The 288,358-nt window shown below is 38.6% G+C and overlaps 6 protein-coding genes and 4 long non-coding RNA genes across 15 annotated transcripts; 3 read left to right on the top strand and 7 right to left on the bottom strand.

Annotated features, from left to right (window-relative positions):
• Positions 1 to 13,776: 13,776 nt before the first annotated feature.
• Positions 13,777 to 26,611, bottom strand: LOC105442750. The gene is made up of 6 exons (XM_011675182.2): positions 26,285 to 26,611; positions 24,542 to 24,789; positions 23,547 to 23,678; positions 21,524 to 21,716; positions 20,358 to 20,427; positions 13,777 to 14,005 (listed from the first exon to the last, which is right to left on the bottom strand). The coding sequence occupies exons 1-6, from the start codon at positions 26,604 to 26,606 to the stop codon at positions 13,777 to 13,779; spliced, it is 1,194 nt and encodes a 397-aa protein (XP_011673484.2). The 5' UTR covers positions 26,607 to 26,611.
• Positions 26,612 to 63,507: 36,896 nt separating this feature from the next.
• On the bottom strand, positions 63,508 to 65,272 carry LOC115921193. Its single transcript, XR_004062800.1, has 2 exons — positions 65,089 to 65,272; positions 63,508 to 63,972 (listed from the first exon to the last, which is right to left on the bottom strand). It is a non-coding gene; the product is annotated as an uncharacterized LOC115921193 (long non-coding RNA).
• An 11,330-nt stretch (positions 65,273 to 76,602) lies between these two features.
• LOC115921134 lies at positions 76,603 to 157,757 on the bottom strand. The gene is made up of 17 exons (XM_030978259.1): positions 157,705 to 157,757; positions 139,904 to 139,969; positions 133,869 to 133,925; positions 132,413 to 132,469; positions 114,946 to 115,002; positions 113,135 to 113,185; positions 109,101 to 109,157; positions 106,842 to 106,892; positions 100,497 to 100,553; positions 95,921 to 95,971; positions 93,923 to 93,979; positions 92,627 to 92,677; positions 90,613 to 90,669; positions 89,339 to 89,389; positions 84,058 to 84,114; positions 83,377 to 83,427; positions 76,603 to 76,680 (listed from the first exon to the last, which is right to left on the bottom strand). The coding sequence occupies exons 2-17, from the start codon at positions 139,964 to 139,966 to the stop codon at positions 76,603 to 76,605; spliced, it is 903 nt and encodes a 300-aa protein (XP_030834119.1). The 5' UTR covers positions 139,967 to 139,969; positions 157,705 to 157,757.
• On the bottom strand, positions 102,785 to 105,472 carry LOC115921186. Of its 2 annotated transcripts, XR_004062799.1 has the most exons (4): positions 105,450 to 105,472; positions 104,257 to 104,569; positions 103,182 to 103,285; positions 102,785 to 102,977 (listed from the first exon to the last, which is right to left on the bottom strand). It is a non-coding gene; the product is annotated as an uncharacterized LOC115921186 (long non-coding RNA). The 2 variants fall into 2 exon arrangements; XR_004062796.1 differs by lacking the exon at positions 105,450 to 105,472 and having other exon boundaries at positions 102,787 to 102,977; positions 104,257 to 104,656.
• LOC115921183 lies at positions 145,055 to 147,944 on the top strand. Its single transcript, XM_030978403.1, has 2 exons — positions 145,055 to 145,658; positions 145,778 to 147,944. Exons 1-2 carry the CDS (start codon positions 145,149 to 145,151, stop codon positions 146,717 to 146,719), a joined length of 1,452 nt encoding a protein of 483 aa, XP_030834263.1. The 5' UTR covers positions 145,055 to 145,148; the 3' UTR covers positions 146,720 to 147,944.
• A 1,014-nt stretch (positions 157,758 to 158,771) lies between the features above and the next one.
• Positions 158,772 to 170,225, bottom strand: LOC115921100. Its single transcript, XR_004062743.1, has 3 exons — positions 170,074 to 170,225; positions 159,189 to 159,251; positions 158,772 to 158,819 (listed from the first exon to the last, which is right to left on the bottom strand). It is a non-coding gene; the product is annotated as an uncharacterized LOC115921100 (long non-coding RNA).
• Positions 170,226 to 177,166: 6,941 nt separating this feature from the next.
• Positions 177,167 to 184,967, top strand: LOC100889266 (protein capicua homolog). 2 transcript variants are annotated; one of them, XM_030978385.1, is made up of 2 exons: positions 177,167 to 177,415; positions 183,006 to 184,967. In XM_030978385.1, exon 2 carries the CDS (start codon positions 183,014 to 183,016, stop codon positions 184,784 to 184,786), a length of 1,773 nt encoding a protein of 590 aa, XP_030834245.1. In that variant the 5' UTR covers positions 177,167 to 177,415; positions 183,006 to 183,013; the 3' UTR covers positions 184,787 to 184,967. The 2 variants fall into 2 exon arrangements, with proteins under 2 accessions (XP_030834245.1, XP_030834253.1); XM_030978393.1 differs by lacking the exon at positions 177,167 to 177,415 and adding an exon at positions 177,438 to 177,747.
• Positions 184,968 to 232,155: 47,188 nt separating this feature from the next.
• LOC100889326 (protein capicua homolog) lies at positions 232,156 to 263,584 on the top strand. 4 transcript variants are annotated; one of them, XM_030978359.1, is made up of 20 exons: positions 232,156 to 232,389; positions 235,760 to 236,564; positions 238,110 to 238,247; positions 240,154 to 240,244; positions 241,300 to 241,414; positions 242,440 to 242,625; positions 243,339 to 243,762; positions 244,152 to 244,375; positions 244,780 to 244,978; positions 245,504 to 247,162; positions 247,360 to 247,537; positions 248,040 to 248,191; positions 248,643 to 249,107; positions 249,763 to 250,571; positions 250,824 to 251,314; positions 251,978 to 252,144; positions 259,844 to 260,023; positions 260,809 to 260,949; positions 261,889 to 262,035; positions 262,550 to 263,584. In XM_030978359.1, exons 1-20 carry the CDS (start codon positions 232,210 to 232,212, stop codon positions 263,122 to 263,124), a joined length of 7,326 nt encoding a protein of 2,441 aa, XP_030834219.1. In that variant the 5' UTR covers positions 232,156 to 232,209; the 3' UTR covers positions 263,125 to 263,584. The 4 variants fall into 4 exon arrangements, with proteins under 4 accessions (XP_030834219.1, XP_030834214.1, XP_030834210.1 ...); XM_030978354.1 differs by having other exon boundaries at positions 238,089 to 238,247; positions 251,999 to 252,144; XM_030978350.1 differs by having other exon boundaries at positions 238,089 to 238,247.
• On the bottom strand, positions 257,580 to 258,700 carry LOC105440527. Its single transcript, XR_004062792.1, has 3 exons — positions 258,633 to 258,700; positions 258,180 to 258,238; positions 257,580 to 257,637 (listed from the first exon to the last, which is right to left on the bottom strand). It is a non-coding gene; the product is annotated as an uncharacterized LOC105440527 (long non-coding RNA).
• An 11,696-nt stretch (positions 263,585 to 275,280) lies between the features above and the next one.
• Positions 275,281 to 287,592, bottom strand: LOC100890098. The gene is made up of 3 exons (XM_003724972.3): positions 287,566 to 287,592; positions 276,869 to 280,719; positions 275,281 to 275,862 (listed from the first exon to the last, which is right to left on the bottom strand). The coding sequence occupies exons 2-3, from the start codon at positions 280,620 to 280,622 to the stop codon at positions 275,354 to 275,356; spliced, it is 4,263 nt and encodes a 1,420-aa protein (XP_003725020.2). The 5' UTR covers positions 280,623 to 280,719; positions 287,566 to 287,592; the 3' UTR covers positions 275,281 to 275,353.
• Between the last annotated feature and the right edge of the window lie 766 nt (positions 287,593 to 288,358).

Genomic DNA, 288,358 nt, shown 5'->3' with positions numbered 1-288,358 from the left:
GTGATGAGGTTACAATTTTCAATAAATTGCTTCAAATACAATCAATAACATTTCTCGGTATGTATCTTTTTGCTTATATATACTTCATATTTAGGAAATCATGTAAATGGTTAGTTGGTTCATTCTCTTCAAATTTTACTCCAAAATGAGGCAAATTGGATTATACATTTTAAAAGTACGCACAAACGCTCAAAATTTAATGTATGCTGATGTTCTTGTTATTTTTAGTTCATCAACTGCAGGTTCACAGAGACTGCTAAATGTTTGTTCTCAGTTTGGAATAGACAATGATGTTAAATATAATGCAAAAAGGAATCACGTTATGATTGTGAATTGTAAAGAACATTGTAAGTTGGTATTTCCAGATTTTTATTTGTGTGGTGCTAAACGTGATGTTTTTAAAGAGGCTAAGTACCTATAGGTCATTATGTTATCATAATAGAGATATCTATAGACAGTGTCGTAAACTTTGTGCACAGGGTAACACACTGTGCAGAAATTTTCATATGTGCTTTCGTAAAGTTAAGTTTGAATTATTTTGAGCATATTCAAAGTGTACACCGTTATATACTGCACATCTTTGGAATAGGTATAATAGGTATAAAAAGAGCAGTATAAAGAAGCTGACGGTAGCCTATAATGATGCTATGAGGATGCTCTTACGAATAGGCACTCTAGTGCAAGTAAAATGTTTGCAGATGAGAATATACCTGCATGTCAAGCTGATGTAAGAAATCTAATTTTCAAGTTTATTCAGAGAATTGACACTTCAGAAAATATGATTGTTAAAATGTTAGTTAACCCATTGCAAAGCATTCCAAGGTTCACCTCAGACTTGTGGAGGTTCCGAAGCTTGTTGTCACAGTCGATTGAAGCAGTTTGGATTTGTTTCTCATATATCCATATGTGTTCCCCTCTTAGTTTTGTTACTTGTACATGTAAATATGTCAGTTTTTAATAATATGTTCCTCTATTATTCTTGTTCATTGTTTATATCTACATGTAAATATGTTATATGAACCTCTGCTCTTGCAGCTGAGTCTGGAATAAAGTCTTGAATGAATAACTGAAGATCGTATGTAATCCGGCCCAGTGAAAGAATGAAATATTTGAACTGTTTAAACAAAACTTGTATCGTCGTTTCCCTTCCTCACAAAGAATACCAAATGCGAGTAAATATTGGTTATAAGCTCATTGGATAATATTAGCGTCTTATAAGGAATCTATGAACTTTCATTCCTTCTAATAACAGTAATAAATATGTCATCTAATACAAAAGTACATTTGAAAAACATAGCAAGTTTGGTAGTTTTTTATTATTATATTTTTTACTGAACCATTTTTAAACTATTCTATTTAAAGACCGTCTGTACTAGTTTGGCTAGGAGGGATTAGACCACCCAGGGTGGTCACTGACAGGTGGCTATCTCATCAACTCAGCTGTCAATTAACAAAAGAAAAAGAGGATCATGGGAGACAAATGGTCACCGATTAGGCATAGAGGGAGCAAGCTAGTAGCTACAAGTAGTACAGTGGGGCTTTAACATATTTGACAGGACAAGTATGCTATAACGGTATGAGACAAACAAACAACGTAAGGAATCATGACGTCTAGGAACTTAGTCGAGCAGTGTTCGGAGTTCAGTGCTTCATAGGCCCCCCCCCCTCAAATGGATAAATGAGAGAAACAGAGGGGGGGGGGGACTGGAAGGGTGAGATAAAGAGAAGAAAAAGGTTTAAATGAAGAGGAGGCTAGGATAGGAAGAGGGGTACAATTGCGATAACATCCCACCCTCTGTCTCGGTGGTGATAATCAATTGTATCTCATCCACCCATAGATCTCCCCCCCCCCTCCCCACCCAATCACTAAATTTAATGACACACGCTCTGCCCCTTAGTTTTTTAACTTTAACAGTACTTTTAACACCCCCCCCCCCCCCGAACAACAAGAAAAAAAAAGACACTGCAATATAGTGTCCTCATCATGAAATAAAAAGTAACTATCAGAGACATAACGTTAGTTTGTTCTACTTTCGACTGAGATTTATATATTACATAAATCCCCCTTTGATAAAACATTGAAATTTGCATACATGTATGGAGGGAGAGCATTCTGTTTTTTTTAAATAACACGTACATAAAACACATTAAATATACTAAGAAGTTGTGCCAGTTCAACATGAGTATGCTTGACTATTCTATATAAACAAGATAGTTGGTGAGTGTCATGGGAAGTGATATTTGATGTCATTTCCTAAGTTATTTAAAGGTATTTATATTGTTCTCGCTTAAAGCGGAGGAAAAAAAATGAAAAAAACCTGAAAAATAGCGGGCAGCCAATTAATTCTAGCGATTGTGTTGGTGATCCCTATGCATTTATTTCTGATGGAGAGCAGACATGGTTCTTTGGAGCTTCATCTTTAATACTTTCATTTTTTGTTTAAATTTTGTAACCCCAAAGTGGTGGTAAGCTGAATCTTATTTTGTAAGGACCTGTCGATAACTATTTAAGAGTGATCAGTTTATTATCCAAAGGATGAAATTATAACTAATAATTATTTTATACTGATAATTTGTAGTAAAAATGATGACATCGCTGAGAGCATGTATGACGAATGGGCGTGGTTACCATCAGCCGTAGGTCAGCTAGCCAACCAGTCACCACATCCGCGAATTGCGTGACGCATCCGCTGGGCCCTAATGCAACAGGTTTTTGTATTTATACAAGACATTAATTTTCCGCAATGAATGAACAATAAATCGGTGAAACTGGCAATACTTGAACTTTAATGTTCACTCTGCTATAATTTGCAGCATTTAATTGAGTACTCACCTGTTATGACAATCAGCATTTTCTATTAGAAGCCATTATCTAGTTAATGGCCGATAAGGGATACATTTTGCCTAATAGAAACTGACTTTCTCTGCCATTATCCGGATAATGGCCGTGAGAGCTGTGATGCCTTCACAGGCAAAATTATTTAGAAGGATAATGCAGGGGAAGCTAACCAGACAAACGTAAGTAGAAACTCACGCCGTTCCGAATGAGTGCACATATCGGAGAGAAACCGGAAATCGGAGTGATCATGTGATCGGAATATTTTACCCCGACGCGCGCGACACTAAAATCTTCGATTGACCTATAGCAGTCACACAATAATTTGTGGTGACCTTAGCCAGAGTTTGATGAACTTTAATTCATGAGTAGTGTATTTATCTGGATAATGCTTGTAGATAGAAACTGCCCTTCCCTGGCATTATACGCTATTTTCTGGAGAACATTTTAAACATATAAATTCAGTATAACTAATAGAAACACGCTGAATGTTATACTGAGCTCAGATATTGGTACATATTGCTTAACCGGTAATTTCGCCAATGATTAATTATTTTGGCATTAACCATATATTTACCATGTTTACTTGCATTTGAATGCTGATGGCATTAGTTGTTATTGTATTTCAGTTAATAAACTTTGTTTAATTTTATACTTCTAATCTCTTCTTGCCTTCAGTTCTCTGTTAAACAGACAGTTTGGTTTTGCTTTCCTTCAAGAGTTTATAATCAGTCACAGGGAACCTCTGGCACGTGACAGTGAATAATATTGATGAATTAAAACTGTACTGTAATTATTTTATTCATTCATGTATAGCAATTTTATATTTACAAATCGTAGAAAAAGCTGTATATTTTCAAGAACATTTGTAGTATCCTTTAATCTGTTTTTAAAAGTTACTGTATCCTAGAACTAAATTGAATATATTGTATGTTTCTCAGGGGTCATATATTAACAGAAATGCTGCTAAGCCCATCTATATACCAAGAGGCATTTTTCAAATCATTGGTATTATATCAGCCTATCGATCTTTGCATAACCTAAAATATTGCTTGAAGAAAGACAAGAATACATCTACAAAATTACCATTACGATAACCATAACCAGTCAGACACAACTATGGAAAAATAAGTACAGGTAAATACTCAGGGAAAAAGAGAAAAAAGCACAGTGAATGTATCCCCCTCAACGTTCAATGTTAGGTAGTGTGTACAAAGGCATGTAGAAAATCTGCAGTCAGCCTCATGCTGATTTTTTTTTAAATTGCTGTGGAGACATTTATTTAACATGTTTGCTATTTGAAAGTAATTTTTTTAATGAATAATTCTTCAGGGATTATGAAGATAATTTTCCCCCAGCATTATTTTTCAAAATAATCTCTAGCAACATGTCTTTTGTACAAACTGCCTTTCATTGAACACTGAGGGCTCTATATTCATTGTGCATTATTCGCAGGGTTCCAAGTATTCACCTGTAAATAATAATAATAATAATAGTGGGTTCTTGTATAGCGCTCATGTCTGTCCTATTAGACTTGACACTCCTGGCGCTCCCAATTATTACCCTGGCTTAAGCACAGCTCCCATTATGGTGCTCTAGCATTTCAAGAAATTAATTCATGCTAGGTACCCATTTACATCGCCTGGGTTGAGTGTGGCAAATGTAGATCAAAGTCTTGCCAAATGACATGTGATTGTGTTTCAAGAGAGATGGACTTGTTTTTCGCGAGCTCCTGAAAAATGCACTTTTCTGCAGCCAAATAATGGACTCAAGGAAACTTTTTATACAAAACTGACGACGTAAGGACAGTGGTGAGATTTGTGTAATTTATTTTTCACAAATTTTTAGACTTTTAAAGATTTTGGCCATTTTATACTGTAATTTTGGTCAATTTTTAAATATTTATTTTCTTGGTTTTTGAACATTAAGCGCAATATAAACACTTTATGCACAATTCATCTTGGATACAGCGCAAGTGAGCGCAAAGATACAACGCAAATGTGCGCTAGTGAGTTATCTCAGTATTTATTACGCAGTGATGTTAACACAGTACTTTTCAGCAAACAGGTGAACAACTATATTAAATGACGTCACAATGACCGTCGTTAATGTAAGAAGTCTCCGTGTGAAGGAACTCAAAGCTGAACTGCAGAAATGTGGTCTAAATAAAAATGGTGTAAAAGAAACTTTAGTTAATAGGCTGCAAAGTGCAATCAATGACAATATCCATCAAGCGAGTAATGACAAAAGAAATCAGCAGACGAATACTGAGCAAGGTGATCTCTATGACCTATTCAATCTAGTTTTGTCGTCAGTTAATGAACTAGCCGACAGGCTTATCCATCTTGAAGCTAAGTTCGATAGTGCTGATCTGGTAAAGGAGAAAATAGATCTCAATGAGATAGTGGGAACTATCTCAAGTGTTAATCCCGCGAGGTATGATAAGCGACCAGGAAATGTTTATACCGTCCCAACGAAGAATAGGTTCGATGTCCTTGCGGATAAACATGTCACTGACGCTGAGCCTGCTACTTCGATGTCGACTAGTGACCAGATGAAAGAGTACTGAGATGGGCATCGCCAGCGCCGCTTGTCTGAGCTACATGAATCTGTCCTCGAAGGTACAGACTTCGAGCCTCCTACTCCGATGTCGACGAGCGACCAGATGAAAGAGTACCGAGGTGGGCATCGCCAGCGCCGCTTGTTGGAGGTACCTGCTGCTGTTTTCGAAGGCACTGACGCAAAGCCTTCGACTTCGATGTCGACGAGCGACCAAACCAATAAGTTCCGACAAGGGCATCGCCAACGCCGCTTGTCTGAGCTACCTGATGTTGTCATCGAAGGCGACTTGATGATCAAGCACATTGAGGGCCGACTCTTGAGCCGAAAACATCGAGTAGTCTGCCATCCGAACCCAGGGGCAACGGTGGCTGATATCTCCTCTAAGAAGGCTACTGAGGGTGTAAAGGCGAAAGGAGACGTCATTCTACATGTTGGGTCAAATGACTTGTCGAAAGGTAATGGTAGTACATCCACCGCCGATGACATCATAGCATTAGCAGAAGTGATTGCAGCAAAAGGCTGTAATGTATGCTTGTTTAGTGTTATACACCGCAGATGGGAATCGGTTCATCAGAGGCGCAGTGTAGATGGGGTAAATGGGCGACTGAAAAGAGCTGCCCGTGAAAGGAGATGGGGTTTCATCGACAACGCTAACATAGGTGACAGGCACCTTGGCAGAGATGGGGTCCACATCAATAAGACAGGACAAGCTGTTTTTGCCTCCAATCTACGCCACTTTAATGAGCGACCTCAAGTGCCACCTACACCTACTCAGCAAAGGTCCTACACTGAAGTTGTTGGATCTTCAACGCAGGATTTCGAGATGATTGCACCGAGAGGGAGGCTAAAATCTGCACCTGCTCTCCCAATGCTTCCACTGACAAAAGCTCAACAGGGGTGGCACGAGCATCTACGTCTCGTCATGGCAACGTGCAGTTAAACTCTGTCTCTGGTACTGGCATACTACATCATAATCTTCAGGAACAATCTCATGAACTGAGTAAGAGTAACATTAAACAGTTAGAAGGTGGTTCAGTTCCTCCGTTTAGAAACAGGGGCTTAAAATTTGCTCATTTGAATATTCATAGCTTAGTTGCTAAGATTGACGAACTTAGATTACTTCTGAGAAATGCATCATTTGATGTTATTGGTTTAAATGAAACATTTTGCGACTCCATGATTGATGATTCTGAATTGTATATAGATGATTATATTTTATTACGTAGAGACCGTAAGAGACAAGGTGGTGGTGTGGCTGTATATATATCCAAGCGGTTCAATTATAAAAGAAGGGATGATTTGATTTCATCTACTTTAGAATGCCTTTGGTTTGAATTGCATTATCCAAATAAGTCTCCCATCCTGGTTGGAGAGTTTTACAGACCTCCAAATTCTCACGTTGATTTCTTTGAAGAATTAGACGGAAATTTGGACTCTGCTCTCTCGAATGATATGAGCTGTATTATTTTAGGTGATTTCAATTTTGATTGTATGCCACACCAACTTGATCTGAATGCTGAAAAGTTAATGTTTTATACAAATATGTACGGGCTAAGTCAGCTAATTGATACTGCCACAAGAGTTACAAATACTTCTTCTACTTTAATTGATTTGATATTTGTATCAGACAAGGAACTTTACAATGAATGGGGAATATTTGAAAGTAGCATAAGTGATCATTATTTGGTGTATACAATTCGCGATTTAAGTACAAAGATTCATAAAAAATCAGAATACGCAGAATTTCGCTCGTTTAAAAATCTTGACGAGGAGAAATTTTACAGTGAATTGAGAAGTACTCCTTGGCAGGTCATAAAAGAAACGTGGTTGACTCTATTCAATAATATAATCAACAAGTACATACCAGTTTGTAAAAAGGCATGTCCATGGATATCTGACGAGATTGTTAAGCTTATGACGGAACGTGATAAAGTTCTCAAAGTTGCTAAAGCTAACAAAAGTGATGATCTTTGGGACACCTACAAATATCTAAAGAATACAGTTATTCATCTCATGAGGAAAAGAAAAAGAGAATATAATGCAGACCAGATCTCGCAAAATCATAACAATAGTAAGCAAATGTGGAGATGTTTGAGAAATCTTGTGCCTAAGTCATTACCTATATCTCCCAATAGCATAAATGTTGATGGTGCTAATGTGTCAGATAATGCAAATATTGCTGAAGCTTTTAATGACTTTTTTATTTCTAAATACTACTAAGATTACAAAGAACCTGTGAAGGAATACGTCTCAACTGAGAGTAGACGAGGACAATAATATTGGTCCAACTCATTCGCAATTTAATTTGAATGTGATTACTGAGGATTTTGTATTGAAACAGATTGATAATCTGAGTATAGATAAAGCAACTAGTGAAGATCACATCAGCTGTAAACTTTTAAAGATGAAGAAGAATGTTATTGCAGAGTCTCTTTGTGATATCATTAACAAATCCCTGTCTACAGGAGTTGTTCCACGTGAATGGAAAAAGGCTCGGGTAGTACCAATATTCAAATCTGGAGATATTTCTTCTTTGAATAATTACCGCCCCATTTCAATATTACCTATCGTGAGTAAAATTATAGAAAGGGCCGTCCACCAACAACTCAGTGAATTCTTGGCAAGAATCAATTATTACACCCTAATCAGTCTGGTTTTAGACCTAAAAATTCAACAGCTACTGCCCTTGCAAAACTTGTAAATCAAGGGTCGTTGAATATTGATAACAAAGAAATTTCTGGAGTTGCCTTCATAGATCTTCGTAAGGCTTTTGATACTGTTGTCCATGAGCTACTTCTACATAAACTAGCTTGTATAGGTTGTAGTAATAGGACTATTTATTGGTTCAAATCATATTTAGGGGATCGACAACAATTCAAAGGAGCCAAGTCGCATCCATCAACCATCAAATTAGGTGTGCCACAAGGTTCAATTCTTGGTCCCCTTTTATTTTCAATATATGTTAATAGTCTACGTGAATGTACTCCTGAAGGTATCATAGATATGTATGCTGACGATAAGACACTTACTGTCAGTGCAAATGATGCAACTGTTGTGGAAGAAAAATTAACTGTTGCATTAAACAGAGTCATGGCATGGATTAAGGAAAATCGTTTGTTCTTAACACTGAAAAAACTTGTGTCATGTTAATAGGCTCTCCTGCTAATCTCAAGAAAATTGAATCTTTCACCATTTCATTAAACAGCAATTTGATCAAAAGAGTTCAATTCACCAAATGCTTAGGACTTTTGATAGATGAAGAATTGAAATGGTCTAAACAAATCGAAAACGTAAGTAAACTTACCCAGAAAAACATTAGCATGATAAAGAGAGCAAAGAGTTTTTTGCCTCAAAAATCCTTAAAGTTACTTTATAACAGTCTAGTGTTGCCACGATTAGATTACTGCTCTGTTGTATGGTCAAACTGATTTCAATCTCATACAACTAAGCTGCAAAAAATTCAAAAGAGGGCCACAAGAATAATATTGAACAAGACATATGACACACCGTCGGCTGATTTGTTCACAAGTCTTAAATGGATGACACTAGACAAGCGGTTTGAGTTAAGTCACGTTATGATGATATATATAAATGCGTTCATAACTTAGCACCTTCTTACCTTCAGGTAGGCTTAATCAATCCTAATGATGTGCATGAGCATCATACAAGGCAAATAGACAGTGGATGTTTACGTGTGCCAAGATTTCACACTGATTGTTATAAGTGTAGCCCAATTGTTTCTTCCATATTTGAATGGAATAAGCTAGATAATTCGTTGAGAACGGCTTCCTCTGTCAATTCATTTAAGAGATTGTTTAAACAAAGTTGTAATTTGTGAATGGCTCAGCCGAACATACACTACGTGCATGTTCTGTATTATTAACATGACTTATTCACATAACTGCGACTTAATTAATGTTTTCCTATTGACATTACTGTTTACTAGGTTAATGACATATGTTTATTTTGCAAACGAGTATTATTTTTGTAACTGTTCTGTATAAATGTTATAAACGATGTAAATATGTTCATTCAGGGCCTCATGGAAGACCACTACTTGTTGGTGAATGGGCTACCCTGTCAAAAGATTAGAAATAAATAAAAAATAAATAAAATAAATGCTGCGGCGGGACTTGACCCACGGACCTTGTGATCGACAGTCCAATGACATATCCATTCGACCATGACAACTCCAGACCTGTACTTGGTTTTCCTAAGTTGTGTCTGACTGATTTCCATAACTCCAAGCCTCTTTAAGCCAAGTATGTTAAGTGAAGGGCTAAAGTCAGAAAAGAGGGGTTTGCCTGCCACTACCACACGGGTAAGCGCACCTTGTTTATACATAGGATTTTATAATTATTTCAGAGGTGTTTTTTTGACAAAAAATAGTATTTTGTCAATAACGTTTTAAGAAAACCTTGAACCACCATAGGTTTAGTGTCATATTAAAGAAAATTCAATTATCTACAATTTGATACCAATTTCAACAGAATTAGAATTAATTAACATTGCAAATTTAAGTCATAAACATTTTAAAAAAAATTATCAAGATCAGAGAGGCGCCTTTTTTCGTAACTTTTTACGAATTTGCCCATGTACCAGGGTTGGGCGGTAAATACCGGTGGCGGTAATTACCGGTGGTAAATACCGTCCGGTAAATAAGATGCGCGTCCGGTAAATATGTAAAAAACAGGAAATATGATTTTAATTCTCTATTTATTAGTAATTTTACTTGTTTTTAGCCTCATAACTGAAAATATTGTTCTGAAATAATTAGCAGCACAATACTCATAGTAGGAACACACAAACAGATTTATAAAATCCTCACTGCATACAAAATTGTACACACCCAAACAAATGGCATTTTGTGCATATGCTAATTAATAGGTATCATGAATATGGTAATTAGCAACTGGGAACCAAAACCTTCATACAAGTTACTTTTGTTGTAAAGTTTAAGATATTTGAATAAAATCAGTGAAAATTTGAACAAAATCGGGCAAGGAATAAGGAAGTTAAAGTTTTTTTAAATGACTAGTCACTAGTGGGCGATATTCAATTTGATGACATCATTCGTGGACAACTCTCCATGCCTTTTGTACATCAAATTTCATGTTTTTCCTTCTTTCTTGTGATTGAGATAATAAAATGCAAAATGATATTCTACTTCACATGTTATGAAATCCGATCAAGAACACTAATAAATAGGAAAAAAACGAAAGACTTGTGAAATTTGATGTACAAAAGGCAAGGAGAGTTGTCCACAAATGATGTCATCAAATTGAATATCGCCCTCTAGTGACTAGTCATTTTACAAAGCTTTAACTTCCTTATTCCTTGCCCAGTTTTGTTCAAGTTTTCACTGATTTTATTCAAATATCTTAAACTTTACAATAAAAGTAACTTAGTATGAACGTTTTGGTTCCCTTTAATGAAGAACATATCTAGATTAGGTGTATATTTGGCATCTTTTTCCTGTATTTTTTTCCAGCATTACATAATTAAAGACATAGACAAACACACGAACAAACACACACACACAAATAGTACACACAAGAGCAACCATACTCACCACCATTGTTATTTGTTCAAAATTGGACAATCCCTATGAACAAGTGAGTGGAAAAATATATTTCCCGGTATTTCCCGGTAAAAAGTGGTAAATACCGGTAAAAAGCGGTAAGTACCGGTAAATACCGGTAAATACCGCGTATTTCCCGGCGTCCGGGAAATAAGCCTCCGAAGCGGGAAATATGCCAACCCTGCCATGTACAAGGACAATATCCTGTGCAAAGGAAAGGCTTATATCTTTCTTCAGTGAAAAGTTATAGCAACCCATAGTTATTGATTTGATTTCCACAAAAACGAAATTTTTGCCCACATGTGTATTAACTGTATGCATATACGTGTATTGAGGACGTGTGTTTACATCGAGTTTTAAAGATAAATTTTAAGTAAAACCTCTAATTACCATGGATTTGTGGTCAAAAGATGGATAATTAAAATGCCTTCAAGTTGATATCGATTTGTTTGGGTTATGAAGTGTGTGAAATATACATGTTGAGCCAAAAGGGTGCTTTTTAAAAGATATTTTAGCCTTCTTTTTTTTGGAAGTATTTAGTAGTGCAGAAAGTTAAAAGGATTTGGAGTGCTGAGTGCAATAATTGATAATTATTTCTTTTATACTGTGTGATGTTTCAGGAAATGTGGACATGCCCAGTTCCCCCCCCCCTGCCCTTCCAGCCGCTTGTCATAATCTTGCCCATGACCAAGACAAGTTAGTGCATCGATCAACATGAATATATATAATATCAACATGTTTAATTTGATGATTTATTTTAACTGACTACTAAGAAAACATGTGTATGCTCATAAGCACCCAGTGTACCGACAGTCGTAAGTCATCTCTGAGGAATTTAGGAATAATGCCTTACCAAAGGGCACTCCTCACTCCTGAATAAGAAGTGAAAAGATCGACCTCCTGGCTTTGATCCATGTGTTACAGCATAACTATAATATTATGAATGGGGGTTGATGAACGCCAGCCAGTTTTACACAAAAGAAATCTGGAGAGCGTGGGTGATAGGCACTCAAAAGCACTTAAGTAGAACAGATTTTAAAGAGTAAAATTATTTACGATGGAAACTGAGGGAGTTAAAATCCATGCATGTCTAAATTTTGGCATAATTCTATGTTTTGCTCTAAGGCAAACATGGCTGGATAAAAGAACAGTATATACAAGAAGAGTCCAACAAACCTAACATAACTGAAAAGTTATTCCAATAACTAGTCTTCATTTAACCCTAATAAGGGTCTTGAGTCTTGCGCATCTTTAAAAAAAAAAGAAGGAAAATCGGACCTACAGTTACAAGGTCACATGACCTTTTGTCTTTGCATGTCAGCCCGAAAATCACTCATTTTTTTCATTTGTCTACAAAACATATGGAAATGTCATTTTTCCTAAAAATAGATCAAACAATGGTTATTGGGTCTTGTTTAAAGTTTAGGTAGTTGTTTTGGGAGTCAAAATAGTTGAATATAGTAAGAAATGAAATAAAACAACATAAACAATGAAATACATAAGTTAAAAAAACAATGAAATACATAAGAAAATATCAAAACAAGAGATAACATAAGGAAGAAGCTGGCTCTTCCAATTTTTTGTTGTTGTATTATTATTCCAAATGGTCTTATGAATATATGCAGTGAAAAAGAATGCTTAAATATGAATAATATATGATTTTTGAGTAAAAACGTGGTTTCATGACCTTATTTGCATAAATTACCATAAATATGCAAATGAGTGAATTATTCAAAAAATTGAAATTACCATATTATTCTATACACTTCATTTGACATGCGTGCAAATTTTCGCGGAGATCGGCTGTTTCACGGCCGAGATCTAAAGGGGGGCCATAATGCCCCCCCCCCCCGGCCGTACTAAGACCTCAAATAGCCCGGCCTTTTTAGGGTTAATGACACTTTAAATGAAAAAGTTGATATTCACGCTCTCAGAACCCAATGGAGATTACAGATTTATTTATTCATTTAAAAAATCTAAAGTAGGGCCTATATATTCACCGTAGGTTAATCACTCAAACAGTACCGAATCATGCGTTAGCGATAGAGTGACATCCCCTTATTAAGCTCACATGGAGAACAGTAGTAAACCAATAAACTATTCAGGTGCTTTAACTATGTAGGGAATAAGAAACTGTGTTCATTTTGGGACCATAAACTCATAACTTGGTCGCTTTTGAGAGGCCATTACACAATATCACTAATACTAAAACTCGCTATATACCAATCAGGCACCTACGCAAAGGGGGGGGGGGGGGCGTACACCCTCCTCAATTTTTTTTATGTGTGTGTGATTATAAGGAAACCCTCCCCCACTTTTAATTGACTTCCCCCCTAACTGAAAAAAATATCGGCCGGTCAAATTTTTAAAATTTCTGCGATTTAAAAAAAAAAAAAAAGTGCGCTTACCATCCAATTTTCAGATTATCTTTAATTGTACATCTAGCATTGAAGTCACTACCATAGCAGCACTATCTCTCATCTGAACAATGTTACCAAGTCCCTTTAAGGTTTGCCTGATTTCAACACATGTAATTTTGATCTATATTTTTTCTTATACAGTAGGCTTGCGGTAGCACCATGTGAGAGAGTGGGAGGATTGGGGAGTCCTGAAAAGGACTCTCGATAATATTTCTTTCTTGAGTGTGTGTAGTCCTGAAAAGGACTGTTGGTGTAGTCTTGACAAAGACTGTTGGTTATCTTTCTTAGCTTATAGTTCTAAGGAGAACTATAGCGCCTGTTGGAGAGGATGGGCTGCAGGAGTGGCTCGACATTTCAAACAGGTTGACTATCTGTCGTCAGGAGTGGGGATAGCTGGCGTGCGTGACCTTAGGTCGCCAGGGTGCGAACGTGGGGGTACTATAACCATTTTGGGCTTGAGTCACCAGGGTGTAGACTTGGGTGGTCTGCTTGTCCGTCTGGGCTGGAGTCTCAGGGTTGCGGACTTGGGGGTGCTTTGAATCCATGAGTGGGGTGCGTTGTAGACTGCGTGTGTTCCCGACGTAGGCGGCGTTGTGGTGGCGGAAGCTGGAAGCTGGAAGGGTTTAGCTATTGGCTATTGGCCCAGCATGGTCATCACTACCACCCTACAACACACCTCAGGCTGCAAAGCTTGGTGCTAGAAGCCATCGTGTGACCGGGGGCTCTCTGTCACGGGGGCAACTCAACTGAGAACCCGAGACAGAGTCCAAGTCAGACTGATGGACTGGGGGCATCAACCCCCAAAAATGGGGTAAGGTGCCGAAGGTCGGCCGGAGGAGTATCAGAAAGATATATTTCCAACAAACAAAGTCTCAGACCCCAGGCCCACAAATTGACCCGGCGCTGAGCCCGACTGTGAGTCCGAGGCAGACAAACTTGACCTTAAAACAAGTAGAGGCAGAGTATCAGGGAAAGAATGCTGTGGGAAAGAATGCTGTTTACAGCGAAGACGGAACACTACCACCAGAACTGGGCTGTGAGCAAGTATCAGAAGATACTTTACGTCGGAAACCAGACTCGAAAATGGACCCGAGCTGAGGCCAACTTGCGGCCCAATCCTCCGAGACATAGGAGACAGAGTCCCAGTCACACTGACAACCCAAAGCTGGGGTAAGACCACCACCGAGTCAAACGACTCTTCTCCCGGAGAAGCTCTGAGAAAGCGGGCGCTGCAAACACGAAGCCTAACGCAGAGCCGACTGCATAGGGTGAGAATTTTAACGCCACAAGAGCGACACCCAAGAATTCAGAAAAAGAATCTGAATCTGAGGACAAAGAGCCCGACTCTAAGACAACACCAGCCGGGGCACAGGTTGCGGTAGGCAACGAACCACTTCCGTGCCGGGTGACAAATTTGACGCCAAACTTTGTGCACCTGCAAAGACAATAGCCCATGACCCAGCCAAAGCTTGGGTGCTCAAAACCTTCCGCCTCTTACCCGCGCAACGGGGGACGAAGGTGCTTGCTAGCTTTCGTAAGCTTGGCTCTACGGTCAGATTGACCTGGGCCGTTTTGCTTCACTGCCTCTATAGAAACTTGAGCGAAAACCCCCTACGGTACAGTGTAAACCAGGGCCCTCAGGCTGAAATGCTTTGTGAGAAGTTTCAGCAAAATCCCTTGGTCAGTCTGACCGGGGCCTGCTCGCTTTAATGCTTTGTGAGAAGCTTCAGCGAAATCCCCTTGGTCAGTGTGACCAAGGGACAGTCGTAACTGGGGGGAGAAAATCGAATCCAGATCCAGAATCCTTGCTCATCGTAAACCTGTGGATGAAACAAAACAAGCTTTCCAAAGAAAGCAAACAAGAACAACAAACTTTTCTTAAAGCGAATACAAGTTGAGAAGTAACAAATGTCACTAACAAAAAGTCAACAGAATTTATAGCGTCAACAAACAACAAATAAGTAGCAACATCGTCGCTACAAAACAACAAAACAGCAAAAAGCTAATCTTAGCGAAAACAAAAAGCCCTAGCGTAGCAAACAAAGCTCATACATATACATATATTGTATCGCAATAACCTCTATTCTTGGCTCAAACAATGACGTCACTGTTCACAGTTTTCCTTCTCATTTTGAGATGGATGTAGCTATGAGGCTCAAACCAACGCAAGATTGACATACAAATCATACTCGATCTACCTTCGAATGTGCAGATTGTAAAAATCTGTATTTAAAAAGATATAATCTTTTTTGTTTATATTTTCTAGTAGTTGGAAGTGGCATTTGTGCACATCTGAAATGTTAATCTCTCTCAAAAGTTCTTTGACTTAGGTTGGATCCCATATTTTTAGGGTCTACCTTCTGCCAATGAGGATTTTAGTGATCAAACCCCGGCACCCTCTAGGTGTTTTTGTGCGCGCGTCATGTTCGTCTGCTACCACAATTATTGGATTCAAATACTTCAAAATCTGCAAGATCGTCACAAGTGGTGAAAGACCGTAACAGATCCGTGATTATAGGTATGTTGTGGAGTGTACAATTGTATTTTTTAATTTTTTGTATATAATATATATTTTTATTTTGTTTTTTTCTTTCTGCCAATTTTCTGGATTGGATGACGAGCGCACAAATCGTAGGCGTAGAAGCCTTACACCCAGGCATTGGCCTCCCTACCTTCAGCTTTCCATCAGTTTAACAATGTAAGTAAAATTGAGAGTAAAGAATTTTAAATTAATGGTTTTCTGATCAGACTAAACTCATTTTAGGTTGATATAATAACTTACCTTTAGGCTAAATGTTGTCTTAAATTGTCGAACTTTGATTACTAACGAACACGTGTATGTGGGTATGATTGTGTGTGATTTTGATTAAGCATAACACATTCAAAGCGCATTGTTGAATGTGAGTATAGACTAGAGGATTGTACATGCACTTTGCATGCTACCCAAAATCACTCATCTACTCTGATGAGTTATGTAAATTAATCAGTAATGCTAATGATAAATGTATAATATTGCTAGGCGTTGAGACATAAACATACAAATGTATTCTCTTTAATTTGCAGATTGGAACAGTAAAGGGATGTAACTGTAACAAGGGTGCTTTATACAGGCGTTTCTAAGCGCACGGGTGGTACTGTCTAATTCAGTATAATTATTCATCATGTTCAATAGCTTAAAAGTAACAAAATAAAATAAAATATTACTAATACAATACAATTCAGTTGAATGGAATTAACTACTAGTGTGCACCTCCAGTAAACTATAACTGTTTAAAAAGGTGGGTTTCGAGAAGGGTTTTGAATGATTCAATGGATGGGGCATTTTGAATATGGGGTGGGAAAAGGCACGGTCACCACAACAGGTTTTTGTTCGTGGGCCGTGAATTAATTGCATGGAGATGAACAAAGGGATCTGGCAGAAGAGGAGGATCGAAGGGAGACTAGGTCAAGAAGAATATTTAGGGTCAAGTTTATGTGTTATTTTGTAGGAAAGAAGTAGGATTTTGAAAGTAATGTGAGAATGGACTGGTAGCCATTGAAGTGAGCAAAGAACAGGTGATATATGGTCATATTTCCTACTTAATGTGATCAATCTAGCTGCTGAATTTTGGATGCGCTGGAGAGAAGATGTAATAGTAATTGGGAGGCCGGCAAGAAGGGAGTTGCAATGGTCCAGATGGGAGGAGACGAAGGTGTGGTCAAGCTAGTCTTTCAGTGGAGGCTTTGTTAAGCATTCGCCTGATCTTTTGATGTGCTTTTGAAGAGCAAGGTGTTTGTCCAATGTAACGTTGAGGTCTCCAATGTATTCAGAGGTCTTTAGTAAACCCTCATCGGTTGTCAGAACTGGTAGAGGCACCATGCTCCTGAAGTGTGAAGAAAAATGGATCAGTTCTGACTTGTTTTCGTTTAGACAGAGTCTGCAGTTATTGGCTGACCAGACCTTGATGTCTATAAGACAATCTTTTAGTAAATTGACAGCATTGGCTTTACCACAAGGTGACATCGTTACATAAATTTGAATGCCATGCCCATACATAGCGTAGTGCACACCCTGATGATGAGTGATGGTTCTTGCGAGGGGACCAGTGTAAAGAAGAAACAGCAGAGAGCCAACGACGGAGCTTTGGGGACCTCCACAGCTGAAAGCGAGTGGAGCCGAGTAGGTCCCGTTGATTGTTACCCTCTGTGTACGGTCTTGTAGGTATGACTCGATCCATTGGAGGGCAGTCCCTGAGATGGAGTAGTCATTTGCAAGACGATGTAGCAGCACGGTGTGGTCGAGCGTGTCAAACACCGCGGTATAGTCCAAAAGAAGTAGAACGGCCTCATCAGTGTTGATTGTCTACGTGATACATGAGTTAGTTAGCCATGATCCTTTCCAAGAGCTTGCTCACTAATGGCAAATTGGCAATTGGGCAGTAATTGCCAAGGACATTTGGGTCTAAATTAGGCTTCTTCAACAGAGGGACAACTAGTAAAGTTTATCCCATTATGGTTCATATTTTGGGCTGTGTTAGATTAACCCTAATGATGTAAACCACAAACTTGTTATTCTTAAATGTATAATTAGCATTCTGGTGAAGTCACTTAGTAACAATATTATTTGTACACAATGTGCATGAAGGTTATTCCCAAGAAACAATTAATACTTCAGGTACAGATACATAAATGGAAGTTTAGACATTGTTCACTTCAAATGACAATTTATTATACATGTATTTCGTACATCAAGAAGTTAATTGAATGATCATTGAACGTAACCATTGAACACCGAAGCGTGTTATTTTTAGAAGAAATAATGCCGTTATACGTATTGTTAAAATGTTTTGACTTAGTCGTTTTCAGTTCTTACGGCTTTTGGCAAGAATAAACGTCTACAAGAAGCATAGACTATACAAGCCAGTACAAGAGAACGTGTGCGTCGTTTTTCGTTCTTCATCTAAGTATATACATTGAGGCAGGCACAAGCTGGTATTTATATTATGCGTGAACTTTAGAGCGTGAACTTTGGCTGAGGTGTGTGCAACGATAAGATAAGGATGCTGTAAAATTTTGAAGGCAAAACAGACTTGGGATGAGAAAGTTGCAATTTACCGTGTTTAGGGGGTCAAATTTTGACTGAAAATTGACTGAAAGAAGTGAAAATTTTGAAGAATTTAATAGATTTTTGACGAAGTTGATTTTCAGATTTGAAGTTTGAAAATAAAGACAGTATTTTGAAGGGCAGGTTATGCAACCCAGATGAAAGAACATCTCTTGGACTATCTATAGGAATTTGTCAGAAGGCTGTAGTATCTGGGATAGCGGAGAAACAAAAGGAAGAGGCCATAAATCGGAAAAGAAACTGACAAATTGGCGCCTGAACGGTCAGACATGAGTGATTTTTGGAGAAAGAAGAGTAAGTAGCCCTCAATTGGATGCCAGAGATTATGCCTACAAAGTTTGAAAGAAATCAGGATCAAGGAAGGGGCCTATAGATAGGGCTTGCAAGCACTGCCTGCAGAACGAATGGGATTTGGGTGAATGAAGAAAACTTCATGATGCAAGCTATCGCCCAAATGGCCTTCCACACCAACAAAATCATCAAGGGTATTGAATGGCATATAAAAAAGGCCCCATTGACATATTTTCAAAATCAGGCTTCAAAATGTCCTGCGTTTGGCCACCCGGAATATGATTGCAAAATTTCAATGAAAAAAAAAGATTGGAAAAGGGGGGAAATTCATTCTGGAAAATGACGTCATAGCCGATATTTGTTATAATTGGGCAGAAACCCAGCAGAATCCGTATTGACACCATTGTTAAAATGCTATTTACTCAAAATTTTCTAGGTAAACATATACCGTATTTGTTATCATTCAACAAGAGCATTTCATTGAGGTGTGTCTGACACCTTTTCCATTTACTCTCATGTATATATATATATATATATATATCATTGGATCAATGCAGTCTTCAATGGAGAAGCATTATTCGCATCTCATGAATGACCAAATAGGTCTTCAGCAAGAAGAATTTGACAAACTTTCTCTTGCACATCGTTCAAGGCTTCAAACTTTGTGGCCCCTTTTTTAAAACTCTTTTCTCAGTCTCGGAGCGTTAATAGTGTACCTCAGTACGATACTGCATTCTTCATGTTTGTGTCGATCTAACATTGGATATATTCTTGTTTAAAGCAGAGAGCCGTCTCGAGATTATCTATATCTTCAGGCTGGAGCAACAACTTTCAGTTTTTCGTTAAAGCCTTCCTGTCTACCTGAAATTTTATTTAAATAAATCATTTAAAAAAGAATGTTACAATGTTTCTAATTACATTTACTGAAAAAAGTTAGGGGGGTTGCGCCAAAATAGCCTAGTCAATGGCTATGCATGTACTTAAGCAAAAAGTCTTCCCAGACCTTTAGTTGCCTTGGACAGGTATAGCGCGACAAGTATTTTCTTTTCTCATCTCCTCTTCATTTGAAAAGTTATGATTTAGATTTTGGTTTCATGTCACATGCATCATGAGTAACAGTATGTGATATTAAATCATCATTTATTTGCTAGCGAGCCTCAGACTGGTTTTAATCTATAGCGTACTGACAGCATTCAATTATCTCTCTTGGGCTTTAATTATAAGATATGTAAGCCCAGTTTCCCTTTCTCTTCATTTATTAAAGTTTTGTATTTCATTGCAAACTTACATTTCAACCGAGAATCAAAATATTTAAGGAAATAATGACGACACTCTAATCATGCAGCTTCTTCTCCAATTTGATTATCATTTACCAAGCAATAATATCTTTAATAGAGTTTTTTGTGGGTGGAAAACTTGGTGGAGGGGCAAACTGCCCCCTCACCCCTCCCTCCTCCAAAGACATTAGTGATTCCCATTTATATCTCCATATGCCCTGGTCTCAGTCTGAATCTACTAACCATGCTGGCATATTTAAAGGTGATCAGAAAGATCATAACTTACTCCACAGTTTCACCGGTACTTGGATCTGATGTTCGCCGTTTGTGTGAGCAGGATGCACCTTGCGGTTGTTCTGTAATTTCAAGAACCAGGAAAGAGTAACGTTGAACTACATGGATTACTCATTATCCTATAATTCTAAGTGCTGAATAAAGTAAACTTAATAATCGACTACACTTTTATAAAAGGTAGAACAAAAACTTCACAAGCATGTATCACCAATATAAATCTAATACTTGGTATCGGACTAATCATTTTATTCAAAACTTCTCCCAGGTAAAATTATTTCACATTTCACAATTCATGGCATAGAGGGTTTATTGGTGCTGACATTACCTTCTCTAAAATCTCAAAATACAGAATAATTTGCAATTATATCACCAGAGACTAATGATCTTCAGGGAATATAAGTCTTGTATGACCGGAAGGATATATTTAAAGGACATCTGAAATAACTTTCCTTTCATGTAATATCCGTATCTAGGATGTAACAATCAGCTTAGTTAAAATGATATATTAGGTGAAAATTAATAAGATGTTTTAGATGCATTTATACTGTCAAAGCCGAATCATTCCCAATAAGCAGTGACTTTTTTTACAGAGATTTACAAATGATTGAAATAAAATAAAATTAACATTTGAATTCCAAACTTTGTAAAGTATTTCATTTATGCGTAACTCGTACCAGGACATATCATATTGTATCTATGAACAATATAGGCAAACATGTGCCTGATTTGTGATGGTCACAGCAACAAATTTGCCATATTAATTCATTTATGATAAAGCTATGTTCATGTTACGCAATAAAATTAAGAAAGAATCTATCTGGAAGGAAAGGTTGATTGCGTAGTACATAGGAATTAGTGGACACTGTAAAGGTTTGAATCATCAGTTTGATATTTTACTGGATCCAACTTGATGAAAAGCACATGCGCTGCATGCACACAGAAATGAGTGAATGGGACTGCATAAACACACATAATTACTGTCTGGTCCAAATAAACCAGCTTTTTCCTGTAATCTTTTGAAAATGAGGGCATTTGAAGAGCAATCTTTTTCAGGGATATTTCTGTCATGACTTTCTTCCAACTTATAAAGAAGAAGAAACCTCACAAATTGATTTGTCCCATTTACCAGAACTCAACCTTCTCTTTAAACCAAAATACCTTGATCTTTTGGAGAAACTCCCTTTGCTGTGTGAGGAGTTGAGAAATCCAACTCAAATAAGAATTTGACCTGATGGTCCTCAATTTGTCCTACTTTCAGTAACACTGCAACAATGTCTGGCTGGTTGGTGAAGTCCAACTGAAAGGGCTGACAGATACCGGTTCCACTCCTTAGTATATCAAAGGGGACATCCTTTAAACAATTGAGTAAACAGAGGCCATCATAAGAGTACGTAAACAAAAATTCCCTTTTATTTTCCCTATATCAATCATCTGGGGCCTGTCTCACTAAACAGTACTTAGTGTAACGGGACTTAGTGTCGCTGCGATGCGTCATGCACTAAGACGGGTCTTACTGACGTCCTGTTGGTGTTTCAGGTTCACTAAACCGTTCTTTACTAAGTCCTGTGTGCGGCGCATCTTCAACAATGAAACGTCTGGATTTTGATTCTACAAAACCAAATTTCGTGACCTTTGAACTTGTGTGGAGATAAAAGCAATTTTTTCCTGTAAGTTTTCGTCTGCATCGCGTCGTTTGGGGCGAAAAAGTGAAAGGAGGCTGAATTTTGTCACTTTAAGTGATTGTTTACCATTATTTCGACTACTGTTGGATACAAATGGGGAAGGTATGTTATTAAACTTTTTCTTAAGACAACATAAAAGTAAAATATTGAAAGCGAAATATTGTCGGTAAAATTGCGCTACTGTCAAGAAAATGAGAAAGGGGGATGGAAAATGAGAGGGAAAGGTAAAGAAAAGAAAGGCAAGAAAGTAAGAGAAGAGAAGAAAGAAAGAGAAAAAAGAAAAAGAGGAAGAAAGGAAAAGAAAGAAAAGAAAATAAGGAGAAAAGGAAGGAAAAAAAGAAGAGAAAAATGAAAAAAAGAAGAAAAGAAACGGGTGGGGGGGGGGGGGGTGTGTGAAAGAGAGGAGAGAGAGGGAACTATTGGGTGAAGTCATGCTCGATCCTCGTGTGCTATATCAATGCAGAAGTTTGAAGCTGGAGATGTATTATGTCGGTCGGCCAGCCAAAAAAATTCCCCTATGAACTGTGACTTTTTATCGGACAAAGAAACATTTTTGAAAATTCAGACAATGAGTCTGACGAATCGTCTTCTTTCTCAAATACTTTAATGAAACGTCAAAGCCATCAATATTTAAAGATGGACCATCATCGAGATCGAATTAGAACAACTTACAAATTTGTGCGAAATTTATCACATGACATTACACTAAGAATTGTTCCTACGTCTCGTCGAGACGAGACGTGACGTAGGCTACGACCTGTATGCAACTTAGTTAAATGGGTACTAAGTACGGTACGCGTCTTAGTGGGCTTTGTGAAACTCCCGCTAAGATGCATCTTACACTAAGTCCTATAACGGGACTTAAGGCCGCTTAAGACGCATCTTAGCGCTTAGTGAGACAGGCCCCTGATCTAGAAGTGTACATTAGACATTATTGTTCTGAATTGAGCTCCAGCAACCATTATGATCAACTCGAGCATTTGAAAGAGCAGTTCCTACCATTTCAAACTCAGAGTCAGATTATGATTATTTTACAGTTCCATAAATTTCAACTCTGTGGCATTATAAAGATTATCAGGATTAAATGTGGTTAATAAGAAAATAATACTCTCACATAAACTCTTAAGGCAGTTACATGGCTCCTGTATCAATCAAGCATATTTTTCAAAATACTGTTAATGACCTATCAGTGTCTTAGTCATTTGTAGAGAGAGAGAAGCTTTGGTTTAGACAGACTTCAACAATAATCTCAAGTTAGCCATCCTTTCAGATGTTTCAGTTTGTAACAAAACATAGGCATGTGCACCGGTATGTTTTGATACAAGTATTTTTTCTTCTTCTTTTTAACCATTTCAGGGAACTTTATTTCACAATAACATGAATACAAATAAATTAAAACATTGATACAAGTATAAGAGAACACAAGATCATCCAATGATGTATGGATTCAACTTTTCTATTTTGTTAACCAGAATCTTTAAACACATTACTGAACTTACAGCAGGTCCTCCAATTACTGTATCGTTTACGGAACAGGTCATTTTGAGATCAACGTCTGCTGTCTGAATAAGGACCTTTAGTTCCATATGAGCAGGTACGAATTCGTGATCCGCTTCTTGGCTCTTTACCAGCTGTTACCAACACAAATCAAAATAGAATTAGAAATAGAATTATACAGGACTGCATAAATATACCAGGCAAAAAAAATAAAAAATGTCATGGAGCGCTAACAAACCTTATCACATTAATTTTATCATGAAACATACATGTAAATGAAATCTTTTTTCAATGCTGAAGAACATGCTTTCATATCTGCTTTCAATGTCCAGTGGCATATCCACAAATTCAGGCAAAATTATACACTTTTGTCTTAAAGTACCAAACTTACTACAGTTGTTAAATGATAAATATCGAAAATACTAGATATGGTAAGCACAATTTAAAAGTACTTTATTTTGTTATTTTTAAAGCAGTTAATTTGCAGTTATAAAACTTAGTCGCCCAATATTCTCATAAACAGGCAGAAAGGTGCCTAAATATGTTATATCAAGTGTGATTTCTACAAAATAAAAATGAAATTTGATTTCAGTAAAGAAACTTAAAATTCTACTTTTGTTTTCATAATACATTTCTTAACAACAAGAAACAAAACATATATGGGCTTCTGACCTCAGAATTGTCCGTGTTATTCCTTTCGTTCTTTTGTAAGCTAATTAGTCTCAAGTATGGGAGACTTTTTTTTAACAGTGAGATCGAGATTCTCCAAAAATGTTACACTGTGCCTCGATCTACTGTACACCAACTGTAATGTCTTGTGAAAATGTTGGTAACATGGTATTTTTTGCTGTTGATTATTAATGCTCATTCAAATGCATATGGTATTTTCTGCAGATTATGTACAAACAAATGCTGATCTTTGTCCCGACTGTAGACAGTTCAGTACATTGTGTCAGATTCTTTGACTTCCAAATCAACTGCTGCAATAATAATTTACCTCGCTATTCCCTTTGATGTCGTCATAGAGGTGTGCATGTAAGATGACAGGTGTCTTTTGTAGGGCTAAGTTCTTTTTTTTAAACGGCCAGCAGCACATCCTCTTTTCTAGGAAGAAGGCATTCTTGATCCTCAACATTATTTTCTCCCATGAAAAGTGATTCATCTTCAGTTTGAGTACATCTTTCGTGATGGTGCAGCTAGGTATTCCAGACGTCGACAAAATACTTGGTTCTTTAACAACTGCATCTATAATAAACAATTTTTGGGGAAAATCAGGAAAATTATGGACTCATTGAAGCGAGACAAAAGGTCAAGTGACTTTGTAACTGTACGTCCGATTTTCAACAAAATTGTTTGAAAGATGCGCAAGACTTGAAAGAAAAAAGTCAGCGAGCGGTGGGGCGCCATACGTTCCCGAAGGGTTAACATACCTCTAAATCGGTATTCTGAAAGCTATGTTAAGGGTATACAATCTCATTTTAGGTAACGCCCTTACATGTCCATTTTATTTAATTCTCTAAAGATAATCACTCTTAAACAGTACTCTCAGCCAATCATGTTTTGTTTATATTGGACGTACATCTATGAACTAAAGTGCATATTTATTGAGCTTCATCAATTTATAAGCACTAACTTTGTCCGGGCCTATGTCACGAAGGTGCTCATGAAACGCTTCTTTATTCCTTTTTTTTCCTATGTTTCCTATGTTTCTTTATGGTCAAAAGTTTTAAATTCTCAGAGTTATATTGCAGTTTTTACAGAAACCATAAAAGAAAATTGCAGGAAAGAAAACCCCAACTGCATTTCACTCATTATTAAAAAAATGTTCAGTACTTAAACGACTCCTAGACCAATGTTGTTTTCTACATTACCTTTTTGTTTGTTTTTCAGAATACCAAAACTATGTTAACTATCATGTTATGTATCCCGCCACCACGAATGAAGTTTGCGTGAGGTTAGAGTATGCGTGCTGCATCTTCCTGCCACAAACTGTGTTACACAGTTTTGGACGTGACATAAATTTAAGAATATCGATTATGAACGTTAGCTGACATAGTTTTCATGCTAACATAGTTTTAAGAATACCACCCCAGTTCCATGATAACTTGATTGTGTGTCACTACTCCTAATTGTCACTATATAATTATGTTACATTTATGTGGTGTACCAGTGGCATCGAGTGTAACTATACATCAACGGGCACAACAGGCATCATGGAGGGGGGGGGGGGGGCATCTGTCATAACAGTGGATGAAATACAAATAGACATGTCCATTGAAGGAGGGGGGGGGGTATGTGGGGCAGGAAAAGCGGCTGAGGAGATTAAAGCATTTTCTTGTGAAGCTCCATTTCCCTTTTATTTTATATATTTTTATTTTTTCTTCTCCTTTTAAAAATATACCTTTAGGCATTTTTCCTCATACCTCATTTAGCTATGCTATTTGTCGAGAGTGTACTTGAAAAAAATGTATTCTTAAGCTGTTCATATCAAGTTTAAATATGATATCCTTCAAATTTAAAATGAGAAAACCGAAGAACTTTTTGAGCTACTCACAGTCTTAAGTGTCAAACATTTTTATAATACACCTAGTACTTTTAACGGAAATGGAGTAAATTTTTTTTAAAATACTTATTTCTAAGTGTTTCATTTATTTACCAAAAAAAGTGGGGGTTTTGACATTAATGGCATTCATCAAATACAATTGCTCCATAATGTGCATACATGTAAAGATGTACTTACCGGGTGAGTATTCTCCCACTCCCGTGTACAAGACTGCCTCCACACTGGAGTATCGTGTACCGGTAATCACAGCACAGTGAGGTATTGTGTAAGTCACCGGTAACTTAAGCACTAAGTCATCAGGGGCTAAACACTGTACACCAAAGCAGACTGACATCTCTTCGGTGCTGTTGCCAAGATTAGGAGTATCTGTCAGGACACGAAGAGAAATGTCCTGCGGCACTTCGCTGTCAATTGCACCGAAAGGGATCTCGAGTTCAATTCCAAAGGAATCTAGCTGAAGCTTGCCACCTTCAACTCCAACTCTCTTACAACATTCCATTTGGATTGGTTTGACATTTACTGTATCTAGTATGAAAATCATAAAAGATATTTTTCCATTAAATCCTTTCTGCAAACTTTCTGCAAACATTCTGCAAACTCTCTGCAAAACAATACAGTACGTACTTCAACATTATAGCAAAATATTGACCCTACAAAGACTTGTTATTTTAACCTTTAAACAAGGGAAACGCTCTCGGCGGTCTCGCCTGCATAACGCAATTCAATATGATAAACCAGAACGTCAATGACGTAGCGCTCATCAAGTTTGTTGACCTTAAATGACCTTTGATCTTAACTTAGTGACCTGAAATTCTACTCACATGATTGGGGAGACTTGATAACCCTATAGTCCAATTTTCATTGACTAAGAACTTATACTTTCAAAATTATATCAAAAATTCAAAAACTTAACCTTAGGTTAAGTTTTCGATGATGATGCTACAACATAGTCCAAGTCTGTTGACCTGAAATGACCTTTGACCTTAACTTTGTGATCTGAAATTCTACTCACATGATTGGGGATACTTGATTACCCTATAGTCAAAGTTTCATTGACTAAGAACTTATACTTTAAAAATTATATCAAAAATGTTGACGCCGCCGTCGCCGCCGCTGCCGTCGCCGTCACCGGAAAAGCGGCGCCTATGTCTCGCTTTTTGCTACGCAGGCGAGACAAAAACTGGGGGGGGGGGGGGGGGGGGATAAAAGGGCCCCCCTAAGATCTTGGCAACCAAAACTCTGATCGACTCCAAATTTGGCATGGTGATAGATGTCTATGAGATCTACAATATTGCATAGTTAAAATGTTTCTTTTAATTAGAATATGCTAAAAAGAGCATTAAAGGGATCCGGTAACTTTGTCTCAGATTCTGAAACAAAATTCTGGATTTAGCTCATGATGCAATGATAATTATAAACCTTTAGGTCAGTCAGGAGCCCCATGACTTTTACAAGCTGATCGCCTGTCTGATTATCAAGATATTTATGATTGGAATTACAAATTTTGAAAACCGTTCGCCTGACGGTTTTCATAACACTACAGTCTATTGGGGAAAACGAGTATGGTAAAACCGGTCACTCAAAGATTTTTACTTTTTTGAGGCACTTCTTGATCATTTTGAAGCGCAATTTTTTTAGGGCTTCAATATTACACCATATCACAGACACTGATAACACTTAGGGCCGTGTATCTCAGATTTAACATTGTTAAACGATCCCTTTAAATGGATACCTGGCAGGAATTAATTCCTTGAAATGCTGGAGCTCTGTAATGGCAGCTAGGATAAAGCCGGGGTAATAATAACAATTCGCCTCGAAATAGAATTTCTAGACAGAAGGCGCTATAGAAATGCCTATTATTATCATTATTAGATCTAATTAACTAGGCAAACATTGTATTTTTGGGGGGTATTTTTTTGTATTTTTCTTTATGTATGGTGATTATTATGAAAAAAAACAAAACTGTGTTCATGGTACAATATGCATGCTAAGATATTATTTACACAATAAAAAAGAAGGTAATTGATATGATAATTATCCAACTTATGTAATTACAACATCATATTAAATCATAAACACATGTTTTGGTGATGATTTCATGTGAAGTCATGAAAGACATTTTTACTTCCTTTTGTTGAAGTGCTAGTTTATTTGTCTTTTGTATAACTTTTCATTTGATCTAAATGATGCATACATTGTTTTAATTACATATTCTAATTAGTACTAATAAAAGTTTGACAATTTTTTCACTTTTCTAACTTTTATATTTTTCAATTGACATAATCATGTACACATGAAATATGTAAGATAACAACAGGATCATCATCAAAATTTATTTAGTTTTACTATTTCCTACATTTTTTTCTTTGTTATTCAGTTTTTTTCTTTGTATTATTCTTTATATCATTTTGTAATGCTTTATGCAGATGAAAATGCAATAGGTTTTATTCACCATGCCAAATGGGAATATATACAGTACATGTCAAAAGATGGGTATAAAACTGCAACATAAAAGGTGCATCTAAAAACTCTGTATATTATATATGAAAGAATATAAACATCAAATTTAATGACACACGATCACAAAATGTTAAATAACACCCGGAGAAGACTCTAAGAAAAAAAGTCATGAACTGGCATCATATAATATTTAAGCATTACAAAGTAGAGGAGGGGGTAGCTAAATCAGCTCCCCCACACACACATTCTTTTTCGGGGTAAATGTAGGTTATAGAGCTCTATAAAGAGCAATGTCACTCTGAAGTATCCTTTCATGTCAGGAATAAGTGTAAAAGAAATATATTCTTACACATTTTAAAGTTTTTTATCCTTTAAAAGGTGTTTTTTATTCTTTTAAAGGTGTTTTTTCTCAATTTCGTCCTTATAACTGTTGCTTAGTTTAGATTCTACGTTGTGGAAAGATATATGAACTTAGATATACCATCTTTAAGATTTAGCAATTTACATGAAGGATGTTATTTTTCAACTTAGGATTTAGAACAATTACCTTTTATCGATCTGTCATGAATATTGTATTACAATAAAATATTAAGATAAAAGAAAAATATTGTAATCTATCCTGTTTTTCTCCCTTTTGCCGAACAATACAAAACTTGCTACTTGCTAGAACCACGCATGGTAGGCCTATTTCCACTAAGACACATCTCTGTACGATAGTGTTGTATATTTGTGTACTTAAAAAGTACACACAATGGATTTGTATGTAATAATGTAATTTATATACGGATGTGAGATCTGTATTTCAAATTTTGATTTGTGACAACCATCTTCAAATTTTATGAATGAATCATGGTATGTACTACAAATATGTGAAAATTCATTTGTACAAATTTTGTCTGCCTGTATATCCCAGCTAAAGGCTCAATTACATATGCCAAGGTCTAGTATTGCAGTGACTTTTTGTACTGTGTACCCACCTGCTGGGTGTCCAGACAGGTTGGTTATCTGGACAGATAATGTTCAGACAGAAAATAAAACACTTTTCTTTCAATACTTCATTATTCATTTAAAACGTACGTTGACAATATTCTAATTGGCAAATATTCCCAGAACTATATGTTACTTGACGATTGCTTTTTGTGAATTCAATCCAAATGCAACAGCTTCATCTTTGTTCAAGGGAAATCCAACCTTAAAAGCAAACATCTCTATTTAAAATGAAAGCAGACAAATCAGAGAAGCAAACTGGTGAAAGTTTGAAAGAAATCAGACAACAAAATAAGAAATTTATAATTTGTTTAAAGTTGTAATCATAGGCTCTTCAAGTTTATAGCTGAATCAGTAAAGTCTCTGTGATGTAGTGGCGGACAACTACCCATAAAGTGTTATCCGCGACTACCGGGTACATCACTGTTTATCGATGTTTGGTCTACACCCAGTTCGTCTACCAATAAGCCTATTCCTATATGGTCTAAACCTAGCCCGTCTACCATCCACATGGTCTAATAATCATTTCGTCTACTCATCATTCGACCATTTAGGCTAATAGCCAATTGGTCTAATTAGGTGATACGTAACGAAGTCAACGTATCACCTTTTGATTTCGTCAAGATTGTTATTTATTATTTATTATTATTATTCTTCCTCTTCCTATACGTCCGCGCGTCAGCTCGCGCGCAAAATTTCAAAATGCTCAAAATCATATCAAATTAATTTTGCATACGTTTCAGGCCATTTTAAGCATTTTGCAAAAAGACGCGCACACGCGCATGCGCGCGCGTTTTCGCGCGTACTGGTATTTTCCAACATAGAATCGCCAATTTTTCTCTGTCATCATATTTGGCACATTTTTTCAAGCATTTTGATACCTTGTTCACCTTTTTCTGACCATTAATAACGGAATGAGCGTCCGTTTAAGATAATATCTGTGCGTGCGAGCTCTTGTAATACATAGCATACATGGGCAAAAACATGCCTATACAAAATTCAATGTAGCGCTTTAGGATGCAAGGTGAACCCAATTTTTTTCTCCATATTTTGATAAAGTATGAATTGGAGATATGATTTCATGTCTCATTTGACCCTCAATTAACTCATGACGTCATCATAATGGCCTCCCAACTCAAAATTTCAATTTGCATATTATGACGTCAGCAGATTTCTGGAAAATTGACTGTATCTCCGTAAATATTGATCGAATTTCTTCCAAATTTTGATATGATCTAGCTGAGACAATTCTCTACAAATGCAGTCATCACAATATTTCATTTTGACAATGGCATCATGGCGTATTTTTGCAATTAAAGGAGGCATGTCAATTTTGGACATTTTGCGCGTATTCTCTATGGGACATGACTTTTTCTCAAAACTGGATTCTACATTCTCGTCTTTCGCGAGCAATATCTCCGTAGTTATATCTTTGTTTACGCTGAGCTTTGAGTATGTTGTAGCTGAGACAATAAGCTATCACAAGTGTGTTCTTTATTTTTCGATCAGATGCCGGGATCATGCTTATATTTCACTTGCAAAGTGGGATTTGAAAATTCAATTTTCCGTTTACGTGTAATCTCAATGGGAAATGTTTTGGTATATCGGTAACGCACTTGACATCCGACCTCGAGGTCCCTGGTTCGAGTCCGGGCGTCTCCAACACTATTTTTTCTTCACTTTTTTTTTCTTTTTGACCTTTCACTGTACCATCTCCTTTAAATATTAAAACACGTACAATCGCAAATAATGTAATAAACAACCATATTTACTTTATTATTACCTTATTATCACTAGATCCATTACTTTTGGCGTGTAATCCTTATGGGAGATGACTTTTTCTCAAATCTGGATTCTACATTCTTGTTTTTGCGAGCAATATCGCCGTTATTTCGGCTTGGTTTTTGTTTGCTAACTAAATGTTCTCTAATTTTGTTCAGTCTGATGTCATCGTGGTCTGTTGATGATAATCATCAACATCATCATGATCCTGATCATCATGATCATCATCATCGTCATCACCATTACTATCAAGATCATCATCATCATGATCATCATGATGATCATCATTGTTTACATGTCTATATAACTTCTCCCTTTCTCAATATAGTAAATATTATAATCTCTCATGAGACTTGAAGACAGACCACCTAATTCGTCCCCATGACGAATTAAATTTCTAGTTATTTATTATTATTCTTCCTCGAATTTGTTCGCAGGATATCTCAAGACTGAATGAAGCAAACGTCCTACGCTGAAGTTGTTGGATCTTCAACGCAGGATTTCGAGATGATTGCTCCGAGAGGGAGGCTAAAGTCTGCACCTGCTCTTCCAATGTTTCCACTGACAAAAGCTCAACAGGGGTGGAACGAGCATCTACGTCTCGTCATGGCAACATGCAGTTAAACTCTGTCTCTGGTACTGACATACTACATCATAATCTTCAGGATCAATCTCATGAACTGAATAAGAGTAACATTAAACAGTTGGAAGGTGGTTCAGTTCCTCCGTTTAGAAACAGGGGCTTAAAATTTGCCCATTTGAATATTCATAGCTTAGTTGCTAAGATTGACGAACTTAGATTACTTCTGAGAAATGCATCATTTGATGTTATTGGTTTAAATGAAACATTTTGCGACTCCATGATTGATGATTCTGAATTGTATATAGATGATTATATTTTATTACGTAGAGACCGTACGAGACATGGTGGTGGTGTGGCTGTATATATATCCAAGAGGTTTAATTATAAAAGAAGGGATGATTTGATTTCTTCTACTTTAGAATGCCTTTGGTTTGAATTGCATTATCCAAATAAGTCTCCCATCCTGGTTGGAGAGTTTTACAGACCTCCAAATTCTCACGTTGATTTCTTTGAAGAATTAGACGGAAATTTGGACTCTGCTCTCTCGGAAGATATGAGCTGTATTATTTTAGGTGATTTCAATTGTGATTGTATGCCACACCAACTTGATCTGAATGCTGAAAAGTTAATGTTTTATACAAATATGTACGGGTTAAGTCAGCTAATTGATACTGCCACAAGAGTTACAAATACCTCTTCTACTTTAATTGATTTGATATTTGTATCAGACAAGGAACTTTACAATGAATGGGGAATATTTGAAACTAGCATAAGTGATCATTATTTGGTGTATACGGTTCGCGATTTTAGTGCAAAGATCCATAACAAATCCGAATACGCAGAATTTCGCTCGTTTAAAAATCTTGACGAGGAGAAATTTTACAGTGAATTGAGAAGTACTCCTTGGCAGGTCATAAAAGATATAGATAATGTTGATGTTGCGTGGGATATGTGGTTGACTCTATTCAATAATTTAATCAACAAGCACATACCAGTATGTAAAAAGCGGATAAGAAAAAAGGCATGTCCATGGATATCTGACGAGATTGTTAAGCTTATGACGGAACGTGATAAAGTTCTCAAAGCTGCTAAAGCTAACAAAAGTGATGATCTTTGGGACACCTACAAATATCTAAAGAATAAAGTTATTCATCTCATGAGGAAAAGAAAAAGAGAATATAATGCAGACCAGATCTCGCAAAATCATAACAATAGTAAGCAAATGTGGAGATGTTTGAGAAACCTTGTGCCTAAGTCATTACCTATATCTCCCAATAGCATAAATGTTGATGGTGCTAATGTGTCAGACAATGCAAATATTGCTGAAGCTTTTAATGACTTTTTCATTTCTAATGCTACTAAGATTACAAAGGACCTGCGAAGGAATAAGTCTCAACTGAGAGTAGACGAGGACAATAATATTGGTCCAACTCATTCGCAATTTAATTTGAATTTGATTACTGAGGATTTTGTATTGAAACAGATTGATAATCTGAGTATAGATAAAGCAACTGGTGAAGATCACATCAGCTGTAAACTTTTAAAGATGACGAAGAATGTTATCGCAGAGTCTCTTTGTGATATCATTAACAAATCCCTGTCTACAGGAGTTGTTCCACGTGAATGGAAAAAGGCTCGGGTAGTACCAATATTCAAATCTGGAGATATTTCTTCTTTGAATAATTACCGTCCCATTTCGATATTACCTATCGTGAGTAAAATTATAGAAAGGGCCGTCCACCAACAACTCAGTGAATTCTTGGACGTGAATAAATTATTACACCCTAATCAGTCTGGTTTTAGACCTAAACATTCAACAGCTACTGCCCTTGCAAAACTTGTAAATCAATGGTCGTTGAATATTGATAACAAAGAAATTTCTGGAGTTGCCTTCATAGATCTTCGTAAGGCTTTTGATACTGTTGACCATGAGCTACTTCTACATAAACTAGCTTGTATAGGTTGTAGTAATAGGACTATTTATTGGTTCAAATCATATTTAGGGGATCGACAACAAGTGACCCAATTCAAAGGAGCCAAGTCGCATCCATCAACCATCAAATTAGGTGTGCCACAAGGTTCAATTCTTGGTCCCCTTTTATTTTCAATATATGTTAATAGTCTACCTGAATGTACTCCTGAAGGTATCATAGATATGTATGCTGACGATACGACACTTACCGTCAGTGCAAATGATGCAACTGTTGTGGAAGAAAAATTAACTGTTGCGTTAAACAGAGTCATGGCATGGATTAAGGAAAATCGTCTTGTTCTTAACACTGAAAAAACTTGTGTCATGTTAATAGGCTCTCCTGCTAATCTCAAGAAAATTGAATCTTTCACCATTTCATTAAACGGCAATTTGATCAAAAGAGTTCAATTCACCAAATGCCTAGGACTTTTGATAGATGAAGAATTGAAATGGTCTAAACAAATCGAAAACGTAAGTAAACTTACCCAGAAAAACATTAGCATGATAAAGAGAGCAAAGAGTTTTTTGCCTCAAAAATCCTTAAAGTTACTTTATAACAGTCTAGTGTTGCCACGATTAGATTACTGCTCTGTTGTATGGTCGAACCGATTTCATTCTCATACAACTAAGCTGCAAAAAATTCAAAAGAGGGCCGCAAGAATAATATTGAACAAGACATATGACACACCGTCGGCTGATTTGTTCACAAGTCTTAAATGGATGACACTAGACAAGCGGTTTGAGTTAAGTCGCGTTATGATGATATATAAATGCGTTCATAACTTAGCACCCTCTTACCTTCAGGTAGGCTTAATCAATCCTAATGATGTACATGAGCATCATACAAGGCAAATAGACAGTGGATGTTTACGTGTGCCTAGATTTCACACTGATTGTTATAAGTGTAGCCCAATTGTTTCTTCCATATTTGAATGGAATAAGCTAGATAATTCGTTGAGAACGGCTTCCTCTGTCAATTCATTTAAGAGATTGTTTAAACAAAGTTGTAATTTGTGAATAGCTCAGCCGTACATACACTACGTGCATGTTCTGTAATATTTACATGTCTTATTCACATAATTGCGACTTAATTAATATTTTCCTATTGACATTACTGCTTACTAAGTTAATGATATATGTTAATTTTGCAAACGAGTATTATTTTTGTAACTGTTCTGTATAAATGTTATAAACGATGTAAATATGTTCATTCAGGGCCCCATGGAAGACCACTACTTGCTGGTGAATGGGCTACCCTGTCAAAAGATCAGAAATAAATAAAAATAAAAAAGCCATTGTTATGAATCTTTCAATGATGATAGATCTTAGTCTAACTTAGAACTGCGTGACTTTTCAAAGACTCAAAGTCATCGTGACGTCATCCAGGCGCCATTTTGTAAAAATCAACTTATGATCATATCTTCATAACGGAAAGTAATTTTACATTCATATTTATCAAGATTAAGATCAATATCCGTCGGGTTAATTTGAGTTCAATAAATGCGCGCAAAAATGCGCGTACGCGTAGGCGCGCGCGTTAATGCGCGCGTAAAATTTTAAATTGCTCAAAATCGTCTTAAATTTTTTTGCATACGTTTCAGGCCATTATAAGCATTTCATAAAAAATCACGCAAAACACGCATTTTTGCACGTTTTCGTTCGTCACGGCCGAACGAAAAATAATTTCTCCGCAAAAGCTTTTGACCGAATATTCCTCATATTTTTCCGGAAAATTTGATACCATGTTTAGCTCTTTATCACTATTAAAAACGGAATGAGCGTCCGTTCAAGATAACCGTCCGTACGCGCGATTTTTGTAATACATTGCATATATGGGCAAAAACATGCCTATGAAAAGTCCATTGGGATGAATAGGGATTGCCAATTTTTTTCATATTTAGATAGAGTATGAGTCGGAGGTATGATTTCATATCTCATTTGGCCATTAAGTACATCTTAACGTCATCATAATGGCCTTGGAAGTCAAAAATACAAAATTGCATATTATGACGTCATTGTATTTATGGAAAATGTAGTGTATTTCTCTCAATATTCATCGATTCTCTTTGAAATGTCGATATGTTGTAGATAAGGCAATTCTCTACAAGATCACTTTTCACTAAGTTTCATTTTAATGAGGTCATCATAGTACAAAATTCAATTAAAGGCCACATGTCAGAATTTTCGTCATTTGCGTGTTATGTCTATGGAAGGTGAATTTCGTTCACATCATGAATCTACATGGCATTCATCTATGAGCACTATCTATCTTATGTGTGCTCTGTTTTCTCCCAAATTGGGGTATGTTATAGCTGAGACCATGGGCTATAAAAAAGGGTGACTTTGTTTTTTAATATTTATTTATTTATTTATTATTATTCTTCCTCGAATTTGTTCGCAGGATATCTCAAGACTGAATAAAGCCATTATCATGAAACTTGCCATGATGATAGATCTTAGTCTAACTTGGAACTGCGTGACTTTTCAAAGACTCAAAGTCATTATGACGTCATCTAGGCGCCATTTTGTGAAAATCAACTTATGATCATATCTTCATAACGGAAAGTAATTTTTCATTCATAATTATCAGGATAAAGATCAGTATCCGTCCGGTCAATTTCAGGTCAATAAATGCACGCAAAAATGCGCGTACGCGTTTGTGCGCGCGTTAATGCGCGTGTAAAATTTTAAATTGCTCAAAATCGTCTTAAATTTTTTTTGCATACGTTTCAGGTCATATGGAGCATTTGATAAAAAAATTACGCACACGCGCATGCGCGCGCGTTTTCGCGCGTACTGGCATTTTGCAACATAGAATCGCCGATTTTTTTCTGTCATCATATTCGGTACATTTTTCCAAGCATTTTGATAATTTGTTCACCTTTTATTGCGTGACTTTTCAAAGACTCAAAGTCATCGTGACGTCATCCAGGCGCCATTTTGTGAAAATCAACTAATGATCATATCTTCATAACGGAAAAGTATTTCTCATTCATAATTGTCACGATTAAGATCAATATCCGTCCGGTCAATTTCAGGTCAATAAACGTGCGTAAATGCGCGCGTGCGCGTTCGTTCGCGCGTTTACGCGGGCGCAAAAAATTAAAATGCTCTAAATCATCCCAAAATTTTTTGGCATACGTTTTAGGCCATATGGAGCATTTGACAAAAAATTATGCTCACGCGCATGCGCGGGCGTTTTTTGCGCGTACTAGCATTTTGCAACATAAAATCGCCGAATTTTGTCTATCATCATATTTGGCACATTTTTCCAAGCATTTTGATAACTTGTTAACCTTTTAATAACGCAATGAGCGTCCGTCAAAGTTGACAGCGCGCGCGGACCTGCGTTATCTTTATCCACAATACATGAGCAAAAACATGCCTATACAAAATTCTTTGTAACTCTTCAGAATAGACAGGAACTCCCAATATTTTTTCATATTTAGATAGATTATGAGTCTAAGATATGATTTTATGTCTCATTTGACCCTCAATTAACTCATGACGTCATCATAATGGCCTCCAAACTCAAAATTTCAATTTGCATATTATGACGTCAGCATATTCGTGGAAAATTTAGTGTATTTTTCGTAATATTTATTGATTTTCTTCCAAATTTGGCTATGTTCTAGCTGTGACAATTTTCTACAAACATAGTTATCACGATTTTCCATTTTGACAAAGGCATCATGGCGTATTTTTGCGATTAAAGGAGGCATGTCTATTTTTCACATTTTGCGTGTATTCTCTATGGGACATGACTTTTTCTCAAAATTGGATTCTACATTCTCGTCTTTCGCGAGCGAAATCTCCGTTGTTTTAGCTTAGTTTTCGCTGAGCTTCGAATATGTTGTAGCTGAGACCATAAGCTATCACAATTTTGCTTATTTTTCGATTAGATACCGGGATCATGCTCATATTTCACTTGCAAAGTAGGATGTGAGAATTCCATTTCCCGTTTACGTGTAATCGCTATGGGAGATGTTTTGGTGTATCGGTAACGCACTTGACTTCCAACCTCGAGATCCCTGGTTCGAGTCCGGGTGTCTCCAACAATTTTTTGCTTCACTTTTTTTTCCTTTTGACTTTCACTGTACCATCTCCTTTGATTATTTAAACACGTAGAATCGCAAATAATGTCATAAATAACCCTTTTTACTTTATTTTTACCCTATTTTCACTTAATCCATTACTTTTTGCGTGTAATCCCTATGGGAGATGACTTTTTCTAAAATCTGGAGTCTACATTCCTGTCTTTTGCGAGCAATATCGCCCTTATTTCTGCTTGGATTTTGTTGATTTTTGAGTATGTTGTAGCTGAGACTATATGCTATCTAAATCAACCCTCATTTTTTCAATAAGATGTCATGATCGCGCTCATGATCATGATCATGATCATCATGATCATCATTATCATAATGATGATAATCATTTATCAATTACATTTTCATTTCTTTGAATAAGATAAAATCGTCAAAAGGTGTTCTTCATGATGTAAATTAGAGTCAAATGTGTAACTGGTTACTGCACAGGTTCAAAGGTCATATATTGTTTCAATCTATCTTCCCTAGATCCATGATGATCAAGGAGACACAATTTAATCTTGACATATGAAAAGATCATAATGGGAGAAGCATATGAATGGGAGAAGCATTTTACAAAATAATATATCGTGTAATGCATTATTCGTTATGTAAACCATTATCATACGTATCACCAAATTCGTCTAAGTGACGAATTAAAGTCTAGTATTTATTTTGTGTCTGTATAGAAGAAATTATTATTATTATTCCTCAATTTTGTTCGCAGGATATCTCAAGAATGGCAAAAGCCATTGCCATGAAACTTTCAATGATGATAGATTTCAGTCTAACTTAGAACTGCGTGACTTTTCAAAGACTCAACATTATTGTGACGTCATCTAGGCGCCATTTTGTGAAAATCAACTTATGATCATATCTTCATAACGGATAGTAATTAGGTGGTCTGTCAACGACAGATCACCTATTGATTTCGTTAGAATTTTCTTTCTTTATTTCCTTATTCTTTATTTTTATTTCTTCCGTACACTTTTTTGTGCACACGTTTACTCGAAATCGACATGGTCAATTTCCTTTGAATTTCTGTCAGTCATCAAGCCCTATGATTTCAAGTCTAATTAACTTTTTCAAGTTCATGGGGTCATCGTGACGTCATCCAGGCGCCATTTTGTAAAAATCAGGTCAGTATCATATCTCGATAACGAGTCATCAAAAATCAACCATATTTAATATACATCAACTTTAGGTCAAAGTTCAACTAAAAATGTCAACAAATTTTGCGCGCGCACCTCGACGCGCACGTACGCGCGTATCAAAATTTTAAAATGCTCCAATTCGTTTAATTTTTTTTTTGCACACGTTTCAGGCCATTTTAAGCATTTTGCAAAAACGCGCGCACAGACATGCGCGCGCGTTTTCGCGCGTAATTGCATCTTCCAACAAAGAATCGCCAAATTTTTTCTGTCATCATATTTGGCACATTTTTTCAAGCATTTTGATACCTTGTTCAACTTTTTCTGCCCATTAATAACGGAATGAGCGTCCGTTTAAGATAATTACCGTGCGCGCGAGCTTTTGTAATACATAGCATACATGGGCAAAAACATGCCTGTACAAAATCCATTGTAGCGCTTTAGGATGCAAGGTGACCCCAAGTTTTTTTTCATATTTTGATAGAGTATGAATCGGAGATATGATTTCATGTTTCATTTGACCCTCAATTAACTCATGACGTCATCATAATGGCCTCCGAAGTCAAAATTTCAATTTTCATATTATGACGTCAGCAGATTTTTGGAAAATTGATTCTATCTCTGCAAATGTTGATCAATTTTCTTTCAAATTTTGATATGTTCTACCTTAGAATATTCTCTACAAATGCAGTCGTCACAATATTTCATTTTGACAAAGGCATCATGGCGTATTTTTGCGATTAAAGGAGGCATGTCAATTTTTCACATTTTGCGTGTATTCTCTATGGGACATGACTTTTTCTCAAAACTGGATTCTACATTCTCGTCTTTCGCGAGCAATATCTCCGTCGTTTTATTTTTGTTAAGGCTGAGCTTTGAGTATGTTGTAGCTGAGACAATAAGCTATCACAAGCGTGCCCTTTATTTTTCGATCAGATGCCGGGATCATGCTGATATTTCACTTACAAAGTGGGATTAGAGAATTCCATTTTCCGTTTACGTGTAATCTCTATGTGAAATGTTTTGGTATATCGGTAACGCACTTGACTTCCGACCTCGAGGTCCCTGGTTCGAGTCCGGGCGTCTCCAACAATTTGTTTTCTTCACTTTTTTTTCTTTTTGACCTTTCACTGTACCATCTCCTTTGAATATTAAAACACGTAGAATCGCAAATAATGTAAAAAACAACCATATTTACTGTATTATTACCCTATTATCACTTGATCCATTACTTTTTGCGTGTAATCCTTATGGGAGATGACTTTTTCTCAAATCTGGATTCTCTTGTCTTTTGCGAGCAATATCGCCGTTATTTCGGCTTGATTTTTGTTGATTTTTTAGTATGTTGTAGCTGAGACTATATACTATCTCAAAGTTCTCTCATTTTGTTCAGTCTGATGTCATCATGGTCTGTTGATGATGATCATCAACATCATCATGATCGTGATGATCATCATCATCGTCATCACCATTACTATCAAGATCATCATCATCATGATCATCATTGTTTACATGTCTATATAACTTGAAGGCAGACCACCTTATTCGTCCTCGTGACGAATTAAAATCTAGTTTTTCATTCATATTTATCATGATTAAAATCAATATCCATCCGGTCAATTTTAGGTCAATAAAAGTGCGTAAACGCGCGCGTACGCGTTCGTGCGCGCGTTAATGCGCGCGCAATATTTTAAAATGCTCTAAATCGTCTTAAATTTTTTTTGCATACGTTTCAGGCCATTAAAAGCATTTCGCAAAAAAAATCGCGCACACGCGCATACGTGCGCGTTTCCGCGCGTACTGGCATTTTGCAACAAAGAATCGCCGAATTTTCTCTGTCATCATATTTGGCACTTTTTTCCAAGCACTTTGATAATTTGTTCACCTTTTATTAACGCAATGAGCGTCCGTCAAAGTTGACAGCACGCACGGATTTGCGTTATCTTTATCCACAATACATGGGCAAAAACAAGCCTATATAAAATTAATTGTAACTCTTTAGAATAGATAGAAACTCCTAATATTTTTTCATATTTGGATAGATTATGAGTCGGAGATGATTTCATGTCTCATTTGATCCTCAATTAACTCATGAGGTCATCATAATGGCATCCAAACTCAAAATTTCAATTTGCATATTATGACTTCAGCATATTTTTAAAAAATTGATTGTATCTTTGTAAATATCGATTAATTTTCTTTCAAATTTTGATATGTTCTAGCTGAGACAATTTTCTACAAATGCAGTATTCACAATTTTTATTTTTGACAAAAGTATCATGGTGTATTTTTGCGATTAAAGGAGGCATGTCAATTTTTCACATTTTGCGTGTATTCTCTACGGGACATGACTTTTTCTCAAAACCGGATTCTACACTCCTGTCTTTCGCGAGCTAAATCTCCGTTGTTTTAGCTTCGTTTTCGCTGAGCTTCGGATATGTTGTAGCTGAGACAATGAGCTATCACATGTGTGCCCTTTATTTTTCGATTATATGCCGGGATCATGCTCATATTTCACTTGCAAAGTAGGATTTCAGAATTCCATTTCCCGTTTACGCGTAATCGCTATGGGAAATGTTTTGGTATATCTGTAACACACTTGACTTCCAAGCTCAAGATCCCTGGTTCGAGTCCGGGTGTCTTCAACAATTTTTTTCTTCATTTTTTTTTTTTGTTGACTTTTCACTGTACCATCTCCTTTGATTATTAAAATCGCTGATGTATTCCCACATTTATTTTGCCTGTTCATTTACGACGGGACATCGTGACGTCAAACACTATTCACTTGTTATTATTCAGGCATGTGCTCTTATTTATCAATAACATTTTCATTTCTTTGAATAAGATAAAATCATCAAAATGCGTTCTTCATGATGGTTACTGCACAGGGTAAATGGTCATATATCGTCACATTCTATATTCCCTGGATCCATAATGATCAAGGAGACACAATTCAATCTTGACGTATGGATAGATCATAATGGGAGAAGCATTTTATAAAATAATATATCGTGTAATGCATTATTCATTATGTAAACCTTTATCATACGTATCACCTAATTCGTCTAAGTGACGAATTAAAGTCTAGTTAGGTGATACGTATGAAATATACGTATCACCTTTTGATTTCGTCAAGATTTTCTTTATTATTATTATTATTTTTATTTTTATTATTCTTCCTCAAATTTGTTCGCAGGATATCTCAAGACTGAATGAAGCCATTGTCATGATTTTTTTAATGATGATAGATCTTAGTCTAACTTAAAACTGCGTGACTTTTCAAAGACTCAAAATCATCGTGACGTCATCCAGGCGCCATTTTGTTAAAATCAATTTATGATCATATCTTCATAACGGAAAGTAATTTTTCATTCATATTTATCATGAATAAGATCAATATCCGTCCGGTCAATTTCAGGTCAATAAACGTGCGCAAATGCGCGCGTGCGCGTTCGTCCGCGCGTTTACGCGCGCGCAAAAATTTAAAATGCACTAAATCATCCCAATTTTTTTTTGCATACGTTTCAGGCCATATGGAGCATTTGACAAAAAATCGAGCTCACGCGCATGCGCGCGCGTTTTTTGCGCGTACTAGCATTTTGCAACATAGAATCGCCGAATTTTCTCTATCATCTTATTTGGCACACTTTTCCAAGCATTTTGATAACTTGTTCATCTTTTAATAACGCAATGAGCGTCCGTCAAAGTTGACAGTGCGCGCGGACCTGCGTTATCTTTATCCACAATATATGAGCAAAAACATGCCTATACAAAATTCTTTGTAACCCTTCAGAATAGATAGCAACTCCCAATATTTTTTCATATTTAGATAGATTATGAGTCGTCAATATGATTTCATGTCTCATTTGACCTTCAATTAACTCATGACGTCACCATAATGTCCTCCAAACTCAAAAATTTAATTTGCATGTTATGACGTCAGCATATTTTTTGAAAATTGATTGTATCTCTGTAAATATTGATTAATTTTCTTTCAAATTTCGATATGTTCTAGCTGAAACAATTCTCTACAAATATAGTGTCCACAATTTTTCATTTTGACAAAGGCATCATGGCGTATTTTTGTGATTTAAGGAGGCATGTCAATTTTTCACATTTTGCGTGTATTCTGTATGGGACATGACTTTTTCTCAAAACTGGATTCTACACTCCTGTCTTTCACGAGCAAAATCTCCGTTGTCTTAGCTTAGTTTGTGCCGAACTTCGAATATGTTGTAGCTGAGACAATAATCTATCACACGTGTGCATTTCATTTTTCGATCAGATGCCGGGATTATGCTCATATTTCACTTGCAAAGTAGGATTTCAGAATTCCATTTCCCGTTTACGTGTAATCGCTATGGGAAATGTTTTGGTATATCGGTAACCCACTTGACTTCCATCCTCGAGATCCATGGTTCGAGTCCGGGTGTCTCCAACAATATTTGTCTTCACTTTATTTTTTGACCTTTCACTGTACCATCTCCTTTGAGTATTAAAACACGTAGAATCGCAAATAATGTAATAAACAACCCTATTTTCTTTATTATTACCCTATTTTCACTTAATCCATTACTTTTTGCGTTTAATCCCTATGGGAGATTACTTTTTCTCAAATCTGGATTCTACATTCCTGTGTTTTGAGCAATATCGCCAATATTTCTGCTTAGATTTTGTTGATTTTTGAGTATGTTGTAGCTGAGACAAGTTCCCACGAGATTTATGTAGACTATTTAACATTATAATGACGTTATCATAGTAAAAAATTCAATCATAGGTGACATGTCAATTATCATATATAACAATCCTCAATCGGATACCTAAAGGGGGCGCTATACCACTTTCAATCATGGTCATCTGGAAGGCATTGTTCTCAATTGCATCTCTCTCTCTCCTCTCTCTTGCTCTTTTACTTCTCCTCTCATGCTCTGCCCCTCTCCTTTTTTGGTCTGTCTCTGCATCTATCTATCTCTCTTCTCTTTCACCCTCTCCCTCTCTCTCTCTCTCTCTCTCTTGCCTTGCGTCCCTCTTATTCTCTTGGTCTGTCTCCCTCTGCTCTACAGTTGAAACTTGACTCATGGATAGACCATAATGGGAGTAGTAAACGAAATATGAAATCGTGAAAATACGTTCTTTATTATGTTACACATGAGCATACGTATCACCTAATTCGTCAAAGTGACGAATTAAAGTCTAGTATTTATTTTGTGTCTGTATAGAAGAAATTATTATTATTCTTCCTCAATTTTGTTCGCAGGATATCTCAAGAATGGCAAAAGCCATTGTCATGAAACTTTCAAAAATGATAGATCTTAGTCTAACTTAGAACTGCATGACTCTTCAAAGACTCAAAATTATCGTGACGTCATCCAGGCGCCATTTTGTGAAAATCGACCTATGATCATATCTTAATAACGGAAACTAATTTTTCATTCATATTTATCATGAATAAGATCAATATCCTTCCGGTTAATTTCAGATAAAAAAACGAGCGCAAATCCTCGCGTACGCGTTCGTGTGCGCGTTTACGTGCGCGCAAAAATTAAAAATGCTCCAAATCATCCCCAATTTTGTTGGCATACGTTTCAAGCCATATGGAGCATTTGACAAAAAATCACTCAAACGCGAATGCGCGCGCGTTTTTTTGCGCGTTCTGGCATTTTGCAACATATAATCGCCAAATTTTCTCTGTCATCATGTTTAGCACATTTTTCCAAGCATTTTGATACCATATTCATCTCTTTATCACTAATAAAAACGGAATGAGCGTCCGTTCAAGATAATATCCGTGCGCGCGAGCTCATGTATTACATAGTATATATGGGCAAAAACATGTCTATAAAAAGTCCATTGGGATGAATAAGGACTGCCAAGTTTTTTTCATATTTTGATAGAGTATGAGTCGGAGATATGATTTCATAGCTCACTTGGCCATTAAATACATCTTGACGTCATCATAATGGCCTTGGAAGTCAAAATACAAAATTGCATATTATGACGTCATTATATTTATGGAAAATTTAGTGTATTTCTCATAATATTGACTGATTTTCGTTTAAATTGCGGTATCTTGTAGCTGAGGCAATTGCCTACAAGATCAATACACACCGCTTTTTATTTCATTGATGTCATCATAGTACAAAATTCAATTAAAGGCCACATGCCAGAATTTTCTCAATTTGCGTGTTATGCGTATGTAAGGTGAATTTCGTTCACATCATGGATCTACATGACATTGATCTTTGAGCACGATCTAGCTTATTTGTGCTCTATGTTCTCCCAAATTTTGATACGGTGTAGCTAAGAAAATTATCTACAAGAATGACGTACATTATTGATCATTTTGATGACATCATCATAGTGAAAAATTAAATTAAAGGTCAGAATTTTCTTAGTTTGCTTGTTAAGCGACTTTTTCTGAAATTCTGATTCTACAAATCTCTATCAAATACCTGAAGGGGGCGCTATACCACTTTTAATCATGGTCACCAGAGAATTTCAGTGTAAACTTTTCATAACATCATATTTTGTAATGATAAACTGTATCTTTTTGGATTAACACAGTCAAATGTATGTTCCTTTTGTAGAAAAGAGGTAGAAACCTATCGTCTTATCTTCTTTGAATGTTCTGAAGGGTCCAGAATATGGAATGAGGTGGAAAACAATTTAAAGATGTTTCAGTTTCTTAATATCAATGGATTGTTGTGTTACTTGGTTTCATGTTCTGCCCCTCTCCCTTTTGTTGGTCTGTCTCTGCATCTATCTATATCTCTCTCTCTACTCTTTCACCCTCTCCCCCTCTCTCTCTCTCTCTCTACTCTTTCACCCTCTGCCTCTCTCTTTCTCTCTCTTGCCTTGCCTCCCTCTTATTCTATTGCTCTGTCTCCCTCTGCCCTACACAGTTGAAACTTGACTCATGGATAGACCATAAATGGGAGAAGTATTTTATAACGAAAGATGAAATCGTGAAAATGCGTTCTTCATTATGTTACACATGAGCATAATAACGTATCACCTTATTCGTCAAAGTGACGAATTAAAGTCTAGTATTTATTTTGTGTCTGTATAGAAGAAATTATTATTATTCTTCCTCAATTTTGTTCGCAGGATATCTCAAGAATGGCAAAAGCCATTGTCATGAAACTTTCAATGATGATAGATCTTAGTCTAACTTAGAACTGCATGACTTTTCAAAGACACAAAATTATCGTGACGTCATCCAGGCGCCATTTTGTAAAAATCAACTTATGATCATATCTTCATAACAGAAAGTAATTTTTCATTCATATTTATCATGAATAAGATCAATATCCTTCCGGTCAATTTCAGATAAAAAAAACGTGCGCAAATCCGCGCGTACGCGTTCGTGCGCGCAAAAATTTAAAATGCTCAAAATCATTCCTAATTTTGTTGGCATACGTTTCAAGCCATATGGAGCATTTGACAAAAAATCACTCAAACGCGAATGCGCGCGCGTTTTTTGCGCGTTTTGGCATTTTGCAACATATAATCGCCAAATTTTCTCTGTCATCATGTTTGGCATATTTTTTCAAGCATTTTGATACCATGTTCATCTCTTTATCACTATTAATAACGGAATGAGCGTCCGTTCAAAATAAATATCCGTGTGCGCGAGCTCATGTATTACATAGTATATATGGGCAAAAACATGCCTATAAAAAGTCCATTGGGATGAATAAGGACTGCCAAGTTTTTTTCATATTTTGATAGAGTATGAGTCGGAGATGTGATTTCATAGCTCATTTGGCCATTAAATACATCTTGACGTCATCATAATGGCCTTGGAAGTCAAAATACAAAATTGCATATTATGACGTCATTATATTTTTTGAAAATTTAGTGTATTTCTCATAATATTGACTGATTTTCTTCCAAATTGCGGTATCTTGTAGCGAAGGAAATTGCCTACAAGATCAATACACACCGCTTTTTATTTTATTGACGTCATTATAGTACAAAATTCAATTAAAGGCCACATGTCGGAATTTTCTCAATTTGCGTGTTATGTCTATGGAAGGTGAAATTCGATCACATCATGAATCTACATGACATTGATCTTTGAGCACTATCTAGCTTTTTTGTGCTTTATGTCCTCCAAAATTTTGATACGTCATAGCTAAGCACATTATCTATAAGAATGATGTACATTATTTATCATTTCGATGACATTATCATAGTGAAAATATCAATTAAAGGCGACATGTCAGAATTTTCTTAGTTTGCGTGTTTGGCGACTTTTTCTGAAATCCGGATTCTACAAATCTCTATCGAATACCTGAAGGGGGCGCTATACACTCTTAATCATGGTCTTTATTATTATTAGTAGTAGTATTATTAATTCTCTCTCGTGTACAGGTGGACAAACCGGAACAGGTTGCATGCAGTGTGTGTGTCGGCGTGAAGGGGGTATGATGAGATGGGTGGGCTAGGGGGGGGGGGGGGGTTAAGAGTTTGTGTGGTGTGAGTTGAGGGAACAGGTTGCATGCAGTGTGTGTTTGTGTTTGTATGTGTGTTTATGTGTGTGAAAGGTGGTGTGGGTGGGCTAGAGGGGAGGGGGGTGTGTGAGAGTGTTGTGATAGGATGGTAATATGTAATTTTAAACCTTCCTCTACTGTTATTTTGATTATTCACTGTTACATGCAAGATTTTGTTTTTCCTTTTTTTTCTTCTCTATGTTCATTGATTGATGTAACTTATGAAATGTCTTGTATCAAAGATCTTGTTTTATATTGCTGATCTTGATAATTTCTTGTTATGTGAATTTCTTGTTATGTGAAATTGTGAGGAAGGAAATAAAATATCATTTAAAACAAAAAAAATCTACACTTTAAACCTTCCTCTACTGTTATTTTGATTATACACTGTTACATGCAAGATTTTTTTTTCTATGTTCATTGATTGATGTAACTCATGAAGTGTCTTGTATCAAAGATCTTGTTTTATATTGCTTATTTTGATAATTTCTTGTTATGTGAATTTCTTGTTATGTGAAATTATGAGGAAGGAAATAAAATATCATTTAAAACAAAAAAAAATTATCGTATTTATGATCATTATCATTAGATCATCATCGGCACACTTTCATGATAACAAAATAGCACGTATCACCTAATTCGTCAAAGTGACGAATTAAAGTCTAGTTAGGTGATACGTAACGAAGTCTACGTATCACCTATTGATTTCGTCAAGATTTTTATTATTATTCCTATTATTCTTCCTCGATTTTGTTCGCAGGATATCTCAAGACTGAATAAAGCCATTGTCATGAAACTTTCAATGATGATAGATCTTAGTCTAACTTAGAACTGCGTGACTTTTCAAAGACTCAAAATTATCGTGACGTCATCTAGACGCCATTTTGTTAAAATCAACTTATGATCATATCTTCATAACGAAAAGCCATTTCTCATTCATATTTGTCATGATCAAGGTCAATATCCGTCCGGTCAATTTGAGGTCAATATATGCGCGTAAAAATGCGCGTACGCGTAGGTGCGCGCGTTTACGCGCGCTCAAAAATTTAAAATGCTCCAAATCATCCCAAATTTTTTTTGCATACGTTTCAGGCCATATAGAGCATTTGACAAAAAATCGCGCTCACGCGCATGCGCGCGCGTTTTTTGCGCGTACTAGCATTTTGCAACATAGAATCGCCGTATTTTCTCCGTCATCGTATTTCGTACATTTTTCCAAGCATTTTGATAATTTGTTCACCTTTTATTAACGCAATGAGCGTCCGTCAAAGTTGACAGCACGCGCGGATTTGCGTGATCTTTATCCACAATACATGGGCAAAAACATGCCTATACAAAATTCATTGTAACTCTTCAGAATAGATAGAAACTCCCAATATTCTTTCATATGTAGATAGATTATGAAATGGAAATATGATTTCATGTCTCATTTGACTCTCAATTAACTCATAATGTCATCATAATGGCCTCCGAACTCAAAATTTAAATTTGCATATTATGACGTTTGCATATTTTTGGAAAATTGATTGTATCTCTGTTAATATTGATTGTTTTTCTTCCAAATTTTGATATGTTCTAGCTGAGACAATTTTCTACAAATCAAGTGTCCATAATTGTCCAGTTTGACAAAGGTATCATGGCGTATTTTTGCGATTAAAGGAGGCATGTCAATTTTTCACATTTTGCGTGTATTGTCTATGGGACATGACTATTTCTCAAAACTGCATTCTACATTTCCGTCTTTCGCGAGCAACATCTCCGTTTTTTTAACTTTGTTTTCGGTGAGCTTCGGGTATGTTGTAGCTAAGACATTGAGCTATGTCCAATGTGTACTTAATTTTTCGATCATATGCCGGGATCATGCTCATATTTTACTTGCAAAGTGGGATTTTAGAATTCCATTTTCGTTTACGTGTAATTGCTATGGGAAATGTTTTGGTATATCGGTAACGCACTTGACTTCCGACCTTGAGATCCCGGGTTCGAGTCCGGGTGTCTCCAAAAAAAAATTCTCCACTTTTTTTTTCCTTTTGACCTTTCACTGTACCATCTCCTTTGATTATTTAAACACGTAGAATCGCAAATAATGTAATAAACAACCCTATTTACTTTAGTGTTTCCCTATTTTCACTTAATCCATTACTTTTTGCGTGTAATCCCTGTGGGAGATAATTTTTTCTCAAATCTGGATTCTACATTCCTGTCTTTTGCGAGCAATATCGCCGTTATTTCTTCTTGGATTTTGTTGATTTTTGAGTATGCTATAGCTAAGACTATGTGCTATCTAAATCACCCCTCATTTTTTCAATAAGATGTCAGGATCCCGCTCATGATCATGATCTTCATCATGATTATCATGATCATCATTATCATAATGATGATAATCATTTATCAATTACATTTTCATTTCTTTGAATAAGTAAAATCGTCAAAATGTGTTCTTCATGATATAAATTAGAATCAAAGGTGTAACTGGTTACTGCGCAGGGTCAATGGTCATATTTTTTCAATCTATCTTCCCTAGATCCAAAATGATCAAGGGGACACAATTTAAACTTGACATATGGATAGATCTTAATGGATGAAGCATTTCATAAAATAATATGATATCGTGTAATGCATTCTTTATTATGAAAACCATTAGCATACGTATCACCTAATTCGTCAAAGTGACGAATTAAAGTCTAGTATTTATTTTGTGTCTGTATAGAGGAAATTATTATTATTCTTCCTCAATTTTGTTCGCAGGATATCTCAAGAATGGCTAAAGCCATTACCATGAAACCTGCCATGATGATAGATCTTAGTCTAACTTAGAACTGCATGACTTTTCATAGACTCAACGTCATCGTGACGTCATCCAGGTGCCATTTTGTGAAAATCAACTTATGATCATATCTTGATAACGAAAAGTTATTTCTCATTCATAATTATCATGATTAAGATCAATATCCGTCCGGTCAATTTTGGGTCAATAAACGTGCGCAAATGCGCGCGTACGCGTCCATCCGCGCGTTTACGTGCGCGCAAAAATTTAAAATGCTCCAAATCATTCCAAATATTTTTTGCATACTTTTCAGGCCATTTGGAGCATTTGACAAAGAATCATGCATACGCGCATGCGCGCGCGTTTTTTGCGCGTACTAGCATTTTGCAACGTAGAATCGCCGAATTTTCTCTGTTTTCATATTTGGCACATTTTTCAAAGCATTTTGACAACTTGTTCACCTTTTAATAACGCAATGAGCGTCCGTCAAAGTTGAAAGCGCGCGGGGGCCTGCGTTATCTTTACCCACAATACATGGGCAAAAACATGCCTATACAAAGTTCATTGTAACTCTTCAGAAAAGATAGAAACTCCCTATATTCTTTCATAAGTGGATTGATTATGAGTCGGAGATATGATTTCATGTCTCATTTGACCCTCAATTAACTCATGACGTCATCATAATGGCCTGCAAACTCAAAATTTAAATTTGCATATTATGACGTCAGCATATTTTTGGAAAATTGATTATATCTCTGTAGATATTAATCGTTTTTCTTCCACATTCTAGCTAAGGCAATGTTCTACAAACGCAATTTTCACAATTGTTCATTTAGACAAAGGCATCATGGCGTATTTTTTCGATTAAAGGAGGCATGTAAATTTTTCACATTTTGCGTGTATTCTCTATAGGACATTACTTTTTCTCAAAACTGGATTCTACCCATTCCTGTCTTTCGTGAGCATTATCTCCGTTGTTCTAGCTTTTTTTCGCTGAGACAATTAGCTATTACTAATGTGTCTTTTATTTTTCAATCAGATGCCGGGATCATGCTCATATTTCACTTGCAAAGTAGGATTTTAGAATTCTATTTCCCGTTTACGTGTAATCGCCATGGGAAATGTTTTGGTATATCGGTAACGCACTTGACTTCCAAGCTCGAGAACCCTGGTTCGAATCCGAGTGTCTCTAACAATTTTTTTTCTTTTTGACCTTTCACTTTACCATCTCTTTTGATTATTAAAACAAGTAGATTCGCAAATAATGTAATAAACAACCGTTTTTACCTTATTATTACCCTTTTTTTTACTTAATCCATTACTTTTTGCGTGTATTCCTTAGGTCAAAAAAAAAATAAATTATTTGGTTGTCCTCGACCGCCCGCTCGTCATTTTCGGGCCACTCGCATTTTTTTTTTTTTTTTTTTTTTTTTAATTCAATTTTTTTTCTTCTAATTAATTAATTAATTATTTTTTTTTTTATTATTATTATTTTTTTTTTGTGGGGGGGGGGGGGGGGAGGGGGGAGCAATCTTAAATGCCAAACATACCATTTCATGCATTTGCAAGGATCAAAATGCGTCCTGTCGCCAGTTTTGTCTTTTCAGTACGCAATTAGGTATTTATTAAACTTGCCATTTTTATTTTTCTATGTCAAAATGCCGTTCATTCAAATCAGGTTCTGAGCATTCATCTGTACTAGTTTACAGGAGGGATTAGACCACCCTGCAAGGTCACTGGACAGGTGGTTATCTCATCAAATCAGCTCTCAGTTAATATAAGATAAAAAGGATCATGGGGGACCAATGGTCACCGATTAGGCATTGTTTGCTACATAGAGGGCGCAAGTAGCTATAAATAGTACAATGGAGATTTAAAAGGTGCTGCATTTCAAAGCCCCAAATACTTTCTGTGTTGGTCTTGATATTCATTGTACATTAAACTAGTCTTTTACCATATTAAAGTGTTTTATAGACTTTGTTTGTTTAAATGCTTGACAATCCCAATGATTTTTTTTTTTATGGAAAAAAAAAATGGAAAAAAAAATGGGGAAAAAAAAAGGAAAAAAAAGACACACAAAAAAAAAAGTTAAAAAAAAAAAAAAAAAAAAAAAAAAAAAATCTGCCATCCCGCCCCTACTCCAGAAAATCAATCGAGGACAACCAAAATTTTTTTTTTTTTGGCCTTATTGGAGATGACTTTTTTTCAAATCTGGATTCTACATTCCTGTCTTTTGCGAGCAATATCGCCATTATTTCTGCTTGGATTTAGTTGATTTTTGAGTATGTTGTAGCTGAGGCTATATGCTATCTAAATCATTCCTCATTTTTTCAATTACATATCAGAATCATGCTCATGATCATGATCATTATCATTATGATCATCATTATCATAATGATGATAATCATTTATCAATTACATTTTCATTTCTTTGAATAAGATAAAATCGTAAAAATGTGTTCTTCATGAAGAGTCAATGGTGTAACTGGTTACTGTACAGGGTCAACGGTCATATATTGTTTCAATCTATCCCGAGATCCATGATGATCAAGTGGACAAAATTCACAAGTTGACATATAGATAGATCATAATGGGAGAAGCATTTATGAAATAATATATCTTGTTATACATTATTCGTTATGTAAACCATTATCATACGTATCACCTAATTCGTCAAAGTGACGAATTAAAGTCTAGTATTTATTTTGTGTCTGTATAGAAGAAATTATTATTATTCTTCCTCAATTTTGTTCGCAGGATATCTCAAGAATGGCAAAAGCCATTGTCATGAAACTTTTAATGATGATAGATGTTAGTCTAACTTAGAACTGCATGACATTTCAAAGACTCAACATTTTCGTGACGTCATCTAGGCGCCATTTTGTGAAAATCAACTTATGATCATATCTTCATAACGGAAAGTAATTTTTCATTCATATTTATCATGAATAAGATCAATATCCTACCGGTCAATTAAAGATAAAAAAACGTGCGCAAATTCGCGCGTACGCGTCTGTGCGCGCAAAAATTAAAAATGCTCCAAATCATTCCTAATTTTTTTGCATACGTTTCAAGCCATATGGAGCATTTGACAAAAAATCACTCAAACGCGCATGCGCGCGCGTTTTTTGCGCGTTCTGGCATTTTGCAACATATTATCGGCGCATTTTCCCTGTCATCATGTTTGACACATTTTTCCAAGCATTTTGACACCATGTTCATCTCTTTATCACTATTAATAACGGAATGAGCCTCCGTTCAATATAAATATCCGTGCGCGCGAGCTCATATATTACATAGCATATATGGGCAAAAACATGCCTATAAAAAGTCCATTGGGATGAACAAGGACTGCCAAGTTTTTTTTTCATATTTAGATAGAGTATGAGTCGGAGATATGATTTCATATCTCATTTGGCCATTAAATGCATCTTGACGTCATCATAATGGCCTTGGAAGTCAAAAAACAAAATTGCATATTATGACGTCATTATATTTATGGACAATTTAGTGTATTTCTCATAATATTGACTGATTTTCTTCCGAATTGCGGTATCTTGTAGCTGCGGCAATTGCCTACAAAATAAATACACACTGCTTCTTATTTCATTGATGTCATCATAGTACAAAATTCAATTAAAGGCCACATGTCAGAATTTTCTCAATTTGCGTGTTATGCCTATGTAAGGTGAATTTCGTTCACATCATGAATCTACATGACGTTGATCTTTGAGCACTATCTAGCTTATTTGTGCTCTATGTTCTCCCAAATTTTGATACGGTGTAGCTAAGAAAATTATCTACAAGAATGTTGAACATCATTTATCATTTTGATAACATCATCATAGTGAAAAATTCAATTGAAGCGGTCATGTCAGAATTTTCTTAGTTTGCGTGTTAGGCGACTATTTTCTGAAATCCTGATTCTACAATCTCTATCAAATACCTGAAGGGGGTGCTATACCACTCTTCATCATGGTCACCAGGGAATTTCAGTATAAACTTTTACATAATATCATATTTTGTAATGATAAACTGTATCTTTTTGGATTAACACAGTCAAATGTATGTTCCTTTTGTAGAAAAGAGGTAAAAACCTATCGTCTTATCTTCTTTGAATGTTCTGAAGGGTCCAGAATATGGAATGAGGTGGAAAACAATTTAAAGATTTTTCAGTTTCTTAATATGCAATGGATTAATGTGTTACTTGGTTTCATGTTCTGCCCCTCTCCCTTTTTTTGGTCTGTCTCTGCATCTATCTATATCTCTCTCTACTCTTTCACCCTCTCCCCCTCTCTCTCTACTCTTTCACCCTCTGCCTCTCTCTCTCTCTTGCCTTGCCTCCCTCTTATTCTATTGCTTTGTCTCCCTCTGCCCTACACAGTTGAAACTTGAATCATGGATAGACCATAAATGGGAGAAGTATTTTATAACAAAAGATGAAATCGTGAAAATGCGTTCTTCATTATGTTACATGAGCATAATTACGTATCACCTAATTCGTCAAAGTGACGAATTAAAGTCTAGTTTCCTTTTGGTCTAATCTCATTTAGTAATTCCTGGTTTGTCTAATGCCCATTTCGTTTACTATCCTTAAGGTCTATAATCATTTGATGATAATTATTTGTGATTAAATGATTATTAGACCATATATTCACCCTTCCTCACAATCAACTGACCGAACTGCCAATTTGAAATTTGCATAGATTTAAATAACTCATATGTCAAAGATTCATAATTTTCTTATTAATTGTTCAAATTATTTAAAACTCTCGCCTTCTGTTTATTCCATTTTCAGCTTCCATACAAAAAGAAATTATTACAAGGATCAGATGATTGCCAATCAAGTATCTGAACATACCCCCCCCCAAAAAAAAATAAACAAAATATATGTATATATATATATATATATTTAAAAAAATCCTACTCATTATGGTGAGTGTGGATGGAGCAGTAGCTCGTGCAACTGATTTATGATATGTGTTCGAGGCATAAAAATGTAAGGTGCAGATAAAAGAAACAAAAATGTGGTAAACAGCTGCAGTATACCCCGGTAGATGTGAACAAGTCTTTATTCATTAAGTTCTGTGAGTACAGGTACCGGTATATACATGTACTAGCAGGACCCCGCGGGAAATCCGCGGGATTCTAGAGGGGGGCGGGGGGTGTAAATAGATATAGACTATAGAGACTGTCTAAATTAAAACCACCAAGAACTTTATTCGCCATTCAGGCCATTAAAAAAATATACATGTTTAGCGTCCCCGCCCGCTTCCCTTTTTGGGGCCGCCTCCTATTTTTTTATTTTATATATATATATTTTTTTTTTTTTGAAAGAAAAAAAACAGCGTCCCCGCCCGTTTCTATTTTGGGGGCCGCCTCCTAATTTTTATTATTTTTTTTTTATTTATTTTTTTTATTTTTTGAAAGAAAAAAAACATGAAAAACATTGCTAAAATGTATTTCTGATTTTAAAAAAGAAAAAAAAAATTGTCGGCCGCCATCTTGAAAAATAGCCCGAATGTCAGGGAAAATGTATGGAGCGGCCATTTTGAAAAAAAAAAAAAAAAGGGCCTCCTCCTTCCCATTTTTCAAAAAAACAGGACGCTAAACACGTTTTGTTTTTAATTTGGCCTTATTAAAAAAAAAAAAAAGATCAAACTGTACCGGTAGTTATTCTTTAAGCCACTGGAACTGCGTAGAGTTCCGTAGTGTGGCGTACAGACTACGCAGAAATTAGGCCGCGTATTAATGGGAAAATAGTCCCTGCGTAGGTTATGTGTAGGCTGGCGTACAGGTTTGCTTATGGTTGCTTACTGTGTGGAAAGCTTTTACTGCTTTGTCGATCTGGCGTAGGGTAGTGTACTGTTGCGTAAAAAGGCGTACTTTCTGCGTCAAGTTTCTACGCCGAAAGTACGCGAAAAAAATTAAACATGTTGAATTGTTTTCGTTCATGTTGCGTACCCCTTTCCGTCCCTCAGCATATAGTAACGTAGGCCAGCGTAGTTGGTACGCAACACTACGCAACTCTACCTATTGACGCCACGCCAATTAGTGACCCGCAAGTGTCACAAATAAAGTATTAAAAATATGCTCATCTGACCCTAATTAAACGCCTAAAACCCCCGAGCTTTCGGGGGTTTATGGCCCCTTGAAACCCGTGGACCCCACGCCTATATTATATATACACTCAACTCGCTGCGATCTAATCTCTCCCCCCCCCCCCAACTTTGAAGAACGTAACCCCCGAGCTTTTGGGGGTTTATGGCCCCTTGAAACCCGTGGACCCCACGCCTATATTATATATACACTCAACTCAGGACCCGCGGAAATCCGCGGGATTCTAGAGGGGGACGCAGGCAAAAAATTAAGTTTTTCATTTCGGGGGCTCCATTTCAAATTTTTGGGAAATTTTGGGGGGCTACTTTTTCAACTCTCGGGGGCTCTTTTTTCTGGGGCTACTTTTTCATTAATTCATAAAAGGATAGGCCTACACTTTGTTGAGATTTGTTTAGTAGGCTAAGGTTTCAGGCTTCCTACTTCATAATTGCCTATTTAAAAAAAAAAAAACATTTTTCTAGTTCAATAACCAAGTTTTCATGCATTGATTTGATGCAAGAACTGTAACATAATAGACCCTAGATTGTGATTATTTCTGACCATGAATTTCGATAATCATTTTTCAAAGTAAAATTTTCACAAGAAAATCAGACAGTCGTTTAAAAACGTAGACATTAGTAATACTTTTACTAATTCTAAGCTCAGGTTTCGCAAATCTATTCACGAAACTATATTGAAATCGCGGCAATAATGATGCAAACCAACAGATAACAATTTCAAAGTGTCAAATCTCTTTGATTCGAGCTCAGCTTAGCTGAACTCACACACACTGCAGTGTAACTCGAGGAGCGCGAACACCGGCACCGCAGGCGTCGGACGCCTGCGGTGCCCGGTGCCCGGTGCCGGTGTTGGAGCTTCCCGGAGTTACAGTGCACTGCATGACTGTGTGGACTGAAGGCAGCTTGCGACTGAACTGTCAAGTCCAATGGTTTTCTTGTGAAAACTTTCCTTTAGAAAATGATAATCAAAGTTCAGTATACATGGCCGTAGTAATCACAAAATAAGCTTTGATTTCATACCTCCATTCACGAAAACTATATAAAAATCGCGGCAATCATGATGGAAATAGGTCTCTAAGTTTGGACGTCGACGGGAATTAGCCCCGTGTATCAGCTCTGGCTCGTGCAGCGCAGCTAGTACAAAGCACACCCTATAGCAAGACGCTTTACTCTCGGTGATCCCGCCCTTTGTATAGAGCATTTAATACGCAACATAATGTGAGTTGTTGGTCAGCTGTTGTGTGTCTCTTTGAGAACTGCAAAGAAATGAGTGTGATTGGCGCGGCGGCATATGCAGTCTATATAGAGAATATCATATAGGAAGATACCTAACACGGGGCAAGTCGTACCCATTCAGCGTGCATTTAATACGCAACTTAATGTGAGTGGATGGTCATCGGTCGTGTGTCTACGGATGTCATGTTGAATATCCATGAGGTATCTCTGTCGTCACGCATATCCTGCATTATGCATATCGCGTCTGTTTTCGCCCTGGAATTCGACACGGAGGAGGACCTCGGGCGGAGTATAGCCAATTCCACAGAGTAGACTCTCCCGCGGACGATGGCACCGGGCACGTGTCCCCCGAGGGGAGGGTTCAGGAGGAGATAGCCGCGCCAACTTCGGTCGGCGATCTCATTAAAAAACAATAGAATACAAAGGCTCGCGGAGACGTCGCGCCCCCCGCGGAGCCTTAGCGTATTACTTATATAGATATTCTATTAAAACTCACCTATTGAAGAAGTTGAGGAGGGTGTGGAGGATGGAAAGGTCTTCGTCTCCGGCTTTAAAGACATCCCCGTACCCTGCTCAGAGTCTTCATGTGATGCCTGACTTTCATGTTCAACTGTGACCTGTACATTAGGATACATCTGTGAAAGTTTGTGGATGTCAGTTTGAGACAATGGGCATTCAACATTTAAGAACTTTAGTTCTCGAAGCGAACTCTCTTTTCCTGTGCTCTGTGGTAGACGACTGATAGTCTGAGGAAAGTCAACCTTGCACCTGTCAAATGTCAGGACAGTAACTCCTTTGAGTTCATTTGACACAAGATGCATTAGGTCAGCCATGGGTACAGCTGCTGATGCACCTTCAAGTTGTAGCTCACAACCTGAAGATGTTTGGGACCACTTATCGCTATGCAAATCTTGCACAATGAGTCTTTGAGTGTGAAGTAGAACTCCTTCTAACTCCTTTGACTATGAAATGTAATAGGAAAACATGAAAAGTTCTCATAGGCATTTTTTTTACTTTGCAAAGAGCCTACACCAAAAAATGATGTGAATTTAAATAATAATAACTAAATTATTTTGTCAACTTTCTCTTGGATTATTCCCAGGCAGATGGGATACAACAGCATTTTTCAACCAAAAAAAAAAAAAAAAAAGTGAGAAAAAGTGAGAAAAAAAAAGGATCTGAAACATTTTAATGGAAGGCGTAGATGCCCATCGTGTATAATTTATTATCCATGACTTTCCTCAATGGGTTCATCACACCATATAGCATATCATTTTAGTATATGAGTAGGTAAAATACATGATTTTTCGCACAAATGCATTTCCTATTTCCGATAGAAGATGCATTTCCTATCGGGCTGTTGTGAATAACCTGAGGGCGTCTGGGGGGGGGGGGGGGGGGGGGGGGGCTAATATGATTACATATTGGTTGACATGACAAGTATTTTTAGTATAGCACACTTCTAAATGTCTTTAGAATAAAATCATCTCACTATAGTCTGATGCTCTTTATGTTAAATTTGGGCCTTTAAATCAAATTTTGGGTACCTGATACATATTTGGCCATCACAACCTCATACCTACAATGTACCGTTGCATTTTGATATGGAAACAGATTTTCTGTGCTCCCATTACCTCAGAAATTAGTTTCAAGCGGTCCTCTACTTTTGTGAGTAGCCGTATCAGGACAATCAACCCCTGGATAATTACCCCCCCCCCCCCCCCCGGAAAACTCCCCCCTAGGACAATTACCCCTACCCCTGAAAATTAAATTTGCTTTTGTTTGGAGGTGTTTAGATATGCCTACATATGGACATAGAAAGATACAAAGAATCAAATTTTCTTTAGCATACCAACATAATAAATGGACTTGGGCAACAATGATCGATAGCTACAAGTTATGCATTCAACCCTTGAGTGATTGTAATGTTTCTTTTCTAGATCTGTGAATTAGCTTGATAATATGAAAAAAGTTGAAGGATTTAAAGGCATTTATAAAGCATGTGATCGAAATATAATGTTCTGACCCTAACCCCCCCCCCCCCCCCCCCCTCACAAAGGGGATAGTGAAGGTATGGGGGAAGTGTTTTGGAATTATGAACCTTCAGAAGAATAAATCTTTGGAAAGACAAGTAATCCCCATACGATAATATATCTAAACATTGTGCCGGGTATCTAGGTACCAAAAGAGATCATTGTTTTCCACGGGGAATACTGATTTTTCTGACAAGGCGGACAACACAAGCATAACAACCAAATACATTGATTAGGTAGCAATGATAGATGGTTACAATTAATTTGTGCATACAAACCTCGCATTTTGTAGTTGCGTAATCAGACGACTCTTGGTCGGCTGTCTTGCTTATCTGAAAAGAGTTGAGGAAGAATATAGGAGCATTTATTGAAGCTTGTGATCCCAACAGATGTGACCCAAAAGAGGGTTGTTTTGGAGTTGTTTCCCCAAGGGGAAATTAAAGGTATGGGAAATCTGTTTTGGAATATAAGAACCTTCTGAAAAATAAACCGTTGAAAAGACACGAAACCACTATATGATCATATATATAAACATTGGGCCTGGTATCTATAAAGGACCAAACAAGATCATTGTTTTCCATTGGAAAGACTGATATTTCTGACAAGGCAGCCTACACAAGCTTTATGCCTTCTTATTATATACTGTACCTTTCAAAGCTTTTGAAGTGAAGGCATTTTTTTTACCATAATCATGGCAATGAAAAACCTTGTCATGTTGGGTATAAACTTGGACCTAAAGTAGGAAATGGAATTGAAAATCTGTGGGTCCAGCACAACATAAAGATCATTGTCTCTTATAACTGAATGTTAAGAACTTCAGACATCTTCTAAATCCATGAATTCAATTCAATTTGCACTAAATGCATACCTGCCAACCTGAGACAAGAGAAATTAGGAGTAAATTTTTCTGGATGGACTACGAGGTCGCGAACCACCGAAGGATTGGGGTATAGTAGCCCGTAGATTGGGGGGGGGGGGGGGGGCAGAGATGCCAACCCTATAGGATGGCTGTCAGTAACATTTACCATATTTGTCCGTAACAAATGGGGGTCTTTCCGTAACGCAAGACACCGCAGCATAATTTTCGCGCAAAACGTACACAAACACCCAATCACTCTTACTGCATTTCGAACCTACCATATTCAAGTCCAAAATAAAGATGTGCATAAAAACGTTTTTAAAAATCTGTTTCCAGTCAAAGGATCTCCTTCTCGGGTACTCGCTCTTTTGAGTGAATCCATGATAATATTCAGGGAGAAAACACCTCGTTCAAGCGTCGAATGGCAAATTCGAATCCACAGTCAAATGGCAGAACTCGTATTCTACACACGCACACGTACACTCACCAGTACCACAGACACACCAGCCCAGGCCGCTAGGCCCGGCGTTCATGAACAACAACACACCGTATACCGCACTGCACTTGCAATGCGCCCGCTGAATCACCGAAGTCTTCGCTACTATATTGCGGGCGCCATGCGCACGATCATCTACCCCCATGCTCCCCTCAAAAGGCACGAACGCACGTAGCATACGTAGCGGCCGTGTTGTTTTGGAATTAAACAAGATGGCGGCGGACGGACCATGTGCGCGAAAGTGCCTATCCAGTGTAGTCAAATTCAGTGAAGCTATGAGTGAATGCGTGCGACATGCAGCGCTGTGTGCGGAGGCTATGTGATAAGGCGGCATTCGCTATATAAAGTACTTTTCAGTCAGACCGCAGCGTGCGCGAATTCGCTTCCATTTATTCATATCGTATGCACGAATTTGCTCCTCATGAATACGTAATAAGCAAAAACATGGCACAGTTCTCATCTTTCTGCTATGCTCAGGATTCATTTAATGACATTGAATTCGTCATGAATATTGAGCCAGAACTATAAACATTATAATGTACTATTCAATAAATAGTGAGTGAAGTTTCAAAATGTGGAAAAAACACCAAAAAAAAACTTGCAAAAAAAAATATTTGAAGAGTCGGATATACACGTTAAATAACCATTTTTATCGGGGGTGCATCTCGCTGAATTTTGGCTTACCACATAATGTAGATATTTTCCTAACATAATATTATACTTCCTGTGAATGTCTGTCTCAATACCAGTCAGGAACAAGCAAAGTAGTAGCTGATGCATAATAGACTCCGGCGGAAAATAAGACATGGCCGATCGACGAGCGTTTCGCATCGAGATCAACCGGGGGATACCACGTTATATATAGCTCTGCGTCGATTCGCGGTCCAACCAGTCTGCGCGCTATACGTGAACACGCACGGAAAATAGACGGAGATTAGGGATATTCATGAATTACTCTCGTGTGCGTAACCCCCGGTCGTAGAGGCTTTTGTATTGCCCCACATACTTAATATTGTGTACGATACTCATGCGCTACATAATTATAGAAGTGAACGGAAAGTACAAAGTTGGATACGGATAAGCACACAAGTACAATATAGAATTCCAGCTCTAGGGACAGAAGAGGGGATTTAAGTGTCTATAAAGGCTATTTTTGGCCAGGCTTTGATATCATTTTAACAAAGAAGACACATTATTCGTTATGAAATGTATGTTTGTGTAAATACAAACTTTCAGGGGGGGGGGGGGGGGGGGCAATGTTATTGAAAATTGAAAATATGATTGTTCCCATCCCTGCTATTAATTTCATGGTTGTAAAAGTTCTGAAATGTGTTTTTATATTTGTAAACCATGGGCTAATTAGAAGAGCCTTAAACAGGAATTTCTTTTGGTAATTCCCAGACATTCGATGATGGTAATATTTTATTTCATAATTCTTTTGTCAATTGCGTTACTCCAGTTCATGTGTATTCCTGGAAATAAAATATTACAAAATTCTTTCCCTTATTCTCTTTTCTGTTTGATTTTGTTTTAAAGTGACCCGCGGATTATATATATATCTGGAAATTTATTTTCGGGGTTTGTTTGTGTGTAATATGACCCTTGGATAGAAATATAAGTGTGCGGTGGGCTGAAGGGCTCAAATAAATCTTGTAGAATTCTAATTTTCATCTTCAACATCATTATCACAATCACAATCGTCATCGCCATCACAATCATTATCATTATCATCATCACCATAGCCATCATCGCCATCACCACCTACATCATCATCACCACCATTAGCATTGCATCACAATCATCATCATAATCACCGTCATCATGATCATCACCATGCACCACCGACATCGCCATTAATTGCCATCATCACCATCACGTTAACGACCAGCATTGCCATCATAATCACCCTCATCATCACCACCATCAGCATTGCCATCAAGATAATCATCGTCATCATGATCACTGTCATCATTATCATCATCACCATAGCCATCATAATCACCGTCATCATTATCATCATTACCATAGCCATCATCTCCACCGTCGCCATCACCACCATCACAATCATCATCACCAACATATCAAAATATGTCAATGCTTGACTATTTATATTATGTTTACCCTGTGTAGGTACTATTTCTGGATGAAATACAAATCTGCAAAATATATCTTTTAAACAGATTGTTTTTGTTTTGTGGGGGGGGGGGCTATTATTTAACAGGTCTGTGTAATTCACATTTCTAAATCAAAATTGATGCCAACTAACCCAAGAGAAAACCAGGTCTGGTTTGTTCTGAATAGCCTAGTAAATGGACAAAAAAATGTATTATTTAACACTACTACAAATAATAAATGCGATAGGACTAGGAATAAAATTTGCATTTTCTAATATTTATATTTTATTTATAAACTGACTTTGACATTTATGTTGAGACCATCACACGCATAAAATGTGTCGCTGAGAATAAAAGTATTATTAGAGTTAAATATTGTTAAATTGTATAAAGGTGACAGTTCAGTCAGTTTTCTATTAATATAATAAATGCATTGTTCGTGTGAAGCTCCGGAATCCCACCTTGGAACTTTGGAAGTATCAGAGATTTTTGTTTTATTGAAAGGAATAAGCTGAACAAAATCCTTCTCGTCCTTCTCCCAAACTCCCCGTTCAAGATTGTTTGTTCCAACGTGAAGCAAAACTGCGGTTGAGTCTTCAAATAAATAACCATTAAAATTTAAAACGAACAAAGGCATGGAGTCCAGTAAATGTTGATCCAGGAATGCAATGGAGACTGATGTGTGATGTCTGTCAATGTCCCGCAAGCTTCGATGGTTGAGTGCGTCTGTCAGAAAAACAACAACAAATGATAAGAAGAATAAAATGTCTTAGTTCAATGTATGGGGATTTGAAAAGATCTTATCAAAGTAGTTAGCCATTTATGGTAGACAAAACTGGCTTGCTTTCAAATTTATTTTTTTAAATGAAAACAAATTACAGGTGTCAGATTCATGAAGTTTTCCCTTCATTTTTCAAGATGTGCACAAGTTCTAAAATGTAAGTATTTACCTTTGGCTTTTTGTTTTAATTCTGCTCTGTTCATAATCATAATATTAATATATAGGTCTACAACTCGCACAAGGAAATGCTGCTCATTTCTGTGGCTGGCTGTAAGGTTTGAGTTAAGCAGAAGGCAGAACCAAAGTGTGAGAATTCCAAATTAATATAATTAATTATCCTGTAAGTAATTTGTCATTCTAATAGTAATATCCAGCTCAGCTCAACTCAGCTCACTCGCTCAGCTCAGGATTCCAGTACAATTCGATCAGTTATCAAACCCCTTCATTACTTGTCTAAACATGTTTAAACCCTTGTAAATATACATTTAAAACATATCATTTGATCTAGATTTATAATGAATAGCAATGACTAATGAGCAGTGTCAGCAGTCGATTTATTTACATTGCTGTCGATTTGCGACAACAAAAACTAAAAAGCTGACAAAAATATATACACATGGGACTACATAAATTCCTGCTGTATGCGCCACACAATGGCACAGCTTGCAGCGACACACAAGAAACCCCGCCATTCCTGACTAAAAGGCCGTAGCCATAGCAATTCCCCGCGGTTTCTAATCATTTTCCGTCTACTTCCGGCAGATTTCCAAAATATAGTCCAATAATTTGGGCATATTTCTTATTCAAACATTACTTGCATCTACGTGTTTTCAACATCAAATGATGGACTGGTTATCAAAGACGACGTAGGAAGCAAAAATTCGAAATAATATTATCAATACCAGTCAGGAACAAGCAAAATACGACACAATGTAATGAGTAGTTAATTTCCGAGGAATAAAAAACGCTCTTTTTGTTTGCTATAAAAGTAAGCCCAAAATGTAACTAATTTGGGCAAATTTGGTGTCAAAGAACAGCGAAAATTTCAGAGATTGACTTACCCCACGATTCCGCCATGATGAATTGCACTGTAAGCCATACGAGGGCGAGAAAATGATGCTACCAAAATCCCGTGGCTGGTCTCGTGTTTTACGAGAGCGTTGTAAGCGAGCTTTTCACCGAACGGGAATCTGAATAAAAATTGCCGCACAGCCTCATTATCGCGCACGCTGCGGTCTGACTGTTTTGTTTATCGTTTCCCCGTAAGGCGCAACGAACTCAAACCAAGTAGAAGGATTGTGTCCGTTCACGTTTCACGCAGCGCAATGGCACCGCTCGAGTGCGCCCGCCGCCATTTTGCGTAGTACAAGAAATCGCCTGCGCATACGTATTGTGTACAAGCTCCCATTGCAATTGGAGGAAGGGACGTCCAGAAACCAGGGTTTTATTGTTAGTTTTGGTGAAAAATATCTTTACATATATTGTTTATGCCCTTTTCCAAGTCCCATACAGATGTTTGATGACTTGAATATTGGAATAAGAGCGGCAGCTTGGACAGTAGGGGAGTTGAAATTTTAGGATTTTTTTTGCATAAAGACTAAAAGAGCTAGACTATTATTTTTGTTAAATATCATTTGTGGTATTAGGCTAGTTTTGTCTCTTTCTGTGATAGAAAGAATATATCAAATTATTTAGGCTCTATCTATATAAATCACTCCCACTTTCTCTTTACACACACTCGTAAATTCTCAGTCTTTGTGTTTCTCTTCGATCCCACTCCCCAGCTCTCTCTATCCCCTTCTCTCCCTCCCTCTCTTTTTCTTTCACACTCCCCCTCTCCCCTTCTTTCTGTTAACCCTTTTCTCTTCTCCCTCTCTCTTTCTCTCTATCCCCTTCTCTCTCTCCCTCTCTTTTTCTTTCACTCTCCCTTTCTTTCTCTCTTTCTCTATATCCCCTTCTCTTTTTCTCTCCCCCTTTTTCTTTCACTCTCCCCCTCTCTCTTTTTGTCTCTCTCCCCTCTCTCTTTCTCTATCCCTTTGATTCTTGGCACTGCAGAAGTAGGCACACTGAATATTAATATTATTTCTTTTCTTTCCCTTGGGAGGCTACCATTTAGCTGCCAGATATTATTTTCATCCCATATAGGCATATTAAAGATTTGTCTAAGAAGTGTTAAGTAATGACACATTGTGGCAACTATTCACATGTCTTTCCACATAATTGTGAATACTTGATATTTATTAAGTTTTTTTTTTTAACCTTGGCATTGCGCTATGTATTACATGAATGTATACAGTACATATCAAAACATCCATGAACTATTGCAATGGTGGATATGAAGAAAAAAATCCTCAGTGGTGTGGAAAATTTTTTCCTCAAGTTCAGTTCAGTTCAGTTCAGTTTATTAATATCATCATTTCGCAGCCTGGGCTGAATTGCATGACAATTTACAATTAAAAACATATCATATTTCTTTCACAATTGTTTCAAATATACTACTAGTTAAAATACCATATAATCAACAAAGACAATGAATTGTCATCAACAGTTAGATCACTTTCTAGTGACAATTCACAATATTAGCATTAAGAATAATTCAATGTATATATATATATACAATAACAATATTTGCATTAATAATATTATCTAATTTGGTTTTGCATCATTCAGTAGAGATTGGGTAAATAAGTCATTGATAAGGTATTTGAGTGCTTAATTGAACAAAAAATAACCTTGTTGATACCTGTAATGCTATGCGTAATACCCATGTTCATGCTTCGGTAATCAATTATGCCCCTGGAAATATAATTATATGAGAAATATGTTCTGATTTCAAAATATATATCGATAATAATAATTAAATAAATAGTGACACCGGTTTCGTCAAAAAGAGTTAGGCGTACATTGTTCTCTATTCACCCCTTTTATACAACCTTGGCATTATTCATTTAGGCAAGTTGTCAGAAATGGAATGGAGCTATTCTGATATCTTTTTGTCCTGGCATTGATAGATTTGTACGTTCGGCTGGTCCTGAGCTGCATGGAATGAGTTGTGTCGTTGAGAGGGAACACATTCGAGTATATATGGGAAGCAAGCAATGGCATATAGTATATATATCAAGCAAGCAATCATGGCACATTATGTTTATACCGGCACATTTCTTATTCATTTTAACACACAGAGAAATATCACATGTACATTTGCATTTGACTGACTGAAGTAGTATATTTATTTCATCAAAGATGAAATATTATGTAAAAAATACACATAATTAGATTGACCAATTTTTTACCCTTTTACAGCAGAAATCCCCAGATATTTCAAAATGTATATGTCTTTAAAGATATACATGTACCAGAATAATGGGAGCTTCGCAAAATATTGCCTGGTGTTTTTTTTTCTTGATTTGTATTTCAAGTGCTGTGCTTTACTAGGCCATATGAAATCACTACATAATCTACACATATTCATCTGAGGAGTAAGTTTTAGAGGACGTAGGAAGGTTCATGCAGGTAGCTTCTTTAACTGCCATGACTGACAGGTCGTAACTTTCACCAGGCGCGGATCCAGGATTTCTTAGGGGGGGGGGGGCCCAAATTTGAAATTATGCGAGCCAAATATTGGTACGTAATTGTGACCAACAGTGACGTAATGCGGGGGGGGGGGGTCGGTGCAGGGAGGGGCGAGTTTTCCCCACCCTCCTCCACGAAACGCGGAAGCTTTGACGTTTCATTAAATTATCAGAGAAAGAAAACGATTCGTTGTACCGTTCTCGACTCAAAATCTTCGTCTGAATTTAGTTTTGCCCCTCCCGCGCAAAGCGCGAAAAATTTTACGATTTATTAAATTATTAGAGAAAGAAGACGATTCGTTGTAGAGTTCTCGACTCTTAATCCTTGTCTAAATTCAGTCCCCTCCCCCCTCCCCCTCCTGCGCGAAGCGCGGAAGCTTTGACGTTTCATTAAACTATTAAAGAAAGAAGACGATTTAGTTTTTCCCCTTCCGCGCGAATTTTAAGTTTTATTAAATTATTAGAAAAAGAAGACGATTCATTGTAGAGTTCTCGATTCTTAATCCTTGTCTAAATTCAGCCCCCCTCCCCCTCCTGCGCGAAGCGCGGAAGCTTTGACGTTTCATTAAACTATTAAAGAAAGAAGACGATTCGTTGTACCGTTCTCGACTCTTAATCCTCGTCTGAATTTAGTTTTTCCCCTCCCGCGCGAAGCGCGGAAAATTTTACGTTTTATTAAATTATTAGAGAAAGAAGACGATTTGTTGTAGAGTTCTCGACTCTTAATCCTCGTCTGAATTCAGGTTTCCCCTTCCCGAGCGAAGCGCGGAAGCTTTTACGTTTCAAAAATCATTAGAGAAAGAAGACGACTCGTTGTACCGTTCTTGACTCTTAATCCTCGTCTAAATTCAGTCCCCCCCCCTCCCCTCCTGCGCGAAGCGCGGAAGCTTTGACGTGTCATTAAACTATTAAAGAAAGAATACGATTCGTTGTAGAGTTCTCGACTCTTAATCCTCGTCTGAATTCAGGTCCCCCCCCCCCTCCCGCGCGAAGCGCGGAAGCTTTTAAGTTTCATAAGATTATGAGAGAAAGAAGACGATTCGTTGTAGAGTTCTCGACTGTTAATCCTTGTCTGAATTCAGGTTTCCCCCTCCCGCGCGAAGCGTGGAAGGTTTTACGTTTCATTAAATCATTAGAGAAAAAAGACGATTCGTTGTACCGTTCTCGACTCTTAATCCTCGTCAAATTCAGTCCTCCCTCCCCTCCTGCGCGAAGCGCGGAAGCTTTGACGTTTCATTAAACTATTAAAGAAAGATTACGATTCGTTGTAGAGTTCTCGACTCTTAATCCTCGTCTGAATTCAGGTCCCCCCCCCCCTCCCGCGCGAAGCGCGGAAGCTTTTAAGTTTCATAAGATTATGAGAGAAAGAAGACGATTCGTTATAGAGTTCTCGACTCTTAATCCTCGTCTGAATTCAGGCGCCCCCCCTCCCGCGCTAAGCGCGGAAGCTTTTCATTAAATCATTAGAGAAAGAAGACGATTCGTTGTACCGTTCTCGATTCTTAATCCTCGTCTGAATTCAGGCGCCCCCCCCCCTCCCGCGCTAAGCGCGGAAGCTTTTCATTAAATCATTAGAGAAAGAAGACGATTCGTTGTACCGTTCTCGATTCTTAATCCTTGTCTGAATTTAGCCCCCCCCCCTCCCCTCCTGCGCGAAGCTTTGACGTTTCATTAAATTATTAGAGAAAGAAGACGATGCGTTGTACCGTTCTCTATACTCTTAATCCTTGTCTGAATTTCAAAGATGTTCTTTGTCTGCTCCTTTTACTTCCTGCGTCCTCTTCCGATTTGGGGGGACCGCCCCCCCCCCCCCCCCCCCTGGCTACGCGCCTGCGGTCAGATAAACACATTTTGATAACTTGTCCGGCCCCGGAAGCTCAGGGGTTTAGGCGTTTAATTAAGGTCAAATGATCATTTTTTTTTAATACCTATTATTTTGTGACACTGGCAGGTCACTATTTGGGGGCGGATCCCCCCAAAAGAGGGGATTTAGGCATTAAATTACCGTCAGATGAGCATCAAAGGGCCCGCCGTAGCACCCTAGGTGGAATCCAGGGGGCAGAGCCCCCGGAAGCTTAGGGGTTTTAGGCATTTAATCACTATCAGATGAGCATATTTTGATGCCTCATTTTTTAATACTGGCAGTTAACTATTCTTTCTTTCTTGCTCTCATTCTATTTTTTTCTTCTCTTTAATATACTTTTTCAAATAAAGTGGGGGGGGGGGGGGAGGGAGCTCGAGGCTCCCGATCCCTGCCGTACCTCGGGCCCTGACATGTAGGAATCTCAAGAATCATATTTCGTGCCTGGCTGTAAATTTAGGAATTTGTCATTTTCCAACAAACACAAAAAGTCATATACAAACGTATAATTTACTAAAAAATCTTTCCCGTTCCTTCCTTCTCTCCTATTTTTTTAATTGGGGGGGGGGGGGGGGGTCAACAGCCTGGGAGGCAAGGCCCTTTCGGTCCCCCCCCCCCTCCAATTTCCTTCTTCCCCCTTTTCTTTTCTTCTTCTTCTTTCTTTCCCTTTCTCTCCTCTTTCCCTTTCCCTTCTTTTCCTTTCTTCTCTCTTTTTTTTTTTTTTTTTTTTTTTTTTTTTTGCGGGGGGGGGGGGCCAAGGCCCGCTCGGCCCCCCCCCCTGGATCCGCGCCAGGCGCGGATCCAGGGGGGGGGCCGAGCGGGCCTTGGCCCCCCCCCCCCCCGCAAAAAAAAAAAAAAAAAAAAAAAAAAAGAGAGAAGAAGGAAAAGAAGGGAGAAAGAGAAAAAGGAGAAAAAGGGAAAGAAAGAAGAGGAAGAAGAAAAGTAAAGGGGGAAGAAGGAGATCGGGGGGGGGGGGCCGAAAGTGCCTTGCCTCCCAGGCTGTTAACCCCCCCCCCCCCCCCCCCCAATCAAAAAAAAAATAAGAGAGAAGGAAGGAAAGGGAAAGAAAAAAAAAGTAAAAGAGGAGATACTGGCGTACTGATAGGGGGGGGGGGGGCTTGGGAGAAATCAAATTCAAACGTGGTTTATTTCTGATTCCACAACGGTGTATTACAAATAATGCTGAAATGACATAATTTCCGAAATTTTTCCTCACTTTTTAGTAAATTATACGTTTGTATGTGTTTGTTGGAAAATAAAAAAATTCCTAAATTTACAACCAGGGAAAAAATATGATTCTTGAGATTCCTACATGTCAGGGCCCGAGGTACGGCGGGGATCGAGAGCCTCGAGGCATCAAAATATGCTCATCTGACCGTGATTAAATGCCTAAAACCCCTAAGCTTCCGGAGGCTTTGCCCCCTGGATTCCATCTAGGGCCCTACGGCGGGCCCTTAGATGATCATCAGACGGTAATTTAATGCCTAAAACCCCTGATTTTTTGGGGCTCCGCCCCCTGGACCCCACGCCAAATAGTGACTTGCCAGTGTCACAAAATAATAAGGTATACACAAAAATATGCTCATCTGACCTTAATTAAACGCCTAAAACCCCTGAGCTTCCGGGGCCGGCTCCGCCGCCTCGACCCCACCTCTTTGAAATTCAGACAAGGATTAAAGAGTATAGAGAACGGTACAACGCATCGTTTTCTTTCTCTAATAATAAAACGTCAAAGCCTCGCGCAGGAGGGAAGGAGGGGGGGGGGGGGGGGGACTGAATTGAGACGAGGATTCAGAGGCGAGAACGGTAATACGAATCTTTAATTATTTAATGAAACGTAAAAGCTTATGCGCTTCGCGCGGGATGGAGGGGAAACTAAATTCCGATGAGGATTATTTTCGAGAACGGTACAATGAATCGTCTTCTTCTCTAATGATTAAATGAAGATTAAAAGCTTCCGCGCTTTGCGCGGGAGGGGGGAACCTGAATTCAGACGAGGATTAAGAGTCGAGAACTGTACAACAAATCGTCTTCTTTCTCTAATGATTTAATGAAACGTAGAAGCTTCCGCGCTTCGCGCAGGAGGGGGAGGGGAGGAACTGAATTTAGACAAGGATTAAGAGTCGAGAACTGTACAACGAATCGTCTTCTTCTCTAATGATTAAATGAAGATTAAAAGCTTCCGCGCTTCGCGCGGGAGGGGGGGGGGAACTGAAATCAGACGAGGATAAAGGGTCGAGAACGGTACAACGAATCGTCTTCTTTCTTTAATAGTTTAATAAAACGTCAAAGCTTCCGCGCTTCGCGCAGGAGGGGAGGGAGGGGAGGGGCTGAATTTAGACAAGGATTAGGAGTCGAGAACAGTACAACGAATCGTCTTCTTTATCTAATGATTTAATGAAACGTAAAAGCTTCCGCGCTTCGCACGAGAGGGGGGAAACTAAATTCAAACGAGAATTATTTTCGAGAACGGTACAACGAATCGTCTTCTTCCTTTAATAGTTTAATAAAACGTCAAAGCTTCCGCGCTTCGCGCAGGAGGGGGAGGGGGGGCTGAATTTAGACAAGGATTAAGAGTCGAGAACTGTACAACGAATCGTCTTCTTTCTTTAATAATTTAATAAATCGTAAAATTTTCCGCGCTTCGCGCGGGAGGAGAAAAACTAAATTCAGACGAGAATTATTTTCGAGAACGGTACAACGAATCGTCTTCTTTCTCTAATAATATAATGAAACGTCAAAGCCTGGGAGGGGGAAACTCGCCCCCCCCCCCCCGCATTACGTCACTGTTGGTCACCATAACGTACCAATATTTGGCTCGCATAATTTCAAATTTGGGCCCCCCCCCTAAGAAATCCTGGATCCGCGCCTGACTTTCACAATGACCAACTTTGATGAGTAAAATTTCTTGTGTTTTACAACAATTTAAATGTCCAAAATTAAGGTGTAAATTTTGAGTAAATTCCAGTAAATTTCTTACAATAATGCTTGAAAGTCTGACGACTCACGGGAAATTGTGTCACTATTAATACCAGCGCCGCGATGCAACATGTTCATAAGTTCAAGATAATCTTCAAAGTAACTTGAACCAAGTTTCAACAAGTCAAACAAAGAAAGTGACCTGCTGCTTATGCCCCAATGATTCCCCCCCCCCCCCAAAAAAAAAAAACACACGAAAAAAAAACACAAAACACAAAACAGTACAGTATTCTCTGGATATCATGTATTCGATATTATCGGTTTATAATACTTTGCAGCTCTGTGGAATTCAATATTTTAGATAGTTCATAGCCGATGTCATTGAGCTCGAGCGAAAACAGTTCACAAACATGGAAATGAATAGATGGGACCGATGTACAAATACACGCTTTAGTCTGTGGCTTTCTGCGTTCGGATTATCATGCAAAACTGTTTATTTTTGCCATGTTTTTAATGAAGTGATCACTTAACTATGAAAGGTTACTCCAGAGCCTCTTTTAAGGCGATTGGTGCAGTTGAAAGCTGCACAATATGGCATTTTGCAGACGAAAGTTGAGCATACACATAGCACGTAGTCGCAGTTCGCTTTCACAACGCTAGTTCTATCCAAGATGGCGCACGGCGGTGCAATTCAGCGGTCTCGAAAAATCCTTCTACTTACTTGGATTTCGATGGTAAGGCGTGATCTGGTTATCAATGCTGTGTTATGCTTAAGTCTTATGCAACAGTCGTTTGTTTTAAAAATATTTTAAAATTAAAAAAAATCGGAGTTTTGAGGCATGCAATCGGAATTCGGAGTGGGTATGAAAAAAGCGGAGTAACTCCGCCTAAATCGGAGTGGTTGGCAGGTATGTAAATGGGTATGGATATTTTTAGATGCTTTTCCAAATTGAAAGGTCGTACAATTAATCCTGCTTTTCTTCCAAGAACAAAGCCAAGAGATTTTAGATAAAATATTTCATTCAAATTTTGGTTATACTCTAATACCCTTTTATGTGATAAAAATGACTAAAGCTTGTGAAGGAAGGAAACAAAGCAATCAGAAACAAATCAATTTTCTTTTTTAAACCTATGCAATTTTATGTTTATCATGATAAAATCTTTCAAATAAACAAGGTGTGCTTAGTTTGTGAGGTAGTGATAGGCAATCTCCTCTTATCTGACTTTGGCCCTCTGCTCACTACAAGTCATAGATCTAATATTATATATTTTTCACCAACGATTCTGTTCTGGATATGTTTCATTTTGATTTGATTTTGATTATGATCTTTTTCTTTTGCATTTTTACGAATATATAACAAACAAACATTGCAAATTTACACACAAAAAAAGAATATATGTAGAATAAAGTAAGGCTGGCTGTAACTAATCATGAATTTGGTTCAAATGAACACTATTGGAAGCATATGCTATCCGAAAATATTCATTGATCATTGTCGCGGTTGAATTCGAGTCTAAAGTTATGAAATTGTCAATAATAAACTCTTTATGTTGTATAGCTCCCTCTCAAAGTCAAGCTATTAATGAAACTACAAAACAATATTTCTTGACTGAAATCAACCGAATGCCTATTCCCGTTTGGAAAATATATATCACAACTACATATCCTGAGATTTTCATGGTCGCAGCTACCATTGTACGGCCGTAGGCGCTATTTGAAATTCATCAAAATTTACTGGGAGCACCGGTAAACATAAAGGTTTGTACCCGCGTGGTTTGCTGCCTGCTTAATAGTGCGCGCTCACTATCAGCAATTTCATAAATTGAAAACATACAAAAACCGCTGAGATTTAGGCCTAGGAAAACTGTTTTAAGCCCATTAACGTCCGAGGTGTTGTATAAAACAAAGAGTGAATGGTCTTTATTCGTGCTATGGAACAATATTTTGCATTCGGTGAAAGATAAGACGCTCCATTCAACTCGGCTGCGCCTCGTTGAATATAGCGTCTCTTATCTTTCACGTCGTGCAAAACCTTGTACAATTGCACTCATGACCATTCATTATTTGTATACTATGTTCCTTATGCAGGCCAAAAAAATTAAATGATTAAATTCCAACAGCATTTGAAAGATAAGATAATACTAATTTAGATCTTCCCTGAAAAAGAGGGGCTTGAAAATGTCTTTAAGTGGGAAAATAACGACTATTAGTTGTTGAATCGACTTAGGAGCTATAGAGCCAGTAAGTAATAGTCTTGATTTTCAGACCATTGTACCGAATGGTCGTACGTTTTATGCTGCGCAAAGATTTAATCAGTTAAATTTTGGCCATTACAAGAAGTGGGTTATTGATGTAGACAAATGCTCATGTACCCTTTATAGCTCATTATAAGTATGTTTTTTACCAAAGAAGAAAAAAAGCTAGTCAGTCACTCAATAGTGTCTGACAGTGAAGTCTAGCAAGTAAACAGGTTTCCTTGCATAATTTGAATATTAGGACACTGCTAAATTTTAAAGTTCACAGATAGGACATACATGACATATTCATAATTCCTGCAAAGTTCTACAGATTTTGAGGTTGGTTGCAAAAGGGACAAAAGGGACATAGTATCTTTAAAGGTATTGAAAATTTGTATTTTGGAATATATAAACCAGCAGAAGAACAAATATTTAGAAAAATGAGTTACTCCAATATAATCATATATCAAAGCATTGCGTCTGGTATCTGAGTACCAAAAGAGATCATTGCTTTCAATAAGGAAGACTGTTTTCTATGACAAGGCAGATTACACAAGCTTGTTGCCTTTTTATTGTGTAACTTTAAAAGCTAATTAATTGAAGGTGATAGGTATTTCTTTTAACATACTTACGGCAATGAAATACCTTGCCTGTTCACATAGTAAAAGGTCATGTTGGGTATAAACTTGGACCCAAAGTAAAAAATGGAATTGAAAATCTCAAGCCCACAAACCCGTTTTGCAGTTGTATCATCAGACCTCTTTCCTCCCTTTTCCTCCATCGACTGAAAATATATTAAAGCATAGACTTAGTTATATTAAAATGTGAGTTATACATTCACAAAATGTAATTCATAAGCTTGGTAGCCTTATTTTTCATTTCGATACAGGAACAAGAATCAGAGACTGTTTTGTTGGAGCTTGTTCCTCCAGCCTTATGGACTAAGAGTGACTCATATTAAAGAAATGGACAACATCATCGCCGATACGCTTTGTAGAGCATAGGCATATCTACTGAACAGTTGCAAGTTGTAAAACACCATGAAACAGGCCCTGATCTACCCATTATACAAGATTTATTGAATAAAGCAAATGAGAGTATTGTAACAAACTCTACAAAATACTAAAGAGCTTTGAGTGTTATCAAGTGACATAGTACGACACTGACATAACAGTAGGAAATATATAACTGAAATCTGAAAGTGCTGCAAGGTAGAGGGGGGGGGGGGGGGGGGGGCATTGACATTTAGCGCATTTCTATTAAAAGCCACTATCCGGTTAATGGCCGATAAGGGATGAATTTTGCCCTATAGAAACTGACTTGCTCCGCCGTGAGAGCTGTGTCGCGTTCACGGGCAAGAAGGATATTGCAGGGGAAGCTAACCAGATAACGTAAGTAGAAAATGACCTCATTCCGGTTGAGTGCACATAGCAGAGAGAAACCGGAAATCAGAGTGATCATGTGATCGGAATATTTTACATCGATGCACGCAACACTACAATCCCAGGTTGACCTAGCAGTCATTCAATACTTTGCAGTGACCTTAGCCAAAGTTTGATGAACTTTTATTCACGGCCGTGAAATCAGAGCAGAGTATTTTTCAGGATAATGCACGTAGATAGAAACTGCCCTTCCCTGCCAATTGTAGACTATTTTCTTCAACCAGATGAATTCAGTATAACTAATGGAAACACACTGATTGACACAAAGATCTCGGTTATGGTAAGCAATATGAAGATGAAAATTGGTACACATATTGAATAAAGCATACACAACATGCTTTCATCCAATGTTGGCAATACCCTATACATGAGGATTTAACAATGGGGAAAGATAGTACAAAGCATTGAATATAAATTCAAATCAAATATTGGTTTTCTTTGGACGTGTTTTAGCTTTAATATGCCTTAGTTCGGACATGGGAAGTAATATTAAATCTTCTTTAGCATAAAAGAATACATGGACTTGGCAACAGTGTTCAACGGTTATAGGTTATGCATACAAACCTCCAACAAGCTCCTACGTCCTTGTAAAACCAACTCTTGGTCGAGTAGCTCGCTGATCTGAAAGAGTTGAGTTAGGATAAAGAGCATTTATAAAGCATGTGATCCAAACAGGACACTGTGACCCCAAATTTTATATCTATATAGACATTTTTATAAATACATTTCATTAAAAAATCGGTCGGCATCATTCTTTTAAGTTTCAATCCATGTTTTATAAAAGGCAACACTTTCCCTGTTGGAGCCAAGTGTGTACCTAACTAATTACCCAGTGACATGATTAAACGGCTAAAAATGGTGGGAGGACAGAACAAAACATTGAGGGCAGCTTGGCAGCAATGATCGATGGCTACAATTATGCAAACAAACACTGTTTTCTGCAGATGTGTAAAAGGACAACTCTGGGTAGGCTGGCTTGATCATTTGAAAAAGAGTTGAGGAGGGATTCAAGATCATTTATAGAGCATGTGATCCAAAGAGGATAATATGACCCCCAAAGAGGGTCGTTTGAATTATTCCCCTTCCCCCTGGATATAAGGTATTATACAACGCCTACTAAGGTTCTTGCAACCTCATTGGTCAATTCTTGATCACATGACATGCGCTAAAAGAAAGGAAGTCGAGGTAACCAGAGCTACGTTGTATCACTGCTAACGTTTAAGGAATAAGTATATATCTATGCTCTTATTTCCTTAAATGTCTTTCAATGGTATTCGAGTATGACTTAAGACGTTTGAACTCTTCACCTTCCACCGAAAACATTTATTGACAGTGAGCAATTTAATGGATTTTTGAAACTCGATCTATTTATATTTTGCTTCCGTGGTTGCGTAGTAAAATCAACAGTCCCATTTGTATGTTTTCCTGTTAGCGTACTTTCAACTTGCTTCAGCCTACAGCATACGTGCTCTGTGTAGTATTACTAGTTCATACAACGTTCCGTCATCAATTCGCTTGTTCTATTACGTAACATCAACAGCTAGAATCCTAAATTTTACAAAGAGGTAATGATGACGCGGTCGAAGAAGCAGCATGACAATGCCGACGCAGCTGACACTGAGCCTGAGCAGAGCACACCGCCTGTTTTTTCAATTGATGACCTTTGCAAGAGTTCTGGTTTCATGGATAGAATAGACGCAGTCGTGCAAAAGGCGGTAGATGTTGCTATGGAGCGGGAACATCAAAAATTTGCAAAAGAAATGGAGAAACGAGAGAACAATCTACGAGATCTCTTGGATGCACGACTAGCAAATCTTCATGAATTGGAATTATCTATTGACAGCAAACTTCGGCAAGTTCGGGCTAAAGAGGTAGCTGTAGAAAAGAGCGCAACCAAGGTCAACGAACTTACCGGCCGACTCGATCATCAAGAACAATACTCGCGCCGAAATAATATTCAGATTCTTGGTGTGAAAGTGACCTCGGGAGAGGATACAGACAGCATTGCCTGTGATATCGCGCGACGCATCGGAGTCAACCTCAACCCAAGCGAAATAGACCGATCGCATCGTATCTACAAACGGAAATCGTCGAATGACCAAAATTCGTTCGCAGCCGCGGCATCCAAGAAAGATGCTGCGCCGCCAATCATTGTGAAATTTGTTTCATACAAGTCTAAGCAAACCATGGTGCAGAATAGACGAAAACTCAAAGGGTCTGGGACTGTGATCGTTGAAGATTTGACAAAGAAAAACACGACCCTTCTCTATGAGACCTCAAAAAAGCAAAATGTGACAGCTTCTTGGACGACAGATGGTAGAGTCTTTGCCATAGTAGAAAAGAAATGAAGAAGCCATTACCTCTCTGTCGGACCTTAGCACTCTGTAAAGAAGTTTTTTTTCTCACTTTCTTGCCCCAATGAGAGAATTCAGAATCCAGATATTATATTTTATATACATGTACATAGCAATATTCATAATTACCTTTTTTGCAATTAATATATCTTTAGACTGTTTGGATTTTACGTTCCCACTTTTTTAAACCCTGTTACGTAATTGTAATTACTTCGTTGAATTATACTTGTATTTTCTTTTGTTTGTGTATTTTACTAAATGCCTGATCGTATAAACTATCAACAATTTTTAAACAATGTTGATATTAATGCTATCTTTGAAAAATTATCTCCTATAATAAATGATCAAGAATCATAAAGGTTTCAACAATCATTTTATACTCCTGAAGATTTCACAAAAATGTTAAATGTGCACACTGTTGATAAATATTTAGAAAAACAATTTTCATGTCTTCATGTAAATTGCAGAAGTATAAAAAAAAACTTCTCTAGTTTGGAATCTTTTTTGCATGTTATTGGTAATCCCTTTTGTACATTAGGATTAACTGAAACGTGGTTACGCAACAGCGATCCTAAATATAATTTAGATGGATTCAAATTTATGGGTAATAATAGAGTAGAACGTCGAGGAGGAGGAGTTGGTATATATGTTAGAGATGATTTCGTTTATAAACAAAGAGTAGATTTAGACATTAATGTTAATTGTATGGAGTCTATTTTTATTGAAATTCAAAATTCAATTAAAAATATTATTATTGGTGTTATTTATAGACCTCCGGGTGAATCTGAAAATGAATTTTTTGAATCATTAAATTCAGTTTTAAATATTGTAAATAAAGAAAATAAATATGTATATCTTATTGGGGATTATAATATTAATATATTGACCGTCGACTCTTGCTCTAAAACAAATGAATTTTTAGATGTATTTATGACAAAATCGATGTATCCAGTAATTCATTACCCAACTCGCATCACTGATCATTCGATATCACTGATTGATAATATCTTTACAAATAACATTGATGATGTTTTATCAGGAGTTATACTTGCGGATATTAGTAATCATTTTCCTGTATTTTGTATATCAAACTCTCAGATAACACTTAAGAAATCACAGACAACTATGAAACGTGATATTAATGAGATAAGCATTAGAAAATGTATTAATCTTTTGAATGATGTTAATTGGAGAGTAGATAATGAAGATCCAAATGTGAGTTATAATAATTTTTTGTATCAATTTATGCAGCTATATAATAAATGTTTTCCTCTACACTCCATTAAATTTAAAAAGAAAAGAAGAGATAAATCATGGTTTACAAATAAATTACGTAAAATGTGCAATAAAAAATACAAGTTGTACAAAAAATCCTTACAAAATCCAACTGACTATAGAAAAAGTGTGTATAAGATGTACAGAAATAACTTGAACCATGAAATTAAACATGTGAAATATGAATATTTAAAAACAAGTTTCAAAATGTCCAATATGACATGAAAGAAACATGGAAGTTAATAAACAAAGCTATAGGAAATTCATTTAAGACTCGTGATACAAATATTGAGTACATTCAAGTCAACAATGGACGGGTTACAGACGATTTATGCATTGCTCAAGAGTTTAATAATTATTTCGTTAATATAGGTGCTTCTTTGAGAAATAATGTTCAAAATACTTTGGTTGGAAATAATAATCATATGCAATATCTAGAAAATAATAATGTAACTGCCTTTTTTAAGCCTATTACAACTAAAGAAATTATAGATATTGTTTGTGACTGGAGAAGCAAATCAAGCACTGGTTATGATGAAATTGATATTGTCATCGTTAAAAGGGTTGTTCACATTATATGCTATCCGCTGTGTCGTATTTTTAATGAATCTATGAACCAAGGTATTTTTCCGGAAAAGTTAAAAATAGCAAAAGTTATTCCTGTATATAGAAATGGATCTTTCGATACAATGAGTAATTATCGGCCAATATCAGTCTTGCCAGTATTTTCAAAAATCTTAGAAAAATGTTTTTATAATAGACTGATATATTTTTTGAACCAATGTAATTTATTATCGGATAGTCAATATGGTTTTAGAGCTGGTCACTCCACATCCTCTGCACTAATTTATTTTGTTTATAAAGTTTCAAATGCCTTAGATAATAAACAAATTATGTTAGGAATATTTCTCGATCTTAGTAAGGCATTTGATACGTTGGATCATAAAATTCTCTTAGATGAATTGTTCAATTATGGAATATGAGGTGTTTTGTTAAAATGGTTTGAAAGCTATTTAACAAGCCGAAAACAATATGTTCTTTTTAATAAAATTAAATCTGATTTTAAAACCATAGGATGTGGAGTACCTCAAGGCTCGATATTAGGACCCTTATTATTTCTTGTATATATGAATGATATTACTCAGGCTTCACAAATATTACAATGTATACTGTATGCCGATGATTCAAGTTTATTTTTGTCTGATAACGATTTAGATAGACTAGTGATACGATTTAATGATGAGCTTCAAAACATTTCTCAATGGTTGTATATTAATAAATTAATCTTAAATGTAAAGAAAACTAATTATATAATTTTTACAAACAAAAACATTATAACTGATGATATTGAAGTAAAGATTAATGGAAATGTTGTACAGCGTTGTAACTCATTGACATTTTTAGGTATTCAAATTGATTATAAAATGTCATGGCACATTCATATTAAAGCAATCTGTAATAAACTCTCAAAAGTAGTTGGTATTTTATACAAATTAAAACATTTCCCTTATAAGATTTTATTAATGATATACAATGCATTGTTTTTATCATAATTAAATTATTGCAATACTGTTTGGGCAAATTCAAAAGATTATTGTATGAATAGACTATATAAATTACAAAAGAAGGCAATACGTATTATCTCAGGATCCCATTATCTTGCCCATACAAAACCTATTTTTGTCCGTTTTAAATGTTTTAATGTATTTGAATTGAATGACTATAATATTGTTATATTTATGTTTTTATGTCATAAAGGTAATATCCCTCCTAGTCTTTCAAACAAATTTATTTTGAATTCTGAAATACATTCAAATGGAACTAGGCAATCATTTCATTTTCATTTACCACTTATTAAAACTTCTGTCTCTAAAAATTCAATTTTCTTTAAAGGACCAATTTTATGGAATGAGTTACCTTCTAGTGTTAAATCAAGCCCAACTCTGAATACATTTAAAAGGAGATACAAAAAATTACGTTTTTATGAATAGTATTTTATCATTTTATATATATATATATATATGCAATCAGGTGTTAGATTTTAGTTGTTAGGTGTTAGCTGTAAAGTGTTAAGTGTTATAGGTTAAAATTCTTTTTATGTCACAAGGGACCAGCCCTAAATAAGACTTAATTGTTCTTTCTTGCTGGTTCCTCATTCTTATATATATTTGTATTTTATGTTTATCTTTCGTTATGTTATTTGTATGTTCTTTAGTTATCTGTATTATATCAATGTTATAATTATGTTGTTTTTATATGATGAATGGAATAAAATAAATTGAATTGAATTAAAAAGTACCATTGAACGGCATCATTGACGCGGAGTGCAATTTCGTTTGATCCTTTCGCACCATTGCACTCTGACGTCACTAACGATGTACAAAGTATATGGTGAGTTAAGTGACTTCATGTTGCATTGGTGCTAAAGGATCAAACGAAATTGCAGTCCGCGTAACAATAAACATAAAGGTTTGTACCCGCGGCGCATGGTACGCGCGTGGTTTGCTGCCTGCTTAATAGTGCGCGCTCACTATCAGCAATTTCATAAATTGAAAACATACAAAAACCGCTGAGATTTAGGCCTAGGAAAACTGTTTTAAGCCCGTTAACGTCCGAGGTGTTGTATAAAACAAAGAGTGAATGGTCTTTATTCATGCAATGGAACAATATTTTGCATTCGGTGAAAGATAAGACGCTCCATTCAACTTGGCTGCGCCTCGTTGAATATAGCGTCTCTTATCTTTCACGTCGTGCAAAACCTTGTACAATAGCACTCATGACCATTTACTATTTGTATACTATGTTCCTTATGCAGGCCAAAAAATTAAAAGATTAAATTCCAACGCCATTTGAAAGATAAGATAATACTAATTTAGATCTTCCCTGAAAAAGGGGGGCTTGAAAATGTCTTTAAGTGGGAAAATAACGACTATTAGTTGTCGAATCGACTTAGGAGCTATAGAGCCAGTCAGTAAAAGTCTTGATTTTCAGACCATTGTACCGAATGGTCGTACGTTTTATGCTGCGCAAAGATTTAATCAGTTAAATTTTGGCCATTACAAGAAGTGGGTCATTGATGTAGACAAATGCTCATGTACCCTTTATAGCTCATTATATGTATGTTTTTTACCAAAGAAGAAAAAAGCTAGTCAGTCACTCAATAGTGTCTGACAGTGAAGTCTAGCAAGTACACAGGTTTCCTTGCATAATTTGAATATTAGGACACTGCTAAATTTTAAAGTTCACAGATAGGACATACATGACATATTCATAATTCCTGCAAAGTTCTACAGATTTTGAGGTTGGTTGCAAAAGGGACATAGTATCTTTAAAGGTATGGGAAATTTGTATTTTGGAATATATAAACCAGCAGAAGAACAAATATTTAGAAAAATGAGTAACTCCAATATAATCATATATCAAAGCATTGCGTCTGGTATCTGAGTACCAAAAGAGATCATTGCTTTCAATAAGGAAGACTGTTTTCTATGACAAGGCAGATTACACAAGCTTGTTGCCTTTTTATTGTGTAACTTTAAAAGCTAATTAATTGAAGGTGATAGGCATTTCTTTTAACATACTAATACGGCAATGAAATACCTTGCCTGTTCACATAGTAAAAGGTCATGTTGGGTATAAACTTGGTCCCAAAGTAAGAAATGGAATTGAAAATCTCAAGCACACAAACCCATTTTGCAGTTGTATCATCAGACCTCTTTCCTCCCTTTTCCTCCATCGACTGAAAATATATTAAAGCATAGACTTAGTTATATCAAAATGTGAGTTTATACATTCACAAAATAAAATTTATAAGCTTGGTAGCCTTATTTTTCATTTCGATACAGGAACAAGAATCAGAGACTGTTTTGTTGGAGCTTGCTCCTCCAGCCTTATGGACTAAGAGTGACTCATATTAAAGAAATGGACAACATCATCGCCGATACGCTTTGTAGAGCATAGGCATATCTACTGAACAGTTGTAAAACACCATGAGACGGGCCCTGATCTACCTATTATACAAGATTTATTGAATAAAGCACATGAGAGTATTGTAACAAACTCTACAAAATACTAAAGAGCTTTGAGTGTTATCAAGTGACATATTGAATAAAGTATACACAACATGCTTCCATCCAATGTTGGCAATACCCTATACTGTTACATGAGGACTAAACAATGTGGAAAGATAGTACAAAGCATTGAATATAAATTCAAATCAAATATTAGTCTCCTTTGGATCGACGTGTTTTAAACGTTAATATGCCTTAGTACGGACATGGGAAGTTACAAAATATTAAATCTTCTTTAGCATAACAGAATACATGGACTTGGCAACAGTGTTCAATGGCTATAGGTTATGCATACAAACCTCCAACAAGCTCCTACGTCTTTGTAAATCCAACTCTCGGTCGAGTAGCTTGCTGATCTGAAAGAGTTGAGTTAGGATAAAGAGCATTTATAAAGCATGTGATCCAAACAGGACACTGTGACCCCAAATTTTATATCTATATAGACATTTTTATAAATACATGTCATTAAAAAATCGGTCGGCATCATTCTTTTAAGTTTCAATCCATGTTTTATAAAAGGCAACACTTTCCCTGTTGGAGCCAAGTGTGTACCTAACTAATTACCCAGTGACATGATTAAACAGCTAAAAATGGTGGGAGGACAGAACAAAACATTGAGGGCAGCTTAGCAGCAATGATCGATGGCTACAATTATGCAAACAAACCCTGTTTTCTGCAGATGTGTAAAAAGACAACTCTGGGTAGGCTGGCTTGATCATTTGAAAAAGAGTTGAGGATGGATTCAAGATCATTTATAAAGCATGTGATCCAAAGAGGATAATATGACCCCCAAAGAGGGTCGTTTGAATTATTCCCCCCCCTGGATATAAGGTATTATACAACGCCTACTAAGATTCTTGCAACCTCATTGGTCAATTCTTGATCACATGACATGCGCTAAAAGAACCATTGAACGGCATCATTGATGCGGAGTGCAATTTCGTTTGATCCTTTCGCACCATTGCACTCTGACGTCACTAACGATGTACAAAGTATATGGTGAGCTAAGTGACGTCAGAGTGCAATGGTGTGAAAGGATCAAACGAAATTGCACTCCGCGTAACAATAAACATAAAGGTTTGTACGCGCGTGGTTTGCTGCCTGCTTAATAGTGCGCGCTCACTATCAGCAATTTCATAAATTGAAAACATACAAAAACCGCTGAGATTTAGGCCTAGGAAAACTGTTTTAAGCCCGTTAACGTCCGAGGTGTTGTATAAAACAAAGAGTGAATGGTCTTTATTCGTGCAATGGAACAATATTTTGCATTCGGTGAAAGATAAGACGCTCCATTCAACTTGGCTGCGCCTCGTTGAATATAGCGTCTCTTATCTTTCACGTCGTGCAAAACCTTGTACAATTGCACTCATGACCATTCACTATTTGTATACTATGTTCCTTATGCAGGCCAAAAAAATTAAAAGATTAAATTCCAACAGCATTTGAAAGATAAGATAATACTAATTTAGATCTTCCCTGAAAAAGGGGGGCTTGAAAATGTCTTAAAGTGGGAAAATAACGACTATTAGTTGTCGAATCGACTTAGGAGCTATAGAGCCAGTAAGTAATAGTCTTGATTTTCAGACCATTGTACCGAATGGTCGTACGTTTTATGCTGCGCAAAGATTTAATCAGTTAAATTTTGGCCATTACAAGAAGTGGGTCATTGATGTAGACAAATGCTCATGTACCCTTTATAGCTCATTATATGTATGTTTTTTACCAAAGAAGAAAAAAAGCTAGTCAGTCACTCAATAGTGTCTGACAGTGAAGTCTAGCAAGTACACAGGTTTCCTTGCATAATTTGAATATTAGGACACTGCTAAATTTTAAAGTTCACAGATAGGACATACATGACATATTCATAATTCCTGCAAAGTTCTACAGATTTTGAGGTTCGTTGCAAAAGGGACATAGTATCTTTAAAGGTATGGGAAATTTGTATTTTGGAATATATCAACCAGCAGAAGAACAAATATTTAGAAAAATGAGTAACTCCAATATAATCATATATCAAAGCATTGCGTCTGGTATCTGAGTACCAAAAGAGATCATTGCTTTCAATAAGGAAGACTGTTTTCTATGACAAGGCAGATTACACAAGCTTGTTGCCTTTTTATTGTGTAACTTTAAAAGCTAATTAATTGAAGGTGATAGGCATTTCTTTTAACATACTTACGGCAATGAAATACCTTGCCTGTTCACATAGTAAAAGGTCATGTTGGGTATAAACTTGGTCCCAAAGTAAGAAATGGAATTGAAAATCTCAAGCACACAAACCCATTTTGCAGCTGTATGAAAAGACCTCTTTCCTCCCTTTTCCTCCATCGACTGAAAAAATTTAAAGCATAGACTTAGTTATATCAAAATGTGAGTTTATACATTCACAAAATGTAATTTATTAGCTTGGTAGCCTTATTTTTCATTTCGATACAGGAACAAGAATCAGAGACTGTTTTGTTGGAGCTTGCTCCTCCAGCCTTATGGACTAAGAGTGACTCATATTAAAGAAATGGACAACATCATCGCCGATACGCTTTGTAGAGCATAGGCATATCTACTGAACAGTTGCAAGTTGTAAAACACCATGAAACGGGCCCTGATCTACCCATTATACAAGATTTATTGAATAAAGCAAATGAGAGTATTGTAACAAACTCTACAAAATACTTAAGAGCTTCGAGTATTATCAAGTGACATAGTGTACACTGACATAACAGTAGGAAATATAAAACTAAAATCTGAAAGTGCTGCAAGGTAGAGGGGGGGGGGGGGGGGGGTGGGGGCATTGACATTCAGCGCGTTTCTATTAAAAGCCATTATCCGGTTAATGGCCGATAAGGGATGAATTTTGCCATATAGAAACTGAGTTGCTCCGGCATTATCCGGATAATGGCCGTGAGAGCTGTGTCGCGTTCACGGGCAAGAAGGATATTGCAGGGGAAGCTAACCAGATTACGTAAGTAGAAACTCACCTCGTTCCGGTAGAGTGCACATAGCACAGAGAAACCAGAAAGCAGAGTGATCACGTGATCGGAATATTTTACATCGATGTGCGCGACACTACAATCCCAGGTTGACCTAGCAGTCCCTCAATACTTTGCAGTGACCTTAGCCAAAGTTTGATGAACTTTTATTCACGGCCGTGTAATTGGAGCAGTGTATTTTTCAGGATAATGCGCGTAGATAGAAACTGCCCTTCCCTGCCAATTGTAGACTATTTCCGTCAACCAGATAAATTCAGTATAACTAATGGAAACACGCTGATTGACACAGAGATCTCGGTTATGGTAAGCAATATGAAGATGAAAATTGGTACACATATTGAATAAAGTATACACAACATGCTTCCATCCAATGTTGGCAATACCCTATACTGTTACATGAGGACTAAACAATGTGGAAAGATATTACAAAGCATTGAATATAAATTCAAATCAAATATTAGTCTTCTTTGGACGTGTTTTAAACGTTAATATGCCTTAGAACGGATATGGGAAGTTACAAAATATTAAATCTTCTTAAGCATAACAGAATACATGGACTTGGCAACAGTGTTCAATGGCTATAGGTTATGCTTACAAAATTAAACAAGCTCCTACATCTTTGTATTTCCAACTCGTGTTTGAGTAGCTCGCTGATCTGAAAGAGTTAAATTAGGATAAAGAGCATTTATAAAGCATGTGACCCAAACAGGACACTGTGACCCCAAATTTTATATCTATATAGACATTTTTATAAATACATGTCATTAAAAAATCGGTCGGCATCATTCTTTTAAGTTTCAATCCATGTTTTATAAAAGGCAACACTTTCCCTGTTGGAGCCAAGTGTGTACCTAACTAATTACCCAGTGACATGATTAAACGGCTAAAAATGGTGGGAGGACAGAAAAAAACATTGAGGGCAGCTTAGCAGCAATGATCGATGGCTACAATTATGCAAACAAACCCTGTTTTCTGCAGATGTGTAAAAAGACAACTCTGGGTAGGCTGGCTTGATCATTTGAAAAAGAGTTGAGGATGGATTCAAGATCATTTATAAAGCATGTGATCCAAAGAGGATAATATGACCCCCAAAGAGGGTCGTTTGAATTATTCCCCCCCCCCCCTGGATATAAGGTATTATACAACGCCTACTAAGATTCTTGCAACCTCATTGGTCAATTCTTGATCACATGACATGCGCTAAAAGTACCATTGAACGGCATCATTGATGCGGAGTGCAATTTCGTTTGATCCTTTCGCACCATTGCACTCTGACGTCACTAACGATGTACAAAGTATATGGTAAGCTAGGTGACTTCAGAGTGCAATGGTGCTAAAGGATCAAACGAAATTGCACTCCTCGTAACAATAAACATAAAGGTTTGTACCCGCGTGGTTTGCTGCCTGCTTAATAGTGCGCGCTCACTATCAGCAATTTCATAAATTGAAAACATACAAAAACCGCTGAGCTTTAGGCCTAGGAAAACTGTTTTTAAGCCCATTAACGTCCGAGGTGTTGTATAAAACAAAGAGTGAATGGTCTTTATTCGTGCTATGGAACAATATTTTGCATTCGGTGAAAGATAAGACGCTCCATTCAACTCGGCTGCGCCTCGTTGAATATAGCGTCTCTTATCTTTCACGTCGTGCAAAACCTTGTACAATTGCACTCATGACCATTCATTATTTGTATACTATGTTCCTTATGCAGGCCAAAAAAATTAAATGATTAAATTCCAACAGCATTTGAAAGATAAGATAATACTAATTTAGATCTTCCCTGAAAAAGAGGGGCTTGAAAATGTCTTTAAGTGGGAAAATAACGACTATTAGTTGTTGAATCGACTTAGGAGCTATAGAGCCAGTAAGTAATAGTCTTGATTTGCAGACCATTGTACCGAATGGTCGTACGTTTTATGCTGCGCAAAGATTTAATCAGTTAAATTTTGGCCATTACAAGAAGTGGGTTATTGATGTAGACAAATGCTCATGTACCCTTTATAGCTCATTATAAGTATGTTTTTTACCAAAGAAGAAAAAAAGCTAGTCAGTCACTCAATAGTGTCTGACAGTGAAGTCTAGCAAGTAAACAGGTTTCCTTGCATAATTTGAATATTAGGACACTGCTAAATTTTAAAGTTCACAGATAGGACATACATGACATATTCATAATTCCTGCAAAGTTCTACAGATTTTGAGGTTGGTTGCAAAAGGGACAAAAGGGACATAGTATCTTTAAAGGTATTGAAAATTTGTATTTTGGAATATATAAACCAGCAGAAGAACAAATATTTAGAAAAATGAGTAACTCCAATATAATCATATATCAAAGCATTGCGTCTGGTATCTGAGTACCAAAAGAGATCATTGCTTTCAATAAGGAAGACTGTTTTCTATGACAAGGCAGATTACACAAGCTTGTTGCCTTTTTATTGTGTAACTTTAAAAGCTAATTAATTGAAGGTGATAGGTATTTCTTTTAACATACTTACGGCAATGAAATACCTTGCCTGTTCACATAGTAAAAGGTCATGTTGGGTATAAACTTGGACCCAAAGTAAAAAATGGAATTGAAAATCTCAAGCCCACAAACCCGTTTTGCAGTTGTATCATCAGACCTCTTTCCTCCCTTTTCCTCCATCGACTGAAAATATATTAAAGCATAGACTTAGTTATATTAAAATGTGAGTTATACATTCACAAAATGTAATTCATAAGCTTGGTAGCCTTATTTTTCATTTCGATACAGGAACAAGAATCAGAGACTGTTTTGTTGGAGCTTGTTCCTCCAGCCTTATGGACTAAGAGTGACTCATATTAAAGAAATGGACAACATCATCGCCGATACGCTTTGTAGAGCATAGGCATATCTACTGAACAGTTGCAAGTTGTAAAACACCATGAAACGGGCCCTGATCTACCCATTATACAAGATTTATTGAATAAAGCAAATGAGAGTATTGTAACAAACTCTACAAAATACTAAAGAGCTTTGAGTGTTATCAAGTGACATAGTACGACACTGACATAACAGTAGGAAATATATAACTGAAATCTGAAAGCGCTGCAAGGTAGAGGGGGGGGGCATTGACATTTAGCGCATTTCTATTAAAAGCCACTATCCGGTTAATGGCCGATAAGGGATGAATTTTGCCCTATAGAAACTGACTTGCTCCGCCGTGAGAGCTGTGTCGCGTTCACGGGCAAGAAGGATATTGCAGGGGAAGCTAACCAGATAACGTAAGTAGAAAATGACCTCATTCCGGTTGAGTGCACATAGCAGAGAGAAACCGGAAATCAGAGTGATCACGTGATCGGAATATTTTACATCGATGCACGCAACACTACAATCCCAGGTTGACCTAGCAGTCATTCAATACTTTGCAGTGACCTTAGCCAAAGTTTGATGAACTTTTATTCACGGCCGTGAAATCAGAGCAGAGTATTTTTCAGGATAATGCACGTAGATAGAAACTGCCCTTCCCTGCCAATTGTAGACTATTTTCTTCAACCAGATGAATTCAGTATAACTAATGGAAACATGCTGATTGACACAGAGATCTCGGTTATGGTAAGCAATATGAAGATGAAAATTGGTACACATATTGAATAAAGTATACACAACATGCTTCCATCCAATTTTGGCAATACCCTATACTGTAACAGGAGGACTAAACAATGTGGAAAGATAGTACAAAGTATTGAATATAAATTCAAATCAAATATTAGTCTTCTTTGGACGTGTTTTAAACGTTAATATGCCTTATTTCGGACATGGGAAGTTACAAAATATTAAATCTTCTTTAGCATAACAGAATACATGGACTTGGCAACAGAGTTCAATGGCTATAGGATATGCATACAAACCTCCGACAAGCTCCTACGTCTTTGCAAATCCAACTGTTGGTCGAGTAGCTTGCTGATCTGAAAGAGTTGAGTTAGGATAAAGAGCATTTATAAAGCATGTGATCCAAACAGGACACTGTGACCCCAAATTTTATATCTATATAGACATTTTATATAAATACATGTCATTAAAAACTCGGTCAGCATCATTCTTTTAAGTTTCAATCCATGTTTTATAAAAGGCAACACTTTCCCTGTTGGAGCCAAGTGTGTACCTAACTAATTACCCAGTGACATGATTAAACGGCTAAAAATGGTGGGAGGACAGAACAAAACATTGAGGGCAGCTTAGCAGCAATGATCGATGGCTACAATTATGCAAACAAACCCTGTTTTCTGCAGATGTGTAAAAAGACAACTCTGGGTAGGCTGGCTTTATCGTTTGAAAAAGAGTTGAGGAGGGATTCAAGATCATTTATAGAGCATGTGATCCAAAGAGGATAATATGACCCCCAAAGAGGGTCGTTTGAATTATTACCCCCCCCCCCCCCTGGATATAAGGTATTATACAACGCCTACTAAGATTCTTGCAACCTCATTGGTCAATTCTTGATCACATGACATGTGCTAAAAGTACCATTGAACGGCATCATTGACGCGGAGTGCAATTTTGTTTGATCCTTTCGCACCATTGCACTCTGACGTCACTAACGATGTACAAAGTATATGGTGAGCTAAGTGACGTCAGAGTGCAATGGTGCGAAAAAATCAAACGAAATTGCACTCCGCGTAACAATAAACATAAAGGTTTGTACCCGCGGCGCATGGTACGCGCGTGGTTTGCTGCCTGCTTAATAGTGCGCGCTCACTATCAGCAATTTCATAAATTGAAAACATACAAAAACCGCTGAGATTTAGGCCTAGGAAAACTGTTTTAAGCCCGTTAACGTCCGAGGTGTTGTATAAAACAAAGAGTGAATGGTCTTTATTCGTGCAATGGAACAATATTTTGCATTCGGTGAAAGATAAGACGCTCCATTCAACTCGGCTGCGCGGCCTGCGCCTCGTTGAATATAGCGGCTCTTATCTTTCACGTCGTGCAAAACCTTGTACAATTGCACTCATGAACATTCACTGTTTGTATACTATGTTCCTTATGCAGACCAAACAAATTAAAAGATTAAATTCCAACGGCATTTGAAAGATAAGATAATACTAATTTAGATCTTCACTGAAAAAGGGGGGCTTGAAAATGTCTTTAAGTGGGAAAATAACGACTATTAGTTGTCGAATCGACTTAGGAGCTATAGAGCCAGTAAGTAATAGTCTTGATTTTCAGACCATTGTACTGAATGGTCGTACGTTTTACGCTGCGCAAAGATTTAATCAGTTAAATTTTGGCCATTACAAGAAGTGGGTTATTGATGTAGACAAATGCTCATGTACCCTTTATAGCTCATTATATGTATGTTTTTTACCAAAGAAGAAAAAAAGCTAGTCAGTCACTCAATAGTGTTCTGACAGTGAAGTCTAGCAAGTAAACAGGTTTCCTTGCATAATTTGAATATTAGGACACTGCTAAATTTTAAAGTTCACAGATAGGACATACATGACATATTCATAATTCCTGCAAAGTTCTACAGATTTTGAGGTCGGTTGCAAAAGGGACATAGTATCTTTAAAGGTATGGGAAATTTGTATTTTGGAATATATAAACCAGCAGAAGAACAAATATTTAGAAAAATGAGTAACTCCAATATAATCATATATCAAAGCATTGCGTCTGGTATCTGAGTACCAAAAGAGATCATTGCTTTCAATAAGGAAGACTGTTTTCTATGACAAGGCAGATTACACAAGCTTGTTGCCTTTTTATTGTGTAACTTTAAAAGCTAATTAATTGAAGGTGATAGGCATTTCTTTTAACATACTTAGGCAATGAAATACCTTGCCTGTTCACATAGTAAAAGGTCATGTTGGGTATAAACTTGGTCCCAAAGTAAGAAATGGAATTGAAAATCTCAAGCACACAAACCCATTTTGCAGCTGTATCATCAGACCTCTTTCCTCCCTTTTCCTCCATCGACTGAAAATATATTAAACATAGACTGAGTTATATCAAAATGTGAGTTGATACATTCACAAAATGTAATTCATAAGCTTGGTAGCCTTATTTTTCATTTCGATACAGGAACAAGAATCAGAGACTGTTTTGTTGGAGCTTGTTCCTCCAGCCTTATGGACTAAGAGTGACTCATATTAAAGGAATGGACAACATCATCGCCGATACGCTTTGTAGAGCATAGGCATATCTACTGCACAGTTGTAAGTTGTAAAACACCATAAAACAGGCCCTGATCTACCTATAATACAAGATTTATTGAATAAAGCACATGAGAGTATTGTAACAAACTCTACAAAATACTAAAGAGCTTCGAGTATTATCAAGTGACATAGTGTACACTGACATAACAGAAGAAATATAAAACTGAAATCTGAAAGCGCTGCAAGGTAGAGAGGGGGGGGGCATTGACATTCAGTACGTTTCTATTAAAAGCCATTATCCGGTTAATGGCCGATAAGGGATGAATTTTGCCATATAGAAACTGACTTGCTCTGCCATTATCCGGATAATGGCCGTGAGAGCTGTGTCGCGTTCACGAGCAAGAAGGATATTGCAGGGGAAGCTAACCGGATAACGTAAGTAGAAACTCACCTCGTTCCGGTTGAGTGCACATAGCAGAGAGAAACCGGAAAGCAGAGTGATCACGTGATCGGAATATTTTACATCGATGCGCGCGACACTACAATCCCAGGTTGACCTAGCAGTCATTCAATACTTTGCAGTGACCTTAGCCAAAGTTTGACGAACTTTTATTCACGGCCGTGTAATCGGAGCAGTGTATTTTTCAGGATAATGCGGGTAGATAGAAACTGCCCTTCCCTGCCAATTGTAGACTATTTCCTTCAACCAGATAGATTCAGTATAACTAATGGAAACACGCTGATTGACACAGAGATCTCGGTTATGGTAAGCAATATGAAGATGAAAATTGGTACACATATTGAATAAAGTATACACAACATGCTTCCATCCAATGTTGGCAATACCCTATACTGTTACATGAGGACTAAACAATGTGGAAAGATAGTACAAAGCATTGAATATAAATTCAAATCAAATATTAGTCTCCTTTGGATCGACGTGTTTTAAACGTTAATATGCCTTAGTTCGGACATGGGAAGTTACAAAATATTAAATCTTCTTTAGCATAACAGAATACATGGACTTGGCAACAGTGTTCAATGGCTATAGGTTATGCATACAAACCTCCAACAAGCTCCTACGTCTATGTAAATCTAACTCTCGGTCGAGTAGCTCGCTGATCTGAAAGAATTGAGTTAGGATAAAGAGCATTTATAAAGCATGTGATCCAAACAGGACACTGTGACCCCAAATTTTATATCTATATAGACATTTTTATAAATACATGTCATTAAAAACTCGGTCGGCATCATTCTTTTAAGTTTCAATCCATGTTTTATAAAAGGCAACACTTTCCCTGTTGGAGCCAAGTGTGTACCTAACTAATTACCCAGTGACATGATTAAACGGCTAAAAATGGTGGGAGGACAGAACAAAACATTGAGGGCAGCTTAGCAGCAATGATCGATGGCTACAATTATGCAAACAAACCCTGTTTTCTGCAGATGTGTAAAAAGACAACTCTGAGTAGGCTGGCTTGATCATTTGAAAAAGAGTCGAGGAGGGATTCAAGATCATTTATAGAGCATGTGATCCAAAGAGGATACTATGACCCCCAAAGAGGGTCGTTTGAATTATTCCCCTCCCCCCCTGGATATAAGGTATTATACAACGCCTATAAGGTTCTTGCAACCTCATTGGACAATTCTTGATCACATGACATGCGCTAAAAGTACCATTGAACGGCATCATTGACGCGGAGTGCAATTTTGTTTGATCCTTTCGCACCATTGCACTCTGACGTCACTAACGATGTACAAAGTATATGGTGAGCTAAGTGACTTCAGAGCGCAATGGTGCTAAGGATCAAACGAAATTGCACTCCTCGTAACAATAAACATAAAGGTTTGTACCCGCGGCGCATGGTACGCACGTGGTTTGCTGCCTGCTTAATAGTGCGCGCTCACTATCAGCAATTTCATAAATTGAAAACATACAAAAACCGCTGAGATTTAGGCCTAGGAAAACTGTTTTAAGCCCATTAACGTCCGAGGTGTTGTATAAAACAAAGAGTGAATGGTCTTTATTCGTGCTATGGAACAATATTTTGCATTCGGTGAAAGATAAGACGCTTCATTCAACTCGGCTGCGCCTCGTTGAATATAGCGTCTCTTATCTTTCACGTCGTGCAAAACCTTGTACAATTGCACTCATGACCATTCATTATTTGTATACTATGTTCCTTATGCAGGCCAAAAAAATTAAAAGATTAAATTCCAACAGCATTTGAAAGATAAGATAATACTAATCCAGATCTTCCCTGAAAAAGGGGGGCTTGAAAATGTCTTTAAGTGGGAAAATAACGACTATTAGTTGTCGAATCGACTTAGGAGCTATAGAGCCAGTAAGTAATAGTCTTGATTTTCAGACCATTGTACCGAATGGTCGTACGTTTTATGCTGCGCAAAGATTTAATCAGTTAAATTTTGGCCATTACAAGAAGTGGGTTATTGATGTAGACAAATGCTCATGTACCCTTTATAGCTCATTATAAGTATGTTTTTTACCAAAGAAGAAAAAAAGCTAGTCAGTCACTCAATAGTGTCTGACAGTGAAGTCTAGCAAGTAAACAGGTTTCCTTGCATAATTTGAATATTAGGACACTGCTAAATTTTAAAGTTCACAGATAGGACATACATGACATATTCATAATTCCTGCAAAGTTCTACAGATTTTGAGGTTGGTTGCAAAAGGGACATAGTATCTTTAAAGGTATGGGAAATTTGTATTTTGGAATATATAAACCAGCAGAAGAACAAATATTTAGAAAAATGAGTAACTCCAATATAATCATATATCAAAGCATTGCGTCTGGTATCTGAGTACCAAAAGAGATCATTGCTTTCAATAAGGAAGACTGTTTTCTATGACAAGGCAGATTACACAAGCTTGTTGCCTTTTTATTGTGTAACTTTAAAAGCTAATTAATTGAAGGTGATAAGCATTTCTTTTAACATACTTAGGCAATGAAATACCTTGCCTGTTCACATAGTAAAAGGTCATGTTGGGTATAAACTTGGACCCAAAGTAAAAAATGGAATTGAAAATCTCAAGCACACAAACCCGTTTTGCAGTTGTATCATCAGACGTCTTTCCTCCCTTTTCCTCCATCGACTGAAACTATATTAAAGCATAGACTTAGTTATATCAAAATGTGAGTTTATACATTCACAAAACGTAATTTATCAGCTTGGTAGCCTTATTTTTCAGTTCAATACGGGAACAAGAATCAGAGACTGTTTTGTTGGAGCTTGTTCCTCCAGCCTTATGGACTAAGAGTGACTCATATTAAAGAAATGGACAACATCATCGCCGATACGCTTTGTAGAGCATAGGCATATCTACTGAACATTTGCAAGGTGTAAAACACCATGAAACGGGCCCTGATCTACCCATTATACAAGATTTATTGAATAAAGCAAATGAGAGTATTGTAACAAACTCTTCAAAATACTAAAGAGCTTTGAGTGTTATCAAGTGACATAGTGTACACTGACATAACAGTAGGAAATATATAACGGAAATCTGAAAGTGCTGCAAGGTAGAGGGGGGGGGGGGGGCATTGACATTTAGCGCGTTTCTATTAAAAGCCATTATCCGGTTAATGGCCGATAAGGGATGAATTTTGCCCTATAGAAACTGACTTGCTCCGCCGTGAGAGCTGTGTCGCGTTCACGGGCAAGAAGGATATTGCAGGGGAAGCTAACCAGATAACGTAAGTAGAAACTCACCTCATTCCGGTTGAGTGCACATAGCAGAGAGAAACCGGAAATCAGAGTGATCACGTGATCGGAATATTTTACATCGATGTACGCAACACTACAATCCCAGGTTGACCTAGCAGTCATTCAATACTTTGCAGTGACCTTAGCCAAAGTTTGATGAACTTTTATTCACGGCCATGTAATAGGAGCAGTGTATTTTTCAGGATAATGCGCGTAGATAGAAACTGCCCTTCCCTGCCAATTGTAGACTATTTTCTTCAACCAGATAAATTCAGTATAACTAATGGAAACATGCTGATTGACACAGAGATCTCGGTTATGGTAAGCAATATGAAGATGAAAATTGGTACACATATTGAATAAAGTATACACAACATGCTTCCATCCAATTTTGGCAATACCCTATACTGTTACAGGAGGACTAAACAATGTGGAAAGATAGTACAAAGTATTGAATATAAATTCAAATCAAATATTAGTCTTCTTTGGACGTGTTTTAAACGTTAATATGCCTTAGTTCGGACATGGGAAGTTACAAAATATTAAATCTTCTTTAGCATAACAGAATACATGGACTTGGCAACAGAGTTCAATGGCTATAGGTTATGCATACAAACCTCCAACAAGCTCCTACGTTCTTGTAAATCCAACTCTTGGTCGAGTAGCTTGCTGATCTGAAAGAGTTGAGTTAGGATAAAGAGCATTTATAAAGCATGTGATCCAAACAGGACACTGTGACCCCAAATTTTATATCTATATAGACATTTTTATAAATACATGTCATTAAAAACTCGGTCGGCATCATTCTTTTAAGTTTCAATCCATGTTTTATAAAAGGCAACACTTTTCCTGTTGGAGCCAAGTGTGTACCTAACTAATTACCCAGTGACATGATTAAACGGCTAAAAATGGTGGGAGGACAGAACAAAACATTGAGGGCAGCTTAGCAGCAATGATCGATGGCTACAATTATGCAAACAAACCCTGTTTTCTGCAGATGTGTAAAAAGCCAACTCTGGGTAGGCTGGCTTTATCATTTGAAAAAGAGTTGAGGAGGGATTCAAGATCATTTATAGAGCATGTGATCCAAAGAGGATAATATGACCCCCAAAGAGGGTCGTTTGAATTATTCCCCCCCCCCCCCTGGATATAAGGTATTATACAACGCCTACTAAGATTCTTGCAACCTCATTGGTCAATTCTTGATCACATGACATGTGCTAAAAGTACCATTGAAGGGCATCATTGATGCGGAGTGCAATTTCGTTCGATCCTTTCGCACCATTGCACTCTGACGTCACTAACGATGTACAAAGTATATGGTGAGCTAAGTGACGTCAGAGTGCAATGGTGCGAAAGGATCAAATGAAATTGCACTCCGCGTAACAATAAACATAAAGGTTTGTACCCGCGGCGCATGGTACGCGCGTGGTTTGCTGCCTGCTTAATAGTGCGCGCTCACTATCAGCAATTTCATAAATTGAAAACATACAAAAACCGCTGAGATTTAGGCCTAGGAAAACTGTTTTAAGCCAGTTAACGTCCGAGGTGTTGTTTAAAACAAAGAGTGAATGGTCTTTATTCGTGCAATGGAACAATATTTTGCATTCGGTGAAAGATAAGACGCTCCATTCAACTCGGCTGCGCCTCGTTGAATATAGCGGCTCTTATCTTTCACGTCGTGCAAAACCTTGTACAATTGCACTCATGAACATTCACTGTTTGTATACTATGTTCCTTATGCAGACCAAAAAAAATAAAAGATTAAATTCCAACGGCATTTGAAAGATAAGATAATACTAATTTAGATCTTCCCTGAAAACGGGGGGCTTGAAAATGTCTTTAAGTGGGAAAATAACGACTATTAGTTGTCGAATCGACTTAGGAGCTATAGAGCCAGTAAGTAATAGTCTTGATTTTCAGACCATTGTACCGAATGGTCGTACGTTTTACGCTGCGCAAAGATTTAATCAGTTAAATTTTGGCCATTACAAGAAGTGGGTTATTGATGTAGACAAATGCTCATGTACCCTTTATAGCTCATTATATGTATGTTTTTTACCGAAGAAGAAAAAAAGCTAGTCAGTCACTCAATAGTGTCTGACAGTGAAGTCTAGCAAGTAAACAGGTTTCCTTGCATAATTTGAATATTAGGAAACTGCTAAATTTTAAAGTTCACAGATAGGACATACATGACATATTCATAATTCCTGCAAAGTTCTACAGATTTTGAGGTTGGTTGCAAAAGGGACATAGTATCTTTAAAGGTATGGGAAATTTGTATTTTGGAATATATAAACCAGCAGAAGAACAAATATTTAGAAAAATGAGTAACTCCAATATAATCATATATCAAAGCATTGCGTCTGGTATCTGAGTACCAAAAGAGATCATTGCTTTCAATAAGGAAGACTGTTTTCTATGACAAGGCAGATTACACAAGCTTGTTGCCTTTTTATTGTGTAACTTTAAAAGCTAATTAATTGAAGGTGATAGGCATTTCTTTTAACATACTTAGGCAATGAAATACCTTGCCTGTTCACATAGTAAAAGGTCATGTTGGGTATAAACTTGGTCCCAAAGTAAGAAATGGAATTGAAAATCTCAAGCACACAAACCCATTTTGCAGCTGTATCATCAGACCTCTTTCCTCCCTTTTCCTCCATCGACTGAAAATATATTAAACATAGACTTAGTTATATCAAAATGTGAGTTGATACATTCACAAAATGTAATTCATAAGCTTGGTAGCCTTATTTTTCATTTCGATACAGGAACAAGAATCAGAGACTGTTTTGTTGGAGCTTGTTCCTCCAGCCTTATGGACTTAGAGTGACTCATATTAAAGGAATGGACAACATCATCGCCGATACGCTTTGTAGAGCATAGGCATATCTACTGCACAGTTGTAAGTTGTAAAACACCATGAAACAGGCCCTGATCTACCTATAATACAAGATTTATTGAATAAAGCACATGAGAGTATTGTAACAAACTCTACAAAATACTAAAGAGCTTCGAGTATTATCAAGTGACATAGTGTACACTGACATAACAGAAGAAATATCAAACTGAAATCTGAAAGCGCTGCAAGGTAGAGGGGGGGGGGGCATTGACATTCAGCATGTTTCTATTAAAAGCCATTATCCGGTTAATGGCCGATAAGGGATGAATTTTGCCATATAGAAACTGACTTGCTCCGCCATTATCTGGATAATGGCTGTGAGAGCTGTGTGGCGTTCACGGGCAAGAAGGATATTGCAGGGGAAGCTAACCGGATAACGTAAGTAGAAACTCACCTCGTTCCGGTTGAGTGCACATAGCAGAGAGAAAGCGGAAAGCAGAGTGATCACGTGATCGGAATATTTTACATCGATGCGCGCGACACTACAATCCCAGGTTGACCTAGCAGTCCCTCAATACTTTGCAGTGACCTTAGCCAAAGTTTGATGAACTTTTATTCACGGCCGTGTAATCGGAGCAGTGTATTTTTCAGGATAATGCGCGTAGATAGAAACTGCCCTTCCCTGCCAATTGTAGACTATTTCCTTTAACCAGATAAATTCAGTATAACTAATGAAAACACGCTGATTGACACAGAGATCTCGGTTATGGTAAGCAATATGAAGATGAAAATTGGTACACATGCATATTGAATTAAGTATACACAACATGCTTCCATCCAATGTTGGCAATACTCTATACTGTTACATGAGGACTAAACAATGTGGAAAGATAGTACAAAGTATTGAATATAAATTCAAATCAAATATTAGTCTTTTTTGGACGTGTTTTAAACGTTAATATGCCTTAGTACGGACATGGGAAGTTACAAAATATTAAATCTTCTTTAGCATAACAGAATACATGGACTTGGCAACAGTGTTCAATGGCTATAGGGTATGCATACAAACCTCCAACAAGCTCCTACGTCTTTGTAAATCCAACTCTTGGTCGAGTAGCTCGCTGATCTGAGTTAGGATAAAGAGCATTTATAAAGCATGTGATCCAAACAGGACACTGTGACCCCAAATTTTATATCTATATAGACATTTTTATAAATACATGTCATTAAAAAATCGGTCGGCATCATTCTTTTAAGTTTCAATCCATGTTTTATAAAAGGCAACACTTTCCCTGTTGGAGCCAAGTGTGTACCTAACTAATTACCCAGTGACATGATTAAATGGCTAAAAATGGTGGGAGGACAGAACAAAACATTGAGGGCAGCTTAGCTAGCAGCAACGATCGATGGCTACAATTATGCAAACAAACCCTGTTTTCTGCAGATGTGTAAAAAGCCAACTCTGGGTAGGCTGGCTTGATCATTTGAAAAAGAGTTGAGGGATTCAAGATCATTTATAAAGCATGTGATCCAAAGAGGATAATATGACCCCCAAAGAGGGTCGTTTGAATTATTCCCCTAACCCCCCCCCCCCCCTGGATATAAGGTATTATACAACGCCTACTAAGATTCTTGCAACCTCATTAGTCAATTCTTAATCACATGACATGCGCTAAAAGTACCATTGAACCGCATCATTGACGCGGAGTGCAATTTCGTTTGATCCTTTCGCACCATTGCACTCTGACGTCACTAACGATGTACAAAGTATATGGTGAGCTAAGTGACGTCAGAGTGCAATGGTGCGAAAGGATCAAACGAAATTGCACTCCGCGTAACAATAAACATAAAGGTTGGTATTCTCGAAAGCAGCCTAAGTTAAACCTGGCCTAACTTAGTCCGTGGTTTAGTTAGGCCAGGCTTAACTTAGGCCGCTGACCTAAGTCATTTTCATTTCTCGAAAGGTGGCCTAACTGATCCATGGTTTAAACCTGGCCTAACTTAGTCCATGGATCATTCACCATGGTTACAGTTTCTGCACATGCTCAGTACCGAAGCTGCGACGTCACAATGCACTAAGAGAATGGATGCGCGCAGTGTTGAGAGGATGCATCACCTCGACAACTTGAGCAATATGACGTCACAATGCACTAAGACAATGGGCTAAGACAATGGATGCGCGCTGAGTGTGGAGAGGATGCATCACCTCGACAACTTGAGCAATATGACGTCCAGGGACGGCGGCGCAACTTCCAAAGCGGGGGGCAGCACCAACAAAAAGGGCACTTGCTGGAATTGTATCATTGTTAAAAGGGAAATTATAAGAGATGAAAAGGGTCACATATCGCAACTGAAAAAGGGGCATTGAACATATTTCAAAAGGGGCACTTATGAGAATGAAAAAGAGGCACTTATAATAAAGGAAATGTGCATTTGTTGAAATAAAAGGGGCACCGATAATTTTGTTAATAGGGGCACCTCTCAGATTTAAATAGGGCAATAATCAGAGGTGAAGGGGCACTTCTCAAAAGTGAAAAGGGGCACTTATTGCAAAGGAAAATGAAAACTTGTCAAAGGAAAAGGGGCGCGTGTCAAAATTAAAGGGGCACTTATCAGAGGTGAAAAGGGGAAGGGGCACTTTTCCTATGGAAAAAGGGGCACTTCTTACAAAGTTAAAAGGGAACTTTCCTATATAAAAAGGGGCATTTGAAAAAAGGGGCACTGTCACCCCCCCCCCCCCAACTCTTTCTCCCTATCTCCATCTCTCTCTCTGTCACACACACACACTATCTCACATCATTGTTTATTTCTCTCACCATTAAATTGTTCTTTCTCATTTGGTTCCCTTTCTCTTTTACTCTATCTCTCTCTCTCTCTCTCGTTCGCTCTCTGTTCTCCCACTGTTCTATTTCAAGACTTTTTCCATGTATAATTCAATGAACCCAACAATATGCACACTTAAAATCAAAAGATATGAAAGGAATATTGTATATAACATATCAACAATTATGTTCAATTTATTTATTTTTCTTAAAACAGAAAAGATTGTAATTCATGATGAATACGGTCAAAGGTCAAAATCAAATATTAAGCTCCAATAGCCTCATAATCTGCTACTTGAAACTATTAGAATTAAATGTTATGTATTTGTTACATTACCTTCTCCCATTTTTTTAAAACAAAGCATAGTCTACTTTTGAGCCGTGTTTCTTTTGCAGGGAATCTGTTATATCATGACTTGTACTATATTATAAAACACATTATAAAACAAGATTTCTTAAATGAATCAAAATCACAATTTTTCCAGTGAAACAATGATCACATCTGATGTACATAAAAATATCCTTATGAGTGATGGTTGCTTTGTGGTTCACACAAACAACAAGGACATATCAGGCTTTTTATCAATGGTTGCTTGTTTGTTACCATAGCTTCATGTTATGAGGATTATAATACAAAGGTTTTGATCCCCATGCAGTCACAGTTACAGCAGATGGAGTCTGGTTCATTGAAGAGGCTAAGTAGAACTTCATAGTCCTTGCAAGTATGTCTGTTGAATGAAAAGAGAAAATAATGAAAGGAAACACATTGAAACCTATTTCTGTTAAACCTTAAAAAGGTCTTGCATGTACATTGTGGTAAAAGTGGAGTGCATAATCAATTAAATGAAAGTATTGATGGACAAATGTGAATGAACAAATGCCATCCTTGAAGTACCTGGGAATACAAACAACAACTTATTCTTACAGCCTACCTGTCAGAAATTCAGCAGCTCAGTAGTTCTCCTTCCTCTCTCTGAATTTGTCTCAGTTATCAGGGAATTTGCCTTCATTTATTTTACTGAAGAAAAACATCATCCTGAAACAAAAATAAAAAGGTTTAGACCTCATTAAAATATCAAAGATCTACTCCATTGATAATTGTTCTTAGTTATAGTGTCAATCATATTCTAACTTAAAAAAAAACTTAAGGCGCCTTTCATGTAGGCAGTGACTAGGCACCCCCTCCCCACTCAGTTACTAGTAATCATTGATTTACAGAATGACTACCGGTATCTCTTTTAAAGTCAAGAACAAACATACACATTCTTGCAGTACTATCTCATAAATGTGCTTGCACCAAGTTTTACTTGCCATGTCATGGCCTAAGAAATCCCTAAGTAGTTAAAGTCTATAGCCAAGTTAGTCCCTTTCCTAATATTAAGTCTAGAGGTCTACATCTTACTTACATAACCAGCCGACAGTTGGCCTAACCTAGATGTAAACGCAGCCTGGAATAAAGATTTTACAAGGCCCTAATCGTTAGAGCCCAACTTTTCCGTTTTAGTTCAATCTAACATTAGACCAATGATTGTCTTTGTTATGTTATCTCCCAAAATGAGCTTCGTGAAAGGGGAAAAAGTAAAATGAAAATTTACTGCACTGTACTGTACTGCAGTCTGTAGGTCTCTAAGTCTTATATGGTCCAGAATTGTTAGTGGTAGGTTTGAATTTTCTTCTGACCCAAATTTGAAAGTAGTTAATCAACTGTTGATTATTTGTGTCTTATTTTCAGATAGTTCGCCCAAAAGTCTCGGCCAAGCTGTCACTGTCAGGAGTGACTGGTAGCAATGGCAATCGAGCTGAAAATATTAGCTCGTGCCCATGTCAAATGAATAAAAGTTTGAGTGTAGATTGCACCTACATTCATCAGACAAAACAATTTTAAATCACTTCATAATGTACCTGTAGACACATCTGCAGATTCATAAATTCAGCAGATCTTTTTTTTTTAATTGTATAAACATGATTTAGTTTACACAATTTAGGCGTAATTACAGCTTTACTCACCAGCAGACTTTCCAAGAAAAATGTAGTATCTATTTTTCCTGTTCAGGAAATAACTGGTGTTGGGCCAACTGGCTTGGAGATGCCTACGTGGGTGCAATCAATAGCACCGACCATATTAACGCCAGGGAAATGGCAGTAATTATAACATTCATGTTGGGTCTGCACTCTGCAGGACTGCCTCTCTTGTTGAAGGAATTGTGATGTGTTGCTCCCATCTCCTGGCAATGGCTATTGAGATGGACTTCACAAGGCGGGACACCATAGCTTGGGAGAGGCCTTCTTTTTTCATCCCCATGCATCAATTGAAAAGAACCTGAAATAGCAGAAAATCAAGATGAAAAATATGTTGATATTTGATAAGAAATTACAATTTCTCTTTCTCTGTAGTTTACTAACAAGTATTATAGGCCTAAACTACTAGCTACTGTAACATCAGCAACTGTTTGTCAAAAAAGGAAGCTTCTGTCCATTTCCTTTCAATTGGTATTAGACCTGTCTAGACTAGACTCTTATTGATGAAATTTAGATCTAGAATCTAGGTCTAGTAATATATATATTTTTTTAAAGTTTTTCTTGGGGGGGGGGGATGGGTGGTTATAAAAATCATCATCATCCTGTAGAAAATTATCGCACCAACAGCCACAACTAGCACTGCAGCTCAGGCAGAGGTGATACCAGACCAAAATTTCTCTCTCTTTTGTTCGTTAGCCTCTGATTTGGGTAGGGTCGGCTCCTCTACCCAAATCAGAGGGTAACGAACAAAAGAGACAGCTAGATCTAGATTTAGGCCTAGTGCTAGTCCACTTTTAGGCAACAGCGTCTCGAAAATCCACTATAAAAGTAGTTTCTACGTCTAGCAATTATAGTTTTAGGGTGGTGTTAAGGTGGTATATACGTACGAAAGGACAATAGTGCCAAGAAAAAGAATTACCTGGTAAGAAATTGCTCAATCTCAGGAAACGAAAATGTTAACCGACAATTATTTGCACGTATGGGACTGGTCTGCGAACACTGTGAACATTTACCAAGTTTCCTCTAAATTTATTCAGTTAAAAGCATTTTAGATTATCACCAGTACAGCAACATGAAAGTAACAAAAATACTTTATTAGCTGGTGTAACTTTCATGAGCGCTTATCCGATACAAAAGAGTGTAAATTGTTATCAAATATAGAAATTCAATGCAAAACTTACCGTTCACTCTCCGCAGACAGTCGATTAACTTAAGAAGTGACGTCACGCGAAGTTAGGCCGAACTATGACGTATTTAAACCTGGCTTATCTTTAGGCCACCTTCGAGAATAGCAAAAAAGATAGTCCATGGTTTAAACCAGGTTTAGGCCACTGATTTAACTTAGGCCGCTTTTGAGAATACCACCAAAAGGTTTGTACGCGCATGATTTGCTGCTTGCTTAATAGTGCGCGCTCACTATCAGCATTTTCATAAATTGAAAACAAACAAAAACCGCTGAGATTTATGCCTAGGAAAACTGTTTTAAGCACGTTCACGTCCGAGGTGTTGTATAATACAAATAGTGAATGGTCTTTATTCGTGCAATGGAACAATATTTTGCATTCGGTGAAAGATGAGACGCTCCATTCAACTCGGCTGCGCCTCGTAGAATATAGCGTCTCTTATCTTTCACCTCGTGCAAAATCTTGTACCATTGCACTCATGACCATTCACTATTTGTATACTATGTTCCTTTTGCAGGCCAAACAAATTAAAAGATTAAATTCCAACGGCATTTGAAAGATAAGATAATACTAATTTAGATCTTCCTTGAAAAAGGGGGGCTTGAAAATGTCTTCAAGTGGGAAAATAACGACTATTAGTTGTCGAATCGACTTAGGAGCTATAGAGCCAGTAAGTAATAGTCTTGATTTTCAGACCATTGTACCGAATGGTCGTACGTTTTATGCTGCGCAAAGATTTAATCAGTTAAATTTTGGCCATTACAAGAAGTGGGTTATTGATGTAGACAAATGCTCATGTACCCTTTATAGCTCATTATATGTATGTTTTTTACCAAAGAAGAAAAAAGCTAGTCAGTCACTCAATAGTGTCTGACAGTGAAGTCTAGCAAGTAAACAGGTTTCCTTGCATAATTTGAATATTAGGACACTGCTAAAGTTTAAAGTTCACAGATAGGACATACATGACATATTCATAATTCCTGCAAAGTTCTACAGATTTTGAGGTTGGTTGCAAAAGGGACATAGTATATTTAAAGGTATGGGAAATTTGTATTTTGGAATATATAAACCAGCAGAAGAACAAATATTTAGAAAAATGAGTAACTCCAATATAATCATATATCAAAGCATTGCGTCTGGTATCTGAGTACCAAAAGAGATCATTGCTTTCAATAAGGAAGACTGTTTTCTATGACAAGGCGGATTACACAAGCTTGTTGCCTTTTTATTGTGTAACTTTAAAAGCTAATTAATTGAAGGTGATAGGCATTTCTTTTAACATACTTACGGCAATGAAATACCTTGCCTGTTCACATAGTAAAAGGTCATGTTGGGTATAAACTTGGTCCCAAAGTAAGAAATGGAATTGAAAATCTCAAGCACACAAACCCATTTTGCAGCTGTATCATCAGACCTCTTTCCTCCCTTTTCCTCCATCGACTGAAAATATATTAAAGCATAGACTTAGTTATATCAAAATGTGAGTTGATACATTCACAAAATGTAATTTATAAGCTTGGTAGCCTTATTTTTCATTTCGATACAGGAACAAGAATCAGAGACTGTTTTGTTGGAGCTTGTTCCTCCAGCCTTATGGACTAAGAGTGACTCATATTAAAGGAATGGACAACATCATCGCCGATACGCTTTGTAGAGCATAGGCATATCTACTGCACAGTTGTAAGTTGTAAAACACCATGAAACAGGCCCTGATCTACCTATAATACAAGATTTATTGAATAAAGCACATGAGAGTATTGTAACAAACTCTACAAAATACTAAAGAGCTTCGAGTATTATCAAGTGACATAGTGTACACTGACATAACAGTAGGAAATATAAAACTGAAATCTGAAAGCGCTGCAAGGTAGAGGGGGGGGGGGGCATTGACATTCAGCGCGTTTCTATTAAAAGCCATTATCCGGTTAATGGCCGATAAGGGATGAATTTTGCCATATAGAAACTGAGTTGCTCCGGTATTATCCGGATAATGGCCGTGAGAGCGGTGTCGCGTTCACGGGCAAGAAGGATATTGCAGGGGAAGCTAACCAGATTACGTAAGTAGAAACTCACCTCGTTCCGGTAGAGTGCACATAGCACAGAGAAACCAGAAAGCAGAGTGATCACGTGATCGGAATATTTTACATCGATGTGCGCGACACTACAATCCCAGGTTGACCTAGCAGTCCCTCAATACTTTGCAGTGACCTTAGCCAAAGTTTGATGAACTTTTATTCACTGCCGTGTAATCGGAGCAGTGTATTTTTCAGGAAAATGCGCGTAGATAGAAACTGCCCTTCCCTGCCAATTGTAGACTATTTCCTTTAACCAGATAAATTCAGTATAACTAATGGAAACACGCTGATTGACACAGAGATCTCGGTTATGGTAAGCAATATGAAGATGAAAATTGGTACACATATTGAATAAAGTATACACAACATGCTTCCATCCAATGTTGGCAATACCCTATACTGTTACATGAGGACTAAACAATGTGGAAAGATAGTACAAAGCATTGAATATAAATTCAAATCAAATATTAGTCTTCTTTGGACGTGTTTTAAACGTTATTATATACCTCACTTAAGAAATCCAGCCATCTGATTGGTCGAAATTGCATTCATAAACTTAAACTATTCCTGTAAAATTCCCGGTAAAATTCCAAACCCATGTAATAGTTTTAAAAAATAGTTCTAAAATCCCAGTAACCATTTTTACCCATAGGTTTACATGTTAAAAAATGGTTTGAGCGATCGAGGATACCGTACGTGTGCGAAGAATTGGTCGGTATTTTCATACAAGACAAGACAATTCCAAACAAGACAAAAATGGCTAAAGAAACTCTCCCAAGATTTCAACTTATCAAATGCAAGACTCGCTGACAGCAAGAACAACAAAAAGGGTACGTGAAATTATCCATAAACACGTTCGTTTAGTTGCTGAAAATGGAGTACCAGCATAGACGTAGACGAAAATAGATCTAGTCTGATCGCGCACCCGATGTTGTGTGCTGAAATTCTTCCCATAGAGATTGCACGCAATGCAGTCTCTATGCAGTCTACGTGCATTGCGCGACCATGCAAAAAAAGTCTATTTTTTTTTTTCAATTCGAGATTCAAACCTTTATCTGTTGTGATCCTGAAGGTGATACTCAATAAGTGAGGTGTCATATGAAAGCGCAGGTTCTTCTCCATATTTCCCACAGGGCCGGCCCACCCCCAAAATTGTAAAAATATCTTGCTTAGACTAGAATCTAGATCTAGTCTATAATCTCAAAGATACACTCATAAAAAACAACCGTGCAGATAAACTAGAGAAAGGCCAAGGTGGTGTCATTAGTTGACTCTTTTGTTTTCGGCATATAAAAGTATTAATGACTGCTTTAATATTCGAGAAATAGTTGTTTTTATACGCTCTCGGGAAGGTTACAATTGGGCTATTGCCCTCGGCACGCCTCAGGCAATAGCACAATTCTAACCTTCCCTTGAGCGTATAAAAACAACTATTTCTCTCAAGGCAGTCATTAATACTATAATATGCCTTAGTACGGATATGGGAAGTTACAAAATATTAAATCTTCTTTAGCATAACAGAATACATGGACTTGGCAACAGTGTTCAATGGCTATAGGGTATGCATACAAACCTCCAACAAGCTCCTACGTCTTTGTAAATCCAACTCTTGGTCGAGTAGCTCGCTGATCTGAAAGAGTTGAGTTAGGATAAAGAGCATTTATAAAGCATGTGATCCAAACAGGACACTGTGACCCCAAATTTTATATCTATATAGACATTTTTATAAATACATGTCATTAAAAAATCGGTCGGCATCATTCTTTTAAGTTTCAATCCATGTTTTATAAAAGGCAACACTTTCCCTGTTGGAGCCAAGTGTACATGTACCTAACTAATTACCCAGTGACATTATTAAACGGCTAAAAATGGTGGGAGGACAGAACAAAACATTGAGGGCAGCTTGGCAGCAATGATCGATGGCTACAATTATGCAAACAAACCCTGTTTTCTGCAGATGTGTAAAAAGACAACTCTGGGTAGGCTGGCTTGATCATTTGAAAAAGAGTTGAGGAGGGATTCAAGATCATTTATAAAGCATGTGATCCAAAGAGGATAATATGACCCCCAAAGAGGGTCGTTTGAATTATTCCCCTACCCCCCCCCCCTGGATATAAGGTATTATACAACGCCTACTAAGATTCTTGCAACCTCATTGGTCAATTCTTGATCACATGACATGCGCTAAAAGTACCATTGAACGGCATCATTGACGCGGAGTGCAATTTCGTTTGATCCTTTCGCACCATTGCACTCTGACGTCACTAACGATGTACAAAGTATATGGTGAGCTAAGTGACGTCAGAGTGCAATGGTGCGAAAGGATCAAACGAAATTGCACTCCGCGTAACAATAAACATAAAGTTTTGTACGCGCGGCGCATGGTACGCGCATGGTTTGCTGCCTGCTTAATAGTGCGCGCTCACTATCAGCATTTTCATAAATTGAAAACAAACAAAAACCGCTGAGATTTATGCCTAGGAAAACTGTTTTAAGCACGTTCACGTCCGAGGTGTTGTATAATACAAATAGTGAATGGTCTTTATTCGTGCAATGGAACAATATTTTGCATTCGGTGAAAGATGAGACGCTCCATTCAACTCGGCTGCGCCTCGTAGAATATAGCGTCTCTTATCTTTCACCTCGTGCAAAATCTTGTACCATTGCACTCATGACCATTCACTATTTGTATACTATGTTCCTTTTGCAGGCCAAACAAATTAAAAGATTAAATTCCAACAGCATTTGAAAGATAAGATAATACTAATTTAGATCTTCCCTGAAAAAGGGGGCTTGAAAATGTCTTCAAGTGGGAAAATAACGACTATTAGTTGTCGAATCGACTTAGGAGCTATAGAGCCAGTAAGTAATAGTCTTGATTTTCAGACCATTGTACCGAATGGTTGTACTTTTTAAGCTGCGCAAAGATTTAATCAGTTAAATTTTGGCCATTACAAGAAGTGGGTCATTGATGTAGACAAATGCTCATGTACCCTTTATAGCTCATTATATGTATGTTTTTTACCAAAGAAGAAAAAAAGCTAGTCAGTCACTCAATAGTGTCTGACAGTGAAGTCTAGCAAGTAAACAGGTTTCCTTGCATAATTTGAATATTAGGACACTGCTAAATTTTAAAGTTCACAGATAGGACATACTTGACATATTCATAATTCCTGCAAAGTTCTACAGATTTTGAGGTTGGTTGCAAAAGGGACATAGTATCTTTAAAGGTATGGGAAATTTGTAGTTTGGAATATATAAACCAGCAGAAGAATTTTTTTTAGAAAAATGAGTAACTCCAATATAATCATATATCAAAGCATTGCGTCTGGTATCTGAGTACCAAAAGAGATCATTGCTTTCAATAAGGAAGACTGTTTTCTATGACAAGGCAGATTACACAAGCTTGTTGCCTTTTTATTGTGTAACTTTAAAAGCTAACTAGACTTGAATTTGTCACTTAGACGAATTAGGTGATACGTATGATATTGGTTTACATAACGAAGAATACATTACACGATATCATATTATTTTATAAAATGCTTCTCCCATTATGATCTATCCATATGTCAAGTTTAAATTGTGTCGATCCCTTGATCATTATGGATCTAGGGAAGATAGATTGAGACAATATATGATCATTGACTCTATGCAGTAACCAGTTAAACCTTTGACTCTAATTTACATCATGAAGAACATATTTTGATGATTTTATCTTATTCAAAGAAATGAAAATGTAATTGATAAATGATTATCATCATTATGATAATGATGATCATGATGATAATGATGATGATAATGATCATGATCATGAGCGTGATCCTGATATCTCATTGGAAAAATGAGGGATGATTTAGATAGCATATAGTCTCAGCTACAACATACTCAAAAGTCAACGAAATCCAGACAGGAATAATGGCGATATTGCTCGCAAAAGACAGGAATGTAGAATCCAGATTTGAGAAAAAGTCATCTCCCGTAGGGATTACACGCAAAAAGTAATGGATTAAGTGAAAATAGGGTAATAATAAAGTAAATAGGGTTGTTTTATACATTATTTGCGAATCTACATGTTTTAATAATCAAAAGAGATGGTACAGTGAAAGGTCAAAAAGAAAAAAAAGTGAAGAAAAAAATTGTTGGAGACACCCGGACTCGAACCAGGGATCTCGAGGTTGGAAGTCAAGTGCGTTACCGATATACCAAAACATTTCCCATAGCGATTACACGTAAACGGGAAATGGAATGCTCAAAGCCTACTTTGCAAGTGAAATATGAGCATAATCCCGGCATCTGATTGAAAAATAAAAGGCAAACTAGTGATAGCTTATGGTCTCAGCTACAACATACTCGAAGCTCAGCGAAAACAAAGCTAAAACAATGGAGATTTTGCTCGCGAAAAGACAGGAATGTAGAATCCAGTTTTGAGAAAAAGTCATGTCCCATAGAGAATACACGCAAAATGTGAAAAATTGACATGCCTCCTTTAATCGCAAATATACGACATGATGTCTTTGTCAAAATGAAAATTGTGGTTACCGCATTTGTAGGAAATTTTCTCCGCTAGAACATATCAAAATTTGGAAGAAAAACGATTAATATCTACAGAGATACAATCAATTTTCCAAAAATATGCTGACGTCTTAATATGCAAATTGAAATTTTGAGTTTGGAGGCCATTATGATTACGTCATGAGTTAATTGAGGGTCAAATGAGACATAAAATCATATTTCCAACTCATAATCTATCCAAATATGAAAAAATATTGGGAGTTCCTATCTATTCTGAAGAGTTACAATGAATTTTGTATAGGCATCTTTTTGCCCATGTATTGTGGATAAAGATAATGCAGATCCGCGCGTGCTGTCAACTTTGACGGACGCTCATTGCGTTATTAAAAGGTGAACAAGTTATCAAAATGCTTGGAAAAATGTACCAAATATGATGACAGAAAAAATTCGGCGATTCTATGTTGCAAAATGCAAGTACGCCCAAAAAACGCGCGCGCGATTTTTTGTCAAATGCTTCATATCGCCTGAAACGTATGCAAAAAAAAATTGGGATGATTTAGAGCATTTTAAATTTTTGCGCGCGCGTAAACGCGCGGACGAACGCGCACGCGCGCATTTGCGCACTTTTATTGACCTCAACTTGACCGGACGGATATTGATCTTAATCATGATAATTATGAATGAAAAATACCTTTCCGTTATGAAGATATGATCATAAGTTGATTTTCACAAAATGGCGCCTGGATGACGTCACCATCAATTTGACTCTCTAAAAAGTCACGCAGTTCTAAGTTAGACTAAGATCTATCATCGTGTCAAGTTTTATGATAATGTCTTTATTCAGTCTTGAGATATTCTGCGAACAAATTCGAGGAAGAATAATAAAAATAAAAATAAAAAATAAAATCTTGACGAAATCAATAGGTGATACGTAGACTTCGTACGTATCACCTAATTAATTGAAGGTGATAGGCATTTCTTTTAACATACTTACGGCAATGATATACCTTGCCTGTTCACATAGTAAAAGGTCATGTTGGGTATAAACTTGGTCCCAAAGTAAGAAATGGAATTGAAAATCTCAAGCACACAAACCCATTTTGCAGTTGTATCATCAGACCTCTTTCCTCCCTTTTCCTCCATCGACTGAAAATATATTAAAGCATAGACTTAGTTATATCAAAATGTGAGTTTATACATTCACAAAATGTAATTTATAAGCTTGGTAGCCTTATTTTTCATTTCGATACAGGAACAAGAATCAGAGACTGTTTTGTTGGAGCTTGTTCCTCCAGCCTTATGGACTAAGAGTGACTCATATTAAAGAAATGGACAACATCATCGCCGATACGCTTTGTAGAGCAAAGGCATATCTACTGCACAGTTGTAAGTTGTAAAACACCATGAAACGGGCCCTGATCTACCTATTATACAAGATCTATTGAATAAAGCACATGAGAGTATTGTAACAAACTCTACAAAATACTAAAGAGCTTCGAGTATTATCAAGTAACATAGCGTACACTGACATAACAGTAGGAAATATAAAACTGAAATCTGAAAGCGCTGGAAGGTAGAGGGGGGGGGGCATTGACATTCAGCGCGTTTCTATTAAAAGCCATTATCCGGTTAATGGCCGATAAGGGATGAATTTTGCCATATAGAAACTGACTTGCTCCGCCATTATCCGGATAATGGCCGTGAGAGCTGTGTCGCGTTCACGGGCAAGAAGGATATTGCAGGGGAAACTAACCGGATAACGTAAGTAGAAACTCACCTCATTCCGGTTGAGAGCACATAGCAGATAGAAACCGGAAAGCAGAGTGATCACGTGATCGGAATATTTTACATCGATGTGCGCGACACTACAATCCCAGGTTGACCTAGCAGTCCCTCAATACTTTGCAGTGACCTTAGCCAAAGTTTGATGAACTTTTATTCACGGCCGTGTAATCGGAGCAGTGTATTTTTCAGGATAATGCGCGTAGATAGAAACTGCCCTTCCCTGCCAATTGTAGACTATTTTCTTCAACCAGATAAATTCAGTATAACTAATGGAAACATGCTGATTGACACAGAGATCTCGGTTATGGTAAGCAATATGAAGATGAAAATTGGTACACATATTGAATAAAGTATACACAACATGCTTCCATCCAATGTTGGCAATACCCTATACTGTTACATGAGGACTAAACAATGTGGAAAGATAGTACAAAGCATTGAATATAAATTCAAATCAAATATTAGTCTTCTTTGGACGTGTTTTAAACGTTAATATGCCTAATACCCTTTTCTAACTGCACCGATTTTCATCGGATGCATCCGGACGCATCCGATGAAAGTGGCAGTTAGAAAGCAACAGAGGAGAAAAAGGCGATTAAATAGCCGATGAAAAGAAGAGAAATAGGCGATTAAATTCTCCTGCTCAAGAGCAGGAGAAATTCTCATTCCATCGGTGTGACACCGATGAAACGTGCAGTTAGAAAACGTTCGGGAGAAAAAGGCGATTGAAACAGCGATTAAAATGGTCAAAGGTCGCAGTATACGCGCGCTTTATCGTAACCAGCTGTGTTTGTTGACTTATGGTTGAACATGCTGCATGCTAGCTAGATGGAGCGCGGGCTTAATAATTTTGAATAATTCTTCACTTCCGGCAAGGGCTTGCCACAGCGAGTGAATTTCACCGGCAGTTAGAAACCGACAAGGGAAAAACTGCGGTTTCACCTTTGTTTACATAAGGAAAATTCAATCTGTATTTTCATCGGTGTGACTCCGATAGAGTGCAGTTAGAAAAGGGTATTAGTACGGACATGGGAAGTTACAAAATATTAAACCTTCTTTAGCATAACAGAATACATGGACTTGGCACCAGTGTTCAATGGCTATAAGTTATGCATACAAACCTCCAACAAGCTCCTACGTCTTTGTAAATCCAACTCTTGGTCGAGTAGCTCGCTGATCTGAAAGAGTTGAGTTAGGATAAAGAGCATTTATAAAGCATGTGATCCAAACAGGACACTGTGACCCCCAATTTTATATCTATATATAGACATTTTTATAAATACATGTCATTAAAAAATCGGTCGGCATCATTCTTTTAAGTTTCAATCCATGTTTTATAAAAAGCAACACTTTCCCTGTTGGAGCCAAGTGTGTACCTAACTAATTACCTAGTGACATGATTAAACGGCTAAAAATGGTGGGAGGACAAAACAAAACATTGAGGGCAGCTTGGCAGCAATGATCGATGGCTACAATTATGCAAACAAACCCTGTTTTCTGCAGATGTGTAAAAAGACAACTCTGGGTAGGCTGGCTTGATCATTTGAAAAAGAGTTGAGGGCTGCAAGATCATTTATAAAGAATGTGATCCAAAGAGGATAATATGACCCCCAAAGAGGGTCGTTTGAATTATTCCCCTACCCCCCCCCCTGGATATAAGGTATTATACAACGCCTACTAAGATTCTTGCAACCTCATTGGTCAATTCTTGATCACATGACATGCGCTAAAAGTACCATTGAACGGCATCATTGACGCGGAGTGCAATTTCGTTTGATCCTTTCGCACCATTGCACTCTGACGTCACTAACGATGTACAAAGTATATGGTGAGCTAAGTGACGTCAGAGTGCAATGGTGCGAAAGGATCAAACGAAATTGCACTCCGCGTAACAATAAACGTAAAGGTTTGTACGCGCGGCACATGGTACGCGCATGGTTTGCTGCCTGCTTAATAGTGCGCGCTCACTATCAGCATTTTCATAAATTGAAAACAAACAAAAACCGCTGAGATTTATGCCTAGGAAAACTGTTTTAAGCCCGTTCACGTCCGAGGTGTTGTATAAAACAAATAGTGAATGGTCTTTATTCGTGCAATGGAACAATATTTTGCATTCGGTGAAAGATGAGACGCTCCATTCAACTCGGCTGCGCCTCGTTGAATATAGCGTCTCTTATCTTTCACCTCGTGCAAAATCTTGTACCATTGCCCTCATGACCATTCACTATTTGTATACTATGTTCCTTTTGCAGGCCAAAAAAATTAAAAGATTAAATTCCAACGGCATTTGAAAGATAAGATAATACTAATTTAGATCTTCCTTGAAAAAGGGGGGCTTGAAAATGTCTTTAAGTGGGAAAATAACGACTATTAGTTGTCGAATCGACTTAGGAGCTATAGAGCCAGTAAGTAATAGTCTTGATTTTCAGACCATTGTACCGAATGGTCGTACGTTTTATGCTGCGCAAAGATTTAATCAGTTAAATTTTGGCCATTACAAGAATAACGTGATCATAATAAATGATCAGAGTCATTCTGGGAGAGTCAAGGATAGACAAAACAATTGCTGGCATAGGCCAGAAATAGCGCGCGCCTTTTACAGCTGTTTAAGCGGTGCCTTTGTGAGACAGCGACATGTGAAATTTACCTCTGTAAAGAAACCGAAAATGCGCACAGCCAGTGAATCTACAACGGTGGAGTTATGCGCGCAGTAAGCGTGGGAACGCCGTGTGCAAGATTTTCTCACTTTCGACTTTATCTCCGCTCGGAGAAGTCCTTTTTCGAGAAGGCTCTACAATAATGTATACTCAATTATTGAGTATACAGATAAGTCTAAATAACGAGAGGAAATCCCAGTATATCGAAAGATGGGAAAGCGGAAATCAAGCCAGAGCCGGGTGGCCCGCCAACGCCCGCCAACCAAAGATTGCTAGGCCTAGACAGTCTACAAGATTAAGGCAGTCTAGCAACGACACCACTCAAGACGTACTCGGCACCTCAACTCCCCGGCGGGCGGGGCGGCCAAAACGGGCGAGACACTCGAGCGGTAACCCCAGCAGTGGACGCTCAGCCACTACCAGCATAAACCCGGCTCCGGAGACTGACGGACCACAATACAGTGGAAACGAGACAACTGGAGCGAACCAGTCATCAAGCCAGCCGCCTTCACATGCACAGCCAATGCAAGGTGAGGTAGACGTAGCTATGCAATCACATCTACCAGAAATATCACAATTTAGTGAAACAACACGACATAGATCTAACAATCTTGAAAGCGAGAGGGAAAGCAACTTGGTGGTTTCCTTCCCCTCGATTGTACCAAACACCGGTAGCCTACACGCTGGCTTTCAATTACAAACTACACACAACGAGAGTGACACTAGGCCTAGAGCTAGTCATAATTTGAGGGATAATGAAGCCCATCCTCCCACACGGGCAAGCAGTGTCGGGCAACCGACTCAGTCAGGCGCTACTGCCTGGGATACAAGGGGGGAGCACAGTGGTGCACACACATATAACACAGATCAGTCGCCCTTGTTTCCGGTCACTGATAGACTGGGGACTAAAGTACACCCCAACATGAAGGAAAAAATATGGAGAGGGCAATATGTAGATTTAAACACACTTCTTGAGACACAAAACATAGCAACACAATCAATGCCAGAGGCAGTAGACGAACAAGCCCCTAACCTAGCAATATCTCACGAAGGGGGAAGGTTAGTGCTGAAACCCGCTACCTCTAACAAAAATAAAATCGTGTCCATTGAACGGTGGACCGATGCATTTCTTGTATATACCAGTATTTATCTAGAAGCCAATCCAACTCGCTCACATGAGCTTCTGAAATATGGGCAACTAATCCGATCTGCTGCCTCTCGGTACTATGGGTATGGTTGGAGAGACTACGATGTCGAATTTCGACATCGCATGCACAGAAAAGGCGGGTTGTGGTCATCAATAGATGGGGAATTGTGGCTCCTTCACGTAATAGGTGGGGGATCTCCGCGAAACATGCGGATACAAGACCGCCCCCAAACCCAACAGGGATCGTGGGCAACCAAGCGGGAATGGGCCACACCCCGGGGGTCGAGCACAATAAAGTTCACACCCAATATGAATAAGGGAAGGGCGCCATCTCGGGCACAAAACTTTCGTGGCGGAGAATGCTATGAATTCAATTACCGGTCAGGGCAATGCTCTAGACAGGCATGCCGCTTTACACACGCATGTACCCTTTGTGGTAACAAAGGGCATGGGAAAATCCACTGCACTGGAGTCCAACGGTCAAACCTCAAAGCCATCAAACCCAACAACAAATAACTGCACCTCCAGAAATGGGGAACAAACACAGAAGAATAATAAAGATATACATGGCAATGTGAAAGAAGATAATAACATAACGCAACAGATGAGTGACTTAATGTCTCTAGCACAAACACCAATTATAACCGAGAACTTAAAAGTTATGTTAAAGACGTATCCTAACAGGGAGGCCGCAGAATTTTTGAAAAAAGGCTTTACTGAAGGCTTCAAATTGAATTACACAGGCCCCCGCATGCCGGCTGATATGCCCAATTTAAAATCAGTGGAAAACAACAAACCAGTAGCACTTGAAAAAATTCAAAAAGAGGTAAGACTGGGTAGATACCTAGGCCCATTTGAAGTTAGGCCACTAAACAAATTACGGTCGAGTCCCATTGGACTGGTGCCCAAAAAGGTGCCGGGCGAATATCGTTTAATTAACCACTTGTCATACCCACCCGGGTATTCAATAAACGATTTTATTCCGGATAAAGTTTGCAAGGTTGAATACACGAGTTTTGATAAAGCAACAGAATTAATTGTTGAAGCAGGCATAGGTGCCGAGCTAGCAAAAGAGGACATCAAATCGGCATTCAGGTTACTACCGATTCATCCAAATGATTTTGAACTGCTCGGGGTCAAGTTTGACGGCAAATATTATATTGACAAATGCTTACCCATGGGTATCAGATGTGCCCCAGCATATTTCGAATCTTTTTCTACGTTTATTGAACATTGCGTTAGGGAAAGAATTGGCTCCAACAAAATAGTGCACTATGTGGATGACTTCTTATGTGTGGGTTCAATACAAAATGAAGAATTAACATGTAAACAAGTTGTTGATACATTAATATTAGTGTGCAAAGAACTAGGCGTTCCCCTAGCCAAAGAAAAATCAGAAGGGCCTACTACTAGATTGACATTTCTTGGCTTAGAGCTTGACTCAGTACTAATGCAAGTACGTGTACCACAAGAAAAACTGGTGGAAATAAGACGGAAAATCGGTAGGGCGCTAGCTCATAAATCAGCCACCGTCAAAGAGATTCAATCTTTGATTGGCTCCTTGAATTTCATTTGCAGAGCTGTACGACCGGGCAGAGCATTCCTACGACGGTTAATAGACTTAACAAAAGGGAAAAATGTGAAAAGTACCAGTATAATGTTGAATGAGGGGACCCAAGCTGACCTAACCATATGGCTCGAATTCCTGAACCACTATAATGGCATATCAGTCATCCCCCAGGAAGGGTGGGGAGGAGATAACGACCACGTTCTGTACACTGATGCTAGCGGGGAAATTGGTTTCGGAGCCTATTTTGAAGGCAAGTGGTTTAATAACAAGTGGTCGTCGCGCGAAATTATCGAGGGTACGTCAATACCATGGAAAGAAATGATACCCATACTACTCTCCATCGCTGCATGGGGGGAGGAACTCCAGAATAGGAGAATAGTCCTGTACACAGACAACATGTCAGTGAAGTTTGCAATAAACAAGCAGACATCATCATGTCCGAAAATAATGGAGTTATTACGTAAATTTGTGTTGATCTGCTTAAAGAAAAACATTGTCTATAAAGCAGTTTACGTACATACACTTGACAATGGTGTTGCCGACTCCCTTTCACGATTTCAGATGGGGCGATTCCGCAAACTAGCACCAGGAGCACGAGACCGACCAAGTCGTATACCTACGGGAATAGTGCTGACCTAGCAGCAGAAACACATAGACTACTAGGACAGTCCTTAGCAGAGGGATCACAGCGGGCATACCAGAGTGCTGTAGACTCATTTCAAGAGTTTCGATTGAATAGACAACTGAATACATCATGGCCTACAACAACTACACAGGTTATGGCATTCATCGCACACCTCTCCATTAATGGGAAATCATCATCAACCATCACAAAGCATGTCGCAGCGTTATCATATTTACACAATATGTACAGCTGGGCGGACCCAACTAAACATTTCTTAATTAAGAAAATGCAGGAAGGGAGCAGGCGCGACAGATCTATGGTAGACAGTAGAAGACCCATAACTTGGGAACTTTTAGAGACAATCATACCAACATTATACCTTGTATGCTATTCTCACTACGAATCAATGATGTTTCACGCATCATATTTATTAGCATTTTTGGGGTTTCTGAGAGTGGGAGAATTCACGATTCAAAGGAAGGGCGATGACTTAAACAAGGTCATAGCGAGGGATGACATCAAATTTTGCAGTGGCCCGAAGGGAAGCCTGCTAGTACGTATTAGATTCTCAAAAACCGACCAATACGGGCAAGGAACCACGATCAATATCGGTAGCAATGGGACAGATGAAAAGTGCCCTGTGAAAGCCATGAAAGCATACCTCCGTGTAAGACCTGATATAGATGGTCCGTTATTTTGTCATCGTGATGGGGCCCCTGTAACTAGGTATCAATTTAGTTCAGTTCTGAAGAAAACCCTACAGCACAACGGGTACAGTGGTAGCCAATATGGCACACACTCCTTTCGAATCGGAGCGGCAACCACAGCGGCCCTGAAAGGCGTTCCCCCAGAACAGATAATGGCAATGGGAAGGTGGCGCAGCTCTGTGTACATGCGTTATATCCGCTAAATATCAGGTGCAACTTAAAATTGATAGGAATAAACGTTATCATAAACATAATAATTATAAGGATAATAATAATGATAACTTTATATACAGCATAATATGTTACGATATCAACGCGCTCCACATAAATTATGCAATTAATTCCCAACAAGGCCACAACATTACATTAATAGAGATCACCATGACAAATTGGAGTTAAATTACTAACGGGCAAACGGGAAAGCAGTAATAATTCTACACAATTATTTAACCTAACTCGTTATAATACAATAAAAAGTTGAACACGACACAAAGTATACAACGTGCAGATCAATTATGTGAAGTGCTCATGTTAATAACCAGAATGGGACTGGAGGATCAACCAGGAGTTACTATCCTGATTAGACTCCCCTAATCATTAATATTGTCGTAACCCCCATCGCTGCTAGGTTTTACATGTAACACAGAGGAACGATCATTCCTTCCTTTTTTCCTTTTAATGGAAACCTACTATCACATACTTTCATAGTAAATTATAAGTGGGAGAATAAGTAGCCCGCGTGTATGATGATATGAATATGAATATAGAACACATTACTTTGGGGAGTTTTTCCATCCTGTTTCAGAGACAACCGGCGACAGGATCTGGATCGTAGGCGACAGCTTGGTCAGACGTGCCAAGCAGAGGGCGAGCATGCTCAACCGCCAAGATCTGGGAAGAGCAAGAGGGACGGTCCAATGGCACGGTCAGGGAGGAGCGACGTTACAAGACCTTCCGCGCCTGGTGGAGAACAGGTTGAGATACAACCAACGAGCACCTGCGCTAGTAATCGTGCATCTGGGAACAAATAACTTGGGCCTGAATGATGCCTGCCAATGCAGAATCGCGATCGATATGGCTCTTCAAACCCTTCGGACAGCCATGCCTCGTACGCACATCGCCTGGTCGACCATCATCCCACGCCTATTCTATCATAGCAGTCGTGGTCATCGAACATCACAAGACGCCATGGATGGGGTCAGGAAATCGCTCAACAAGTACGCGAGGAGATTAATAGCCCGGCTGCCGAATGCGTCAGTTATTGCTCATCAGTTGGATCCATCCAATCACAGTTTATTTTTAAGAGATGGGGTACACCTGTCCGACAGAGGATCCGACGCTCTCATCGATAACTTCCAAGAAGGAATAGACTCGGGCTTGGGTACACATGAATAGAACATTTACATCCACGGAAACGGGACAATAACACTAATTCGGCTATTAATGAGCCTTGTGGAATCTCGGACAGACTGGGTTCGATGTGACAATGGAATTATTATAACACAAAAAGTTGAGGAACAGCGTGTTGTAACGTGAGTTACATATTCAGATATATACGCCTTCATTTTGGGATTCACATTAAACTTGAAACTTATTTAATTGCTGACAAACTAGAACCATATTTAAATTAATGATTGATTTTGATGTACTGGTATACGTCGTACATAATTGTTAAGCTAGCAGAGGGTGGAGTCAGAGCCACTCGGTCGCACAGTAGCCTCAGAACTACAAAGTGGGCCATAGGGGAATTTTCCCCGACAAAGGAAATATAATTATTTTGCTCGTTAAACTAAGCCACAATGGCAATATTGTCGGGTTTTCGCCTCTATCACTGTCTGGCTAGCAGCAAGAATAATAACATAAGATTACAATATGTTACGGATTGAATCCATGATAAATACATGATAATAGTTAGTTAAACAGCATGGGTCCATAGATGGTAAGGAAGCAACCATGGCAAACCACGCCCAACCCCCCCCCCCCCCCCCTCCACACAAAAAAAAAAAAAAAAAAAAAAAAAAAAAAAAATGTGGGTGGAGGATTTCTTTTACTCGTGATTATTCCATGGTTGGTTCCGATTATCACCACTTCTTATATATGCGCTGGTATAGTAGCACCGGGATAACATTGGGGATACTGCAGGAGATACTATCCTGTCGGTGGGTCACGTAAACCCCAGGTATCTGGGGTGATCGGAGGGAGTTACTACCCTTCCGCTGATCGCGTGACTCGAGACCCCACAAATATAGTGTTTCCATAACTATGTTATTTATGCATTGATGATTTTGTGAGTATTGAAAAGTTGTGGGGATCATCCGTAGGAGATACTATCCTACCGGCAGGTCACGTAAACCCCAGGGACCTGGGGTGATCGGAGGGAATTACTATCCTTCCGCTGATCGCGTGACTCGAGATCCCACAAATATAGTGTTTCCATAACTATGTTATTTATGCATTGATGATTTTGTGAGTATTGAAAAGTTGTGGGGATCATCCGTAGGAGATACTATCCTACCGGCAGGTCACGTAAACCCCAGGGACCTGGGGTGATCGGAAGGAGTTACTATCCCTCCGCTGATCACGTGACCGGAGATCCCTACAATTTTGAGTTTCACTCATGGTACATGTACCCTTAAGATTGTTGAATCATATCACGTTTATACATTATTGTCGAATTGTTTATGGTGGACCCTCTTTATTGTGGTTATAAGATTTTGTTATTGCTTTTATGCATGTTACTTGTTTTACTTTGACTTTCCTACTTTACATGTTTTGAGGAAAAGGACTCCTAGTTTCGGAGCGGAATAAATGTCGAGCAAACTGCAAATCAGTCTAAAGTTGTCTTCTTCCTAGAATAACGTGATAATAATACATGAGATTTATATAGCGCCATTATCCATTTTAATTAAATGCTCAAGGCGCTTCAAAATATTAGGAACACATTACATCATGACAAAGAATCGGTACATTTACATAAGAAAGAAAATGCAAAAATGAAAGAAGGAAAGAATGAATGTCTGTCTTCAAAACGCAAAATTAAACAAATGGGATTTAAGGTTGCTCTTAAAAGATGTTGAAGAGTCGGAGTTCTTCAGCTCCTGTGGAAGTGAATTCCACAGGGCTGGTCCGGCATGAGCAAAAGCTCGTTCCCCCCAAGATTTCTTTGAAAGCGGTATGTGTAGAAGACCAGAGTTGGAAGATCGGAGGGTACGTGTGGGTTGGTAGAGGTGAACTAAAGACTGGTTGTATTCAGGAGCTGTTTTGTTCATGATTTGATGAACTAAAAGAAGGATTTTGAAAATTATACGTTCTTTTACAGGCAACCAATGGAGATTTTGTAAGATAGGAGTAATATGACTATGTTTGCTTGACAGAGAAATGATGCGTGCAGCTGCATTTTGTAGTTTTTGTAACTGTGCAATTTGTGAATTTGGTAAATTATAGAGTAAACTGTTGCCGAAATCCAAACGTGAAGAAATAAGTGAGTGAACAAGTTTCTCTGTTGCCGAACGAGTCAGATATTTCCGTATGAAGCCAATATTGCGCAATTGATAGCGAACTGATCTGGAAATGCTTGTGATTTGTTTGAACATAGACATTTGAGAATCAAGAATGACGCCAAGATCGCGACATGACTTTGATAAGGGAATGGTGTTACCGGAAATAGAAATTGAGTCTATATTTAATTTATTCAACTGAGGTTTTGAGCCGAAAAGAATGAATTCGCATTTACTATGATTTAATAGCAGAGAATGTGACTTCATCCAGGCGTCAATATCAGCGATGCAATTTTCCAAATTTTGCAAGGTTTGGGAAGCTCGAATTTGATGCGGCGGAAAAGAAACAAAAACTTGTATGTCATCTGCATATAAATGATATTGAACAGAGTGACGTTGAAAAACATTTCTGAGACCAGTTAGATATATTGAAAATAAGGTGGGCCCGCCCACAGAGCCTTGGGGTACTCCACAGCCAAGTGGCCTGGGGGAGGATGTGAAACCATTTAAAAGGACAGACTGTGAATGGCATGAAAGATATGATTCAAACCATTCGAGAGCCTGGTCCTGGATACCCAGACTTGTGAGAGTATTTACAAGTATTTTGTGGTCTACGGTGTCGAAGGCTGAGGACAGATCTAAAAGGACCATGGCAGTGACAGATCCGGAGTCCATTTCTCGTAAGATTGAGCTTGAAACATTGATGAGAAGGGTCTCAACACTATGATGAGGGCGGTAAGCTGACTGTAAAGGGTCGAATAAATTGTGTTCCAGCAAATAATCTGAGAGTCTAGAGAACACAACTCTCTCTAGAATTTTGAACAAAAATGGCAGATTACACACAGGACGGTAATTTTTCAGGGATTCATGGTCCAAAGAGGGTTTTTTCAACAAAGGGCGTATAAGTGCTGTTTTTAAGACTGAGGGTACAGTGGCTTGATTCATACTAAGATTAACAATGTCAGAAATAATCGGGGCAAATATCGGAGCGCAATCTTTTAAAAGAATGGTAGGAACTGGATCTAATGGACAAGATTTAGGGGGCAATTTACGAAGAAGGGAAAGAATTTCATCTGCGGTGGTATGTTGAAAGGTCCTTAGTGTGGAGGAGGTGACAGGTTCGAGTGGTATAACATTTGGATTAAGACTATCTCGGATTTTTTTAACTTTTAAACAGAAGAACTGAATAAACGTTTCAGCCATGGAATTGCCATCAACATATGACGGCAATGGAGAAGACTGTTTGCGGTTCAAGAGTCGATTGGCGACATTGTAGAGTTTCTTGTGATCATCGCCGCAATCCTCGATGAGTCTGGTGTGGTATGAACGTTTCGCCTTGGAGACAAGGTAGCTCACCCGGTCTCTCTGAGCACAAAACATCTCTCGGTCAATCTGGAGCTTTCCATTGTCCCGCCATTTCCTCTCAAGTCTCCGCCGCTCTTTCTTCGCTTCGGTGATGTCATGGTTATACCAAGGACTGTCTTGATGAGCTCTTACTTTCCGAGTCCTGGCTGGAGCATGGGAGTTCAGTAACCTGCAGAGTTCTGAGTTGTAGCGGATAACGGCAGCATCGACGCTCTCTGTTGCTGAAGACATGATGCTACTGTTAGTAACATCGTTGGCGAAATCAGTCCTGTTGATGCCCTTGATATTACGAGAGGAGAAAGTTGCATTTTTCCGCTGGGGCTTGTCGAAACGTAGCAAACAGGTAACAGCAGAGTGATCAGAGATACCGGGTATTACTCGTAGGCGAGAGTACAACAGTCTATCGGAGTTCCTGACCAGAATGACATCAAGAATATGGCCATGGTCGTGCGTAGGCGTAGTCACCAACTGGCAGAGCCCATGCCCGTCGACAAGATCATTGAACCTTTGGGTGTGTTGGGATGAGAGATTGTCTAAATGTATATTAAGATCTCCTGTGATGACCAGAGGAGATAATTTATACAATTTCTCATCCAACAGATCTGAGAATTCATTAATGAACAGTGAAAAAGATTGATAACCTGGTGGTCTATACATGACTAAGATCTCAAGACTAGTCGTGCCATTGGAGACCACGGCTGACATAGATTCAAAACTTGTATAGTTGCCTAATTGGTTAATATGTACAGAGAGATTGTCCCTGTACAAGAGCCCGACACCACCTTCACGCCTGGAGGCTCTGGGGTGGTGCAGAAATGCAAAGCCAGGGGGAGTGAGGTCAGCTATGACTGCATCATCAGATGCAGACAGCCATGTCTCACTGATAGCAGCGATATCACATTTGTTATCCTTAACAAAGTCATTAAAAATAGTGGATTTATTTCGAAGGGAGCGTGCATTAATAGTACATAATTTAAGATGGTCTTCGAATCCGTCACGGCCACCCCGTTTCCCCCGATGTGTCCTCAGCCGTCGCCCGATACCTAGGGATAAAATCCTCCCCCAGGCCAAGGTGTTGTCCTCACGCCATTTTTCACATTTACATGTACTTCCGGAATTGAGTGAGTGTAGAAATTCACTCGTATACTGAATCCTATGAATATCCAAAGTCGAGGCGGAGTCATCACCAGAAGGGCCTGGATTAGGGTTAATATCCCCACAACTTAGTAGTTTGACATGATAGGTTGACACGGAATTGTGATAGTACAGTATGGGACCCCCAATGTACTTTCCCTTTGATTGTGCAGAGACATTGAACTGCTGAGAGTAGCTAGCTCTCATACAACAATAAGTATGTGGTAGCTGAGTGCTTCTACACAAGAGAAGCACCACCAATACAATGGAATACAATTTCAATGGTATCATTGTGTCTGTGAGAGTGATCACACAATGCCAAATACATGTACAGTATGGTCTATGTATAGGCAAAACAGAAATGGCTGTACCTATACATACAGTATGGCAAAACTGAGAATAAATCTTAATCTAAATACGCTAGAAATACAGTGTAAAACAATCTCAAAAACTTTACCACAGGTGCTTGAAGACAGACATTCATAGATAGAATACAATTCACAATCAAAGAAATATCAGAAATAGCAAAAATATACTGAAAATCAAGAGCTCTGTAGGCGGGCAGCCACAAGGCGCGCACAACCATATATAGACTCATAATAAATGATAAGAGTCATTCTGGGAGAGTCAAGGATAGACAAAACAATTGCTGGCATAGGCCAGAAATAACGCGCGCCTTTTACAGCTGTTTAAGCGGTGCCTTTGTGAGACAGCGACATGTGAAATTTACCTCTGTAAAGAAACCGAAAATGCGCACAGCCAGTGAATCTACAACGGTGGAGTTATGCGCGCAGTAAGCGTGGGAACGCCGTGTGCAAGATTTTCTCACTTTCGACTTTATCTCCGCTCGGAGAAGTCCTTTTTCCCCGGCCCACCCACCCCTCTTTAGTTTAAGTAGAGTTGAAGAAGTAAACTACTTAAAGTTGATTGAGGATTGACAAATTGGAAGTACAATGTTGTTTTGAGTGATATAACGAATTGTATGTATTTAATATCATGGTAACACGGGGGTTGACTGGGGGAGGATTTCTTTTACTCGTGATTATTCCATGGTTGGTTCCGATTATCACCACTTCTTATATATGCGCTGGTATAGTAGCACCGGGATAACATTGGGGATACTGCAGGAGATACTATCCTGTCGGTGGGTCACGTAAACCCCAGGTATCTGGGGTGATCGGAGGGAGTTACAGCTTGGTCAGACGTGCCAAGCAGAGGGCGAGCATGCTCAACCGCCAAGATCTGGGAAGAGCAAGAGGGACGGTCCAATGGCACGGTCAGGGAGGAGCGACGTTACAAGACCTTCCGCGCCTGGTGGAGAACAGGTTGAGATACAACCAACGAGCACCTGCGCTAGTAATCGTGCATCTGGGAACAAATAACTTGGGCCTGAATGATGCCTGCCAATGCAGAATCGCGATCGATATGGCTCTTCAAACCCTTCGGACAGCCATGCCTCGTACGCACATCGCCTGGTCGACCATCATCCCACGCCTATTCTATCATAGCAGTCGTGGTCATCGAACATCACAAGACGCCATGGATGGGGTCAGGAAATCGCTCAACAAGTACGCGAGGAGATTAATAGCCCGGCTGCCGAATGCGTCAGTTATTGCTCATCAGTTGGATCCATCCAATCACAGTTTATTTTTAAGAGATGGGGTACACCTGTCCGACAGAGGATCCGACGCTCTCATCGATAACTTCCAAGAAGGAATAGACTCGGGCTTGGGTACACATGAATAGAACATTTACATCCACGGAAACGGGACAATAACACTAATTCGGCTATTAATGAGCCTTGTGGAATCTCGGACAGACTGGGTTCGATGTGACAATGGAATTATTATAACACAAAAAGTTGAGGAACAGCGTGTTGTAACGTGAGTTACATATTCAGATATATACGCCTTCATTTTGGGATTCACATTAAACTTGAAACTTATTTAATTGCTGACAAACTAGAACCATATTTAAATTAATGATTGATTTTGATGTACTGGTATACGTCGTACATAATTGTTAAGCTAGCAGAGGGTGGAGTCAGAGCCACTCGGTCGCACAGTAGCCTCAGAACTACAAAGTGGGCCATAGGGGAATTTTCCCCGACAAAGGAAATATAATTATTTTGCTCGTTAAACTAAGCCACAATGGCAATATTGTCGGGTTTTCGCCTCTATCACTGTCTGGCTAGCAGCAAGAATAATAACATAAGATTACAATATGTTACGGATTGAATCCATGATAAATACATGATAATAGTTAGTTAAACAGCATGGGTCCATAGATGGTAAGGAAGCAACCATGGCAAACCACGCCCAACCCCCCCCCCCCCCCCCTCCACACAAAAAAAAAAAAAAAAAAAAAAAAAAAAAAAAATGTGGGTGGAGGATTTCTTTTACTCGTGATTATTCCATGGTTGGTTCCGATTATCACCACTTCTTATATATGCGCTGGTATAGTAGCACCGGGATAACATTGGGGATACTGCAGGAGATACTATCCTGTCGGTGGGTCACGTAAACCCCAGGTATCTGGGGTGATCGGAGGGAGTTACTACCCTTCCGCTGATCGCGTGACTCGAGACCCCACAAATATAGTGTTTCCATAACTATGTTATTTATGCATTGATGATTTTGTGAGTATTGAAAAGTTGTGGGGATCATCCGTAGGAGATACTATCCTACCGGCAGGTCACGTAAACCCCAGGGACCTGGGGTGATCGGAGGGAATTACTATCCTTCCGCTGATCGCGTGACTCGAGATCCCACAAATATAGTGTTTCCATAACTATGTTATTTATGCATTGATGATTTTGTGAGTATTGAAAAGTTGTGGGGATCATCCGTAGGAGATACTATCCTACCGGCAGGTCACGTAAACCCCAGGGACCTGGGGTGATCGGAAGGAGTTACTATCCCTCCGCTGATCACGTGACCGGAGATCCCTACAATTTTGAGTTTCACTCATGGTACATGTACCCTTAAGATTGTTGAATCATATCACGTTTATACATTATTGTCGAATTGTTTATGGTGGACCCTCTTTATTGTGGTTATAAGATTTTGTTATTGCTTTTATGCATGTTACTTGTTTTACTTTGACTTTCCTACTTTACATGTTTTGAGGAAAAGGACTCCTAGTTTCGGAGCGGAATAAATGTCGAGCAAACTGCAAATCAGTCTAAAGTTGTCTTCTTCCTAGAAGTGGGTTATTGATGTAGACAAATGCTCATGTACCCTTTATAGCTCATTATATGTATGTTTTTTACCAAAGAAGAAAAAAAGCTAGTCAGTCACTCAATAGTGTCTGACAGTGAAGTCTAGCAAGTAAACAGGTTTCCTTGCATAATTTGAATATTAGGACACTGCTAAATTTTAAAGTTCACAGAGAGGACATACATGACATATTCATAATTCCTGCAAAGTTCTACAGATTTTGAGGTTGCATGGTTGCAAAAGGGACATAGTATCTTTAAAGGTATGGAAAATTTGTATTTTGGAATATATAAACCAGCAGAAGAACAAATATTTAGAAAAATGAGTAACTCCAATATAATCATATATCAAAGCATTGCGTCTGGTATCTGAGTACCAAAAGAGATCATTGCTTTCAATAAGGAAGACTGTTTTCTATGACAAGGCAGATTACACAAGCTTGTTGCCTTTTTATTGTGTAACTTTAAAAGCTAATTAATTGAAGGTAATAGGCATTTCTTTTAACATACTTACAGCAATGAAATACCTTGCCTGTTCACATAGTAAATCGTCATGTTGGGTATAAACTTGGACCCAAAGTAAAAAATGGAATTGAAAATCTCAAGCACACAAACCCGTTTTGCAGTTGTATCATCAGACCTCTTTCCTCCCTTTTCCTCCATCGACGGAAAATATATTAAAGCATAGACTTAGTTATATTAAAATGTGAGTTATACATTCACAAAATGTAATTCATAAGCTTGGTAGCCTTATTTTTCATTTCGATACAGGAACAAGAATCAGAGACTGTTTTGTTGGAGCTTGTTCCTCCAGCCTTATGGACTAAGAGTGACTCATATTAAAGAAATGGACAACATCATCGCCGATACGCTTTGTAGAGCATAGGCATATCTACTGAACAGTTGCAAGTTGTAAAACACCATGAAACGGGCCCTGATCTACCCATTATACAAGATTTATTGAATAAAGCAAATGAGAGTATTGTAACAAACTCTACAAAATACTAAAGAGCTTTGAGTGTTATCAAGTGACATAGTGTACACTGACATAACAGTAGGAAATATAAAACTGAAATCTGAAAGTGCTGCAAGGTAGAGGGGGGGGGGGGCATTGACATTCAGCGCGTTTCTATTAAAAGCCATTATCCGGTTAACCCTATTTAGCCCGGGCTATTTTGAAACTGCATAGCCCGGGGGGGGGGGGGGGGGGGGGGGGGGGGGCTTCTAAGGCCCCCCCCCCCTATGATCTCGGCCGTGAAACTTGAAAATTTGCATACATGTCAAGTGAAGTGTATAGAATACTATGGTAATTTCAATTTCTTGAAAAATTCACTCATTTGCAAATTTATGGTAATTTATGCAAATAAGGTCATAAAATTCACATTTTTGCCCATAAATCAGACATTATTCATATTTAAGCATTCTTTCTCACTACATATATTTGTTAGACCATTTGGAATAATAATACAACACAAAAAATTGAACAAACAGGGTTATTCCTTATGTTATCTATTGTTTTGATAATTTCTTATGTATTTCTTTGTTTTTTTAACTTATGTATCTTATTGTTTTTGTTGTTTTATTTCATTTCCAACTATAATTCAACCTATGACCCCAAAATAAACACCTTAACTATAAACAAGACCAAATAACCAATGTTTTATCTCATTATTTGAAAAATGAGATTTCCATATGTTTTGGACACAAATCACAAAAATGAGCGATTTTCGGGCTGACATGCAAAGACAAAACGACACGTGACTTTTTAACGGTAGGTCCGATTTTCGAAAAATTTCTTTCAAAAGATGCGCAAGACTCGAAAAAAAATAGTCACAAAATTTCAGTGCAAGATTTTTTTGCGTTAAAAAATTATCGCGAAAAATGTCGAGGGGGGGGGGCTTCTAAAGCCCCCCCCCGGGCTAAATAGGGTTAATGGCCGATAAGGGATGAATTTTGCCTTATAGAAACTGACTTGCTCCGCCGTGAGATCTGTGTCGCGTTCCGGGCAAGAAGGATATTGCAGGGGAAGCTAACCGGATAACGTAAGTAGAAACTCACCTCATTCCGGTTGAGTGCACATAGCAGAGAGAAACCAGAAATCAGAGTGATCACGTGATCGGAATATTTTACATCGATGCATGCAACACTACAATCCCAGGTTGACCTAGCAGTCCCTCAATACTTTGCAGTGACCTTAGCCAAAGTTTGATGAACTTTTATTCACGGCCGTGTAATCGGAGCAGTGTATTTTTCAGGATAATGCGCGTAGATAGAAACTGCCCTTCCCTGCCAATTGTAGACTATTTTCTTCAACCAGATAAATTCAGTATAACTAATGGAAACATGCTGATTGACACAGAGATCTCGGTTATGGTAAGCAATATGAAAATGAAAATTGGTACACATATTGAATAAAGTATACACAACATGCTTCCATCCAATTTTGGCAATACCCTATACTGTTACAGGAGGACTAAACAATGTTGAAAGATAGTACAAAGCATTGAATATAAATTCAAATCAAATATTAGTCTTCTTTGGACGTGTTTTAAACGTTAATATGCCTTAGTTCGGACATGGGAAGTTACAAAATATTAAATCTTCTTTAGCATAACAGAATACATGGACTTGGCAACAGAGTTCAATGACTATAGGTTATGCATACAAACCTCCAACAAGCTCCTATGTCTTTGTAAATCCAACTCTTGGTCGAGTAGCTTGCTGATCTGAAAGAGTTGAGTTAGGATAAAGAGCATTTATAAAGCATGTGATCCAAACAGGACACTGTGACCCCAAATTTTATATCTATATAGACATTTTTATAAATACACGTCATTAAAAAATTGGTCGGCATCATTCTTTTAAGTTTCAATCCATGTTTTATAAAAGGCAACACTTTCCCTGTTGGAGCCAAGTGTGTACCTCACTAATTACCCAGTGACATGATTAAACGGCTAAAAATGGTGGGAGGACAGAACAAAATATTGAGGGCAGCTTGGCAGCAATGATCGATGGCTACAATTATGCAAACAAACCCTGTTTTCTGCAGATGTGTAAAAAGACAACTCTGGGTAGGCTGGCTTGATCATTTGAAAAAGAGTTGAGGAGGGATTCAAGATCATTTATAAAGCATGTGATCCAAAGAGGATAGTAGGACCCCCAAAGAGGGTCCTTTGAATTATTCATGTGTATGTATGTGTTTTGGGTTTTTACAGACGTGTATTAATCAGATATGATAATTTATGTCTGGGGACCGACCTTTAAACGTCACCATCCGAAAGACGTGACTCAGTTTCGAACCTGCATCCTCGGCTGAATCAGTTTGTAACTTCCACTTTTTAGCTGGATTACAGGCGCAAGCCACAACGCCTAGTTGAAATTATCCCCCCCCCCCCTTTTTATATTAAAGGTATGGGAAATTTGTATTTTGGAATATATGAACCAACTGAAAAATAAATATTCAGAAAAATGAGTAACTCCAATATAATCATGTTTTGTTGGAGCTTGTTCCTCCAGCCTTATGGACTAAAAGTGACTCATATTAAAGGAATGGACAATATCATTGCCGATCACTTTCTAGAGCATAGGCATATCTACTGAACAGTTGTAAGTTGTAAAACACCATGAAACAGGCCCTGATCTACCCATTATACAATATTTATTGAATAGCCTAAAGAAACTAAAGAGCTTTGAGTGTTATCAAGTGATATAGTGTACACTGACATATTAACAGTAGGCAATATAAAACTGAAATCTGAAAGTGCTGCAAGGTAGAGGAGGGGGGGGGGCATTGACATTGACACAGAGATCTCGCTATGGTTAGCGATTTGAAGATGAAAATTGGTACACATATTGAATAAAGTATACACAACATTGACACAGAGCTTTTATCCAATGTTGGCAATACCCTATTACACTGTTACGTGAGGACTAAACAATGTGGAAAGAGAGTACTAAGCATTGAATATAAATTCAAATCAAATTTGGTCTTCTTTGGACGTGTTTTAAACTTTAATATGCCTTAGTTAGGACATGGTAAGTTACAAAGAATTAAATCTTCTTAAGCATAACATAATACATGGACTTGACAACAGTGTTTAATGGCTACAGTTTATGCATACGAACCTCTATTAAGATCCTTTGTCTTTGTAAATCCAACTCTTGGTCGCATAGCTCGCTCATCTGAAAGAGTTGAGTATTAAAGGATAAAGATCATTTATAAAGCATGTGATCCAAACAGGACACTGTGACCCCAAGTTTTATATTTTATATAGACATTTTATAAATACATTTCATTAAAAAAAATCAGTCGGCGTCATTGTTTTAAGTTTCAATTCACGTTTTAGAAAAGGTAACACTTTCCCTCTTGGAGCCAAGTGCATGTGTACCTAACTAATTACCCAGTGACATGATTTAATGGCTTAAAATTGTGGGAGGACAGAACAAAATATTGAGGGCAGCTTGGCAGCAATGATCGATGGACGACCATGCTCCTGAAAAATAGAAGAAGGTTATACTCCGACCTCACGCCCCATGGTATTAAGAAGCCCTGCAGAAGATGAAACAGGAGAGACGACGATGTGAACGTAAAGGTCTTCCCTCCTAATAGACAAAGATATATACCAGACAAAATGCAAGGTCTACAACGAACAGAACAACCAGGCCAAGAATCAGTACATACAGGCAAAGATCTCAGATTTCGATCAGAAAGACCTGTTCCACGTTGTACGTCAATTAACCTCACCAGTACATGCTCACATCCTTCCTCAACACAAATGTTCTGCTCAGCTTGCGAATCGGTTCGTTGATTACTTCCAAGAGAAAATCAAACATCTCTGAGATGACCTGAATCTTGTGATTCATAATGACCTATCCGTCGATATCTTAGAGACATATCTATCATCAATGCTAGAATTCGATATCACCACGGAGGATGAGATTCTCAATATTCTTAAGTCCACATCGACAACTTCCTGTGACCTCAACCCTATGCCTATACCACTTCTGAAGAAGTGCTTATCTGAACTTCTACCTGTGATGACTAAGATTGTCAACGAAAGTCTACAATCTGGGGTTGTTCCTGTATCACTGAAGCAAGCTGTCATGATTCCTAAGCTGAAGAAGCCTGGCCTCACACCTGAAGTACTTGCATACTATTTGCCTATTTCTAACATCAGCCACATTAGCAAGGTCATCGAAAAGGTTGCAATTGCCCAGATACAGGAATACCTGACATCACATGACCTGCTTCCTCAGACACAATCGGCATATACATCTCACCACAGTGTAGAAACGGCCTTACTGCGCATCAACAACGACATCTTGAGATGGACAAGCGCTTGGAAGCCATACTCCAATAGTCCAATTAGACTTCACAGCTGCTTTTGACACGATCGATCACCTTCTCATCCTAGATCGATTGTTCCGTCGTTAAGGACTCGCAAGTACTGTCCTCAGCTGGTTGAGATCGTACTTCCCACAACGGAGTCAAGCCGTCAAAGTTGGGACCAGTACCTCACAAACTGTCGAGGATACTATCGAGGTTGCTCAGGGTTCTGTCATGGGGCCACTTACGTTCATCCTATACACCGCACCGATCAACGACATCATTTCAGCTCACAAGCTCAATATCATGATCTACGCAGACGACACCCAGATTTATGCCATATTTCATCCTTCAGAACGTTATGTATTCACTTACAAACTGAACGCGTGCATTAAGGACATTTGAAGTTGGGCTGTTCGAAATCAACTTGCCATAAACGATAAGAAAACAGAGGTTACTGTTACATTTCCATCAAGATTCCTTAATCGGCCCAGTGTTACCCTGATGGTAGGTGACACCAACATAGCGGCATCAGCAAAGGCAAGAAACTTGGGAGCTAGCATTGACCACCAACTTATGATGAAAACCCAAGTTAAGAACATCTGCAGATCTTCCATGGCTGCCATCCGCAAAATCGGACAGATCCGGATGTACCTTGACACTAAAACAACAAAGAAACTCGTCCATGCATTCGTCATTTCACGACTGGACTCATGGAACTCTCTACTCAGTTGCCTCCCAGACACAGAAGTGAACAAACTACAACGCATTTAGAATACCGTAGCCAGAATGATTGAGCAATCCCGACGGTCAGAGCACATATCACCCATCCTCCTTCGTCTCCACTGGTTGCCTGTCACTGGTTGCCGCACTCTCCGATCTTAGCAACAAAGTGCACTACAAGTTCTACGCACGAACCCATACTCAATTCTACGGCGAAAGATCCCTCAGCTACTATGGACCCACCCTATGGAACAACCTCCTCCTCAATATTAGTAACGCCACGACAGCCGATTCATTAAAATCATTTCTGAAGACATTTATGTTCATTCAATAGTCTGTAATTATATGGTAGTTTATGTCAAATAATGTTATTTCCTTACTACAATAAAAGATCAAATTATTTAACTATTAGAATTGTGTTCATAATTTTAGGCTTATACCGAAAGGGTGGGTAGGGTAGCGTCGCGTCGCGTTAACTTGAACGCGACCATCCGTCCAAAGCCCCCCCCCCGGTTTTCCCGAAAGGGTGCGTTGACTAGTCTTCCACATCAGTCGTTTATAATAGAATTTAAGGAATAGTAATTTAAATTGTTTAAATTCAAATAATCAAAATATAAACAGATTAAATAGTAAATCAAACTAGTTTTTACGTAGTCTTGCAGATCAGGCGTTTATAAGAATTAAATCAATAAATAACAAGAAACACAATCAAATAACTATGATATCTAAAATGTCTAATAAAGGTGTTTACCTAGTCTTGCATATCAGTCGTTTATTTATTAAAATAACAAAAAAAATAATATTCATTTCTTTCTATGTATGTTATTCAGAAAGCCCCCCCCCCCCCCCCCCTGCTCGCTTATCCCGAAAGGGTGCATTAAAGGTGAATTGGGAAGAAAGTGATGAAAATATGCATGATTGCTATTGTTGGAATGCTGATGACATAAGGAATACAATATATTGATTGACAGAAATTTGCATGTGTTGTTAAATTATTATTAGACTTAGAAAGATCAATAGTGTAAGCAGAGGAACCCGGAAGCGGTGATATTCTCGTATCTCCGTGGACTGTTCCTAAACCCGGAAGTACAACGTATTATTTCAATGTAAATACGTACACAAACATGGGTCATTTGTTTAGTACATTTTGCAATTTTTGTGATATTTAATGAAGTCTTTTATCGAATATACAATAAAGTAATAAACATTCTTTCAATTATATAAGCATTGGTTACTTCCCGATGTTTGGTTTCCTTGAAATATTGACGTTTGGTACCGTAAAATTGATTGTCTCTAGTTGCAGATCCTGACACACCGGCTTCGCCTATGTTTTGTTTTGATAATTAGCGTAACTTGAATCTCGTGGCACGGGGAAAACTCGCGATAGCTCAGCTCAGCCATTCGTAGTGCAGTGTTCACTGTGTTTCGGTGTATTGCAGCGTGACATTTTTGGGAGATAATAGTTGTTTTTCTCGGGTTATAATTAGCTGAAACGTCTGTCAATTAAACAAATTAAGCAAGGAGACCGCGATCAGAATGCAGGTGAGCTAAAACAGTTGTATTCCTCGGCTTGTAATTACTTCGTGTCTAGTTGAAATGTCTGCTGATCGAGAAAAAAACTCAGCAAAGAGACGGCGCGATAGTGCGGTACTTTCTCTTCGCCATGCATGTACGAATCGACGATACAACAGGGAAGAATTGTTGGGGTAGGACGAAGAATCACCCCATTTTCCCCATCAAAGACTTCTTCAAATTATAATTTCAAGTGGCCATCCAGATGCTCAGAGAAGTTGAGCAACCTAGTATTAAAGCCAAAATTGTACATACTCCCTTTGCATATTTTGAGATAATGTCGCCCAACCCGCTGTTTGAATGTTTCCCTATGCACCCGCTGAAGCTCCGACGCCTTTGGCGTAGGCGTTGTCTCGGAGCTTCCTAGGGTAGCTGCAGCTGCAACTCCCGCATCACGATTCGATCAGCGTTTACGTACATTCTTGTCGTCTTTACATTCGCCCAATTCACCATCATCTTCACTTTCTTTACCATCATCACTGCTACTAACTTCTTCTTCATCATACTCTATTCGTTTCTAGTTCATCTGAGCTGTCTTCTGTCATTTTTACTGATGATTATCATCCCAATATAACATCTATACTTTCACTCTGATTATGTACCCTGCAGTGCTATCTGATTGCGAATAGAATGCGCGCGGTGACCGTGTTGTGAATAGTCCACGGAATGACGTCACACGCCCAAACCTCCTAATGGTATCGTAGACGAAATTCTCTCAGAAAAACTTGATTCTCTTAACTTCATTCCATTATATCTCCTTCCCCTTATGTTTATTGACAATGAACCTAAAAACAAAAATGAAGAACTGAAAATAACCTTTCTAATGATACCTAATTCAATATGAATGGAAATCACCTTTAAGGTGGTAGGCCTACTCCGTTATTTATTTATTTATTCGTTATTTCATTTGTAAAGACTGTTAAGCATGACTAGTTTACATCAAAAAAGAATTCTTTACATAGAAAGAAATGGATATTATTTTATTTGGCCTTTTAAAAATATTTATTGAATTCATTAATTGATGCAAATCTTATAAACGCCTGATCGTCAAGACTACGTATAAACTAGTTTGATTTAATTTTTAATCTGTTTCTATCTTGATTATTTGAATTGAAACGACCTAAATTACTATTCCGTAAATTATATTATAAACGACTGATGTGGAAGACTAGTCAACGCACCCTTTCGGCGAAACCGGGGGGGGGGGGGGCTTCGGACGAATGGTCGCGTTCAAGTCAACGTGCCGTGATGCGACGCTACCCACCCTTTTATCATATACTGTACATGTATATTATATCTGATTTTTTCATCATTGTATACGATATGTATTTCTGTTAATTCATGCATAATTAAATCTTACGATTAATCATGTAATTCATTATATAATTGATTGCTGTAAAGCGTATAGAGAATTTATTATTATGCGCTATATGAAAAATGACTTTCTTATTTATTATTTTATGGCTATAATTATGCATACAAACCCTGTTTTCTGCAGATGTGTAAAGAGACAACTCTCGGTAGGCTAGCTTGATCAGGAATTGAAGTTGATGAGGAATTCAAGATCATTTATAAGCATGTGATCCAAAGAGGATAGTATGACTCCCAAAGAGGGTCGTTTGAATATTTCCCCCCTTGGATATTAAAGATACTATGTCCCATTTGGGGCCAACCCCAAATTCTGTAGAACTTTGCAGGAATTATGAATATGTCATGTATGTCCTATCTGTGAAATGTAAACGTTAGCAGTGTCCTTATATTCAAATTATGCAAGAAAACCTGTTTACTTGCTAGACTTACTAGACACTGTCAGACACTATTGTCAGTATTGAGTGAGTGATTGGCTTTTTTTCTTCTTTGGTAATAACATACATGAAATGAGCTTTAAAGTATTTGTCTACATCAATAACCTACTTCTTGTAATGGCCAAAATTAAACTGATTGAATCTTTGCGCAGCATAAAACGTACGACCATGCGGTACAATGGTCTGAAAATCAAGACTATTACTTATTGGCTCTCCAGCTCCCATGTCGAATTGGCAACTAATAGTCGTTATTTTCCCACTTAAAGACATTTTCAAGCCCCCTTTTTTAAGGGGAGTTCTAAATTAGTATTATCTTTCAAATGCCATTGGAATTTAACCTTTTCATTTTTTGGCCTGCGAATGGGACATAGTACTTGTAAAGGTATGGGAAATTCATATTTTGGAATATATGAACCAACAGAAAAACAAATATTCAGAAAAATGAGTAACTCCAATATAATCATATATCAAAGCATTGCGTCTGGTATCTAAGTACCAAAAGAGATCATTGTTTTCAATAAGGAAGACTGATTTCTATGACAAGGCAGATTACACGAGCTTGTTGCCTTCTTAATGTATAACTATCAAAGATAATTAATTGAAGGTGATAGGCATTTCTTTTAACATATTTACGGCAATGAAATACCTTGCCTGTTCACATAGTAAAAAGTCATGTTGGGTATAAACTTGGACCCAAAGTAAGAAATGGAATTGAAAATCTCAAGCACACAAACCTTGGGTGGGCCAGCCAGTTTTGCAGTTGTATGACCAGACCTCTTTTTTCTCTTTTCCTCCATCGACTGAAAATATATTAAAGCATAGACTTTGTTATATCAAAATGTGAGTTTATACATTCACAAAACGTAATTTATAAGCTTGGTAGCCTTATTTTTCATTTCAATACGGGAACAAGAATCAGAGACTGTTTTCTTGGAGCTTGTACCTCCAGCCTTATGGACTAAGAGTGACTCGTATTAAAGGAATGGACAACTTCATCGCAAATACGCTTTCTAGAGCATAGGCATATCTACTGCACAGTTGTAAGTTGTAAAACACCATGAAACGGGCCCTGATCTACCCATTATACAAGATTTATTGAATAAAGCACATAAGAGTATTGTAACAAACTCTACAAAATACTAAAGAGCATTGAGTGTTATCAAGTGACATAGTGTACACTGACATAACAGTAGGAAATATAAAACTGAAATCTGAAAGTGCTGCAAAGTAGGGGGACATTGACATTGACACAGAGATCTCAGCTATGGTTACCGATATGAAGATGAAAATTGGTACACATATTGAATAAAGTATACACGACATTGACACAGAGCTTTCATCCAATAATAATAATACATTATATTTTATATAGCGCTTATTACAATGTTTCTAAGCGCTTTACAAAGTTGTACTTAGATAATAATACATTCAATAACTATATTTAATATATACTAATAAACCTACAATTAATTCAAAATACATACATAAGCACAGATACATCTAGTCAATACATATAGATACAATAGAATACAATTGATTTTAGGGCGAAACATTACAAATTCAAATTAAGGCAATTACATTACATCTACCGTGAATAACAAATTAAAGCTACAGACTAACATGGAGGATTAACAGGGAGAATTAAAAAGGAATGTCTTAAGGGAGGATTTAAAAGAATCTAACAAAGGAGCTTCCCGAATCTCTAGAGGAAGTCTGTTCCAGAGCCTCGGAGCAGCTACGCTGAAGGCACGGTCTCCATATCGTGTTCGAGTTCTTGGACCTGGGGCCAGTTGCAGATGAGCATAGGTGGATGAGCGAAGTCTTATAGAGGTTGTCTGGGTCTTTGGTGAGATTAGATCTGTGATGTAAATTGGAGCAAGTTCATGTTGGGCTTTGTAAGTTAGGATCAGGATTTTTAAGGTAATGCATTGAGAGACGGGAAGCCAGTGAAGAGAGCGGAGGACAGGGGTAATGTTATCGTATTTTCTGGAACGGGTTATTAAACAAGCTGCAGCATTCTGAATTCGTTGAAGAGGTAGAACATGAGAGTCTGGTAAGCCGTAAAATAAACTGTTGCAGTAGTCAAGGTGTGATGACACGAATGCGTGGACTAATTGTTCAGTTGCGCTGGCCGTCAGGTACTTTCTTATTTTACCTATCTTGGAGATTCCAAAAGCTGCTGCTCGAGACTTCGAACGCATGTGGTCAGCCATGGTGAGATTCTTATCAAGAATAACACCGAGATCACGAGAGGCCTGAACACATGCGATAGACGTTCCATCGTCAATCTGCAGTACAGGGAGAATCCGAGCACCTCTGAACCTGGAGAATACATGGATGACCTCAGTCTTAGAGTCATTGAGTTGAAGATTGTTCTGTAGTGACCATTCCTTAACATCTGCTATACACTGCTGTAGCTTTTGAAGTCCGACGTCATGTTCCTCGGGTCTGATGACGGCATACAACCGAGTGTCATCTGCGTACATGGTATGTAGGATTCCTTGATGGGCATTGATGACCTGCGATAGAGGGCCAGTGTACAGTTCAAACGCCAAAGGACCAATGACCGATCCCTGAGGAATACCCTGGGAGAGAGGAAAAGACTTGGAAACAGCATCGTTAACTACGATCTTCTGTCTCCGATTTTTTAGATAGGAGACCAGCCACTGTCGAGCTACATCCTTGATGCCGTAGTCACGTTCGAGGATTTCAATCAAATTCACATGGTCAATGGTATCGAAAGCAGCACTGTAGTCCAGTAGAACCAGTATTGCTTCATAACCCCTGTCGACAGCCAGTAACAGATCGTTCATCACTTTCAACAGTGCTGTTTCAGTTGAGTAGGACGAGCGATAGGCCGACTGAATCTTGGGAAACAAGCAATTCTTCTCTAGATATGCTTTCAACTGGAAGCTAGCAACTCTTTCAAGAACTTTCGCAAGGAACATCAGGTTAGAAACAGGTCTATAGTTCCTTAGGTCATTGTGATCCAAACTACGCTTCTTCAGCAAGGGCACAACACGGGCTAACTTGAAGCTGTCAGGAACACTCCCAGAAGACAATGAGCCTTTTATGATGGAAGTGATAACTGGCAACAGTTCATCCATACAACACTTGACCAGCCATGTTGGAAGAGGGTCCAGCTTGCAATGTTTAGAAACCATGGCATTGATCACTTTTCTAACTTGAATTTCAGACACTGGTTCGAAAGAGGAAAATTCACTAACACACGAAGGAATTTCCCCTATGTGACGAGAGGACAAGTTGAACCCTGACATGTTTTGTTGAATTTTCTTCTGAAAGAACTCGCCAAAGTCATTTGCCAGGGTCTCATCTGAGTCTCGATCCGGAAGCACAGGAACCAGATCTGGGCAAGACAACTTTTGGACGAACTTGAAAAGTTGTTTCGTGTCACACCCTTCAACCTCCGCCACCATGAACTGGGATTTGGACTCCACAAGCTTGTCATTGTATGACTTGCAGAGTTGTTGATATATCTGCTTGTGAATCTCTAGGCCTGATTTCGTCATCGTCCGCTCTGCACGGCGTTTAACTCGCTTAGCCTGTCTAATAGATTCGGTGTACCACGGAGCCCGTGGCCTTAGGGAAACGACAGATGATCGAGTTGGCGCGTGCTTATCCAAGAGTTCCTGGAGCACACTATTGTACTGTAGAACTGCTTCAGAGGAACATGATGGAAGCGAAAGTGAGGATGTAAGAGAAGATGCCAAAATATCTGACTTGAATAAGTCCATATTATTATTATTATTATTATTTATTCGGCAAAACAAAGTGTATACAGAGGGTTACATAGAAGAACAAATCATACAAAACAAAGGATGAAAATCATTGTGATTCCCATGAGCATTTACAAGTTGCCAGGAATGGGGCAGGCAAACTAAATCACCGAAACCGTGAAGGTCCCCCATTCCGACTTGCAGTACTCATGGGAGATCACTACATAAATACATTGTAACAAGTAACAAGAGTATAGCAACAATCAATATGACAATGATAAAAGAAGAAACTCAAATTTTAAAATTAATCAATAAAGTACAAATTATTCATATGTTTTTTAAGGAAAATTATAAAGAGCCTTCCAATAAAAGCAACATGTCTTCGTATTGGACAATTATTAAGTAAAACAAGAATGATGGACTCCGTCTTGGTATCAAAATACAGGCTAGGGGTGTCCAGTTATTTGACATAAATATTTTACGGTTGAATTATACAAAATTAAAATATACAAATTTGCTTTTGTGTAATATATATTAGATAATTATTAAGGGGCAGAAATGCAAATGGTTGGCAAGAATTGTTAACTACAAACTATTCCTTTACAGTTTTCATTTTTAAACCAAGAATCATACAAAATCAAACAAATTATAGAAAAACGGGGGTAATGTACTTTCAAGGCAAAGAAATTACAGAAGCTGTTCAATTGACAATAGTAATACATAGTGGTAGATAAAGGACAGTAGTAATTTAAGTTACTGTAATAATCAAGTTAAGCAGGAGTATACCAGTATTATCATCTAAAAACAAAAGGTAATAACTGATCATCCTATAATAAAATAAGCGGATAAAACACATGTGTATATACTAAAAACCTAATAGAGCTGAGAAAAGATTTGGCTTTTCAATTTGGATTGCCAAGTTTGATATTGGGACAATAGAAAGTCATTACGGAGTTCTACAGGGAATTCATCCCAGAAGCGAGGAAAGAGATACAAAGCAGTGTTATTCAAACGCTGTGTTCGGGCAAGTAGGTGATGAAACTTCAGTTCATTAGGGCGGCGTGTTATCATTAGAATATTTTGTATAACTACATCACAGTCAATGAATCTATAAAGAGATTTACAAATGAATGACATCAGCAAGTACTTTCTACGAGACTCAAGTGTGTACCAGTTAAGTGACCTTAGACGCTGATTGTAGGGCATCTGTTGTCGGTACTGTTTTAGTATCAGACGAGTTGCTCTACGTTGGATGCCTTCTAATCTGTCACATAAATTACGATTGACAGGGAACCAAGCTGGTATATTCAACAAGCTGGTATATTCAACAAGCGGAAGAACAAGTGATTTATCAGGGTTCGTACACTTACACATTTTTAAAATTCCATGACTTTCCATGACTTTCCAGAGCAGGATAATGTAAATTTCCATGACCATTTTCAATGATGAACATGTCTTAATTTAAAGCGTACAACTATATATCATCGCAATACTAGGAAGCAAATCACAAAACTATATAAGGCGCACCCCTATTTCGAAGATTCTCCCCCCGAAAAAAAATAAATAAATAAAAAATCTGAAAAAAAATCTGGATTTCTTTTTTTGTCATCTTTAGTTTAAAAACAACATGTTACTAGACCAAGGTCTAACTTAGTTCACAAGCACTTCAACTGTGCCTCGTATAATGAGAGTGAAAGTATTTTTTGAACACTGAAATAAGACGTGATCTGATCTGGTTAAGCCCCAGTCCCATATAAAGCCGGACCAGCACGGACGAGCACGGACCACTCCGGACCATCCCGGACCATGGTCAGGGGTGATCCGGGATGGTCCGGGATGTTTTGTTCAAAAAATCGCAACCGCCGACCGTCTCCCCGGACCCAACACGGTACCACTACGGACCGCCCCGGACCGTCCGGGCATAGCCCCGGCAGCAGTACAGATCATTCCAGACCCAGCACGGAGCCGCCACGGACCGTCCCGGACCACCCCGGTGCCAACACGGTGCCAACACGGATGACACCGGACCATCCCGGTGCCAACACGGATCATCCCGGAACGCCCCGGTGCCAACACGGATCGCCCCGGCAGAGCCCCGGATCATCACGGACCGCCCCGGACCATCCCGGACCGCCCGTGGTGGGTATATTTAAGCTGGGTATTTTCATGCATTAAATCATTCTGCTCTGACTTTTCAAGTGACAACAAGTATCTGCAATTTGCTAGAAGAGAAATAAAAAAGATGCCTCCCAGGAAGAAGCTCGCCGTCAAAGTGGTTGCCAAGAAGCCCACAAAAAAGAAGCCAGAGCCAGAACCAATCGAGTCTGACGTGGAAGATGACGTCGAATCTACGAGGTCTGGGTCTCCTACGAGGTCTCCCCAGAGGTCTCAGGCTGATGCACCTAAAAAACGCATGAAGAAGAAGCCACTAGTCCTCAGTGAGGAAAAAGAGTTGGAGATGGCCGAGTGGATGCGTCGCCATGCCTTCCTCTACAGCAAGGGGATGAAGGAGTACAAGGACAGCGGGAAAAAGAATCGTTTGTGGCAGGAGAAGGCGGAGGATCTGGGTGTGGAGTCGGGGGCTTTACTGAAGGTCTGGTACGAGAGCGTACGTACCAAGGTTGGGAAGATATCCGACAAGAAGAGCGGCTCGGCCCACAAAGATTTGACAGAGAGGGACACCTTCTTGATGTCGAACTTCGGCTTCCTGGCGACTCACATTTCGCGCATGAAGGGAACCACGGCATTCAGTGTAAGTACAAATTGTTATTGCTCTGCTCTGCTGGTTTCATGTTCAACCGTATAATATATACAATGTGCTGTCATAAATGTACTAATATATTTATGTCATTCTTACCTTTGTATCTGCAGTTGAAGAGTCAGCTCGCCTCCGCTTCCTCGGTGTCTGGCAGACGATCCAGCTCCTCCGAGTCTGAGATGGACGTCGAGCTGGATGACCTCGAACCCGCTGAGCCGATTCAGACGCCTCCCATCGACTCTTCGCAGCCTTCTTCGCAGCATTCCCAGACCAAGGGGAAGACGAACGTCCTTGGGGGCAGGAAACTCTCTGCCAAGTCCTCAGCCAAGTCCTCCACCCGCATCCAGCGTCCAGTGGAACCCGACGCAGAGGCCATCGAACTTGTCAGCACCATGCAGAGCCAACATGAGCGAGCCAACGCGATTCAGAGCCAGATCTCAGGTCTTCTGGAGCGCGAACAGACGTCTGCCACAGCTGCCTGGGGTTCGTGGATCGGTGCCATGGCAGCTGATATTGACCCACGCCTACTCCCGAGATTCTACCGCCATAGTCTGGACCTGGTCCTGGGGTTCGTCGATGAGTCCAAGCAGCTTCCACCCCTTTCGGTTCCTATCGCGCAGCAGGAGCAGCAGCGGCCTCTTCCGTTCGTGGTGCCGATGCCTATCCCGCCGCCGCCCTTAAGCATGCAGCAGGACCAGCAGGGGACGTACAGCGCCACGATACCTCCCTTGTCGTACCATGGGGGACATCAGGGACATCAGGGACAGCAGAACCAGCAGCAGAACCAGGGTCAACAGACGTGGTTCCACCCCATAACAGAGAGACCAAGCGCGAGCAGCTCCTGGGACACCATGGGACCTACAGCTGGGCAGAACATATCACATGCAACTCAACCCCAACGACCAGCGAGCACGCCAATGAACATCAGTAGCAGATTGCTGCCAAATGTAAGTGACATAACATTTGGTTCACCTTTTCCTGCTACAACTCCTGTTCCTGTTGTTCGTCAACATAATGAATCCGACCTGCAGAGCACGGAACTGTCAACACTGTGAACAGTGATGAACACTATTGAACTCTGATCCTTATTATATTTTTTCATCTTGTGATTATGTTTGTATTGAAATTTTGAATAATATGTGATTTTCAATATATAAAACGTTTTATTCAAATGAAAACAGTTGTTGTGTTTATCATTTTAAGGTAAAAAGATAAAAGTTAACCAGAAATGTTACAGAAACCAAATGGTTTGTATTGAAATTTTTAATAGATAACAAGTTTTATTCAAATGAAAACAGTTGTTGTGTTGATCATTTTGAGGTAAAAAGATACAAGTTAACCAGAATTGTTACAGAAACCAAATGGTTTGTATTGAATTTTTTAATAGATAACATGCTTTATTCATATGAAAACAGTTGTTGTGCTGATTATTTTAAGGTAAAAAAGATACAAGTTAACCAGAAAAGTTACAGAAACCAAATGGTTTGATTGAAATTTTGAATAAATAACATGGTTATTCAATTGAAAACAGTTGTTGTGTTGATCATTTTAAGGTAAAAAGATACAAGTTAACCAGAAAAGTTACAGAAACCAAATGGTTTGATTGAAATTTTGAATAAATAACATGGTTATTCAATTGAAAACAGTTGTTGTGTTGATCATTTTAAGGTAAAAAGATACAAGTTAACCAGAAAAGTTACAGAAACCAAATGGTTTGATTGAAATTTTGAATAGATAACATGTTTCATTCAAATGAAAACAGTTGTTGTGTTGATCATTTTAAGGTAAAAAAGATACAAGTTAACCAGAAAAGTTACAAAAACCAAATGGTTTGTATTGAAATTTTGAATAGATAACATGTTTTATTCAAATGAAAACAGTTGTTGTGTTGATCATTTTAAGGTAAAAAGATAAAAGTTAACCAGAAATGTTACAGAAACCAAATGGTTTGTATTGAAATTTTTAATAGATAACAAGTTTTATTCAAATGAAAACAGTTGTTGTGTTGATCATTTTAAGGTAAAAAGATACAAGTTACCAAAAAAGTAAAAAAACAAAAATGATTTGTATTGAAATTTTGAATAAATATCATGTTTTATTCAAATGAAAACAGTTGTTGTGTTGATCATTTTAAGGTAAAAAGATACAAGTTAACAAATGTTTTATAACAAGTTGAAAATTCACATGAACAGTAATAAACAGTAAAACCTTCACTGAAACCTTTCATATTTTTATCAGAGCATTAACTTATTATGTTCATAGTAAAAGTTAAAGTTTTTTGTGGAGATAATATTGTTAACTTTTTTTTAGCTGCGCTATGCCAAAAGGCAGCGGAGCTTTTGAAATGCTGAGTTGTCCTTCGTCCGTCGTCGTCAACTTTTGGTATCTTAAATATTATCTTTAAAGTTTACGGTCGAATCTTTTTGGAATTTTGCTGTAAAATACAAAAAAATAATTCAAGAGGCCCCAATTTTTTGTGTGTGGATTATCGCATTTTTCACAAAATGGCGGCCGTTTCCGTCGAAAAAAGCGTGTTTTCGGACTTGGAACGTCATTTTCTCATAAACTTGTCAGAGAGTTTTGAGAATTTGTTTGCAAAATATGCTTTGGTCGTTGGTGCTGCCTATTAGTATGTGTGCTCAATTTTAAGGTAACAACACATTTTATTGTATTACAATAATAAAGATATCATCATTTTATCAAACATATTACATACTGCATGAACATAAATATAAAAAATGCCTACTGTTCATGTTTCATTTTCAGTTCAGACTCAGAGTTCACTGTTATGTTTAAATCATGTCATTTTGCCACGGCACTGAGCCCACTTCCGAGTTGTAGTAGGCACGGAAATATTCCCTCTGTTTCTTGGCGGCGTTTGTGGTGGAGTTGCGTCCAAGGTCTGATATCCCGTCCAAGAGAGGGTTGTCCTTGCGCCACTCTCCTGGGATGATGTTGTGATTGGCGTCCTCTTGATCCGCGACGGTCGTGTGCTCCTTCCTCTTCCGAAGTCTCAGAAGGTTATGTAAACAGATGCACGACAGCACAATGGACGTCACTGTGTTCGGGTCCTGTTGCATCGTGGTGAGTAGACAGCGGAAGCGATGTGCTAGAATGCCGAAAGCGTTTTCGACAATCCGACGACCCCTCGACAGCCTGTAGTTGAAGATTCTCTCTGAATTATCCATGTTCCTCTTCGAGAAGGGTTTCATTAGCCAGGTCCTTAAGGCGAAGGCGTCGTCTGCAGCAATGAAGTAAGGCATCGGTTGGTCATCATGTGGTAGCGGCTCAGGGGGAGGTATTCCGATGACTCCCTTCTCGATGGCTTCTTTCAGTTCGCTGTTGTTGAACACTTGGGCATCTCCCGCGGAACCATTGCTGCCTACTTCAACCCACGAGAACTTGTAGTCACCGTCCACCAGGGCCATAAGGATAATAGAATGGAACCCTTTGTAATTGTAGTACATTGATCCACCCCCACTAGGGCACTTCATAGCAATATGTTTGCCATCCAGGGCACCGAGACAATTGTGCAACTGCCATCGGTTAGAGAAGTGTTCGGCTATCTTCTTCCATTCGTTTGGGGTCGTAGGGCAGGGGATGAGCTCCTCGGAAAATTCAGCAACGATGGCTGCGCAGACCTGACGTATGACCTTCGAGATTGTGTTGTGTGCCACCCTGAAGCCGTACATCAGGGAGTGGTAGCTGTCGCCTGAGGCTAGGTAACGTAGGGTCATTGCCAACTTTATGCCAGGTGATAGAGGCTTTCTGTACCTGGAGGCCTTCGGGTTGGTGATTCTGCCCTCTATGCGTCTCAGGATTTCTTGGTACAGGTCGTAGTCCATCCGAAGGAAGTTTCGGAAGCCCTTCGTATCTTCTTCCTTCAGTTCATTCATCAAACGTGCGTACTGGCCCAGGTTCGGTCTTCTCTGCAGCCATTTTCGGACCCAGATGCTTCTCTTCTTCTTTTTAATTACTCTTTTGGCAGTCTCACGCCATTTTGTTCTTCTCTGTCTCTCTTGTAGTTTGGCTTTGGCCATTAAAATAGTGTTCTCTGTTTGCTGTTGGTTAATTTGAAGCTGCCAGCTCATCAGTCGAAGTCGGTTCAGGCGGGTGTTCGGCAGCTCAGACATGTTGACCGGTCTAAAGTCGGAGAGATGTGAAATGATCTGAAAATTTTCCCTTTTTATATCGTTTTCTATCCATGTCCGGCACATACTGTGGTCGTCCGTGCTCATCCGTGGTGATCCGTACTGCCACCGTGTTGTCACCGGCGTGGTCCGGGATGGTCCGTGCTGGTCCGTGTTGATCCGTGTTGACACCGGGGTGGTCCGTGTTGGCACCGTGGTGGCCTGTACACGTCCGGGCTCGTCCGGGGTGATCCGTGTCGCCACCGTGCTGGGTCCGGGATCATCCGTAGGGGCGCCGGGGTGATCCGGGGTCAATAACTCACTCCCGGACTGCCACGGATCAACACGGACCGCCCCGGCGCCACTACGGATGACCCCGGACCCAGCACGGTGGCTACACGGATCACCCCGGATCAAACTATTGCCCCGGACCGTCCCGGACCACCCCGGCAGTTTTTGACCGTCAAAAACATCCGGGGTCGACTCCCGGACCGCCCCGGACCATCCAGGACCATCCAGGATCATCCAGGACCATCCAGGACCACCCCGGTGCCAACACGGTGTCAACACGGACCGACTCCCGGATCACCCCGGATGGGGTCCGGGATGGTCCGGGACGGTCCGGGACGTATATGGGACTGTAGCTTTAACAAAAAGCCACCAAAAACAAAGCCAACATTGGTATTTTTGTAAACATCAGATCGGCTCTTATTTCAGTGACAGTGTTCGAAAATACTTTCATTTTATTACGAGGCACAGTTGAAGTGCTTCTGAACTAAGTTAGACCCAGTAACAATGTTGTTTTTAAAACTAAAGATGACAGAATTTTTTCCTCCGAGTCCAAACAGAAATGTGGACAGGCTAGTTTTTGCGTGGTGATTTGTTATCCCCTGTACTGTGTAAGTGAGCTGCATCATACAGGTGAGTGAGCTGAAGACACGGGAGAGCTTCGGCCGGCAAAGTGCCTTGTGACAGGGCATAATTTATCGAGACTGAAAAAAAAAACTCTAAAAAAAAACTCTCTTCCTTTCAAATTAGGAACGTAGTTTAACTTCAAATAGTAGATCCTATTCTTTATTTGCATTATGTAATTAATGTTGAGACACAGAGATTTTTGAAAACCACTAAAAAGTAGCATTTGAGGACTCAAATATCCTGTACCCGACTATATAAGGCGCACCCCCGACTTTCGATATTTTGCTAACGGAAAAAAGTGTGCCTTAATTGCGGACCTTGGGGAAAGCAGCAACCACGAGGCTAGGCTAGCTAACTGGTTGTATGCTCGCGCTCGCACAATGGACGCCAAATGTGGAATCAAATTATGCGATTCAGGGTTGCGATATTCGAGTAGAGAGCAACACGATTTTTAAAGGGGTTCTTAAGAAAACACGAGTGGCTCATGATCCCTCATGATGTATAGTTATTTACATTTAAATTATTGTTTTATGAATATTCTGTGGTAAAACCCCGGGGTAAAACACCTTCATTCAAACTTTTAATCAAAATCAAAGCACAAGCTCGATCAAAAAGTAATCGTACAGCGTGCATGCAGCACACTGTCTACTGACCGCAATATTTTTTATCCTGCTGTCTACCAGCCAGGATTCAAGACAGTTACAACAGCGTTTGTCACCTCCCTGGTTACAATTAGTCCCAGGTCAACATGCTTAGTTTAGGCCACTCCCTAAGCCCGGCCCCCCCCCCCCCCCACTCAGAGGTCGGAATGACCGCATGCGTGTTGCCAAAATGTCCGGTAAAGGGGTACTTTTCGTGTGACAAAGTCCGGCCCGAGAATTGTAAAAAAAGGGATGTATTTGACTTTTCACCCGGAGATTTCTTTAAAAAGGGGGTGTTTTCCTTTTTTTCTCTCATCTCTTTGGACTCCTGAGAAATTATTCCGAATTTAGGGGGGTACATTGAGCATTTTTCCTGATTTAGGGGGGTCTCCAAGGCAGAAAAAGCCTGCGAGAAGCCCGCGAAAGGGGGGTTCGGAAATGTTGGCAGTCCTCAGATAGGGGGTGCTTTCAAAAATAGGGTACGAGCATATGCGTACCCTAAATAACACTGAGTGGGGGGGGCCGGGTCCCTAAGACGAAACCAGCCGGGTTTTATATACTGGGCTAGGCCAGGGAGGTGAAAGAAAAGGAGGCGAAACTCTTGTAATTTATTCAAACGCATTCTTGAGTTCTAAAGCGTAACAATGGGATGTGTAACATTCCACTTGGCTTTGAAGTTCCATGCTCCGAACCGCGCTTCCACTGCGGGGAATTTCGGAAGCCAGGCACCAGTTTTACATTTATTACAAAATATTAAATTACCGGCAAAATTTCAGTGTAAATCAAAAACTTTATATGGGGATTTTATTGGGAATAGTGCATCAAACAAATTTTCAAATTTAGAACTCCGTCCTTCCTTTAATTTGTGTGCCAGAGTTGGTAAAAGAAAAATTACATCCTGTCAAAAACTCAATATTTTAGGATGATGCGCTAATTTGTGCATGCTTTAATGTCCCGTTATTTGATCCATGATTTACAATCTTCAATAACATTAAGTTTGCTAATGCGTGTTTTCGCGTGTTTTTTTGTATTTTTCAAGTTTAAAAAAGGATGAAAGTACACAAGTTTGTGTTCGCTTGTTCTACTCTTTACACATTCAACAATGGATGAGAAATCATTGGAAGGGACAGCGAACAGTTGCAGTGATACCATTTTCTGATGTAGGAATTCTAAATCCTGACATTTCATGCGCTCTTTTATCTCACCACCTGGTCAACAGTTGCAGATTAGCGCATAAATTTTCGGCGGCTTGGAGCATGGGGTCAAAGGAGAGCGGCTTGATTCCTGTCCTTCTCTATCACGTCCCTGGCTAGGCATTCACCACTTCTCAAAATACAGAAGTCACTCCCTGTCAGAGCATCCATCCCACATGCTTTACTATTATTGGTCCGTTTGTCTGTCAATTAAAAACAAGCGTGGAAGACAGCGCCCATGCTATACAAGAACCCAAGATTTGCATACATTTTGTTATGTGCTGGTTGCCTGGTAACCCTGTTCAGAGAAATCACATGTAATATTACACCACGCTGGGCGGCAACTGTCTGGCATGCATGCACTAATCCTTGCCGTTTGTAAACACAATAGTTAAAAATACTGCTTGGATTTTGATAGGGAATATGAATATCTTTGCCTTTTAAAAATAATTCCACGACATGCTTTGGGGGAACTGAGAATGAGTGAAAGTCGATAGTGAAAGAGATAAAGAGATGTGAATGAATGTTGGGGTGGGATCGAGAAACAAAATGAAAGAAACTTGAGAAAGGAAAGAAAACATGCGAAAACTACTTTTCAAAGGTAAATAATTTTGTATTATTTTAAAGAAAGAGATCAAAATTAATAAAGGCAAGATTTGAGGGGGGCAATAGGTTTTAAAAATAGTCGAAAGATGATTAAATAGAGAAAAAAGAGAGAGAAGAGAGAGATCAGACTCGATGGAAGGAAGAGAATGATGAGTTAAATGTGCCAATCGCTCGAGAATGGGAGACAGAGAGCATATAGTAGGTCCATGCAGAGAGAGAGAGAGAGACAGTGAACTGGGGGCAAGGAGAATAAAGCAAACTTTCACATGCACACTCTCGATCTCATAGCACCACGGGTCAACAAACTTCATAATTTGTGATTCTGCAGTACTGTGCCAGCGGTCACTGACAAGTTTAATTTATGCTGGCTTCACTCCCCGCCCACTCACAAGGAAAGTTTTTGATTGGTCTGATCAGTCACATCACTTGCTTACTGCAAGGAGAAACACACACACAAACAAATGCTCTCGATCTCACAGCTCAGCACAATAGGTGAATTTGCCTACACACAGGTCAACAAACTTCATAATTTATGATTCTTCAGTACTGTGCTAGTGGTCACTGACAAGTTTAATTTATGCTGGCTTCACTCTCCGCCCACTCACAAGGAAGTTTCTGATTGGTGTGATCAGTCACATACACACAAATACTGTACACACACACTCTCACAGAGCTCAGTACATTCAGGGACGTGATAGAGAAGGACAGGAATCAAGCCGCTCTCCTTTGACCCCATGCTCCAAGCCGCCGAAAATTTATGCGCTAATCTGCAACTGTTGACCAGGTGGTGAGATAAAAGAGCGCATGAAATGTCAGGATTTAGAATTCCTACATCAGAAAATGGTATCACTGCAACTGTTCGCTGTCCCTTCCAATGATTTCTCATCCATTGTTGAATGTGTAAAGAGTAGAACAAGCGAACACAAACTTGTGTACTTTCATCCTTTTTTAAACTTGAAAAATACAAAAAAACACGCGAAAACACGCATTAGCAAACTTAATGTTATTGAAGATTGTAAATCATGGATCAAATAACGGGACATTAAAGCATGCACAAATTAGCGCATCATCCTAAAATATTGAGTTTTTGACAGGATGTAATTTTTCTTTTACCAACTCTGGCACACAAATTAAAGGAAGGACGGAGTTCTAAATTTGAAAATTTGTTTGATGCACTATTCCCAATAAAATCCCCATATAAAGTTTTTGATTTACACTGAAATTTTGCCGGTAATTTAATATTTTGTAATAAATGTAAAACTGGTGCCTGGCTTCCGAAATTCCCCGCAGTGGAAGCGCGGTTCGGAGCATGGAACTTCAAAGCCAAGTGGAATGTTACACATCCCATTGTTACGCTTTAGAACTCAAGAATGCGTTTGAATAAATTACAAGAGTTTCGCCTCCTTTTCTTTCACCTCCCTGGTACATTGCATGAATTTGCCTATACACAGGTCAACAGTCATGCACACACAAATTTCTCAAAAAGAACATTAGCATCGTACTACACTGCATTGTGATGGGCTAGCTATTATGTGAACCACAAATTTTATAAAATGTGTTTTTCCTTTGTTCACGAGACGAATTAAATGCCATTTTAACAAACATCTTGAAGAAAAAAAGATTTTCCCTGACTTTCCAGAAGAAATGGACGAATTCCCTGACTTTCCCTGACTTTTTGCTTCTGGAAAAAACATTTTTAAATTCCCTGACTTTCCAGAAATTCCCTGACCCGTACGAACCCTGTTTATACAGGCAAAGTAGGGCCGGTGATGAGAGACCCCCAGAAACGGAAGTGATGAGACCTAACATACGATTTGCACGTGAGACAACATAATCAACATGTGAATCCCACTTCAGGTTACTGTTTATGATTATTCCAAGATATTTGGTTTTCTGGACAATTTCAATTGGCTGATCGTTCAAGAAGTAAGCAGGCGGGTCAACCTTTTTGCGCGCTGCAGATATTCTCATCACTTTCGTTTTGGAGACATTGAGAGACATACGGTTAGATAAGCACCAATTAGAGACTTTAGTGAGATCATTTTGCAAGGTAATTGAATCAACAATTGATCTTATTGGCCTAAATATGATAGTGTCGTCGGCGAACAGCGCACTAGGAGAGTCAACTAAAGATGTCAAGTCGTTTATAAACATATTAAACAAAAGCGGTCCAATCACACTCCCTTGGGGGACACCAGATGGCACTCTAGCCCATTCAGAGGCAGCACCTCTATAGATGACTCGTTGGCGGCAACTGCATAGTAGTGACTTTATCCAATGCCAGAGATTACCACTGATGTTGAACTGAATGGCTAACTTCTGCACAACTTCTGGCACAAGCTGCAACAGGCGATTCATATGGTCAAAGTCCGCTTTGGGAATGTTGAGGAACTCACGAAGAACTGCCTTGGAAGCGAAGGGTTTAGGGGAAATGATCTTAAATACAATGCCGTGATGGTCACTTGGAACTGGGTTGGGACAGACAGATGCCTCATCGAAAAGGTCAATACGATTGGTGAACACATGGTCGATCAGGGTACCAGATGAAGGGTCGTCCTTGGAGGGACGGGTTACAGTAGTAACAAGCCGAGTCAGTTCCATAGTGTTGCATATAGAAAGAAGACGCGATGAATCGCTTGATGAATAATCTGACAGGTCAACATTCAGATCTCCGGTAAGGATAACACCATCAAAATCAATTGAGGTCCTCTGAATGTTGTCAATGTGATCTTGAAGCAAGTTCCAGTACTGCGCATTGGAGTTTGGCGGACGATATAGAGATAATAGAAGCCATTTTCTCTTGCGGAGAAGAAACTCAATGCTTATCAACTCCAGATCAGGATGTTCCAAGTTTTCTAATCTCCTAGGGCAAAGGCTAGCGTCGATGGCAGACTTCTATCCTTGCGAAATAATACGTAATTAGATGGAAACCCGAGTTCGACATCCTCACATGCAGCGTTCAGCCAGCTTTCAAGAATGCAAATGATTTCAGTATGATCAGTAGCCAAGTGGGCGAGTAAGACGCTTCTTGGTAGCAGCAGGACGTTCCAGGTTTAGTGTGCATAATATACAGTCATGATCGGATGGAAGACCCCTGATAGAATCAATCTCAGGAACCACTTCGTCGACCCTTCTAGTTATGAAAAGGTCGAGCGTATGTCCAGCTTGATGTGTTGAAGTCATCACGTGCTGCTGAAAACCTGCCTCTTCTAGGATATTGAGGAAGGTGGTAGCATCTTTGTTCCTGCAGTCGTCTACATGGATGTTAAAGTCACCAACAAGCATCGGGATGTTATCAACAACTGCGACAGATTCCATCAAAGAGGAAAATTCCTTCAAGAACAAAGAAAAACTTAGTTTGTTCTTCGATGATGGAGGTGGTCTATAGATAGCATAAATGTGAAACACTGATGCACCGTTAGACCGAATAGTAAAGTCCATCATCTCGAATGATTCATAGTTTATACTAAAGTCTTGAAGACTCACTTTGACCGCGGAACGATGGATAATGCAGATGCCTCCGCCAGAACTGGTCGTACGAGGTTTGTGCACTATCTCATAATTACGTAGCGTTGCCCTAATGTCGGCAAGGGTATGGTTGTCGCGATGGTCGCCCCTAAGCCAGGACTCGGTGACGATGAGTACGTCAAGGTCGTTGCCAATGATAAGGTCACAAATGATGGTGGTCTTATTGTTCATAGATCTGGAATTCCAATGACCTATTCGAACTCTTCTCTCAGGAGTACATTCAGTGACAGAAGGAGGAGTTCCAGTGAGTTGTATAAGTCCACCAGTATCCCGCATCGATATTCCACTAGAAACATTAGTATATCTAGTCTGAATGAGTACAGGAATGTTGAACTTACGCCTCATTACCCCTCCTCGGTAGCCACGCTTAGTTCTTCGAGCGATTCCCAACTCTTTGAAAAAATTCCATTCATGTGCACTAAGAAGCTTAGGCTGAATTTCATTGTCAAAGTTTCGCCCTAGACACAAGAGCCCCTCACGGGAGTAAGTGCAGCGAACCATGTTAAGAGACAGCGTAGACGGATGGACTACCACATCAAGTGCTATGCATAGGCACGTACAAACAGCAAACAATATGTTCACAATTTGATGTGAAAATATCCAAAGGTGAAAATGCATGATTGCAAACACGAATGATCACAAAAAGTACGTCAGAATTGTCACTGAACATCAAGAACAAATGTCACTAAGATCAACTAGTCAAATATACTCACAAAGTATGCAAAATTAACAAATTTCAGATGAAAATCTGAAGAGAGCTAAAACGGTGCGGCCACTATAAAGGGCGCCACCTATTGATGGCAATATCCTATTACACTGTTACGTGAGGACTAAACAATGTGGAAAGTGAGTACAAAGCATTGAATAGTATAAGTCAAATCAAATTTGGTCTTCTTTGGATGTGTTTTAAACTTTAATATGCCTTAGTTTGGACATGGGAAGTTACAAAGAATTAAATATTCTTTAGCATTACAGAATACATGGACTTGGCAACAGTGTTCAATGGCTATAGGTTATGCATACAAACCTCCAACAAGCTCCTACGTCTATGTAAATCCAACTCTTGGTCGAGTAGCTCGCTGATCTGAAAGAGTTGAGTTAGGATAAAGAGCACTTATAAAGCATGTGATCCAAACAGGACACTGTGACCCCAAATTGTATATTCTACATAGACATTTTATAAACACATTTCATTTCAACTAATTGCCCAGTGACATGATTAAACGGCTAAAAATGGTGGGAGGACAGAACAAAACATTGAGGCAGCTTGGCAGCAATGATCGATGGCTACAATTATGCAAACAAACCCTGTTTTCTGCAGATGTGTAAAAAGATAACTCTGGGTAGGCTGGCTTGATCATTTGAAAAAGAGTTGAGGAGGGATTCAAGATCATTTATAAAGCATGTGATCCAAAGAGGATAATATGACCCCAAAGAGGGTCGTATGAATTATTCCCCTTCCCCCCTGGATATTAAAGGTACTATGTTCCTTTTGCAGGCCAACAAAATTAAAAGATTAAATTCCAACGGCATTTGAAAGATAATACTAATTTAGATCTTCCCTCAAAAAATGGGGGCTTGAAAATGTCTTTAAGTGGGAAAATAACGATTATTGGTTGTCGAATCGACTTAGGAGCTATAGAGCCAGTAAGTAATAGTCTTGATTTTCAGACCATTGTACCGAATGGTCGTACGTTTTATGCTGCACAAAGATTTAATCAGTTAAATTTTGGCCATTACAAGAAGTGGGTTATTGATGTAGACAAATGCTCATGTACCCTTTATAGCTCATTATATGTATGTTTTTACCAAAGAAGAAAAAAAGCTAGTCAGTCACTCAATAGTGTCTGACAGTGAAGTCTAGCAAGTAAACAGGTTTCCTTGCATAATTTGAATATTAGGACACTGCTAAATTTTAAATTTCACAGATAGGACATACATGACATATTCATAATCCCTGCAAAGTTCTACAGATTTTGAGGTTGGCTGCAAAAGGGACATAGTATCTTTAAAGGTATGGGAAATTTGTATTTTGGAATATATGAACCAGCAGAAGAATAAATATTTAGAAAAATGAGTAACTCCAATATAAAGCTTGGATGTCGAAACATCAGACCTTTCTCCTCCTTTTTGCTCCATCGACTGGAAAAAAATTAAAGCATATTTACATTAAAATGTAACTTCTTTCCAAGTACGAATGACAATTTAAGCATTTCAATGTGCATTGGTAGAGGTCAAAAGTTTGCTTGTCATAATCTCAGAAAGGTACACATGAAAACTGTAGGTTTTAATAGCGTAACATAAAGTTCATTGCCTCGCAAATATAATGTTCAGAACTTCAGACATCTCCAAAATCTACAAATTTAATTCAATTCGCACTACATGGGTATGGATATTTTCAGATACTTTTCCAACTTGAAAAATTGAATAATCAATCAAGCCTTTCTTCTATGAACCAAACGTAGAGAGTTGAGATAAAACAGTTGGTATTATATGGTTCCATTCACATACCTTGGCCTGCTCTTTAGGCTTCGTAGCTGGATCGTCAGCCATCTTTGATATCTACCAGATAACCTGCATGGAGGATAGAAATAGAATTCAGGTCGACAGATAGTGGTAAAATCTTGGACTATCGTTTATGGCAGCAAGAGCACTTGTCAAGCAAGAAGATGCGGTGACTGTCCTAATCTTATTTTGCCTGATTCGATTGGTTAAAAGGGAAATTCCAGTTTGGCATCAAGTTGACTTAAACAGAAGCATGCAATGTATAAAAAATGAGAGAAGCAGGTGAGTGACATCCAGTTTGAGGAAAATAAAAAGGTGTTACTCTGTATTCACTTATGGGTTTCAGAGTTGCCATTGATCAAACACATATTGGCAGCTCTATGACATACCAGTTTAGTTTGCATTATACAATATACATATCAGAAATTATGGTATGTTCATATAATTGATGTTAGGTATGATACCATCATCATTATGTAAAGGCTTATCATTTCAAAATTGCCTGCAAATACTTTTTTAATTCTCATAAATTACATCAAAGTTGTATAAGCCTACAGTCACAGGAATGAAACTTACAAGTTAGAGATGTTATGAGCTGTAACCTTCATATGGATTTTACCCATACACTTAAGCGCCACCCTCTTCAAACACACCCCGCACCGCCGTGAAAAGCTTTAAAAATGTGCCAAAATCCCCCCTTTTCAACTACATCTTTTGATCCGATCGGCCTAGTTCACCACCAGAAAAAGCATTAGAAAATTTGACTTTTCTTCTTTATGGTGATGTAAAAATCACGATATTTTGTTGTTCCATCGCACCGTCATTTATTGACTATTTTTCATCAATTTGGTCAAAATTTCTGTGGTATTGAGCTTTTTGACTGAACGCTCCTGGCTATATCTGGCAGTTTCTTGCCGGGAGAGGGCTATTTTTTACCACCGGAAAAAGATTCATGTCATTCGGTTCATTCTGAACATTTTGATATATAAATGATTCTCATTGGATGAAAAAAACACAGTCAAAAGATTAAACCAATTGGTACCTCTGTCTGATTATGGGAACTTTCTGCATTTGATCGCCTTTTCTCCATTGATTTACGTAGGTACGGTAGCCAGCGGACCGGGTCGTACCATTTTTGCTCGAAGGAAATGACGCCATGGAAATAAGAGTGTAATATATTTTTAGTAAATAATCACATAGGCAGAGCGCAAGAGTGAATTGTATCTCGTATTCCTTGACAAGATAAGAAACAATGCCTGCATGCATGCTGAGCATAAACATGCACAGTCTCAATTAATCGCCATACGTGTCCCTCTGACCATGCCCACCTCCGTGTCACCCGTGCTCTAAATAGAACGGTCGCGAACCTAGAGTGATCCAATCAGAGCCAATCAGTTTCAGCCGCACAGCTGCGCGGACATTGTACGCGTAGTCGGTTCTGTATGTGCGCACAGCTGATCCGGGCTGATTAAAAGCTTCAAATTAGGTGAAAGAAATCGGGGGTCACAAATTCATATGAAACAAAAGTGGGGAGGGGAGGCACTCAAAATCCATGTTGGTTTATTAAAGAAATGTTCACACATATATTTATACTGATTTACTCTATTCATGTGCCAAATTTCAAAAAAAATTGTGGCCTCACTGCCGAGATAAGAGAGGGGGGGGGGATGGCTAAATAATCCAGCCTTTCAAAGCCTCTCTGAAGGGGGGGGGGGGAATTTTTGCAGAAGCGTGTAACAAATGACATTCTCTTTCAAATTATGATACAATTTACAGTAAGTGAAATAAATTGATGGGGCTCCCAACAGGCTTTAACTCTTATCATGCCACAGGGCTAATCCCCATTGTGCCAAGCCCAAAATGCCCCAGTGCCAGGTTGTCTTGGAGATAATCTGATTAACGCGATGGATCTATGAATAGCGAGTGCAAATGACACAGCACAATCCAATGAGCATAAACAATAACTGCTATTACGAATGCGCCCTTGCACGCACATGGCACTCAAGCGATGGCTCTCTCGCAAGTACAAAGCACTATAACGATAGCGTGCATGCAGCCTTATGGCAGGCTATGAGTTGAGGGCTAAGGTTTAATTTAAGGTACAAACCGGTAGCGGTAAATTTGCGGTACAAGGGTTTTGGGTGCAAAACATCCATTCAATATTGTTTAAATATTGCCCTTCAGACTGGTTTAGATGGCAAATACTTGAACCTAAATTCGCAAAAAAGCAGAAATACATGCCCAAATGTTTAATGCTCAATTGCATTTGCGATATCTATCCAGGCTGGATCGATATGATAAATTACCAAATATATCAAATGGTAGCCGGTTTCCTTGGAAAATTTGTATCATCATGTTTTAGTCAAAACATATTCTTTCACAAGATTGGTAATTAGAGCTTCCATTTTATTTTTTGAGAGGGGGGCATTTCCCAAACTGGTCTATACCTTAAAAAAAAATCAATCAGAAAAACAGACCCCTGTCGTTCAAACACAGCATGTGTGTACAGGTGTATATTATACACAGGTCTCTCAGCTATTGACAAGGTTATAATCAGTAGAGGCACACGGCCGATTAGGGAGACTTTCTCCCATTTGAGAGCCTGACACACTGACTCCACACCCCGGCCCCCCACTCCTAGACTGGACGGACCCCATGCGTGTTACCAAAATGTCCTTTCGTAACAAAAGAAAAAGTATCGACCCGTATTGACTTTACACACCGGACTTTTGCTGAAAGGGGGGGGGTGCTGAAAAAGGCTTGTATAACAAAAGAAAAAGGTCGACCCGTATTGACTTTACACACCAGACTTTTGCTAAAAAGGGGGGGTCGCTTGGAACACGCATATGCGTACCCTAAATAACACTGAGTGGGGGGGGGGGCCGGGCTCCACACCGACCAACTCTTAGCCATTCAGCCCAATGTGATATTTGTTCGGTCTGTTTCATGTTACTGAGGTAATAGGGACTTTTAGATTTGCACGTCTACAGCTTTAACTGCAATGTGTGACATCATTTTAAGGCATTGCGCATGCATCACGTCATCTCAGTCGGCAATCGAGAATGCGCCAACCTTGCTTTTCCTAAATTTAGTACGATACTAGTATATGCTGCGTGCGCATAAAATCTACAGTTCCTCAGGTAGACAAAGGAACATCCCCTTCCTGCTATTATGTAAAAATGTGTAGAACAGGTGTCACATGCATATTCACCTGTTCTACACATTTTTAGATAATATCAGTGAAGGGATGTTCTTTTGTCTACCACAGCAATTGTTGAGGGTAGAATGAGGAACTGTATATTTTGTCCTCTTTCTTTGTCCGTCATGTTCATAGTGTTACTTCCTGCATGCATGTATATCGTCGAGTGCAATCTAAAAGATTTCTAATTGTAGTCAACATGGGCAGTTGAGTACGTTGACACGCATGATAAGTCGGCGTTCATCGTGTTCTTGTCCACTCAATCTAAAAGTCCCTATTTTTAAACTCAAGACAACTGCGCATGCATTCATATTAGGAACATCACTCCTGTAAAACAGAGAGATTATCACCACATGTACGTCAAAATGTTTTTATTACCCTAATCTAGAATCTCTCCCAAAACAATATATTTCTTTTAGCCTCCCTTAAAGGTACCGTAATACAAAGTTTTGGGAAATTTTGAAAATTGGGTGGATATTAATTCTTATAATTTTGATATATTTGGATGCCCCTGTGGATGTATTATAAGCACTACAAAATTTAGCCCTTAAAACACTTCTGCTTTTGAGAAACATTGATTATAAAAATGCTCCCGGTAAATGTTGATAAATTTCAAATAGCGACGGTACGGCCGTACAATGGTAGCTGCCACCATGAAAATCTCAGAATATGAAGTTGTGATATATAATTTCAAAATGGGTATAGCTAATCGGCCGATTTCAGTCAAGAAACATTGTTTTATATTTACAATTTTATAACTTTAGACTCGACTTCAACCGCGACAACAATTACTGAATATTGTAGGATCGCATATGCTTGCAATATGTTCATTTGAATCAAATTCACGATCCCATACCAAACCTTTGTATAACCTTTAACATTTGCACCTTACCGGTATTTAAAAATAACTGAGAGCTTTTTTTTCCTCAAATCCCCTCCCCCCTCACTCCCTAAGGTCGCTTAATTGCATTCATAGTTTATCTCATTAAGTAACATATCAAAATTCTTATTAATTCTTTCATAAGACTGCCGGCCTACCCCTCATGATTGGTTATTTTATCTAAGAAGACTCTTTGCGGTCGCAATGTGACCTCACAAATCTCAGAGTTTTTGCCACTTGACTTCACTTGCTCACAGACGAATCTTAAAACATTACACAAAAGTATGGTACTGAAGCAGTAACTTTGGCCGTATCAAGAGAAAATCTTGAAGTTCTTCCTTGTATCAACAAATTACTATGTAGGGTATATACCAATGTCTAAAAATGCTATTCTTTGCTTTAAAAAAATTAGTTCAGTGTGCGAACTTACTAGACCTTTATAGCCTGCATGCAAATCCACTCCAGCAAAGCAATATACACAAATGCACACAATAAAGACGATGTGGCTCATCGCCAAATTTGACAGTAGACTCACGATTTGAATTTTTGAATTATTCTTTTCAACATTGGTAAGCAGGGTTGGCATATTTCCCGCTTCGGAGGCTTATTTCCCGGACTCCGGGAAAATAATGGGGTATTTACTGGCAGCGCTGAAAATACACATGGGGCGGTGGGCGATTTGCCCCCGTGAGCTCCATAATCGCCCCGTCAGGTTGCTCACGGGGGCGATTGCAAAATTAAAAATCGCCCCCGTGGAATTATAAAATAAAGATTATCTTTTCTGATATAACTTTAACACAATATTGAGTATCAATTTTCGAACCTTAAACCAATTAAATGGAACTTAGATGACGCTTTCTCTCCCATCTCTATGAGAATTACCGATACAAACAACAGAAGCTCACAGTGCAGCTAGCGCGGCCATCAGCATTGGCTATACTGCGCCGGTAGTACCAGTGTGCACGCTGACGCCCAATATCTGCTGGAGACGATCGCGCAAGGACTGAAACATGGAGAAGTTTTTCGTTGTGAAAAGTGTGAATCCTCTGAAATCTGGTGATTCTAAAAGACCAGCAAATAATGTAACTCGACCATTGAGAGTAAGAAGACCAAAGATGATGCAGGGGCGGATCTAGGCGGTTTAGGGGGTTTACCCCCCCCCCCCCCCCCCTCCCCCCTTGGGCTGCCAAGTGAAAATCTGATGTGCATAGAAAAATGCTATCATGTGTCCAGACCTACACAGTATTAGTAGATGTCAGTAGATGCCAGGAAAACATCACTAACAGGGTTTAAAAAATCTCCTCGCCGCTTTGCGGCTCGTGGACGATGCTCTGCAGGTTAGTAGATGCCAGGGAAACATCACTTACGGGGTTCAAAATAGCAACAACAAAAATCGCCTCGCCGCTACTCGGCTCATGGACGATGCTCCACATCGTATTTGGGTTACCCACCCTTAGCAAAAAGCTAGATCCGGCCCTGTGTTTTGGAAGGATATGGTAAAGACTAAAAGTAAAGAAAGAATGTAAATAAGGTTGCTCCGAATAATGAGGAGGAAATTATGGGCAGAACGGGAAGCAATGGAAAGAATGTCATCACGGGGATAAAAGTCAATAACAGCTACAGTGTATGTAACAAGTAAATTTCTAAGAGGGAAAATGCCGCCTTAAATAAATGATAATGATAAAATACCAAGGAGTTTCATGGGTACCAATTCAATGGAAATTTGTATTAAAGGTATTATGTCCCATTTGCAGGCCCAAAAAATGAAAAAGTTAAATTCCAACTGCATTTGAAAGATAATACTAATTTAGAACTTCCCTAAAAAAGGTGGAGCTTTAAAATGTCTTCAAGTGGGAAAATAACGACTATTAGTTGTCAAATCGACTTTAGGGCTATAGAGCCCAAAAGTAATAGTCTTGATTTTCAGACAATTGTACCGAATGGTCATACGCTTTATGCTGCGCAAAGATTCAATCAGTTTAATCTTGGTCATCACAAGAAGTGGCTTATTGATGTAGACAAATGCTCATGTACCCTTTACAACTCTATTCATGTATGTTATTACCAAAGAAGAAAAAAAAGCCAGTCAGTCGCTCAATAGTGTCTGACCGTGAAGTCTAGCAGTAAACGGGTTTCCTTGCATAATTTGAATATGAGGACACTGCTAACGTTTAAATTTCACAGATAGGACATACATGACATATTCATAATTCCTGCAAAGTTCTACAGAATTTGAGGTTGGCTGCAAAAGGGACATAGTACCTTTAAAATAAGAGCCCCCGTCAGCACTAAAAGAGCCCCCGTGAGCCTTCTCACGGGGGCTCTTTTTTTTTGGAAGAGCCCCAGTGGACAAAAAATTAAAGAGAAGGTTGAGTTCTGGGAGAGGTGAACAATAATTTGTGAACTTTATCATTCTTATTATGCAAGTGTGGAAGAACATCAGATAAGACATGTTCCCTGAAAAGCATGGCTCTTCAAATGCCTTCATATTCTAAATATGTCATGTAACATGTAAAAATCAGGGGGCCGGTTTTTTACGCCACGTGTTCGTGTAGTCCCATATACATCTTTTTGTGAACAGTGTTTGTAACTTTACCAAGACTTGGCCAAATTTTTTATCATTTTGATGATTCCAGAACCTTGCAATACACACAAATTCTTATATGCTAGATGATCAACCTTTTCTGGTCGATTCCACACCGTATCTTTCACAATGCAATCGTATGACCAGAACTCAACTTTCATCTTTAATTTGAGCCCTGTTTACTGGTATTTACCACTTTTACTGGTATTTACCACTTTTTACTGGTATTTACCTCTTTTTACCGGGAAATACCGGGAAATATATGTTTCCACTCACTTGTTCATAGGGATTGTCCAATTTTGAAGATAATAACAATGGCCGTGAGTATGGTTGCTCTGGTGTGTACTATTTGTGTGTGTGGGTGTCTATGTCTGTTACTATGAAATGCTGGAAAAAAAAATACAGAAAAAAGATCCCAAATCAGTTGCTAATTACCATATTCATGAGGAGTGTCGTGGTTAAGTGGTTTAAGGCGCTTGACTGGAGATGCGAAGGTTGAGGGTTCGAATCCTGACACAGCACTAATATCCTTTGGCAAGATATGAACCTACATGTAGGATGCGACCGTCATTGTTGGTCAAATAGTTTTTGAGCGTCAAGTAACGCCTGGCTGGAATGCTCCCCAGGGAGTGAAGATTGTGCACACAGTGTGTGCGGGCAAGCACAGAATCCAATGATCGGGCTAATAGTATATTTGTTAAGCCCTTAGAGACATTTGTGATAAGCGCTATATAAGAGCTAAATATTATTATTATTATTATTAAAATAACATAATGTGAGCTTGTGTAATTTTTTTGTTGTGTAAACATTTATTAAAAGTTCAAAACCAGTAACCACTAGTAGTACACATGTATACAAAATCATTGATACACTATTGTTACAAAAAAAAACTTACATACAGTAGAATATTATTCATATTAATTCTGAGCTTTACCGTATTCAAAATTGAAAACAAAAATCATATTGTAATGAGATACATGTAAAAAGTTTAACCCCTGGAAAAATGAATATGAGTTTGTGTGTTTTACATGTGTGTGTGTGTGTTTGGGTGTGTACATGTATGCAGTGTGGATTTTATAAATCTGTTTGTGTGTTTCTACTACGAGTGTTGTGCTGCTAATTATTTCAGAACAATATTTTTAGTTGTTGAGGCTAAAAACAAGTAAAATTATTAATAAATAGAGAATTAAAATCATATTTCCCGTGTTTTACATATTTACCGGATGCCCATCTTATTTACCGGACGGTATTTACCGGTATTTACTGCCACCGGTATTTACCGCCCAACCCTGGCGGTAAGTTATAAAAATTGTATTTTACTGCTATTTAGGTGTCATCAATTGTCACTAAAGTACCGATTTTGAGTGAAATCAATTGAGTTTTGTACAGTGGTGTTTGAAATGTTGAGAAACAGCTTTTAAAGGCACACTGTCCTACTTGTAGCTACTTGCTCCCTCTATATAGAAAACTTCCCAAATCGGTGCCTGTTGGTCCCCCATGATCCTCTTTTTCTTATGCTAAATGAGATAGCCACCTGTCACAGTGACCTCGTTGGCTCGCTGTGTGGTCTAATCCCTTCTAGCTGCAGTAGTAACGCCTACCTTTAATACACAGCCAGGATAGTAATATGACTATGTGTGATGCAATTGCGTATGGCTTTCATCGAAAGGGTGCATTGTGGTGCGGCGCGGTATGGTGAGTTCAACGCACCCATTCGAGAAAAGCCCCCCCCCCCCCCCCCCCCCCCCGCTTTTCTTGAAAGGGTGCGTTGAGAACGGAGTACCGTATTACAAGCGCGTAGCCAGGATTTCATTATAGGGGGGAGGTAGTGAGCACGCGAAGCATGCCAATCACTTACAGAGCACGCATAGGCGGCTCCATAGGGGGGTGGGTGCAGAGAGGGGCGAGGTTCCCCACTTACCGGCGAAAGCTTTGACGTTTCATTAGATTATTAAAGAAAGAAGAAGATTCGTTGTACCATTCTCAATCGACTCTTAATCCTTGTCTGAAATCAGTTTACCCCCCTCCCGCGCGAAAGCTTGATGTTTCATTAAATTATTAGAGAAAGAAGACGATTCGTTTTACCATTCTCGACTCTAAATCCTTGTCTGAATTCAGTTTAACCGCTCCCACGTAAGGCGCGGAAGCTTTGACATTTCATAAATTATTAGAGAAAGAAGACGATTCGTTGTACCGTTCTCGGCTCTTAGTCCTTATCTGAATTCAGTTCCCCCCCCCCTCTCGCGCAAAACGCGTAAGCTTTGACGTTACATGGAATTATTAGAGAAAGAAAACAATTTGTTGTACCGTTCTCGACTCTTAATCCTTTTTCTTCCTTACGTCCTCTTCCTTTCTTCTTTTTTTTCTTTTTTTGGCCGGCGTTTTTTTTTAAGGGTCGATTGCCCCCACCGCCCCGCCCCCCCCCTGGCTACGCGCCTTCCTTTTTAACACACCCTTTCCCTTTCGGGATAAGCGGATGTCTTTTCTCGAAAGGGTGCGTCGACTAGTCTTTCACATCAGTCGTTAAAATGTTATAGAATAGAAATGTCGTTTATAAGAATTAAATCAGTAAATAAAAAGAAACACAATGAAATAAATAACTTAAATATTTTTTCAAATGTCAAATATAGGTGTTTAGCTAGTCTTGCATACCAGTCGTTTATTTATTGATATACAAATAATATCCATTTCTTTTTTTGTATGGAATTCATTTAAAAAATGTAAACTGGTATTGCATAGCCTATCGTTAAATTACAAATAAAAATTGATTGCCATTTTACTTAATCAGACACACGTCTATGTATTCATTAAGTCTCGCTTAAAAACTGTAGGAGTGCACCACTCCAGCAAAGCATAGAGAGTCAATGCTAATGCGTATTGACCTCTAGGCTCTATAGCACTGCACTACGTGTTAATAGGCAGTACATGAATAGTCAATACACTCACAACACGCAAATGCACATAATAATGCCGATGCGGCTGATCGGCAAGTTTGAAAGTAGACTCACAATTTAAATTTTTGAATTATTCTTTTTAACATCAGAAAGTTGAAAAAATTGTATTTTACTGCTGTCTAGGTGTCATCAATCGTCACTAAAGTACCAATTTTGAGTGAAATCAGTGGAGTTTTGTACAGTGGTGTTTGAAATGTTGAGAATCAATAGCACAGCTTTTAATACACAGCCAGGATAGTAATGCAGCTATGAGTGGGAGTGCACATGCTTTTTTCATGTGTTTTTTTACATTTTTGCCAAAACAAATTGAAATTATCTTTTAATTTCTATAGACTACCATCTGAAAAATGTATTCACCGGCATATATGCTATCTATAGGCCTAATGGTTGTTATCACATCCACACACATTTGAATTTAAGGAAAGTCACATTTTTTCACATTTCATTTCAAAATAATTATTCATTGTTTCTTTTTATTTACCGATTTAATTTGTATAAAAGCCTGATCTGCAAGACTACGTAAAAAGTAGTTCAATTTTGATCATTTCAATTTATAAAACGACTTTCTATTCCTTTAACATTTTAAAGGTAAAGACCAGTATTGGAAACACCCCAATTTCAAAATATGAAATGGAAGCTCTTATTACCCATCATGTGAAAGAATATCATGCCTACTAATTGATATATTTGGTAAATTAGTTTATCTATTGGACTGTGAGAGATAAACGCACGTGTCACGCACGTGTGCGTAGTCCCCCATCTTTCTGTGTACAGTGCTTGTAACTTTACGAGCACTGGGCCAAATTTCTTATCATTTTGATGATTCCAGAACCTTGAAGTACACACCAATACTTATATGCTAGATGATCAACCTTTTCTGATCGATTCGACAACGTTTCTTTCACAATGCAATCGCATGACCATAACTGGTCTTTATCTTTAACGACTGATGTAAAAAAGGCTACCGGTAGTCGATGCACCCTTTCGAGAAAAGACACCCCCCCCCCCCCCCCCCCCCCCCCCCCCGCTTATCACGAAAGGGTGTGTCAAGACGGTACTCCGTTCTCAACGCACCCTTTCGAGAAAAGCCCCACCGCTTTTCTCGAAAGGGTGTGTTGAACTCAACACACCACGGCGCCGCACCGCACCGCACCGCACCCTTTCGATGTACGTAAGCCATTGCAAATCACTAAGTTAGATTTATAAACCTTCACTAGATCTAGGTCTATCTGTTATCATTTTTCGTAAAGATTGAACGTAAACACAGACCTCACCTTGCACCTTAAATTGACTCGAATCTTACTGCCACAGACTCAATAAAGCAGAAGGCCAAGCCAAGCCAAGATGAACAGTCGTCTAGATCTAGGCTCCTACTCCTAGCCTAGTCATACTGCTACGCCCAACCGAACGCATCCGTTTACAAATATGGCGGCCGCGGCGGCGATAAATTTTATACAACCTATCGCAAAAACGGGAATTCCCCCTCTATCATTGGAATAGTTATATTAGGCGGATGCACGGAGTTCGCTGACTCCCTGCGCACACGCCTTTACCGTTATTGAGCGCTGAAAAGTATTAGTTGGTGTACATACAGATGATATCAATCGGTCAAAACACATACTGCATAATTCTCAATAACCATGATTTTACGGAGATAGAGGGATAGATTAACATATAGTTTGTAAACATTTCATCAAAAGGGACAGTAACTGAAAACAAATGCTACTAATAAAACAGTATACTTTTACAATGGGGCCTAAAATTGTCTCTTGTACGGAAGAGAGCATAATATCAACATTCGCGACTTTTAATAGCATTTCTTTATCACAACCTTTTTCCTACTAAGTCGCAGTCGCCTTAATGGCAATAATAGGCACTATCGAATGGAAAAGGGGAACATGAAATGGAATGTGTGCATACATATTGTATTATACATCAATAATATTGGTTTGCTGATATTTTCTTTCTTCATTTCTATTATCTCTGTGCCTCTCCCTTTCACTACTTCTCTCTGGATTTATAATTTCCCTTGCAAAAATGTACCATGGTAACCATGGTAACCATGGTACTTTTGTCCAAATTACCATCCACCATGGTAACCATGGTTATCATGGTTCCAAAACAATGAAATACATTGGGTCATTAAGCAATGCATTTCATTGTTTTGGTACCATGATAACCATGGTTACTATGGTGGATGGTAATTTGGACAAAAGTACCATGGTTACCATGGTATATTTTTGTAAGGGTTATATAGCAATGATTGCTGTTGCATTTGCTATGGATATGGGAACTGGATGTTAATTTAAAGGTCAGTTTCTGCTTTTAAAACAAAATAATGTCGGTTATTGGTTTTAATGAAGAGACCGATCGAGAGGGAGTGAAGAAGTACAAGGATAAAGAATTAATATATAAAATGGATTTTGTATAGGATCCCCTATGGAGGACAGTCATTTAAATTTCCGTTGTGAGTCGTTCCATGCAGGAGCTCACAGTGCGAGTCCCTTTTCTTGTTGCTGTATTGTTGTTGATGTTTTGTTATATTCGTGTACAAAGAATACTTTGTAGCTCATTATTATTTTCCTTTAATAAACTCATGTATATGATGCAACGGATGACATTACGTTTATGCCCATGTATATTTTGTTATATTAAAGGTAAAGACCAGTTATGGTCATGCGATTGCATTGTGAAAGAAACGTTGTGGAATCGATCAGAAAAGGTTGATCATCTAGCATCTCGCATCTGCAAGGTTCTGGAATCATCAAAATGATAAGAAATTTGGCCCATTCTTCGTAAAGTTACAAGCACTATACACAGAAAGATGTATATGGGACTACCCTATATCTCACAGTCCATGAGAGAAACAAATTTACCAACTATATGTATTATGTGATTTTTTTTTTCTCTTGTAATACGTCCAATTCAAGGGAACTATCTATTCTTTTTAAAAGCACGGTCCCATGCGGTATAAATAGGGTAAAAATAATTCTTTAATTTCCCTCAATATCAGTTTTCATACTTTTTTTTATATTTCAGTTGTCATATTTCATGTAAATCAATTAATATATTACATAATTGTTATTTGATTGTTGTTATGTTTTTTTTTAATTAAGGCAGAAACATCTGCTTTAAAACAATACAAAATAACTACTTGCCAAATTACCAGGAGGCATGTTTTCTGTACAGGCTTTGCAATATCTGGAACAGCGCCCTCTAATGCAGCCTATAGTTTTTTTTCTGATCGAGAAAATAGTAATACATTTTCCTTCCCCCTAATCTACTGTGGTGGAGACTGGAGTCTACTGCTGAAAAGTTTCTTTGAAAGGCATGCTTTATTGCAATACAACAGCTCTAGAAGGGGCCGGGGAGAGGATACTCAAGCGCCCCATTTTTCTTGCTTATTAATCAATTCCAGCGAGGGACGCAAGGGAAAATAACAAAATTCTAAGCCCCCTCCCCCATACAAATCCTTTATCCCAACCATTTTCTGCCAAAACACACTGTGATTATTAATAAGGAAGAATTCTATTTTTAATTGCCAGAGCATCCAGAAATTTGGTGCCTTTAAAGGCACACTGTCCTACTTGAAGCTACTTGCTCCCTCTATATAGAAAACTTCCCAAATCGGTGCCTGTTGGTCCCCCATGATCCTCTTTTTCTTATGTTAAATGAGAGCTGAGTTAATGAGATAGCCACCTGTCACAGTGACCTCGCTGGCTCACTGGGTGGTCTAATCTTTCTGGCTGAAGTAGTAAAGCCTCCCTTTAATTGTTTAATAATAATAATAATACATAAGATTTATAAGGCGCCAAATGAGCAACTCGTTAAAACTTTAATTTACTTGAATATCAAAATCAGTTTTAACACCCATTCGTACAGGTGTCATCGATCTATGGATCCTCCATGGGGGCGCTCTACTGAAAACGTAGAAGACGCTAGTAAAAGGCAATTTATTTATAAAGGAACAGTCAACTTCTTCTAATTGGAAACTGCCGAGAAAGCCAGATAATCTCTATACAACGAGATGTAGAATATACGTGTATGATTAAAGGTTTTTGTCGTAAGGATGAAAGAATTTTACACCAATTCCGTTTTGGTAAGTGTAGATTTAATTATTACAATTACTCAATAAACAGGCATGATACCGGCCTTTGCGACAATTGTCACATTTTCGAAACTATCGAACATTTTATGTTATCATGCCCTAAATATGAAAGACAGAGGAATTGTATGTATCGCAAACTTCATGTGACGAATCCTAACCTGAAAAACCTACTTGGAAAAGCAGAAAACTGCTCAATCATTTTAGCCTTTATAAAAGGTTCTGGAAGATATAGAGAATTGTAAAGTGTATTATAGCATTGTGTTGTTATCATTCTTGTGCTTTTCATGCCTTAAGGCATAAAAGTAACAGAGAGACGGAGAAGCCTGAATAAATGATGGCAGCCGATTATTAAATGCGCATACTTATTAAATATAAGACACATTATTTATCATTAACTCTATAAATTGACACCAAAACTTCATGATATTAATTCCAACCAGCTCTAACATTAAATGACTAACGAGCACATTAATCCTCCATAACCTTGCACTTCGCCAATAACAAAGGTCAAGGTAAATCTTTATCTCACACACCGGGCAAACGTAGAGCAGCAGAAGTGAGAGCAAGACGCCCTCACACACAGCCTGGCGGAAATCATCGGAATCGATGGATAGCGCCAACGAACTCAACAACAACAACAACAACAACAATAACAACACCTTCTTCTTCAGGTTTGGCAATGGCGATTAGTCAGCTGCGACTATTGTTACATTACTCACTTTTATGTATTTTATTCATTATTACTATTGTTATTGTTATCATTGTTATACTCGTCATTACTACCATTATTTTTACTATTCATCATTGTAGTTGCTTTTTCTTATTTTATTTTCTTATTACATTATGTTGTTATGTTTTTAATGTACTGAGGTATTACTTCCTGATAGGAAACCGTTTCGTTCTGAGAACGAACCGTACAACAGCTTTTTGTATTGTAATTTTTCCCGGTTGAGATTCGTTTATAATATCTGTTAAAACATAGCCCTTTCTATTATATAGTTAGGGCAATGTACTAAAAAGTGTTTTACTGTCTCTATTTCATGGCATCTATTACAAAAACCAGTAGCATGAATTTTCAATCTGAGGAGATCCTGATTTAGTCCATTGACTCAAGCGGAGTCGATGAATGATGCTGTCTCTCTATAATGATTGTTTATTAACATGTTTTTGAAATGTTTTTAAATATGAGTTGGTTTTATTCCACCTTTCTTGCCAAAGGAGTTTGGAACTTGTAATAATTAAGCTTTTCATTTCTGACATATTTAGATTATTATTGACTTCTATTTTCTTAGTAATGCGGCCTTTGCGTGGAAACCCGCCATCTCGTTCCCTTTTATTCCACAATATCCAGGTATCCACTCCACGTATACATCAACTCCTTTACTCTTTAAGTGAGTAGTCATGGTGAGCATTTCCAGAATAAAAGATTCGTCCTTTTGTTGGTATAATGCAATAAGAGCACTCAGTGAATCAAATAACAACTTCCACATAAATATCTAATTCATCTACCCATCTGAGAGCAAGAATGATGGCAGCCAATTCAGCCCTGTACAAAAGGGACGGTATAGGTGAATGACATTTCCTTTCTCTCAAGAAAAGTGAACTTCCCTCTTTCACATTCATAATTACAATAATACTTTTCAAATATGATGAAATAATTTTCGGTTTTTGGTCTCAAACCAACTGAGAGCAAGTCACTCTCTCCCTTCAAAATATGTTTATTTTTTAGTTAAACTGAAAGCACATGCATCAAACTTATAGGTTAACTAAAAATCAATTAATTAGAGATAATGAGAGCTGGTTTAGCCCCACCCGGGAGGGGGAGGGGGGGGGGGGGGGGAGGGGTACTCACGTATCAAGTCATATGGGGTGTGCCGCTCTAATTGGTAACTTTTTCGCAAAAAAACTCCTAAAAATGGGTCTCATTTAAAAAAAAAATACCATTAAAATGGGTCCCGAATATTGTAAAAAAAAATGGGCCTTATTTCGAGAAAAATTCCACCAAATGACCCTTAAAATAGGGGTTTCAGAGCTTGAGCGGCACTTCCCCGTCCAAAACAAACCTGAGTACTCCCCCCCCCCCCCCCCCCGTCCCGCCCTCCCTCCACCCCCGGTACGGTCAGCTCTGTCTTCGCCTACAAACAGAGTCACTACTTGTTAAAGCTCCTCAAAAGTGTTGGGAGCCCCGAATTCGCAAAATTTCACTTAAATTGTATTATGATGTAAAAGAGAATGTCATTTAAAACACACTTCTGCTCAAGCTTCGAAACCCTTACCCATTTTGAAGGGTCATTTTCGGGGATTTTTCTCGAAATAAGGCCCATCTTTCACAATTTTTTTGTTGTTGTTTGGGGGGGGGGGGATTTTGGAAATTTGAAAAAAAAGACCCATTTTTAATGGTATTTTTATTAAAAATGGGACCAATGTTTAGGGATTTGTGTGTGAAAAAGTGACCCAATAGAGTGGCACCCCCGTTTGTCTTGATATGTGAGTACCCCCCCCCCCGAATAATATCCTTCAAAATGTACAAGTAAATACTGTAGAAAATCTGTACTGCGTTGGTATCACCGTGATACCAGAGGAATACAGATTTCCCCTCGCGGCATTTCGTCCCCCGTGTCATGAAAGAAATCGCCGCCCCTGCTACCACGGTGCCACGGTAGGGTCCATGGTTGTCCGGTGTGGGGGTGTTGTGTTAACCACCCACCGGACTTCGGGCACCCCCGGTCCCCCCTCTCTATACCTCTCTTCTAAAATTGATTTAGATAACATTTTTTGTCATGACTTTTCTCCAGCTTTGAGAACTACAACATTGAGTGAGACTGAGACAGAGAGATACAAGAGTGAGAAAATATAGAGAAAGAAAGAGAGAGAAAGAGAGAGAAAGAAAGAGAGAGAAAGAAAGAGTCAGAAGAGAGAGAGAGAGAGAGAGAGAAAGAGTCAGAAGAGAGAGAGAGAGAGAGAAAGAGTCAGAAGAGAGAGAGAGAGAGAGAGAGAGAGAGAGAGAAAGAGTCAGAAAGAGAGAGAGAGAGAGAGAGAGAGAGAGAAAGAGTCAGAAGAGGGAGAGTGAGAGAGAGAGAGAGAGAGAGAGAGAGGGAGAGAGAGACGAGCGGAGATGGGAGGGAAGGATCATTACAGTTGAACTATATTTACCCAGGGACGCATAAAATATCGCGAACCTGCTGCTGCTAATAGTAGACATCTGCCCTCACCGAGTAGTCTTCTATTATCAGACCACGATAAATCACCCCTCGTTACAAGGCATTACTACACACGGTTTGTTGGCCAAATGAAAAACAATTTAGTCGTACCTTTTTTTAATAAATGCTTGATAACTTTGCCTCTTATAAGCCCTTTTTTTATGATTACCGTGCTTTTTTTTTCTGAAGCCATGAAAAAGTGTTATCTCACAACTCTGCTTTTCGTAGAAACAGTTGGGCTTATTATATTTACGAAGATAGGAGATTATATTTAGAGTGTGTAGACTGACTGACCTGAGCGCTACGTCACAAAAGATAAAACGCAACCCTGGATTCAGCTGAAAACTAGTTGACCACACCTGCATGGCGAACCAGTCGGTAATTGATGGATAACTAATCGACCAGCTTCCACCGACGCTTTCTCTTTTTATTTGTCTAATTTCCATCATATTGTGTCCCAGACACTATACAGTGTTTCTATCTACTTCTGCTCAAGAAAGAAAAAATAGGCGCGATATAATCACCATTCATTACGAGAGTTAGCTTCACAACACAAAGGTCCCCGGGTGAACTCTTTCGCTTGCCATTGCAAAACAACATGGCACGATGCTTGTGATGTCACACAAGTCCGCCGTGATTGGACAGTCAAACTCATTAGTATGCGAAAGAGGCGGAGACTGGACGTGGCTAATCAGAATACCGCTTCTCCCATTGGTTACTTTGCTCATTGTAGTAAAATTACCTACGAGGATATCGGCGCGCGCAGACACTAGGCAACAAATTCTATTTTTACTCGACCAATGTACCTTTACCGCTCGGTTTTACGTGTACATATATCTTCTCTTTGTATCGGTTTTGGTAAAAACCGTAGAATACGGAATAAAAAATACAGAGCGTGTATTTTAAAGTGAGGTGTTATAGGCAAAAATGTATGTCCCAACATAATACTGGTAAGATACAACATAATGCCACTGGAAAAGTGTATACGAGTGAATGGGAGATTGGCCAGCGCGGGAGTGATATATTCATGGCGGTGGGATTTAAAGGTCACAATAATAAGTAATTATGCAAATCATGTTTGTGTCGCAAGTAAATATGAATAATCATGAGGTAATACATCAAGAGCGATCCAATGGCGTAGATGATGAATATTCATTAAAATATTTTGACCAATCAGAACCCTGTTCGCCGAAACCTTCGCTCTCATTCACCATTTTTAGAGTGCGGGGTCTGTGTAGAAGCTGCAATATTGGATCACAGATTACGTTGGATTTTCTTCATTTTCCAAGCCCATATTCTTTCATAAAGGTAACGTACTATAAGATTAATATATCAAGATTCATAAAATGTTGGTAGAATTCAAAGTTAGTTTTATTAAGATGAAGTTTAAGCTGTTTGATTGCGAGTATGTCGGTGTAGTATAGTGTTCGAATGTTACTACGCCGGTCCTCTACTCTCTAGTACACACGTAGAGCTAGCGTGTACAATTCGCCGCCCAGCTGATAGGTCGGCTAGCTGATATAGCACACAACCCTAGCTAGCCTAGTGATATTGCATTGCAAAGAGTACGTTGCCAATCGATGCTGGACAACTGTAGCTAATGTGTACACGATCCTATTGAGGTTATGCTGAATTTAGTGGTATGAGAATGACGAGGTGAAATATGTGTTGTTTTGGCTTTAATTGTCTAGATTCTAGTCCTAGTCCTACATCTTCAAGTTCATGTTATACCTACACTGATGAGAAAAGTTGCAAGTGGAGAGGATAGATCTAGACTACAGTTTTTTCCAACTTGATTTGATATGTTGTCAAGTTCATGTTGTTGTTTTGTCAGTCACTCAGTGTTTTATTTTTTTTCCGCTACAAAATGAAACATGTTCTAGTCGCAAGTGAATGCTGTTTAAACTAAAAAAGAATAGGTCTACTTTGTCATTAATTAAGAAGAGAGTAAACGTCAGCCTTTGTTCAATTAGTCCTCCGTATAGTTTAATCACACGAAAAACATGAAAACATAAAATGAATGATTTTGTTAAGCTATCACTTCTTCTTCTTCCTGAAAAGTGCAGGCTTCGTGAAATGAAGATTAACGCAATGTGGGTTGATGCGCGCACAGTCAATAGTACGCAGATATGTACAGGTACATTGTAGATCTATAGTGATGTGTGGTTAAAATAATATAAAAGTAGCTTGTCTGCATTAGACAGAAATAACCATCTGATTTCGGTCATTTGTTTAATAAGACTGACATTTGTTGACATTTCCCAATACAGATGGTAACCCAGAGATCTCGTACCGTGGGGGTAGCTAGAGCCAACAATGTACATCTTTTCGTTCACAACATTTTCTCCCCCGATTTTCTTTATTTAGATCTAATTTTCTGATTTCTAAATCAGATGTAAATTAGGTTGGTATGTCATTTGTCCTAATTACAGTTATCAAAATTTGATAAATTAATATTAAATGTATAATTTACGGACTTACTTATATTAATTATCCAATTTGTATCTCAGAACTGTGAAACAGTACGTTCATGCACTCGAACATAGGGCTATATGACCCGGCGGCCAAAATATTTCCGGGTCAACCTACCAAAACATAGCCAAATGGCCAATCAGAGCACTCGTTTCGTGGGAGTTCGTTGGTCAAGCCGGGCTGACTCGTATGTAGCTACGGTAGCTATTGGACGTTCAAAAAGAAAAAATGAATATTCATCAACTAAAACCAAGACGGATAATGTCGACAACGAGACTTTCTCGGATTAATCATTAATTTAGGATCTAAATGAGCAAGCTATCGTAAGTCAAATAAGCTATATATATATGTTATTTTTAATTTTTATTATAATTGCAGCAGTTATGAGGATGTAAAGAGTGAAAACCTCGTTGCATATCTCATTCATCGCGGTCCGGTCGAACCGAACCATTTGTTCCGTACAGTCCCGTACAGTCCCGATAGGCCATACTTCAGTCTCTATAATCGGAGGTCTAGTGGAGCCAGACGTAGTCTCAGTGGAACAACTGACGATTAGAGAGACTGAAGTTTTCGGTCTAGTCTGCATGTGTAGAGGCTTGCTGAATCTGATGGGTTTTTGTCTGGATTTAATGGAAATGTCAACCTTAAATTAATAGCAAATTATTCTAATAATAGAAGAAATGTTAGAGAAGAAGACTTGTGTAAAGTTTGAACGAAATCGGAAGTGAATTTGTGAAAAGTGTAATCACTAGATATGCATGGGAATTTCTAATTCACTGACTGAATCGGTATAATTACTGTGACATACATTAGAACCGAACACATTTTCCATTTGTTCCAGCACATAAATGACTAGAATGTCATTTACAAAAAATGTAGTACTCAGAAGGGCCTTTTAATTTTAAAGGACCTTTATGCTATCAATTCATGTATGACAAAAGAGAGAGTTTTCCGTGCCTACTGTACGACACAATCCACTGACCAAATTGCCTATTAGAGATTCTCGTAGATTGAGTGATTCAAACACTCAAAACTTTCCTATAATTCATCCAATTATTTGAAACATTAGCCGTATGTTTTGTTTCTCTTATTTTGTTTGCTTCTATACAAATTAAAGAACTCATTATAAAATTTGGATTGTCCTTTAACCCACTTGATTGGATTGATTCACTAGAGTGTCACTGCTCGGTGCCCACTCATTTTTATTTGTTCTTTGAGTATTTATGTATAGGCCTTTATATCATCTGAGAACACGTTGGGACTTGCTGCTTTGCACGAACGCTGGGCCTATAAAGTAATCTCATTCAGAAAGTACACAAACACAGTTGTGGATTGGCAATATTACTTACAAGACATCCTGTATTATTATACACATTAACAGTGTTCAAGGGGCTGTTTCATGAAACCGTCACAAGTATAACTTCTTGGACATCCCATTGAAACCCATTTCTATGGGTTGTCTACGAATGTAGACTCATGTTGGTTTTGAGAAACTGGCCCTTGACTATCAGATTTCATCATTTCATTTACCGTATTTGTTTTCCGAAAGATTATTAGGCTTCCTGAAAGTACTTTCAATTTGGAAAGGAAATTTACTGGTTGCAAGCTGAAATTTCTTTACGAATATATATGAAACAAGTCATTACATATTAAAAGAAAAGGGGTAATCAGGACAAAATAATTATTACAACTTTATACTTGTTGGACCTCATGAATAACTGAAATGATAGACATTTTGTGTCCATACCCATTTATCCCTGACTAGTTTGTAAATTAAATAAACATGATAATCAGTTTTGTTTGTATAGCACTTTAAAAAACCCATTCTGATTTGAATCGCTCTTTATAAAACAATACTATTATTAAACAATATTATTATTACAATATAAATGAAAGGGTCCATAGTTTGCTTCCAAAAAACCACAATGTCGGTCTTATTAAGCCTTGTCATGCAGTCATACGTGGTTGTATTTTGGGAAGTGTTATTTCTTTGTTTTGGGCAACTATCTCCAAGAGGATTTGCCGATAATAAAACAGTGCGGGTCAGTGCCAGGTCACGATAGGGTGTGTCCACACTGGTGAAATAATATCGCTCTAAGTCGAGTAGCATTCATTTACATGTTTAATAAAGCAGTGTTTTTTGCAGTGGTTTATACGTACATGTACAGTAGTGTCAAATGAGAATGAGTCCTTGAATTTCTAGTGTGAGTGGGGCATCGTGGATACTGGGGTAAACATGATTTTGAGTCTGATAATTCATACACAAACAAAGGATGTGTCCTCATCGGGTCACTTTTACCTCAGAAATGCTGTTTTTTGCCATGGAGGAAGGAGTAAAGAGAGAGAGAGAGAGAGAGAGAGAGAGGGAGGGGGGGGGGGGGGGGGGGGATGAGAAGAGGGATGAGAAGGAGAGGGAAGGAAGTGTGTGTGTGTTTGTGTAAGAGAGAGAGAGAGGGGGGGGGAGGGCAGATGAGAAGAGGGATGAGAAGGAGAGGGAAGGAAGTCTGTGTCTGTGTCTGTGTGTGTGTGTGTGAGAGAGAGAGGGATGAGAAGGAGAGGGAAGGAAGCCTCTTTATGTGTCAGAGAGAGAGAGAGAGAGAGAGTGATGGAAAGATTGGGGAGAGAAAGAGGTACTGTACATGTGTAGGTGAGGCATTAAAGATTACATTCAGTAAAAACATATTTTTGTCTTCAATGAAGTCTTTAATTAAAAAATATGCATAATATTCAACATCAACTCATGTGCAGTGCCCCTGCACTAAGATTGAACCAAAGACTGTTTACAAACATGCAGGGAACACTTGAGACAGTAGTACCTGTCATGTTATGTTGACAACTACAGGTGTAGCTAAAACAAAGGTTAAGAAACCTCATGGTGACATCATTCTATACAGAAACATACAATATATATTTTGTTGTCTCTTTGATTATACACCATCTGATGAAAGAGTTGGGAAGTAATTAATGACTACATTTTTTCCCTTCACATTGAGTCAATACAATGTAGATTCAACAGTTGACCAAAGATTGAAAGTTCTAAGTACCAGCAATAGTAAACACTTCCTTGTTTTTATTGTTTATACAGAGGTGTCATGGTCTAGTAGATATGTCACTGGACTATGGAGCACATGGTTCAAGTTCCACCGTGGCACTAATTTCCTTTGGCAAGACATTGAACTACATTTGCCTCTCACCACCCAGGTGTAGTCAATGGGCTCAGTTCAAGTTCCACCGTGGCACTAATTTTCTTTGGCAAGGCATTAAACTCCATTTGCCACTCTCCACACAGGTGTAGTCAATGGGAAATTGGTACTGGAAGGAATGTACATGTACTCCTTGATCACTTTTAGCGCCTGAGGGCAGCTGGGTCCGCTAGAGTAATAACATGACTTTGTATGTACCTTGATCGTCCTTTTGGAAGGATACACACACAATATTTAATATTCATGAAGCTGTTATTGTTATATTTTGATGGGCATTATAAAAAAGGAAAATAAATAAATAAAAGGAGTCATAATACCTCTTTTTGTTGATAATTACTTGAAAATTTGTTCCGTTTGCTAGCTAACTATTAAAAAACTATTTCATTCTTGCTTTCTTGATGGTATTGTGGTTGTGTGGATATACATTGTATAGCAATTTTGAATGGATTTAATAGGCCAGGCTTCTCAGTTAAGCCGATGGAAGTGAGTCACAAACATGTACACCCACCACCAGTTGACCACATTCTGATCAAGGGAGAGAGAGAGAGAGAGAGAGAGAGGAGGGGTAGGGATAAGAGAGTGATAGAGAGAAAGGGATAAGAAAGAGAGAGAGAGAGAAATAGAGAAATGGAGAAGAGAGAGAGAGAGAGAGGAGGGGGGGGGGGGTAGGGATAAGAGAGAGTGATAGAGAGAGAGAGAGATGATGGGAAAAAGAGAGGGAGAGGATGGGAAAGAGAGAGAGAGAGCAAAATGATACTGAAATAGACCAAAACACTGAAATGAATTAGAGGTACAGAGAGAGAGAGTGCATATTTGTTAATTTAGGGGAAAGTACTGGGTTGTGGTTTTTGTATGTGCAGTATACACATCTGAAAAGAAGCTGACATTCATTGGCCATCATTTATGGTTTGAATTCATGAAGGGGGGGTTAATTTGAACCATGGTTAAAAAAGGACACTAATTTTTTGTTGTTAAATAGGGGTCTGGACTTATTTTTTAGGTGTAAACAGTGTACTGGTATGCATTGAGCATACATCACATGTACAGTACCGGTATGTAGAAATTCTGACATTTTGGGGGTCCAGACATAGACTTTGGGCGCCCTTGTGTCCCGGGCACCTTTTGGTATCGAGCCCTGGTATTACCATGGCTTAAATTTTCTTACAGGACTAAAAGAAGCTCAAATAATCTCTAACCTCCTCTTTTCTCATTGTTTCTTGCAGGTCACAAAATGAATAGCAAGAAAGAACGTAGCAGACGTAACAAGAAATCAGAGTCTCCGGCTACACCAGACTCTAACTCTGGAAGAACTCGAAGAACTAAACTCCCTAAAGAGGAAGATACAGCGGATGACTTGGTGAGGCACAAAAAGTTGCGGAATGCCAACAGAAATGGAAACAAAATGGCAGTTTCTAGTGACTCTGGGACAAGTGAGCCTTCGTCATCTGGGGCAAGCACTCCAAGGCCGGGGTCGCTCGAAATCCCAATGAGGGAAACGAGTACAGGATCATCTCCTGCAGAAGGTGTCGCAGAACTACAGCAAGCGAGAGAACAGTCAGAGCCAAAGAGGTTGGTATTGAGTGATACAATCAATGTTAGGACTACAGAATCAGGCTGTATGACAGCAGCGGTTGGTGAAGCAAAGAGTGCAGCAGCAGAGGTCATCCAGGACAGTGAAGATGATGAGGAAACGGACAGTGCCCTCTCTGGGGACGATGAAGCGATACAAGGAGAGTCGTTGAATGAGCCAGTACCAGCATTGACTCCTGTTAGAACTGGTGTGAAGAGGCCGGGAGAGTTCCCGGAGTCTGCTACACCCCAGAAGAAGATAGCTGTTGATTCCAAAGAATTGAAGGGCCAGAGGGTGTTGGCTCTGAGGGGCGAAGGATTCTCCCTGGGAATAATCAAACATGTAAAGAAGAAAAGTGTTGGGGTGTTGTTTGAAGGGGACAAGGAGATCACTATGTTTAATGATGTTATTGACTCGGACCAGATTTCCATCGTTGGCGATAAAGTGCCTCCTGTGAACACTCTAAGCGCAGGCTCCAAAGTCTGTGTCCAGAGAGATGGCAAAGGACAGTATTATGAGGCCTTCGTTAGGGAGATGAGACCAAATTCTTTGTATCAGATCATCATAGCCTCACCGACACGAGAAGGGTCTAGTAGCAGCACGGAGGATATGACAGTCCCTCTTTGGAAGCTGAGGATGTTACGGCCTCCTTGGCAGATTCCTCCCTCTGGGCCTGTGCAGACACCTGGAGCAATTGCCAGGCAGCTGACGTACAGTCCTTTTGAACCTAAACGTGAATCACACACAATTCCACTGCCTAGCATGCATCTTGACATGCAGAAGGTGACACCTCCAGAACAGAAAACACTCTCAGATCGGCTTGTCCAAGACAGGGCTGTCTTCATTCGCGACAGGCACCTGAGCGGTGACAGGAGAGTTCAGTTGCCTCTGGAGGACATTGGCTCGGATGATGAGCTCAAGAATTTTGACAGGCCTCTGGAATTTCGCGGTCGCCCAACTCTTACTCCAGGAACAACCGGCACGTCCACCCCCGGCTCCCTCTACTCTCCTTTCGAGGGCAACCTGGCTCGGTTACCTAACAACTACTCCAACCGCAAAAGACACATCAGTAGTGCCAGCAATGCGTCGACCATCTCCATGGGTAGCGCCCACTCCCTGACACCACCTCCCAAGTACAAGAAGGGCGAGGTCATCTGCAATGCCAATGGGGTCCGCAAGAAGTTCAACGGGAAGCAGTGGCGACGCCTTTGCTCCAGGGAAGGGTGCAATAAGGAGTCCCAGAGGCGCGGCTACTGCTCCAGGCATCTGTCCATGCAGGGCAAGGACATGACTGGGGAAGCATCCTCTGGCCAGGAGCAGGACTGGGATAGTGACTCAAGGTGCTCAAGTGCTAGGACGGTCCGTACAGGTAAGATGGCTGTTATTTCTATTCAGATCAAATCCTGTGCCCAATTCAGGGACAGCTTGATTTAACCAAGGTTAAGATGACAGATTCTTTTTATCTTCATAGAAAATCCCGGAATATATCAAAATACTTGTATATGCGGGTTGTCAGAATGACGTAAAGTTAGCACTCTTCAGGTCCTTGGCAGACATTGTGCAAGTGATTGGTGAGAGAGAGAGAGAGAGAGAGGTAGAAAATGTTGGTTGCAAGTGTACATGTACAAGCTATAATAATGTATCAATGCAAACTGAACTATCCAGAAAGTTATGATTTATCCTCAATAAACATGTAGTTTAAAATTGTGTCCACCTTCCTGGAATGCAAATACATAGCCATACACTCGCCTCCCCGTCCTTTCCGTTAGTTTGCTTGTAACTTTTAAAAACTTCAATTGAAAGACCGGTTTTTGTTTGAAAAAGGAAGCTTGCGGACTGAAGACTTCCTCCCCCTCTACACTAATACTACATTGTACATGTACACTATATCATTCGTTTCGGGATAATATTGGCTTGAAAAAGGATTGTATTATTAATATATAAGTTTTGTAGAAAATCACAAGCAGACAATAGCTTGTCAGTGAGAAAGGGAAGGAGAGAGAGTGGAGAGTGAGAGAGAGGGATAGAGAGAGAGAGAGAGAGACACACACACACACACACACAGATCAGGCAAGGATAGGGAAAGCGACACTGAGACAAAGAGACAGAGAGAGAAAACAAGAGATAGAAAACGAGAGAGAGAGAAAGAGAAAGAGAGAGAGAGAGAGAGAGAGAAAAAAAAAAGAAAAGAAGGGGGGGGGGGGAGAAGCACTTGCCCATATACTCACAATGTAAATGATAGCTTCTCTCCGTCTCTCTTCCCTTTGTTGACAGGATATCATTGATTATGTAATTGCTCAAGTACAATACACATGGCTGTGAATAGTGTTTCAAAGTCTCCAAAACTAGACCCTATTAAAACTACATGTTGGGAACGTTGTAAAATGTAGTCATGCATGTGACAAACAATGTAATGTACTGTATGCAATGAAAACTTAGCTGGCTGTCATGTCAACTGACGTCATCAAAACGGGTTTCTTCAGAGGACGTTTCTGTGATTTGATTTTATTTCGTTTATTTCCATTTCCAACAAAATAAATAAAGTACATGGGATTGCATTGTACATAGTAAAACAATGAAACTTAACAATATATTTGTAATTGGTCCAAAGTGTACAACAGGCATATACAGGGCTGTCGTTTAAAGCCGGTAACCGGTAAAACTTGCCGCCTATTCACTCGTTTCTTACCGGCTATAATTCCTATAATAAACCTTGCAAAAATCACAGAAAGTAGATCTAAATCAATGCTAATCCAAAATTTCCTTAATTTCGTCCAAGATATAATTAGTGCCGCACATACACGACCGCAGTCGACGAAATCCCTTACGATCACGAACGCGACGTCGTCCGTACTTACCTAGACCTATCTATCTAACGTTACATCGCAGTTCTCCCCCCACAGCGCGGCGGCCAAGCCCGCCCGTCCCTACCCCATTGCGATCCCGATGTGCGCGTGCACGCGAGAAGAGGATGCACTGCACAAAATATATACACACTGATCATAACAAAACTGAAGCTAGCTCGCTGTAACCAAACTATCCGTTGCCGATTTGATATTTGAAGATCACGGAAACCGGGGCCTATACACGTGCGTGCAATGTCTAGAGACAACGTACTTTAGATTCTGAGATGCGCAAATCGGCAACAGAGTTTTGAACTCGGCTGAGTTTAGGCCGGCCACGGCCGTTTTATGCGGCACAGATTGGGGCATGGCGCGTGTTAAACCTATGGGAAGTACGTTCTTTCCCTTCTGAATATTGTCTGCACGTACGTGAGACTAGTCATGTTCGCTAGCGCATTAGCGCAGCAAAGAAGTTTGTATATCCATCGCAAACTATGTGTTTAGATAACATTCCTCTTCGTTTAAGTTAGTTAAGTTTTATTGACTAATTATTGTGATGTTCTCCTTATTGACGTGCTGCCTCCTCTTCAGATTTCCAATTTGATTTTAATTGTTGATGTAATGATTTTCCATGCGGTAGTGGATTACATGTACTATTAGAAACAGACCTCTACTACTTATACTGTCTAGTACGCACACGACCAGTATTAGTCTGTAAATCAAGACCCCTTTAAAAAAAAAGCCCCAATCTGTGCCGCATAAAAAAATAACGCTCCCCGGCGGACCCCCGCAGCTAGCTCGCATGATATATGCAGGCTCGCGCTCCGCGAATATTCAAAACTAACTTCCGATCGCAATCGATCTCGAGGCCTTCTTTGTCAGGAAAAACAGTGATATAACATTATAAAATGAACAGGAACTGAAGTAAATTCTTAAATGTATTCAATAATTTCATGTCAAAAAAAAATAATTAAATGAGAATTCATATGGGGAGCCAAATAAAAGTCACAAGTAAAAAAAAAAAATCAAAATCTAGCCTCTGCTGCGCATTATTTAAATACTGTACATGTATTCAACAAATCATGATGTAGAAAGATTGAGTATGGTGCATCATCTCAGTTTAATTAAAAATTACAATGTCATGGTACAAAGTGATAAATAATTATCAACTTAATAACTTTTCTTATGAGTTATGATTGTTCATGTAATATTAAACATAAACAATATGTGTGTTTATTACAATATATGTGTAATACAAGGTAGGAAAGATAACTACAAATTTTCTTCTTAGGTATGCACCAGGGCAGGTCCAAGCTATTTGGATTGTGACGTACGGGACATTCAGAGACTTTAAACAAGAAATAACAATGGATGAAATTATTTATATGGCTATCTTTTGGTATGAGTCTGTGGCTATTATGGGCTAGTTCATTTATGGAAAGTTTTAGTTCTGACCAATTCATAAATTAATTTATAATGTAATTAATGTGCTGCGTGACGTACGGGACCAGAGAATTTCTGACTTTTTCAAAAATAAGTTCGTCGTAAAAATTCTCTGAATTTATTAAGTTATGAGATTTATGGTAATGATATCTTAATTCATTATGGAATCAAGCATTAATCACAACTACAACCATATTTTTCTGACCTTCCGTTGTTATGTAATATACCAAAACATAAATGTGTGTATGTGACGTACGGGACACGTGACGTATGGGACAACTTTTCCCTATGGAAAAATGCATTGAAATGAAGAATTATCGTCAAAATTTGTTAAATATGAACAATTTTAACTTAAATCAGTGACAATTAGAGTGTTTTAGAACCCAATTAGATCCTCTGACCATCACTCAATATCCTCTGTGTTAATTTATGAGGTAAATCAATACAAATATTACTTTAATAAAGAAAACAAGTTAAATTACATTCATACACACACACTATATTACCATTTTTATTCCATTTACCCATCTATCATGTGCAGTCATGCTTCTTTTCTCATTTCTTTCATCCATTCCATTCAACAGTGCTACATGTACATGTAAATGTTTTAAAATAATAATTAATGAAGAAGATGAACTAAGTCTTCTTCTTCTCTTTCTTCTCAGTCGTTTTTTTTTACTGGCTTCTTCGCTTTCTTGGGGGCTGCCTTGACTTGAAAACTTTTATTAAAACTTGTTTGAAACACAGGGGCACACTCGGCACATCATATTTTGTGAACAAAGATACAGTACATTACAAAATACAAATATAAAATCTTTTCTTCATAGCTTGTTTGAATTACTTGATAGTAATATCATAGAATTTTGAAGGAATTCAAAGATAATGCTGAACATATTGTCTTATTTTAATCTTTTTATCACAGATTTACATGTACATGTATATGTTGCTGTCATATATTCAAGAATTTCAATGTACCGGTACATTAATGTACATGTACATGTTTGTGAAAGATGGATACAAAAATATAAATCTTGAATGTATTTTGTATTGATTAAAGACATCTTATTAACACCACCAGATGTAATAAATTAAAACCCTAAAGGTTTGTGTGACCTTTTCAACAATTCAAAAGATTAAAGCGTAATTCAACAAAAATGCATGGATGTAAAAGTGATGAAAATCTTAAGTGGGTGAGAGTGAGAGAGGCTATCCTTCCTTAAAAGTTATGATTTAGTTTTTAGGAGATCAAAATTCCTGAGCTGGCTCCATAACATGTACATGTACTATTATGATTTACATATTTAGCATTCTGCCAATGTTGGGGACATCAACTGGCAAAATACCAAAGTTGATAATACCAGGGGTCTGGCTTGAAGACTAATTACATCAATAAATATTCATAATTGAATGACACATGCCTTTAAGACTAAAACAGTAACAACAACAACAACAGTACAAGTAAATTCCTAGAAGGGACCCAGTTGGAATGTTCATATCCCTGTATACAACAAGTTTCCTAACACATATATATTCTCCTTTTGGTCATTTCCTTTTTTCACATCTTGCATTGGTTTTATATGGGGTTGTCCCGTACGTCACACACTTGTCCCGTACGTCACATTTCTTAATTTGATTATGTAATCAACACAGAATTTTCGTAATTTTTGTTAAACCTATTTTTTGTTAGGTATTCATCTAAATTAGAACTTCCTAGAATATCTTTTAAAAAAAAAATTATTTTCATAATTAAAATTAAACAAATTAATGTCAAATTGTGACGTACAGGACATCACACTTTGGAACCTACCTCATTTGCATAATTAATTAATTTTTAAAGTTTTTATATTTTTTTCCTATTTTCTAGTATGATGGTCTACATGTCCTAAAATATTTAATTTTGAAAAAATAATTCAAATGAGATACAAAAATAAAAATGTAATGTCCCGTACGTCACGCTAATTAACACAAATCAAAGTTCGTGACCTTGGCATTCTTCGTATTTTGATGATTTTTTTTTTTTTTTATCAGATTCATAAAATTCATAGTTTCAGCTTTAAAATGATGTATAGTTTGTTAAATATATATAAAGATGAAATTTGACTCCCAGAGGGGACAATAGCTTGGACCTGCCCACCAGATTGCACGATTTCAAGTGGAAAATCCCAAAAGGTCCCTACCGTGGGAGGGGGGACACCCCCCTCCCACACCCTCACCCCCTCGGTCGCTTCGCTCCCTCGCAGTGATGGTACCTCCTATAAAATTCAAATTACCTCCTTCAAAAATAATTAACAAGACCCCTGCATATAAAACAGGTTGGTCATGGAGGGGACTGCTGAAAAGCTGGGCTTGTAGATTGCAGCCCCCTATAACTTATAGTTGCAAAAATAGTATATCAATAATAAAGGAACGCACAAATACATAAACCAATTAAACATAACATGTAAGGAGTGAAAGGGACAGGGAAAGAAGGGAGACAACGAGAGAGGGCAGGGCTCTTACCTACACCTGTATATAACACACATAACACAACACGGGCCGACTGGAATAGGGATGGCCAGTACAAAATGAATCAAAATATCCAAATGTATTTTATTGAGTTAAATAAATTTAAAGAGGGAGAGCTAACGCTTGATAATTACGCAAAAAAAGATTTTTAAAATTGAATTTAAAAGAATTTAAACTTCTTGATGCTAACATCAAGAATGGTCCATAGCTTCAGCCTTCAGGCCTGCGTAAGTGAATATGGATTTAGCAAGTAAAGTTCTAGTTAATGGCAGATGTTGATGGTGTTGTTACTAGTGAGTTTTTGCACGGCGACGCAATTGCTGACTACGGGGTATTTAAATGAGCTCGCCACCCCGGACGAGCTCGACTCCCGATGCTAATACAGCTAAAAACCGTCCTAGGTTTGGACACTACGCGATATTTTGCTCCGAGTGCGACCCCTCGCGAAGATTAGCGTTGTAGAAGGCCGCATCGCAGGGTGAGAAAATTAGTCTACAGCTACATGTACAATGTACATGTTTACACAATGATTCTTAAATTGTACAATATTTTTCTATGAGTTTTTATTATAAAGTTGCAATAGTCTGAACAGGCTTTTGGTGATCCAGGTACTGGGCAGCATGCCTTTATAAATACGTAGATTGTACAGTAGATTTCGGACTATTGGAAGAATGTCCGTGTAAATGTACATGTACATACATGTACACTACATACAGCTAGTAGCTCATGAGAAAAAGGGGATTCCCTTCTTACAGTGTGTATTACTCATTCATTCCGATCATATTTCGTCGACGTGGCTCGCGGTTTAGGATGACCAAACTCTTGGCTTAGTTCCGCGTTTCCCTCTAGCACCAGACCATTTATTATTTGGCTTTGTACATTGTTAGATATTTCTTTAAAGAATAGAGAATTCAATAATCTATTAAAACCAACCCTCATTGCATAATTTATTAAAGCCAACCCTCATTGCATATGCAATGTACAAATAGTAGGTTTATGCATTGTGTATTTAATGTCTTTTCTGTATGTACTATACAAATTGAATGTAGTTTATTGTTTTTTTAAAACAGCAATATTACTTTTTGATCCAGCCAGTTGAATTTGGATGGAAGAGTGGTTAGCCAATTTAAACCTCTCACTTACTCATCCAATTTAACTGGGGTTTAACATCCTACAATGTACATGTGTAATTAACAATTAAATTATTCATACCCCTTGGAAATTAGATTTTGTTTGTGTTTTTCGTAACTCAAAAATGAAAGGCGGACTTGTTGAATGCTTTCAGATGTAAGGTTTAATTCAGGTATGTCACATTCTCAAGAAACATGAATTGGTACAAATGTATGAAAGGCTTGAATGAAAGCTAAAAATGACTTCATTCACATTTGTGGTCCTTGTGATTGCGATTGCAACATGGCCATCTACAAATAGTACAATGTACATACAGCTTTGTGAAAAGCTTCAATGATAACAAGTCAGTCATAACCCTGTCACGTCTGGGATATACTGTAATAGTACCAACAAAAGAATACGTACACTGTAGGAGTAGTGAGCCATTCAAAGCTCTGAAAAACAACAAGGGGTGTGGTTAAAAAACAAGTAACGTACTGCACTCTTACTTTGTTAAAGGTAAAGACCAGTATTGGAAACGCCCCAATTTCAAAAAATGAAATGGAAGCTCTCATTACCAATCATGTGAAAGAATATGTTTTGACTAATACATGATGATAAAAAATTTGCCGGGAAACCGCCTACTAATTCATATATTTGGTAAATTTGTTTCTCTCATGGTCTGTGAGAGATATAGGGTAGTCCCATATACATCTTTCTGTGTATAGTGCTTGTAACTTTACGAAGAATGGGCCAAATATCTTATCATTTAGACGATTCCAGTACCTTGCCGAAGCTAGATGCTAGATGATCAACCTTTTCTGATCGATTCCAAAACGTTTCTTTCACAATGCAATCGCATGACCATAACTGGTCTTTACCTTTAAAATCCTCAAGCAAAGACTGAAAATGTGTTCTTTATAATGCCCCCCCCCCCCAATCTAAAACATTAGTTTATACAGGAAAGTTTCAGATCGGAAACCTAGAAGAAATTAAATACCGGTAGACTTGTGAAGATTAGTGAGAAAAAACACACTGGTGTGCAATTGTGTTTACGTGTAGCAACAGTAATTATAAAATCTGTAGTAAATGAACATAAATTTTTCTTCCTTATGGTAGCAAATTGATAATAACTTTTTAATGTAGAAATACATTTTCATTGATTATATAATTGTACAGTGTACACCAATTTACATATGTTTTCCATTGGTAGCTAATATTGCATTAACCATTCCAAATAATATGTACAGTATGTTCAGTACCTGTCCCTTAAATTGTGAAATATGGAAAAAAAATTACTCAGCCAAGTTCATTCACACCCACCAGCATTGATGTCATCATTTTATAATCGCATTTCACAACAAACAGTCGACTTTGCATGGGCCAAGCTCTAAAATTTGTCTGCTTTTTGGCAATAGCCGTGCGTAAGAGGAAATGAATGTTTGCTTCCATTGACAGGAGGATGGAGGATGTAGAGTTGGAAGAGAATTGGAGAGAGGGAGAGAGAGAGAGAGAGAGAGAGTGAGTTGAATGGGGGAGTGGGAGAAAGAGAGAGAGAGAGAGAGAGAGAGAAAGGGACAGAATGAGAGAGAAAGAGAGATAGAAAGAGAGAGAAAGAGAGATAGAAAGAGAAAGATATGTACTGTGTAGATATCGAGAGAGAGAGAGAGAGAGAGAGAGAGAGAAAGGGAGAGAATGAGAGAAAGAAAGAGAAAGAGAGATACATGTATGTACACTGTATGTGTAGATAGCAAGAGAGAGAGAGAGAGATTGAGTTAAATGAGGAGGGGGAGAAGGAGAGGAGGGGAAGGAGGATTGGATGATTAAATTTTCAGGAAGGGAGAGTTTTGGGCGAGAAGGAAGGAGGGGGAAAGAACAGAAAGGGAAAATAATGGAATTAAGATGGAAAGAAGTCAAGTTTGATATAGGAAAATTAAAAAATTAAAAGTAAGGAGCGTAGGAAGATGGCAATGCTAGTTCTGAGAAAAGATTTAAAAACAGATCTGAATCCTAATTACATGTCTGATTTATTCATTTCCCTGGCGAAATTAGTCTGCATAATGGAGGAAAATCTTATATCAAGATTGGCAGGATTTCCAAACCACATTACTGGCTACCCCTTCATTATACATGTAATTTGCATGTAATTTCCACTTCGGAGAAACATTTTCATTTATCTGATAACCCTTCAGTACCCATATAATGTGTAGGAAGAGATGACATTGGAGCGTATGCTATTGAATGGTACAGCTGACGACCTACTTATATTTGGCCTCGGTCCAGCCTCAAATGTTTTTTTTCTCGCATAAAATAAAGGAGAGAGAAAGAAGAGAACACAGAAACATGATTAAGTACCAATTTAATGGTATAAATTGAGCGAGGATGAGATTGAGCTGGCAGCAGGGGGACTTTAATATTTTCAGACTGTGGTATTTGAGCCTTTCAAATGTCAAGTCCCGGAAAAGACCTTATACTCCTTGAATGAGGCTACTGCCATGTCCCTGTCAAACCGGATTTTGACATTTCGTTGGTTTCCAGAAAACTTTGTAAGAGTTCAAGGGCTAGAGAAATACATATCGCACAGAATGGAAGAGAGAACTTTGCTCTACACTTTAGTCTTAAAAATCATACCCTGAAATCAACTTACACTAGATTTCCCAACCCTTTACATGTACAGTATGTGGCAAGGTTTTAATATGAAGGGGTAGTTCAGTATTGTGGTCTGTAAAGAATGGTACAATTGCAATTCAGGACAATCGGGACAATTCAAATACTGCATTGTTATGAAAATTAAATGCATGGTACATGTATACTCATTATGTAGATTATATATTTGGATCTACTGTGAATTTGACATGAATGATTGAGTATTCATTACTTCAGTGTGTACATTTAATGTACATACATGTACATGTGCATATTATATTTATACTCCATTATTGAAAATTGATAGGGAATTGGAAGTACTGTACGTACCCTTTTGAGTATTAAGCTGAAGTTTTTTTCGTCTGGAGGCTAGTAATAACTAGTCCTTTTCCAGTAAACAACCCTTGTATGGTGAGGCATTGTGTGTGTGGCATTGTTAACTGCTTACAACTACATGTATACTGCTTACAACTATAAACCTATTGTATTGAGGGTCTTTGTGCGGTCTAAACATGCCCACATGTTTGGACTTGAATTTCCTTCATGTGTTGCCATTTCCCTCCATGGTTCCGAAAAAATAGTGCGGTATAAGAATGAATAAAAGTGTGTTCTTCGTGCGGTCTAAACATGCCCACATGTTTGGACTTGAATTTCCTTCATGTGTTGCCATTTCCCTCCATGGTTCCGAAAAAATTGTGTGGAACAAAATAGAATAAAAGTGTGTTCAGGCAAATGAAATTAATACAAAACTTTTAAAAAGAAACGTATTAAGGATCATTGTATGACAAAAAGAGCATGCAGACTAGAAAATACTTTTTTATAATGAAACGTTGTTTAAAGAAACTAACTTTGACAAGGTCAGTCGTCATGTCAACTGGCCATTCATTAGTGTGCACAATAAGCCCCGCCCAGTAATACAATATTTGTTGTATGATACGTTGTACAGACTAGTAGGGCGAGAACCAGGCCCCTGTTTCACAAAGCTTTTTTTATCAATAACAACTGCCACACATCTACAATAAATCTGCTCACAGCCAATCAAATGCAAGGATTTCAGTAGCTACAATTATTGTATAAACTTGTAGAAGTTTTATGAAACAAGGACCCTGGTTCTTGAATGAGTTTTTGCTTGAAATGATGCTCATACCGGCGTTTCCCTATCCGTTTTGTTACACAGCATTTTTCTATATGTCGTTCAGACTAGGACAAAGGTAATTTTCTTTTTGTATAGCTATACATGTACGATTAATTCTGATAGTCTGAAGGGAGGGTAGGAGCAAAGAACTTTGAGGAAGAAGAAGAATATTAGTCACAGCCCATCTCTGATGATCGCAGTATGATATCTCTCAGACTCGGTTTGGATATGACGATATGTGTATTATAAACAAAACGTCTGTCTGCGTTTGGGCAATTTATTTTTTTTATCAGTCGGACATTTTCACCACATTCTCTATCCTAATAAACATTAATAACAATAATGAATGAAAATTTTACCTGGAGAATGGTGAAGCGCTTTCAGAGAGCCATCTTGATCATTGGTAATACTTGGAAAGAGATTCATAATTTCTGATAAAATACATGGAAATTTGGTAGACAAGTCTAAGCCCTACAGGATGAACATCTCAGTGTATTGTATGATATAATTTCTATTGATTTCCCCCCCCCCCAAAAAAAAATGAATATTACTAAACATCAATCTCATGCATGCCACCACTTTCACAACATTTCGCTTTCAGGCTCAATACATTTTCAATCAGAGCCCTAAAAAATATGCCACATGCATGAAAAAAAAAGGCAAACATTTCTACACACACTGCATCCATTACTGTTTCATTGCTATATTGCATTTGATGCCAGTAATTTTTTATTGGAAAATTAGCTTTAAAATACTTAAACTGGCAACACAGAGAGAGATTTAAAATTACTTTTTCAAAAATAAAAATGTTTGATTTTTCAACGTTTGACAATTTTCTCACTCTTGTATTGTTTTCAACACAGAGAGAGATTTAAAATTACTTTTTCAAAAAAAAAAATGTTTGATTTTTCAACTTTTGACAATTTTCTCACTCTTGTATTGTTTTCAGAGACATTACATTTTATTTAACAATGTGTAGCAGTAAAGGAAAAGAAATTGTTGCCAATTTGAAGAACAAGTGATCAATTTTAATGGCCCTAAAGATAAATCCCTGTCTTAAAAGATTTTTAATTTGGAACCAAGGTGTATAATAGAGCCCCTCCCAAATTTCTGACCTTATGGGGTACACAAGGGGTAGGCTACGCACCTTTAATAGGGGCAAGAGTTATAGTCTGTATTACAGACTTTATTTCAGTCCATCTTCATACTTTGACATACAGTTTGTGAGACTTAGCCAAATCTAATTACTAATCTGCATGTATTGCCGTGTACTTGACGACAATGGTCAGCATTTAGCTTTGAAATACATGTACAATTGAGCTTTTAGGGCTCAATTTAATGTAAAACTGCTCTTCTCATCTGAAATTTGGAAATTTGAAATTCATCGGCTGAGACCAAGAAAGGCGTTAATTTCATGCAAAATATGATGCAACGCCCTTCTGGCTGTCAGACTGTTTCATTTGTTTGGTCCTTTGAAGACTTTCGGGGCAACTTGCCCTCGGCCCATGTTCACATACATTTTGTGTGTGCGTTCTATACATTGTAAATCCAAGCAGTCTGAACTACCTGTACTACATGAAGATTTTACTGTTTTGAGTATTTTAAATTGCTATTGTGCAGGATAGGTGGATAATTACCGATACATAATTTGTTCCTCCTTGCATAATTACCAATTAATTGTTTTTGTCTGAGGAGCAGACTACCAGTAGCTTTTAGTCTCCCATAACAATAGCCTGAAATCCATTGACGGATTCTCAATAATGGGCGAGTCCTTCTATCTGTCATTGTATGCACCCATGCAGTATACATTGTACCTTGTGTGTAGGTGTGTTGTTTTGGACTTCAGACAGGCACAATGTGTAGTCTGCAACCACAGACTTTAATTGGACACTTTAAACATGATACCATGAAGTCTTGAGCTGAGGCTAAATCTATTAGTCTGCTGCAGTGCCAGGAGTACATGGTCTATGGACTAGGGTCTATGACACATGTAGTCTCGTCATTGTTTGGTCCAGTCTTTATTACATTGATCAATATCAATAAAGATTCTTAGGAAATTAATTGATAATACATTCGTCGATTCATTTAGCAGCCTTTGCAGAATTAAAATAATTGATTAAATTTGAGCTGATAATGATAATGCAAGGGGCTTCATGGTCTGCAAACACAGACTCCAATATGACACTTTACTTTTATAATTCCTAAGGCCTTGAGCAGAGCCTAGATCCGTCAGTTTCTGGGTGTGTCGATTTGTAGTCTCATATTGCAGACACTATTATGCACAATGACTCACAATGGTTCGTGCCTGCAAACTACCTAGTTGCTTCGTGATCTTTATAGCTTGCCGAGGCATGGGAGCCCGTAGGGGATGAGTGTTAAATTGATTGGCAATCTTTCTACAGCTGAGTATACTAATCAACATAGCAGTTTCTTTAATGTCTGATTACGAAGGCCCAATGAAAAATGTGGAATATTTTGCTAAGTATCATCCATTCAATTTTTTCTTCCAACACTACAAGCACTAGTCATACATGTACAAGCCTACAGTACCTGGAAGTACCTGTTACTAGCAGTCTGGGAAGTCAGTCCTTTTTTGTGCAAGGCTCAAATAGAATAATACAGTGTGATGCAACGTTATGCACTTTTAGTTTTCCACAAATAAAACGCAAAAATTGATTAACACTAAATCAGCTTTATATGACAGAGAATGGTTTACCGGTACTATATGCCTGCTAATTACATGTGTACACTGTAGTGTGCCATTGAGTACAGTGTACATGTACATGAATAAAGTGGTCTCATTAGACTGGAAATGTAGACCTTTTGTTTTTTCCAAGATGTCAGCCTACAGTGTACATTGTTGCTTTAAGCATTTGTACCATTATTGGCTGGGCAGATTCAAATGCAAAGTTTGAACGGTGAGACTGCTGCGTACACTGAACCAGCTGAAGATGAAGCTGCATAACAATAGGGGTGGGCGGGGTCAGGGCGAGCTCACTTCTCACTAGACAAACAACAGATTTCATAATAATATGGTATGTGAAAACAAGAGGAAAGAGAGAGAGAGAGAGAGAGAGAGAGAGGGCAGGAGAAAGAAGGAGGGAGAGAGACAGAGAGAATATTAAATCGGGATATTGTTTACTTTTGTTCTGAAATAGATAAGTTTATTATTTAAAGTCTGCCCTTAAAACACATTTATATATGAACTGGCTTAATTAGTGCCTATTGTAGTCTCATCAGGGAGATCCCACCAATCTCCCCGGTCTCATGTACATGTACACTGTACATGTAGCAGACCCTATTATGCACATAACCTGGCAAGGGTTTGTGTCTGCAAGCTAGCATAACCCAAGAGTGAATGGAAAATTGCAACATTTGGAAATTGCACACTGGTAGTTCAGGGACTTCCCCACAACTACATTTTGCACTAACTTTTGTCATCTATGTTTAGCTTTTTGCCAACCTCGGCAATTTTTTCTGAAAAAGATCATTTACTGTAACTTGTAAGCCGTATATTTTTTCATGTTTTTTCAGATAAAAAAAAAAAACCTAAAAAAGGGCCTAAAAAGGGCCTAAAAAGGGCCTCAAAGGGTGAGGACGCTAAACATGTTTTTTTAAAAACTTTTGCCCAGTAGGTAACTATTTTTTTCCTTTTTAGACACTGATATTTCAGCTAGAGGAGAAAATGATATTCTGCCATGAAGTAAGACTAGTCCAATACAGATAATTGATTGAAGCATTGCACTGTACCATTACTGTAGTCTACCAGCTCAGACTATAATTTGACACTTTATCACAATTTCTAGAGCCTTGAGCAGACCCTCCTAGAATTGTCACTTTCCGACTGTGTCAACAGAGCCTGCTGTAGTCTTGTAGTGCAGACACTGTTACGCGCAATGACTGACAAGGTTTGTGTCTGCAAACTAGCATTACTCTACCACTACTGGTCCACAAAGAAGTGACATTATTTATTCATAGCCTTTTAGCTTATTTTGACTGCCGTGCATATTTAAAGACCTCTCCTAAAAGTGGAAATCAATAACTAGGGTCTGCATTTTCTGTTCCTATACATCTACAGTATTGTATTTTCATTCTTATAATTTCCCAGAACTGCAGAGTGGAGGCCTGGAGGGTCAACTCTGAAGTGATCACATTGTTCGGCCTTTACCTCTTATCATTGCTACTACTACTAGTAGTAGTAGACTTTATTGGATAACTTATTTAGCACAGGGCTAATCTGCCGAAAGATCCAAGGTACACATTTATAAGTTCATTCATGTTCGCCTGAAACATTGTCACATTCTCATTCATGCAGATTCAGATCAGTATGATACCCCCACTTTATACCGGTATTGTTTTACTCAGTTTTTACTTTACCTTTTGATCAGTCATTTTTTTTTAGGAGATAAAGTCCTGCAAAGGGTCTGAAATCGTAGACTATCATGAATTTAAGCAGAGGTGTGCTGAAACTCTGAAAGGCATGCAAACTTTTGTAGTTTTCAATTATCCAAAGAGTTGCTGAGAGATGAAATTCCTGAAGTTACATGTAAGGGAGATTGTAACAGATTTAAAATGTCAATTTTCTTCTTTGAACCCCTTAATATCAAAACATAGAGAATGTTCTGTCTGGTCTTTTCAACATTGATAGGGTCTGCTTGCAGAGACTACTCCAATCCAGCAGCAAAGGTCAGAATTGACAGCCAAATGTAATTTATTCTCCCTTCCAGGTGCTGCTCTTTAATTTACCCCAACCCATATTGGACTTAAAGGCCATGTGCATAATATCACCTGCTAAGAGAGCAAGATAGTGCGAACTCAAATCCCTATGCTGTGTTGATATACATGTACATATCCCAACCCTTATTTGACTTAAATGCTGTGTGTGTGTGTGTGATGTCATCTGCTGAGTTCCAGAAGGGCTTTATTATTTAAAGTCATACTGTATGCTTATTAATGCCTGTTTGACTCTGAACAGCTTGTACAGACAATTTGAATGAGCAAGAGTCCTTTTGATATGGAAAAGACTTGGGACCAGGAGAAGGGGAAGGGGAAGGGGAAGGGGAAGGGGAAGGGGAAGGGGAAGGGGAAGGGGAAGGGGAAGGGGAAGGGGAAGGGGAAGGGGAAGGGTAAGGAGAAGAAGGAGGACAGAGTGTGAGAGAGAGAGAGAGAGAGAAAGAGAGAGAGGGGACTTTTAGATTTGCATGTCGACATAGTGGACTGCTACGTGTGACCAGGGACTAACAAGTCCCTGGTGTGATGTCACACGTAGCAGTCCACCATGCTGACGTGCAAATCTAAAAGTCCCTAATGAGAGAGAGAGAGAGAAAAAGCAAGAGAAAGAGAGCGAGAGAGAAAGAGAGCAATAGAGAGCGCACCAATTAAAGATTGCCAGACTGTTAGAGCCAGACAGACAAGAGACAGAGAAAGAAATGTTGAATGAGGTATTTCATTGTGAATGTTCATAACAGAATAAAGGATGTGGGTACCAGTAACCTAATTCTCAGGCAGAATTATTGGGTATTGACCCGGTCTCTATACTAACAAATGTATTGACTGGCACACTTTACTCTACCCTTCTCAACTCCAACAGATAGTTCCTAGATTGCATCTAGTCTAAACCATCCAGCCATCATTGAAAGCATTCATGTGAGAAAAACAAACTTGTATTGCCTGGATACCAGGCTAAGATATATCAGTTCAAATAGTGGCGTGCGCCTGTAAATACACCTAAAAATGGAACTTACAAACTGATTCAGCCGAGGACGCAGGTTCGAAACTGAGTCACGTCTTTCGGATGGTGATGTTAGGCCTAAAGGTCGATCCCCAGACGTAAATAATCATATCTGATTGATAAAAGTCTGTAAAAACCCAAGTACAAGCACACACACATCTGCCTTCGCCTACAAACTGGCTTTGAAAAGGGGACTTCCAAATTTGAGATTTCAATTCATAAATGGAACATACATGTAGCATACCTGCCAACCCTTACAAATAATCCTGAATATTCTGTTTTTCTGGATTTCTAGGACCTGAAAATGTGAAATATTCAGATTTTAAAAAATTTTGTTGTTGTTGTGCTAAAGCCAATTAAGCTTGTTTTATCATGTGCCGCGATTTGAGAGTTCACGTATTCTGTGCGTTGAATGGCTGCATGATCGCGTAGTGAATTTGTTTTCGCTTTTGGTACAGATTTACCGCGTATTGCCAGTTAGATGTACACTGCAAGTGCGATTTCTTATTTTTGAAGGCATACCGTGGTAAAAATTCCTAATTCTTATTTCCAAGTGTTGGCAGGTATAATGTACATGTAGGGGCAAATATTGTCTGTTGAGAGCAAGAGCGGTGTTAACTCTGTATATCATTTAACACCTCTTTGGCTCTAAACATGCAATATCTCAAATTCCTACCAAAATAAAATGGTGATTGATGATTACCGGTATATGCAACTTGCTATCACTATGCTAAATTTTAAAGGTAGACGTTACTACTGCAGCTACATGTAGAAGGGATTAGACCACACAGCGAGCCAACGAGGTCACTGTGACAGGTGGCTATCTCATTAACTCAGCTCTCATTTAACATAAGAAAAAGAGGATCATGGGGGACCAGCAGGCACCAATTTGCGAAGTTTTCTATATAGAGGGAGCAAGTAGCTACAAGTAGGACAGTGTGCCTTTAACGTGTCATTCTTGAATCAAATATTTGAGAAGCCTGCTAGAAAGGCTATTTGTATGAGGATTTTGTCTTTCTTGCCATCACAATGGTAAACTTTAACGTGTCATTCTTAAATAAAATATTTGAGAAGCCTGCTAGAAAGGCTACATGTACTTGTAGGATGATTTTGTCCTTCTCGCTATGTGGCATTCTTGTATAAAATATTTGAGAAGCTTGCTATGAAGGCTACTTGTACTTGTAGGATGATTTTGACCACTTGGTGTGCTGACTAGCTTCATGATAGTCTGCAGGAACAGACTCTAATGTGACAAGTAAATACAATTCCATAAAGCCTTGAGACAAGCCTTGTCTTAGTTTTTGCTGCTGTGTTAGATCAGCTAGAATGCAGAGCCTATGGTGTGCAGTGGAATGGGCAGTCTGTATAGTCTATACAGATCAGACACCAGTAGAAACCAGGGTTTATGCCTGCAAACGGGCTTGATGATGCAACCCAACCAGGCCTCTCTCAGTAAATAGACTTGCTACCAGTCTCTCCCTCTTGTTTGCATAGACAGGTTGAACAAAAATATATTAGCTGTCCTTCAAAATAGGGTTTACGCTGATATTAGATGCACTTTTAATAATTAGCCTAAACAGGCTGAGCTTGACATATTATAGCCACCTCAGACTATTGGGAATTTATTCAAAATGCATTTTAAGAAACTTAAAGGTAATACAAAGTTTTGGTATGGGGTCATGGGGTCAAATGAACATATTGGAAGCATATGCGATCCTACAATATTCAGTTATCGTTGTCGCAGTTGAAGTCGAGTCTAAATTTGTGAAATCTTAGATAATAAACTCTTTATGTTGTGTAGCTCCCTCTCAAGGTCAAGATATAAATTAAGCTATAAAACAATGTTTCTTGACTGAAATCGACCAATTAGCTATTCCCATTTGGAAATTATCTATCACAACTACATGTTATGAGATTTTCATGGTCACAGCTACCATTGTACGGCTGTAGTCGCTATTCGAAATATTATCAAAATTTACCGGGAGCACCGGTAAATTTTTATATTCAAATTTTCTCGAAAGCAGAAGTGTTTCAGGGGCTAAATTTTCTAGTGCTTCTAATACATCCACAGGGGCATCCAAATATATCAAAATGGTAAAGAATCACTATCCACCCAATTTTCAAAATTCCCAAAACTTTGTATCACCTTTAATAGTGAACAGACCACAGATTAATCAACATTCATCAAATCTTAAAACTATATTTACTTATAATGTACATGTACATGTTATGTACATTGTATACAGTACTTATACTGCTTTAAAATAATGAAATCAATTGCAGTTACCGGTATTGAACAACCATTGATTATTAAGCCTGTTTTACACTATGCAAACATGTGGCAGTACTACTCCAGCATGAACATGTTTCATTCTTTTTATCCTGTAGTCCCAGAGCCATGGAATAAAGAAGTTAATATTGGGACTTACATACATGTACATGTATGCTATAACTCCAGTGTGAACATGCTTCACCCCTTTACCATGTAGTCCCAAAGTCATGAAATAAAGAAATTAAAATTGGGACTTAAAATATGCTAGAGCTCCATTGTGAACACACTTCACTCTTTGACCCTGTAGTCACAGAGCCATGAAATAAAGAAGTTTTAATAATATTAGGACTCAAAAATATGCTAGAACTTTTAGTGTGAACACGCTTCACTCCTTTTATACCATGTAGTCCAAGAGCCATGAAATAAAGTTATTGGGACCTCGAATATTCTAGAACTGCAGTATGAACATGCTTCACCCCTTTACCCTGTATACCGAGAGCCATCAAATAAAGAAATTAATATTTGGACTTAAAAATGGGCTAGTGATATCCAGTGTGAACATGCTTCACTCCTTGACCCTGTGGTCCTAGCTAGAGCCATTGCAGAGCTCTTTCCTTCAGACACCCTCCTACACTCTTCATCAATCATCACTTGAGAGCTGTGTTCAGTCCAGGAGCTCTGCATGATTTTATCAAACGTCATCGTATGTGTAACTACCAATGCATCACAAAAGCTTGTTGTAAAATGCAGAGATGTTTGCAATTCATAAAGGCATTTGCAGATCTCTAATCCGTATATTTTTATCATTTTTCAGGGAGATATCCAAGAATTTATTTAAATTTACCAGTGTGTACAATTTTGTCCTACTTTTCTGATTATATATCATATTTTCCTTGTATTGGCTTGCTGGTGGGTTATTTATTTACACTTTCTTGTAATAACAAGGATAAAGAAAGCAGGAATGATCTATTATTAGCTATTTAGTGGTTATTGAATGTCTAGCTACATGTATTCTGTAGCAATGATGCCTCAAAATAATGTACAGTATGTTCCATACTGTATGAACTTTTCTTCATTTATGAGGAGCTGTGACCTCTCCCCACCTATCTGTATGTTTTACAAGTAGACAGCTCTCATATGGTTGAAAAGACTGGTTTGGAGACTAGTGCAGTTGGGTGGTTACTCCAGCTCGGAGCAGCAGCTCATAAACATGCGTGGGTGTCAATACTGAATGACTGCCAGCTTCCCAGGGTATGCCCACATGCAAAGTAGATGGTAATCACATGCAAATGACATGCAAATCAGTCAAGCGGCAAATCTGGTTAGTCCGCTCATGCCAGCAGTGTTGTTATCCTCAGCAGGGCTCAGCCAATGGGTGCTAAGTAAGCTGAGGTCACTGCACGCCCCCTGATGGCAACCGCCCCCTGATTGGCTGGGTAGGTGATGATGTCATCAGACTTCCCTGGGTCAATGAAAGCCCCGCCCACCCTTCACAGGCCCTCTACTCTGGATTACTAGGACTCTCCTGCATGAGTAAAGTCTGCCTCCCTCGCTCTGTCGCTCTCTCTACTCTTATGCAAAGCCTATGAAACACCACAGCAAGGTCACATGAGTACTATTATAGTAGACGTTCGCTCTAGCTTGGACTACGGTCTTTAACTGCTCTGCAAAGTTAACTGCGCCAACTCTGCACAGTGGCGTTGTGTCGTTGAGAAAAAAGAAAAACACGGAGATACTTCAGTGATCAATTGTTTGCCCTTTTACTTACAGCCGCAACAAGGACAACATTATGTCGCCAGTAAGCTGAATTTTATTCTTGTTTTTCTCAAAGTATTCCCAAAGCTTGCTGTTGCCTGTTGTCTAAGTGTGCTAATTACTTATTTTCTGTGAAAATTGAGTACATAATCAATGATTGATGATTGGCGTTTTATGTTGCTGTCGTTACCCTTTAATTTGGATGTAAACTTAAATGAGTTCATTGATATATTCAATGTCAAACATGGCTGGATGGATTATGGTATACTACATGTACAATCCCCTTGCTGCAGTAATTGTTTTTGCTTATTGTTCAGAAAATCAGTTTTCTAGCTATCAGTAATTATAATCCTTAATTATGTTATATTTGTAATTGTGTAGTAAATGGTCATGAAGGTTATAGAGATAGTCCTGTAGCGCCTGCTCAAACAATCGCCCTGTTAATTGATTGAAAACTGGAATTAGGTCACTTCCATCTAGAGGTCATGGTCTACTCAAAATAATACACCTTCACCTCCTGAAACAAAACACTTGAATTAAACAAAAATCAACCATTGTTATCCTTCGATATGTTGTCTAAATCTGTTTAAAACATCATCCTCATTGCAAAGGGTTTTTTTTCTCTATTATTTTATGATACAAAAATACCTTTTTGGATATTACAAAATTGATATCTTTGCTGACATTGAATTTTTCACTATCTCTTGCTGTCTATAAATTAATTTCCCTTTTCTTTTGTTTTGTTGTTTGTCCAATTGATTTGTTTTTTAGCTGTTGAAAATTGTGAATTGTGAATTGCTATGTATTCATTTGGTTATTATCTTCTCCATTGTTTGAAGGCCTTTTATCAGCTTGTTTTTCTCTGCATTTCTTCAATCGAAGGAGAGAGCGAGAAAGAAAGAGAGAGAGAAAGAGAGAGAGAGAGAGGGAGAGAATAGTAAGAGAATAGTTACAGAGAGGGAAATAGTGGGAGCAAGAGAGATGTCTGGAAATGGAGAAAAAAGGGTAATTAAAGAAATAGAGAACGAGAAAAGTGGGAAAATACAAACATAGCATTCATAGAAAGATGGGTAAATAGAAAGTTAGAGGGAGAGAGAAAGAGAGAGAGAGAGAGAGAGACATACAATACAGACAGACAGAATAAAGAGAGTGGGAGTAAGAAAGAGGGAAAGAAAGATGTCTGAAAAATGAAGGGAAAAAAGAAGATAATTCAATTAATCTAGAGAAAGAGTGAAGAGAGGAAAATACAAACATAGAAACCATAAATAGAAAGATTGGTAAATAGAAAGTTAGAGAGAGAGAGAGAGAGAGAGAGAGAGGGGGGGGGGGGGGAGAGAGAGAATGAGAGCAAGAAAAAGGTTAGAAAGATGTCTGGATATGAAGGGGTAAAATGAACAAAAAGGGAAAGAGTAAAGAGAGGAAAAGACAAACATAGAAACCATAAATAGACAGAGTGGTAAATAGAAAATTAGAGAGACACACATACAGACAGACATATGGACAGTGAAAGGATTGGAGATAGAAAGAATATCAAGATTTTTTAAAAATTATTTTCAATTTGAAATCTGATTTTGGAAGACCACAACCAAATTAAATTGACATAAGAACAGAAAGAGTCTTTTTAAAAGAAGATTAAATGATATTGATTAGGAACATTATAATCCTCACCCAAAGGCACAAATTATTTTAATTTTTGTCATTTTGTAAAGTGAGAAAATATAAATCTTTACGACATGGCAAATCTGAAGTCATGATATACCTTCTATTCATTTACAGATGGAAAGGAAATGAGAGGTATGTATTTATGACGACATATAAATCATTCTGCCAAAGACAAGTCTGGCATTTAGTTGATACCCAATCTTTTTGTTTGTTCTCACTTTTCCAGTTGATATGTTAGTGTAGTAACTATTCCTTATGAAATATGCATGGGCATATATCATATCCTGTTCCATTTCATGAAGTACCATAAGCTATTCATATTTAACAAGGTGCTTTTTACAAGGATAGCAAAACATTATTTATGGTTTTTCATGTAATAATAAGTCAATCCTGTTTGTTTTCCATTCTTTTTAAATTTTGAATTATTCATTCCTTAAAAAGAGGATTTATGATAAAATGATTTCTTTTACCAGAATACAATGAAATTGTCTAATATTCAGAAGTTTTTGTGTGATATAAATGCATTTCTTAAATATGATTTTATCAGGCTGCAATGTGTAGTCCATATTAGAGGTAGAGTTTGCTTTATCATAACACATAATTTAAAGATTGATATCAATGAATATCACATGCTTTGAAGACTAAAATATGAGAGTTTCATTCTAAATTCATAAAAAATCATGTTTCACTCTTCAATGGCTCAAAAGGAAGAATTTGTACAAAAATATTGCATACTCTCTGAAAAAAAATCGAGTGATCACGGACGTCACTCCTCTGGAGAGTGAAAATGTAGTGAAAATAGAGTGAACATTCACTCTTTTCTTCTTAGAGAGCACTCTAAAATCAATCGATATTCACTCCTAAACAAGTGATCACGGACGTCACTCCCAAGAAAGTGAAAATAGAGTGAAAATTCACCTTTTTTTTAAAGAGAGTACATTATTAAATAAAGGACAGGAGAAAGAAACGATTTTAATATAATAAAGAAATTAGTAAAGTAGAGAGAGTGAGAGAGAGAGAGAGAGAGAGAGAGAGAGAGAGGGGGGGGGGGGCAAGGGAAAGAAAGGGAGAGAGAGAGAATGAGATTTATTTAGTTTAATTTATTTTATACAACAAACCAAATTGCATTGAATAAATCTAAGTGTGCCAAGCATCACAGAAAACATATGGCCAAACTAACTATCAATGTTTTGGAGAGGAAGAGCAAATGTGAAAGTGATTAACAATTAGAAAAGATTTGAAAGATGATGCAACATACAAATTTGAAATGCATTTTGAAAGAGTTGTAGAAAAGCTATTTAGATTTAAAGAAAAGGAATGCAAAAAGATGCACAATATTTCAATCTTTTGAATCGATAAATATCCTGAATATATTTTATATGATGTGACTTCATACATTTCTTGCATTTTGTTTAATAAAATGGATGAATGTTATAAATTGTGGAACGTATTAAAAGAAAACAGAAGGAAGACAGTTTTCTGTAGCTGCATTTTCTGCAAAATGACTAAATATTGTAGGAGAAACAAAAGTAACTATTGATGGGATTTTTCCTTCAAAGTACATATTAAAGTAGAGACTGAATTAAGTTGATTTGATGATTATCTTGTGGAATATTTTGAATCTATTCAGTTATTTCTATTTTATCACCTGTATAGCAGTTCCTGTGATTTATTTTAATGATGGCTATTTTTTTCAGCTAGAATTTTTCACAAATTGCAAGTGACAACTAGCAACAATGTTGTGTACAAATACCTGCTTTTACAGCGAAGCCAAGTCAAGTGAAATAGGTTTTTTTTCTCCCTAACTTTTATTCTGTGTGGAATTCAGTACTATAATAAGGGTTTAGAAAAATTATTCATTTCTGATATCCATATTTAAGTAAAGCAAGAGTTTTTCAGTTTCAAATAAGATTTAATTCCTTATCATAAAATTGTAAATTATGAAAATGAAGATGCTAGATGAGATAGATATCAGAATAGTTTAAAACTAAATTCATGTATATGATTTCTCAAAATTAGCGAGCCTCAGATCTATTATCCATTTTTGAAGGAAAGGGATTATTTTTCCAGATAGATTGATGAAATATTCATTTCAATCAAATGAACTTTACCCTGGATACAAATTTGAGCGCTATGACTGTTAATGCCATTATTCAACAAAAGTATTTCTACACTTCCAGTAATTGAAAAGTTGAACATATAGAAATCCAAGAATGCCAATTATTTGACAACGAAATCAAGCCAATAGTAATGTCAATTATTTTGTATAAAACATTTGTTAACCGTCATCGTTGCATTTGCGTCTTTTTAAAGATTTAATGTCTTTTAAAGGGCTCAAGGGTTAGGAACTAAAGTTGAACAAAAAATCACTTTATTTGATAATGTTTGTGTAAAGGGTCTCTTGATACATCTTGCAAAGAAAGAAAATTCATGACAAACTTGTATCTCTTTTGTCCAATAACAAAAACATTTATTTTCAATCGTAGCCATTCCTCACCATCTCTCGAAATTGTAAAAACAACAATTTGGAGGATGTAGAAGGGAAGAGAAGAGGATGAACAGCAATGCCTACAGAAGTACACTTGTTTGTCAGCCAGTGAAACATAATGCACTAATTGATTGCGAAGACTGTAACTTCTTGGCCAAAAACAATGCGCAGAATTTGCCAGTGCCATTGGAGCCTTGCCCGCTGTATAATACATTGGAATCTGTCCAGGCTCGTATGAGAGATATGTTCTACACGTAGCTTGTAATGTTGTCTTCAGCAGAGCTGCCCTTCCTCCGCGCCATCTATGCATTCTCTTTTGACATTATGAATTATATCGTAAAGGGAACAAATATGAAAATGCAGGCGCGGAAAAGCTTGTACGTCCTATTACCGCTCCGCATGTATATATATATATATATATATACATATATATATATATACACTGCGTATGTGATGATATCAGGTGCATAGACTTTTGCCCAGCCTTATTGAACTAGGATTGGCACGGTCCCAATGTCAAGGGGACGGTGGAGAGCCATAGACAGCCTGGGAGAGAGACTAGCCGGGTATGTTGTGGGTTTAAACCACACAGAGGTCATGTGACGGGAGGCGGTCCTTCTTGAAGGTTGACCGCTAAGTGCCTAATGGACACCGGGCTTAGCAAACAAAATGAGGGATTGGGCTGGGGTTGAGGCTAGATCAGCCAGTGTCATCCAGAGTTCATGCTCAAGTCTTCTTAATAAGCAATGTGTTTTATTCATATCTGTATCCATTGCCGTTCCGATGGGCAAATTTTTCCTTGTGCGTCATCGAGAAGCAGGCGAATTAATGTTTTTGTTTTGGACGGATGGTTTTCTCTTTCCGCCCATAAACTCCCAGCAGTCTTTACCATCATGTTCAGAAATACCAAGGCTATTGTTATTACCCGTCTGCAGATTGGAAAAAGGGCTGTCAAATTGTGTGGAAGATCTGCTGGTCAAAATAATTGACCACTCGTCTCTTTAATCAATCCATTTTGTAGACTCAAATAAGATTTACCCCGTTGTAGACAGATCTATTGTGTCTCTTTCTGAAAGAAACGAAAGCAATCATTTTTCTTTTGTGTCCCACCTGTAAGAGTGAGGAGCTGTATTTTTCACAATTCCTATCATTGAATAGAAAGGATATTATCATAAGAGGATTACTGAGAAATCCATATTAAGCATTAATAGAACACAGTGCCTTTTCTATGTAATTGAGATTTTAATTTGTCTTACCTGAAATTTTAGTATTTCCGGACTTCCAATTTTTTTTTTTATTGATTCACAGACAACTTGATTGTCTCTATTAAAGATGTGATGGGAAGTTGCAAGAAAGCTTTACCTCCCTTAAGAAAAAAATGATATGATAGAGATAAAGAGAGAGAGAGAGAGAGAGAGAGACAGAGAGAGGCTCAATTTTAAAATTGTCTTAATTCCTTCCTTCATTTCATCTGTCATATACCGGTATCTTTAAGTTTTTTTTGTATTGAAATTTCATGATTTGCATTTAGGTGAGGATGTACTATTTTTCAAAAAAAAACTTCATCTTCTCATAATCTCCAGCCTCTTTCCTAACCAACTGATGTTAAAATAGTTATATTTCATTTTTTGCATTATTTTGGGATAGATACCATAACACCTATGATAGGCGAAAAGTTCCAATAGATCTCTTCATTTCTTTATATTTCTCTCTATTTCTTTTTGTATATCTCTTCCTTTATTGTTGTATATCTCTTCCCTTCTTTAATATATATCTTTTTCTTTCTTTCTTTTTGTATATTACTTAATTTCTCATTATATATCTTCCCTTCTTGTTATATATCTCTGCATTTCTTTTTGTATATCTCTTAATTTTGTTATCCCTTTCTTTGTGTATCTTTTCATTTCTTTACAAAAAAACATATCTCTCCCTTCTTTTTGTATAACTCTCCTTTTCTTTTTGTACATGTATATCTCTCCTTTTCTTTTTGTATATCTCTCCTTTTCTTTGTGTATATCTCTTCTTTTCTTTTTGTATATCTCTCCTTTCTTTTTGTATATCTCTCCTTTTCTTTTTGTATATCTCTCCTTTTCTTTTTGTATATCTTTCCTTTTCTTTTATATCTCTTCATTTCTTTTGTATATCTCTTCCTTTCTTTTTGTATATCTCTTCCTTTCTTTTTGTATATCTCTTCCTGGTTTTGTATATCTCTACATTAAACAAAAATATATCCCTTTCGTTCTCTTTCTTTCTTTTTGTCTCTCCTTTAAAAAAAAATCTCTTCTTTTCTTTTGATATATTCGTCCTTTCTGTTTGTATATCCCTTCCTTTCTTTTGTATATCTCTTTCTTTCTTTTTATATCTTCCTTTAAAAGAAAGTATGTATCTCTTCTCTTCTTTTTGTAAATCTCTCTCTTTCTTGTTATATATATCTCTTCCTTATGTCTTCCTAATATTTCATTGGATGTAAACTGATAATACAGCAATAACCTTTTGAAAAAAATATCTAAACTTCACACCTTGGGATAGTTCTGTAATACTCTCACAATGTTAATTCGAAAATAACTAAGGACAATTCTATTAATAAATCATGTTGAAAATTCATTACCAAAGCAGGTGATTCATCTTTCTAAGCAATTCTTAATGCACATACTTTGGGCTTATGAATTAGATATCCCTGTTAAATCTAATAACAATATTGAACATACATTTCTTATCTAGAAACGAGCGATAAGTTAAAGTGTTATAAACTGTCAAAAAAAAAGTAAATGTTTGATTTGGCTTATAATTAATTGTACCTTTCCTTTTTCACTTTCATATTTTTTTTAATCCTAATCATATTAATGTTTATCATGACCTTTCTGAAAAAATAAGTCACTCGAGGTACAAAATGGTATTTTGTGTTTATGAGATCTTTCATCTTTTGCAATTAATTTCAAGTTGATTTCGCAATTTCAAGTCTTACCTATTATTATAATTTTTAATATTATCACTTATGTGTACTTGTGATAAACGACTTTAATATTGTGGTGACTGATAAATATTTTGTCTGAAATGTTGATGATTTTAAGCTTTGCTTGGACGTCAACTCTCCCCCCCCCCCCTCTCTCTCTCTCTCTTTTGAAATAAATCTATCAGCACATGCCTTAAGGAACATTCTTACATTTTGTTTTGTAATTATTTTTCCAGCATTGTGAACAATGGAAAGGTATTTTCCCCTTTTCAGCATGTTGAAGTAAATAAAAGCGTTTTCTGGAGACTTTTCAAAAAAAAGAAAAAAAAAAGGAAAAGAATTTCACCTTCGAGTATGAAACAACATCCTCGTGTTTCTGCAGCTTCAAAATGTAAAAAATGATGCCTTTCAAGAATGCCACAGAAGATATGAGAAAAATATCCTCTGAGAAGAGTCTGATAGAGTTCTAGAAACTTCCAGAGAATGCAAATCTTACAGGAGAAAGAGCTCTGGAAAGAATTGATGTAGAAGATGGAGAAAATGTATTATTAGACCTCATGCAAGCACAGATATGCTTTATAACTGTTAACTTTGCTTTGGAGAGTTATGCTGCCAAATCGACTCCAAAATGACCGATTCTTGGCCTTTCAGGATATTGTAACTGTGAGTTTAGTGTGGTGTCAAAGCATTTGGTGTGACCGAGTTAAATAGAAAGTGCATTTTAATTATAAAGATGTTACTAAATGTCCGTTCATGTTCCTATTTTGTTGTCGAAGTATAAAGCAAGAATAACCCTCTAACTCCCAAATTCTGTCATTCCTATAGGCTTTATACAGTAACCACACCACTCATAAAGCCAATGGGTTAAGCAATCTTCAGAATACTTTTCCAGCTTTTTTTCCCCTTTACCCCGCCAGTTCCTAATTTCGGAAGCCTGCCTATCCCCCTCGCTGGCCGGGGAATGACCAGGCAGTGGAAAATGTCGCTGGTTTTCAGCCTTAATGGAATTTAGAGTAACCTTTTGAAAAATGACAGACTTATTTTCTTGTGGAATTATTCATATCAGTATGGCTACATTGACAAAGGTTGCTACATAGTTCAACCCACTCTTCTTCTTAATGGATTTGTTCACATTACAGCTTCTGTATGTTCGGGAACATTAACTTCCCGAACATTTTTTTTTCTGTGATCAGTAAAAATTGTCTTCTCTGTCTATCATGTTCTGAAAGAGATTGTTTGTGGAACATTTTTTTTTGAACAGTTTTTTTCTTTTTCTTTTTTGAATAATCATCTGGAAAAATTATCTTCTGGAACAAACATCGTCTGGAACAAATATCTTTGTATCATATTTATTATTTTTACTTTCTGGAAGACAAGACAGCATAAGAATTTTGAATTGTTCGCACAAGCATCCTTAAACTCATGTGAAAGCCAGATTGAGAACAAAATAAGATCATCTTCTATTACAATTTTTGTCTATGAATTACAATGAATTAAATCTCTGAACAGAACAGTTGGATTCATGAAGTTGGCCCTCATAAGGTTGGCCCTCATAAGGTTATTTTCATCAATTTTCTTGATAAAAAATGGAATCTGAGCAGAATTTTCTTGCTTCTGGGAAACAAGAAAATTTACACCCGGATGTACATTAGGACGATCCAAGCTATAATCGGATTAACTATCGATCTCCAGTTACAGATAAAGCAAAAAACCATGCTGTATTGACTTGAGTAACTATCTACATTATCCATTTATCTTGTAAACTTAACAAATTATAGTAATATACAATTCCTTTTCTTAATGCGAACTCTCTGTTCTCACGAAAGCGAATCTTCGAGAAGGTTGGTTTTAGGACACATTTGGCCACAACTTGAACTTGGCCATTGGTTATTTCATCTTCCTCTCCGCGGTCGGTCCGTCGGTCGGTCGGTCGGTCGGTCGGTGGGTGCAAACCTTGATGGAGATTGTCAAGAAATGAATGAGAAGAAAATCAACGTTATCTCTGGACTTAAAACATAAAGTGACATTTATGCTCAGAGATAGGTAATGTCCAAGCGACCAGCTCGAAGTAGAATCAAATTCCTTTTGTCATTTCTTTTATCAATTTCAAGCGCTTATATCAGCGTGAGTGATTGGATATAAGGCAGAAATTTAGAAAGGGGAAGAGAGTGGGGGATGTCATGGAAAATAAAGAGAGTGGTGCTTTGCGTTGTTGTTCTTTATGGTTAGCATTGTGAGTCAGAAAGTTAGAGAGAGAGAGAGAGGGAGAGGGAAGGGGGGGGGGGGGGGGGGGGGGGGGGGGGGAGGAGACGTGGAAAAGGGAGAGATGTGAATGTTTTGTATTGTGTGAATCTGTGTGTATTAACCATTGTAAGTGCTAAATACTGTAAGTCAGCATTTTACAAGCGGAAGAAAGTGAGATGGGGAGGGGATGGTCCTGGATATAAAGAGATTGATGCTTGTAGAACTCTTATGTTCAAAATGGTAGTTTATGGTTTAATATTATTGATGAGTTGTATATATCATTGCTTACAAAGGAAAATTAGAGAAAGAAATTAAATAGAAGCGCTGGAGAGAAATTTAAAATGAAATAATGCATCTGCATCAATATATGCTTTATACTGTAGTAATAATTGTATACCCAGCTCATTTTGAAGAAAAAAAGATGGACACTTTTGGATGGACACGACATGAAAAGAGATAATTTACCACAATAAATCAATGTAATGTATCTACCTATTATTTGCTAGTAAATGTTTGAAGAAGTTTGGAATAAACTTAAATGTATGCCGGCGGAGAGAAGTTTAGACTCGATATAAGCCATCCAAGGCCTCCCTGACCGTTGTTTGAGTTTTGGAAATGTTTTTCCCAGATATCCGACTTCCTCTCTGCCGCGTACACAAATGACTTACATCCAGTTCAAAAGTGACAGTACTTTAGACCAGGAATGTCTCAGCATTTTAGCTGAATGGAAGGGGATCCATTACACGCTGCGGTGACAGTGGCTCCATTCACACTGCAACCGAAAACCATTGCTTTTTCCCACATTTCGGTGTTTTGAAGAAAAAAAATTGAAATAGAAACAATGGAATAGTTTGGTTTTCTGGAAACGCCCGCTGAAGTTTTAACAATTTTTGCAATGTAAACCTTTGTAAGATAATGATCATTTACTCACATGGATTTCCTCGCTTCCGTGCTAACACACGCATGGGGTGCACTCACAAGTAGAGCATGCGCATCGAAACGCCAACATTGGTTCAAGCAAACTTCAACGTTTTTTTTAATGGGGTTTTCCAGTAGGGTAAATGGTTTTAAAAAAAATTGTGTTTGGGGAGTGTAAATGAACCCATTTATGTCAGGCTGTGTTTGGTAGGTTTGGTAGGTTATTATAGGTTTTGGTATAGTGTTGGGTCTAGGATTATAGCGGTGGTGTGTTCTACCCCTCCCAGTTTTCTCCTCTGTGGTTGATGTTTCATTTGATTTGTGCAGAAATGCCCTCATTGCCGAAGCTTGGTGAAAAACTTTGAGGATATATTGAAATTGAACCCCCACTACCTGTACATGTGGGTAAATCGAAACCTTGTTAGAGGCACACCACACATTGCAACGTCTATGTATAAGCCAAACTTATCATTTAAAACACAAATGCATCAGACATGAAGGTGTGTATTAAAATGAAGCTTCACACCCACTAAGTACTTAAATATGAATATTAGAATGTCAGAATTTACATCTGAACCTGGAAGAAGGGGATCTTATATGTTTTTTGCTTTTTCAATGGCTGCCAGCCTGTCACAGAGCTTTGCTTCTCCAATTTGACAACAAACAATGTGTCTGACCCATTTAATTAGTCGGTAGCGAGCGAGCTGTGTAAATGCCTGGCTGCTCAGCCAGCTGGCCAGCAGCCAAGGGAATTCCTGTTATCAGATATGCCTGTATGAAAAGCATTTCAAAACCAATTGATTCATTCGCATTGAAAGTATTGGAAGCATGAAAAGGATAGGTTATTTTCCCCCGTTACCCTTTTTTGAATGGATCTCATAAGTACATGAGAGGCATTTAGACTGCAAACAAAAACCATTGTGTTTTTTTACACATTCCACAAATTTGTCGGAAGTTGCTAGGCAACTAACCATAAACATGACGACGAACCACAATGGAAAATTCCACCTCTGGATCTTTTTCTTTTTAAAATTAACAAATAACACCGGCTGAAACTCCACCGATTCTAGCAGTGCAATCGGTCGCTCTCAAAAACACTGTTAACTTATTCCAATTTTTGCCCACGTGACTATCCATGCTTTTGCACGGTGTGCAGCTACAAGTGGCGCCTGCGCACAACTCACAAACAAGCACACAAAATCTCCCAGAATTCATAAACACAGGCGGGTTTTTACAGTCTTTTTAAAAGTGTATACGGTAGTTCAAACCAATATTGTTTTTTCTGCAATGTAAATATTTTTGTTGGTGTGAATGGCTCTTACATACATTGCACCAATGAACTAGCGTGATGGTCAAAGGGCTGTGAGTGACATTAGGATGGGGTTAGGAGGCTACCCCCCCCCCCCCGAATGTTACCTTTCTGCGTGGAACTTTTTTCTGGGATCGGTATTATGTCAAAGATACAGGATTAGGATTAGGATTATAATGCTCCCCTGGCTCTCAGCAAATAGATTTTTAGTTTATTATTTCAAAAGAATGTTGACATACATGAACATGTACATATAACACCCAGCATGAGTTTAATAACTCCCAGTAAATGATGTTTTATCATTTCCATACATCGGCCATTAGGGGTTTCCTGATTGCCTCAAGTGTGAATAGAACCTTTGGTAGTGTTGGCTGCGTGTGAAAGGGGCAGTGTATGGAACACAAAACGAAAGGGTGATGTCACCACAAGCTTTGAAACATGGATCAGAGCCCTGATGACATGGAGGGGTGGGGCTGAGTAATAGGATACGAGAAGTCAGTGAAAATCGTCTTTGTGATGGGGAAAAAAATGTCAAGAAAGTCAGTTTTTGAGCCCTCAAGCCCAACGTTTCCCAGGCCTCGTGTACGTACCTTTGAATCAGGGAGATGTGTTTGCACTCGCTCCATTGTGATGGGAAAAAAACATCTAGAACGTGATTTTTTGGACCTCAAGTGCAATGTTTCCTAGGCCTCGTGTACGTACCTTCGAATCAGGAAGATGTGTTTGCACTCGCTTCATTGTGATGGGAAAAAATGTCTAGAAAGTCAGTTTTTGAGCCCTGAAATGCAATGTTTCCCAGGCCTGGTGTATGTACCTATGAATGAGGAAGGTGTGTTTGCATTCGCTCCATTGTCTGTCGATCGTTTTGCGCAATTTTAGTCATCGATTGAATGAGTTGATTCAATGAGTTTGTTATTGATTCAGGACCCTGATTTCTGCAAAGTTTGCTGAAAGAGAGGGAACAACAGAGAGAGAGAGAGAGGGGGAGAGAGAGAAAGAAGAGAGAGAGAGAGAGAGAGAGAGAGAGAGAGAGAGAGGAGAGAGAGAGAGAGAGAGAAGAGCGAGAAATAGAGAGAGAGAGAGAGAGAGAGAGAGAGAGAGAGAGCAAGTGTGAGAGAGAGAGAGAGAGAAAAAAAAAGGAGAGAGAGAGAAGAGTGAGAGAGAGAAAGAGAGAGAGGGGGGATGGGCGGACGGATGGATGGACAGACAGAAAGGCGGGGGGGGGGGGGGGGGGGGGGGGAGGGCGGACAGAGAAAGGTACATAAACGGGAGAGAGAGTTAGGAAAGAAGTTATAGGAGACAGAAGTTTAATGTTGGGGAATATAAACAAACACAGATAAAAACATGTACATGTACAAATTAAAAAAAATCTTATTGTAATATTTTTGATAACTTGATTAACAGAGAAAGGTACATAAACGGGAGAGAGAGTTAGGAAAGAAGTTATAGGAGACAGAAGTTTAATGTTGGGGAATATAAACAAACACAGATAAAAACATGTACAATTTAAAAAAAAATCTTATTGTAATATTTTTGATAACTTGATTTTCATTTGATGTACATCAGTTTTCATACATGTAGTTGATCAGAATTGGATAACTTCGGGAGTTTTTAAGTAAAGCTTTTACGCTTATTGATTCATAGTTCATTCAATCATTCGTAAGTATTTTGTAAATCAACACATTTATTGAAAGAGCACTCAGCATTCCTAGTGAATAATGTTAACAAACATTATTCATTTCACTGCCAAAAAAGTTGCAGGCTTTTTCCCGGAATCCAAGTTTGACGTGGCCAATCATACACCCTGGCTTTAATTCCAAAATCTTGGCACAAAGTCATCACCCATTTATTCACCTTGAAGCGGCAAACCCTGGATTTAGGCTTGACCCCACCCTAGGGTTTGTGAGAGGGGAAGGAAAGGGGGGGGGGGTGCATTAGAGGACAGATAGACAGACCGGATGTTTGTAGTCTGCATCTACAGACCCTGTAAGTCGTAACAGGTATCGTCACTTACAGGAGATGTCTGAGCTGTAAGACTGTGTACACTGTACAGTCTACTGCACATTATAGACTCTAGCTTCCTGAGACTGACAGAGCTAGCCTTACCTCAAGGCTTTGTGGAACTTTGTTTATGTGTCTTGTAGGGTCTGAACATGCAGACTAAACTGGATCGTAAACAGATAAATTGAGCTTGGACTTGAGCCAAGGCAATGGTTGGAGGTGGCATGGACCCTGGATGTAGCCAACCAGTATGCCTAGCCTAGCCTGCCCAGCTAGCTTTGGTTCAGGGCCATGGTTAGTTGGCAAGAACAGAATATTGGTCTAACTGTCATAACACACCACACAGGGTCTGAATTATCCAGACTGTAGACTACATGTACAACTTCTAGTTCTCTTAAGAGTTTGTACTGTAGTCTCCATGCACAGCCTCTGATTTGACAATTAACACAAATTCCATAAAGCCTTGAGCTGAGCCTAGCTCAGTCGGTCTCTTGCTGTGTCAGTAGCAGCTGATATAGGTCTAGCTCAAGTTACAATGTATTTTTTGTATAATGAATGAGTTCATGCTCAATGTGCTGACCATTGCCGGATAGCAGTCTGCAGGCACAGACTCTAATTTGACGCTTTGTCACAATTCATAAAGTCTTGAGCAGAGCCTAGCTCTGTCAGTCTCTGGCCTATTGCAGTACGCCGTCGGCCTAGTCTCATAGTGCAGACACTGTTACGCAAAGTAAGGGTTTGTGCCTGTAACCTAGACTGATAGCTCATGATAGATTGGGCATCCTTCACCTTTGCTTGGCCAGCAGGGAGCAGTTCTTGCATCCATGTATGAACAGTGTTTTGGGTCTCTGTGATGGGCCCTGTTAACACGGCATGAATGAATTAGATCAAGAAATGCCAAATTGAGCCTGCTCACATTACCTGGTTGGACAGTGGGTCAGTCTACTATTAAAGATAGAGAAGAAGTCTTTCAGCTCTGTGATTGACTTTGAACCCTTGGAATGAATGATATAGAACTATAAAGCTACAGTCCCATATACGTCCCGGACCGTCCCGGACCATCCCGGACCCCATCCGGGGTGATCCGGGATTCGGTCCGTGTTGACACCGTGTTGGCACCGGGGTGGTCCTGGATGGTCCTGGATGGTCCTGGATGGTCCTGGGCGGTCCGGGAGTCGACCCCGGATGTTTTTGACGGTCAAAAACTGCCGGGGTGGTCCGGGACGGTCCGGGACAATAGTTTGATCCGGGGTGATCCGTGTAGCCACCGTGCTGGGTCCGGGGTCATCCGTAGTGGCGCCGGGGCGGTCCGTGTTGATCCGTGGCAGTCCGGGAGTGAGTTATTGACCGCCCAGGACCATCCAGGACCATCCAGGACCATCCAGGACCACCCCGGTGCCAACACGGTGTCAACACGGACCGAATCCCGGATCACCCCGGATGGGGTCCGGGATGGTCCGGGACGGTCCGGGACGTATATGGGACTGTAGCTTTTAAAGCATCACACTTTTTTAAACAAAACATCCCGGACCATCCCGGATCACCCCAGAACATGGTCCGGGATGGTCCGGAGTGGTCCGTGCTCGTCCGTGCTGGTCCGGCTTTATATGGGACTGGGGCTTTATATTTCATGGCACTGCTCCATAAAAATTGTTATTGATAACAAATTACAGTAACTAATATGCCCTACCAAAATCAATCTATTTGATTGGCTGAGAGCATTTTAATCATAGAAATTATTGATAAACACGTTTTATGAAACGTCCCAGGTTGACCAAAGAGCCTGTTCACATTACAAGGATGGCCTATGGGTCAGGTTAACATAGTGATACACACCATGGACCTACTTACCATGACACACATTGGCATTATTATGGTGTGAAAGAGCTCTTGATGTGATCTAAATGCAGGAAGTTATCTGAACAGTACTAGGATGCCTGCATTTGGATGTAACCATGGTAACAGAACAGGAAAATGGTCCCAAGGAGTTGCCGATTTTTAGATGGTTGTATGACACATACTCCTGCAAACGATTTCTCTGCGATTAGTTCCTAGACTAACCAAATTCCTTACTCCTACCCTGGACCCAACACTGAACCTACCTAACCCTTGCCCCAACCTAAACCTAGCTGCAATTCTAGCCCTTATCAAGTACTTTTCACAAATACACACCTGGGGGTGTTTCAAAAAACTTGTCATCAGTGACAAAGGACAGTTTTTGTTATAAGCTAGTGAAATCCTTGCTTCTGATTGGTTATCAGCAGATTTGTCACTGATTTTGGTCATTTGTCATTGAAGAAAGGCTTTGTGAAACACTCCCCTAGAGCAGTTGTCACTGTCCAAAGCAGATGTGGGATCAGCGTTCAGAGTGGCACTGATGTCCTGTGAATGTGATGAAAATATCACTATATTACCTTCAAAATGGATATCAACAGAACATTTTTTTTTTGCTCGGACAAATGCTCCACCAACAACTGCCCTTGGCTTTATTTTGTCTGTTGTTTATTTATTTTTTCTTCAATTTTTTAATTTGCAATATCTCTTTCTATTTCAGTTTTACTCACTTGCTGAATCCTTTTTTTCTCCTATTCCCAATATTTCCTCTCCGTCTTTTACATCTTCTCTTTTCTACTTGCTATCCACCACTTTAATACCCATTCTTATTCTTTGATATTCATCTCTGGGAACATATTTTCAGTAATTCAATTTTCTCATTTTCTTCCCACTTTCTCTTTCAACCATCCATCATATTTTTTTCTTACTACTCTACCTGTGTATCGTCATCCCTCGGTACGGGTATCCTTTTCACTGCCTTCTAGTCAAAACCTTATAATTACCTTCTTCTTATTTTGCCACTCCGCATCAAAAATATCAAATTTTTCTACCCACCAGATAATCTTTTGCCCTTCCGTAGAATTTATCAAATTTACAAGTTTAGCGGTGAAAGCCTGTTTGAATCTACCGTATAGGCCTACTGTAGTGAGAGTTGGATGTTTTCCTGGTTGTTTATTCATTTAATCACATTTATATCAAGTATCAATTCTTCATTCATTTCCACATAGACAGATGGTCTCCTTCTGCAATAAGCCAATGTGCAGCTCTCTTTATGCATTAATACCATAAATTTGTTATGTGTGTCATCAGAGAAAGTTTTGATACAGTCCCAAAATTTCCGTCATGGTTATTTACGCTGTTAATGAAAATAAACAAAAAAAAACTTGACAGAGAAATTTGTTTACCTTTTGGCAGCAGAATCTCAAATTTATATTCTCACATAGTTGTCACCATTAATATGCCAAAACAGATTCAGTTAAAGTATTTGACAAAATTCCAAAGTTCATGTACTGCATGTAGCTATTTTGTCCATGCTCGAGGTGGCGGTGTTTGGCACACATTGTATCGTAGGGTGCTTGATGTTCTTGTGTTAGGCCAGGGTTCTACAATCTACACCCAACATTTTTTGGGGGAATGGTGTTCAGGTTGGACTGTTTAGAGTCTGTATGCATGGGCCCCGTTTATTAAAGTACGTTCTCGTTCTGGTTTCTAGTTGGTGTGAGAGGTTCGTCAGGTGAAGTTGTTATCCATTTTTTAGACTACATGTATGATGGGACCCTGCTTTTTCGTTGAGTTTCATTTGGAACGATGCTCAACCATGCATTGCAGTGCTATACAACGTTTCATTGCTGTACAACGTTTCATTATATGATGATCAGACTAAAAAAAAGGCAGTGTTTATCGTAAAGCTGTACAATTTTCGTACAGCCGTACAATAAATCTTGGTAGTCTGAATGGTGGGTATCTCTGTTGATCCTAAAGGAATCCTCCCCCACTTACCTGGCCCTGCCAATAATCCTGCAGACAAAGTGCCAAGGAGGAAAACATTAATGTATCAACACTCTACCTTTGCATTAAGTGCACCCTCAATATGTCTTTGACAGATTAAACACTCTCATGCTTGTTTTTGAGAGAGAATTTAAACTATTGATGTTTGCCCAAAGTAGTTCAGGAGGAGACAGAAGGCGCGTCTTCATCATCTCGAGATTGCCAAATAGCCCGCTATTTCTGATTTGGGAAATAATCCTGAAGTAACAGATCGTGTCTTCACTATCTCGAGATTCGACCTCAAAACTTGAAACTCGACCTTGATAAATTAGCTCGAGATATTTTGCTCGGCGTTAGCGCGTATTGCGAATCTTCGGTCTAGTGAAGACGCACAGGACAAATAGCTGGATATTTTGCCAAATAGTGGGATATTTTGCAAATTATTCCAAGATATCTTGGAATGACAATCCCGACCAAATATCCTGCTAATTGCTACTTCGGTCTGATGAAGACGCAAATTAGCTTGATAGTTTGCGATCGGGATAGTTCAAATAGCTGGATATTTGGCAATCTTGAGATAGTGAAGACAGGCCTAGAGAGGGGGGTATTTGATATTACTATTGTGTTATCAGTTTGAGAGCCAGAAGGGTGTTAACTCGATCTGTTTAGAAGTATACAAGGTAATGCCCTTCTGGCTCCGGGCAGATGATGCGAGGTACACCTCCGTAACGTTATTCCTGTTGGAGAAAAAAAGGGAGGTAAAACATTGAACAATTGACCCTACCGCAAATTTGATGTCCAACAGTAGATGGCGACCTTCCTTTCACACTGCGCAAGTCGGCTTATAATACTTATGATACGATACTGGGGGGAGACGAATGACAAGATTTTTTCCACCTTTAATGGAGAATGTACAGAGATTCATGTTAGCAACATCATAATCTGTTTCTTATAGTTTATTAGTTCCGAAACTATACTATCAATCAGACTCTCAGTTCTCGACCCACTGTATTTGTATGGGAACCGAAAGTACCTTTGGCTAGTACCCATGGCTGGTACTGCCCTCTATGGCCAAACGGTAGTTTCGGTAGTGAGAATTACGAGAGGTACTTTTAAAGATAATCAGTGCTGGTCATACCCTTCCACACCCCTCTACTTGGCCGTTTCTTCAGGCCTCTCTCTTGTACCTCCATCTGTTCTCAACCGTCAATACACGTACATGTACATGTACATCTGTCTGTATGTCTGTCCCTTTTTGTGCCACACTCAACACTAACAGGAGTCTAGTGCACATGACCCCCAACTTTATAAAGACATTTTCAAATTTGAAGGTGGTTTTTAGTCATGACACATAAACCCCGAAATGTCAGCCTGGTTCCCTTGTGTGAAAAATGTCAACGTGAAGCTTTGCTTTTTGTACCCATTCCCATTTGAAAATGAAACTCCATGTATGAACTTCTGAAAACTTTTTCACCCAGTAACTCATGGCATTATTTGTGAATTTCCAACTCCATCTTTTTTTTCAAGAAATAATTTTTACATCTCCATCTCTTTTTTCAATGACAAATGACAAAAGTCAGTGACAAATCTGCTGATAACCAATCAGAAGCAAGGATTTCAGTCGCTTGTAACAAAAATTGTCATTTGTCACTGATGACCAGTTTTGTGAAATGGGGTCCAGAACTATTTGGTGTCCAAGAGTCATTGCACCTAAGAACTTTTGCCCTTGGCATAAGTCCTGCAAATATACATAATGTACCCCAGATCCAATATTACCCCCACTGCACAACAATTGAAACTTCTTTGAAACTTCTTTGATTCTTCTGTGATTCATTTATCAAATCAGTGCTACCTCGAGTCCCATCCTGTAAAAATGATAAAAAGGTTTCTCTCGATTTGTTGATGTACCTTGTAGTTGAATTAAATATTGAACTACCATTTGGTAGAGCCATTAGTGAATCAACATGCCAGTGGCTATGACACATACTAGACATCAATGGGTGATGAGTTTATTCTGCAATATTTGTTGACAATAGCGACCCGATGAGGAGGTGCAGAGATCAGGTGATACGACAATGGGAGCTATTTATATATAAACCAGACCATTCCGTCACAGAACCCTAGAAATTCCAGATTCCACCAGGGCCGGGCAGGGCTGCCAAGAAGACACCGACGACGTCCTACTCATTTACATTTACATGCTAAATACAGTTAGAAATAGAGATCGTCAAGCCGCAGTGTACAATGTTTATGTTTATGTATTACCATAAAGATTCCCTGGAGACAGTCACCTCACTCTGTAGTGGATGAGGTATGTAAACACGCTGATTGTGATGTGAACTAGCTAGTAGGAGGAGGCGTGAACTAGCAGGCGAGCGCTCGCTCGTTGAACGGGGTGGGTTGGCTCTGCGCATGCTACAGACCTAGTTTTTTTTTCCCCGGGAATTTTATTTATGTAGCAACACCCAGGCAGGAAACCAGCTAAAGGTCAAAGTTCACCTGTCGGTTAGTCTGCTTCCTCTTGCGAATCTATTAGCCTTTTCCTCGCGTGGGAAAACGGAGAGGAGTGAAGGAAGATGAGGGTGAAAGATAGCTAGAGAGAGAAAGATAGCATGGGGAGAGAGAGAGATAGCGTGGGCAGAGAAAGTGTGTGTGAGAGAGAGAGAGGGAGAGTGATGTAGACAGAAAATTAGAGAAGAAGGGCAAAAGAATGATATACATGTAGATGGAGGCTGAGAAGATGGAGTGGAAGGAGAAATAAGCAGAGAGTAACAAAGAGGGAGGTAGATGGGTAAAGATTAGAGGGAAGGATAGTGTGAAAGAAAGAGAGGAGTTGGAGAGAGATAAAACAGAAAGAGGGAAACAAAATCGAAAGAGAGAGAGAGACAAAAACCTGTGGGGGAGGGGGGGGGGATGTGTAGGAGCTATAGGTAGAGGGACAGAAGGGGAGAGTTTTAGAGAGCTAGAGAGAGAGAGAGAGAAAGAGTAAAGCATACAATACCTACATGTAGTCTGCAAGCACAGACTCCAATATGACACTTTACCCCAATTCCTAAAGCCTCTAGCAGAGCCTAGATATGTCTCATAGTGCAGACACATACGCACAACGACTGACAAACTATTCAAAACTACGGTAATGCAGGATGCGCCATTACACAACTGAATGACTAGATCAAACAATCGCCGGTGCCCTGGTATAGAGGTCAATTTTTTCCCTCATTTTCAGTGTCTCCGTCTGGTTAAAGGCATAATGTAGGGTTTCAGCTAGGTTTCGTTTTTCATTGACATAAATTCTTGAAAGATTATTTTGAAACTCGAGTAGAAAGTCACCCCAGCATGATTCAATATGAAAAGACCTGTGGGATTCAACCTTGACACCAAGTTGTTTCTGATTTGTTAGTCATTTCATAAAGCTCCAAAATAGTTGCATCTCATAAGGCCTGTCTTCATCAACTCAAGATAAAATGACTATCCCGATCACAAATTTTCCAGCTAATTCGCGTCTTCATCAGCCCGCGGTTGCAATTAGCCGGATATGTGGTTGAGATAATCATCCCAAGATATCTTTGGCTAGTTTGCAAAATATCCCGTTATTTGTCCGGTGCATCTTCACCAGCGCGAATGCTGAGCAAAATATCTCAAACTTGAGTTTCAAGTTTTGAGGTCGAGTCTCGAGCTGATGGAAACATGATTTGTAACTTTGGGCTTATTTCCAAAATCAGAAATAGCAGGCTACCGTATTTTGCAATCTCGAGCTGATGAAGACATACATGTAGAGATAGAGATTGTATGTGGGAGGGAACTACATTTGTATTTGGAGCAACATGATTTGGCCTACAACCAATGTCGCTTAAATATGCCTATATGCGTGTGTCGCAACTATCTCTCTCTGTGCGCTATAGTCTGAACAGTCCTATTAGATTGTTATCAAATCAATCGGGTGGGCTATCTACTGTATGCACGGGATAGAAAACCACGAGTGGAAGGCCATTACACCGTTTGACGAAGGAAGACTTGGTATTGACGGAAAGAATATGATTGGAATATTGCCTACCCTGGTACATGACAGCTATCATAACTGTGTCATTTCACAGATGAGATATAGATAGAGAGAGAGAGAGAGAGAGAGAGAGAGAGAGAGAGAGAGAGAGAGAGAGAGAGGGGGGGGGGGGGGGTTGGGGTGCATGGGGGGAAAAGAGGTGAGGTGAGTTGTAGCAAGGAGATGTTTATCTCTTTTGTGGTAGCAAGTGATGGAGGGTAATAGAGGAAAAGCTACAGAAATGGAATGAGAGAGAGAGAGAGAGAGAGAGAGAGAGAGAGAGGGGGAGAGAGAGAGGGAGGGCAAGATGGAGAGAGCTTGTGATTGCACAAGAATACAGATAATAATTAAAATGCACATCTCATAAAATGCTCTGTAGATGATAACAGAATCAATGTAAAAAATCACACAAATGATAGAAGCATTGGCCTGATTTGTACAGGACAGGAGAAAAGGTTAGCTATTCATTTACCAAAATCTATAGATGAATATTGATTGGAGGTGTTGAAGTTATGAAGAATTAGAGAAAACCCTTTTGAGCCTGTATGTACTACAGTATTTTGGCCTGGGGGATTAGACCTCCCTGCAAGGTCACTGACAGGTGGTTATCTCATCAAATCAGCTCTCAATTAACATAAGAAAAAGAGGATCATGGGGGACCAACAGGCACCTATTATGAATTGTTTGCTTTTAATATAGAGGGTGCAAGTAGTTATAAGTAGTGCAGTGGGGCTTAAAAGAGCCTTGTGTTTTTCTTGAGGAGGAGTGGGTTAAGGGTTGTGGAAATGGGGTGGGGTTTAACGATTTCAAGTGTTTGGAATGCATTCCCGTGCTCTTTATCAAGGCCAGAGGGTTGGATGCCCGGTGGGGAAACGAGATCATTGCCATGAGCTGAACACGCTTGCATTAATATCGCTAGAAGAACGTAAATCGAGACAGAGCACTTGCCGCCCGAAGGTAGTTCGTCCGTCCGTTTCCTTAAAATACGATTTCCCCCCTCTTTCTCTCGGGTAGGCAGTGTTGTGAATCTCAAAACCGTGCTGCATTTGCATTTGGGGGAGTTCAAACTCGGGTGAGATGATAATTTAGCTTCTGTTGGTTTTACCAGATCTCAGAGAGAGAGAGAGAGAGAGAGAGAGAGAGAGAGACGTCTGCGCAGCAGGGACAGCACACCATTGTCTTGGATGCGTGATACATAGATAAGAAGAGATTGCGAGTGGGATGGAGAGAGAGATGGGGAGATAGCGTGAGAGATAGATAGTGAGAGAGATAAAGAGAGAGGAAGAGAGATGGTGGGAGAGGGATGTAGAGAATGAGAGGGGAAGTGAGGAGAGAGGCAAAGAAAGATCTAGAAGATGAATGAGCTAGCACGTGAGATGGACAGAAAGAGAGAGAGAAAGGTTGTGAGCAAAAGAGGGACAGAGAAATAAAGAAAGAGGATGGAGAAGGAGGCAGAGGAAGAGATGGATGTAGATTATGAAAGATAGAGATAGATATACTAAGAGAGAGAGAGAGAGAGAAGGAGGTAGAGAAAGAGAGAAAGAGGCACAGAGAGAGAGGGGGGGGGGGGCAGGGAAGAATGAGAAAAATTGTAAAAGGGGGAAAGATAATGACATGTATATTGTGAAATTTTCCTTAATATTTCATATGGAGACTTTGGTATAAATGCCATTGGTGGGTTAAATTAAATCCTTGCATTTGCAAGTGACATTTGCAAGTGACAATAAGGGATATTCCCCAAGACTTACATATTCAAGAAACTATCTCTTGGCATGAAGTGACTGAGGTTACATTTAGTAGCAAGATCATACAAGTCCATCCTTGAAATTTCATCAGTATAACTACAGTATGTCAAAATATTTATAAACAAATAAAAGGAAACAGAGAGGAGAGAAAGAAAAATGTTCAGAAAAAGAAAAGAAGTGAGGGAAATAGGGAGAAAAGGAATTATTAAAATTGGAAGGAACAAGAATTGTAAGAAGAGAGAGAGAGAGGGAAGATAAGCGATTGGAACACACAGTTGCTCATGTAGTTCTTCTAGACGACATAATGTACTTTCCGTCGATTTTGCTCGATTTCAGGCATTCTCCTTAGAACCTACACGAGCCCCTCTCCCCACTGATTGCTTGGTATGTTTTTGACATTATGCAATATCGCAGTTGAATTTTGGATGATGAAACACTGAACTTGATGCGAACTTCGGGGCCGAGACATTCTGCCACTGTGGGAGGGCTTAGGATGTTTTTCGAGAGGCGACTGCTTTGCTTCTCGGCCAGATCCTTTTACGATTAATGAAATCAGTGTGCTTTATCTTTGTTCGTTTAAGTTGATGAGCTTTTGGTAAAGTTATTTTACAATTTAGTTTAGTGTTACGGGCAGCGGATGGACTCTGGAGGAGGAATTAAGTGCTAGAGCTGATAGATAGAAAAGATATGCTCGTCATTTGATACAAATTTGATGTGTTGGTTGGTCAGTGTCCCTGTCCTTCATAGACTGTTCAGACTATAACAGAAAAGTATAAAGAAATGTATAAAGAAACATATAAAAAATGTATAAAGAACGTATAAAGAAACGCATAAAGAATTGTATAGAGAAACGTTTAAAGAATGGTATAAAGAATCGTATTGAGAAACATAGGAAGAATCTTTGTATAGTGAAAGAAGAGTTACAGTTAGACTACAAAGCAACATTGTATAAAGAAACGTCATGTAAACAAAGAAATTTTGTAGAGGTCATTTTTTTTAATTTTGGAAATAGGATTATTTAGTGTGAACCTGAGCACATGGTACTACTCAATTTGTTTCATTACTTTTATCTTGATCCTTAATCCTTAATCCGTTTCCTCCTATCCTCCCACGTTGCACCTCTCTCTTCCCTTGTCAGTAAGATGAGTAGCCCAAATTATTTGAAACATTGGTGCTTCTGGTAAAACAGGGTTCAATAATGCATGGCTTTGTGTTTTGAAACATTCTTAATCGAAACTCATAGAGTTTATTGTGATTGATTGTATTCTTTCTTATTCGGTTATTAATGTGGTTTATAAAGCAAGTGCTTGTCTTGGACAAAATTACAGTAATTTCAATATCAAAAAACAAAGATAACCACATTTCTCGTCAACTTTATAAGACATTCTGAACTAGTTTTGTTCATTCTCTTTATCCAACTTCTTTCTTTCTCTGTCTGAATCTTCCTCCTCCCTCTTATTTTGATTCTGTCTCCTTTTCTTTTTATTTTGTACACCCTTTTTTGTACCCTCTCCGTTCCCATTCCTCTCTTGCCTTACCTTTCTATGTTATGGTGTCCTCTTCTTTCTCCTCTTTTTTGTCTGACCCTCTCTCCATCTACCCCTCTCTCTGGGTTCCCTTTCCAAACTCCCTCTCCAATCCCTCTAAGTTCCTCTTTCTAGAATGTTGTGTAATAACACATGAAGGCCTATAGAGCATACCTATTCCATCCCTGAATTACCCAATTTTAATCAGACATGACGGTTGTACTGCTCTTCAACAACGAGGGCAAGGCAGAAAAGGTCTTCAGCCTAAAAATAGAGCGCATTTTCAACCAATCAACTCAGTTAACACATGTGCCTTGCATGACAAATAATGCTCTCAATATATCGCAATGAAACCGAAATAATTGGCTTGACTACATGCACATATAGCTCTGATTGTGGGTGTAATGGCTGAGAAGACGCATGAGGTATGCACTCATCAACCAATTACAGTAATGGCTCAAAAATAAAAGCAAATATTTTCCCCTTTCGTTCCCTTCGATGAGATTTTTTTCTCATTTCGCAGTGGCATCTCGTGTATGGGATTGTCGGAGAGGTGCGTCAGGATTGTCACAGTGACTTTGCAAAGCTGCGAGTGTGATGGTGTCGTCTAGTCTGGCTCTCAGGCTCAGGGATGTATTCCGTCCTCTCCTTGGTTATTCTTTTAGGTGATTCTGGATTTAAGACTAATCTCTACCTTTATTAAAGATTATAAGGAAGAATGCTGCCCGAGTCTTTCCATTACTCCAGAAAGATGGGAGGGAGAGAGGGAGAAGAAAGGAAGGAAGGAAAAGAGAAAGGAAAAAAAAAGAAAGAGAATGAAGGGAGAGAGAGAGAGAGGGGGGGGGGACAGACACAGACATACAGAGAGAGAGAGAGAGACAGAGAGAGACAGAGAGAGACAGAGAGAGAGAGACAGAGAGAGAAAGCATGCAAGATTGTGGAATAAAAAAATATATGAGAAAGACAATATTAGAATGAGAAAATTTAAAAGACAAGACAAAGTAAGAAGAAAGGATACGGGAAAAAAAGGAGACAGAACACAAAGTTAGACGAAGAGACAAAATGGATGAGAAAGAGGAGTAATGGAACATAGGGTTGATCAATAGATTAAAATGGTCATCAAGGCTTTTTAATACGTGATGTACATGTAAAGTAGGATGGGATTAAAATGGACGAGAAAGTGGGGACTTGTCATCCTTTCATATTTCATGCCTCGATTATCTCCATTGCCTCATCGCATCTTTTTTAACTATCTTTGAGAAGTTGATTCATTTCTTTGTTCTCGATCCTGCCTAACCTGACTCATCTTTGTATAATTGAAGCAAGTAAATCTTGTATGTACTGAAACAAAGGCATGTGTTTGATCGAGAGAGAGAGAGAGAGAGAGAGAGAGAGAGAGAGAGAGAGAGAGAGGGTAGTAATGAGGAAATACTAATAATGGAGGATGAATCATGAAAACCAGTCAAGATCTTAATACCATATCTCCCCTTTTATTTTGGGGTAATGAACTTTTTATAGGTTCAAGTACTTGTATGTTTGTGTATTTTAGGAAACTGGGGATGGTTGCAATTTGAATATTCATAGTATTCATGCAAGTAACAATGAATGAAAATTAGGATAATTGACAGAGTGAATATGGAGTTAAGCAATTTGAATGAACGTGATGTATACATATTTTACACAAGTCATATGAAATCATTACGATCTCAATGATGGTCTGACCGAATAGTCATGGTAGTAATTCAAATACATGCTAATTCAATTTGAAAGACCATGATTTGATACAAAATCTAGGTTTTTGAAGGTTACGATCTTCAGCTGTGAACGAATGAAGCCTTTGTATGCTGCACATGCTCATCAGTTTATGTCATTCCTTTAGTAAAGTTAGTATTCAATCAGGTAAAGTTCAATTAGTAAAGAGATATGTGTGAGCTACAGCTCAATTTGGATTTCAAAAAAAGTTCAAGGTCTTAATAATCCACAGTTGCACATTTGCTTTTCATATTATTCTGCAGATGATTTATGTACATATAGATACGTGGTAATAGTTGGCTTCTGTAACAATATATTTTTGATCATTACCAGTACCAAACAGATTTTTGTAAAAAGTGGATTGTCACCCCTTCTTTTTTCAATTGGAAGCTTCCTGGCCTCCTCTTAACACAGAAACTGACAAAACCCTTTGTTGTCATCTTTCAGCCTTTCCCAAAATGGCTCAAACTATGATTTGGGGAAACAACATTTTGATCTATTTTTTGTCTAAAAAGCTTTGTGGCTTTCAAGGAAACAAGTATCTAGTGGCTCATGATGTTCTAAGTGTTAGGAAAAGGTACATGATGCTTCTGTGAAGCCCTTCAGGATATTTTCATATATTCAAACTGGAAGAAGATACAGTGTTTTATATGGTTTAATAGATTATGTTCTGGAATGCCATCCTTTCTGCGGTGTGCCGTTTGTATTCGATGTCCAGCAAAAGAGGGAACACAAAAACCTCCAGTTTTCACATATGAGATTAGTGGAGATCAGACATAGGATTAGGATAGATTTTGAAACAGAGTCTTACATAAGGTTCAGAACTTCAAAGGAATATGAAAATAATGCAAGTTTGGATCACTCTTAATCTTTTTTCCTACAAGTATCCTTAAAAAACGTATCCATCGTTTATTTCATTTCAGACTCGCGACCCCAGATTGACCCGTCAAAATTTGACATGGACGAGGCAGAGGCTGCCAACATGCTGATTTCACTGGGCAACTCGCGATCGGGAACGCCGTCTTTCGCACCGATACAGCACCACTCGGCTCCCCATTCTCCCCGATCTGCTTCCAAGACCCCTTCGCCCGCTCACTTTGGCCACCGCAGCCAGACTACTTTCATGCCCATCTCTCAGGTATATTGACCGTTACTGATTTTTTGTTGCCACTTTGGCCATGCCAGATTACTTCCATCGCCATTTCTCAAGTAAATTGACCACAAGGTTATTTTTTAACCACTTTGGCCACAGCAGCCAGACTACTTTCATGCCCATCTCTCAGGTAAAATGACCGTAACTGATTTGTGTTGCTACTTTGGCCATGTCAGACTACTTCCATGTCCATTTCTCAAGTAAATTGACCAGTAGGTAATTCATTTCTGAATAACTTTGGCCACCATTACCAGGCTACTTTCTTGTCCATTTCTCAAGTAAATTGACCGGTTGGTTATTAATTTTTGAACCACTATGGCCACCATGGCCAGGCTACTTACTTGTCCATCTATCAGGTACATTGACCTCTTGATTCTGGTGACCAATGACCATTGCAGACTCCTTTTTTGCCTCTTACCATTCTGGCCACTGCAACCAGACAACTTTGTTTGTTAGACAGATTTTTGTGTCCTCGGTCTTCCTAGATGCAGGAGAGTTGATGTAAAGAGTTGTATGTCCATCAGGGTATTCTTCTTGCCATCTGTCCAACTTATAATTAAAGCTGAAACATTAGAAATGTCCAAACAGGAAAACAGGAAATTAATTGAAGTTCTGTAGAAGAAGATGTTATTTTTATATTGCTGTTGGCACAGATGGTTAACAAGCTTGGGATATTGTCTGTCGAGACAAGGTGATGATAATGATGGCTTTTGTGGAGTGTCGGCATAGACCTCAAGTGGTTAGACCCTCATGGGGCTTGATCTGAGGGTATGTTCATAAAAGATTCAACATTTTTAATCAATGTTTCAATCAAGAAAGTTCCCTTACCATTATTCCCTGTCATCCCCCAATTTTAAGTCTCTGAATGGGATAACAGGTGGTTATCCCATGAAATCAGCTCTCACTTAACATAAGAAAAAGAGGATCATGGGGGACCAATGGTCACCAATTAGGCATGGTTTGCTATATAGAGGGCGTTAGCAGTTATAAGTAATACAGTGGGGCTTTAACTGAAGGTATGCTTCTGTAAGACTGGATGATTCAAGCATTCCCTGTCACTGATCCCAGTGAGACTGAGCTAGTGAAAGCTATCCTAGGCCATCCACTCTGGCCAAGCTAGCCAGCTAGCCTGTCCAGTCTCTTCATATGTAATCAAATCCCACCGCTGCCACCTGAAAAGAGAAATTAGGTTGCGCAGGGTTGTGTTATCATTATCCCTTCTAAAGCAAGATGATGGAAGTCTACCCTGCCTGGGCGCTTTGTGATGGTGCATAGAAGTGCTTTTATTGCAGCTCTTGTAAAAGCACAGTGGAAATATTAACTCTTATTAGTTGTGTTTTTGTCATGCTCTTAATAGTCAAGAGGTCTTTCCTGCCTCAGCTGTTTGTGGTTCTAATATCAGTGCTTTAATGAAGTCTTTCTAATCTTATTTTGCTGATTCCTTGTAGAAATATGAACAGAAGGGAAACAAAAATCAGAAATTTGGGCATTGTATCTACAGTGTATAGGAAAATCCCACTTGGTGATGGGAGTGTTTTCATTATGCTCTTTTAGGCAGAATGGTTGAAGCTTTCAATTGTCTAGGCTAGCTGATAGCAGTCTTTTCATGATGCTCTGTTTACCAAAATCATTAAGGATTTTTTCCTATTCTTTCCTGAAATACGAAGGATTTGATTTGTGTTGGATGAATTGAATCAAGTATGAAATTTAAATAATTGATCAAGGAAAGTTTCCACTGAGAAATGATAAATTGACTTTGTTGCAGATTAGTTCAATTTTGGCCCATTATGTTTCTATCCAACTAGTTTAGAAGTGTTTGCTCGGTATTAAAGGCACATGGTCTAACTAATGTGTTGCAGTTACTTCTTCTGCTAGTCACAGAGCCTGTCTAGCTCTAGACAAGAATCTCCCGTGAAACTCAGGGGTGAGCTAGTAAAGCAACAATTACTGTGGTCAAAATAGTCAAAAGTAAAATGTTAGGGTTAGGTTTAGGATTGCGATTGGATGTAGTATTGGGTTCAAGGTTGAAGTTAAACAAATTGGTTATTGTAGGAAATTGACCATGGTCAGCTGTTGCCAGAGCATGATTTGTACAACCAACTGAAGATTGGTCCACTCAAGTAGTTTGCACCCATTCTTCATCTTCTGCCTGGACCAGTGGCGGAGGCAGGAACTTACCTTGGCGTTGAAACTCCATATGTCTTCAAGATTTTATTGTTCTGGGAGGAGGGAACAGACTAAAAGGTGTTTCATGGTCTGTTTCTCCCCCACAGTTGTTCGTACTTTCTCCATGTTTGCTATTAAAAGCTCCATGTTTGCATGAGCACTTTGCATCGCCCTGTTCCACCCATGTCGCGGGGGATAATGGAAACACCTGCGATATATTGTCTCTTTTGCATGCAGGTCATGTGCCTCAATCGGTGAAATGAATATCTCTGTTTCACCCAAAGCGGCATGTAGCAGACTGCTATAACTAAAGTAATTGGTTATTTGCAAGCCGTCCTGTCCAACCTAGCATCAAATTATATGTCCCCAAGACAGCACCTTTACCAACATCAGTATTCCTCACCGCCCTCATTTAAATCCTCAGTCTTTTATTTTGTGCTCATGTTTGGGTTTTTAATGTTCCTTATGGGTCATCATGTAATGTACCTTGATAGATATCCATTTTAATGGGGGCAAGTTTGGCGGTAGTTGTTTACCCTTTGATAAATGTGTTTGTTGATTGCATTTCTTTTAATGTCATAAATATGGTAGGGAATGATCAATCATGAGTTACAGGGTGAAAATAACGTTTTGAAACAATTTTAAAGAACAATACAAAATAGTTATAATGGTCATAATTGTGTTTGAAATTGCATACATGTAGCTTGAAAATGCTTTATACTGTGACTGTGTTTATAAGTTTATCCCTCATGTATCATTGAGATCAGCATTTTATAGAAAATTAAAGTACATGTATCTGTCATCACCTCCGTGTGCAATATTGTATTTAGGCACCCAAGATTGTGGAGTTGCCAAACAGACTTTGATTTTTCTTTGATAAATTCTTGGCATTACTTTGTTTTATATTATGAACTTATGCTATAAGTTCCTTCTGATTAATGCATTTGAAAGTTGAGATGTTTTCAACAAACTAATTCTTTTTAAAATGATGAATCCACTTTTCTTACATTTCCCCTTTAAATTGGGTCTTATATCAAAATTAATGAACAGAAGGAAAAAAAAAAAGAAAAAAAAGTTGAAAATTTTAAACTTAATGCAAAAGGGACCGATTTGTCAGTTCATGGAAACATTGACTTGTAGAGGATTTCTGGTAACACATCCTGTATCTTTGAATTTTCTTTGTCTTCAGATGCAACACGGTTCTCACTCTGGCACTCCAAGCCGCTGGGGAAGCAGTACTCCAATCTCTGGCAGATCGTCAGAGGTGACGTCTCCTAGACTCCAGCTTGGTCACAGCTCCGGTTCTACCCCAACCGTTCAGACGGGACTCAATTTTGCCACTCCGGTCAGTCCTCACAAGCTCCAGATTCGTATGGAGCACGCCAAACGCGAGTATTCCAGGAGAACAGATAGCCAGGACTCTGGAGTGGAGCTCAGTGGGAGCACCCCCAAGTCACCCGTCTCGGCCCAGCTCTCTGGGTCTTCATCGGTCACGCCAAGCCAGTTGTCGGGACAGCACATCTTATCGCCGGTCAACGTCGCCAAGCAGCAGCAAAGAGCAGCACCGACACAAGTTCAGCAGCAGCTGCAGCAGCAACAGCAGCATCAGCCTCAAGGAGAGAAAAGCCACTTTGAGTTCCCTCCACCACCGTCTGAGAACAAACTGCGAGCTGCACTCTTGGCTCCACCGAATCAGACGATGTCTGGAAGCATTCATGTCCAGGCAACCCAGACAAGCCCCAGTAATGAGAAGACCAGTAAGGCAGTGCTATCAAAGGAAGGACATTCAGGAGATGATGTGTTTGTACAGGATAGCAGGAGGAGGCACAAGAGTGGTGACCAGGGGCGGGAGGTTCCCACGCAAGGGGGGCGGATCGTACCCCAAGGGGAGCAACAGGTGGGTCAAGCCCCACTGACACCGTCAGCCTTGATACCACTGGCATCAAAGGCCGCAAAGGACAACAACAGCAAAGGAGAAAAGAAAGATGGAAGTGGTAAGTCTAGTTATGGTCTCATTCTTCAATAGCAGGAGCACTGTGATCTATCACCAGAACCCTCTGCCTCTCATATAAGAGTTCCAGGGTTTCATAGTTATGGTCTCATTCTTTATAGCCAGAGCGCTGCGATCTATCACCAGAAACCTCCGCCTCTCATACAAGAGTTCCAGGGTTTGATCCCCGATTGGTGCTTACGTCCTTGGACAAGGTGTTTTGCTCACAGTCGTCCCTCTTGACCAAGGTGTATTAAACAGGTACCTGGAAATGCCTGAGTAATAATAATTACAGGGCCCTCAGGACGAGCAGTGTTGATATGCCTCCCCCGGGTCATAGCGTATTGAGAGGAATAGTTGTGACATGTGCACACGTACGCAACCAAACGTCAATTCATGAAGCTCCAAATAGTACCCCTCCCACATACAATCTATGTGGGAGGGAACATGTTGTACACACTATGAATATGACGGACAAAGAAAGCGGACAAAATATGCAGTTCCTCATTCTACTCTCAACAATTGTTGTGGTAGACAAAGGAACATCCTTTCACTGCTATTATGTAAAAATGTGTAGAACAGGTGTCACATGCATATTCACCTGTGCTACTTATTCTTACATACATGTAATAGCAGTGAAGGGATGTTCCTTTGTCTACCACAGCAATTGTTGAGAGAAGAATGAGGAACAGTATATTTTGTCTGCTCTCTTTGTCCGTCATGTTCATAGTGACATGTACTATCAGAAGAGTATCATGGGACTAAACTTGAGGATACATTTCTGGGATACTATCTACAAAAAAAAAACTTTTCCAACTGCAATCTGACAGTATTATGCATATTTTGGTCTAGATTTAACAGGAAGATAGGTTTAATATTTGGTACACCTATCCTTCTTTGTACCCTTGGGAAATCTTGGTTGCTTTAGGATTGAGGAAACTAAACTTCTTGGTGTCCTTTCTAGAATTGACCAGGCTTTAAAATTGCACACCTCTCGATCCTCCTTCTTTCAGATTTTTGTAGAAAGGGCGGTTTTATTTGATACAGAAATCTAAACAACTTCTTTCCTCTTGATTTAGGTTCTTAATACTTATAATAATAATATTAACCAGAATTTTAGTGCATTTAACTCTTCTAGTCAGGATAAAAGCCAAATCAGTTTAAAATTGGAGACAATCGCACACTCAGACGTCACTTCGATACTGAACCAAATGAAATTCTACTATACAGTGAAACTTGTCTATAAAGACCACCAAAGGGAGACACAAAAAATGGTCTTTATAGGCAGGTGGTCTTTAAGTACAGGTTCCTTTAGTACATGTTTCAATGAGAAATCATTTTTAAGGGAGACAAATGAAGTGGTCTTTGTAGACAGGTGGTCTTTATGGACAGGTTCCTTTAGTACATGTTTCAAATATGAGAAACCATTTAAGGAAAACAAAAGTGGTCTTTGTAGACAGGTGGCCTTTCTGCGCAGGTAGCCACCCAATGAAATTTGACTGTATTTATTTTCTTTCCTTTTTAATAGCACAAGTTGTTGTCCCACCAGGTCACGTGCCTGTCTTCTACTGGCATTCTCTGGTCCCGATCTTCAACATCAGCCATCCCTCCGCCTCCTCCTCTCCAACACCCAGTGAGGCCCAAGCCATACCTGTCAATCAACAAGCAGCAACCAATCAGATGCAAGGTGAGTGAATGAAATCGATGAGGTCATGGGTGGGCGGAGCCTGATTGCTCAAACTGAGGTCCAGGGGAGTGTTTCACAAAGATCCTAAGTAGAACTTAACACTAAGTTGGACTTAAAAAGTATGGACAGCCATTGGAACCTTAAAATGAAATATATTCAAAAGCAAAAATTTGAGTATTTTAGACTTTTCATCAATTCCACATGAAGAACATGAAATCTCCCATGATAATAGAAAATATGAATGATTTGAATCAACATTTTATGCCTTCTAAAAAAAAAATTACAAAATGTTTTCAAGGATGCTAATGGCTTCCCATAAATTTTAAGTCCAACTTAGAGATAAGTTCAACTTAGGATCTTTGTGAAACACCCCCCTAGTCATATTGTAGCCTTAAAATAAAATATATTAAAAAACAATTTTTTTTGACTGTTCATAAATTTCACACCAAGAACACAAAATCTCCTTGATAATAGAAAATATGAATCATTTGAATCTTCATTTTATGCATTTTGAAATAACTTTTAAAAGATGTTTTCAAAGATACTAATGGCTCTCCATAAATTTTAAGTCCGACTTAGAGATAAAGTTCAACTTGAGATGTTTGTGAAACACCCACAGGTCATATTCGTTCAACAAGCCTATTATCGAATGGTGATGCAACAGTTGCTTTGGGTTTTCGTTAAATAGGGTTACAGTTTCGATTGGATTTAGGTTAGGTTTAGGAACAGGGTTAGGTAAAGTCTTTGGTACAGTGTGGGAAAATTACTATGGAGCAATTTTCACGGGAGCATGTGTCATACAACCAATCAGATATGTTGTAAGATAGCATTGAGAAATGATTGATCGATCAATCAGATGGATAGATTTATTGGCCTTGCAATCAATTGTAAATATAATGTCGAGGAAGGCCAACCATGTTAAAGGTACCTATGAGGTAATCAATGGATGCATATTAGATGGGGAAGTTGAAAGGTACATGTACATAAAGTGGAAAGCTTGAGGTTGATGCTTCTGGTTTGTGATTTTAATCTCAACTGAAAGAAAGAGAACTTTGACAAACTTGGTTTGATGAGCAATGTCTTATCCTCTCACTCTCTATGTCTCTCCTTGTGAATCATCCCATCCTTCCTTCTCATTCTCCCACACTCTTCTTTTATTGTCACCACTTGATTTACCATTTTCTTTTCCTCCATCTCTTCTTTGATTACCCTTTCTCTATTTGAATATTTCTCTCTCTCATTCTGTCTTTTGTTTTCTTCCCATCATTTCTGTCTCTTTCCTGTTCTATCTTATAATTCTCTTTTCTATATTCCACCCCTCTCTCTTTCTCTCTCCATGTCTCATTTCCTTTCCCACTCTCCGCCTTCTTTCTCCCTCTCTTTAAATCTCCCCTTTTCTCCCTCCCTTACTCTATCTCTCCCCTCCCTACTCTTATCTCTCCCCTCCCTACTCTTATCTCTCCCCTCCCTACTCTTATCTCTCCCCTCCCTACTCTTATCTCTCCCCTCCCTACTCTTATCTCTCCCCTCCCTACTCTTATCTCCCCTTCTTTCTCTCTCTTGCCCTGACTCTATCTCTCCTTCTTCCCCCTCCCACATCACCTTATATCTATCCACCTTGCTCACTTCTTATTCCCTCTTCTCCCCTGCAATCTTGATCTCTCCCCTCCTTTAATTATCACACTCTTCTCCTTTCCTACCCCCTCTCTCTCTCCCTCTCTTTCCCTCTTTCCTTCCTCTCTCCCTTTCTCTATCTCTCCCCTCCTCTTTACTACCTGTCTTTCCCTCCTCCTCACCCCTCTCTCTTTCTCTCCCTCTCTCCCTCTCCCTCTCTTCCTCTCTCTCTCCCTCTCTCTCTCCTTCCTTCCTCTCTCTCTCTATCTCTCATCTACTTCCTTCCTCTCAGGTGAAACGGTGAAGCTGTCTGGGGTGAGAACAGTGCAGGGAACAACCATCCTGGGCAAACACGATGGCCTCCTGCCAAAGAGAGAGGAAGGGTAAGACGTCATCACCAGTCACCCTTGTATCTCTTAAAGCCCCACTGCACTACTTATAGCTAGTTGCGCCCTCTGTACAGTGCGTCCCAGAAAAAAACGAAACCGAGAATTATTTTAATCACTCATGCGTGAAATATGCATTATATGAGTTGCATCAAATGAAAGAGGAGGATCTAAGCTTTACAAGTATGTGTCATTTATCAATTATAAATGTGGCTGAGTTATGATAAAACATCGATAATTCTCGGTTTCGTTTTTTCTGGGACGCACTGCATAGCAAACAATGCCTAATCAGTGAGCATTGGTCCCCCATGGTCCCCTTTTTCTTATGTTAATTGAGAGCTGATTTGATGAGATAGCCACCTGTCAGTGACCATGCAGTAAGGTATAATCCCTCCTGGCCAAACTAGTGCAGAGGGGCTTTAACTCATTGAATGCATGTTAAATCATGATGAAAACGTCTTTATTGGGTGCGCCGAGCTTTTTCCACTTTTTAGTGACTACGTTTGCATTATTATTCTCTTTAACAAACTCTTTTCTCTCCTAGAATTATTCAGTCACTCCTTTTGTGCCTTGTGTGACATAGGGCAGTGGTTCTATTGTTATCATTATTTGTAAATTACTATTGGGATGATTATCATCAGCAATATCATTGTCATAATTATCATTATCACAATGACTATTATCACCACCATCATCATCATCATCATCATCATATCATCATCATCATTATTACCATCATTACTACCACCACCATCATCATCATCATGATCACTGTTATCATCATCATTATCACTACCATTATCACCATTATCATCACCACCATCATCTCTATCATCATCATCATCATCATAATCATCGTCATCATCATAATCACTATCATCATCATCATCATCATCACTATCATCATCATCATCATCATCACTATCATCATCATCATCATAATCACTATCATCATCATCATCATCATCATAATCATGATCACTATCATCATCACCATCATCATTCATCATGGCATTGACTCAATGATGTTGTCTCTGTTTCACCCCTTCTAGACCCAGTGCATTCACCTTCCCACCCACGGCTGGTAGCGTATCTCCTGGTAAGAGACGGTCACAGTCCCTTAGCTCTCTACCCAAAGATGAGAAGGAACCTCGCAGTCCAAGGAAGGTCAGTCAAACAAATTCTTTTGTTTGTTAAATTTATCCATGACCTCTAGCAGTTCAGTGTTATCTTAAAAGGGTTCAGATTTAGGTAACCTGCCATCTGCTGCTCATGATGTCCAGGGGGGTGTTTCACAAAGATCCTAAGTCAAACTTAACTCTAAGTTGGACTTAAAAACTATGGAAAGCCATTTGTAGCCTTAAAATCAAATATATTCAAAAGCGAAAATTCAAGTATTTTAGTTTTTTTTATGAATTCCACATCAAGAACATGAAATCCCTGTTGGTAAATAGAAAATATTAATAATTTATTTCAAAATTGTATGCCTTTTAAAGTAACTTATACAAAATATTCTCATAGAAGACCAACAATGTCCCACAATGCATCACCAACTGCATGTCGCACATGTGTGATGATGCTTGGGTCAGGCTTGGGTACAGGAAACGGAAATCGCTCTTCATACGTCTTCACTGAAAGATGGCGAAGTTGAAAATACATTATAGCAGTGGTAGCGATGTCGGTACAATGCCCTGCTTTTAAGGTTTTTAAATGAATCACATAAATGAAGTTGGTACCAATTGTTCTTATTTTTCACTCTTACCAAGTCAAAAAACATGGGTATAAAATGGACCAATGTGAATTAAAAGGATTAAATTTTACAAAGAAAAAATACTAATTTGCACATGAAAATAGATTATGAATTTCATACTACATTACCGGATTAAACTTTTTAATAATGTAGAAGTAAATCGACTCTTAAACATTCATGAATAGCACGACATACTTTTACTGCATTCAAAAGATACCAAACTTGTTGTGATTTTGTTCCTTCTGCTCATATATATATTTATATATATATACCATGTAATTTTCTAGCATTCTAGATTAAAAGATTAAAAAATTATCTCTAAAAGGACACTGAATTGTGTTTCACTTTAACAAAATTCCAGTCTACTGGTGTTTAAGTCATTAAATCCTCACATCTAAATATTGAGCATTTTGCGATGAACCCATTTTTGTTTTGTTCTCAGAGTCGAGATAAAGACCACGTGAGGCGTCCAATGAATGCTTTCATGATCTTCAGCAAGCGTCATCGAGCACTGGTCCACCAGAGACACCCTAACCAGGACAACAGGACGGTCAGTAAGATCCTAGGAGAATGGTGGTATGCACTCAAGCCCAAGGAGAAACAGAAATACCATGAACTGGCATTCCAGGTATGGACAATCAACCGTAGATCTGATTTTAGAGTTCTTTAATCACATCCAAAAGGAAAATTTACCTATTGATGTATAGAGTTCAGACATCTTTCTCAGAAGCGAATTAGCAGACTGAAGTAAGCTGCCAATAACAAAAATGCTAATTTTCTTTGGCAAATTTGCTCTCAGCCAATCAAATGCCAAGATTTCAGTAGCTTATCACAGTTATTGTAACTTGAGAACAAGTTTAGTGAAACAGGACCCTGGTATAGTTAGACCTGTATAGAAGATGGTCTTTGTAGACCAATTTATTTTACCCCATATTGACATGAGAACCATCGTTGCATGGGGAAAAAAATGTCTTTATAGACAAGTGGTTGCTAAAGCAGATTTGACTGAATTAGCACCAAATGTGTACTGAACTAGCAAGAATCCTGGCGTTATGTACCGTGTATCCTTGGCTTTTAAAACTTTAATAATAATGATATTTCTTGTTTACCCAGGGTAGCCTCATCAGTATCAATATTGTTCTCCCTGAGGGTCCTGCAATCATACATTTACACGGCTTTCAGTTAGCAGAGCTAAATGTACTTTTAAAAGGCGCTCAAGCATAAAAGGAATTTCTTCCTACGTGGTACCCATTTACCTCACCTGGGTAAAGTGTGGCAAATGTAGATTAATGTCTCTTCCATGTAGAAATTGATCTATTTATAATTGTTTCCATCCTTCAGGTGAAGGAGGCTCACTTCAAGGCGCATCCAGACTGGAAGTGGTGCAGCCGAGAACGCAAGAAGTCCTCCAGCGGCGGGACCGGCGCTCATTCTACCAGCCCTATGGCTAGCCCTGGTCCCTTGACTAGCCCAGGCCCTCTGACCAGCCCCTGTCCCGTCACCAGCCCTCTCCAGCTTCTCTCCCCTTCCCATCACATGATGAGCCCCCTGACTAGCCCACTCCCCATGATCAGCCCCAGTCAGCTGACTAGCCCAAACTCCTTGCCTCGTGCTAGCCCGAGCTCGTTGCCTCACGCTAGCCCCAGTAGGATGATGAGTCCTGGAAGGCTCAGGAGTCCCCTGCATGGGGAGATCCACAAGGAGAAGAGGAGGCTCTTTGAGTCTGATAGTGCGGACTCTGGTCCAAGTCCGGCCTGGGAACCTGGTGAGTACCAAATATGAGGTCTCTAGTAAATGTTTAAGAGTATTGTAAAAGTAACATTAGTTTTTTATTACAGTAATATTTAAAGAATACAATCGATGTATATCAACAGATTTCAGGCATTTGATGCATTTGGGGAAAAATCTCAAAAGTCAAGTTTAGGTTAGGATGGGTATTAATTGCATTTCATTTTATATCCAGATTTAATACTAGGTTTCATACATGTCAAAAAGAATGATGGTTTTCAGGTTCCCATTTAGATTTCAAAGTCATTTTCAGACTAATGCATGTATGTTATAGCTTTTATATCATCTAAACATTGGAGATATCAGGCTTGTAAGTTAATATGCATCGCTGGTAAATCTTAAAACCATCTCTTCTTTTCTCTAAAGTCAAATCCGATTCAGACAGGACCTCCGCCCTCGTCACCATCCCCGAGCAGGAGAAGATGCCGCCCTCTACCATCAAACAGAGTCCAGTGCCCATGGAGCGTTGTCAGTCGGCGGCCATGTTGCAGCTCCCTCCTAAGAAGCGCTCTCTGAGTCTGAGTCACATGACAATGGGAAGCCCGACCAACATCCATTCTCCAAGGCCGACGCTGCCCACGCCCAAGCAGGTAAGATGGTGTGGTCAACTTGCTGGGTCTCATTTATTGGAAGGTCCATGGGTCAGAGAAAGAGAGAGAGGAAAAGAAAAGGACAGGAGACAGGGGGTGAGAAAGAGAGATACAGGGATATATATATATATGTATAGGGAGAGAAAGATGGGAAGATGAGAGAGAAAGAGAGAAAGAGAGAGAGAGGAAGATGAGAGAGAGGGAGAGACAGACAGACAGAGAGAGAGAGGGAAAGAGAGAGACATAGAGAGATACAGAGAGAGGGGAATATGAGAGAAAGAGAGAGGGGAAGGAGAGAGAGAGAGAGTGAGGGAGGGAGACAGACAGACAGACAGACAAAGACAGGGAGGAGTAAAAAAGATGCTATACTACTAACAATGTTTTCTATGGTTTGCATCTTTCAGACGACGCCCAATCCCGACAGTACTCCCGGCACTGCCTCGCCCCCTAAGGCCAAGGCAGGGGACGAGCCTTCTAGCATCAAGCCTCTAGCACCCCTCACCCCTCTCAAGCAGCGCCCCAGGCCAAGGCTGGAATCGGAGGAGACTCTGAGCGATGAGGAGAGGATGGTGATCGATGAGGAGGGTGACGATGATGTCATTGGTATGTTTGAATACACTTTTATAGATACAGTAACACCTGTCTGTAAAGACCGCTCAAGAGATACATGAAATGCGTTTCTTCATACTTAGGTAGTCTCAATGCATATTTTCCTGGAAATAGAAAAAGTTCCCATGAAAACACTTCCAAGGGAAACAAAGATATGGCCGATATTAAGGAGGTGATATTTCTGTACAGATGGTTACTAAAGGCGTTCTCGTCTTGTTTGTGAATGAAATATTTCTCGGGAAATTCAAGAACATTAAAGGTTACTTTGGTCTTGGATGATCCCGAAAAATGACTGTCCAAAAAGAGGCAAAATATTTAGTTTAATGCCTTGAATAGGATATGGGAAAGAATGATCATGTGTCTGTATTGATAATAATGTTGCAATTTCCATTTTTTTAAAATTTTGATCCATATGACAAGAATATGATTGTTATCCTTCCCAATCAATGCATTTTCTACCCCAAAGTCAGCATGTTACAGGACAGTTGTTTGAAAATTCTGTTATTTTGTTTCTTTTAGTGGCCGCTGATGTAGAGAAGAAGAACTTACCGCAAAGCAAACGCATCGATCTGGAATGCAAGGAAAATGTGGAAGACAGTGACTCAGAGACAGAATCCGAAAATGAGACAACGATCGAGAACAAAGCATTCCCTCAACAGCGCTTTTCGCCAGTCATGAAACAGCAGCTTCCACCCTCGGACAAGCCCTACAGGCCTAAGCCAATCAAAATCAAGCCTGATTCAAACTCGCCAATCAGGACTGAGATAGGTGGGGATCAGACGGATGGTGCAGCTTCGCGACCGGTGACGTCGAAGAGTACGTTCCAGCCCACCGGTGCTGTGTTCAAGGCACACTCTCCGCGCGGAAGGACCGATGCTGTCGGGGGGAGCAAAGCGAAAGCTTTCCATGAGTATCATCCATGGAAGAAAGGAAGAGCTGACTCTGGTCAGCCGCAAAATGTGTCAAACTCAGAGCCTGCTGGACAGGAAAGGACAAATGAACCAAAGGAAATTCAGGGTACAACGCATCAGGGATTTGATGATAGAAGTGCGAAGGACCAGAGGGACACTGGAGTCTCTGGACAAGAGCCTCAGCATTCCACACCCAGAGAGGCACTGGTCAGAAACACTCATTCGGTTGGATTGCCAACCACCGTGCGCATTGCACCAAGCCCAGGGGCTGTGATCGTACCTGGTCATGTGACGATAGCTCCAAACAGGCCATCGTCTACTCCGGCCAACTTTAACCAATCATTGCCAACATCTGTCATCGTTGCAAGAACGACGGATATCCAAAGCAATGTCCAAGGAGGTGGAAATTTGGCGACGTTGGTGCCGTCGACGGTCCAAGCAATCATGAGCAGAGGATCTACCTTGCAGCGGGCATCCAGTATGGAGTTCCAGAGTGGTGTGGTGCAGATCGGGAGACCAGGTGGACTCACAAGTGTGACTATTGCTTCACCCAGTACACCAACGACTCCTAAGCCAGGATTCGCAAATATCAAGCCCCTCACCACCAACATGATCGCAACGAACGCTGTCAATGTCAATACGATTCAGGGGAAGATACTCGCAACCCCACCTCCAGCGGAAGCACCGTTGCAGGTCCCGACGACTCCAACCGTGCTGACGAACTTGGTCTTGAAGCCGAATGGGAGTGTGGTGCCAATGCAGACGTACAACATGACCCAGAATCCTGCCATGGCGCAGCTCCAGTACATCCTGCCCTCCATTCCTGCACACATCAACACGGGGTCAAAGGTCACAGGCACCACCAACGTCCAGGTCGGGAGTCTTCAGCTTACCCCGACCCAACCCCAGTCACAGGTGACCATCAAGGCTGTGCCGCAGCCTAACCAGGTTACTCTGGTGACCAATCAGGCTCCAGGGGTTGCTCCACATGCCATATCGGCTACGTCCATCAACCATGCTGCACCCAACACGGGCATGATCACGCAGCAGATCTTCAACCACGGGAACATCCATACAGTTATCCCAGTGATCACGACGCAACCGTTACCGATGAACCTAGCCCAGCAGGTTGTCACCGTCTCACAGTCCTCGGGCTATCAGTCCTCTGGCTATCAGACCTCGGGCTATCAGACATCCGGCTTTCAGACCTCGGGCTACCAGACCAACAACCTGACTGCACCTCAAACTCAACAGAGAGTCACAATAGGTAAGACCAAATACAATCCAACCTCTCTTTATCCTTCAGTAACATTTTAATTCCATTTGCTCAGTTACTCAATATCTCTCTCTACCTGTGTGAGGGTCTTAATTCCTGACAAATCTTCTATACAAACAGATTTATTAATTGTAAAGGTAGTTGTTGATGCCCCCAGTAAAGAGGTTATGTATATTTTCTTACCCAAGGTCCCGGGGCGAGCTCACAGCCGGTCAACATCATCACCCAGCCCTGTAGCCCGGTGGTCACTGTGGCCGCAGCAGGTATGGGAAAGTGCACTGTATCCACTCAGGCACTGACCATCGCTAATACAGCGCTTCTCACGTCACAACAGCAGCAGAGGTTCGTCTTGCCACATGGTCAAAGGTCAGTCCACTAGTTATGTAGTTATATGACATTTGAAGGCAGTAGAAGCTAAGTATTGTCAATGGTCTTCTTGAGGGTAGCCATCATATTGCCCTTCTTGCTCTAAACAGAAAATATCTGTTTTTATATGTCTATTGATTTATATGTCTATTGATCATTAAAAAAGAGAATTTTTCAGATTTTCAAGAAAAATAAAGAATAAAAAAGCCTCTCTCCAAACCTTGAAGACTATTCATTCAGAAATTTAAGCAAATTCTAAAATGATGACAGGAAAAAAAGAGAAGAGCCCTGTGCTTAAAGCATAAACCGTTAACCATTATCAAGTGTGCGCTTGTAAAATTGTGACTAGTCAGAATGCTCCTCAGGGTGTGGAGGATGTGTGGATGTCTGCGGGTAAACCTGAATCCGATGACCGGGGTAATAATATATACTGCGCCTAGAAACAAAGTATTAGGTGTGTTATAAATGTGATCTATTATTATTATTATTATTTGCCCATCAGGACTGTGACGTACGTACAGCCAGCACACGCTGCCTCACCCAGCCCTATGATCATCCAGCAAGGAGACGCACTGAGAGGGAACGGCGGTAAGATCCAAGTACCAGCTCTGATCCAACCAGCCATCATGCCAGTTAAGACTGCCAACACTCAGGGTAAGATTTAAAGATTAAGTTGAGTTCTGGTCATGCGATTTGCATTGTGAAAGAAACGTTGTGGAATCAATCAGAAAAGGTTGATCAGCTAGCACATAGTATTGGTGTGTGCTGCAAAGTTCTGGAAATTTGGCCCAGTCTTGGTGAAGCCCTGTCTAAGAAAAGACCTGTCTAAGAAAAGACCACATCATTTAAAGCAAATTACAGTCAGAGAGGGGCGGATCTCCTCATAGAATGACAATTAATTCTGAAATACGGTCTCATACGGTTTTAGAATTATCGCTTTATTATTGATTATTTGCATTTATATATTGATGATTCTACATTCTGAAATCTTGCGGTGTAAACAAATAATCCTCATATCCTTTGATGCAGAGCTAATGGCCTTCCGGTTTCAATCAAATGATATAAAGGTGCTTTCTGTTAATGATTGTTTATTTTTGGTTTTCAGGTTCAACAAAGATTTTACCAGCAACCAAAGCTCCTGTGCAGCCTCAGCTGCAACTCCCCATCGTCACTCCCAAACCTGTCAAGACAGTACCTCCTCTCAACCCAGTCTTCAACCTTGCCCCTTCCCACCAGCAGACATCCCACCCGTCTCAACAACCCATCACCGGCATCGTCATGACGACCAACCCCGCCCAGCAGACATCCTCCTCCTCCTCCATGTACGCCACGCCCTCATCGTCCTCGTCGATGACGATGTTTGCGGCCCCGCAGCCCGGCATGATCCCGTCGGGGATGACGCTGTCGACCACGAGCACCACCACGAGGCAGGTGATGATGCAGGGTACGACCATGGTCGGGCAGCCCATCCCCATTACCGTCTCCATCAAGCAGGGAGATGCAGCGCCCTCTAGAGGAACCATCAGCGGGATGTTACATCATTCCAACACCGCACCCATCTCAACAATAGGTACAGTTCTTTGTCCTAGCTAGACATTTTGCTATCTCATTTAGAGAAAATGTATGTTTTCGTCCACTGTACTGAAATAGATTTTCAAATTTATTGCTGATACATGATTCCAATACTGCATCCATCTCAACGATAGATACAGTCCTCTACCAGAGCTGAACATCTCAACTTTCTAATATATCTAAAATCTAAAATGCTGTCAGAAATCATGTGTGCAGTACTGAAAATAGATCATTAGTTTTTTTAGAAGTTTTAATTTGTGATCTATTACACATTGAGGAAAAAGGGTTTCACAATTTTTTGAGCTTTCTGGAGTGGATTATCAAATTAATTTTACTCAATTATATCAGTGGTATATTAGATCATTCGAACATAATAACCATTTCATTCAACCATAAGTTAAATTCTTTACCCCACCAAATCAGTTTACCTGTGCCTAGCAACTCAAGGACAGAATCTTAAATGTTGTTTCAATGTACCATAAATAGATTCTCATCATCATCATCATCATAATAGCTTATATTCAGTTTATCATCTCGTTTACCAACCAATAGTTTCTCTTCTCGCATATGTAAAATCATTGTATGAAATGTATATGTATTGCTGTTGGGAAATAAATCAAATCAATTCAAATTTCTTTTTTCCATTTTCACAGGTCAGCCTCAGCTTCAGATTGATAACTCGAGCATCCAGCCCGGCCCGAAGAAGATAAAAGCCACTCTGGCTACCATCCCTGTTGTTACAACCCTACCTCCCCACAGCCCTTCAGGGATCGCCCGTACGACCATGGGCGCCACCATGCAGATAGGCCCCTCCAACGGCACCGTCTTCACCTCGGGGGGCATCCCCTCAGCGAGCGTGGGCTACGCCAGCTACGCAAGCTACAAAGCCATGCCCAAGCTGGCACCCATCCAGAGTGCATCATCCAGTGAGAAAGGGGCAGGGAAGAGGAGTGTGATCAGCGGTGGTGGGAAAGAGGGTAGTTCAGACAAGAGTGCAGCGCCAGGGAAGGTTGACGGGCAGAGTGCGAACAGGCAGGGTGCCGATGAGAGTCGTGCTCATGTGGCGCAGCCGGCTCAAAGCTCGAAGTATATGACAAGAAATCGTCAGGAGGACTCGAGAAAAGACTCCCAAGCAGATACAAACAAAAAGAGTCTGAACAGGGAGGTGAAAGCAAATAGGAGAGAAGGTGAAAGGCCTCAAACCCATTCACATGTGAATGATAAACCCGCAACAAGAGGAGATGATGATGTCGAGAAGCTGGGTAAAGACAGATCGGAAACTGACCAATCGGAGACAATCAGTACTAACCAAGAAACTAGTGGACAGGATGCAGGTCATGAGGAGGATGGAGGTCTTGAGGGGTCAAAGGGCAAGCTGCAGAGGTCATGCAAGGGTCGACTGTACAAGAAACACATGGAGGAGAATGGCAAGGGAGGCAAACCGCCAAGGAGAGAAACTAGGGTAAGGATACCTTGGACCCTTATCACAATGAAAACCCTTTTTTCAATGAAAAATTGCAAAAATCAGTGACAAATCTGTTGAGAACCAATAAGAAGCAAGTATTTCAATAGCTTATAACAAAAAAATGTCATTTGTCACTGATGACAAGCTTTATGAAACGCCCCCCAGGGGTTTTGATTAATAATGATAATAATAATAATAATAATAATCTCTCCATGGTTTTTACTATTTTGGATTGATCTTGTTTTACAGTCCAGCAAATCAGCGGAGAGTCCAGTCCAAGATGAAGAGACCATCTCCCAGTTGCCTAGCAACAAGGATGCTGACCATCCATCATCATCATCATCTCCAGCAACAGCGGGAGGGGGAGAGAGTCCAGAGGAAGGACGGAAGGAGGAGGAGAGAAAGCGAGAGGAACCAGCCGAGTTGGTGGAGAGGAAGGATGAGGGAACACAAGAGGGCACTCACAGACTATCGTCACCAGCTGCAGAGATGTCATCCAACGATCCGGCTCCCGCCCCCGCCCCTCGGCCAGCTCACAACAACCCACCAGACGTCCACACCCCTACCAAAGAGAACGGACAGTCCAACAAGCCTGCCACCGGGGATGCTACTGCTGCGTCCACGTCCACCTCGGTTGCCATGGATATGCACGCATTATCGGGGGGAGAGGCTGCAGGAGTCAAAGACGCAAGGAACCTGTCACACATACTGAAGAGGAAAATAGACGATGGCATGGAAAAGTAAGTGATGATGCGATGTTTAGTTTAACGTTCCAGGCTTTGATTTTGACAAAGACATAGGGTTAGGGTTACAACTGTGTTTTATGTTAAATTTAGGGTAGGGATAAGGGTTACAACTGCATTTAAGGTTTGATTTATGGTAGGGGTTCGGGTTACAACTGTGCTTTAGTCTAGATGTAGGGTATGGGTCAGGGTTATGTATAGGGTGAAAGGTAGGAATCTGGGTCCTGTTTCATAAACCTGTTATAACCCCCCAAAAGTTCAAATACCTGTTATAAGCTGCTGAAGTCATTGCATTTGGTTGACAAATTTGTCATAGAAGTTTGGCATTTGTTATTGGCGGCTAGTTTTATGAAATGGCCCTGTGAAGTAAAGGTAGGATGCTGAAAACCTTCAATTCCATCCCCACATGCTTGTATTATTCTCTATCACAGGATTATATCATACCTTGGAAGTAGGCATAAAGTTATACAAAACTTATTTCCCTCAGTGTCCGCTAGTGGGCTACTCTCGAATTTGGCGTTGTGCAGTTACGGATGAACAAGGACAGTTGAATAGTTCATCAGGATTAAACTTGTCCTTCTCCAGTGACCAGTACTCAAGATTTAATTTGAAAGGATTATATAATTGCCTAATTCTATTTGTTTTCTTTGTGTGTAATTGATTCCCTATTTATAAATCCAGGGTCCTTGAGGAGGTGAACTTTGAGGCTCAGTTCAGGCAGCTTCCGGAGTATCATCCTGAGGACCATACCAACGAGAGGAACGTCATGCCCCTCACCGCAGAGGCCATCGTGAGCAGCTATAGGAGGAAGAGAAAGGGCTCCACAAGTAAGATACTCTCCTCAGAATTACAATTGAACCTGGGAAGTGTTTCACAAAGACTAAGATCGACTTTTAGTTGGACTTAACTATGGCAGGCCGTTTATGCCACTATTTTGCATTGGTTTCTCAAGGGACACGAATGTACAGCATTTACATTTTTTGATAGTTCTTTATTGTTGGGAAAAATATCTTAAGGTCGTAATTGAGAGACCAATGGTGAGAGCAACTAGTGGCGTGAACAGCCTGCCATAGTTAAGTCCGACTTAAAGTTGATCTTAGTCTTTGTGAAACACCCCCTGTATATAAAGACCCCTGAAGAATAGCCATCTCTTGAAGTCTCGTGGTCTTTGTAGACAGGTTGCTTTAGTTCAGGTTCGAATAGGAAATAAATTTCTAGGAAAACGACATATGTGGTTTTCATAGAAAGGTGGTCTTTCTATACAGGTGGTCGCTAAAGCAGGTTTCCCTGTATTTGTCAGGTATTTGGTTGAATTTGGGAGTAGCAAATCATTTGTTAGTGTGAGCTATTTGTAGTAGATAATGATAATGATAGCAGTGAGTTTTTGTGTAGCGCTCACGTCTGTCAGACTTGACACTCCTGGCGTCATACAATTATTACCGCATCTAATTAGAATTGCTGGCGCATTTCAAGGAATTAATTCCTGCCAGGTATTAACTAAATCAATTGATACAGCGCAGCAACTATTTGAATGATTAAAAAACTAAACGCAAGAACAATTGAATGAATTAATCTCTTGTGACTTGAATGGGAGCAGGAAAATCATAGTAACAGATAATAATAATAATAATAACACTCAGTTTTTATATAGCGCAGATGAGCAGACGTTACTGTAAAGTCCAGTTTATCTAATGATATTTTAGTATGATTTATTGTTTCATAACATATTCTCTCAGGGTCTCCACAAAGATTTTTTCAAGAAATATTATGCCTTTCCAGTCCCCTCCTCCTTATCTCCCTCCTTTCTCTTTCTCTCTCTCTCTCTCTCTCTCTCTCTCTTTCTCTCTCTCTCTCTCTCTCTCTCTCTTTCTCAATATTTTTTTCTTATTCAAAAGGAAAACAGAAAAATCACAGAAGCAGACTGGTGGAAGAATAAATTAAATCAGACAAAAAAAATTAATCACTATATGTATGAGCATTTCAAATTAGCTGAATCATTAATTTCACTGTAACAAAGTGCCCGACTACTAGTATGATCATGTATTCTATATGTGATATATGGAGAACACTCCTGTTTCTTATTTTTCATTCAATATATTGGAATTTTTCACTCATGTTTTCCTGTGGTTCTTCTGTTTCTGCTTTTGTTCAGCCAAACTTTCATCATTCAAGGTCAAGTCCCTTTCAAAATTGATACACATTAGAATAACTTTTAAATGGATGAGTGAAGAAACTATATGCGACATTGTTCAAGTTTAAGAATTGTATGATTTTATTTGAACACATTTAGACAGGTGTACAGGTTCAAGTAATATATCTATGTATTAACATTTGATTTATATCCTACAAAATACAAATCATAATGTGAAGTATTCCCAAGTCTTACAAAGTCTCATCCATGAAGAACTACCGGTTTACAAAACAGACTGAAGTAAATCTAAAGCTACTCTTTTCGTAATACACAAAATTACTTTTTGGTTTGATAGGAACCAATCATTGAAAAACTTTTTTATGTCATATTGTCATCATACATGAAAACCACTACCGCAATAAAACTGTATAAGAGGCATTCAACAAGTTGAAAGAATGAGCATAAGGGGAATTTTTTTTTATTTTGATGTTGAATATATGAGCTTAATCTTAATTTCCAAATGCTTGTTTGTGTATTTCAACAAGTCTTCTTATGAGTTTTTACATTTCTTTAGGATGTTTTGAAACTTTGAAATCTACAGCAGTAATGTATGAATCAAATATTTTGAATATACTACACTGGCATGGAATCTCGACCTTACAGAGCAAAGAATTCTTTGGTGTTTGGTCCCCTTAAACTCATATAAACATAAATTAGCAAGATAAGATGGACATCAACAACTTCAATTGTATTACCCCACTTATAGTTGAGCTTCAAAAATAACTAAAAATAATTAGCGCTTAAAGGGATCCGGTAACTTTGTCTCAGATTCTGAAAACATATTCTGGATTTAGCTCATGATGCAATGATAATTATAAACCTTTAGGTCAGTCAGGAACCCCGTGACTTTTACAAGCCGATCGCCTGTCTGATTATCAAGATATTTATGATTGGAATCACAAATTTTGAAAACCGTTCACCTGACGGTTTTCATAACACTACAGTCTATTAGGGAAAACGAGTATGGTAAAACCAGTCACTCAAAGATTTTTGCTTTTTTGAGGCACTTCTTGATCATTTTGAAGCGCAATTTTTTTAGGGCTTCAATATTACATCATATCACAGACACTGATAACACGTAGGGCCGTGTATCTCAGTTATAACATTGTTAAACGATCCCTTTAAGCATATTATTCCCATTTACACCTGGGTGAAGAGTGGCAAATGTAGATCATACTAGTGGATGCAAGTCCAGTACCTTGCAATCTGCAGTCAGGTGACTTATCATCCAAGAACACAACATCTCTACAGTTATGATGCATAAGCTATGATACTACTACCCTGAATATGGGAACATTGGTTTGTTAGATTTAATGACGGAAAACAGACCCTTATATTTCCTTTTCGAGATTTTATAATACTACTACTACTAATGATAATAAAACCGTGCTTAATAACAAAAATAATTTTAAAAAATGTTACTTATTAACCCTTACTGTACTGGGCTATTTTGAGCACCCACTGACTGGGGGGGGGCCTGGGAGGCCCCCCCCCCCTATGATCTCGGCCGTCGATTGTCCAATGAACACGAAAATTTGCACGTTTGTAGATATTTACGTAAGGAACAAGATGGTATAATTAGTTTTTTCCGAATATGCAAATTTTTGTCGTTAGCCTAATTAATTATGCAAAAATGCTAATTTTATGCATTTTACAGAAAACGTTTCAAACTCCACTTTTTGAATGTTGAAACTCATTATTCATATGAAACTTCTTTTTTAACTCAAAAAAGTTAATTTAATGTAATTAATAATGATAATTTATGCAAATTTTGATGCAATTTTTTTTTTTGTTTTTTTTTTTTGATGACATGCGCATACTAATTGTTATGTAACGCCTTACAGGTATATCCGATTTTGACGAAAATGGTATCAAAATGTGCGTGAGACTTGAGGGGAAAAAGTCATGAAACGACAATTGAAAATTCCAAGCGGTTGCGGCGCAAACTCCGAAAATGTCGAGGGGGGGGCCTCCCAGGCCCCCCCCCAGTACAGTAAGGGTTAAGCGCTTACCACCGAAGTCTCTAAACGCTATAACAAACAAAATAGACTGATAAACAATTACATATTAAACAAAACAAAAAAGTGCAAATAAACCTACAAATTACAATACATATACATCAAAGTAAACAGGTTAATTAATCATCAAGCAATTTTGAATAAATGTGTCTTAAGACTACTTTTGAATAGGTTAACAGTTTGACAGTTTTTGACATTTAATTTAGTCTGTTCCCAAGTTCAGCAGAAGCTTTGCAAATTGAGCGATTACCTTAAGAAAGAGTTGACACAGAAGTAGAGCTTAGACTACCATACATATTTGTACATGTGCTTTCTATTCAATAAAAACAAACCCTTATACATTGTACATGTATTTAATTTGATATTCTACACTTGTACTACTACCACAGATATGTGTACATTCTTATATTTTCTTTCGATATTCTAATAAGAACAATTATTATATAATGATAATGTTTATTAATGTGCCAAAATCTACAAATGCGATAGCTCCACTAAATCATTTAAAGCAAAGAAGGAATCTACATTTGATATAGATTTACCAGAAGATTTAGAGTTCATATTTCCTTCAGATGTCTCGAAAGATATAATTGGATGATTGGTCTAATGATTGGTATTTCCTCAGAAATTGTTTTATGTCTTGAAAATCGTGAGCTGCAAAGTCCTGCAATGACTGATGACTATAGACTTACGCATTCTTGAGCATCGTCATCATTTTTTGATGTTGAAGGATCTTGTGACTGATATTTACTGTTATTGCGTTTATGCCTCAATTTATAGAGGAAAATTGCATTCAATGTGAACATTATGACCACAGCGGTTGCCAAAATAGAATATATAATTATTGTTTTCAAACTATCTTCGGTCATTTTGATGGCATTCTTGCATGTTGTGTTTGATGGTAGGGGATAGTTCGATGAGTTAAAAGTCTGACTATTGTTGACCAGATCTGGGGTTCTGTAAGTAGAAATTGTCAATGTTTTTGTTGATGTGGTTGGACATGGGCCACTGCTACTGGTATTATCTAGATACAATGCAGTATCATCACATTCACATATTTCAGTGTATTCAGCCAATGTGGAAGAGGAACAACAAAATACTGGCTGTGTTTTTCTGATGAGAATGGTCTGTTTCAATATAGTATCGGTTTCAGTAGGATCAGTTAGGGGAGGCATCCAGACACCATCTTGATAGCATTCAATCTTTCCTGATAGACTCCCAACATTAGCTGTACAGTCTATTGAGACCCAGACTCTGCCCTTATTTTCACCCACGACACATGATGCCTTACCAGGAGGATAATCAACCTGTAACCAAATCCTGTGTGTTTGTTCAACTAGCATCTCCCCATCCTTGTATACAGACAAAATGTATGTCCCTTGATCAATGGTCAGTACGTTACTTATTGAAAACTCCAGAAAGCAATTGGCATTGTTATTTCTATTCTGGACGTTGAATCTTTGCACCTGATCTTGTGTCAAAGACAGTGGTGACCTATCTGAAGAGCGATAAAATGGGAGTCTATAAGAATGCTGTAATGTGACTTCTGTGCTGTCACATGGGTATGGGAAATTTAAGGTTGCTTCTTGCCCCTGCGTTAAGGATACTGCCTTAACTTGGTACCCATTTACACAAAGTATTGTGATCAAAGGGATGAGTTTTACCATAGTGCATTTAAATACAACCTTCTTCCTAAGTTTCAACATGATTACCTGTGATTAAATACAGATCTCTTATACATGAATTACAATTGGACAATTTAAATTCCCAAACAAAAGTTAGAAATGAACGTATCAAATGGAAAATAGTTATTGACAGAACTGGATTTGTAGCGTTTTGTTTGAAGTAATATTGAAGTCAATAAGACATCCTTCTAGATGGCAACCTCCACGTGATCCAACCTGTTTCAAGTGATGTCATCAAAGCAATGTTTGTGGCGCCTTACAACTCTACAAGTCCATGAAATTTATGGCCATCGCAGATGTGTCGACAGATGTCCACAGATGACAGCTGGAGTGACTCAGTGGACTTCTGTTACAATGTCACTAACTGGAGAAACGTCTTAGTTCATGACAAATCCCTTTTCAGCAAAGCAATCTTGTCCAAGATTACTGTATATTGACATAGACATTTAATAAATATATATGATAAGTTGGTTTTATCACAATGCAGGTATGCTCCATATTTTCTGATCAGTACATAACATTGACTGCATCTCAAAATTTGACTGCTGTATTCACTGGAGGAGCTTATTCACTTTTTTCTGTTGGGTTTATCTTTCATTGAAACCATTTTATTCTACAAAAATAGGATCTAGGGCAATTGAATAGAAATAAACTTCTAATTCCTTTTTAGCATGTAGCTTTTTGGATTCTCCATTTCCACTCCAAATAAAAGATGCAATTCTCGATATCAAAGGAATTCTTCCTGGGACTACTACACATTCTTGGATGATCCTTCTTTTTCTTGTTACAGTACTTTTGGAACATTAACATAGCTTTCACTTATGTTTTGACATTACATGACTATATGCAGCAAGGGAAATTTTGCCCATTTTCCACTCAGTATTTAAAAAGTTAATTTTAGTCTCATAAGCTGGGATTTGCATGGTGTATATATATATATATATATATATAAAGGCAATTGTACTTACCGTGTATGTTAATGAAGTGGAGCCAAACAGCTGCAGACGTAAATAATCCCTGTGTCAACCTAAACATAATTATACAGTAGTTGTTCAATAGAGTACTGTTAATTCAGGAGATGTGTTCAAATGTGTTAAATGGTGATGATATTTGGAAGTTGCCAACTCACAAACTTGGCATGCATGAAGCAAAAGTGCCGCTTATTGCTATAAACCTGCCAAACATCGCACGTGGCTTGTTTTCATGGTAAACATAAACATGGATGGACTTTGCATTTTGCGTGCTATTAATATGTGCATTATACAAATATAAATATTATTTCTATTTTAAGGAGCAGGTTTTTAACAATGTTTTTTTTATCATTATTGTTAATAACTTCATCAAAATAACATGAATCAGGTATCTTTTCTATGAAAACCACTTGAAAGACACATTCCCACCTTTGAACTCTCACTACTTACCTATTGACATCAATGTCGGAGATCCTGGAGACTTCGGGTCCATGGAAAATGTGTGGCATACCAAAATTAAACCTATTTTCATTGAGCTGAAAGTAGATACCCAACCTCTTGTAGCAAACAGGAATTCATGGTTTTATAAATCCAGAACAGGATATCAATAATAGCATTAACAACATGCTTTCGAGTAAAGGAAGTCTCGCAGGAGAATGTTGGATAATCATTAGGAAGTAAACATGCTATTGATTCAACTTCAATTTGATTGTGACTTACTTAATAGAAAAAAGAATATGAACTCATGTGAACAATATGCCATGACTTCAAGTCTAAATCATGTTTGTAAAGAAAATATTTTCTTTAACCCTTACTGTACTGGGCTATTTTGAGCACCCACTGACTGGGGGGGGGGGGGGGGGCCTGGGAGGCCCCCCCCCCCCCTATGATCTCGGCCGTCGATTGTCCGATGAACACGAAAATTTGCATGTTTGTCGATATTTACGTTAGGAACAAGATGGTATAATTAGTTTTTTCCGAATATGCAAATTTTTGTCGTTAGCCTAATTAATTATGCAAAATGCGCTAATTTTATGCATTTTACAGAAAACGTGTCAAACTCCACTTTTTGAATGTTGAAACTCATTATTCAAATGAAACTACTTTTCTAACACAAAAAAGTTATTTTAATGTAATTAATAATGATAATTTATGCAAATTTTGATGGATTTTTAATTTTTTTGGTGTTTTTCTGATGACATGCGCATACTAATTGTTATGTAACGCCTTACAGGTATATCCGATTTCGACGAAAATGGTATCAAAATGTGCGTAAGACTTGAGGGAAAAATGTCATGAAACGACATTTCAAAATTCCAAGCGGTTGCGGCGCAATCTTCGAAAATGTCGAGGGGGGGGGTCTCCCAGGCCCCCCCCAGTACAGTAAGGGTTAAATGAGCTTCATTAGCCTTTGTATAATCAATGTTATCACTAGCATCATTATTATATTTTTTTTGTGTGTGTGTTGGGGGGGGGGGGGGGGGGGAGTGGAGATGACAATTCGCAACAAATCAAATTTTCACATGCTTTAACAAAATTATGAAAGTTGGTAAGGGTATGAATAATTCAGTTATTAACTTTATATGAATAATTTCTGTTTGCTTGAGCCTCAGTGAAAAAATAAATAAAATAAATCCCATATATGATTGTTATTTTAATAGGTAAGAGTGAGTGTGATTCTGACAACGACCCGACCTCGCCCTGCAAGCTCAAGTCACCCCACCGTAGAAGCTCCAGTAGCTCCGAACCCAGTACGCCGGGCAAGAGAGTGATCGGAGATGACTCTGTCTTTAAGTTCAGTGACAAGTCCCCCATGGAGTCTTATAGTGGCCATATGCGAGGTAGGAAGAACTGTGAATTGATTAATATTCAATTTTGAGATATTTACCTCTTTCGAGTGTGTTACATGTGTTTATCTTGTTTATTTTTGTTAACTTGACTTTTATTGGCAGTGTGCCAGGTAGGAAGAACTATCAATTAATTACTACTCCATTTTGAGATCTTTGTGTGTGTCAAGGTGTTTTGCTTCTTTTGAAATTTTACCCAAACACAAACAATGCTTACTTTTCAAAAAATTGGTAAGAAGGACTTCCTCATGTTCTTAAAATGCTGGAGCCTGGATAATGGTAATTGTTTGAAGGTGCCTTGGGCATCCCCTGGGATGGATATGTGAATGAAACATAGCTATTATAATTACTACTACCTGTACTACAGTGTATTACTACTCATCTTCCTCCTCATCCTACTACCACTGCTACCACTGTCAATCCCACTACTACTACTACCTCTACCTGTACCACCACTAACACTATTCCTGTTCCTCCTCCAACTACCACTACTAAAACTACCACTAATATCACTAGTACCACTACCACTAATACCACTACTACTTTTGTTCATATCACTAATGCTACTACCACTACCACTACTACCATCACCTGTACTACCACTACCATTACTCCTCTTCCACCTCCTTCTCCTACTACTAACACTACCACTTCTACTACCCAACACTACTAACACTACTACCACCAATACCACCACCACCACCACCACCACCACCACCACTGCTACCACTCTTGTTCTGTAATGTAAATACGTTCATAACTTTTTTTCTTCATATCAGATGAAATAGATGAGTATGAAGGAGAGCTGGATCGCTCTGCCGCCTCCTCCTCCTCTTCCCTCTCCACACTGCGAAGGATCTTGGATCAGAGACGGATCCTGGTCACGGAGCTCTTCAAGAACAACGGCTATTTCCCCTCGGGTGAGTCACCTCTTTGTTTCCCAATCCCTTTTCAATTAACTGTCAATTTAAGCATATTAGGAGCTTTTGTAGCGCAGTAGAATATATACTTAATGTTGGATAGTTTCTGCGCTCTATAAATGTATAATTTATACAGTAGGCTTGCGGGTGCACCATGTGAGAGAGAGAGGGAGGATTGGGGGGTCCTGAAAAGGACTCTCGGTAATCTTTCTTGAGGGTTTGTTAGTCCTGAAAAGGACTGTTGGTATAGTCTTGCAAAAGACTGCTGGTTATCTTTCTTAGCTTATAGTTCTAAGGAGAACTATAGTGCTTGGAGAGGATGAGTGACGGGAGTGGCTCGACGTTTCGAACAGATTGACTATCCGTTAATTATTATAATTATTATCCCAGGAGCTGAGGTTGTCTGACATGAGTTTGTTTTCTTGTTTTTTTAATTAATCAGTTTTCTCTCTTCAAATTGGCAACAGTTAAAGGGCAGTCCAACCCGTGTAATAGGTTCATTTAAATGAAAGCAGAAAAAAGAGAGAAACAGAATGGTGGAATTTCAAAATGAATCGGACCAATAATAAGAAACATATTGGACCGAATTCACAAAGGAGGTTTAGATTTAACCCATGGTTTAAACCCTCATTAACATAACCCATGGTTTAGAATAAGCGTCAAAATTAGGCATACCTTGCATTGCACGTCTTATATTAGACCTCTGGGCTCATATTGCGTTAATTTTAGACCATGGGTTATGTTATGAAGGTTTAAACCGTGGGTTCAATTTAAACCTCCTTTGTGAATTTTAATTGAAATATGAGATAACTACAGCTATGCGAATATCAAATTGGCAAAAATGTCGGTGGATTGTGACGTACTGACGAATAACTCTCCCATTTGTGGTGTTACATAATATCACAAGTTTCTTTCTTTCTTCTCCCAATTGATTGACAGCTCCGTCGACCGCAGCGTTCCAGTCCAAACACCAGGACATGTTCCCTTCCAAGAACTGTCTGCAGCTGAAGATCCGTGAGGTCCGTCAGAAGATCATGCAGCAGTCCTGGGATGAAGAAGGGCCGGATGGGGAAGCTGCCGTACCAGGTAAGGCCAGCCCTGGGCCGCCGGTATTCAATAGACCGGTTTACTAACATAGTCAAATGTTATGCATTAAAGCGGGACAGCACTTCTTGTTGCTACTTGCGCCCTCTATAAAGCTTACACTGCCTAAGCATTAGCTGTTGATCCCCCATGGTCCCCTTTTCCTTATGTTAGTTGAGGGCTGATTTTGATGAGATATAACCACCTGTCAGTGACGAGGCAAACTCCTAAATTCATATTATTTGAAGTAGTACCTTATTAAAAGAATTGTAGTTCTTAGCATTTGATATATACATATAAGGTAATATGCTTAAACCAAGCTCTGTGATTATTGTTTCAATTAGGTCAAGTCAAATATTTAGCCAGAAATATGTATAAAACAATAACAATACAAACATTTATTCATGGATTTATCACTTTGATGATTGTTATATTAATGACATATATGGTTGACTTTTATCCTTTGATTAAGATATTTTAATCTTTGCATTATCTGTTTGGTTTCTTTTGTGCTCAGGTACTCCGTCCACACCAAAGTCTCCGGCGCCCGGTAAGCTTCACCTGACGTCTGTGAAGAGTGTTCGTCTAGGCGGTCCTAACCCCTCCAGCAAGATGTCTCTATCATCTACCCCTCTCAGCAGCTCCAACTCTGCCCTCACCGCCAAGTTCACCTTAACCCCAGCCCCGCCCCCGTCCCCCATGGCCCGAGGGGGTTCCCCCAACCCTCAGGGTTCCCCTACCATGAGCAAGTTTCACTACTCGCCCCACATGAGCCAGCAGCCCAAGCCCATGTCACCGTTGGTCAAACTCTCCGCTCCTCAGCAGGCCCAGCCAGGCTCCCCAGCCCTCCACACCATCTCGGTTCCCTCACCCGCTCTGCAGCACGGACAGACCATCTTCGTCTATCCGGCCAGCCCCGGCGTGAACCAGTTCCAGCATGCTCAAGCTGCCCAGGGCAGACCACCTACCACTATTATGCAAGGAATGGCACCCCCCGGGGCAGCCAGTGGAGGGGTGACACACATAGCACTGCATGGGCAACCTCATATCAATCTTCAAGGCAATGGAAGTGGTAACCAGACTCCCAAATGAAAATAAGAGTACAACCCCCTTTCTGAAGTAAAGGGGTGACACACCTATATCTTTGAAATTTAAGTAGAACTGCTCCATAAACAGGCTCCACTCCTTTAGGAGCCCATCTAGTGTGGAATGCTAGGTAGGCAAAAGTACTTGCTTTGTTGCATGATATGTCATCCAAGGGGTCGCTCTCCTAGCCAATAAATGGGCCATATGCTAAGAATTTAAGTACTTTCCTTGACACTTTGCTTGGGTCTTCAGTGCAGCTAGCTTTAAACATGAAGTGTAAGCATAGCATGCTGTTTACCAAAGTGACTTTCACCTCCAATGTATGGATTTGATGAACTTGAGAAGTGAATGAGCCCCAATTACTGTATGAGTAGAGAAAGTTAAGCATCTTGGGGAAATAACCAGTTGCAAGTAATGAGGATCATCTGATCTAGAACAGCTTTGCTTAGTGGCAGAAAAAAAAAAAGAAATCACTAAGAAATCATGAAAATGGACTTACATGTACATACCTATTTAGCAGGGCCACCAATATATACATGTATCTATTAGAGAGTGATTCAACTATATCCAACTTATAATAATGATATTGTTTCCTCGTATTTAGCGCAGCTATTATACAGGTATACTTTACTGCGCTTAATACTAAGTGTCATACTATTACCCAGCTATAGCAAAGCATTCAGGGAATGTCTTCCTACCGGGTACACATCTTCTTCACCTGGGTGGAGAGTGGCAAATGTATATGGTCTTTACACACGTTCTGGATAGCAAGGCAGGTTTGACTGTAGTTGAAAGAATATATAATTATTAAAGCCCCTCTGCACTAGTTTGGCATGGAGGGACTAGATATCACTGCAAGGTCACTGGCAGGTGACTTTCTCATCAAATCAGCTCTCAATTAACATAAGAAAAAGAGAATCATGGGGGACCAACAGGCACCGATTAGGCATTGTTGGCTGTATGGAGGGCGCAAGTAGCTATAAGTAGTGCAGTTGGGCTTTAAAGTGCAATAATTGGACTTGGTACTGTACCATGGTATTGATGAAATGAAAGTTGTGTTCACATCACATCAAAGGGGAGGTTATTGAGATGATGCAGAAAGAAAATAAAGCAAAGTGTGATTGTTGATATCAATGAAATAAAGGTTGTGTTCACACCATTAGAGAGGTTTCTTAAATGTTGCAGAAAGAAAAGAAAGCCAAGTGAGATTGTTGGAAACGCTATTCTAATCTGTGTCATTAAAACGTTATCATGTTAGTAGCACACCATTCAAGAGGTTTTGACATGATGTAGGAAGACTTGAAGCAAAGGAAGATTGATGGGAATGTTATTCTAAATCTGTATCAATGAAAAGTCATGTACATCACACCATTGGAGAGGTTTTGTTTCAGTTGTTGCAGTTAGAGAAGAAAGCAAAGTGTGATTGATCATAGCAATGAAATGAAGGTATTGAAGTATTGATGAAGTATGAAAGAGATACCACAAAATGTGAAGGTTGAAGTTGATAAATGTTCATGGAATCAATTGAATGTAGGTCGTGTTCACATTTATGGGCGCAAGCAAATGGAAACGTGTTTTTGATGCAATGAGCGAAAGTGTTGCTCTTAAACTGGTACTCGAGTACATGGAACGTGCCTTGGAATATGTGTTTGAAATCTCAAGTGTCTTTTTGGAACTCATTTATAACTCATACCAGGGAGAAAGTACCCTAATTACTTGTTAAAAATAACCATTCAATAATTTTGTTTAGACTTCTTGTAAGCATTATCATGGCCAAAACGTTGCAGCCATAACATTCTTGGGTATATACAACAACAAAAGAAAAATGAAAGTAAAGAGGATTATGGAATAACTGTTATGGTATCTTGCTCAAAATTTCAATGAGCTCATATCTCTTCCTCTTTTTTTTTTAAAGAACAGGAAAGGGGATGCATTACAGTTGATATGAAGATTGGCTGTGAAAATGATCCGAGTGAAAGAAAATTTGTATCTCATTGCATACGTGCAAGTTCTTTGTTGATCGTAGTTGCCAGTCATATACACATTATAAAACCGTGGTAGCTTTTTTGCGGCGGTATACTGCGCCATGTCTGAACAAGCCTTGACCTGTCAGATACAAATATGTTTTATACAGTGACTCTAAAACAAATGTGATTAGATCCAGTTATTTCATGAATTTGATGATATGTATTCTGATTATCGGTTTTTGAGAACCGTACGAATAGGAGAGGAGAAGGAAAGGAATGGCGAACTAAGTGTCTAAATACATGCATGCTGCACTTGTACAGATTGTTAATGGGAGAAGGAGGAGGAGGTTTGATGAACTATGTCATAGTATTCTCAGAAAAAAAATAGTGTGTGACTTTGGAACAATGGAAGTGGTATTATGCGTGTTGTGGTTTCCTACGTGTAGCTGTATATGGCCATTACTCAATTTCGTGAGGGGAATTGCATTTTTTTGCAGACGGCAAGTAAAGATTTCAGTGTTATAATGATGTCTTTGTGAAGGTTTTTTGGTGTCGTTTCTTTTAAAGGTAAATAATCATTCCATAGACGTTTCTGTGATCTGAGTTCATAAATGGTATGGTAAAATACTGTAATAGGAAGGATGGAAGTTGTGATGACATTAGCTTGTTGGTTACTTCGTCCGTGACTGTAGGTGTTGTTTCTTTGGGGATGAACTTTGTGATTTCATGAACTTTTTGTGTGCGGCTGCTTGTACAATTTGGTGAAATTTTTGCTCTGAAAATCTGCTGCAGCTTTTTGAATAGAAATGTAACAAAACAGTAACTAGATGAGCTTATGTGATGAAATGCTTTGAATATCTTCCTCTGTAATCCTTGTCATTTGTGCTTTTCTACATGCCGTGAATGGCCGTGTTTAAGTTTTTTTTCATGTCACAGGTTGAGCTATATAGAGTGTCTGCTCATGAAGTCATTGAAGTATCTTAGATAGTTTAAATGTATGTCTCAGTGGCAATTCCACCTATAACGTTTGACCAATGTTCTACGTATATATTTGGTCTGTCTGGAGATTTGATACATCAAACCTTAGACTCAAATTGCTAAGACACACGTGAAGAAATATGTTAAAGATGATGTCATGTTGTAAAATGTTTGAATTCGGCTATTGCTTTCAGGGACGATAAACCTTTTATGAGAATGCTTGTTGAGAATCACCCCCCCAGAACCAGACGGACATCAACTCTGTTAACGAGTTAACGCTCCTATCGCTTTCGGCAGATAAAACGCTTTTTGAGCTGTGTAGACGATGCACTTGTAAGAGGACTGTATGATGCATCAACAACAAGAAGCCCTTTTCAGGGCACTTTATATTCACAGCGGGAAATCTTTGCCAAATCGGGCTGGCCTCTGGCAAGGTTTTTTTCGAAGAAGCATGTAGTAGCATACAATTTTATCAATGGCTTATGTATAAGACGATGATCGGGATTGATATATTATTGTACATAAAGCTGTCATTCTCTTAGCCATAGGCTGTATAGCGAGTTCTTTCAAGAGATCGAGTGGTCTTTTCTCATATTTCATTTTTTAGAAACTAGGATGAAATTATTATGGAATTATTATTACTAGGACTAGGATGATTCATATATTGTCTCTCCAGTCATGTAGATAATGATGTCATCATACAAATGAATATTTTTGCTACATTTGGTAAAATGTAATTGCAGTGTAAAGTGTACATACTACGTTCTATCCTCTGTAAATGTAAACATGATGAGTAGAGTGTGAATGGCGGGCTGTTTCACATGATGTCTGTTCCCAGAGCTAGGAAGACTTAAAATAAGGATTTAAAGCCTTAAAATAAGGATTTAAAGCCTTCTTGCAATAGATCATGTACTTAGAAGGAGCTATATGCATGTAGGCTCCCTAAATTAAACAATGCCAAAAGTGTGTAATAGAATGGTGAGGTATTCATCATATTAAACATAGTCACCCTACCCCATTGGTTGGTTAGTGGTTATTTAGCTGCTAGAGAAATGGTACCAGTCTCTAGCTTGTTAGTACAGCAATGATATATAATGATTTGCAGTTGTAAAACATAAAAAAATGATTGATTATGCTTGGGAAATGGAGTTAGCAGATGCTTCATATATATGTTATCAAGCAAGCTTGTATGGAATGCTAGTGTGACGTTTTAGGGGTGTTTAGAGAAGTGCCGGTATACTCATTTAAATTGTTGCTGTGTTTGATATAAAACTATACTTGTGCATAAATGAGACTTGATAAAATGAATTGAAAACAGATCCAAAGGGATTGATTCTAGTAGATTTCTTGTGGGAATATTAACGAGTTTCTCTACCATTAAGGAGAATTACTGGACTTTTTTGGAGGATAAACTCATCACTGGAGTGGAGTGTATGTTAGCAAAGACATCTATTTTTCTATAGTGTATAGATTTGTTAAATGTGTAATCAGTATTTATGAAAGAAAATATTTCTTAATCTTGCCTATTCATCTGTAGATTGTGTATAGTATGGAGACAGCCTGCCATTTGGGAAGGAGACTGGTGCATGTTCCCAGTCGTGGTGTATGATGCGATGCCTAATTGAACAAAATGTATCAAGTGTGTGATAGCTGGTCAAGCGAGAGAAGGGAGCTGTAACCAATCTGGATTGGACTCTCCCGTCTCAAAAAGTCATGTTGGAAGATGTTTTGTAACCAAGTTTTTATTTCCGTTTTGAACTTTGATGTGAAAATCAATATGTTTTGTAGCAAATGAAATCTTATATTCAAACGTACGTATGATTATGAAATTCGCGGCTTCAGTATGGAGTCGCCCCTTTTCATATCACAAGTAGAGAGAGAAAACAAAAGTTACACAAATTCACTTTTTTTTGCTGGACACATGTTTCTTTTTAATTATAGACACATCTACTTGGTAGATTCTCTTCTCGTTTTGTTTTGTAAAAGTAAATATCGTTGGTTTGTTTGAATTAGATTCTAAAGCTATAGAACATACCCATTGACTTTTATGTACTGTATTTGATATTGTGTTGAAAGAAGGAAACTGTTACAAATATTTTTAACAGAAAAAAAAGTGCAATGAATAAGATATCTATATATTTCAGTAAGAAAGGTTATATACTAGAGTTAGTAAAGAGGATCAGCGTATAATGAGAGGTTGAGTTTGAGAGGAAATTTCTAATGATCATAAATGGATGTACACATAGAGTTCCATTTTTATTCGCAGTATATGTACTTCTGTAAGCTGATTTGAAATATGTGAGTCATATATTTATGTTACCGCTTGATCTAGCGTTATATCCCATTTAAATAGCAGCGTAAAATTGAAGTATGATAAAATTATAAAGTGTATGGTCCTAGAAAATTTGAGAACCTTAATCCCTGCAGTGTTGTGATCCATACAAAATTAGCCACGGTAATTTTAATAGGGTTGGGTACACATGAAGAACGGTAGTTTGGGCTTTGACTAGTCGGCTTATTAAATCTTCTAGAGTTAGAAGGATATTGGAGTGTATAATGCCCCTGTCATATGTTGCTATAGACTCTCTTGAATGGATGCATTTAGCAATTCATTTCATATCCACTGTTTGTCTTCATGTATGGTGGAGTTTAGGAGAATAAATACAAGAGAAAAAAATCAGACAATTTGACATGGACTTGCATTTCTTATTTATCCCCAAACTTTCAAATTGAATTGTGTTTTGAATGTTGTAGCAGTGACAGACATAGAGAAGGAGATGAAACAGGAGAGAGAGAGGAAGAAGAAAGGAGAAAGAAATGTAAGAAGAAAGGAGAAATAGTGGAAGAAGATGAAAGGAGTTTTATAAAAGTGAAACTGATAATGAAAGAGCTTAATCATTCTCTATGATACTTCTATCTTAATTAATGACTAAAAATAGTCTACTTCACAAATTTCCAGAATATAGCTGCACACAAGGAAGAAAAGACATTACAAATAATTTCCACACAATATATCATGTAGTCCCACATAATTTCTTACATGTTGGCACTATACCATTTTATATTTTGATATCCCAACATATCATTTACACCGTATGAAGCAATTGAGGATGACTTCGCCCTTCTTTCAACTTAAATTCCAAAACCTGAATTCTAATTGCCTAATTTAGCCATTCCCCTCATTTATACATGGGAATCATCTGTGATATCTCAACAATTTGTATCTATTAATTCTCTCTCTTTACAAGGTATCTCAACTTTTTCCATATTATGTAGTATCTCTCCCTCACTGCCTCCTATCTCTTTTCCTCATGTCCCCCTCTCCGTCTGCCCTCTCTCACTGCTGCCCCCTCTATCTCTTCCTCTTTATCGAACCCCTCGCTACTTCTCTGCCCTTTCTCTCTGCATGTCATCCTCTCTCTATCTCTCTGTCTCACTCTCTACCTCCATCTCATTCAATCTTGATCAACTTCATGACTGCTGGTAGCTGCATTATCATATTTAAACCTTCAAGTGCCACTATTTCCCTCCTCAATAAGGCAGTTACCAGAATAAAAATCAGATTAAAATTCCTAAATGCATGATAGGATTAAAAACATTCTGAACCTTACAACTTTTGCCTCATGTACACAATTCTAGGATATGAAATTGCTACCAGGGCATGCTCACATGAATTAAAATTTTAAAATTACCAAACTAATTCATAGATTGAATGAATTCACAAAAGACAGGTAAAGGATAAGCCAAATTGTAAACCGAGTGAAATGTGCATATAACAACAAGTTATGCATTTTTATTTGTTAACCCAACAGCACACCAATGTAAGCTAACTCATTGAAGGGGGTGTAAACTGACGAATACAAAGGAACCTACGTCTCTTTTTGGACAACTGCACGTAAACTATGGACTTGATTAATGGTAGTCAGCGACTTAATCTCTGCATAGAGAAAGTTGATAGTCTTAGAGACACTGACAGCGCCTTGTATCCTTTGGAAAAGGCGCTATATAAATCCAATTATTATTATTATTATTATTACATGGTCAGCGTTCGCGAAACAGACCAAAGTTCGTACGCTTTGGTTTCGCGTATGGTGCACCCGATTGGCCCCAGTCAGGCCACGGGAAAGACGCAAAGTCTCGTCAGTTTACACCCCCTTTTATGAGAGAATTCTTCTAACATTTCAATTTAGCAGTTTCACTTCCTTATTCAAAGGCATAACAAATGATCATGAGCAAAGTCTAGTATTTCTCATTTGGCTGACATACACTCCAGAAGATTTTCCACAAAAATTACTCCTTTCTGCATAGAACAGTAACCCTACCTTACCCCCAAAAAACAAGTACATTTGTATTCCTAACTTGGCAAAAACATTGTGAAAACAGACTTCTTTTCATGCAATTTTCTAGCTCTTTCTAAAAAACAACGACCCTTTTTACCAATCCATGAACAATTTACATACTTTATAATGTAACAACCGTATACATGCTTTTGAAAATGTAATCTTTTAATGCGTATGATTCAGTCTCTTGACTGCTAATATTTGTTTAAATTTTTTTTCAGACTGTCGCTTTTACTCAAATAAACCATTCAATTAAATCACTACAAAATTCAATTTTCATGAACAATCTCTAATTTTTTTGGGGTGAACTTTTAAAACTACATGTATCATTCATAAACAAAGTCAATTAGAAGTGAAGTCACCAGGATATCAAGACACATGAATATTCAATTATTGAAATCTATCCTGTAAACTAACGCACTACAGTTAAAAACTAAATTATTCATACCATTACCAAGTTTTGTAAAAAAAAATTAGTTTGAACAAAATTTAAGTGCATGAAAAATGATTTGCCCCAATTTATGTTTATTGGAATATGACATATATCAAAGCTTACATCTAAAAGTGTCCAACAAAGGCCCTAATTCATCCAGTCCACCTTTTTATTCTCAAATTCAAATATACACACAAATTAAGAAATTTACTTGTTAACGGTATTATACATTATTAAAGAGAAAGTTGCTTTTCAATTTGATTTTATGTTAAATTGGAGTGTGACATAATGTCCCCTAAAAAAATATGGCTCTTCAAATGCCCTCATATTCAAAACATGACAAGTAACAGCTTTAAAGGTTGTGGACTACACTTTCATGCCACACGTTTGTGTAGTCCCACACACATTTCTCTATACACTGCGTACGTCTGTTAGCAAGACTGGGCCAATTATTTGTCCTTTTGATGATTCCAAAACCTCACCGTACACATCAATACTTGGGTGCTACATGATCAATCGCTTCGACACCCTTTCTTTGGCAATGCAATCGCATCGAGTCTAGAACTGACACCTTTATCTTTAACTGGGTTACGGATACTGTGTTGGATGTACTCTGGAACCTTGTTATAACAAGGTCCTTGGGAACATAGAAATCACGTTGCTATGCATGTATCAAGATAAGAAAACAAAAGAATATAAAGAGCTGGGGCCAGCGCAATCACCTTGTTTACATAACAGAGCCCTTTATAATGTGCTTCCACTGTGATATACATGTACTTGTAACACAATGCATAAGTATTCATCCCCTTTTGTGCTAGAGAAAGAAAATTATTTGACATTTTAAATTGTTGATAATGCAGGCACTTGTGGGAGATGCATGTGGCTGGAAGCAGCAATACAATGGTTTACAGTTCACTTGACTGTACTTTGGCACATTCACAATAAAACTGTACGCACAATAATGTCCCCTTTTTTTTTGCATAAAAATGGGTACAAAATAGGCTGTAAATAAATAATTGCTTATCAAGTAAACATTTACAACAACAACAACAAAAAAGCACCTATTTTGGCTTTAACTGGTTCATACACTCTCACACATTTGCAAAGACCCATTTTGGTGCAATTGTCTTGGTCTTTCAATTAAACAAACCGCTTGTCTTTTTGGCTTATCGAGTCAACATTTACAAAAAAGAACCAATTTTGCCGTAAACAGTTAATAAACATTAACATGTTTGCAAACATTATGTAAATATGATATTTCTCGTTCAATTTTTCTTTAAAAAGATATCATTAAGACAAATCCACAAACAATTCAATATTCACTGTCAATATTCACACATTCAATGTCCCCTACAATAAGCCTTTTTTCCCCCACAAATTTCTATCTATCATGCGCAAAGTTAATATGAAGTGAAACCATCAGAATTTCAAGACACATACATATTCAATAATGGAACTATGTTCCGCAAACTAATTCATTGTAATATAAAAAGATGCATGGATGTTCAATGTACATGTATCTGTTCAGAGCCAGAAGTATATTAATTAATTAACACCCTTCTGGCTCCAAACAGTGTAAGTAATCTACTACAATCATTATTTGACACTTTTGATATTTAATGACCCAGGCACTTTCGGTTGGAAGCCAATTTTACTGTACACTTTCACATCATCACATTGCATGCGAGACAAATTTCTTATGTTAAACATAATATAAATATCTAGTCACCGGTACTTTTTTTCAATAGATTAACGATATATAACATCTTCTGTACAGACTGCAAATTGTAGAAGGTACTTCAAGGAAGTATAATATGCTACGTTTTAGTATTCTCAGAAAAACAATATACTGTGAATTTGGAACAATGGAAGTAGTATTAATGCTTGCTGTAGTTAAATGCATCTGAGCAGCAGTGGACCAATTTAATTGGCGTACTACTGGAAACTATCCATACAGGAACTGCTGGTGTGACCAGCTGTCAATTAAAAATCATCTGGTTATACTGGCTACTGTTTGCAATTGCACAATATATACAAAAATACCAATAAAAAAAATTACACACACACAAAATAAATAAATAAATAAATTAAACAAAATATAAAATCCAGAACATATTTTTTGTTAGTACCTTTTGTGCCACCCAGCAATGGTTGCAACATGTTGGTTACAAAAATGGTGGAGTTCTGGTTTAAACCAAAAAATACAATGTGAGCTTTCTCACTCAGTATTCCTTTGTGGAAGACTATCATTAAAGCAATGTCTCATAAAAAGGAGCGCTCTAGAGATCCCGTTATATTTGAAATATGACGAGAAACAGTTTTACTATTTGAATCAAATTTTGATGCTACATGCGTGTGTGTGTCGTCCCACATATCCATATACCGGTACATGTGCAGTTCACTGCATGAGACTGAATCAAGATTAAACAACTTTGTTTCTTCATCATTTCAATGAATTTAATACCTCGCAACAACACAATAAACATAAAATCTTAAAGTGTGACTATCGTCACTATCCCCTACAAAAATAATGTATGCATAGCTGAAATGTAAATGTATAAAATCAACCTCGAAAAACGTTACCTGGCATTATATAAGTTAATGGTAAAGTAGTAAGAAAAAAACAATAATATCATTAATTAATTGTTGCAATAAATTCTATTGCATCTGAAAATAATATACATGGGCATATTAAAACTTAGTCAAAGATTTGAAAAATAATTGCCACTTTTGAATAAAAAATCAATGATTTTGAACCGCTCAATGTGTTGCTGATTTAAGGATTTTAAGGATTATCTTCTTTATTTATATTTCTGGAATCAAATGCAATGTGGTCAGTGAGTTTTTGGATCCCTCCCCCCCCCCCCCCCCCCCCCCATTCTGCTGATTCATCTGGGCCTGTTGCATAAAACTTACCATTGATGGTAACTTTGCCATTAATGGCAACTACTATGGGAACAGGGCTCAACAGCCAATCAAAATCAAGGTTTTCATGGTAGTTACCATTGAACTGGTTGTTCACAACCAGCTCAGTTCATTTAAATCATCATTTCGAAGCCTGGGCTGAATTGCATGACAATTGACAATTAAAAACATAGTATATTTCTAATTTCACAATTGTTTCAAATAATACTACCGGTAGTAAAAAAACAATGTAATTAACAAAGACAATTAATTGTCATTGATACTTAGTTCACTTTCGAACAACAATTTACAATATTAGCAATAAGTATAATTCAATATATATATATACAGTATACAACAAAAGTATTCCTATTAATAATATTATGTAATTTGGTTTTGCTTCATTCGGTAGAAATTGGGTAAATAAGTTATTGATATGGTATTTTAGTGATTAATTGAACACAAAATAAACTTGCTGATACCTGTAACCAATCAATGCTTTGAAGAAAAAAATCTATTTGTTTAAAAACAACCACGAAAATAGGTATTTATGAACATTAACAAACAAAATCAGAGAGGTCTTCTAAAGGTATACTGAGTGATTTCAAGTTGGGTGTTTAAGGCTGGTGTTAGTGTTTAATAAACACTAACACCAGCCTAAACACCAAAATGGAAATCAGCTGGTGTTAAGGCTTTGACCTCTGAATATCGTCAACTTCCGGTAGCTAGTGTTATCGATTTTGCAAAATTGTCGTCTGCTAAATCGACCTTTGTGGCTGGTGTTAATATTTTACGTACAAATGTCCTATTCATTAACACTAGCCCCTAGGGATTAAGCAAATGTTGATTTCCAGTTCGGTGTTAGTGTTGTACCCGCACACATTCAACGCACAAACGACGCCAATTTATTGTCTGACGATCAAATAAAAATATGTGAAACACGTAATTCCTATATTCTTTCGTGTAAAATTAGTTATTTTCTAAGACCAGAGAAATAGGTGTAAATTTATTCTGTACTTTTCATGATATCTTTAGTTTTGATGTACTAATTTTAAATCATGGTCGTAAAATCAAGTATGTGGTGACGTCACGGCTGGTGTTAAACTATCGATTTTGATGTCGGTATCGGGCTCTTAATTTCATCAGCAAATTCTCCGCTCGATTTAAGAGCTCTTGACTGCTCTAAACACTAACACTAACACCAAACTTGAAATCACTCAATGTGTACAGTGTATACAGGTACATGTATAAAGGTAGATTAGCAAAATATAAAGGCATGGAAAGTATTGTCAGGAAAGCAAAAGGTGTAATAGTTGGTGTTGTTTGTGAATTAAAAGTTCTTTTTTGACATATCTGAATAAAAGTGGGTAAACATTAAACCTAATTGAGATAGTACATGTATTTACCAGCTCCATATCGTAACGATGGGCTTCTAACTGGATGTGATCAAATTACGTTATTCAACAATTCTACATTTTGCTAAGCTATCTAGGGAGTTGCCAATTTGCATTTTACTTTCTCATTATTTATCGAGTTGTCTTCAAACTTTCCCAGACATGTTTCTCTCATTTTTCAATGTCTACAATAATACAAAATCAGTGTGGTCTTTCCTTTTAAATGCTTCCATCTCCGAGCACATCTGCAGACTCCTTCAACATTCTCTGACACTGCTCTAGCATACTGTCCAAAGAAACATCGTAAGAGTTCTCCATTCCTTGAGGCATCTTAACCGTTGCATGGGATGAACTATCAATCCTCTCCATGTTTAGTCTCCTGGCAGCTCCTACATTCATCCTCTTCAAAGTATGCCATCCGTTTCTAGGTTTTTTTTCTGCTTCAATGACACCGGTGCTTTCATTTAACAAACCATGACACTGTTCTGGCATGTGGTCCAGAGAAACATGACCAGGGTTTCCAGGGGTCTCAATTTTTTGAGGAATCCTCACCGTTGCATGGGAAACACTACCTGGCTGCTTCCTTATGACTGATCTATTAGTTCCTGCGTTGATCCTCTTCGAAGTGACCCGTCTGTCCAGAGGTTGGTCTCCTTTTGCCACACCAGGGAAGCCATCAAACAATCCCTGATACTCTTTCAGCACTGTCTTGTCACTTTGCACATCACCTGAAACAAGTTAGAACATGAATGAAAATAATAAACACGATGAACATGACCAAATGTAGTTACTTTCCATTTGGAATAATCATATCCACTTTATCTGGTGTGTTGTACTTGTTAAAGCTTGGTTGAGTTTAAGAAATGTTGCTCATGGTCAACTTCTGTCAAATTCAAGCGTGGTTATATTGGGCTGTATGTCTTGATAGACAAGTGAGTTCATTTCATCACCATTTTGCAATGATATGTCTGAAGCACATTTATGTCTTTTTCATAAAATAAAAAAAATCATTGAAGTATGCAATACGTTTTCTTATGTTTCTGAGAACTGGTCAGTTTGGTTCCGTAGTAATAAATGAAGTAATAAATTATCTAGACAAAATGTCAAAGCACCACACCCTCTTTTCTGATTTTGTAAAATTAGCATTATACAGTCGAACCTGCTTTAGTGACCTCATTTTTTGTTAACCTTGAAAATGGTTTCTCATTGAAGCGTGTACTAAAGGAACCTGTCTACAAAGACCACCTGTCTATAAAGACCACTTTTTGTGTTTCCCTTGGGCGGTCGCTGTAGACAGGTTTGACTGTACATGTATATGAAAACTATTACAAGCATGTCATATCATCAGAGTCTTATAAGGTTCCTGTTGACGATAAGAAAAGCTGGACATAAACTACGGTATGGGATATCATACGCCAAAAAGTTGGAGTGAGGTGAAAGAGGCTTCCGATCACAGCTACATGTACATGTACCGTATGTCCCTGAAATGAAGCTGACTTTGCCTGTTTTTCCAAACGAGAAGGCATAGAAAATTATTAAAAGCAAGAAATTGCGATATATCTTCCACATCGGATTGCATTCATATTGTATATACATGTAGGGTAGTGTGTGGTGGGCTTTAATATTGGACCAGGTTTATAGTCCAGTCGGAGAGAACTGGGTTGCATCCTAAGGGGTAAATTGACTCAAGATATTATACAAGAATGTAGAAGGGTAAAAGTGGTAAGTGGTTACCTTTGGACCCTACGCACATCAGACGGCTAGACAACCTTTCCGGGTCACCAACATCCACCCTTGGCTTGCTGCTTGGAGATGCGCTCATCCCATGGTGGACACCTACAGACATGGATATATCACAGGAGTGGCTTCTGAAGTCTCCAGGAGAGGGAATACTGATCCTGCACACTGAGCAAAAGTAATCATTTCCTGCGATTGCCTCCTCTTGAGCTGTTAAGGGACGCATCAACCCTCCTGGAGCTGATACAATCTGGTCGCTGTCATCCACTCCTGCAGAATCTTGAACAACCACACCGCAGCTTGCAGAATGGCTGCCCAGGTCTGTAAGAGAGGATATATGAATCCCACACGTTGAGCAAAGGAAAGAGCTTTCTTCCATCGCCTTCACTCCGGCCGTCCACTCACACACCAACTCTCCAGGGACTGATCCAAGTTGATGTTTGTCATCCAGACCAGACAGATCTTTGAAGATCACACCACAGCATTCGCACAGAAGGGATCCTCCGTGTTTAATCATAGTGGATGTTTCATTCATCTGATCCGTTGAGGTCTTTGACCTCATCTTTACTGACTGTTCATGATTCCTGTCACTGGGTTGCAGATCATAGAGGGTGGAAGAGGTTACTGGTACAACTTTCTGGTTTGTTCCTGCATTATCTTCATCATCCAGAGAGATTCCACTGTTTCCTTCATGAACATCTGTTCTTAAATCATCAATCTGCCAGATCCTACGGTTCTCTTTTCGTTGATCACAGAACGGCTCTTCTAAGAATGAAATGTCTGTTTGCGTGGATTTCGCACACAATATTCCTTCACTGCTGTCATAGGATATTGCTCCCAGAGAATCAGAAGTTTCAGTTTGTGCCATCTTGACAGCAAGCTGGCTCTGGTCTGACATGTGCTTTTTTACAGTAGAAGAGAAGGCATCACTGGAGGTACACACGCTCTTTCCTACCATCTCCCGACAGATTCCACTCTTTCTACGTAGCCCATCGTCCTTGGGTTCATCAAGACCCTGGTCAGGTGTGGTCTTTGAACAGTACTGAGGTGACCTTTGAACTAGAAGCTGCAAGAGTTTTCCTGGAGCATCATTGGCCGAGACATTGTGGACTTGAGCTGCATGAAGGGAATACCCCATATATGTGGTAAATGCTTTCTGGCATCGAGGACATATAACTATCGTCATCTTCCTTGGGTCTAGAAGGTAAACTGTCCTTTCACTGCCACCAGACACCTCTTTTGTCCTCTTTTCAGGAACCTCTTTGTGATACCGAGGATCTCTTTCGGATGAACATTTCTGGCTTTTTGTTTCGTTAGGTCTTCCCCTGTTGTCTCTCTTCTCTGTATGCGCTAAACATTTCTCTTTGCTTGCTGAACTTTTGAAAGCCTGCTTTAGGTCTTGAACCGTGGTCACATTACTAGACTTGGTCTCTTGTCTTCCCACATGAACGTCCTTACGAGCAAAATCGCTAGAATCAATCAATGCTCTTTCTTGTGACTCCTTCCAGGGTTGTGGACTCACTTTGGGAGTACTTTTACGTGATCGTGGACTCTGTGATCTGATCCTTTTGGAACCAGCTAGGTATTTGCTTTCCCCTGTGGATGGTGCTCTACGGCAACCCATTGACCCACACTTACGGTCAGTCTCTTTTTCTAGGTTCTTTCCAAACTTTCTGTCCGGTGAAGGATCATTTCGGGAGTCAATATCACTTTCAGCTATTTTCATCTGCCTTCTCGGTCTTGGATGAAGCAAGTGGGCCACCCTTTCAATGCTGACAGGCTCCAATTTTCTTTTCTTTCGAGCAACCTCTTTGAAAGGTTCAGGATCTCTTTTGGATGAACTTGTGTGACTTTCTGTTCCCCCATGGTTTCTCTTCTGCTTACATGCTACACCTTTCTTCTTGCTTGCTGTGGTTGTTAGAGACTGCTTTTGGTCTTGAACTGAGGTCATATCACTCACATCACACTCATCTTCCATGACTTGACATCCTACATCCTTGGGAGTAAATGCACTAGAATCAATGGATCCACTTTCTTGTGACTCCTTCCAGGATCGTGGTTTCACTTTTGGAGTACCTTTGCAGGATCGTGGGCTCTTTGATCTTTGTCTTTTGGAACCAGCAAGGCATTTGCTTTCTACTGTGGTTGGAGTTCTTTCTAATTGTGTTGGGCCAGACTTGCGGTCAGTACTGGTCTCTCGGTTCTTTCCAGACTTTCCATTTGGGGCAACATTATTCTTGAGGTCAATATCACTTTCAGCCATTTTCATCTGCCTTGTCAATATTGAAGAATCTTCACTACTTGCACAACTGGAGCTTTTTCCGTGTGGTACCACACATGAAACTTTGACCGGCTGTTTCAGGTGTATACCCGGGGTGTTTCTAGAGCGAGAGCCAGAGACTCGGTGTTTAACCCTCATTCCTACTTTGTGTCGATCTAACACATGATTCACACACAAAGCATGAGATTTGTACACTGCACCACATGTAGAACATTTAAATTGCTTCTGCTCTTTTTGTTGTGGAGCCTTAAGCCCAATCGGTCCACTAGTCGTAGAGCTTACTGCCTTCGCAGAACTGTGCTTCCTTTTGCTTCTTGTCTTTGACACATGCGTATGACTGGGGCTTCCCCTAGGGGCACTGGTTTTCGATTTCTCTAAGACAACCCCCTTTTCTTGAAATGTTTTAGAGGGCGTACTATCTCTTTTGAAAGATGCTAATGGAGTATTACCCATGCTCGTTGAGATGACAACATTATTCAGGAAATTTCTGACGTTGCCCGAGGCTTCAATAAAGATCGCACCTTCACTGTTGAAACTGGCATTTGCTTTTCCTTGATGGCCTACATGTATAGAGGGTGTCCTTACTTTATTCAAAGATGTTACTGGACAAGTACTTGAGTTCGTTGAGAAAACAGCATCATTTAGCAAACTAGTTACATTACCCGAGGCTTCATTGTCTAAACTGGCGATGGTTGGTCCTTGAGGGCTTCTAGACGGTGACCTAACTCTCTTCAAAGATGTTAACTGATTCGTATTCTGGTTTGTGGAAACAAAGGTATCATTGAGCGAGCTTGATACATTGCCCGAAGCATCGAGTAAGATCGCACCTTCACTGTTGAAACTGGTATTTGCTTCTCCTTGATGGCCTTTAAACGGGATCCTACCTTCGCTCAGACATCCTAATGGAGAAGTACTCAGGCTTGTGGAGGAGATGACATCATTCAGTGAACTAGTTGTGCAGTCCGAGGCTTCACTGTATGAACTAGTAGCAGATTTTCCCTGCTGGCCTCTTAGGGATGGTGTTACATTGTTGAAGAACGTCAGCTGAGTGTCACTGAGGCTTGTGGACACAGCATCATTCAGGAAATTTGTTACGAGGCCCGATTCTTCAACAGAGGATGCGACTTGACTGTCAAAGGTGACATAGTCGCCCGTCCTTGTCTTCACCCTTCCGCTTCCAGAGCTATGTGGAGGTGTAGGACATTGGTGAGAGGCCAAAAAGGGGATTAATCCATCTAGAGTGATGGGTGCTATCTCCAAGTCCTCCTCGAACCCAGTTTGACTGCTGTCCACCAAACTGAAGTCTATCACGCTCCCTTCATGGTGAATATCTTCAAGGCCTAAACCGGAGGAGTAGATACTCTCATTGCAGGTGTCCAGCCCTAGGAGACTTAGGAAACTGTCCAGATCCGGAGACAGGCCCAGGATGTCGTGCCCCATGACTGAAGCCTCATGAAATTCTCCGTCCATGTCTCCTGCGAGGGATCAGACAGTCCCTTGGTGAACTCTTTTGGTTGCTGCACCAATCGCCGGTCAATATCCTTCCCACATCTTGTGGAGCGTCAATCTGTATATTAGAGCAAGAAATTAGCAAGAATTACTAGAAATACAGGCTGCATGCTATTGAATAAGTTTCAATACATGAAAATGTATGTAACACAAGTAAATAATGAAATACATGTATATACAGCGCTCAAAATACACGGGGTGGTGGGCGATTGGCCCCCGTGAGCTACATAATCGCCCCCGTCAGGTTGCTCACGGGAGCGATTGCAAAATTAAAAATCGCCCCCGTGGAAATATAAAATAAAGATGATCTTTTCTGTTATAACTTTAACACAATATTGAGTTTCAATTTACAAACCTTAACCCTAATAAGGCCAGGGGGGGGGGGGCAATTATGGCCCCCCCCCCCTCCACCATTTTTCCGATTGCTCGGGAACACATATGGATGGCGCCCCGGCGCTCGCTGACTTTTTTCTTTCGAGTCTTGTGCAACTTTTAAAAGATTTTTTTTGAAAATCGGACCTACGGTTACAAGGTCACGTGACCTTTTGTCTTTGCATGTCAGCCCGAAAATCGCTCAATTTCGTGATTTGTGTACAAAACATATTGAAAAGTCATTTTTCCTAAAAACAGATCAAACATGGGTTATTGGGTCTTGTTTAAAGTTGAGGTGGTTGTTTTGGGAGTCAAAATAGTTAAATTGAAGTAAGAAATAAAATAAAACAACAAAAACAATGAAATACATAAGAAATTATCAAAACAAATAACATAAGGAATAAGCTGGCTCTTCCAAATTTTTTTGTCGGATTATTATTTAGAATGGTCTTATGAATATATGTAGTGAAGAAGAATGCTTAAATATGAATAATATATGATTTATGGGTAAAAATGTGATTTTTATGACTTTATTTGCATAAATTACCATAAATATGCAAATGAGTAAATTTTTCAAAAAATTGAAATTATCATATTATTCTATACACTTCACTTGACATGCGTGCAAATTTTCGCGGCGATCGGCCGCTTTGCGGCCAAGATCTTAAGGGGGGGCCATAATGCCCCCCCCCCCCGGCCCTACTAAGACTTCAAATAGCCCGGCCTTTTTAGGGTTAAACCAATGAAATGGAACTATGCCTGGATTACATTTGCCCTGGGCGCCGTACGATAAAATTAGTCTATGATTTTTCGTAGATATCGTAGGAGGCTACGGGCTACGATGTTTGTGTTTACATTATCTACGAGCATCGTGCCATTTATTGTATTGGCCCTCGGTGGCAGGCCGAGGCAAATCCGTACAGAGGCTGCTCGGAGATTGTACGGAAATCGTGCAATTTGAATGCTCAATATCACGGATATTGCACGGGCAGCGAGCAACAACCTTGCGATAGCTGTGCAATGGCCGTGCGAATGCCCCACGAGTCTACAATCTCTGTACGATTTTTGTTTGTCCCCATGTTCACCGAAAAAATCGTACGTTTGCTGCACAATCAGTGCGAGGCCTCCAGGCGATGCCTGTGCGGGGATTGTGCAATGCCACCTACGACATGTATACGGACTACGGGCTTACATTTTTTCAAATTTGTTTAACTTCTCGCGAAACAAAATCGTAAGAAGTAAGATGTTAGTAGATGCCAGGAAAACAATACGGGGGTTCAAAATAGCAACAACAAAAAATCGCCTCGCCGCTTTGCAGCTCGTGGACGATGCTTCGCATGTAAGTAGATGCCAGGAAAACATCACTTACGGGGGTCCTAAATCAGGGGCGGATCCAGCCGGCGGCAAGAGGGGGGGGGGGGGCCAAATCTTGATAAAATATTTAGCGGCGAATCAGCCAGCCGGCGATCGGCGAATGAGCGGAGGGGGGGGGGGGGCTGGATAAATGCACATATATTTGTTTTAGGGGGGTCCAGTTTTTGGGGAACATTTTTGCACCGACTCAGCCGGCCGGTGAATATTAAAGCGGGGGGGGGGGGGGGGGGGGGGGGGGGATGCTGGGGAGGAGGACCACTAATTTTTTTTTTCAGGGGGGGGGGGAAGGGGCGTTTTAGCATGACTTTCTTTTTAACTCTTACTTTCACCCATCTCAGATAACCCTAAGTTTTTGGTTGCTGCTTTATATGTAGTTGATAATGCATGATTAAAATAAAGAGAGAGAGACCACCATCATTTTGCAATGGTTCAGGGTTTGTGAAATGTACATTTGAAACCATTTCTTAGCATGTCAACCCTAAAAAAATAGTGAAACTATTTTTGAGGAAAAGCATTATACTGAACTGAATAAAGAATAATAGCTTTATATTGGCTCATACTAATACTGATACAGGCTAAAGACAATGTGGTATTTGTATAGAGGTATTCCAAAATGACATTCTGATAATCAACATTTTGTTCTGGTATCATTATGTATATATGCATAATACAACTGATCTTTATGATTTCTTAACGTGACATAGCTTCTTTTTCCCCTGCAAACAAAAAAGAAAACAAGGTTATTTAATAAAAGGATCATGCGACAAATAATCATTGTGATTCAAATTGATGCAAGGATTTTTTTGAATAAGCAATGCTTTTCACCAGAATCTTCTTTGTAAAAACAACTTTTACAAATCTCAGCCATGCAATTCTGCCACTGTGTTGTAAGATCACTTTCAGATTAGGAGAAGTGTATTCTTTAATGAGTATTTTACATTGAATGGAACGTCTCAACTCAGTAAGCATGGCTGAGATTTGTAAAAGTTGTTTTTACAAAGAAGATTCGGGTGAATAGCGGTGCTTATTCAAATAAATATTCGCATAAATTTGAATCACAATCATTAATTGTCGCTTAATCCCTTTTAATGACCTTGTTTTCTTTCTCGTTTGCAAGGGGAGAAGAAGATATGTCACGTTAAAGACATCATAAAGATCAGTGTTGTATGCGTACACATTATATACACAGGCCCCGCGGAACGTTTATCAAAGTGGGGGGGCTAAAGTATTTACGATCAGGTAGAGGGTAGCGAGCATAAATTGGTGTGGGGGGGGGGGGGGGTCAGGGGTTTTAGGCATTTAATTACGGTCAGAGAAGCACAAATATTTTGATGCCACATTTGTGTCACTGGCAGGTCAGGGGGGCGGGCGTTTTTTATTTTATTTTTTAAGGTAAAATTCATGTTACTATCCTATTTTTTTACCGGTTTGGGAGGCTACGGAGGCACCTGTAGAAAATAGCACACACACAAAATCGCCTCGCCGCTATGCGGCTCAGTAAAGAAAGAATGTAAAGGTTGCTCCCAATAATGAGGAGGAAATAATGTGCAGAACGGGAAGACATCGAGAGAATGTCATCACGGGATGAAAGTCAGTAACAGCTACATGTATGTAGCTTGTAAATTTGTAAGAGGGAAAATGCTGATTAAAATGATAATGATGAAACAGCATATAATTGAGGAGTATCATAGGTAACAATTCAATGGATATTTGTATAAAAAAGAGCCCCCATCAGTACTAAAAGAGCCCCCGTGAGAAGGCTCACAAGGGCTCTTTTTGGGGGGAAGAGCCCCTGTGGACAAAAAATTAATTTGAGCCCTGTGTATATATCATGGGCTTCTATTACATCTGTCAATCATTTGGAACATGTACATGTAGTCAGTCATAGCACTTAAGCCAGAGGAAAAAAAACCTTTCTTCCTCTGTTAACACGATCTTAATAGACCATTTGAAATAAGCTACCTACTCCAGCTTAGCTGTTCATGTGGAAACTGGCTTCAATAAATTTGGAACATGTAGTCATAGCACTTACATGTACACCAGAGGAAAAAACTCCCTTTCTTCCCTTGTTAACACGATCTTAAAACGATTTGAAATAAGCTTGTACTCGAGCTTTATAGAGCATGTGGAAACAGGCTTCAATAGATTTTGTGTGTATTTATTTATATCAACGTGTTCGTGTGGTATCTGTGGTGTGCGTACATAGCAGGTAATAGCGCATACAACGGTGATATATGATAAAGGAAGAGACCAAAATAGACAAGGAAATCTAGTAGCACCTTCACGAGAACCAAGAAGTGAGAGGGAGAGTCAATGAAAATAAAGAATAATTCCTTTTCAATGTGCATAGTTGACATAAATATAATCCCTGTAAGATTGAGGAAGTAAAACAAAAAAAGTAGGTCAAACCATGGACTGAACGAGATTGGGTCTTAAAGCCCAAGTCCACCCCAAATTCCAAAAATGATAGCATGTTGTAAATAAATCAAAGGTTAAAACTGCCAAATATCACTGCAGTACTTCAATCACTTGATTTTTAAGAGTAATTTTTGCTTCGGTTATTTCAAGCAAAACATTTAAATTGCCGCACGGATGTGACGTATGCTTCTTACAGCGAAAGTGCCAGCAGTATACATTCTGACAATAGGCTATTTTTGTAATGTAACCAAATTTAATGCACATTCAGTGATTGAAGATTTTGAGCTTTACAAAAGCTTGGATTGTAATCATTATGGCCCTGTATACCGAATTATGATACTCATTTTTCAAAGTAAAGTTTTTACAAGAAAATCAGACAGTCAAAAAAAATTCTAAAAAATTGGATATGGGGCCCCTGAAATAGGAAAGTATTTTTTTTGTCTCTGCCCCAACCTGTGGATGTGCAGCCAATCATGAAATATCAATCCATGAATTCGGTATCGAATGAGGCTTGAATATACTCTACGAGTAGGCCTACAATGTCAGTCCAAATTCACAACATACATGTACAATGTACACCCAGGCAATAACAGAAATATTAATAATAGTCACATTTGTATAGCGCTTTTAATAATACTATGATTCTAACTGCTTTACATAGTAATGCTGGAAGTTCCAGCCTCTTAAAAATCTTCTTCCCCCCCCCCCCAAGAGATATGGGAAACTTGAATTAAATAATCACTATCATCAATAAAACACAAAATTCACTCAAAATCAATTGGACAACTTAACCTGGATTCTAATCTAGTTTAAGTCTGAAATTTATTGAGTGACACGCCTACTCATGCAGGCCACATCTAACCCTGTAAGTTGGGGCTTTGATCGGATCGGAAGATCGGAGGGCCCCCATCGCACCTGTGATCGGTATCGGCAAAAATAATCGTGCCAATTTTATTTTTTATGCCGAAAATGTTCAAGTCTTGGGCTATCAAATGCTTAAAAAAAATGCATAGCTGGGACTATTTTTTCATTTGGAGTTGTTGTAGTCCATGCGGGCCGCCATCTTGGATGATAATGTAAGCATGCTTTATAATCCAAGATGTCGGCCCACATGTTTTGCCTCTTCTCTTTAATAGACCAATATTATTAATTTCAAAGTCATAAAAAGGCATTAAATATCAACAAACATGGTTTACAACAACTCCAAATGACAAAATAATCCTAGCTATGCATTTTTTTAAAGCATTTGTGAAATGTTAGTGTTCCTTCAATATTTTCTGGTTAAACAACCTTGAAATAAGAAAATATAAACATCTTTTTCCTTAAGTGTCAAAATGAACCCTTTAACAAGTTAAAATACTCTAATTGTCCCCCAAAGTTGTTGTCTACATACCCAGTGAAGTCTCTACATTACAATGGTACCTCCCACATGGTTATTCAATACCTATAGTTAGAGGAAGTTTTGATGGAAAAATCACCAGGAAGTAAAATCTTTTTTAAAGGCTAGAGGTCAGGGGCTTCCAGGGCATAAAGCAGGCAGAAATGGCTCTAAAGTCTAAGATCCCAGGTTTAATGTCACAATTAAGAGTAAATTGAATAGAATTGTAAATGTTAGATATTTAAAATGGCTCTCTAAAATTTTGCAAAAAAAAAATGTACAGGTGTATAAGATTTACACTGATTCACTAATTTTGTTTTGACGTTTCGTGCAGAAAGGGAAAAGTCTCAAATACGAACCCCCCAGGCTTATGTCCGGCTAGATGCAAGGAAAATATCTATGCACCTATTTTTTCGCTAGCTCCAACTGCACAAGAGATCACTCGCCCCAACACTTGAAAAATATCCTTCCCCCTATTTGTCGGATCAGCTAATTAGGGAGGCGTGCGCTCTGCTCAGTCCAAACCATGGTTACATCGCATAACATCTGCACATAAATATGCATTCAGACCGCGTACGAACGAAACCTGGAAGTCAATTACACGTTACAGTGAATGAAGGTATGGCTAGCAGATCGCGCTCTCAAACCCGGAAGTGAATACACGTTATAGTCAATGGCAATATCGCGGAGACAACGCGTTTGGCTAAATTGAGCAAAACAACATAACTCTGCGTTTACGTCTTTTTCGTCGAGTCTGACCAAAATGATACAAATATTAGAGAGTTTTGGAGGGGCTGTATCTTTTAATAGAAACATTGGTGAGTCTTAAAATTTGAAATGCATTATTCTGATTAGATCTAAATTTGTATTCACACACAAAACAAAACAAAATGGTGAAAAATGATCCAAATTGAAGATTGAAAAATCGTCCAGACACCTTAACTTTAGTAAATTTTATGTTTCTCCCATTTGTTTTGTACATGTGTGTGAAAAGTCTGTACTTTTTTCATAGCATTAATGAGTGTATGAGGTCGATACCATAGTCCATACGATTTACGGTTAGACCTCATGCATTGTAGGAGTGGGCATACCATTTCCGGTTTAGACCTCATCATATCGTGCATGCATGCATTGAAGGACTCGATTGACGGCGGCCACAACTGCACAAAAATGAACACATGGGACTGTGATTTCTTTTTTGCACAAAATAAGTTCTCGATTACTTCGAATTTCTGTGCCGATTAAGGGGTCTACCGGTAATTATGAATCAAATTTTGGTACATATACCGACCCTACTAAACAAATCACAATGATTAACAGTATGAATTGGTAATTTGAAGTAAAAAATAGGGAAGTTATTACCTCATAATCTCGATGCGAAGTCGCAAGCCGGACGACCATGATCCTTGTTCACTGCACACATTTTTTACAACTTCCCTGTACTACTATACTGCACTGTACTACGTCACGTACATATTACATATGTACGTACGTCTACCAAAGAAATGGGGCGTGGCATGCATGGCATGACATGCCAGAGGCTGTGGGGGGGGGGGGGGGGGGGGGGGGGGGGGGGTGGCGCAGGAAGCCTATCCTCTAACTCCTCATCCCTCCTCTCCTCCTCTTTCTTTTTATTCTTCTTCTTGTTCTTCTTGTTCTTCTCCTTCTTGTTCTTGTTCTTCTTGTTCTTCTTGTTCTTCTTGTTCTTCTTCTTCTTGTTCTTCTTGTTCTTCTTGTTCTTCTTCTTCTTCTTCTTTTTCTTCTTGTTCTTCTTCTTGTTCTTCTTCTTCTTGTTCTTCTTGTTCTTCTTCTTGTTCTTCTTCTTCTTGTTCTTCTTCTTCTTCTTCTTCTTCTTCTTCTTCTTCTTCTTCTTCTTCTTCTTCAATGGGACACTGCCACCCCCTCGATCCCTGGCCCAATCGAGTGGCGAAAAGAGGAACAAAAAGCGAGAAAATTGAGAAAGGGAAAGAGTAAATTAAGGATAACACCTGGAGAACGGGGTCAGCTCGCTATTCATTAGGACAGCTATTCATAATTTGAGAAAAGGGTCATTAGTCAATGGGACTACTATAATCATAATCGAAAAAGAGGGTCGCTATTGATAATACAAAACTGGGGTCGTCACTCAACTTCCTTATTTTTTATTTATAACATT

This window comes from Strongylocentrotus purpuratus, unplaced genomic scaffold (assembly GCF_000002235.5).
Source record: "Strongylocentrotus purpuratus isolate Spur 01 unplaced genomic scaffold, Spur_5.0 spur5_contig_812, whole genome shotgun sequence".
NCBI lineage: Eukaryota > Metazoa > Echinodermata > Echinoidea > Camarodonta > Strongylocentrotidae > Strongylocentrotus > Strongylocentrotus purpuratus.
The sequence above is the reverse complement of the archived record's forward strand: the minus strand, read 5'-3'. Positions and strand labels throughout refer to the sequence as shown.

What these genes read in the sequence shown, in the direction of transcription:
- LOC105442750 (XM_011675182.2), bottom strand. Translation starts at nt 26,606, where the DNA reads ATGGAATGTTGTAAGAGAGTTGGAGTTGAAGGTGGCAAGCTTCAGCTA. An exon ending in AGTGGGAGAATACTCACCCG is followed by an intron (nt 24,790 to 26,284) that starts GTAAGTACATCT and finishes TGTTTATTATAG; the next exon opens with ATGCAGTTGTTAAAGAACCA. An exon ending in AGTACCGGTGAAACTGTGGA is followed by an intron (nt 14,006 to 20,357) that starts GTAAGTTATGAT and finishes TCCAGCTTCCAG; the next exon opens with CTTCCGCCACCACAACGCCG.
- LOC115921134 (XM_030978259.1), bottom strand. Translation starts at nt 139,966, where the DNA reads ATGGAGGAAAAGAGAAAAAAGAGGTCTGGTCATACAACTGCAAAACTG. An exon ending in GACAAAGGATCTTAATAGAG is followed by an intron (nt 132,470 to 133,868) that starts GTTCGTATGCAT and finishes CAACTCTTTCAG; the next exon opens with ATCAGCAAGCTACTCGACCA. An exon ending in GACGTAGGAGCTTGTTGGAG is followed by an intron (nt 95,972 to 100,496) that starts GTTTGTATGCAT and finishes ATATAGTTTCAG; the next exon opens with TCGATGGAGGAAAAGGGAGG.
- LOC115921183 (XM_030978403.1), top strand. Translation starts at nt 145,149, where the DNA reads ATGCCTCCCAGGAAGAAGCTCGCCGTCAAAGTGGTTGCCAAGAAGCCC. An exon ending in AGGGAACCACGGCATTCAGT is followed by an intron (nt 145,659 to 145,777) that starts GTAAGTACAAAT and finishes TTGTATCTGCAG; the next exon opens with TTGAAGAGTCAGCTCGCCTC.
- LOC100889266 (XM_030978385.1), top strand. Translation starts at nt 183,014, where the DNA reads ATGAATAGCAAGAAAGAACGTAGCAGACGTAACAAGAAATCAGAGTCT.
- LOC100889326 (XM_030978350.1), top strand. Translation starts at nt 232,210, where the DNA reads ATGGACGAGGCAGAGGCTGCCAACATGCTGATTTCACTGGGCAACTCG. An exon ending in ATAGACGATGGCATGGAAAA is followed by an intron (nt 251,315 to 251,977) that starts GTAAGTGATGAT and finishes TGTGTGTAATTG; the next exon opens with ATTCCCTATTTATAAATCCA. An exon ending in CAACGGCTATTTCCCCTCGG is followed by an intron (nt 260,950 to 261,888) that starts GTGAGTCACCTC and finishes ATTGATTGACAG; the next exon opens with CTCCGTCGACCGCAGCGTTC.
- LOC100890098 (XM_003724972.3), bottom strand. Translation starts at nt 280,622, where the DNA reads ATGGACGGAGAATTTCATGAGGCTTCAGTCATGGGGCACGACATCCTG. An exon ending in GATGTGCGTAGGGTCCAAAG is followed by an intron (nt 275,863 to 276,868) that starts GTAACCACTTAC and finishes AACTTGTTTCAG; the next exon opens with GTGATGTGCAAAGTGACAAG.